Source organism: Eleutherodactylus coqui, chromosome 3 (genome assembly GCF_035609145.1).
Source record: "Eleutherodactylus coqui strain aEleCoq1 chromosome 3, aEleCoq1.hap1, whole genome shotgun sequence".
In the NCBI taxonomy this organism is placed as follows: Eukaryota; Metazoa; Chordata; class Amphibia; order Anura; family Eleutherodactylidae; genus Eleutherodactylus; species Eleutherodactylus coqui.
The window spans coordinates 77,025,728-77,314,085 of record NC_089839.1 but is presented as its reverse complement, the minus strand read 5'-3'; the positions used below and the strand labels follow the sequence as shown (position 1 = coordinate 77,314,085).

Sequence of the window (288,358 nt, the reverse complement as noted above, 5' to 3'; positions counted from 1 at the left end):
TCGACCAGACATAAAAAAGGATTAGGCATAAATTGCTGATCGGTGGAGATTTTACCGCTGAGACCCCCATCTTGAGAATGGGACTCTTGTTGTCCCGCTCACCCCCAAAGCTCCGTCACTTAAAATGTAGCACTGGTCACACATTTGCTGTCAACACAATACTCCATTTATTTCAATGGGACTGATGTAAATACCGGAGTGGGTGCTATTCGGGTAACTCGGCGCGCCCATTGAAAGCACTGGTGCGCTTGCACAACTGAACTTCATTCAGTCTCCTCCTTGTTGCGAAGAATGCAGTAACCCCACAGTGATGACAGGGAACATGGGACCCGCATTCTTGAGATAGGCCGATCAGGAAGTTATTCCCTGTCCTATGAATAGGAGATAACTTGAAATTCTAGTACAAACCCTTTAAGTGTCTATGGTAAGAAACCCCTTTAATCTATATATATAAAAATGAATGTATGTCTGTCTGTCTATCTGTCTGTTTGTCCTTTATGCACTACTACACCATTCCTCCGATCGCCATGAAACTTTGGGAAGTTGTTGAGTACACTCCTGGGAAGATTATAGGCATAGTACATTTATGCTACGATAAATGGCGCGCGTGCGAGCATCGTCGACAGTTACGCCCCCCACGTAGATCGTTCGATTTCCATCATTGCCACTAATTCTCTCACTTCCCGATGTCGTAGAAACATGAAATTTGGCACGAGCATTGATTATGTCATAAATGGGAAAAGGTAATGGGTCCAAACTCGATTATTCAATTCTAAGCATGAAAGAATTAGCATCCAAATTTTACATACGGAATCTAATTCTCTCACTTCCCAATGTAATGTGGCATGAGCATTGATTATGTCATAAATAGGAAAAGCTAATGGGTCCCACCTCGATTATTCAATTCTAAGTGCAAAAGAATTAGCGTCCAAATTTTACGTACGGAATCTAATTCTCTCACTTCCCAATGTCATAGAAACTTGAAATTTGGCACGAGCATTGATTATGTCATAAATAGGAAAAGCTAATGGGCCCCAACTCAATTATTCAATTCTAAGCACAAAAGAATTGGCGTCCAAATTTTACGTATGGAATCTAATTCTCTCACTTCCCAATGTCATAGAAACTTGAAATTTGGCACGGGCATTGATTATGTCATAAATAGGAAAAACTAATGGGTCCCAACTCGATTATTCAATTCTAAGCGCAAAAGAATTAGCGTCCAACTTTTACATACAGAATCTAATTCTCTCACTTCCTGATGTCATCTATATATATAAAAATGAATGTCTGTCTGTCCTTTATGCATTACCCATCCATTTATGCATTACCCATCCATTCATCAAATCGCCATGAAACTTTGGGAAGTTGTTGAGTACACTCCTGGGAAGATTACTGGCATAGTACATCTATCCTACGATAGGTGGCGCGTGTGCGAGCATCGTTGACAGTTATGCCCCCCAGACAAAGATCGTTTGATTTCCATCTCAAGCATGAAAGCAAAAGGCATTATGAGCAAGTATGTTCAACTACAAAATGATGCATCCGCCAAACGTTTCGCAAGACAATTGCTGGGTATTGAGAATTCTGAGGTAAAATGAAAGCTGTGCTGTGATTGGTTGCTATATATTATACTGCTGAGGCAACATGAAAGCTGCGCTGTGATTGGTTGCTACTTCTTATACTACTGAGGTTACATGAAAGCTGTGCTGTGATTGGTTGCTATATATTATACCAGTGAGGTAAAATGAAAGCTGCGCTGTGATTGGTTGCTATTTTTTATATTGCTAAGGCAGAATAAAAGTTGCGCTGTGATTAGTTGTTATTTCTCTTACTGCTGAGGTAACATGAAAGCTGCGCTGTGATTGGTTGTTATATATTATACTGCTGAGGTAACATGTAAGCTGCGCTGCGATTGTTTGTTATATATTATACCATTGAGGTAACATGAAAGCTGCGCTGTGATTGGTTCCCCGTCATGCTCCCTGCACTCAGCAGCGGCGCGGGATTTTTGGGGGACCAGCGGCGGCATCCGAAGCAGTGGCGGCGGTCGCAGTACTGTGATGCCTCACAGTGAGTAATGGAGGGAGGGGGACGCGGAGGGTGGAGGCATTGATGGAGCAGCGGGGACAGCAGAGCCACTTCCCCGTCGGCCTCCCTTCACTCTGCAGCGGCCGCCGACACAGAGGGAGTGCGGGGACCTGCGCCCCTGACTGTCACTGAGGGAGGCAGGGGGACGCAGAGGCTGAAGGGCAGTGGCAGACAGTGAGGGAGCGGCGGGGGCACCAGAGCCGCTTCCCTGTCACCCTCCCTGCACTGTGCAGCGGCCACAGAAACACACAGGGGGTGGGGGACCTGCGGCGCTGACAGGAGGCTGGAGGCCAGTGGCGAGACTGAAAAGAAAGGACCTTACAAGCTTGAGCCAATCGGGAGCTAAGGGTGTAAGAGGGGCGTTCCTCCCATCAAACCCCTAGCGTCCGGTGGCATCGAGATACATTAATACTGATTTATAGTGCCGTTCCCACACACACATTTTCTTCTCACTCCTTGTAGACATATTAAGATGATAGAAGGTGGTTTTCCTGTACAAGTGATCCGAACTGGGGGGCTGTGTTCTACAGCGCTGGGGCAGGATGCAGATGGTTGTGTTGTGCTCTGCTTCCTCCTGTCCTGCACCGTGTCAAATATTTAATGGAAAATTCACAAGCTCAGGGTGCACAATATGTATATATCACGTGTCAAATCTCCCAGTATGTCAAGGAGACTGTCGGAGAAAAAGGAGATCTGCACTTCCAGAAGAGCTGACAAATCTGCTGGGAGTCCCAACTCCCCTCCCCCATTCCTGAATTTCTATTATAGCTGAACATGGCTCTGTGTAGACCATAAGTGCATATCACAGTTCTGCAGCTTGACAGCAGGGCTGTTTTAGCACATTGGTGTGGTGGGCCCAGTGCAAAGGTATCCTTTGAAGGCCCCTTATGAACACTACTGTGCAGAGCTTTACAAGGCCCCTTTGTCTCTGGGTCCTTGTACGGCCTCTCAACATCTAGCCCCACTTCCATTCCCAATGGTTGCACCCAAGGAAGGGGGTACAACTACACCTACGGCTTGCACTGCTCTTTTCACTTCCAGCTGGCCTCCGCCACTTTAAGAGATCCTTTTCTGTTGCACTACATACAGCTCGGCAAAGCACTATCCTGCTGGAAAACACCTCTTGGAAGGCCTGTCATGAGAGGCAATACATGTGGCTGCAGGATGTCCTGAACATATTGCTGAGCTGTCATTGACCCTCGTACCACTACAAGGGGTGACCGACTGTTGTATGTGATGGCCCCCCAGACCATCATACTAGCAGTGGGGGCAGTGTGCTGCTCCACAGCAAAGTCTGGATTGATGTGCTCACCCCTAAGTCTCCAGACACAAACACATCCATCGTCAGCACCCAAACTAAATATGGATTAGTCGCTGAAGACAACCCAGTTCCACTCCGTAGCAGTCCAGTTTTATTGTTCACAACACCACTGAAAATGAAGGCAATGGTGGGTGCCAAAGGCATTACACGTAATGGGTGCTGTGAGACCAAATATCCTGCAGCCAAGTGCATGGAAATGGTTCCAACACACTCATAGACCTGTAACGATGGTGCCACCTGTCTCTGCATGGCAGACAATGAAACAGTTGCAGCTACTTGTGCTTGTTGGATGATCCTCTCTACTAGTCGGTTGAGGTCATCTTGAGCCTGGTTACCCTCTGTGTGCCCTCACGTATTCACTTGTTCCAACACCTCCTAACAGTCTGGTCTGAACAGCCCAGGTGGCGGGCAGTTTGTCAATGCGAGCATCCAGCTTTACACATCCCAACAATGCGTCCTTCTCTCAAACTCTGTTAACTGGGTGAAATCTCTTCAAATGCGATGTAGAGGCATCTAGTGGTCAACAAGCTCTACACAAGTAGAAAAAAGGACCACTACACACAGGTAGACTTTGAGAGCCTTTTTTAGGCCAAGTGTGGAAACACTTTTAGGGCCTCAGGTGGCAAGACTGTTCATCTAATCACATCACAACTCCAATCATTTGTATGTCTGCCTGAGATGTAACTGCATGCCGAGTTTCGCAGAAAAACGAAAATTCCTTCTAGGTGCTAGATTTTTTTTGACAATGAGTATATTTATTAATGACCTTGTGGAAGGATTGTTCTCACATCTTACACACCACTAAACAGGCAAACTTAGACAGAACCGCAGAACTGTGAAACGGACTTCATACTCGCCGACAGGTGAATTCAGACAGAACTGCAGACCGCGAACTGGACTCTATACGCATGGACAGAAATAAACCAATGACTGACAAGCACTCCGAACACACACCTGCAAACCTGCGCACATAGCCAGATGGAATAACTATAGAATGTATGAGGTATTAGTTCATATTCTGGCCAAGATACTTAAGCCTGCGAGCCTACTTCAAGATCCGCGTTGTCTCGTGGATCCCTACTCTAATGAGACAACTAACCCCAGGAAACCTGCCTGCATGCGGGGCGATCATCCCAAAAGGGATGATCCCACGCTGAAACCTAGGGACCTACCTAGATGAGAAACGATCACCAGTACGACACAGTTCACACCACACACCTGGAAACCTGCACAGATGCGCAGGAACATGACACTGTTTACATCTAGACACACTGAACATGACCGTTCACACCTCATGTCCGGCACAGACACGCAGGAAAATTACACTGTTCCCACTGAAGATACTGAAAGCTGCACAGACACACAGGAACATGACACTGTTCACACTGAACATACTGAGTATAGATGAGCGAGCATACTCGTCCGAGCTTGATGCTCATTCGAGTATTAGGGTGCTCGAGATGCTCGTTACTCGAGACGAGCACCACGCGGTACTCGTCTCGTTTAAACGAGCACTGACCATTAAATTCAATGGTGCCGGCAATACAGCCGGCTTCATTGAAAGCAATGGTCTGCCGGCGATCGCGCTGAACTCCGTCTGCCGGGACTAAGTGAGTATGTATATATTTTTTTTATTTTTACACATTTCTGGATGAATTGCAGGGAAGGGCTTATATATTTAAGCCCTTCCCGACAATTCATCCCGCGATCGCCGGCAGCCCATTGCTTTCAATGGAGCCGGCTGTATTGCCGGCTCCATTGAATACAATGGGCTAACATCATTCTTCTCTGCCACAGCTGTTACAGCTGTGGCAGAGGAGAACGATCTTTATGCTGACAGTGCAGGGGGGGGGGGGTCTAACTCTTGCCACTATTGTGGCTTAATAGTGGGACCTGGGAACTTGAGATGCAGCCCAACATGTAGCCCCTCGCCTGCCCTATCCGTTTCTGTGTCATTCCCATCACTTTCTTGAATTTCCCAGGTTTTCACAAATGAAAACCTTAGCGAGCATCGGCGATATACAAAAATGCTCGAGTCGCCCATTGACTTCAATGGGGTTCTTTACTCGAAACGAACTCTCGAGCATCACTGAAAGTTCGACTCGAGCATTTTGGTGCTCGCTCATCTCTAATACTGAGCAAACAGGCAAAGGCCAGCAGCCTGAAGCAGATGAGCTGGTATATATAATAATAATAATCTTTATTTTATAGCACCAACTTATTCCGCAGCGCTTTCAAGCATGGGAGAAACACAAACAATACAACAATTATATGTGATATGCAATCAGTTTGAAACAAATGGTGTAGGGGGGGACAGGAGGTACAAGGGGAAGATGAGGCATGGGGGACAAAGGCAATACAAGAATTGCATGTGGAAATCAGTTATTAGAATGCAAACAGGGGAGGGGTGGTAAGAAGGTGCAGGGGTGGAGGTCGTGTGTGATAGGCAGGGTGGAAGGTGTGGGGAGCCATAGGGTGGGGTAGGGGGACCACGTCAGGGGATTTGGTATGCCTCCCTGAAGAGGTGAGTTTTTAAGGCGCATCTGAAATTTTGTGCATCGGGAGTTATCCGGATGCCTTGTGGTAGAGCGTTCCAGAGGATGGGTGTTGCTCTGGTGAAGTCCTGTAGGCGAATATGTGAGGTTCATATTACAGGGGTGTTTAGTCTGAGTATGTCAGCGGATCGGAGTGAGCAGGCTGGATGGTGTACAGACAGGAGGGAGGTGATGTATGGTGGCGCGGCGCCATGGAGAGCTTTGTGAGTGAGGGTGAGGAGTTTAAATTTAGTTCTGCAGTGGATGGGCACCCAATGCAGTGACTGGCATAGTGCAGAGGCGTCTGAGTAACATCTGGATAGAAAAATGAGCCTAGCTGACGCATTTAGTATGGATTGGAGTGGAGCAAGTTTGGTGCTGGGAAGGCCAATGAATAGCGAGCTGCAGTAGTCGAATCGGGAGTGGATGAGGGCTACCGCAAGTGTCTTTAGTGTGTCGATGGTGAGCAATGGATGGATTTTAGCAATATTTCCGAGGTGCATATGGCATGTTTGGGCCAGAGATTCGATGTGGGGGGTAAAGGAGAGGTCAGAGTCCACAGTGACCCCAAGGCAGCGGGCATGCTATCTTGGGGTTATGATGGTGGCAGTCACTGGAATGGAGATGTTAAGGGGAGGTCAGTTGGAAGGCGGAAAGACAAGGAGGTCACTTTTAGAGAGGTTATGTTTGAGAAAAATGGAGGACATAGTGTTAGAGAGAGCAGACAGACAATCAGTGATATTTTGGAGGAATGGTTCGGAGATTTCACGGGAAGAAGTGTATAGTTGGGTGTTGTCAGCGTAAAGATGGTATTGGAGGCCGAATTTGAGGATGGTTTGTCCAATTGGGGCTGTGTAGATAGAGAAGATAAGGGGACCAAGGACTGAGCTCTGGGGTACTCTGACAGCAAGAGGAAGTGGGGCAGAAATAGAGCAAGTGAAGGAGACACTAAAAGAGCAGTCAGAGAGGTAGGAGGAGAACCAGAAGAGAGCAGTATCCTTTAGGCCAATAGAGCGGAGCAAAGTGAGAAGGAGGTTATGGTCCACAGTGTCAAATGCAGCGGTGAGGTCAAGGAAGATTATTAGGGAGTAGTCGCGTCTCGACTTAGCTGTCATCAGGTCATTTGATACTTTTGTGAGGGTGGTTTTGGTTGAGTGTAGAGAGTGGAAACCAGACTGGAGGGGGTCGAGGAGAGAGTTGTCAGATAGAAAATGTGTGCAGTGGGAGTAGACCAGGCGTTCTATTAATTTGGAGATGAAGGGTCGGTAGTTGGCAGCATCGGTCGGGTCAAGGGTTGTTTTTTTAAGCAGCAGGAATATGATGGAGTGTTTAAATGAAAAGGGGAAGGTGCCAGAGGTTAGGGAGGGGTTGCATATTGTGGTGAGGTGGGTAATGAGACCTTCAGAAAGAGACTGGAGGAGGTAAGAGGGGAAAGGATCGCTAACCCAAGTGTTGGGGCGAGCAGCGGAAAGCGGCCTGGATACGTCTTCCTCTGTGGTTGGTTCTAACATGAAAGTGAGTGGGTGCTGGATGCAGTGCTGAGGAGACTGACATCGGGGCTAGCCATGCAGTTTTTGGAGATTTCTTTTTGGATGTTGTTGATTTTTTCTTTAAAATAGGCAGCTAGTTCTACAGCACTACAGATGCGTCACGGGGGCTTGTTCTTTGGGACTAAGGAGGGAGTGGAAGGTGTCAAAGAGTCGTTTGGGGTTGCGGGATAGGAGGAGACAAGGGAGGTGAAGTAAACTTGTTTGGCGCCCTGCATATATGAGCAGCAGACTTGGTGGATTAGCTGGCTGGAGAAATCCACATCCAGCCAGCTCAATCAACCCCACCTGTTAAGCTGTGCTACTGGAAATCCAGGTAGTACAACAGATCCCAGCAGCACACCCTAACAATTGTATAGTAAAATATCAATATTTGCAGATGATACAAAACTATTAGAGATGAGCGAGCACCAAAATGCTCGGGTGCTCGTTACTCGGGACGAAATTTTCGCGATGCTCGAGGGTTCGTTTCAAGTAACGAACCCCATTGAAGTCAATGGGCGACCCGAGCATTTTTGTATTTCGCCGATGCTCGCTAAGGTTTTCATGTGTGAAAATCTGGGCAATTCAAGAAAGTGATGGGAACGACACAGCAACGGATAGGGCAGGCGAGGGGCTACATGTTGGGCTGCATCTCAAGTTCACAGGTCCCACTATTAAGCCACAATACCGGCAAGAGTGGGCCCCCCCCCCAACAACTTTTACTTCTGAAAAGCCCTCATTAGCAATGCATACCTTAGCTAAGCACCACTCTACCTTCAACAAAGCACAATCACTGCCTGCATGACACTTCGCTGCCACTTCTCCTGGGTTACATGCTGACCAACCACCCCCCCCCCCCCACGACCCAGTGTCCACAGCGCACACCAAACTGTCCCTGCCCAGCCTTCAGCTGCCCTCATGCCACGCCACACTCATGTCTATTTATAAGTGCGTCTGCCAGAGGAAAAGCAGGCACACACTGCAGAGGGTTGGCACGGCTAGGCAGCGACCCTCTTTAAAAGGGGCGGGGCGATAGCCCACAATGCTGTACAGAAGCAATGAGAAATATAATCCTGTGCCACCGCCATCAGGAGCTGCACACGTGGGCATAGCAATGGGGAACCTGTGTGCCACACACTATTCATTCTGTCAAGGTGTCTGCATGCCCCAGTCAGACCGCGGTTTTTAATTCATAGACACAGGCAGGTACAACTCCCTATTGTGAAGTCCCTGTGGACCGACAGCATGGGTGGGTGCCAGGAAGCTACCGGCGGTACATAAAAATATCCCATTGCATTGCCCAACACAGCTGAGGTAGTAATGTCGTGCTTAATGCAGGTGGGATTCGGCCCACACTGCATGCCCCAGTCTGACTGGGGTTCTTTAGATGTGGAAACAGATGCATTTATAATTCTATGTGGACCCACAGCATGGGTGGGTGCCAGGAAGCCACCGGCGGTACATAAATATATCCCATTGCATTGCCCAACACAGCGGATGTAACGTCAGCTGTAATGCAGGTGGGCTAAAAATTCATTTGATTACACTGTAGGCGAGGGCCCACAAAAATTGCTGTATCAACAGTACTAATGTACATCCAAAAAATTGGCCATGGCCAACCAAGAGGGCAGGTCAAACCCATTAATCGCTTTGGTTAATGTGGCTTAAGTGGTAACTAGGCCTGGAGGCAGCCCAGTTTAACGAAAAATTGGTTCAAGTTAAAGTTTCAACGCTTTTAAGAGCATTGAAACGTATAAAAATTGTTTAGAAAAATTATATGAGTGAGCCTTGTGGCCCTAAGAAAAATTGCCCATTCGGCGTGATTACGTCAGGTTTCAGGAGGAGGAGCAGGAGGAGGAGGAGGAGGAGGAATATTATACACAGATTGATGAAGCAGAAATGTCCCCGTTTTGGATGGTGATAGAGAACAATGCTTCCATCCGCGGGTGCAGCCTACGTATTGTTTAGGTATCGCTGCTGTCCGCTGGTGGAGAAGAGAAGTCTGGGGAAATCCAGGCTTTGTTCATCTTGATGAGTGTAAGCCTGTCGGCACTGTCAGTTGACAGGTGGGTACGCTTATCCGTGATAATTCCCCCAGCCACACTAAACACACTCTCTGACAAGACGCTAGCCGCAGGACAAGCAAGCACCTCCAGGGCATACAGCGCGAGTTCAGGCCACGTGTCCAGCTTCGACACCCAGTAGTTGTAGGTGGCAGAGGCGTCACGGAGGACGGTCGTGCAATCGGCTACGTACTCCCTCACCATCCTTTTACAGTGATCCCGCCGACTCAGCCTTGACTGGGGAGCGGTGACACAGTCTTGCTGGGGAGCCATAAAGCTGGCAAAGGCCTTGGAGAATGTTCCCCTGCCTGCGCTGTACATGCTGCCTGATCTCTGCGCCTCCCCTGCTACCTGGCCCTCGGAACTGCGCCTTCTGCCACTAGCGCTGTCGGATGGGAAGTTTACCATCAGTTTGTCCACCAGCGCCCTGTGGTATAGCATCATTCTGGAACCCCTTTCCTCTTCGGGTATGAGAGTGGAAAGGCTCTCCTTATACCGTGGATCGAGCAGTGTGTACACCCAGTAATCCGTAGTGGCCAGAATGCGTGTAACGCGAGGGTCACGAGAAAGGCATCCTAACATGAAGTCAGCCATGTGTGCCAGGGTACCTGTACGCAACACATGGCTGTCTTCACTAGGAAGATCACTTTCAGGATCCTCCTCCTCCTCCTCCTCCTCCTCCTCTTCCTCCTCCTCAGGCCATACACGCTGAAAGGATGACAGGCAAGCAGCATGGGTACCGTCAGCAGTGGGCCAAGCTGTCTCTTCCCCCTCCTCCTCATCCTCCTCATGCTCCTCCTCCTCCTCCTGAACGCGCTGAGATATAGACAGGAGGGTGCTCTGACTATCCAGCGACATACTGTCTTCCCCCGGCTCTGTTTCCGAGCGCAAAGCTTCTGCCTTTATGCTTTGCAGGGAACTTCTCAAGATGCATAGCAGAGGAATGGTGACGCTAATGATTGCAGCATCGCCGCTCACCACCTGGGTAGACTCCTCAAATTTTCCAAGGACCTGGCAGATGGCTGCCAACCAGGCCCACTTTTCTGTAAATAATTGAGGAGGCTGACTCCCACTGCGCCGCGCAAGTTGGAGTTGGTATTTCACTATAGCTCTACGCTGCTCATAGAGTCTGGCCAACATGTGGAGCGTAGAGTTCCACCGTGTGGGCACGTCGCACAGCAGTCGGTGCACTGGCAGATTAAACCGATGTTGCAGGGTCCGCAGGGTGGCAGCGTGCGTGTGTGATTTGCGGAAATGTGCGCAGATCCGGCGCACCTTTCCGAGCAGGTATGACAAGTGGGGGTAGCTTTTCAGAAAGCGCTGAACCACAAAATTAAACACATGGGCATGGCACGTGCGTGAGGCTGCCGAGCTGCAGAGCCGCCACCAGCTTACGGCCGTTGTCACACACGACCATGCCCGGTTGGAGGCTCAGCGGCGCAAGCCAGCGGTCGGTCTGCTCTGTCAGACCCTGCAGCAGTTCGTGGGCCGTGTGCCTCTTCTCTCCTAAGCTGAGTAGTTTCAGCACGGCCTGCTGACGCTTGCCCACCGCTGTGCTGCCACGCCGCGTGACACCGACTGCTGGCGAAGTGCTGCTGCTGACACATCTTGATTGCGAGACAGAGGTTGCGTAGGAGGAGGAGGAGGGTGGTTTAGTGGAGGAAGCATACACCCCCGCAGATACTACCACCGAGCTGGGGCACGCAATTCGGGGGGTGGGTAGGACGTGAGCGGTCCCAGGCTCTGACTCTGTCCCAGCCTCCACTAAATTCACCCAATGTGCCGTCAGGGAGATATAGTGGCCCTGCCAGCCTGTGCTTGTCCACGTGTCTGTTGTTAAGTGGACCTTGGCAGTAACCGCGTTGGTGAGGGCGCGTACAATGTTGCGGGAGACGTGGTCGTGCAGGCCTGGGACGGCACATCGGGAAAAGTAGTGGCGACTGGGAACCGAGTAGCACGGGGCCGCCGCCGCCATCATGCTTTTGAAAGCCTCCGTTTCCACAAGCCTATACGGCAGCATCTCTAGGCTGATCAATTTTGCAATGTGCACGTTTAACGCTTGAGCGTGCGGGTGCGTGGCGTCGTACTTGCGCTTGCGCTCAAACTGTGGCGCTAGCGACGTCTGGACGCTACGCTGAGAGACATTGCTGGATGGGGCCGAGGACAGCGGAGGTGAGGGTGTGGGTGCAGGCCAGGAGACGGTAGTGCCTGTGTCCTCAGAGGGGGGTTGGATCTCAGTGGCAGGTTGGGGCACAGGGGGAGAGGCAGTGGTGCAAACCGGAGGCGGTGAACGGGCATCGTCCCACCTTGTGGGGTGCTTGGCCATCATATGCCTGCGCATGCTGTTGGTGGTGCCTCCCCAGCTGATCTTGGCGCGACAAAGGTTGCACACCACTGTTCGTCGGTCGTCAGGCGTCTCTGTGAAAAACTGCCACACCGTAGAGCACCTTGACCTCTGCAGGGTGGCATGGCGTGAGGGGGCGCTTTGGGAAACAGTTGGTGGATTATTCGGTCTGGCCCTGCTCTACCCCTGGCCACCGCACTGGCTCGGCCTGTGCCCACACCCTGACTTGGGCCTCCGCGTCCTCGCCCGCGTCCACGTCCTATAGGCCTACCCCTACCCCTCAGCATGGTGTATTACCAGTGATTTGATTTCCCAGGCAGGAAAAAAATTGGCGCAAGCCTGCAGCCAAAATAGAATTTTTTCCCTTGTTTTTCAAAGGACAAGCCACACTGCGTGTATTCAATGAATACTACTAAGTTTAATAACTGTGTTGTGGCCCTGCAAATGTGCCACAGAACTGCAGTGATGCAAAGTTATTCGCTACAGCAGATCAGGGATTTCCCATGCAGGAAAAAAATTGGCGCAAGCCTGCAGCCAAAATAGAATTTTTTCCCTTGTTTTTCAAAGGACAAGCCACACTGCGTGTATTCAATGAATACTACTAAGTTTAATAACTGTGTTGTGGCCCTGCAAATGTGTCACAGAACTGCAGTGATGCAAAGTTATTCGCTACAGCAGATCAGGGATTTCCCATGCAGGAAAAAAATTGGCGCAAGCCTGCAGCCAAAATAGAATTTTTTCCCTTGTTTTTCAAAGGACAAGCCACACTGCGTGTATTCAATGAATACTACTAAGTTTAATAACTGTGTTGTGGCCCTGCAAATGTGTCACAGAACTGCAGTGATGCAAAGTTATTCGCTACAGCAGATCAGGGATTTCCCATGCAGGAAAAAAATTGGAGCAAGCCTGCAGCCAAAATAGAATTTTTTCCCTTGTTTTTCAAAGGACAAGCCACACTGCGTGTATTCAATGAATACTACTAAGTTTAATAACTGTGTTGTGGCCCTGCAAATGTGTCACAGAACTGCAGTGATGCAAAGTTATTCGCTACAGCAGATCAGGGATTTCCCATGCAGGAAAAAAATTGGCGCAAGCCTGCAGTAAAACGTAGCTGGCTGCGTCTGATTTTTTTTAACGTTCTGCACGCAGCACACACGTACCCAGAGCCCTGAGGACTGTCAGAGGCAGGCGAAATAGAATTTTTTCCCTTGTTTTTCAAAGGAAAAGCCACACTGCGTCTATTCAATGAATAATGTATGTCTTCTGGCCCTGCCTACACAATTCTGTCCCTGTAGTATTAATGCCGGGTGCAATGGTCTGCACAGCCGGTTTTGAGAAGAAAAAAAAATATGCAACACTGCTAACAGCAGCCTGGACAGTACTGCACACGGATAGATGTGGCCCTAGAAAGGACCGTTGGGGTTCTTGAAGCCTACACTCACTGCTAACACTCTCCCTGCCTAACCACCACTTCTGTCCCTATTGCAGGGCGCAATGCTCTGCAGATCCAATTTTGAAAAAAAAAAAAATACAGTGCTAACACAGTACTGCACACTATTAGATGTGGCCCTGAGAAGGACCGTTGGGGTTCTTGAAGCCTACACTAACTCCTAACGCTCTCCCTACAGCAACTCCAGCACGATAGCACTTTCCCTCAGCTAACTCACAAGGCATCTGAGCCGAGCCGCGGGAGGGGCCGACTTTTATACTCGGGTGACATCTGATCGCCCCAGCCACTCACAGCAGGGGGGTGGTATAGGGCTTGAACGTCACAGGGGGAAGTTGTAATGCCTTCCCTGTCTTTCAATTGGCCAGAAAAGCGCGCTAACGTCTCAGAGAGGAAACTGAAAGTAACCGGAACACCGCGTGGTACTCGTTACGAGTAACGAGCATCCCAAACACCCTAATATTCGCACGAATATCAAGCTCGGACGAGTACGTTCGCTCATCTCTAAAAACTATGTTAAGTAATTAACACTATATAGAAACATTATATGGTTGCAAGTGGTTCTGAATAAGATGGGGGCTTGAGCAGTAAAGTGTCAAATGAAGTTTACGAGACACTGAGAAATGTAAGGTTCATTAGTAGAGAAGAAAAAGACGCTGATCGAGTCGTGCGACCCTTTTTTAGAAAAATGTGCACATGCTTGGATATTAGAAGAAAGGTGTTGCTTTATTTTGAGAAAAACAGCTGAAATCCATAACATTTCAAGGCAAAATACTCCTCTTCTTCAGTCATGCTGAAGATACACTATACAGAATGTACACGAATACAAGTAATGTGTATAATCATTGGAAAAGAAACGGAAGTACAAGAGGTGATTAACAAGGAAAGGGGAAAACAAAATACAAAGCTATGTGTAAAAATACAGGCAAATAGATTAAAATAAGAATAAATAAATTAAGAAAAAAGCACAATTGTAATGAACACGTTTACAGTATAAACAATCCAAAGATGAAGTGATTACCTCTCATAGTTAATATCAAAAATAAAATATATGGATATACTACTACTCAATAAAATGACACTTTTGGAAATATATATATATAGATTCTGCACTCAGCATTGCCCATGCATCTAAGGGGTTGAATTATTATTACTCGGGAATTATCTCTGATCCTCAGTGCTGCAGCCAGGTATCAGCCCTATGACACAGACAGCGTCTGCCACGTATGGAGCACAATCCCTTTCAAAGTATTACGGCCCATTTACAAGGAGCGATGATCGCTAAAAAATCGCTTGAAAGCGATCGTTTTAGCGATAATCAGTGCGTCTGAACGCGCGGCCATCGTGCTCTTTTTGTGCACCGCTAGCTGATCGTTAAATTCAGTCCAACCTAAAAATCGTCAGTCAGCCTTATCAGCAGTTCTCCATAGGGAGTGCTGATAGCATTGTTTCCCGCTGGAGAACAAAAGAACTGGAAGCAGATAAGAGCCCTCCGGCTATTAACTGCTTTCAGCTAAGGCTTCTTTTGCACACTTAATTGATCTTAAGTAGCTGAGTAGCTACTTAAAAGTTAATGCAAAATGATCACTCAAAGCTGTCACTAAAACTGTCGCTTGAGTGATCTTTGAGCGATCATCGCTCCGTGTAAATGGACCTTTAATTGAAAATTCTGCCAATCTATCTGTTGACATCACAATCTTGTCAGTGCAAGCATACAAAAATATATTTTTGCAAAGAGTTTAAAGGGGTTGGGTGAGATTAAAAATATGGTGGCTGTCCTTCAGACATAGTGTCACTCTTGTCTATAGGCTGTGTGTAGTATTGCAGGTCAGGTCCATTTAAGTGAATGGGGCAGAATATTTATAGGAAACCCAGCCAACCCAGCCAAAGCATGAAATTGTTTCTGTAAGCCATGTTTAGCAATCCCATATCAGCCTTTATTAGATTTACAGTTTACATTATTTGCCAATGTGGAGCCTACAAAGTAGAACTCAACCAAAGGTGGAGCTCTTCCCCAACGCTCTATCTCTGGACAACTCATGTTCATTGTAGACAATCGTTAATATGACATATGGCACACCCAGCCAGTGCTAATTAGCTCCAATTTTATTATACAGTACATGAGTTTTATTGCTACTTGCAGTATAAAATATGCATTTTCCAAATTTCTTCTGTAGGACTTAGTAAGCCGAAATAGAAACATTATTTCTTTCCCCACAACCTCAGGAGGCATAACATATCTCTACACGTAGCTGAAACCCTGATCTTCACGCCTGCTGCCGATACTGAACCATTTCCTGCCTGAGTGTACAATTATACGCAATGAACCTGCTTCTGCTCACTGGGGAAAGGTTCACATAATGGAAATGTTCATATATAAGAAATAATGAAAATATTACTGCAGAAGAAAATGGTAAGGCCAATCAACTCGTCAGGACATTTGCCCCTATTACCGTACATGCAGGTAATGAAAAAGAATGATTTGGCCAACCACGGGTCAGGTGAATTTTTTTCACTAAAATGTTATAAACTACTTTATATGAGAAAATAAATACTTGCATTTAATGAGTTAATTAGGCTTTGCAACCACTACAAATCAAGTTCAAATAGCTAGAAATGTAACAGAAGATTTTTAATGCACCTCTGTCTAAGGGAAGGTGTCACACAGGCATATACGTATTTGCAGGCGCATGAGCCCAGCATTTTTGCAGAACATACAGTGCTATTTTGCGTGCACATCAGCCTCTTTCTCTGTTTTTTCTCTATGCGCAAGGCATGTGCATTTGCGTGCGGCAAAAAATATGCACCGATTGAAATGACTAATTAGTCTAATGAGTTCAAGATGTTTTCTTATTCTTGTGCAATAACATAGTGTTGTATGTATCTCCTGGCATATTTTCCATGCATTTGCGCTTCCCCATTGACCTCTATGGGGAATTTTGGTGCAGGAGAATAGAGCATGCTGTGTTTTTTTCTTTTTCCAGGAAAAATCTGCGCATGTGAATGAACCCATCAAAATCAACTATTCTGTGAGTATTGTACATGCAAATTTTCTGTGCACAAATATGCATTCAAATACGCCCGTATGATGGCGGCCTAAGGCCTCCTTCACACAACCGTATGCGTTTTTACGTTCGCCCGTACGCACTGTATAAATGCATGAATGAAGATTTGATGCAATCGACTCCAGATCTTGATTTGCGTATTTCATGTCAGGGCGCTTCTGCATATATGAAAAAAAATATGCAAAAGCGATCAAATCTATTGATCACTGTAAAATGACGAATGACTAAATGATTAAATCGGACCAGCTGTCTGCTTTTCCCAGCATTGCACGCACAGTGGCTCCCTCCCTTTTATTCCCGCTTCCATAGAAATCTATGTGCGTATCACGTCAAAAGATAGTGCAAGACCTATCTTATCACACACCATATAAAACTTTTCGGTCGTGTATGTGCGATTTTTACCGGCGCAATCATTTTATGTGGTAAAAAAAATCATTCCTCTGAATCAACCCATTGGAATACAATATTTCGCATGGTCGCCTTTTTTTACGATTTTTGTATACGACAAAATACCTACGTAGATAAGGTCATCTAAATAAGCCCTAAGAGTTACTTTACATGGGGCAACTATCGGTCAAAAAATTGTTCAAACGATTTTGAGAGATAGTTGTCCATATAAACATGGGACCCAACAGGTTACTGAGCGAGAAATGTCAGTGCACGCATGTCCTATCTTTTGCAGTTGCACAAATTTGCACACCTGTAAAACATGGACATGTGAACACATCATAGGAAAACAATGGTTCTAATAGACGCGGGGGTTTTATACGCACGTAGGTGCACGCAAAACAACGCTCGTGTGAACGAGGCCTAAGAAGAACCTTCGGAGGGAGCATGTGCAGTTATAACTTCAGCGACTAAGCATGCTCCAGACTCACTGCCCTATTCTGCCTGCCTGCCCATCTCATCAAGCTTTGAGCCGGATGTAAGCTGAAACGAACAGGACTGGAAGATTTCCACAGTCACCCCATGGACATGATGTTGCCCGAAGTGGGGAAACTTTACGGAGGCAGATCACGTGATGGACATTTAGAGATGCTGATCGGTGGAGTGGAGGTAGTGGAAGCATACTGAAAAGAGTTTTAATTCTGCTAAATGTATTTTTAGGTGTTTAGGTGGGAATGTCCTGGAATACCCCTGTACGCTAAGCCAAAGACCTTGAAATGCTGGGGGTGGTGATCCACTGTTCTATCTTCTCGGAATCTGTATGGTGGCTTTTTGTGGAGCTACAACTTGGAGAGAGCCCTGTTTAGTAAGTGTTTCTGGTAGGGATGGGCATTTCTGAACCGCCACCTAAAAGTCTGCACTGTGCGTTAGTTGAGCCCTGGGAGAGCTACCGAGTAGACTAAAGTCACCAAGCATAAACTGTTGCCCTTTGTTCAAGTGAGTGCCATGTGAAGTAACAGAGATTGCATCTGAGTGTATTGCAAAGAGCCTGCTAACATCAAACTATGTTATTTTCAACTGCCAAGCTAAAAGCCCATTTAGAGAGCCTACGACCATGAAATCTTAACCACCAGGTTCTGTGCCTTGCATAGATTCTGTAACCAACAAGTTTGTAACCACTGTGACTGTAACTGCTACACTTTACAACACTTATGAAGTAAAATATTGTTAGGTTTATTGCTGGTATATGTCTCAGTTACTGCATCATCCTTGAGTAGGGAATTATAAGTGAATCAAAAGCCACAAATGAAATCTGACCCTCAAAGGCCTGTTTCACATTTGCGTCGGAACCTCCGGCTGGAGGTTCCAATATAGTTCTGGTTCAAAATACCATAAGAGTAAGTGCTGCAGGTAGCGCTTTTTCTTCTGTCCAAAAGCTGGTCAGCTGGGTGGAAAGTGGATGAACCCCATTAAAGTCAATTGGGTTAGCCCATCACTGTTCGGTGTGTCCAGAAATGGAGCTATTCGGCTGTGGGGATTCCCCTTTCCTGCTTCCCCGATGAAGATGTGAAACCATCCTTATATGCCTCATTCCTTTCTAATTAGTGCTCTGTTTTTAAAGAAACATTAATTTTATGGCCATATGGCAGCTTACCTGATGTAACAGTTGGCCAACTATACTCAGTCAATCCAATGCCTTCACAAGAGATGGACATGAATATAGAAAAAGAAGGTGGAGGACCCCACACCACAAAGATGTATGGTGAGTAATAAAGAAATCCACCTGGTTTTATGTAAGGAAAGCATAATTACTGGATAATGAAAAATTGTGTAATTTTATAATATACCTCGTGTTTCAAAAACTGTAACAAATCTAATTCTTTATAGAGCTTTATAACTTATCGTTATGCAATGACTGAATAAGTTCTCCTATTAGAACAACCTTTTCCAGATTTTCTTTAGAACCCTGTTTATTCAGCCAAAGAGACCGCATAGCAAAATAAGATGAGCCTGGTGCATGGCACAACCAGCCAGTAGATATTACTTCTCACAAGTTCCTGTGAAGAGATATTTCAATGTGGGTTAAGATACCAACAATAAAATGCATTTCAAGGCACAATGCCTCTTCATTGGTTATACTGGGTTACAGGCTAAGGCCTCATTCACACGAGCATGGATTTGCACATACATACGCGCATGAAAAACTGTGAGTCAATGCATGTATCAAAACACGCATGAACAAGGCTCTGTACCAATTGCTTTCAATGGGGCCGCAGCTGCTGCCAGCGGATTTTAAATCCCCACCTGCTGAAAGAGCTTCACTATAGTACTGGGGACCAAGCAGAGAAGACTCGCCTGAGGCCTGGCAGCTGCGGAGAGGTGAGTATATATATATTTTTATTTTTTACACAAGCTAGGGTTGATTTTCAGGAAAGGGCTTATAAAGCTCTTCCCCAAAAATCACTGCAGGGGATGCTGGCATCCCATTGCTTTCAATGGGGCTTCCCACAGCGGCGGTCCCATTGAAATCAATGGAAGAGCTTCGCAATCCTCTGCCACAGCTGTCACAGCTTGGATTCCTTTCTCCCCGCAGGGAGTCCTCTTGTCACTGAACACTGTGACAGTGCTGTAGCACATCATACTGCAGGAGCGATTAAAGGGGTTGTCCCGCGCCGAAACGGGTTTTTTTTTTTTTTCAAACCCCCCCCCCCCCCCCCCGTTCGGCGCGAGACAACCCCGATGCAGGGACTTAAAAAAAAAAACGCACAGCGCTTACCTGAATCCCCGCGCTCCGGTGACTTCTTACTTACCGGTTGAAGATGGCCGCCGGGATCTTCTCCCTCGGTGGACCGCAGGGCTTCTGTGCGGTCCATTGCCGATTCCAGCCTCCTGATTGGCTGGAATCGGCACATGACGGGGCGGAGCTACACGGAGGTGGCATCCTGCACGAGCGGCCCCATTGAGAAAAGAAGACCCGGACTGTGCAAGCGCGGCTAATTTGGCCATTAGACGCCGAAAATTAGTCGGCTCCATGGAAACGAGGACGCTAGCAACGGAGCAGGTAAGTGAAAAACTTCTTATAACTTCTGTATGGCTCATAATTAATGCACAATGTACATTACAAAGTGCATTAATATGGCCATACAGAAGTGTATAGACCCACTTGCTGCCGCGGGACAACCCCTTTAAGGCATCGCTAGTTGTGGTCCCCCCTGGGGACTCAGGCTGGGTTCACAAGGGGCGGATTTGCCGCAGGTTTTGAAGCAGTGCTTCTCCCGGCGGAAATCTCGCGGTTTCTCGCTGCGGCCAAACCGCGAGATTTCCATCTGGATTTCGCTGTGTGGGAACCCAGGCTAAAAGAAAATGTAAAAATAAAAACAATAAAGTTTTACTAAATATTAAAAAAATAAATAAATTTAAAAGAAGTTCACCCCCTCCCCCTTTTTCCATATTTACAATAAAAGAATCGAAATAATAAAGCAAACATACGTATTTGGTATCGTCGCATCTGTAAAAGTCCGGTCTATCAAAATAGTGCATTAATAGTGCATTTTTTACCATGCACTGTGAACGGCATCAGAAAAAAAAGAAACGAATGCCAGGAATGTGTTTTTTTGGTCACCCTGTCTCCAAGAAAAAAATGTAATAAAAAGCGATCAAAAGATCAAAAGGTTGTATTTATTCCAAAATGGTACCAACAGAAATGACAGGACATACCGCACAAAATAAGTCCTCGCACAACTACGGCGATGGAAAAATAAAAAAGTTATTGTGCGCAGAAAATGGAGACAGTAAATAATTTTTAAAAATTAGTACAGTAGTAAAGTAGTACAGCAAAATAAAAACAATATGAATTTGGTATTATAGTAATCGCACTGACCCATAGAATAAAGTTATCATGTCATTTTTTTGCAATTTGTGCGCCGTAGAAGCAGGACGCAGAGAAAGATGGCGGAATGTCGTATTTTTTCATTTCTCTCCACTTTGAATTTTGTTAAAAGTTTTTTAGTAAATTTTATGATACGTTCAAAAGCACCATTGAAAAATACAACTTGTCCCACAAAAACAAGCCCTCATACAGTTAAATCGATGAATAAGTAAAGGAGTTACGATTTTTTAAAAGGGAGGAAGAAAAAACGAACATGGAAAAAAGCAAAAAAGCTCCGTCACTAAGGGGTTTAAGGAAGCAGTTCTTTTTTTTCATATTCGTTTTTTCCTCCCCACTTTCAAAAAAATCATAACGCTTTTATTTATTCATCAACGTAGCGTGACATTGTTGTTGTATTTTTCATTGGTAATATTTAATGAACCTTATAATGTTCTGAAAAACCTTTAAAAAATTTGAAGTGGATTGAAATGGAAAAAAATGAAATTCCACCATCTTTGGCTGCGGAATAAGTTGACGCTATACAAATAAAGATTATTATTATATTATTATCTTTGGGAATTAGCCCCGTTCCACCTCTCCCCATTGCAAATAGTGCAGAGGGGCGGAGAGGAGGCAGAGAGGGGGCGGGAGCTCAGGTCCTGCTCCTGGCTCTTCCATCCTCCCCCCTGCAGATGAGGACGACGTATATTGGCTCGACGTGAAAACCGCGCCGATATACGTTTGTGGGAATGCAGCCTTACATGAATTTCCTCTTTTATTGCATCGTCATACTCTTTTATATACAAACTGTCCACTAATACTATTTAGTATTTTATTATACTTAGATTACCCACTACCCACACCAGCAAACTATCATTTATATTCTCTCAATCCACCTACTTTCGAATATATACTCTAGTTATCCATTTACTTACATGAACTTCACGTTTTTTCACGCCATTAAGTGGTAACATCACTGAATGTTCCTTTGTATGCTTTATATCACTAATGCGTTTCTATATTTCACTGTGATATGTATTGCAGTCTATTTTACATCTAATTGATGTTATTTATGTTTTTACCCCCTTTAATATATTCTCCCACCCTGCCTTTTCCTTATATGTATATTCACTGTTAGGGCAGGCTCACATGAGCAAAACTGCATTGCGCATTATGCGCGCAATGTACATGTGCATAATAGGTGGTGAATGGAGTCCATGAAAGTACATTGATTTTCATTGTTCCACTCACACCTACGTATAGTCATTGTGTATGATATGCAGGTAAAAAGAATGCAGAATGTTCTATGCCACTTATTTTGTGCGATAGAACCCTATTGTTCTCTATGGGTGCATAATAAATGCTGAACATACGCAATTACATTGCGTATGTGCAGCATTTATACGCAATCACACTTAGGCCTTAGTCAGACGGGCGTTTTTTTGCGCGATTTGCGCATCGCATGTCGCATGCGCATGCGCAAATCGCGTGACCGGAGGCGAAAAATCGCGGGAAAAATCTGCACCTAGCCGCGTTAATCGTCGCAGCAAAACGCCCGTCTGACCGGAGAAAAATCGCCGTGCGCATCAAAATGCGCATGAAACTACGTCTGACCGGCGAAAAAAATGATTTTGGTGCGCACATAAAACGCAGAACGCAGATAGGCGCGATCTGCGAATCGTCATGTCCTATAATTTTTCGCATATGCGCATAAAAAGCGGACATGTGACCGATAACATAGCGAACCATTGGTTCTATATATGCGCAAATCGCATGCGCATGCGCAAATCGCGCGAAAAAACGCCCGTGTGACTAAGGCCTAAGGGACAGAGCGGAAAATTGAAGAAAAATGAAACCAGGACGATGCGCCTGATAGCGTGCGAGAGATACGCTTTCATGCATAATCAAAAATCGTTGCCATACGCGGCGGTATGCTGGCTCACACAGCGGTAAGACACTGCATTATACATGCAGCATTTTACCATGCACTCATGTGAGCCCAGCCTTAATTGTAGCCTGTAAAGGCCCATTTAGACACAAAGATTCTCGCTTAAAATTCGCTCAAAGCCACCTTTTGAGTGATAACCGTTGTGTCTAAATGCACAGACATCGTGCAGTTTTTGTGCACGATTCGTTCCTTGCTCAATACTAGTTTTCTAGAATTGAGAGATGAACTATTATCAATGGTGCAGGCTGTTATCATAGTCGGTAGTGCTGATAAGATTCTTTCAGCTGGTGTCCCTCTGGTAGTTCACAGCGGGACGCAAGCTGTCAGTGCGGAGAACAATGTCACCCGTACAATTAACAGGCAAGAATCCCGTTAATGAAAAAAAAAAACACAGAAATCCTATTGAAATCATTGGCTTCATTTTGTCCCATTATGTGGCCGTTATTATCATTAGGAGACAAAGCCCCGTTTTTTTTAATCCGCCATTAGGCCTCATGTCCACAGACGTTTTCACACTGCGTGTTATGCGTGCATTGCACGGCTGCGTGATACATGGTGAATGGAGTCAATGAAAGTCAATACGCTGCGTATAGATAGGCACGAGAAATAGATTTCAGCATACTGCATACACAGCGTGAGCCCTGTGCATTGCGTATGGGCGGTATTTTCATACGCAATGCCTCTATGAAACAGAGCAGGCAATTAAAAAAAAAAGAGTAACACTGCGCATGTCCGTGTGCATGTGATACGCGGTGTAACGATCCGGTGCGGGTTCGGAGCCTTGTGTTGCGACCAGCATGGCTGATAGCGTAGTCAGGGCAAGCCAGGGGACGGTATCTGGGTAGTATCAGTTGCTGTACAAGAGGAGCAAGCAGGTAGCAAAGTCAGGGTGAAGCCAGGGGGTTGGTACACAGAGCAATTGTTAGAGATGAAGGAGCAGTGAAGAGAGGAGCAAGATGCTGGCTGGGAGCTCAATAACCACACAAAGAACTGGAGGAAGGGCTAGGATTTTAAGGGAAGCAGTATGGAGCCAATTAGGAACTAGTACCAGGAGTTAGGACTAGAACAAGGTTATGCAAGTTAGCTGCTCAACAGGCTGGACAGCTCAGCATATAGAGCCGCCGCACAGGAGCTCCTGTGTTTAAGTCCCGACTCAGGGGTATATGCAATGCACTTGCAGCCATATGCGGTCTCTGCCGGCTCTCAGCATTTTACCGATACGGCAATGGACATGAAGCCTTAGGAGTTTGGATGCAGTCAGATTGGTAGGCACTCCATATTAACTCCTGCCTACAATAATGTTAGCTATGTCACATCTCATTATTTCGAATGAGTTTCCTTCCATTTTTGTTGCGTGACCAATGAACGATATAAGAATTAAATTGATTAGAAGATTAATTTTCCTCATAGCCAGCCAACATGAGAAATGTTTAAGTCATCTACACAAAGTCAATAAATAATGTCATAGAACTGCTGTATCTCTAATTCATTGGAACTACCTTGTAAGATGATGGTCATCATTCCTTTACACTAACGAGTAATGACCTTAATAAAACAATGTTGTGGCAAATTTCAAATCTCAATGTATACAGTACTAAGCCCAGTCACCGACTAAATAAAAATGCAGAGCTGGCCCTCAGAGAGACTCCATGGTAAATGGGCAGAAAGATTAATAGGTCTGATAAACTGTGGAAATAAGGTTTAATTGATCTATTAAGCAAGCTGTGTATACAGTTTTCATTTTGAGGGACGGAGATGTATATTTGTGCAGTCATTTTATGTAAACAGGTGGAATAAGCTGAAGCCCTAGAGGTTGGAGCGAGGTGGAAACATGACTGACGGCTCGTGAACAGATCCTAGGACTGAGTGAATTGTCTCATACCAGCAGATTAATGTCACCATGAGAAAGCTCTTTGGGGCTGAATGAATTGCATAACCCATTAAGTTCCCTACTCCAATAAGTCTATCTTGGCAAATCTATAACTGTCAGTGAAGGATTTGATTCCTCATTATGATTATTGATTGAAGAATTAAGCTACATGACTTGAAAATACTTAGATCATTGGAGACCAGATACATCACCCTGTGCAATGTAGTTATCAGCTCATTATGCTTGTTGCAATGCTGCCCATCTGGTACCAACGAGATGTAAAATGTGCTAACAAGTCAATAGAATTCAGTAGCAACTCAGTAGCATATGATGTCCACAGTCTATCGCTGTAACCTCCCATGTGTAATGTATTTTTAACTGACCAAATTCATCTACCTGCAACAACAAAATAGATGATGGCATCTTAACGTGGATGTCCATTCTTGAAAACCACTTTGATGGGGTTTTTAAATAGGTCCAAAATTATGACTTGTTTAATTTCCTAATATAACAGTCAAATTTCATTTTTTTATATACATAGCACCAAATCCCTTGCATTGACATAGAGTTAAAGGGAACCGGTCACCAGGTTTGTGCTGCCTGAACTATGGGTAGCATCAACCCGGAACACATATGCCCATTCAGCCCATTTCAGAAAAAACATACTTAGAAGTTTGACTCCGCACTCAGCCCTTCGAGCTCTCAAGTCAAATAGGTGCGTTGCACCAGGTCCTCCCCACTCGCATTATCAATACTCTATCAGCCCTCTTCCTATACACAAGCAGGGAGATGAGCTATCAGTCTTGGTGACATGGGTGGGGGAGCCCAGTGTGGTCCACCTCTCTGACTCAAGAGCTCCAAGAGCTGAACTCCAAGTTAAACTTCTAAGTAGGTTTCTTTCTGAAACGCAGTTGTGTTGGACATACCTGGACCAAATGATTCGGGCAGCATAGTGGAATGGTACTGGCAAAGAAGACGGGCAGAGGAAAAATTCAGTTATGCAGCACAACTGAAACTATACTGAGAATTAAGCAGCAACAAATGCAGTGGTTCAACTAGCACCGCAATGCAGAATATACATACTGTATATAAATACAGTTGAAGTTTAAAGGGGTATTCAGATCGAACTGGTTCATATCCGTGGCCGGCTACTTCTTGTGTGGCTCAATGAGTGGGCAGGACCTCTTCTGATGATTGACATTTCAGACCAGTGGCACTATGTTGATGTTATAGCACCTCTAGCCTGAACCTCCTATAGACTGCCATAAAATTGGATAGACATGGCTAAAGGGAGCTAAAGTGGATAGTCCTGAGATCCCGGGCCACCTACAAGAAACAGTAGTTTGCAGTGTGCTAGATCATGGCAGTGGTTAAAACCTCTGGAACCATGGTATAAACAGTCAGTTTGGTAATCTAAGAGTATCTGCTAAACAGGTCAAGACTGAAAAATGCTCCCACTGGATAAGCTGAGTATTATTGCATTGTCTTTGACTTAAACTCTGATAAACTAGTCGACCTTGTCAACTTAGGATAGCACCCTAAATACAGCTTTCTTTAGTTACCGTAGTTGCTTCTTACACCGGGTGCCCTTGCTTTACTAAATTCACACTGATTGTGTTCAGTACCTGACCCTCCTGGAGTCCTTCTCTGATTTGTGTCCATCTCCACCTTTGTTTCACTACTCCAATTAATGGCCAACTTTCTCCCTAAAACAAAACCACAGTCTGTTTCCAATTTTTTCGTAGGACACAATAGCGTAGCCAACTATGTTATTGTGTCTCTCAAAAAAGACAGACACAAACAGAAACCAGGTCAAACAGAGTCCAAAGCTTGCACCTTTAGAATCTGTTTGCCCATTTAAAGTGAATGGTTCTGTTCTGGGTTCCATTTTAATACCATTTTTGAATATTCACATGGAACCCCCTGCCGGAAAGCTTGACTGAGGGCTTTAATGGCATGTGAATGAAGTTTAATAGTCTAAATCCTACCATTTGTGTCTACATTCCCCATAGTTACTGATTACATAGAGCATTATGAAGTCAGTTCTTAAGGTACCTTTACACGGAGCGATTATCGTCCAAATCAATGCTGTAAACAGCAAATTCAGGCAATAGTCATTCCTTGTACAAATGGCCGCCGATAGGGCACAGAGCGACAAATCACTCAGATTTGCTTGGTTTTTCGCTGAATTAGAAGCCAAGCACTATCGGCTCTTGTAAACAGGCAGTCACTCATCCATGAACAACTGCCTGTTACAGTGAATGAAGGCGGTCGGCCGGAAGTGATCTCCGGCCAGCTCCTTCTCCATACATAGAACGACTAAAGCTCCTGTGTACAGCTTATGTGCCTGACAATCATCCTGTGTAAGCCTAGCTCTACACTCATGTTACTCCACTCCTGTCCTCCTCTTTTTGTTAACCTTTTTTCAATAGAAGAGGTGACAGATGGTGAAGAGTAGCACATCATTTCAGGATAAGTCTATACACAGGTTTTGTTTTTGTGTAAGAGCTGTATACACAAAACAATATGAATTTGGTTAATCAAGTCTAATTGCACAATTGCTTCATTTTCATAAATCAAAAATGTACAGACTTAGGGCGAGCACCCACTGGCGTTTTTTTACCTGCGTTTTGCGTTTTGCGTTTTTCCTGCACAGGCATAGAGATAACATGTGTTCCTGTCCACTGGCGTTTTTTTTTGCGTTGCGTTTGCGTTTTTAACATAGGAACTGTCAGTTGCATATGTGTCCTTATTTTTCTCCATGGAAATTAATGGCAAAGCCACGAAAAACGCCGCGGAAAACGCGGGACACGCGGCGAAAACGCTGCGTTTTTTTCCCGCGGGAAACGCAAACGCCAGTGGGTGCTCGCCCTTACATACTAATTTTTATCAGTTGGAACAATATTTACCTCTCTCCAGATTCCCTAGTCTTATAAATCTATAACTTCATACAGTAGGTCAGTTCCATTCTTTGTGGATCTTGTGTACAAGCTTGACGGACCGATTCTTGCTTTAGTATCGGCCAACCAATAATAATGGGACAACTGTTGTAAACAAGACTGTATTAGTAAGAGTTGAGTCACATTATTATAACCACCAGCTAATACCCAGAGTAACTGTTGTGTGCTGCATGGAGAGTAGCTAGTCGGGCTGGTAGTGACTCAGTAAGGTGCTGGTAGATTGTCTTTGGTATCTGGAGCCATGCTGACTGCAGTGCATCCCACAATTGCTGAAGGGTGTGTGCAGGAGGGTCCATAGAGTGAACATGACAATCGACATGGTCCCACAGATGCATTGGGTTCAAGTCAGGGGAATTAGGGGTCCAGGAAAGTACTTGCAAATCTAGGTCTTGCTCTTTCAACCACTGTTTGATATTTTTTAGTCATGTGACATACTGTGTTGTCTTGTTGGAAGAGCCCCAGGGTTGACAAGCAGCATGTATGGGTGTACTTGATCTGTAAGGATGGATTCATAACCAAATCAGTTCAGAGTGCCTTCCACATGGATGAACCGGCCCAGAGAATGCCACAAAAAAGTTCCACAGCCCATAATGCTGCCACCACCGGTTTCTTCTTCCAGCAATGGTTGCACAGCGTTTGTTCTCTGATGTCTCTTGATTGACACACCATCATCCATTAGTTCAGTTAAGCAGAAATTGTGACTCATCAGAAAAGGTAACCTTTTACCAATCAGCGTTGGTCTAATTCTGATACTGCTATATACATTGAAACCTTTTCTTCGGATGTGTCTTTGTAAGGATAGGTGCAGTGACCATTCCTCTGCTTCAAAGCCCCAAACACAGTAGGGTTTTCTGAACTAGACGGCCCCCTGGTTCATTTTCATAGTAAGCTGCTCTACTGTAGCGTATTGTCAGTCCTTATGCAGCTTTGTAGCCAAAGTTCACCTCTCAAATAATGCCATTAGTCCAATTGCGATACACTTTCCCCAGAGCAGCACGTGAACAGTTCACAAACTGCGCTGTCTGAGAAATATTGTCCTCATAATCATCCCTTTTTTTGCAACTCTGATAAATTGCCCGTTTTACCCATGACAAAAACAAGTGATATGTGAGCAGACAGCCTATCACACACCTTATATACCCACCATGCCAGCACACCACACGTCACTTCCTCCATGGGCTACACACTGTCAACGTCGAAAGTAAGAGGTGACTCAATTGTGTATTTTTTAGAGATGAGCGAGTACCCAAATGCATTATTTGAGTCGAGCTTTTCGTAATTTTCTCTCTCTCTCTCTCTCTCTCTCCCCCTGTCTACCAGACAAAAAATTTGCCAATGACGCACACTGCGGCGGGGAGGGGCCAAAACAGGCACGTCACAGCGGGGAGGAGCCGAAAACTGGGGCGGGGTCGAACACGGCATGATGCTCGTTTGAGTAACGAGCACCATCGAGTACGCTAATACTCGAATGAGCATCAAGCTTGACAGAGTACGTTTGCTCAACTCCAGTATTTGTTCATGCTACAACATGGGTGGAGCTGTGACTACCATAAATGTTCTCTGCATTAGGCCTCTAGCATTTTTTTTTATCCCTGTGTAGTCCTTTAAAAAAGCAGACTACATCATATGGACCTATATTATTCTATGGAGCAACACTAACAAGATTTTTCACAAAGTGCATGAAAAAACGTATTGCATGCATTATTCTGAGACTCGCCAATTCAAGAAAGACAGCACACTGATGGCATCTGTGTGCCGTCAGTGTAATGTCCATTTTTTTTAAAGCCATCGAGGAAAAAAAGGGTTTGTTGCAAATTTTTTTTGGGGGGGCGCATGAAAAACAGATGGTACATGGAAGAAAAAAATGACACACGGACCGAATGCAGAGGCCACATGGAGCTGCATATGGATGAAAATAGACTTTTTTTATTGCAAGTTTGCACTCAGCCTTATTAGCAGTCCTTCTTCTACTGTTTACTAGAAGACTGTAAAACTAGCAATGGCTCATTAATTGATGAAGCGTGGCAGCATTGTATGTTAGCATCCAGTATACTGTGTATGAACCTATGAAGAGTCAGGGTGTAGCACTGAACACATTAGACAGACGTTGTACAGTAATATTTAAAAGTCATTTATCAGTGCAAGCAAATGAGGCATAAAAATGTTGAATTGTCACTGCTGCACCTGTTGAGATATTTTGGCAAGAACAGAGAGTAAAATTGTGTGTGCCATGAAAACAACATAGCCAAGCATGGTTTGCCAAAAGGACTATAAATATGCTAATGACTCTTAATCAGGAGCACAATTGGAATATGCTAATTATTTCTAATCAGGATCAGAATTTGAATAATTGTTTTCTACGTATAATATACACAGATGTATTATGACCATGAAAAGATATTCCCAATTGGTTCAATAGAACTTCATGCAAGAACACGCAGCCTGGCTTAGGCAAGGATGAATTCTGAGTTTCCACTGGTTCTAGTTTAATTTGATGGACAGACTCTAATTTAATACTGTTATAGCTTCTATGCTCCAACACTGGTATTCAGCATGATGCAGCAGGAGCGAAGGACCAGCTTGGCTCATATGTACATGGTCAAAAAGAGAATAAATAATAGTAAAAAAGCAATCTATTGTGTGTAACATGGTGCGAATGCCTACAAGATATTCCATAAAAATCAAAAGAGACTCAACTCAGGATACCTGGATTATGATTAAAAATTGTGACTATGATGAGGAGTACCAAGCCAGATAATCATGTATATGCGGCATCTGAAGGAAACAGCTGCCGACCAAATACTATTTGTTCGATAGTTGTTGAATGCGTATGGGAAGCTCAAGGCTGCACATACACATTTGATAGCTGTCGACTAGTGGCTATCTCGCCAAACAATCCCATACACATGCAAACTTAGCCAAGTTGCGTGCATTCTGAATGGAGACAGGGAAGAAAGCCATTGACAGACACCTCTGGCAGTGGCTTATCTCCTGAGAATAAATAGACTGGGCAGTTGAAATTCAATTGTCTAATTCTTATGTTCCCCAACATCCGCCATTAGTAGACAGTCAGGAGGCTCCCAACACATTAGATCATTGAGAAACTTGCCTCACCTGTTGCTCATATCATGTTCATTTATTCATCTAATGTATCCACTGTATGTATTGACATCCAAATGTTATGTGGAAAGGTATAAGGTGACTATCTTCCCTGTTAGACTCATTTGGAAGTCTTTCCATTACTCAAGAGTCGGTTTGATAGACTAATTGCTACAGTAACCAAAAATAATCTTCTAAAAAGAGTAATAGCACCAATATTCTGCAGCTATATACATGGGCTTAAATAGTGGAGAGTTTAAGGGTCCTTTTACCTTGAGAAATTAAGTGCTTATGACGATCAATGAGATCGGTGTTCACCTACAGGGCCTCCACACTAGCAGATTCAGACTTTATTAGGGGCCAAATAATCATTCACATGATAGCTTTTCCCCCGTAGAGCTTCATCATTGTCATCAAAAGATTTGAACATCTGAACAACAAGTGCTTGTTCATTCATTGAGCAATCAACATACCTTCATACAGTCAGGTGATTCTAAGAACATTCTTGCCAAATCATTGGGCCATGTAAAGAGCCCTTAAAGGGGTTGTCCCGAGAAAGCAAGTGGGGTTATACACTTCTGTATGGCCATATTAATGCACTTTGTAATATACATCGTGCATTAAATATGAGCCATACAGAAGTTATTCACTTACCTGCTCCGTTGCTGGCATCCCCGTCTCCATGGAGCCGTCTAATTTCAGCATCTAATCTCCCGATTAGACGCGCTTGCGCAGAAGGGTCTTCTCCCTTCTCTTGGGTCTCGGCACGAGCGGTGTTCTGGCTCCGCCCCCTTCTACGCATCATTGCGTAGCTCCGCCCCATCACATGTGCCGATTCCAGCCAATCAGGAGGCTGGAATCGGCAATGGACCGCACAGAGCCCACGGTGCACCATGGGAGAAGACCCGCGGTGCATCGTGGGTGAAGATCCCGGCGGCCATCTTAGTAAGGTAAGTAAGAAGTCGCCGCAGCGCGGGGATTCGGGTAAGTACTAAACGGTTTTTTTTTTTTAACACATGCATCGGGTTTGTCTCGCGCCGAACGGGGGGCCTATTGAATTTAAAAAAAAACCGTTTCGGCACGGGACAACCCCTTTAAGTAGGGTTTTTGAAGTTATTCTGTAATGGAGGCCCAGTTGCTCCTTTCTAATTTTTGTTTCTGCTGTTTTGATTGATTATTGTTTTCCTTTATTGCCAAAGTATGGTTAGATAATATATATAGTCAGGTCGATGTCAACCTCTGGGGAATGGTAAAGGAACTGCCTCTTTGGTTTAATATGGTATGATGTTATAATAATAATAATCTTTATTTGTATAGCGCCAACTTATTCCGCAGCGCTTAGTAGACTTGATGTTATGATTATTATCTTGTTGGCTGGTGTTGGTTACATGTAGGAGTACGCAGATGCACGGAGGCATGAGTATATAGAGCGTTATGGCGCCATTGGCGTCTGTGCATGCCCCGACTTTGCATAGGGAAGCCGCAGTAATAAATGGCAGATCGGTAGCTGCATCATCCTGCTGACCACTGAGCAGATCTGCGCTCTGGTAACCAAACAACTCTGTGCTGGGCTCTCAAAAGTGGCTCTGCAACGTTGAAGAGAGGAAAAGTTGATTTCAGCTGAAAACAGCTGCTTTAAATTGTTTGGCCCATGGTTTGTGATTCCTCTGAGCAACCTGCATCACCCTTCACAGCTTTGAGTTGGAAAACTCTTGTATGCAACAACTGCAAGTACTGGGCAATCAGACTGTGTCCTAAAAAGAAATTACATCCTCAAACCAGGATTGTTTTGTTACCAACAGTTGCTTACCCCTCGACCTCAAGCTCTCTGAGATATTAGACTATGTTGATAGTTCATAATTAAAGATCTTCAGCATGATATATTCAGTGTTAATGTCCTATTTATTATGCTGACTGCTGTCCACTATGTTGCAGCCCTTCGACTGGGCCCATTACCAGCACCAATGCCAAGAGGGTGTCCATACAGAGGAGTTCCAAAGCTCTTGAGATATGCCCACCCCAATACATAATGGTGCCATGACCCAAGTTATGGCACCGCCTATGGTAGGCCTCCCCATGCCTGATCCTGTCTGTGACTCCTAAAATCCCTAAGAGCCCTTACAATTTTTGGGGTCAGAACCACCATAAAAGGTCATAATTAGCCTGTGTCCAATTATCTGTGTTCTTCTGATAGAACTGTCAAACATAGGGACTATTCACAATCGTTTAGTCCATAATATATTGGCTATGTCTGAAGCATGGATATACATCCCCCCCACATTTCAGCAGCGGGGACAATTTATTGTGGATTTATGAAAGCATGGAAGACCCTAGACATACGTTTTTATAAATGAAACTTTTTTCTTTCAACGTCTTATGATACAATATATTGAAAAATAGTTTTTCTATGAAGACATAATATTGCTTTTGCTTGCAATTGCGAGTCCACATTATTTTTGAAGATCTAAGGAGACATTTCTTCAGTAGAACTCCACATAAAGCCCTGACAATTGGGTAAATCAATCGTGTGTTTGGCAGATCATTCAGAAACTATTTGTATTAGTTGTTTATCAAATTATTAACTGCACAGATGTTGCTCGCTGAAGAGCAGCTGATGATTCTCCCTGCCAGAGACACAGACAAAGGTCTGCAGGAATAATTGGAGATGTGAACAGAATATGAAATTAATTTGCTGCTCTTAATTCCTATGCAAATCCTGACCTCTGATAGAGACTATCAATTACCCTGCATAGAATGAAAAGAAAGGAGACAGTTTCCTTTTTTAAAGAACTTAGAAAGGGGGAAATATTTGCAATGAGCAGTGGGTTTGTAAAGAACCGAACATCATGGACTTGTTTAATTCAATCCCTGAACTTGGAATGATGCCTCAGGAGAATAGAAACTACATTCAGTGAACAAATAAAGCGACAAGTAAAATATTCGGCTTAATTGGTGTCACATCTGTGGCTTGACGGGGATATCAGCAAATACACACTGGATTTTGATTCTTTCTGTTCATAAAAGCCAGGACAAAACGACTGGGGAGAACAATTATGTGTAACATGGCTATATCAGAGGAAAAAGGCTGAACGCAGAGATAGAAAACATGCTCTACAGGTGTACGGTATGCGATAGGGAGAGTCATTAAATGCTTTAGAAAATATTAAATATATAGTATATTGTCTTACAGCTATAGAATAGGAAATCTATTAGATAGAAAATTATAAGCTTGCATTTTGACAATTTATTGTGATTATATATTATTGTAGCTCTATTTTGAGATACTATATATGACTCTTTGGTGGTTTAGATATACCTACAAACCCCATTTCTCACCAACGAGACTCATAGGAGGCACATTGGTGGAAAAATGGGACATATGAGCGGTCTCAAGATATTGAGTGGCTGAGAAAGCTCAATGAAGGGAGGGAAGTGAGTAAATATGCTCATTAGGATATGTGTTGCGCTGTTTTCCAGGGGCTTGGCCCGCTGATTGGTTCTTTTTGAGAGCTGTAAAACTGTAAGAGCTTTAGGATATTGCTCCTTGTCTGGAAGAGCCAATTTAATATCTTGAAACAAAGTCATTATAGCTATTATTCTTATCAAAGGGGTTGTGTAAAACTGCCCATACAGATTAGAAAGCTGTTGGCCAAATGCTCGTTATTTCTCCTGACCCTACATACACATGCATGCTTAGCTCAACTGAGTGTGCATGTGCTTTGTGTGTAGTGACAGGAAAAGTCGCTGCCAGGCACATCTGCCAAAAACAAAAGGATCGGGTAGTTGAAACCCAATGGCCTGATCTTGATGTCACTCAACGTCTCCCATTGTGTTAGAATTGGGAGGCCACAAAATACATTAAATGATTTGTTGATCCCACTAAAACGAGTGACTTTGGTTGGTATATATGCAAAGTGAATAGTCTCTCTAAGAATTGTAAAATATAGCTATTTCTTTCTGAATTGTTCATGGGTTGTTTTAGGTTTTACAATTGCGCCCAATTTAAAATTAAAATTTGTGAAGGATCTAAGTGCTCAGAAAAAAATAGAACCTACAGACTTGACACACAGTCTAAACCCCATGTCAGACTCAACCAAATATCATTTCTTTACTTCCACCTGTGTATGGTACAACTGCTCCTTGAGTCATGGAGGTTAGTGCTATATAATACAGCAATAACGTCTGTCCATGACTGAAGAAGCAGTCGTACCGTACACAGGTGGGAGTAAAGAAATGACATTTGGCCTGCAGGTCATCAGTTTGACATCACTGTTCTAGAAGATGGACAGTAGACATTGGTAGATTGAGTAGCGTCTGTTGGATTATATGCATGATCCTATGCGTCTTCTAGACTTTAAAATCACATTTTCATTAGTCCCGCCTATCTGTTTTTAATCACTGTATTAGCAAGGCATGGTTTGAAGTGGCCTGTGGGATCACAGCACGCAGATGGGCACATAGATGCATCTCAAGTACCTCAAGGATGTGTGCTATAGAAAATTCATTTCCAACATCATCTACCTCATTTAGCACACGTCAGTCTCTTCTTCTATGCCAATATTGCTCCTCCTTATAATATCTAAGTAATTAGATACTCATCACTCACACAAGAGCGTTCACTCTCCATGAAACCATTATGTTCATTGAGAAGAACATTCTGAGTCACCGACCAAGTTGGTCATTGGCCATTCAGGTCAACGAATCCGATGACTTTCCCGATTTATTTTCTAATATTACTTTAACCCGGATAGGTGTCATTAACATATCAATACACCATAAAAAAGAGCCCAACAGAATGTGTATTGCCATGAACATATAGCTACTATGTACCTCCATACATAAGTGTCTCTTGATACCATGCTATCAGTGGTATAATAATATTTTAATCCTCATTTTAGACTCGGGAGTGAGGATATTGTATGCCCAAGTGTGTCCATATTGTTATGATTAGATGTAGTTAACACATCATTAGACAGATAATAGAAGTACAGATAGGACGTGACAGCATGATAACAAAGAAGACATGTCGCTGGTTTTCCACAGATGCGTTGATGTGGTCTTGTGTCGCGGTTTTTACGAGGCTGTCCGTCCAACCCGGCTATTCAGATGCTGCCTTTATTCTCTCATCATATTTTCTAATGAGTAAAACTAAATAGAATGAATACTGTGATCAGTCTGTTTGTCGACCTCTGAAAGACCTCAGCGGTAAAATGATGTTGTCAGCTCCTGTCCTCACATCCAATACGTTCTGCCTTTCACTTCCCTGCAGCCCAAACAAAAGGCGCACAACAATATCAATTAATCATGCAGCAGGCAAACAAGGAGATTTATTCCACTACAAATAGCCTCACAGAGAGACGCTGAATGGGTGTGATTAGCATGTGAAAAGAGAAGCAAAACTCCACAGTTCAACAGCTAAAGAGCAATTTGATGGGGCTGGGATGGGGAAATTACTTGATTAGTGTCTGTGGTAGAGATCACAATTAGAGCACCTCAGTCATGAATCCTGACTAGCTCGCCGCTCAGCTAAAATACGGCTCTAGCATTGAAGAGCACGAAATCTGTTATGGCCAAATAAAACCAAGATAGGGAATGTTCACCTCCATAAGTAACAGCGGCTACGTGTCTATATAGGGCTACATGCACAATTCCCATTTCTTCCCCACTTTTATACGCTACAGAGGACAAGACGCCATTTCGTTATGTAACAGGTTACAATACATTAGTCTAAGACCCTATTCACACGTATTTTCTATCCGTGTTACACTTTTTTTTTACGGACAGCATACAACACCATCCATTTGCATTGGGGTATTCTTTTGTAGACCGGTTGTTCACATACAAAATTCAGCATGTTGTATTTTCGGCCATATTTACAGCCTATTAAGGCTGGCTGCACATGAGGGCATGCGCAATTGCGTGCAGCTCAGCGTAACGTGTCTACACATTGAACGAGGATTTTTTGCGCATGCATCGGGGCATTTTACCACAGACTTTGCACCTGCAGGGCGTGTTTATTTGCGTGCGGCATTGAAAGACATACCGATTGAAATGGTTCATTTGTCTAATGAGTCCTAGATGTGTTCTTTTGCCAGCGGAATTATGCAATGTTTTATGTATTTGCACCCTTACCCCCCATTGACTTCTATAGGGACTATTGGTGCACAAGTCTGCAGAAAATAGAACATGTTCTATTTTTTTTTTTGCATCACTGAATGTGAACAAACTCATTGAAATCAATGGGCTCTATTCTCTGATTGCCCACACAAATACGGACATGTGATCCCATAGACCTTAAGTCTATAGGATCATGTATTAATGCACCAGTGGCAAGCATAGTCACTGCATTTTTTTATGTGACATCAATTGGTCCTTCTTGCATGTGTGAAAAATGCAGCGAGTATGGATCCAATATGGACGTAAAAACACACAACACGCACGTATCAAAAACACATGGAAAATGGATATACACACACATTTTTCCCAGACCAAGATTGCATACTCCTTTGTGAATGATCCCTTACCTGCAAATCTATGCTTTTACAATTAGATGTATGAAATAGCAAATTGAGGTCTGCTTCATTGTATAAACGGAGCGGTCCAATTTCTATGGCTGCTTTCACACGAGTGGATTTTTCAGCAGTATTTTGGTCACATGTCTTAGTCTATAATACAAACCTAAAGCTAATTTATAGACTATAGACATGGGCATATAAAATCTGTGTAAATTTCAAAAACACATGCTAATGGAACGCACGGAGGAGTTTTCCATATACTATTTGAATACTTTTTTCCCAGTAGGCATTGCTTGGCCTGTAAGTCTCCTTACACCATCTTGGCAGTCTCCAAAATGAGAAACAGTACCTCTACAGACCAACTTTTAACAAATGCACTACTTTTAGCTGTTTTGTGTGTGGATAACACTCGTTAAAGTCTATGGAGTGTGTTCGAAATACTGTAATACTACATATTATATATGCTGATGCAATATGGTCCATTAAACGTAGATCCATAATATGTAGTTTATAAATGCAGTAGTGTGAAATTTGCCTATGTGTCATGTTTATCGGACTTCTAATGCACATGTCCATATAATGTATCTTTGTAGATATGTAATACGGTTTCCATAGCATTCTTTGGTTCCATACTGCACACTCCTGCACCTCCAACTTTATAAAGAAGTATATGGATGTTTTTATATTAAGTTCACAGAGAAACTTTAGCACATGTCATATTAGGAAGGTGTTTTTCCCCTTACAAAGGTACTTTATGGCCGGCCGCACATGAAGTACCTATGGTCCATAATACTAACTCATAAGGATTCCATGTGCCACCTTACAGGGTCTACGCATACAACACTGCTGTATGTATGAGTCTTCACACAGATATATTGATGGTCAATGCTTCATCGTGTCCCGTTCAAGGAAATGGTAAAACCATTCATTTTAAAGTGATTTTATTGCATTCTGACAGGGTCATTTTCTGTTTCTTGTAAAAAATAGGTGAATGATACTTGGACCACAGTACAAAAAGGGTACAAAAAAGCACAACAAATTAGTGAATGAGTCTAAAGTATTTTTACTCAAACACCTAAGACCCCTTGTTGTAGTTATAATATAAATGTGTTTCTTATATCAGCCTAGGCAAACATACATATATATATATTCATATATCCAACTTCATAGGAAATAGCTAGCAGTTAAATGGTTAACGAGCTCAATATTATACCCTGGTATGTACAAGTAAAATGTTGAAGCTAACCCCTCCACATCTTCACAGCGCTAGCTATCAAGGGGAGGAACTTCTTATCTAAAGACTGCATTCCTGTGGTGCACATTGAAATATTAATAAAGTCTATGCTTCTTGGGTATATAGGAATTGCATGTTCACATAGCGACATACACCTGGGGCGTAAACATATGTTAATCATTAGCGTTATAACATACTAGGTCAATCATGAGTTGTTATAATGTTGGGGGGAGCGTGCATGTAATTAGAGCGTCATGGTCAATAATATTTGTATTGTAATTCCTTTGAATAAATCAGAAGAGTATTGAGGACTGACAGATAACATCAGTCAGTTCAAATACATATATCCATGCATGAAGCTTCTCATTATAACCAATCTGGAACAGATCAGTGAAATCTTCTGGAATATGATTTTTTCCCCCATAACACCCCTATATTCTTACCGATTTTCATTGATGAAGATAACACATGGAATATTGAGCACCCCTGGACATCAGACAGCATGTTTTTTCAGACCTATGATTTTTGCAAACTATTTTTATGGATGCAACATGGCCTCCTCTATGTGAATAAGCCCTACATTGAATTTCCGAAATCGCCATTCACTAATCAACACCTGGTAATTTACCCCAATGGCAAACACCAAAAGAATATGTCTTACAAAAGCACATTAAGAGAATGAAGTGATCCTTCTAAGTGATCCGTCACGAACACTTGGTTATTGAGGTTTTTCACACTTTTCACAACAATGTCATTCCAGACCTTTTGTCTTAATTGACTTTCTAAAGCTATATATTAACGTGCAGAAACATAAAACACAAATCGTAGTAAACTCTTTATTATATATACTTCAAATACATAATTTGAAGGACTCCTGTAGTCTCCTAAAGCTTCCTGTAGTTGTAGCCTTGCCCTTGACATGCGGCGTTTCTTGGAAAGGCTTCATTTCTTTTGTAACTAGAAATATAAAAGGAAAATACATGAAAGAAATAAGCAAAATATAATTTTTCTAAGTCATAAAGAAATCACAATGCAAAAATAATATCAAAATGCAAAAAATAAAAGGAGAGCAGAATAAATTACTTATGACATTGAGCTTAAAGGGGTTGTCCGAGTCACAGGACTTTAATAAAACACCTTTCGCATGCAGTTAAATAACTAACAGGAATGTACTCACCTAACCCTGCTCTTGCGCCGATGCTGGGTCCTCCGTGCCGGTGTTTATTTACAGCCTGCAGTCTTGCCTGGTTTACGAGATATCACAAGTGCTGCAGCCTATAACAGCTCAGCAATCGAGTGCTGAGCCCTGTCATTGGCTGCGGCACCTGTGATATCCCATTCAGCCCTTAAATGTTATATGCCTGGGAAGACCCATAGCAGTAGAACGGAACACAGTGGGAGCGGGGACTTTATTCCTGTTCGTTACTTTACTGCATGGGAAAGGCGTTTTGGTTAAAACCCATAACTCAAATAACCGCTTTAACAAAAAAGCTAATTTGTACATGAGTGATAATGGCAAGGCTCACACTAGGTTTAGGCACTACATTTGGCATACACGCCAGGAAATTCTTTAGACATAAATTTAACATGTCCATAGACTTCTATTAGCCAGACATATGCCAAAGGAGTCTTTTTGGCATATGACAGACCTATAGATTGGTATACCGTTCTTTTGTGTATTGAAAAGCATAGTAAATTTAGGCTGAAGCTAATTAGCATGGTTAATTTTGTGATAAGAGTTAGTGGTGCACATATGCAGTAGTATAGGAATGCAGTTGCATACAGCTGGCGCATGCTTTAGCGACCTTTCATACATACAGAATATTTCTGCAAGACGCACCTAAAAACGCAGAACATTCTGCACCAAATCCACATATATACATGCAGGATACAGAGCAGAGATCTGCAATAACAGATTAAGGGCTACTTCACATGGCTGTGTTTGTGCAAGCAAAATCTGCGTGCGCAAAACACACAGGATAGAACCCATTGATTTCAACGGTTTATTCTCATGAGCGACCTGTTCTGTTTTCCTGCATTTTGTGCAGCATAGGCCCTATAGAGATCTATGGGATGTGCGTAAATATGCAAGGGAAAGCATACAACACTGCACAAAACACAGCAAAAAGGACACATCTGGACCTCATTAGGTTAATTTGCCTTTCATTCCACAGAAAGGGCGCATGTCGCACACGCGTGTGAACTCGCCCTGCGCTCACAAAAAGTACAGTACTATGCGCAGACACGCACACAAATCTACCTCTTCATACCTTGTTCATGCGCAAATACACTGCGGCGAGCATTTTTGCGCATAAGCTCATGTGAAGGCGCCCTAAGCTGTGTCTTCAGGTGTATCTTGCGGAAATACTCCACGTGTGAAAGGTTTAGGTTTGCAGTAGATTCTATGTTATGACCAAAGTCTAATTGGCAATGCCCAAATGTACATTATGTTTTTTACCAGTAAATTCTTAAAATATTTTTTTTTTTTAAATCTTAGATCACACAAAATTCTACTTTTTATTAAACACATTTTTACATGTCATCAAAAACTCCAATTTGGCCAAAATATGTATGTCCATTTACAACTGTTTTGGATAAGAAACAAATAGTGTAAGAAAAATATTTACACATCCCACCCCACAAAAAACCCTCAAAAAGGATAGATCTACTAAAGACAAATGATTTTGTTGTTTGATATCGTAGAACACTTGTTTCACCTGAGCAGCCGTTTTGTATTCATTCACACCAGCGTACTGGCGCTCCGTATGATGCGCATTATACGGACAACTTAATCCCTATTGATTCGCATATTCAGACACACGTCTATTTTACACACATGAAAAAAACTCGCAGCATGTTCTATTTTGGTCTGTATTACAGACCCAAATAACACATTAAAGTCAATGGGACTGCGTAAATAGTAAATGCGCATGATACACGCGTATTCACTGTATTCATGCATGAAGGAAGGAGACATCTATGGGACCTTCTTGCATTTTTTGTGCACATGAAAAAAACCACAGTGAATATACTAATACACAGTGAATATGCACAATTGCGGTTCGTGAAAATGCTGCATATTTCACAGACTGAAACTGCATAAATTAGCCCTAAATGTAACTATTCTTTAATATGGTTATGGCTCTAGGCACTATGATGACGGTTCTCTCCTTCGACCTCTTTAGCACCAAGCTTCCTAACTTGGAGGGTGGCTAGGGTGCCCAGGTAGGACTGGCAGAGCTGTGCCACCACCTGTGAGCTGCTGAACAGGGCAGTATGGAGGTGCGCACCAAAGCTCACAACCCAAGATTGCACCCGCTCTCTGTGCTGGTGCCATGCCCTCTGCCAAGCACTGGCTCGGTCCTCCAGGGAAAGTGAAGTTTTGGTCCTTTTGTGCCCTGACCTAATCGTGAGCCACATAAAATGACGTAGCTGTCCGATTTCGACCAACAGGCCTTGAGTTTCAAACATGTGCTCTAGAAGCATTGCTTTTAGGGAAAATACCTCTGTAAATGAAGTAGCATAGGCGAGTACACAGAAGAGTGCTTATCATTCTATAGTATGGAACTTTAAAAACTATGTGCTACCATAAAAGCTCTATTTTATGCACAAGTCCTCAACCTAGTATTTGAGTTTGGTTGCAGATACTCCTGAAATAGTACTAATCTGCATGTAAAGGCTTAAAGTCATGACCTTAAAGTACAAAGTTTTTATGTCAAGCTATTTAACATGTCATAGACCAAATAAAACTGCCAGCCATATTGACCGTAGCAAATACCATAAATCTATTATATTATCATATATGATCATTATGAAATGGGTACTTCCTTCGAGAATGGATGTGTGAGGGTGTCTGACAGTGCTATTGACATTAATGGGTCATCAGACCACACAAAAACCAGACATTAATAACAATCTGTGGCCATTACAAATAGAGCAAAGTTTTACTTGACTCGCAATGCATTAAGATAACTTTCTGTGCCAGTTTATTTGCTGTTTCAGTTGCTGGACTAAAGGCTTTTGCTGCATTGGGCCACTTCTAGGTGAGTGCATTTTTGCTCTGTATTAGGTCCATATAAGTCTATAGGGCTAATCACATGGTTGTGTTTTTTTGCCCTTTTTTTGTAGATGCATCATGATCTAATTTTTGCATATTTGTCTCCATATTGTATTATGTATTATTTTCCATTGGGCAAATACAGATCAGTAAAAAACATGGAGGCAAGTACGGATGAAAAATTGATAACATATGGATTTATTGTCTTTTGAAACATGTCCGTAATATGGATCCGTATTAAGGACGTGTTTTTATACGCTTCGAAAACAACCTTACGATAATATCAGCTTTTATGTTAAGTTGTTGCAAAAAGTAAAGTTTAAGTTTGCTACATTTGTGGTTTTGAACAGGGAAGCTGACTTTCCTACATACAACTAGGGCTAGTTTCACATTTGTGTTGAAGGCTGTGTTCACAGAATCTGTCAAAAATAACAGACCAGAACCAGACCGCACGTATTAGAAATCTGTGGAGTCCACGGGGCGTTGTAAGTGGCCATCATATGATGGATCCAGCCCTCCATTATTTTCCGCTTTCTGTTCATATGACAGATGTGAATATATCCTAAAATTGTTTCAGTATTTTGTATCTGGATACATCCTCCACATGACAGATAAAAGAATGGTATCAGAGTACCATGGGAAAATACAAAGAAAGGTGCAGAAAATGGCTTATTTACAAGCCAAAGCCTATTCTATAAAATAGCTTATATGTAGAATCAACTGGTTTACCAAACTTTACTTTTAGGTAACAGTTATATTGGTATCATTGGTATCATTCTGAATCTGAAACATATATTGTACATGGCTATTTCACAGTGGCCTCACTACTCTGGGAATGATTAGCTGACTGAATACATTAAAAAAAACTACCATTGCAAGCCTCAATTGTGAACCAATCTGGAAGAGCATGTAATAAAAATTCAGTTAGATGCAGATTCAACTTTGGACTTGATCAAGTATATGGAACATTTTGTACATATGTTTCATTGTAGCAATTTAGTTGTGGAACATTCAGTAAGAAAGCGTTATCTAACAGTTTTATCGAGTTTTACAATGTCAAAAAATTTTTAAACTATTCCTTCAATATCTGTTTTCTTAGTGGCACCCAAAAATACATCATGCTGCTTCATTAGGTCCTGTGAAGAAAACAAAATGTAAAGATCAACTCATGGATTAGATCTCGGGACGTTGAGGTTGGTGGACAATCGACTACATAAACAATTTTCTAAATGTTAATTTATCATGGATTGAACAAAAAAAAGGTGAAAAGGGGGAAGCATTTGTATTTTAGTGGTCTTATGTGTTGGAACGATAAAAAAAAATTGAATCCAAGAACAGAAGTTTCTTCTTAGCCGTAGTATAGGATATGTTATATATATATAAATGACATTAACATAGATGCCAGAAAAAGAGCACATCTTTAAGCAATGTCCTTTTTCATTCCTCTCTTAGGATAGGTCTATGCTTACCCCAGGCAGCTTGAATTTATTTACTATTGATTTTCCAACCTCTTCTGCTGGAAGTTTGTTCCAAGCATCTACTACTCTTCTAGTAAAAAAAAAGCTTTCCTTACGTTGCTTCTACTCTTCACCCAACTCATCTTAGATTGTGCCCCCTTGGTTCGAGTGTCTAGCTTTCTAATAAAACACTTCCCTCCTGAACCTTTTTTTATACCTTGAACAGGCCCCCTTTCTTTCATCCAGGCTATATAAATTAGTTGATGAGCATTATTAGCAATCTAAGAGTCCAAGTAACATCTACAGTATACAAGATATATGGCAGAGATATTTTGGAATGAAATAGGGCCTCTGTACAGGTACCAATATGTGTGTGGGCACCCCAGCTCTCATGTGCCAGTATTATAATTCCAAAACAAACAATGCCAACATAATGCCATTTATCTGTAGTGAGAACAATCTGGCATCCTCCTAGATTACTCTCTATCCTTTGTCTACAAGTGTGTGATACATATACAATAGTCACACAGACTTCAGACATGTCCATCAAGTTCAATCTCTCCCAGATCTAGCTATTTAGCCCAGTAGAGAAAAATACAACCCCCACCTCCTATCCCGGGCAATTGTCACCAATTTTGCCTCACATGGCAAAATGCTTCACATGCTTCCTGTCTCCATAAGAGCAGTCATATCAATTTCCTTGATCAAATCAACCTATACATTCTTAACACCGTTGATACTATTAGATACAAGTGTCTGGTCCTTTTTATATTTCCTTATTGATTTTGCCATTACTACCTCTTGCGGCAGGATATTCCGTATCTCAATCGAATACATTCATGAGAACTCTGATTGACAACACATTTTTGTCATTATATGAGAGATGTAGGCTCTGTAGGGTTAATGCAGGAATGCAAAGTTTATCTATCGGAGCTGAAGAATTAGTTTCATTCTCCACGGGCATACGCAATTGACTTTTCCTATTCTCACATTACACTAACACAAGGTGAGGAGCAAGTAATACAAAAGAAAATAATGTTACCATGAAGACAGCATTTATGGTAAAGCAGCGCCTGCTCCTTGTTCTCCCCATTTTCTTAGGATACAAACATAATGTTCCTGTGAAAAGGGGAAGAGAAACGCAGCAATTTATTCCAATGGGTGGTTTTTAAGAAACTGGCAATTTAAACCGGTTGGGTGTTATTTAGTGCTATATGAAATGAAATGATCCCATTTCTCAAATGACAGTGTCTGCCAGGAGAAGTGAATAGCCTCTAAGGGTAATTGTCTCCTCATGATATTTCCATTAGACTCAATCTTGGCCTTTAATGACGTTCACTTGGCTGGGCTGAAAATACAGACAAATCAAAATACAAAACTCAGCATTTAACAAGTTAATTTCCTGGGTTCCTGGGCCCTGTGTCCTCTAGTCCTGTATTCACTGTGCTATGTGGAGAGGCTGGAGGGACAACACCACCTTGAACAAAGGCTACAACTTGTCTTATTTGTCTCAAAAGCGAGGGCTCATTAACCCCTGTGTTGCCAGCAACAGCAGATCATGAAAGGGGTTAATAGCATGAGCCACACACAAAGCCAATTACAGAGAAATAAATGGTCTGCACCGTCTTTGGATTGACATTTTAACTAGGTGAGATATAATAAAAGTATAAAGAATAATTACTAATGTCTAAGATATCTTCAAAATAACAGAATAACATATTTATACAAACAAATTATATGTATTGCATCATTTTTCTTTTAATGCAAATAGAAAGCTTTCGTCAAAAATCTAAAACAATTATATATATAGATACACACATATCTCTCTCTCTCTCTCTCTCTCTATATATATATATATGTATATATATATATATAGATTGTTTTCGTATATATTTTTGTAATACATATACACAGTTCTTACAGTACATTTCATAGTCTTTAGATTTCCTTCTCAGCTGATTATTGGTACTGTGCACTACAGAGCCCTTTCAGAGATGGATAATATAGTAAAGTTGTCATTATTTTTGTTCCTATTAGTATTTAGAATAATAATACACATTGTAATAGTATTATTTGGTTAAAGTTGTATATACGGTTTTACTTTACATTTAATATTTGCATCATTAAGTGTAAAATGACATCCTAATGATAAATACTGCTGACACCAGATTTGGCATGGAATCTATTTTTATTATTGATCAGATTATTCTCTTTTGTTTTATATCTTGTATGCCATGTTTTTTTACATGTATATTATATGAATTGACATTATACTATGTGCATAACCTGTGATCATTATTGTAGCCATTGATTTATACAGTCCTGCAAATCTTCCAGTGCATTCATTATAAGGAGAGGTGGAATTGTGTTTGTCAGCGCACATACAGAGGTGTGCAAAAACATTGCAAAACATGATCCATTCGATGTTTGGTACTGAAAACCGTAAGTAAGCTGCGTAAAACCTCTGTAAACTGTTGAAAAGAATAGCAAAAAAAATTAATTAAAATGTAGTTTTAATTTAAAAAACATTTCCAACAGCTCCTAAAGGTTTTACTCTGTTTATTGTTTTCAGTATCCAGCACCGAGTGGAGCATGTGATTCTGTTGTTTTGCACCCGTCTGTATAATGATCGTACGATTACACACTGTAGATAAGAAGCTGCTTTGACCTGCACCTTCTGGGTGAGAAGATCGAGGCGATCTGCTCGGCGGACATTAATCGGCAGTAGGTTATTATAAAGGAGCAGTTGTTGTAATATAGTCAGGAGATACATGATATAGGGCTGCTTATTTACTTTGTTATTAATAATAGTACATATGTATCCATTTTCTTTGTTACAGTGTTGTTTATTTACTTTGTTGTTATCAATGATACACTTGTATTTGTGGTTATTATGTGCAGGGAGAGCTGTGTAATGTGTATTATGGAGCTCCTTTCTCACCCTCTATTTCTTTCCGACCCTGAGAATAATTGACAATAAAGCAGAATAATGCATAGAAATAATAGGAGCAGTCCTACCTCACACACCGGCTGCCTGTGCTCTCCCATGCTGAGCTGCTGTGATGTGACTGCAATAGAGAGGATTTTCCTGGAAGGAGAGAAGGTACTTACACTCCATGAGGAGACAAGAGGTTGGTGTCATGGCAGATCCTCCATCCTTGTAATTGTTGCCGGGATCAGTCTCACTCTATGCTGTTTCCTCCACTTCATAGGTTCTTATCCATGTGCTGGCTGGCTGGTATGCTAATGCATTCTGCTACATATACACACACAAGTGTATGAGCATTATATATATATATATATATATATATATATATATATATATATACACACACGTGTAGTATCCATTTATGTGACGGCTTTGTATGTATGTTTATATGGCTGTGTATGCATGTGTGTTAGCATGAGAATTTGTCTGTGTGTATTTGTATGTATACATTTATGAATGAGTGTGATGTACATATCAATAAATAGGAATGTATATGCATGCTTTTAAAATGTGGATCTAACATATATTACATATCTGTATCTAAGTTTGTGTGCATATGGATGTACGTTATGTATGTTGATATACATGAAAGTCTAAAGGACACATTTACTATAGGTGACACATTAAAATTCTCGCATAGGTTGACGCAAATTAATTTAAGAAGAGGCAAAGAAAAGCTGGTGGCTCGGCGCAGCGCTCCAGAAGCAATCAAATTACTAGAACTACTAGGTTCAACTTCGCCTTTATTTGGCGATTTATACAACCAGCATTAAAATACAAGTTTCAGGGTGAGACGCCTTCATCAGTTCAGCTGGATTACAAAGAGTCAGGGACCTGATGAACACGAGGTCCCAACTGCCGATAAAGAATACGAGAATGGTGATGAAGGGTGCTGCAATCAGGATTGGAGAAGCAATAACTTGTACACTTCAAACCCATATGGCCTTTGCCTTTTCTGTGGGCCACTCCTATTACACCGTTTTTGCTCCATGCATTTTTTTTATTTTCCAAATCAATTTAGATATATAGGAGGAAATTTATTGAGACTGGCATTTTAAACACCGGTGTTAATATGATTTCTCCTGACATACAATGTGCCTAATAAATGAAAGTAGGTCCGACCTGGCATACATTTCTGGCACATTTTACCTGAGTTTCTTTCATAAGTTGTACTTAAATGTGTCAGCCCCCTTTTTTGGGAGGGGGTGTAGCCACACTCCTTCCCAAAAAACTCCACCCACTATTCTTTTTACGAAGGTGGCAAGGGTGAAGCAAATAGCCGCAAATTTATGTGCAAATCCCCGCTTGCGCAAAAATTTACGACTTTGTGCCAGAAACTAGCACAAGAGCTTTTAAGAATGTTCCCTATATACTACTGATTTATGCCTAAAAGAACAGATATTGAGTCTCACTAGGCATTTTGAAAAGTATCCACAAACTACAAGACATCCTGCAAAAATGAGCCTTCACATAACTATATTGACGGAACAATAAAAAAGTTATGACAGTCAGAAGATGGCGGCAGAAAAGAATTTAACTTTTTTCTGAAGATTTTGGTTTGTTTTTTTTTAAAGTAGTACAACAAAAAATATATATATGTAGATTCGGTATTATTGTAATCGTACTGACCAACTGACCATAGCTGACCAAACTGTAATTTTTGCTACAGTCTGTACACTGTAAAAACAAGATACACCCAAAGATGGCGGAATTTTTTTTCCAGTTCACTCCACTTGGAAATTTGTAAAGGTTTTTCAGTACATTATATAATACATTAAATAGTGACACTGAAATATACAACTCATGCTGCAAAAAACAAGACCTTAAACAACTTCATTGATGGACAAATAAAAGAATTATGATTTTTTGAGAGAGGGGAGAAAAAAACGAAAATGAACAAAAAAAAAAAAATTTTAAAAAGAAGCCGTCCTTAAGGGGTTAATAAATCTCCTTATATGCTTATATACATTACATGTATATAAGTATACATATATCTGTATGTGTTAAAGCATGCGCAACAAACATAACTTAATACACCCCGTACAATCATTATTAATAAGGTGTTAATATAATTAGTACGCATATAATAGTTCCAAATATATTCCCATACACTTATGAATTCAAAGTGACATTAAGTTCACAGCAGCCATTTGGCTAAATGGATTGATAGTCAATGCAATCTCACTATGCTGATTCCAGGGGGTCTATGCAGTATGAATAAACAGTCTTTCCATATTTCCATATACTATTATGTTTAAAGCGCTGCAGAATAAGTTGGCGCTATACAAATAGAGATTATTATTATTTTTACCATTGCTATTGGCCATTTTATTTTACATGTCTCCTGGTCAGTACTGGAGATCCTGCCTTTAAGTGATATCGGTGGCAGATAGATAGAAGCTCCGCCATCCAGCTAGAGAGGCAGATGATTGGTATAGAGCAGGCACAGAGCCCATGGTCACTCCTGGCACATTCATACATTGCACACTATACCCATAGTAGATGGCACGGATTCCACATTGTTGGTTTTGCCCATCATTTCTCTTGGCAAAATACTATACAAAATATTTTATATGTATATATGCATTTGTCATTATACAGGGTGCAGTCAAAAAGACTGATCAAGCCCTCTCTCTCTCTCAATACCGATGTCCTATATTGAAATAACAGTAGCACATCTGAATAGGAAGACATTGATCCGCCACACGATGGTATGACGCACGGACACCTGGGGGTCCCAGTACACTGATTTCAATTTTCTGCTGTGGCCCTTGTAAGAGAAAGAGAACAAAACCCAAATTGCAAAGTCGAAGAGTAGCATGTGAGAAGAAGAAATCCCCGTTCCGTGTCTCTCTAAGTCCCGTGGGACCACTACTATGACTGAACTACTTGAGGTTGCCTCCTTCTGCTACAATGGGGACCGATTATCTAGGAAGTCATCCATAGTCGTCTGCAGGAGATTCAGATAGTGATCTGCGTTAAGTCTCTGGAATCAACACAGGTCCAATGACGGCTCCGTGCATGTATCGTAGAAAAAGGCGGCCATTTTGAGCGTGCTTTCCTTACTTCAGTCATAGCAGCGATCCCAAAGGTCTTTAAAAAAACATGGGAAGCGAATTTCTGCTTCTCACAAGCTACTCTTCAACATCAGAATTGAGTTTTTCTCTCCATCTCTTACAGGGGCTACTATACAAAATTGAAATCCTCCGGACCCGTGTGTCATTCCACTGTGTAGCCCATAAATGCCTTCCTAGTACACTATTGTTATTTTACTATAGGACACTGGTACTGAGATATAGGACTGCATCCGTCTTTTTGACACCCTGTATACACAGTAGATGGAATGGACTCCTTCCATATTGTTTGCTTCTTTTACGAACTTTCCTTGTCACAATAGGATACAAAATATCATATATATTATATATACATATATATACACAGAAATGATACACACAGTATATATGGTATATATTCCACGTTGGACATAGCTCACTTCCATAACAGCCTATACAGCAATGTAATTCTAGGCTTCAAGTAAACAATCTGCAAATTAATGTGCCGAGATTATATTATTTCATAGGTCCCTAATATCGCTATACATAGTGACAAATATAACATGTGCACCACATATTTCAAAATACATTCACCTTCTGAGTTTCTGTGACTTATTAACAGATGTTTTAGTATGTACAGTAAATATATAAAAATATTCCCACATTTTCTGGGTATTGCATGTCCTACAGCAATAAAAACGGACCCAGTATGTAACAGTTACTCTCCATTATTTTCCGTTTAAGCGACATATTCATTTCAGAACAATATAGAAACGATTACAAATAAAAAAATAAATGTGCCGTGAATCATTTTTCTCTGGCTTTATTATAATCCAGTCAATAGTCTGATTTGTAATATGATTTATTATTTTTTTTAATCTCAACATGCAGGTCAAGTAGTCTTTCTTGCTTTGAGATGGAAGATCGGATAGTTAACCACTTTCCAGGCTGATTAATGTCAAGCTGTATGAAGCATGTTCTAAATATGCCTATACTGAAGTGCTTCCTTTTCCAACCTAATCACCTGTCTCTGTCTTCGCAATAAGAATCCTTTTGGGCTGTACATACCTATAAACAACTATTGTGTGGTTATTTCCTGAATATTATAATACTGAAACTAATTTTTTTTTTACATTTGCAAGAAAAAGTACATAACCCTGTTAGAATTACCTGGAATTGCGCATTGATAACTAATAAAATATGTTCTGATTGTTATCCAAGTCACAATTATACACAAACACAATCGAAATAAACCAATAAAGCTTTTGTACTCTTCGGGTCTTTTATTGTGTACACATCCACAATGCTGGGACAAAAATAAGTGAATCCTTGAAATTAATAACCTGTACTGTAGATCCTCCTTTAGCAACAATCAGCTCCACTAAACGTTTCCTGTAGATATAAATAAGAAATGTAAAATGTTGAGGGTGAAATTTGGACCATTCCCCTCTGCAAATGTGTTTCAGTTCATCAATATTTCTGGTATGCCTTGCATACACAGCCCTCTGCAGGTCATGTCACAACATCTTGATAGGATTAAGGTCAGGACTCTGACTTGGCCATATCAAAACACAAATCTTTTTTAAACCATTTCTTTGATTTATTTTGTGATTTTGATTACAGTCTTGTTGCAACCATCAATGTTGCTTCTGGCTGAGATCAACTGCTGCCATAACATTCCTTGTAAAAAGTTTTGATCCACCTCTCAGAATTCATTGTTCCCTCAATGATCATAAGATATCCAGGCCCTGAAGCAGCAAAGCAGCCCCAAACCATGATACTCCCTCCACCATGCTTCATAGTTGGATGAGGTTTTGCTGTTCAGTGTTTTTTTCCTTCAAACATAGCATTGTGCTGAAAGTTTTACTTTTGTCTTATCTGTCAATAGAACACTTTCCCAAAAGCATTGTGGAATATCCGTGTGGTTCTGGGCAAACTTGAGATGACCAACAATATTCACAGACGTGACTTGGTTAAAAGTAATAAATTTTATTAAGTTTTATCTAAAAAAACACGATTGGGCACAACAAAGGACACAACACAAAATCTAAGTTGTAATGGAAAGGCGTTAACCCACCAAATAGTGGATAGAAAAATGATTGGTGGGTTTCAAAATTACAACTTGGTATTACTTCTGATACTCCGTATTTCTTAATGTCGCACGTCACTTAGGAATACAGTCTGCATGGGGGCTGTTCATGGATTTCCCAAAAACCGGAACCCCAATTAGATATCTGTAGTTTTATTAATATAATGACAGAATTCGACTAGAGATACTCAGGTTGCGGAAACGTGATGTTCAACCTGAGGAAGTGAATATCTCTGTCAAAAATACTGCCTAGTGGGCTGAAAAGTTTTTAACAGCTCAAAAGGACAGTATGTCAAGGAAATTGATTTTAGTCAATTTTTATTCCTTATGGCCAGTACTCCTACTCATGGCGACAATGTTTGAGCAGAAACTTTCAGATTGCAAGAAAGTGATATTCAACCTAAGAAGATAGTTATCTCTGTCAGAGCTTGTTGCCTAGTGAGCTAAGACTTGCGGAACAAGCTGGCGCTACACAAATGCCATGATTTGATTTGATTTGATTTTATGCAAGCGTGGAAGGCCGAATGATAGCAGCCCTCCATCTAAACGGACATATGTTACACTAACCTACTTGTCGATCAGTGTATATGATTGTGAATAAGATGTTAGGTGCGCTATGTGATCGTAGAAGCGCGCCAGAGAGGCGTTGTTATTCCGCTGACGTCATATCGTTGTAGGTGCGCCGACATGATGACGTATGTACGTCTGGCGTCACGGCGCTCCTAGTCTCGGAAACTCCGGAAAGACTAGTATTAAGATGCGCCGGCGTCACGACGTGAAGCGTCCAACGTCAGCGCGTTACCTATCACCAGGACAACTGAGTAAACAGCTTACTTCCTAGCATCGCTCACCGCGATGACGTATAAGGGGGCGGTGATATGCGATGCCGGGATATGACCCGGGTCTATGACCCTCCGCCTTGGAGCAGATGAAGAAGGTGGTTTAAGCCAATCCGAGGGCATATATCGATCCCCTATTGATAGTGGGATATAGTCATGTCTGAGAACATCAAAGCCGCTGTTCAGGTTGACATTGATATGGGACAGCCTATTGATGTTGTATTAACAATTCTAAGAGAATCTCAATTATGTTTTGGGTCATTTGTTGTAGATGATAGAGACTCTCATACGGAATCTACTTTATTAGTCACCTTAATATCACATAGATTTAAAGGGGAACTTGGCCAAGTTATTAGATTAGATCAGATGAAAGTAGACCTGATAATATAAATGCGTTTTGTAAATTATTTCATTGTCAGGACCGTTCGTCCTAGGGGATAATGGCCAAGGGAAGGTAAGTAAATCTTTCAAAGCAAGGTGACCCAGGCTATCAGAGGGTGGAGGAAGTTGACAGATACTTGATGTTTCCCTATAAGAAGCAGTTGAACAAAAGTTGTTCATTTAGTCCTGACGGTTGGAGGGTCTCGCAGCGATATATCCATCCTGCCTCTTTTTGAAGAAGCAGGGAATCCATGTCTCCTCTTCTTCCGTCCGGTCTTACCAATTCCATACCCTGGAATTTTAAGCAGTTTGGGTCGCCCCCATGTTGTTGCCAAACATGGGTGGCTACCGATGTAACTTCATTCCTTTCTACGTTGCCGATATGTGCGAGGATTCTGCGGCGAAATTGTTGACGAGTTTTCCCTATGTATTGCATTTGGCATTTGCAGGTGATGAGGTAAACCACATTCATGCTGGTACAGTTGATAAAGTCTCGTATTGAGTACTCTCTTCCTGTTTTTGTTGATTTGAAAGCATCTCCTTTTTGAATAAACTTACATGCTAAGCATTTAGAGCAGGTGAAGGTGCCCCTTGGGATTGAACGGGATAACCAATCACCCTGTGGTTTTGAAGGTTTTAGAAAACTTTTCACTAGATGGTCTCTGATGTTTCTGCCGCGTCGGTAGGTTATTTTTGGGTAGGGTGGAATAAAGGTTTGTATATCTTGGTCATTCCGAAGAATGTCCCAATATGATCTTAAAATATTGAGAACCCTTTTCTGCCCTGTATCGAATGTACCTCTTTTGTGTTTTCACGTTTTTTCGGAACTAATAGTTCATTCCTTTTACAGGCACGCGCGTGTTCTTCTGCTTGCTTGAGGACTTGCGTTGGATATCCTCTTTTTTGGAACCTATCTCTTAATTTCTGACATTCCATATTGAATGTTTCATCTTCCGAGCAGTTCCGCCTTATTCTGAGATACTGCCCTTTGGGGATGCCTTTTCTGAGGGGCTCAGGATGGAAGCTATTCCAGGACAGCAAGCTATTTGTTGCCGTTATTTTCCGATACAAACTAGAGGAAAGTTTACCATCCGGTTGAACCTCGACAGATATGTCCAAAAAGGTCATAGACGATCTACTGATTTCTGCTGTGAATCGTAGATTTATGTCATTATTATTCAACCAATTCACAAATTCATGGAATCCGGGTTTTGTCCCAGTCCACAGAATCAGTATATCGTCTATGTATCTGATCCAGGTCAAGATGTTTTTTGACCATTCCAGATTTTCAGTGGAGAACACGCATTTCTCTTCCCATGAGGATCCACGTACACTCAGTGGTGAAACGCGTAGAGTGGGAGTACTGTTTATAATGAGTAAAAAACATTGACAAAATTAAAATCTCTGACACACTGTCCTTTTGAGCCGTTCACAAGTCTTAGCTCACTAGGCAACAAGCTCTGACAGAGATAACTATCTTCTTAGGTTGAATATCACTTTCTTGCAATCTGAAAGTTTCTGCTCAAACATTGTCGCCATGAGTAGGAGTACTGGCCATAAGGAATAAAAATTGACTAAAATCAATTTCCTTGACATACTGTCCTTTTGAGCTGTTAAAAACTTTTCAGCCCACTAGGCAGTATTTTTGACAGAGATATTCACTTCCTCAGGTTGAACATCACGTTTCCGCAACCTGAGTATCTCTAGTCGAATTCTGTCATTATATTAATAAAACTACAGATATCTAATTGGGGTTCCGGTTTTTGGGAAATCCATGAACAGCCCCCATGCAGACTGTATTCCTAAGTGACGTGCGACATTAAGAAATACGGAGTATCAGAAGTAATACCAAGTTGTAATTTTGAAACCCACCAATCATTTTTCTATCCACTATTTGGTGGGTTAACACCTTTCCATTACAACTTAGATTTTGTGTTGTGTCCTTTGTTGTGCCCAATCGTGTTTTTTTAGATAAAACTTAATAAAATTTATTACTTTTAACCAAGTCACGTCTGTGAATAGGGCTTTTTCAAATTTTCAGTCGACTTGTGCTGCCCTCTCTGTGAATACAATGAGATGACCAACAAAGTTGATTTTAGTCGGCATCCTTCCTGGTGCCTTTCGATGAACACCATTCTTGTTAAGTGTTTTTCTTCTGTATCTCTGCATTGTCCTCTGTGATCCTCGAGTGATTTTAACACTATGTTCACTCCTAGGGTGAGTAGCATAAGTCCTGAAATTTCTCCATCTATAGATAATTTGTCTAAACATGGTCAGGTCTTTAGAAATGCTTTTGTAGCAGTTTCCAGCTTCATGAATTTCTAATAACATGTCTTCTGAAAATTATTTGCATTGAGGCACGGTTCACACTAATCTAGCTCTAAGAACAGATTTGTCAGTAACCAGGTTTATGTGCCTTTATTTAATGAGTAAAGAACCAGTGAGACCCACACTTCCAATCTCTTCTCACCTTTTGTCAATTAGCTCTTGGAGAAATGATTTACTCAATCTGCTCAATAAAATACACAAACCATATAACTGTGCGTTATTAGTTTAGTTAAATTGTGTTTGTCTACAATTCTGACCTAGATAGCAATCGGACCACATTTTCTTAGTAATCAATGCTAAAGTGCGTGTGATTCCAAAGGACTCACTTACTTTTCCTTGCAACTACAATCATTAAAGAGGTATTAAACCAATATTTACAGTATAAAAAGAATAGGAAACTTTATCTAAGGCTGTGCATCAGAATTCTTGCTTTAATAGTAGAATATATTGTGCAAGCCAAACTTGTGTGAAAAATGACAACTTTTTGCCCCTTTTGAAAAAGTGGGAAAAACAAGTAAAAAAGTGTGTTGCGCTCAGCAGAAGCAGATAGGGCCATCTGCAGTGGGACGAATTTACTATCATTTACACTAGAAACTTGAAATCATAGCACAAATTAGTCTTTTCCATTAACATTTTTTCTCCTCCTATATTGAGATTTTCTCAGCTCTGCCATATTTAGTGCATATCTTGCATGCATAGACAGTTTCAAATCTCTCCCCCTTCCTTAACATCCCACAGAATATAAATCTAGACTTTGACTTGGCTTTTCAAGGACCCTATATTTATGTTTTTAAGCCATTCCTTGGTGGATTTACTGCTATGTTTAGGGTCATTCACATATTGTAAGATCCAGTTTCATCTGACAGATGGTAATGAAGAATTCATAGTAAATTCTATAGTGAACTTTTTAGGCCGTGATGCAGCAACATAGTTCCAGACCACAGCACTTCCACCATTATGCTTTATAACTGGCACTAAGTTCTTCTGGTGAAACCTTATCTGAGACCTGTAGTTTAAGGCCTCATGTCCACGGGGAAAATCAGGCCCGCTACGGATTCTCCGTCCCTCCTGTCCCGCGGACATGAGGCATTAAATCAGAATAAACTCACCTGCTCTGGGCCGTGCGTATCTTCCTTCCTTCATGGCCGGATCTTCTTTCTTTGGCCCGGCGGATGTACTCGGCACGCCGGCTGTGTGCCGCGCGCATGCGCCGGGCACATCTGCCGGGCCGAAGAAAGATCCTGCTGCGAAGGAAGGAAGATCTGCATCGCCCGGAGCAGGTGAGTTTAATTCAGGCGCGGTCTCCTGCGGATCCGAACGGCTTCCATAGGCTTCAATAGAAGTCCCCGCGGGAGACCCGAACCTAAATGGAGCATGTCCATTTTTTTTCATGCTCCAGAATTTTTTTAATTAATTTTTATTGACCATCCGCGGGTATTTATCTACCCGCGGGTGGTCATTGCATTCCAATGGGGTGCGGATCCACATGCGGGTGATCCGCTGCGGATTTAAATTCTTCTTTTCACCGTGGACATGAGGCCTAAGGGTAGTGAGCTTCATCCGTTATCATAGATGCTCCTGCAGAAAACTGAGAATTTTACAAACATCTGGTTTGAAAAGGATATGGGGGAAAATTACCAAACTAGCTTTGAAACCTTTTTAAAAATTTTACTGTAAATGTAATTAATTACCTTTTTCCTACTATGTTGAAGAGCTTTCATTACTTCCTTTGAAAGAACTCTGCCTTCTAGGATTTCCCTCCTCTGAAGCCAAGCAGTCAAATGGAATTTCAGAGGCTCTGGGTATAGAACAGGCCCCTGATACAGTAGGTCCAGAACTTCCGGAAGTCTTATTGGTTTTTATATTTGTTGATGGTTCATAAGATCTAACTAGCTCCTGTTTTGCCTCCACCTTTCCTTGTTTATCTTTCGTAAAACCTTCAGTAATAGGTGAAGTGATGGAAAAGCATATGCTAGACAGAATGTCTACTTAAGGAAAAAGGGATCAACTCCCAATAGGGTGGCCCAAAAACCTCAACTTCCAACTACAAAGCAAGACACCCTCCATGTTTTTCCTTTTAACAAACCTTTATTTGGGGCAGAGTTTCAGGTTCTTATGCGTAGGACATGGTTGTGCTCAAAGACCATGAATTTTCAGATTTTCACTGAAAATTGTCTTCTTTTCAAGTACCTCTCTTATTATCCATATTTACTTATTATGTCAGGACCTGTAGGTTGTATTTACTTATTTGATTTCAGGACTTATTCCTCCGAGTATGGCATCAACACGCCAAAGTAGGGAGATCAACCTTATAGGGATATGTGAACTGGAACTGCTAACAAATCTGAAACAGTTGCCGACAATAAAACAGGTGCTTCAGAGATTCCATGAACATCTAAGAGTAAAGAAGTCAGTTACAAATGCTTCTCATGCAACAGATAATGAGCTACTGGTTAACTGATCGAAGGCTGGTATCCCAACAAATGTTGAAAACACACTCAATTGAAAAGTTGGAAAGATTGTATGATACCTGGCTGCTGCTGAAGAAGAATAAAGGAAGGAAATCTGAGGCTCAGAAAGCAAGAGAACTAGAATTTGCTGAACAGTTGAATCAACTGTTTGATATTGCTCATGCTGATGCAATGTCAAAAGTCAAAATAGAACAGGACAAGGAATTCCTCAACGATCAGTGGTACTGACAGACAAATGATCATGACAACTGAAGATAAAGAGCTGCCTGAAAAACCACAAAGGTTGCAATGGAGGCGACAAAAAAAGAAAGAAAAAAAGCGCAAGGCTTCATAACCTTCAGCATTCACAGCAATAGACCGTAGCCATTCTGACAATTGTGAAATTGGTGATCTTGATGACAAAATGGATTCTGATGTTGAGTACAGGAGTATCAAAGCTAGTAAGTCAAAAGATGTGCAAGACCAGGTACAGCAGATAAGGAACATCTCTTGAGATCAGTTGTCTAATGCAAATGTGACAAAAGTGCCCTCGATCGAAACAAAACATCTAATCATGAAGCTGTGCGACTAATGATTCTTATTGCTGCAGCTCTTGGTCATGATCCAAATGCACTTCCTATTTTATGTAGCACAATTCAACGAGCAAGGACAAGTGCAAGGCATGAACTTTCAAAGGCAATGAAGGATAATTTTAAACCAACTTGCCCATTATAACTTCACTGGGATGGAAAGATACTTCCAGAAAATGTTGGTTTAGGCTCTGTTGACAGGCTGCCAGTTCTAGTTTTAGATGATGGGATGGACAAACTATTGGGAGTGCCAAAAGGTGAGCTCTGGAACTGGTCAAAATGAAGCAAATGCTGTTTACAAACTGTTGGAAGAGTGACAGCTGACTGAGAAAGTTTAAGCTATGTGTTTTGATATGACCTCAGTAAAGACTGGCAGACGGAGGATGTGTTGGTCTTGAAAACAGGCTTGGACGTGAACTCTATTGGTAAGCCTGCTGTTATCATGTAATGGAGAAAATCCTGCTAAAAGGTTTCGCCATATGCTGTGGACCTTCAAACTCCCCCGATAGTCCACTCTTCAAATGATTCAATGCTTGTTGGAATTACATCAATAGACTGAATTTTGCAGGCGATACCTGAAACTTGCAGTTTCTCAGATACAACCATAATATTCCTGAGCAAAGAGCACCCACAAGGACAAGTCAGAGATGATTACATGGAGCTCATTAAATTGACTATGATTGTTTTGGTGGGACACCCACCAAATACAATCCACTGGAGGGTCCCAGGACCCATACATCGTGCTTACTGGATGACAAAGTTAATATATACCATGAAAATATACCTCTTTCACAACCAGGCAGATGTTTTTAAACTTGCAAAGAAAGGAGCAGCACAAGTTGAGCGTTTTGTACAGTTTGGTCCTCTGATTTACACCAAGTATTGGGTAGCTGCTCCTCGTGTAACTGAAGCTCCAGCCAGTCAGTTATACCTTTGGATTGATCTCGTCAGTTACCAAAATATTGATCCTGACATCAATACAGCTGCAAGAAAGGTCCTAGAAAATTATCTCTGGTATCTTTCAGATGAGCTTATTGGATTAGCTCTGTTCTCAGATCATGTGACAGCAGCCGAAAAGACAGGAATGGTTCAGTGAATGTCCCGTAAACCTGGTGAACAGAAAGTGTGCAAAGATTCGTCAATTCTGATGAAACCGGACGTAAGTTTAGAAGATTTTGCAACTACCAGAACAGTGGACCTTCTTTGTTACTACGACATTGATACCTTTGTTGTTTCACCACCACAAGAGTGGCCTGCAAGTGAACAGTATCAATATGGCCAATCACACCTGAAGTTGCTACGTGTTGTGAATGACACTGTGGAGCGAGCAGTGAAGCCTTTTGGAGAACTCAACATGTTTCTTACTGATGATGAAGAAGAAAAACAACTGTTGCTTCAAGTCATGGAAGCAAATCACAAGCCTGTTCCAACACAGATTAGAAGTCTGCTGTCCAGTCATTACAAACTGACAAGTATTTGTGTCATAAATTTGACTATTTTCATATATTTGGAGGTATTTTTGTAGGAACAGCACAAATATGTAGATAGCCAGGCCACTGTCAATACTTAATGTTTTAAAGTATAGTGGTTCTATTGCACAAGCAAATTGTTAATATTAATGCTATAGCTTGTGTAATTGGAAATCTTGCACGCAAGTGCTATTTCTCATAACATACATCAGTTTTGAGCACCATCTTGCATTTGGAATTTAAAGCTAAAACTTTACCCTAACATTACTATTAGCAGATGTAACAAATTGGGAAGGTGTCTTGCTATGTTGCTGCCACTTTATTTTTTGCCATACCTCTATTTTGCCATAACTCCTAGCAAATGTTCTTGAGGTTCAGAGAATAAAACTGAGGTGTTCTTGTGTTCTCCTGTGTAGCAAAGAGATCCACTTCTGGGGGACATTACATCTGTATAATCACCCTGAATACATGGTTGTAAGACACCACTCTACAGGACACATTTATTTTTCTGCTCAAGTAATTGGCTTGTACATTTACTTCTCCTTTGTGATGTAGGACTGTGAGAAAGTATATGGGAAACTTCCCAAAGAAACAAATATTTTCCTTGACAGGTTCTAAAGTGTGTGGATATGTTCCAAATCTCCTAGAAATACTGATGAGTAACTGTTGCACCCCCGTCTGACTTGCTGGCATCTGTGGTGACTGATATCATTGGCTTTGGATCCCAATATGTTCCTTCCCCTAAGTGTCTTGGGTTTGAAGATCAGTTCAGAGAAGTCTGTATACTCTGAGGTAATATCAAACTACTAACGACCACTTGTCTGTATGTTTGTGTGTGAGTGATTCTTATGCTCTACCCCTGGTGATGTCATTGCTCTGCCCCTTGGTGACACCATCAAAGGTCCTACAACATAAATAAAACACAGAGTCTGACCGACAGAAGAACGCAGTTAGGGCTCTTGGAAGGGGAGGGCAAAAATAACAAAATGAGAATACAACTAAGACGTTATTATCTCAGAAGACACAACTCAGCAGTCCTGACAGGAGACAACAACCTACCCCCACCACAGAGATCCGGTGGGCTACAGGACTTGTGGTGATGTCACTGCTGTGGGAGGAGCAAAGCTGTGTGTGTGTGATGTGTGGGGTGTAGTAGAGCTATGTGTGTGATGTGTGGGGATCATAATACATGTACCATGTAGCAGAGCAGTGTGGCGCACTGCACTACCAGAAACACCGGTACTATAATTTCCTACAACTTAGTAGTCCTGACAGAACACACTGACCTACCTCCACCAAAGATCCAGTGGGCTAAAGGACCTGTGGTGATGTCACTGCTGTGAAAGGAGCCAAGCTGTGTGTGTGTCTTGTGTGGTAATCAAGCTGTTGTGTGTGTGTGATGTGCCACTAGAAACACTGGGACTGGGGGGCGTGGCTGGCGGCCAACATGGAAAGCCGCAAGTGAGGAGAGCTCTCCGGGGAAACTACCAAAATCCGTATAAAATCCTGGCCTTCACGGACCTTTGATGCTTAAAACATCGCCTATGGACCCATAGATCCTGCAGGAACCATCGGACCGCAGCTGGGAGCAACTATACCCACCTAGCCCTTTCTACAAGACCGCTGGCCGGGACGGAGGTGAGGCCGCGCCAACGCCCTGCTACCCTTCCCGCCCGCCGCCTGCTGCTGATCTCGCTGACCCCCTGCCTACACACCGGACCGTCCTTCTGCACCCCCTCCGAGACCCTTGACTTACCGGAGCGCCGCGTCCACTCCGGACCGCTTCTCCTTCATCTCCCCTGCTGCCGCCGGCTGACCGCGACCCTAGCGAGGTGGAAGCTCCCGACCCGGACCTTAACCTGAGGAGCGGTGCGGTCCGCCTCCTCGCGCCGTGAGCCGAGCCGCCGCGGTGCAAGCCGAGCCGCGGCCGCAGCGCGCCGGCCGCTCCACCGCATCCGATCCTCCGCTGCCGGCTGTCGGTGCTCCGAGCTCGGCGGTGAGCTAAGACGTGCCTGCTCCCCCTGCGATCGGGGAGCCCGCCCTCCAGCCTTTAAGTAGGAGCCTCCTAGTACCGATCCCTGACCGGAGTGACGAGCTGTGCAGGCGTGGGCATCCCCCGGCAGCCGACGGGAGAACGAAACACCCTCCCCCCTCCTTGGACGGGGAGCGCGGCCGGCCTTTCAGCTCCTGGGGCTCGTTAACCACCACTGCATCTGCGTGGGGGGCCGCGGCTTGCACAGCCGTTCCGCTGCCCATAACACCATACCGGCGGCGCCGATTGCTCCACGAAGCGCTGACTGGCGACCGGACCGCGGCGCTCGGCCCTCTTGGGACTTCAACACGCCAGAAGACCCTGTCCTGTCCTCCGGACCCGGCCCAGCGGAGCCGGCAGCGGAATTGTGAGTAACCTGCGGGGGCTGGGGGACAACACATCTGCCCAGTATCGTCTCTCTTGGGAGCGATATATTGAGCAGTCAGCCCAGAACTCTACAACCCGTTTTAACCCCAGCTGCCCACACCTCCACGTATATAGTGATGTCCTGGAGGGGGAGAGAGGAAAGGACTGCCTAAACACCTCTAAATCCATACGGACCCCGGTCCATCTGACCATTAAAGGCGTCCCCCATATTTTGAATTGTACGCCTGAGGCGCCTGGACGGATCGGTGCCGCCTTTGATAGGTGGTGTCGCCACGCGAGATTGGCGTGGTCCCCCTACCTCTCCAGCGACCCCAAACCAGATAAATCCTGCATGGTTGCAGCCCAAACTGCGGGACCATTACTTTCTAACAGACACTATAGCTGCATAACCCACAAAGGTTCTACTGTTAACAACATCTAAGACTCTAAAATCGCTAAAACCGCCACCTGGCTTCTACTACAAACAACAGCCTTGGTATTTCTCATACTGCACCACATCAGGCAGGAGAAGACAAAGACCCATATTCTCTAACAGCAATCGCAACTATACACCCGTTCGGACCCTACAGCCAAAACATCTAAAACCTATAAGGAAAGCATCAATTTGCTAGTATAGTCAGCTAACCTACCTTACACTAGTTGACTTAATATCTTCCATCATGAGCACTCGGGCTAAAAGCGGGTCGGCTACCGATAAGCTGAAAGAATACGCCCGCACTGAGACCCCCGAGCATACCCCCAGAGCGACACGACCCGCTCAGATGAGAGAGCCCAATGACGAAACGGGACACCCCTCAGAACCGACCATGCGACAAATCCTAGACGCAATAAACATCTGCAAATCCTCGCTTACCAACAAAATAGAAGAAATAAAATCTGATGTCTCCCTGCTACGGCAAGACATACAGAACATGCGAGGCAGAATGCAGGAGATGGAAGACCGCATATCCAACGCAGAAGACTCCCTACGCCCGCTTTCCGCGGCCGTCAAAAAAGCCACACGAGCCACAGAATTCTGCCAGTCCAAAATGGACGACTTGGAAAACCGGTCACGCCGCAATAATCTCCGTATAATAGGCCTACCCGAAAGATCAGAAGGACCCCATCCAGAAACATTCACTGAAAACCTGCTAAAAACCCTATTGGGCGACGACACCTTCTCCGCTCAACTTACAGTGGAAAGAGCCCACCGGGTCCCAGCAAAACCGCCACAACCGGGAGCCCCCCCGCGTCCATTCCTAGCAAGGATCTTAAACTGCAGAGATAGAGACACCGCACTGCGCCAAGCTAGGCTGAGGGGTCCATTAAAATACAATAATGCAACAATCTCTATATTCCCGGACTTCTCCGCTGAACTACAAAAACAAAGAGCCACCTTCACAGAAGCAAAAAGAAAACTCAAGGGACGAAACATCCCATACTCAATGGCATATCCAGCCCGCCTGCGCATCGTAACTCAAGGAAAAGTGATCTTCCTCCAATCCCCCGCTGAAGCTATGGAATGGCTGGATATGCACCCAGAGCCATCAAAGGACAATTGACCCCGCCGCATTTATAGAAGGACTTGAGCCTAGTTATAATCCAAGTGGCTGATACCCCCCTGACTTATAGATGGTGAAATGCAGGACCAAGGCATTTTCAAATCGCCTTTGGGACCTAGCGAATAGATACCAACCTCTATGGGCCACCGGGATACTTCTCTCTTTCCCCCCCCCCCCAACAATATAACATCTGCTACTTCTAAATAGATTGTAGCTAAACTGTTTTGTAAATTTTCCATATATTGATTTTGACATCCACGCTGAAATTTAAGCGGGATGCCAAAAGTTAAAAGTTTAAACTGTTGTTCACTGCTCTGTATTAATATTTTTTGCAGGTCTGCGCTAACACAACTCTCTCCCCCATACATGCTAACAACCTTTCCCCCTCCCCATTCTATGGGTATAGATGTAACACTTTTAGAACCTACCCACGTAATCAGATATGTCCCTAAAATGCCTTAGTTGGAACGTCCGGGGTCTGGGAACTGCGCTTAAACGAAGGGCAGTCTTTTCATACATTAAGCAAATCAATCCACATATTGTAAGCTTACAAGAGACCCACCTCACTAAAGAAAGGGCTGATACTCTGGCGAAACCATGGGTACAGTGGATAGCCCACTCCTTTCACACCTCCTTTTCCAGAGGCGTCTCTGTCCTAGTACATAGGTCGCTACGCTGGAATCCTATTAATGTCCGTAGAGATCCCGATGGGAGATTCATATTTATATATGGCGAAATAGATTCCAAACCCTATGTGATCCTGTCTATTTACAACCCCCCACACAGCAACCTCCATCTTCTCCAAACCGCTATAACATACGCACATCAATACCCACTGGCAGGGATAATATGTATGGGCGACTTCAATAAGGTAATGGACCCCAACATAGACAGATTCCACACACCTCTCAACATAACCCCAACTCCAAGCTCCTCCCTGAAGCAATTAATCGAAAGTGTCGGCTGGATCGACCTTTGGCGGTACCAACACAACGATACACGGGAGTTTACTTGTCATTCCCCGGGCTACAACGCGCTGGCGAGGATAGATTATGTATTTACCTCCGCAGAACTGGCATTGTCCCTCTCTAACATTACTCACTGCCCAAGAGGCATATCCGACCATAGCCCTATATTACTAACATTGAAATTTCCCCAACAAAACATAGTCCCTACATGGAGACTCCACCCATTCTGGTTGAAGCTGATCGGATCAGATGATCAAACACCCTTTCATATATCCCTATTTTTAGATGCCCACGACAACAATACTCACCCTGCCCTGAAATGGGACACTCTCAAAGCTTACATTAGAGGATTTCTTAAGTCAGCTATTTCACATATTAAAAAGTCGACATCCCAAACCGACAAAGAGCTGGAGGATCAGACAATGGAGGCCGAAAAAACATATATAACTAACCCTACAGACGCCAACCAAATTGCCTGGCTCGGTCTGCTCCGCCTCCACAAACACCAGATACATGCCAAAACTAAGCGTAAATTATTTTTTACCAAACAACATTATTTTGAATTGGGAAACCAGTCCAGCCACTTACTTGCTAACCTCATTAGACGCGAAAACAACACTAACACGGTCCTTAAAATTAGGAACCAACACGGAGCGGAGCTGACCGACGCCGTATCCATTACAAATTGTTTTAAGGAATTCTATACTAACCTATATAGCTCCCTCTCCCAGAACACCCTGACAGACATTCTAAGTTACCTAGAGGACTTAAACTTCCCAACCCTCTCTGCGGAACAGGTTGAGCTCCTGGAGGCCCCAATCACATTAGAAGAGATTCAACAGACAATTCAGGACATGGCCCTCAACAAGTCACCCGGCCCTGACGGCCTCCCGATAGAGACGTACCGCAAATATAGCGAACAATTAGCCCCGCTACTATTGGAAACACTAAACCAGGCCCAAACAGATAAATCACTCCCGCCCTCATTCTATAAAGCCTCCATAGTGGTGATACTGAAACCCGGGAAGGACCCTGTAGACTGTAGTTCCTATCGCCCAATTTCATTGGTAAACACAGACTATAAGATCTTAACTAAAATCCTGGCTACCAGGCTAAATCGGGTAATCCTCTCCACTATCCACCCGGACCAGACGGGATTCATGCCAGGGAAGTCCACGACGATAAATATTCGCAGAGTCCAAACGGCTATCCAGCTGGGAAAGCAATACAACATGCCCTGGGCTCTGGTCTCATTAGACATGGCAAAGGCTTTTGACTCGCTGGAGTGGGTCTTTTTGGAGGCCTGTCTGGTCCGATTTGGATTTGGACCTGTATTTCAACAATGGATTAAAATCATATATAAATCCCCGTGCGCAAATGTAATCGTAAATGGCATCCCGTCAACTGAATTTCAACTGGCAAGAGGCACCCGACAGGGATGTCCCCTGTCCCCGGCCCTGTTCGCCATAGCCATTGAAGCTATAGCGATCCGCCTGAGAAGCACCCCCGAAGTGAAGGGCATTAAATGGGCAGACCTCGAGAGTAAAGTGGGAATGTATGCGGATGACACAATACTCTTCCTATCGGACCCAATACACTCCTTCTCTCAAGCTATGGTTCACATAGACAGATTCTCCTACTTTTCGGGACTGTATGTCAATTGGTCCAAATCAACACTCCTCTACACCGACCTCAACCCAAAAAATGACCCCTGTGTCACCAGGTACGGACTAAAACTGGTCTCATCATTTAAATACCTAGGGATATTCATGACACACGACCATAACAACGCCATAGCAGAAAACATAACCCCACTTCTAGACAATGTCAAACACAAACTGAAGAGATGGGCCAAGCTACCGCTCTCTGTAGCCGGACGCATAAATCTTATTAAAATGACTATCCAGCCCAAATGTTTATACACACTGCAACACATGCCGGTACGAGTCCCCAAGCGCTATTTCCAATCCTTAAATTCTCTTATTATTACATTTATATGGAACTCCTCCCGCTCCAAGCTAGGCCTGACCACATTACAAAGGCCCAAAGAACAAGCAGGAATGGCCCTCCCGGACCTTCGACTCTACTATCTGGCAGGACAACTGAGAAACATACGAGCTTGGGTACTGGACAGGGAACTGCCTATAGCAGATAAACAACTTGCAAAACAAGTAAAAGGCAACAATCTTCTGAATTTTTTGGAATTTCCAGAGTGCACCAACCCCGCCGACACAGTCCCGCTCCATAAATTAGCTCTTGGCGTATGGAGGGAAGTAAAGATGCTGCAACAATACAAAAACATAATACCCGAGCTCCCTCTTTGGGATAACCCGGGTCTTACTGCACTACACTCAGTCCCAGACCCACAATACTGGATGGCCCAGGGAGTACACACACTGGGCGACATATATACAGAAGAAACACTCCCTACATTCACACAATTACGCGACAGGCTACAATCTCCGCGGCTTCAGCTATTCCGGTATTTCCAGCTAAGACACGCATTAAATTCCCAATTCCCGCCCACTTCAACCCGCATATCCAAATTCCCCACAATCGGTATTCTCAAGTCCCAAGGACCTAAGGGACTAATCTCTGCCCTATACACACACCTTCTCTCGGCCAAAATAGACCCCAACCCACCTCCAGTGTACGACAAATGGAAACAAGCCATCCCATCTCTTACACCTGAGGAATGGCAGGACATCTCTGAATCCCACCTGTCAGTCTCCCCGGCTATAAACAATAAACTAATTCAGCTATACATAATCCACCAAGCCTATCTCACCCCCAGTCGTCTACACCAAATGGGCAATACACCCTCAAGCTCCTGTCACAGATGCCGCCAACCAGAGGCGAACTTCTGGCATTTAATTTGGGAATGCCCACCAGTCAACGACTATTGGTCAAAAATAACCGACCTTATAAACTCACTATTACCATCTCCATTAGCTGTTGACCTAGACCCCAAAGTAGCACTGTTCGGACTGCTGGAAGAGGAGATGTGGCCACACTACACCCGCATCTTTCTTGAAAAAGCATTATTCCTGGCACGAAAAGTAATAGCTATGAGATGGATGGCCATTGAGGTCCCTTCGGTCCCACACTGGATCCAGCTGGTGAACACAGTCATCTCCTACGAAAAAATAATATACCAAAACCGAGGCTGCCCAGCCAAATTTCACAAAATATGGGGGAACTGGTTGGACGCCCACTCTACCCTGTTAATGGAGTGAACTCTGAGCCCCCACCACACAAACCACTCCCCGCCACCCCTTAACCAACCATAAGCCCTCCCTACCCCCCCTCTCCCCCTTCTTTCTCTTTTCCTCTTCCTACACTCCTCTTCCTTAATAAGAGGCGCCTACAGTCCTGCATTCTACCTCTATCGAAGCAAGAACAAAACAGAGCAAAGTTATTTAAAAAGTAAAAAGTTAAAAGTTTACCGTTGAAATTGTTTATACAACTTAAGAAATGCAGCAACGAGGCAGTATTGATTTATTCATAGCAAATTACATATGTATACCATATATCTAACACTGCTCTTATTATTTATCTGTAATCTGTATTTTGCAATGCAAATGTTAATTAAAAAAACTAATTAAAAAAAAAAAGAAACACTGGGACTATAATGTCCTAATAATTACTACTCTTTTTATCTAAAGACCAAAGGGATCTGTCCCATCTTCTCAAGAGAAAGGTTTGAAATGGTCTTGTATGAGCTTAGCACCATGCTACTGGCTGCATACATACAGTCATTGATCCCAGTAATAACATTATTTGTCTTATTGCAAGTTACTTGTTTTTGAGAATAAAGATACTTTGTTGCTGAGTTGAACTTTGTCCTGTGGAAGAAGGAACATTTGTTTTTCAAGAATCCAACAAGACTTCCAAAAATGTTTTTCAAATGACTGAAATTAAGTCCAGTTTTTGGTAATTTATTAACCACTTCTCTTCTTCCAAGGTAGAACAGGTTAAGTGTGCATGTACCAGTAGAAGTTTTTCATCTGGGGTTATCTATATATATAAAGACCAAAGCCCTCACTGACTCACTGACTCACTCACTGACTGACTGACTCGCCAAAAGTTCTCCAACTTCCCGATGTCGTAGAAACATGAAATTTGGCACACGCATAGATTATCTCCAAAATAGGAAAAGTAATTGGGTCCCAACTCAATTATTCAATTCTAGCGCAAAAGAATAGGCGTTGAAATTTTACGTACGTAATCTAAATCTGTCACTTTCCAATGTCATAGAAACTTATAATTTGGCCCGAGCATTGATTATGTCATAAATGGGAAAAGTTAATGGGTCCCAACACGATTATTCAATTCTATGCGCAAAAGAATTAGCGTCCAAATTTTACGTACGGAATCTAATTTTCTCACTTCCCGATGTCATAGAAACGTGAAATTTGGCACGAGCATTGATTATGTCATAAATAGGAAACGCTAATGGGTCCCAACTCCATTATTCAATTATATGCGCAAAAGAATTAGCGTCCAAATTTTACGTACGGAATCTAATTCTCTCACTTCCCGGTGTTATAGAAACTCGAAATTTGGCAGGAGCATTGATTATGTCATAAATAGGAAAAGTTAATGGGTCCCAACTCGATTATTCAATTCTATGCGCAAAAGAATTAGCGTCCAAATTTTACGTACGGAATCTAATTATCTCACTTTCCGGTGTCATAGAAACGTGAAATTTGGCACGAGCATTGATTATGTCATAAATAGGAAACGCTAATGGGTCCCAACTCCATTATTCAATTCTATGCGCAAAAGAATTAGCGTCAAAATTTTACGTACGGAATCTAATTTTCTCACTTCCCGATGTCATAGAAACAAGAAATTTGGCACGAGCATTGATTATGTCATAAATAAGAAAAGCTAATGGGTCCCAACTCGAATATTTAATTCTAGCGCAAAAGAATTGGCGTCAAAATTTTACGTGCGGAATGTAATTTTTTTACTTTCCGGTGTCATAGAAACGGGAAATTTGGCACGAGCATTGATTATGTCATAAATAGGAAATACTAATGGGTCCCAACTCCATTATTCAATTCTATGCGCAAAAGAATTAGCGTCCACATTTTACGTACGGAATCTAATTTTCTCACTTCCCGATGTCATAGAAACAGGAAATTTGGCACGAGCATTGATTATGTCATAAATAGGAAAAGTGAATGGGTCCCAACTCGATTATTTAATTGTATGTGCAAAAGAATTAGCGTCCAAATTTTACGTGCGGAATGTAATTTTTTCACTTTCCGGTGTCATAGAAACGGGAGATTTGGCACGAGCATTGATTATGTCATAAATAGGAAAAGCTAATGGGTCCCAACTCCATTATTCAATTCTATGTGCAAAAGAATTAGCGTCCAAATTTTACGTACGGAATGTAATTTCTTCACTTTCCGGTGTCATAGAAACATGAAATTTGGCACGGGCATTGATTATGTCATAAATAGGAAAAGTTAATGTGTCCCAACTCGATTATTCAATTCTATGCGCAAAAGAATTAGCGTCCAAAATTTTACGTACGGAATCTAATTTTCTCACTTTCCGGTGTCATAGAAACGTGAAATTTGGCACGAGCATTGATTATGTCATAAAGAGGAAAAGCTAATGGGTCCCAACTCCATTATTCAATTCTAGCGTAAAAGAATTAGCGTCCAAATTTTACGTGTGGAATGTAATTTTTTCACTTTCCGGTGTCATAGAAACGGGAAATTTGGCACGAGCATTGATTATGTCATAAATAGGATAAGTTAATGGGTCCCAACTCGATTATTCAATTCTATGCGCAAAAGAATTAGTGTCCAAATTTTAGGTACGTAATCTAATTCTCTCACTTCCTGATGTCATTTTATATAAAGTAAACGTCGCATGGTTACCTCCACGTGGTGTTTCCTGGGTAACGCAGTGAATTATGCAAAATGGTGAACATGTTTTTCCGGTATCTCTAAAGTAAGCACGACTTCATAAGATTTTCCGTGTGAACACCACATAAACACCAGTACCAAATTAACTCGGGCGAAGCCGGGTATATCAGCTAGTATATCTATATATATAAAGACGAAAGCCCTCACTGACTCACTGACTCACTCACTGACTCACTGACTCGCCAAAAGTTCTCCAACTTCCCAATGTCGTAGAAACATGAAATTTGGCGCAAGCATAGGATTATCTCCAAAATAGGAAAAGAAATTGGGTCCCAACTCGATTATTCAATTCTAGCGCAAAAGAATTGGCGTCAAAATTTTATGTACATAATCTAAATCTCTCACTTCCCAATGTTATAGAAACGTGAAATTTGGCACGAGCATTGATTATGTCATAAATAGGAAAAGCGACTGGGTCCCAACTCCATTATTCAATTCTAGCGCAAAAGAATTGGCGTCGAAATTTTACGTGCGGAATGTAATTTTCTCACTTTCCGGTGTCATAGAAACGGGAAATTTGGCACGAGCATTGATTATGTCATAAATAGGAAAAGCTAATGGGTCCCAACTCGATTATTCAATTCTATGTGCAAAAGAATTAGCGTCCAAATTTTACGTACGGAATCTAATTTTCTCACTTTCCGGTGTCATAGAAACAGGAAATTTGGCACGAGCATTGAATATGTCATAAATAGGAAAAGTTAATAGGTCCCAACTTGATTATTCAATTCTAGCGCAAAAGAATTGGCGTCGAAATTTTACGTGCGGAATGTAATTTCTTCACTTTCCAGTGTCATAGAAACAGGAAATTTGGCATGAGCATTGATTATGTCATAAATAGGAAAAGCTAATGGGTCCCAACTCCATTATTCAATTCTAGCGCAAAAGAATTAGCGTCCAAATTTTACGTGCGGAATGTAATTTTTTCACTTTCCGGTGTCATAGAAACATGAAATTTGGCACAGGCATTGATTATGTCATAAATAGGAAAAGCTAATGGGTCCCAACTCCATTATTCAATTTTATGCGCAAAAGAATTAGTGTCCAAATTTTACGTGCGGAATGTAATTTTTTCACTTTCCGGTGTCATAGAAACGGGAAATTTGGCACGAGCATTGATTATGTCATAAATAGGAAAAGTTTATAGGTCCCAACTCGATTAATAAATTCTAGCGCAAAAGAATTGGCGTCGAAGTTTACGTGCGGAATGTAATTTTTTCACTTTCCGGTGTCATAGAAACAAGAAATACGGCACGAGCATTGATTATGTCATAAATAGGAAAAGCTAATGGGTCCCAACTCCATTATTCAATTCTATGCGCAAAAGAATTAGCGTCCAAATTTTACGTACGGAATGTAATTTTTTCACTTTCCGGTGTCATAGAAACGTGAAATTTGGCACAAGCATTATGTCATAAATAGGAAACGCTAATGGGTCCCAACTCGATTATTCAATTCTAGCGCAAAAGAATTGGCGTCAAAATTTTACGTGCGGAATGTAATTTTTTCACTTTCCGGTGTCATAGAAACGGGAAATTTGGCACGAGCATTGATTATGTCATAAATAGGAAAAGCTAATGGGTCCCAACTCGATTATTCAATTCTAAGCGCAAAAGAATTAGTGTCCAAATTTTACGTATGTAATCTAATTCTCTCACTTCCTGATGTCATTTTATATAAAGGAAACGTCGCATGGTTGCCTCCCCGTGGTATTTCCTGGGTAACGCAGAGAACTATGCAAAATGGTGAACATATTTTTTTTCCTCAGTATCTCTAAAGTAACCACGACTTCATAAGCTTTTCCGTGTGAACACCAGATAAACACCAGTACCAAATTAACTCGGGCGAAGCCGGGTATATCAGCTAGTTAGCAATAAAGCTAAGGTACAATTATGAAATTTTGTTATCTGAGATACGGTATGTGACTAATTCTGTCATAATTTTTGTACAAATTCTTGGAGCACACAATATTCCAAACGGAAGAGCGTTGAACTGGAAGTATAATTTTTTTTCTTTATGACAATCGTGAACCTTAAGTATTTTTTGTAATCTGGATGAATTGGAGTATGGTAATAGACATCCTGCATATTGATGGTTGCCGTCAAGAAATTCGTCCCCATCAAAAGGCACTGTTATTAATTCCATTGTGAATCAAGGATACATTATATACCAGTTCAGACGTCTTTAATTGATAATATTTCTGTATTCTCAATTTGGCTTTTGTACCAAAAAAAGATGTGAGTAATGTCCTTCTCCTCTTCCTTGAGTTGAAATAACTGACATAACGTTCATCCAAACTTATTTCTGAATATAGTGTCATCTGGCGCCTTGTGGACTGTAGAAGAGTCAGTCTGAACTTGAGTCTGAATGAGAAGTCCAACTTCTCTAAAACTTCTGGCATCATTGTTTCTCTTGTCCTTATTCATTTTGATTTAAAAAGATATTCTTTTCTACGTTACCTTTGGGATAATTCCATCTGCACGTTTTCCCTTTACCTTTGTTATCCTAAGGAGGATTTCTTTTTCAAAAATTTCGGCTCTGGGAAACACTTCTTTCCACAGGCATGGTTTGATAGGTAATCAGCCACAGCAGCACTAGGGGCCTTCAGAAGGCCAGAGGCTGCCACGATGACCAAACGACACCCTGCAATCTTATCAATGGAGAGAAAAGGGAGGTGTTCAGGACCCTGCAAAGGTAACAGTGAAATTTACTGGCTTAATAGGTGCGATCAGCATTCACTAAGTTAAATAAATTCATTAAATAATTAATGATTGTGCAGCTGAACAAATTGTATGTTCAAATAATCACACCCCTTGTGTGATTTGTCCTGGAATGACCAATCTGTCCCTGGCAGGGATACAATTCATTAGCTGAATAGCTCAGACTAGATCACAAAGAATCTTGGCTTTAAATCAAAACAAAGATTGAGGTTCTAGCTACAATCTAACCCAAGCTACAGCAAGTTGAATTGAAAGCCATATAGACTTATGGCTTTCATTTCAGCCTGTGCGAAGTAGGAGAGTGGAGGACAGCAGATGTGCTACCAGAGTGCAGGGAGAGAAGGCGACTCTGCTATTCTCCTCATGTCCCTGTATAGCTTTAGATGACCCTAGAGAAAGTGATTAAGAACTTTAGTATAAAAGTAGAGGCAATACAATAAGTTTTATAGTGCAGCGGTCCTCAAAGTATCCCATACTACCTTCTCTCTGCAGATTCAATAAGGCCGTTTTCACACGGCTGAAAAAAATTGTGCAATGTTTGTGTGTTGCGAGAAATAAGTGATATTTTCCCACATCACAGCACATCCTGTCTTTGGGAGTGCTCTTGGATTGCCTATTATTTTCAATGGGACAGGCAGAATCGCAATACCTGTTAGGTGCACACAGTGTGATGCAATGTCTCCCCATTGAAAACAATAGGAGACACTCCATGATCCTCCGCCGCGGCTGACAGGAGGGTCGCTACTTCCCCAAAGTGATGCAAGGCGGTTTTATTATAAAAACGCCTTGCATCTGCAGGGAAATCGCATGTTGACAAGCGCAATTTCCAGGCGTGATTTATGACCCGATATTGCACTCGCCCCTGTTAAGTTAGCCTAAGGAACTTGGTGATTTGTTCTTTCCACAACAGCCTCAGACACATTGCCTACAGCCCTAGTCACATTCCTGACAAATTGTACATTTCAACTGTTGCAGACCCACTTCTGTGCTAGTCATCTGAGGAGAAAGTATTTGTATCAAGAGCAAAAAACTGACAATGACACTGGTATCACCAACCCTCCTGGGGTTTAGTGTGTAACACCTTTGTTGTAGCTTGCACACTATCACCGTCAGCTGCACATACCCTGTTTCCCCGAAAATAAGACGCATCTTATATTAATTTTTGCTCCCAAATATGCGCTACATCTTATTTTCAGGGGGGTGTCTTATTTCTCTGCGGCAAATCCGTCTGTGGCCGCTAATTCCTCAATTGGCCAGCTTTGTAGATGAAATTTCTCAGAAATCTCGTCCACATGGGACAGCAAATCTGTCACGGCAAAGCTGGGAGAAGCCGGTATTGTGGTGCGGATTCACCGGCCACAGAAACGGAAAAGCGTGCAGCCAGGTCGTTTCAAAACAAGCGGCTGAGTGCCGTGGGTTTTGAAGCAGCGCTTTCCCGGCGGAAATCTCGCTGTTTATTGCTGTGGCCAAACTGCGAGATTTCCGCTGGAAATACGCTCTGTGAGAACCCAGCCTTAAGAATCACACACAGGTTGCCTGACTCACACACAGAGCCATAAAAAAATAAGGGCTGTAAAGTAACGTACCTGTCTGCAGACAGAAGTTCCTGTAGCACTTGTAAGCAGGGATGGTATTGCAGCTTCCGGCCACCAGGGGGAGCTTATCACAGCAGACATGTACAGCAGGAACAGAACGTACAGTATGGACTTTTCCAGCCAGCAAGGGGAGCTCACAACAGCACACTCGTACAGCACAGCAGGGACAGGATAACAGCAGACTGTCTGCAGATCTACCTATACATCTGGAGGTAGGAGACAATGGGGATGGCAGCAGGGGACAGGTCTCTTGACTTGCCTGCACACTTTACTATGTCTTACTATCGGGGGTGCCTTATATTTGGGACTTCTGCAAATTTCCGGGGGGGGTGGAGGTGTCTTATTTTCATTTTCGGGGAAACACGGTACTACTTGTCAACAGCCAAAACAATGGGAAACTACTCTTAACCCTTTCCAATCCACTGTCTGACGTCTGAAGACATTGTATTTGAAGGCTGTACAGCTCCGATGTCGGAAGACGTCTGGCAGGGTATTCTTACTGTATATTACTGGCTGCTCTCTTGTCAAGGGCCTCTACAGCATGTCCCATGCCGCAGTATTGGCTCTAGCCAGCAGATGGCGCTATTGAATAATGTCAGAAAGAGACAGCCCCCTAGGCATTCCTGAATCCAAAATTGGATTGCAAAGGGTTAAGTATAACTTTGCCACAGGTCCACATGGAGAACGTGTTATCTTTAATCCCTTGGATTCCTTACCAATGTGGTGTTCAGTGTCATTATTCCCTAGTGCCATATTGGTTAGTTCACATTCACTACCTACACAACTGAGAACCACTACATTTCACAATATAACATGGTTCCATGTCCCATAATATTGCAACAGGAGGAATACCTTAGGCCCCCTGTCCACGACCGTGTATTCCCAGGCGGTAAATCACCAGCAAATCACGCATGCCCCGTGTCCAGGAGCGGAGAATCATTGCGATTCCCTGCTCGCAGCGGGCAATTTGCAGCATGCTACGAATTGCCCAGATTCTCCGCGGTCAGCCTATCTATTAGATTAGGCTGACCGGCAGAGATTCATGTGCGGCTCCTGCTCCCAAGTGGTGGCTCCCGCGGCGGAGATCTATCGCGGGACTTTGCAACGCCGTGGACAGCTGGCCTAAGGCTTTCTCTGAACTTTACCACCAAACAAAGAGCATAAACAATACACAAAACGAAGAATGAATAACAATATAAAATAGCAATAAAACTTGAACAGTAAACTCTTAACTATTGGGAACTCCTCTACTCCTTAAAGAAATTCCAAATGCCAAAATAAATTTAATAGTAGGAGTAATGTCAAGATGTATAAAAGCCATAGTGCACAGTCAAAAAATACAAGTTGTCTAAAAAGCAAGAAAACACCCAGAAAATATGTAAACAGTTTGGTAAATGGTGATCCAATTTTAGATACAAGCTGTGGTGGAAGAGCTAAACTTCTAAGGGCAGGTCATCAAAATGGTGGCCATTTTAAAAGCCACCACTATACATAGTAACATAGTACATAAGGCTGAAAAAATAAAATGTCCATCCAGTTCAGCCTATTACTCCTCAATGTCAATCCAAAGGAAGGCAAAAAAAAGGAAAAACAACAACCCAATGAGGTAGAAGCCCATTTTCCTCATTTCTGGCAATCAACATAATCTTTGGTTCAACAACCCCTTTTGACGTTATTAATAGAGATGAACGAGCACGTTCGGATAAAGCAGTTACTCAAGTGAGCATCGCTCTTCTCGAGCAACTGCTTACTGGTCCGAGCAGGCTCGGGGGGGTGGGGGTGCGGCAGGTGTTAGCCGAGGGTAGAGAGAGAGATCTCTCTCACTCCCTCCCCCGAGCCTGCTCGGACTAGTAAGCAGTTACTGGAGAAGAGAGATGCTCACTCGAGTAACTGCTTTATCAGAGCGAGCTCGCTCATCTCTAGTTATTAATGATTATAAAATATAATATTGCATTGCTCCAGAAAGGCATCCAGGCTAGAGATGAGCTCCCTACTCGGCCACGCCCCTTTTTCACCCGAGCACCGCAATTTCGAGTACTTCCGTACTCGGGTGAAAAGATTCGGAGGGCGCCGTGGGTAAGTGGGGGGGTTGCAGTGGGGAGTGGGGAAAGGGAGAGGGAGAGAGCTCCCTACTGTTCCCCACTGCTACCCCCCGCTCCACCACACCATCCCCCGCTCCCCGGCGCCCCCCGAATCTTTGCTCCCGAGTAGCCAGGTACTCGAAAATAGCGATGCTCGATCGAGTAATTACTCGAAACGAGTACGTTCGCTCATCTCTAATCCAGGCCCTTCTTGAACTCTATCATTGAATATGCCATTACCACGAACTCAGGCAGAGAGTTCCATAGTCTCACTGCTCTTACAGTAAAGAACCCCCTTCTACGTCGATGTAGAAACCTTCTTCTTTACTCTAGATGTAGAGGATGCCCTCTTGTTAAAGTCACAGTCCTGGGTATAAATAGGTGATGGGAGAGACCTCTGTATTGTCTCCTGATATATTTATACACAGTTATAAGGTCACCCCTCAGATGTCTTTTTTCTAAACTAAATAATCCCAATTGTGATAACGTCTCTAGGTATTGCAGTTCGTCCATTCCATTTATTACTTTAGTTGCCCGTCTTTCTCCCTTCTCAGGCTCTAATATGTCCTTCTTGAGTACGGGTGCCCCAAATCTTGCAATCAACTTCAGTTTTTCAAATGAAAAGGTAGGGGTGTGAGACGTCAAACTGCAGAAAGTGTTGAAATTGTCCTAATTTTTGGTGAAGCACATGTCGTCCCAGAAGATTTCAGCCAAACAGGACCTACGATTATCCGGTTTCCAAATTATTGCCAAATTCTGAGAAATAGGTTCTTACGCTAAGAAACGAAAAGCTTTACACTCAAAAATTAGTCAAATCTGCCAATTCCAGGCCTCGTTTTCAGCCATTCAAGATGACAGCAGCAATTTTCTAACTAGCTAATACACACTATGCACTGCTCCATGATTGACCAGTGCTCATCATGTCAGCAGCTCTAACCAATTAGAGAGCAGGAATACTGCGTTGGTCATCTAACACACCCAGTGCTTTGGGGATGTTAGTCTGAAGATTGTGGCAGCCATTTTGAACAGCTGAAAATGGGAATGGATCAGAGGAACAGCAGAGAAGAACAATTCTAGATAACATACCCCCATCTGGTCCTGGGACAACATTTTGTCCCGTAATCGGAGGGACACTTTAGGTAATACAACTAAAATAAAAGCTATATAAATTCGATATCAACATAATCATACTGACCCACAGAATAACGATAACATATAATTTGTGCTGCACTGTGAACACTGCAACCCCCCCACCAAAAAAATAATAATAATAATAATTGTTCCATTATGTTTTTTTTTTTCATTTTGCCCCATTTGGAATTTTTTTATTTTTCCAGTACATTGTATGGCATGTTAAATGGTAACAATGAAAAGTACATCTCATCCTCCTGTGGCTATGCCCCAGAAAAAAAAAAGTTATGATTTTTGAATTGGTAAAAATGAAAATGAAAAAAAACAAAAAGGGCTGCAGCAATAAGGGGTTAACGTAACATTACAGTCAAGAGTCAGAGCTTTTATAAGATACCAGGCTCATTATTCTAGGTGCAATATTTGGGTCACAGCCCTTATTTAAAGTCGTAGGGGAGAGAAAGGGAAACTGCAAGTGACCTCAGGATGAAAGATCGCAGCCTGTTACGGTCACCTCTCCCCCTGCACCGCCTTCAATGACCACAGGAATCTGCAAAACAAAGGAAAAGTTTTTCAAAAGTCAATTGAAGTAAACTGAAGCCCCATTCTAACATGGTATTATGTAAAGGCATCAGGAAGGGGTGATATAATATTCCCAAACAGTGGTCTGCGTGACCCTTTAGGGGCATCTTATTATGTCTGCATGGTGGCTTACAACTTTTTTTTTATACACATAATAGATAATTGGATTTCAATGGCGACAGCAACATGATTTGTGCATGACCGAAAGTCTCCGTGTAACCCCATCTTTAATGAGAACCGTAGCCAGATGTCTTCGATGAAACTGTGTATAGAATGAATTAGTGATTAGCAGTTCCTCGAATATCTGAAAATATTTTACTGAGGGTTTCTACGTCAAAATATTGATGGATTGCAAAGTTTGGTGTCTGCCTTTTGTTTTCACAGCGATTCCTTTGTGTTAACGGATGCCAATATAAATTCATTCTTGCCATCCCCTGCTGTTTTAAGCCTCATAAATGGATTCTGAGCACTTCTTATTACAATACTAATACTAAACTACAGTCTTAGTCCCCCTGTATTTAAGCTAGCTTGGACAGAATGTTTTACATTTCTGCTACTAACAATCTGAAGCGTCTTCTGGTAGGCACAGAAGTGTTTCACAACCGAACACCTTGGAACTTTCCCGTTGGGCAACAAGTTCATCAATAATGGAAATATTCTGGGCATTCCGAGGGCTCCTCATGCCCTCATCCCTGAGATCCACCTTCCAGTTGTGCCCGTTGTCATCCATCGGCATGGAGAGTAGATTCATGTGTGCAAGGACCCCTCTCCTCACTTGTATTACTTAGAATCATAGGGGGAATACGCTTAAATTGGTTGTCACGCGCCGAAACTGATTTTTTTTTTTTGCATAGGCCCCCCGTTCAGCGCAGGACAAACCCAAGGGATGTGGTGAAATTAAAATACTTACCCGAATCCCTTCTCTGCATCTTCTTCTTTCTTTTCCTCCAAGATGGCCACCGGGATCTTCACCCACGATGCACCGCGGGTCTTCTCCCATGGTGCACCGTGGGCTCTGTGCGGTCCATTGCCGATTCCAGCCTCCTGATTGGCTGGAATCGGCACATGTGATGGGGCGGAGCTAAGCGATGACGCGTAGAAGGGGGCGGACCGACCAGAAGGGAGAAGACACTTCTGCGCAAGCGCGTCTAATCGGGCGATTAGACGCTGAAATTAGACGGAGCCATGGAGACGGGGACGCCAGCAACGGAGCAGGTAAGTGAATAACTTCTGTATGGCTCATATTTAATGCACGATGTATATTACAAAGTGCATTAATATGGCCATACAGAAGTGTATAACCCCACTTGCTTTCGCGAGACAACCCCTTTAAGTACTGTCAAAACTGAGATTATGAGTTATACCATTATATCAATTAATACTCCTTAGATATTTGAAGTATGTCTTTATGGGCGAGGAAGAAATATGTCATTATGGAGAAAACATGACAAAATATTGCTTTTTGACGTCTGAAAGGTTTCTTCTGATATACTGTTTTCAAGTTAGGTGAGCTTAGGTAGATAGTTGGTTAAAGGGAGTATTACAGAGACTTAATGTTTTTTCAATTTTCACCAATGCACTGGATAGGTGAAAACTGATAAATCGGTGGGCGTCCAACTACTGGAACCACCATAGATTCCGAGATTGGGAGTCTGATCGGTCCCCAAGTAAATGGAGTGGACGCGATAATGCACAATTATATCCCGCCAAAGGGATAATAAGGAAGCGTTCCCACAGTGGTTTTTAATACGCTGTAGGGGTTCTTCCATAGCAGCTGCCAGAAACAGCACTGTGACGGAACCCCCAATGGAAAATTTCACTGTCTAGTGAAAAGGCGTTTTACAAGGGTTGCGTTCCTTTCATTTCTTTTCAGTTATTTGATTAACTGTCATTTTGCTAAGGCACAATTCTAATTTTCGGCAGAATCGGGACTTTAACATGTGATGCTTTGATCACTCCTGCAGTATGACGTAATGCTATAGCATTACGTCATACTGGTTTTTGACAGGCAGTCTATCAAGCCACCGGGGATGGCTTGATAGGCAGTCTGTTAAGGCAGCCCTGGGGCCTTTCATTAGGCCCCCGGCTGCCATGACACCTGCACGGCTCACCCGATCTCACCGCGGGGGGGGGGGGGGGGGGCGTGCGGGACCCCCGAACATCGTTCAGGGCATTTAAATGGTTAATAGCCGCGATCGGCTGCGCGACCGCTCGCGGCTATTGCCTGCAGGTGTCAGTTGCTATAAACAGCTGACACCCGCACTGTATGAAGAGAGGTTGCCACGCAACCTCTCTTCATACATACCCCGACGCTTTATGACGTACCGGTACGTCGTTGGTCGTGAAGGGGTTAAGGAATTGCTGTGTATGTAAAAAAAGGTGTCTATTAGCTTGAGATTTAAAAAAATAATAATTTGAGAAGAAAATTGAAAATTGAGAAGAGATTGGAAGCAAAAAAAACAAAAACATAAAAAAACTGATTTTTAGTTTTCAGCCAAACCCTAATTTGTAGTACAGAATAATGTAATTGACTAAATTCTTATATCCTGCAAACTTAACAGAAAAAAAAAACTCTTATTAAACGGACACCAAAATAGTGTCCATTTCATTAATGCAAGTGAATAATTCCATTACTTCCCATCCCGGGGTTCAATCACAGTGTTGTTTTCAGCAGCTCTGATTGAACCCTCAGATGAAATCCCACAGGCATAGTAAAAATTGCTGTGTGAACACTCCCCAAGCACATTGATGTCACAATACATAGAAAAGTAACATGCCGGACTCCTGCAGCAACAGGGAATCCTAGCACCTGCTAAAAATGAGGGAAATAATATTAAAGATGGGAGCATTGCTGCAAAAAAGAAAAAAGAAAAAGAAATAAAACATATTTATATATTTCAAAATTAAAAGACAAATATATACCAACATAGCCCACAGATACGGCCTCCTGGAGTCAACCGGGTCGGATTCCACTGCAAGATGCGAGCCGTGCCCTGCAGTGAGCCAACCCGCACCTCCTCCCGGCGTCTCGCTCTGCTCAGCCAATCACAATCAGAGCTACCAGCAGGCAGAATTTTAAATCCCCGGCTGCTGATAACTCAGAACTACAAAGCCGGGGACAGCGGCAGAAGTCGTATTGCGTTTTTTTTTTTTTGTACACTATTTTAAATGGCTTTTCAGGGAGGTGCTTATGAAGCCCTTCCCTGAAAAGCCATTGACAGCTGCCGGGGCTCAGCGGTGACTTCTTCCGCTGACCTCGGCTCTGCACTGCTGTGCTGAGCTATCAGCAGGCAGAGATTTAAAATCCCCGCCTGCTGGTAGCTCTGATTGTGATTGGCTGAAGTGCTCAGCCAATCACAATCAGAGCTACAAGCAGGCGGGGATTTTAAATCCCCACATGCTGATAGCTCAGAACTACAGAGCCGGGGACAGCGGCTGAGCCCCGGCAGGTGAGTATTTTATTTATTTTGTACACTATTTTAAATCGCTTATGAAGCCCTTCCCTGAAAAGCCATAGACGGGATGCCGGCATCAGGATTCCCTACCGCAGCTGTCATGTATGACAGCTGCGGTTGAGAATTGAAGAATTCCTCTGCTGCATCTGCCACAGATGTGCCAGATGTAGCAGCAGGGAATTATTTTAACTAGCGGGGGTGAAGGAAACATGTGCCGCATGCGGCAGATGTATTCTTCATGCCCGCAAGGGTCACGGCAGTGGCGGAGAGGTTATTTATTTTTTTTACACTAAAATGTTTCTTTTTCAAGGAAGAGCCTATATGTAAAGCCCTTCCCTGAAAAAGAATGCAGGGGGCCGGCAGAGCATGGTTTTCAATGGAGCCGCCGGCAGCAGCCGTGGCTCCATTGACAACAAGCATGCAGCTGTGTTCACGCGTGTTTTTGCTCGTACCTAGGTGCGGACATATGTACGCACCTAAGTACGCACAAAAACACGCTCGTGTGAACCCACCCTTAGTCAGCTTGTGGTGTGCTGCCATGTGCAAAGTGGCTCCAGTAGTAATAGTGTCCCCTATACCAGCCCCAGCAATAATAGTGAATCCAAATAGTAGCCCCAATAGTATTATCACTCCCCTATACCAGCCCAAGCAATAATAGTGACCCCCACAGTGGTCCAGTAGTAATAGTGTCCCCTATAAGAGCCCCAGCAATAATAGTAATCCCCACAATAGCCCCAATTATATTAGCACTCCCCTATACCAGCCCCAGCAATAATACTGACCCCCCACAGTAGCCCCAGTAGTAATAGTGGCCCCTACAGTGGTAGAGTAGTAATAGCGCTCCCTTACACCAGTCCCAGCAATAATAGTGACCCCCACAGTAGCCCTATTAAAAATAATAGTGACCCCCTCACAGTAGCCCCAGTAGTAATAGTGCCCTACCACGGTAACCTCAGCAATAATATTGACCCCCACAGTATCCCCAGCAATAATAGTGACCACCCACAGTAGCCCCAATACTATTGCGCTCCCCTAAGACCCATATACTTGCCCTCCTCCCGGTCTTCACAGTGCCGCTGCTCCTCTCAGCGCTGCCGGCAGAAGTGTGTGCGTCCGCCACAGCAGCTCCTCCTCTCTTGTGGAACCAAAGAGAAGGAAGATCCCGGATTATTACCGGCTGCAGCACCCCGGCCGGTAACCGCTTAAATGGTGAGCAGATGTCCCGATAGCGGGACAAATGGCTGTCCCGCTGAGGTCCTGGCGGAAAGCGGGACACAGGGTCCAAAAGCGGGACATCTGGTCACCTTACATTGCATGAGACAGTTGGGGCAGTACTAACAGGACGGCCGGATTCACATGAGGATATGCATATTCGTGTGAGTGTAGTGTTTTTGAAGAACAAACAATGTTTTTTTTTTCCGCGCCTCAGCATATTTTACTGTACTATTTCCGCGTGCAAAGGCATGCGCATCTGCGTGCGCCACAAAAGTAAGCAACGATTGAAATGGCTACTGATTTCCTTTTTCCGGCACAATTACGCATCGTTTCACGCATCTCCTTGCGTATTTTGCACGTATTTGCGCCCCCTCCATTCACTTCTATAGGGCCCTTTGCTTAAAAATAGTGCATGCTTTTTTTTTTTTTGCGATCAAAATGTGCAGGAAAAAATACAAGCGTGCGACTGAACGCACTGAACTCAATGGGTTTTATTCTGCATATTACGTGTGATGCAGCCATTTTTAGTCTCCCTGCTTGCTATATCTGACGTATTAACTCTCACCCATCACATGCCAGAAACTTCCATCTGGTTGCAGAGGCCGACAAGCACAATTCGGTGGCAGAATAAATCACGTGACCAGCTGGCCCGTGTCACGTGGCGATTCCTGGCTTCCTCTGGTAACTATGGTTTCCAGCCGCCATGACAGGTCGCGTTGCATTCTGGTCTGACTCTAGAACACGTATTCTGCCTTGTAACGACGTTCGGAGGAGCCGGTAAGCGGGAAATCATGGCGGACGGATCCGGGAGTCACACAGGAGACGACTATGATAAACGGGTGACGAATCTGCGGAAGAGTCTGAGAGACTGGTGAGTGCGGGGCGGAGCCAACGGCCGCCCGGGAGACTTGATTTACAGCAGTACAAGGCACACCGGGTGCAGGGCGCCCCACTACTGCATGGAAAGCGACTGCCGTGCCAGGGAGCTTTTTGTCCTACTGTGGTATCCGTAGGCGGAAGCTGGAACCCGGTTGCTAGGGGCAACACAATGGCGTTTATTATGTGTTTTATGTATTTTCCACCAGAATACATTATTATTGATGTCCTGGACTAGTTATGGAGCAAACTCCCCACGCAGTCAGCTGTATATCAGGACAGTAGAAAGGAAAGTCAGGACATCCTACTGAACAGCGCCATTTCTGTTTGGGGGCAGTAAATCATTGCCTCCTGCTGTGTGGTGGACGTGATGACCCCGATACACGTTAGAAGACACGCTTACTGGGGTGTTACATGTGTAATTATAGCGGGCCGTTAGCGAAGGGCTCCTTCACATGGGCGTATTTGCGCACGCAAAATTTGCACGTAGAGAATAAAACTCATTGATTTCAATGCGTTCATTCACGGTTCCATATTCTTCACGCCAATTTCGGTCACGCAAGATAACTGGCAGCATGTTCTACTTTTCTGTGCATTTCTGCAGCAAATGTCGCTATAGGAGTCAAATGCGAGGTTGGGGGTGCAACTGCGAATACAATATGCAAGGAGATGCGTGATACGCTGCGTGATTCCGCTGGAAGAAGAAGAACACATCTGGAACCCATTAGATGAATTGGCCATTTAAACCGATGCATCTTTGTTTGGTGCACAAAAATGAACATGCCCAGCGGGCGCAAATAATACGATACAATACGCCGATATGCTCGCAAAAAGCATAGTTCATTCCGCAAATGCGTTGGGCTCAGAGGTATTGCAATAGCTCATACGCTTCTGTGAAGCCGGCCAAAGACGTAGATTGAGGTTCAGCTCACCCGCAGAGGAAAATAGTCGTGGGGCGGAATGGGATTTTTCATTTTTTCCATGCAGATTAAGGGTGTTTTAGACGGAACGCTCATCGCTCAAACGAGTGAAAGTGAATGATAATCGTTCAATCTAAACGTGAACCAACCACTGAATGCTGAACGTATATCGTTCACTTTTCGCTTGTCGTTTATGTTGTGCAGGCATAAAAACCACCGTTGACTTGTTCAGTTTTCATTCGGTTTAATCCCTTAGTGACGGAGCTTTTTTGCTTTTTTTTTTTCATTTTCGTTTTTTTTTCCCTCCCCCTTTTAAAACATCGTAACTCCTTTATTTATCCATCTACGTCTCTGTATGAGGGCTTGTTTATTGCGGGATGACTTGTGTTTTTCAATGGTACTATATAATGTTTCTTAAAATTTACTGAAAAACTTAAAAAAAAATTCTAAGTGGAAAGAAATTGGAAAAAAATGACATTCCGCCATCTTTCGTTGCGTCTTGTTTCTCAGGCGCACAGAATAGGAAGTGCATAGAAGCCATTGATTTGAATGGGTTCGTTCACATAAGCGAATTTTGCTTGCGCATTTTATTCGTGGCAAAAAATACACAGCATGCGCTATTTTCCTGCGCATTTCTGTAGGAAAGAGTACACACTGAACTAATTACACTAATTGCCCACTTCAATGAACGGGAGCATGCTTGAAAAGTGGCGGAAAACGTTTCTCAATCAGTCGCACAGAGTAACATGGACGCCGTGCCCTCTCTTTCCTAGAAAAAATGTTATAGCTATTAAAAAAGGAGGTAGTGAAAAATAGGGAGCCAAGCATGAACACTTCCACTCTCAGGGCGCCCACCCACTGGCGATTTTTTTTCCCTGCGAAATTCGCAGCATTTTTTTCTCTGCAGGGGTCTATGGGACTTGTAATGTTAAAATCGCGATCGCGCAAAATCGCAATTTACCGCGAAATCGCGATTTTGCGCGATCGCGATTTTAACATTACAAGTCCCATAGACCCCTGCAGAGAAAAAAATGCTGCGAATTTCGCAGGGAAAAAAAATCGCCAGTGGGTGGGCGCCCTCAGGGTGCATTAACATGGCCGAGAAAATCGTGCGCGTTTTGTACGTTGCAAGATGTACAAAACTCACATAAAACTACAACCCACCATTTGCGGTGGGTGTATTAATCGCAGCATGTTCTATTTTCGAGCGAGTTTCAGACGAGAATAGAGCATGGAGATGTGTGGTTTCCCGCAGAGCACATGGATTGGGTGTTCTGTGCCACATTAGTTGCGCCTGAGAATGCCATACCTGACTTGAATGGGGTCATACACATGATCGTTTTTTTGTTTGTTTGTTTATGTTCCCGTATGGTGGCGCAGGAAATGGAATACTATTCTATGGAATACTAATGAACACCTAGCCGGACAGCAGCCACGTTGGAGATCATCCCAGTCGGTGATTCTTTAATAGAAGGAAATTAGATTTGTCTGTTACAAAACCATGCTGGCTCTGATTGTTACTTTAATCTCATTCAAGTACTTGCATAAATGCTGTTTAATAATTTGTTCCAAGATCTGATTCCAATATAGATGTCAGGCTCACAGGCCTGTAGTTTCCTGGGTCCACCTTCTTTCCTTTTTTTGAAGATAGGGACAACATTTGCCCTTTTCTAATCTTCTTGGACTTCTTTTCTCCATGAGTTTTCAAACATTATGGCGAGTGGTTCAGCAATTACCTTCGCTGCTTCCTTTAGTATCCTAGAATGTAATTTATCTGGACCTTGAGACTTGAATTCATTTAAGTTAGCTAAGTGTTCCCTCACAATCTCTCTCCTTACAGATAGCCTGCATTCTTTTATCCCCCAGTAGCACAGGGAAGATCAGTTGATGTTCCATCTACTTTCTGAGAGATAACAGATATAAAATAGGAATTCAAAAGTTCGGCCTTCTCAACATCATTGTTAACCAATTCACCATTTTCATCTTGTAAGCATCCAATAGCATCTTTGACTTTTCTTTTGCTTTTGACATACCCCCAAAATCCTTTTTTATTGCTTTTGGCCTGTGTTGCAAGCCTCAATTCATTATTAGCTTTAGCTTTTCTGACACTTGCCCTACAGTTTCTGCAGACTGCAATATATTCTTCTTTAGATATTCCCCCCTCTTTCCATTTGATAAATATATTTTTTTCCTTTTTAGCATGTATTTAAGTTCTGTTTTCATCCATCCTGGTCTCTGTAAGGCCGAATGCACACGTCCGGGTCTGATTCCGACTACGAAATCTCACAGTGGAATCAGACCCTGTGCCCCGGCATTGACTCCCGCATACATATCTTGAAGTCTTCTCTCTACTCTGTGTATATGCTGGCTGTCGTGCCGCCACATGTGCAATGCAGAGAGTTGCACCGCCGATGACGCAGATTCACTGCAACTCGCCGCAGGATGGTCAGCTTACATTGACTGCAATGGAAGCTGTCCGTGCGAGGCTCGCACTTGAATAGGACATGCTGCGATTTTTTTTTTTCCCCACAAGCAGAAAATTGCAATTGATTTCCGCTCGCCGGCATGGAAAAGTGTTTATATAGCATGTCCAATGGCAGTATTTGCTGCGGGAACTGGAGGCGAACACTGGCTCTGGATCCCCGCAAATCCAAATACGGCCGTGGGCAGTGGACCTTATCCTTCCCATTCTTCCTTCTTTTAGGGGTTGTTAATGATTGTGCTTTGAGAATCTCATTTCACAATATTTCCCAACCTTCTTGGACATTTCTGTCCTTAAGAACATCCAGCCATTGGATTCTTCGTACCCTCTTTCTGAGTTCATTGAAATCTTTCTTTCTGAAATCCAACCTTGAGGTCTGAGTCTTCTCAGATCTTCCTCCCTTTTTATTCAAAATTCAAGGATAGCATGAGCACTGCCTGCTAAGGTCCCAGCCACCCTTATTTTCTCAAGAATTTCCTCCCTGTTGGTAAGAATTAGGTCCAAGATAGCAGATCCCTTGTTTTTTCTTCAACATTTTGGAAGATAAACGTGTCAGCAAGAACGGATAAGAATTTGTTGGACCCATTACATTTACCAGAGAGAGATTCCCAACAAATGTCTGGATAGTTAAAATCTCCTATGATCACTATGTCATGCTTCTTTGAGAGATTGGCCATCTAATGTAGAAAGAGTTAATCCATATCTTCTGCTTGTCCACATGGCCTATGGTAATATGGTTTCCTTTCTGTTGTTCTCTACTTATATTCTTACCCAAAGAGTTTCTACAGAACTACCAATCTCTGAAACTTGAATCTCTGTGAAGATCTATGTTTTCTTAACCCCTTAGTGACCACCCATACGAGGTCCCGTGCGCAAAATCGTTGGATTGCTCTGGAAATTTAAAATCTCCCTGCTCCTAGCTTCTGAAGGTAGCTATGAGCCTGGAGATTTCACGGGGTGCCGCGTTATGTGGTCTCTGGTCACGCGATCGCTGTTATCCAATGGAAAATGTTGATCATGTAAAAGTTAAAGTTTTACCTCCCCCTCACGGATCAGATCTGTGAGAGGTGGTGAAATCAGTTACCAAAGGCCTCCGGATTTGTCTTCCAACGGGATCTTTGTCTGTGGACCTTTCCCCGGCTTCTACACATTTGCCCATCGATAAAGTGGCGGACGCAAGCGCAGAAGCTGGGGAGGGCCTGAGAAATTTAAAATCGCCATGCTCCTAACTACTAAAGGTAGGCAAGAGCCTGGAGCAGTGATTGAGGGCCATAGTGATGTGGTTCCCGGTCACGTATTGGCGTTATCCAGTGGATTATGGCGATCACGTAACAGCTAAAAAAAAGATAAAGTTTAATCTCACCGATGCAATCAGCGATGGAAGAGGAAACTTCTTACGGAAGTCTCCACATTTGAACTACAACGTAATCATCCTCCATGGACCTTCCCCGACTTCTGCGCATTTGTCCACCGACAAAGGTAGCCAAGAGCCTGACTCAGTGGCCGGAGGCCTCATGGAGTGTTCCCCGGGCATATGATAAAAAGGTAGCGATCTACCATAAGCCGGCCTCACATGACTGGATAAGAATTGCAGATTCTGCATGAGCTTGATCCACGGTAATACACGGATTAATCAAATGCATTGAGTTACACAATTCCGCTCACATTAGTAGGTTGGCATTACGTAATTCACTCGCAGAAAACAGAACGCAGCAGGTTCTATTTTACCACGGATATCCGCAACATAAAGCCCATTGTGCTTTATGGTCACGGATATACCCGCAGCCCATACCCAATAACATTGTATACGGGCTACTGGCACCCGTGTCATCACTAAACGACGGCGCAGGAAATATAACCAAACAAAAAAAGGCCTACTGCAAATGACGGCCTGTATGAGTACGCAGTTATACGCAGTACATTACGCAGCTGTTTGCAGGGTCAAGGCCGGGCTCACAGCTGGGATCCGCTGCGGGCCTCCGTATGCGGAATTCACATACATCCGTGTGAGTCCGGCGTTATTCAGATCGCTACCTGTAATATGTAATTTACAAGAAGCCCCGGGAATGCTCGCCTTCGTGCACTTCCAAGAGCAGCTTGTTGGGTGCTTTCTGTGTGAGACCGCCGCACCTCAGCAAGCGTACGGAGCCTCACAGAGCGGTCACTTTGTACACCCCATTGCTGCCGCTGAGGTAAAAAAATACTCCCCAAAAAGTGTTGGGTTTGCAGCGAGCATGGGAGGAGGGATACCTGGTTTTATTGCCCCGTGTGCCCATCCCAACAAAGCCTCCATAATTACTCCTGTTTTCAGACATACCAGTGTGCAATGGGGCCTGGAATTTAGTCAGTTGTGCCCTGAAAGCCTAGCCATGTGTCCTAGGGGCTACAATGAGGGTATTGCTGAACACAGCAGAACTAGTTCTATAAAATTTGGGGTGCGTCTGACATTTATGAGAAAAAAACTAAATTTTATTTATTTTTCACATGCGTTATAATACTTTTTGCAAAAAACTGAGGGGGCAGAATGCTCAGTTCACACTCAGCTAAATGAGCTAAGGGGTCTAAATTTAAGTTCAAACGGATTTTATTTAGTCATTTTTTCAACTTGTGTAAACAGTTACATAAAAACCTTGTTCATATATCTTACTTTGCATAGAAAAGAAATGACTAGTTTTTCTTAACCAAATAATTGTATGAAGAGAAAGAACTTCAGAAATTAGAGCTTGAAAGTAAGAGATATAGATTAAGTAGGATAGGTAAAAAAGATCTCCCACGCGCCCGGTGGGTGCGCCCCCCCCGTCAACTTATACTTTATATTTTCCTGGAGCCGTAGTGTTTTATCTAGATATTTCCCCTCTCAGGAGCCATTCCTTAATTCGGTCGGAAGATCGGAATGCCACCCATGTCGCCCACGTCGCATAGAACCTCTGGCGCCTGTTGTTATCCTTGGCGATGGTTTCCTCTAGTTGTTTTATACTATCTAAGTTTTCCAGCCAGGTAATTCTATTTGGGATTGTTGTCGACTTCCATAGCCTAGGGATCACCTGCCTCAAGGCCATGATAAAAAATCTGAGTAGGCCCTTCTTTGCTCCTGATATGGAACCTGGGAATATTGATAGCAGGGCCATTTCCGGAGTGAAGGTGATCCCGGCATGGGTCAGGGCATTGTATAGCCTGTTAACATCTTCCCACAGTTTCTTGATCCCAGGGCACGACCACCATATGTGTAGGAAGTTCCCTTCGTCTACTGCGCATCTCCAGCATCTACTTGATAGCTGAGGATATATTCTGGCTAATTTGGATGGTGTTTTGTACCACTGGGAAAGCAACTTGTAGTTCATTTCCTGCATTTTACCCGAGATTGACATCTTATGTGTCAGAGTCATAGCTTTTGACCAATCTCCGTCTGGAACTGGTCTCCCCAGTTCCCTTTCCCACTGTGCCTTGAACCCTACTGCTTCGTCTTTTGTTTCCTCCGCTAGCAGTATGCGATATGAGAGGGAGATCTCTTTCATTGGTGGTACCTTCGCCACACACAACTCCTCAAACCTCGTCAATGGTTTGTTTAGTGTTGCCACTGTACCCAGAGATCGAACGTAACATTGAATCTGCAAGTACTGGAACCACGCTCCGGCTACCGGACCCCCGGATCCCAGAATGTCTTTTAATGTTTTGAGATGCCCATTTTCCATCACATCTCTGATGCATGGTGTGGTGACCCCTAGCCTAGCTACTAGCGATCCGTCATCTGTCGGAATTGGCAGCCCAGGGTTTCCTACAAGTGGGGTGAGTTGTCCAGGACACGACACCAAGCCTTTTCTTTTCCCAAACCTGTCCCAAATTTCTAAAATATTTGTTAAGAGGGGAGGCAGTCTCAGTTCTTTCCTGTTTTCACCCCTGGGTATCCAGAACAAACCCCTTGCTTCCCCTGGTATTGTTTCCTGTTCCATATTCACCCAAAGTTTGGTGCTTCTATTGTGTAGAAGATCCAGGATGCATTTGCATATTGCTGCCTTGTAATATAAATCAAAGTCTGGAAGGCCTACTCCTCCCGCTTCCTTAGTTCTAGTGAGTGTTTTAAATTTTAGTCGTGGCCTGGATCTCCCCCAGACAAATTTCGTCGTTATTCGTCTGACACGAGTCATAAAGTCTCTAGGGAGCTTAATGGGAAGAGTCTGAAATAGATATAAAAGTCTAGGTAGGGAGACCATTTTTAAGACATTAATCCGACCGAACCATGACATTGTTAAGGACCTCCACAATTGTAAGTCTTTCTCTAGTTTGGAGAGCGCCGGTTTGTAATTAAGCTCAAAGAGTTGGTCTGGATTTGAGGTTAAAGTTATTCCCAAGTAGTTTATTTTGTCTGTACGCCACTGGAAGGGGAAGGAGTTGTTTAATTGGGCTGCTTCTTCTGGTGGGACCGTGATATTTAGAATTTCAGATTTATGTGTATTCACTTTAAAGTTACTCAATCTTCCGAATAGTTCGAATTCTTTAAGGATACTAGGGAGGGCGATTGTGGGGTTGGTCATGAAAATTAGCAGATCGTCAGCAAACAGAGCCAACTTCTGTGCCGAGGCCTCCGTCCTGTAGCCCTTGATGTTGGGGTTGTTTCTTATAGCATTTGCTAGGGATTCCATGACAAGTATGTATAATGTGGGTGACAATGGGCATCCCTGTCTGGTCCCGTTTCCTATTTTTAAGGGCTGTGAAAGGGCCCCATTGACTCTTATTTTTGCCGATGGGTTTTTGTATAGAGCCATAATCCATTCTCTAGCCCTTGATCCTAGGCCTATCTTTTGTAACGTTGCTTCCAGGAAGCCCCAGTGGACCCTGTCGAAAGCTTTTTCTGCATCGACTGTCAATAGGCTAAGGGGATTCCTGGATTTCTGTGCCCTTAGGATGATGGAGAGGGTTCTGAGGGTATTATCCCTAGCTTCGCGGCCCGGTACGAACCCAACCTGTTCTTTATGGATTAATTTTGGTACTAGGGGTTGCAGTCGTGTGGCTAAGGGGTCTAAATTTAAATGGGGTCACTTGTGAGGGGCGTTCTATCCTTCTGGCACCTTGATGGTTCTACAAGTGGGCAGTGGGGCTTGGAATTTATTCTGCTGTGCCCTGTTCCCTCCGTTAGAACCATGTGTCCAGTAAGCAGATTGAGGCTGCAATGGGTATGTTTCTGAGCACAGGACAAACAGGGGTATTCATTTTGGGGTGCAAGACTTCATTCATATGTGTGCTGTACTAAAACAAACTTTTTAAAATGGCACAATTGCAAAAAAAATTAAAATAATATTTTTTCCTTCTACTTTGCTTAGATTCATTCCAAAATTGTGAGTCAAAATATGCAGTACATCCCCAGATGAATTCGTTAAGGGGTCTAGTTTTCAAATTGGGTCATTTGTGGGGGTTCTCTTATCGTTTTGGCAGCTCAAGGGCTCTACAAAACTAAAGTTTTTTTCAAATGTGCTTCCAGAATAAAGGAAACAGATGTAAATTGTATATCTTATCAGAAATTTGTACAGAATATTTGCACATATTTGAGATATTGCAGTTGAAAATATTTAAAAAATTATAACATTTTTCAAAATTTCTCCCTCTTTGCACAATAGCCTCTGCACAGATCATACCTAGAATATTCTCCCATAGAAATCAGTGGGTTAGCTCCTGTCCGTTGCGTGACTAGCCTATGATTTTTGTTCTGAAGCATATCTCGAAATACTATTAGAAATAAGTTATAACATTGGTGTCTTATATGGCAGAGAGGCCTTTGGGCTGCTAAGATTGTATTTTATATAATCTACCTATACATAAGATAATATAGTTCCCACTACTGTGAATGGGACCTCCTAGACTTATGTTCTACATTGTGGTTGTGAAAAGAGGCATTACATAAGAGGAAGGTGGGACGGTAGGGAATGCAGTAGGATAAAGGTCCGGCACTGATAATAAGATTTTTGACCGGTTTTATTTCTGTTTACTGATTTTTCTTTGTATTTTGCAGTGAAAGAAAAAGACTGGAATTGGAGAAAAAGATGTCTCAATACACCTCATCCAACACATATTTGTAGGTATACTTAACATCTGTACCCTTAACACAGAACAACGTGTTTGTACATCTTCTAATATCCTTGTACATCAAAGGATTACACAGACACAGTAGCTGAACAACAGCGAAGCCCAGTGGTGGTTGATAGCTGGGTGCCCTGCTTAACCCATCAGATGCTGAGGTCAGTAGCGACTGTGGCATCTAAGATGTTTGACAGTGGGAGTGTTCCGCATACTGCTTTCTGCAGTACAGATGCATTGCAGGCAGCTGTCACATTCCATCTAAGGGGCAGGAGAGGGGATTACATGATCAGCGGTAGCTGCTGCACTCTTCAGGTCACATGACGGTGTCAGAAGCTTTAGTCAAAATAAAGTGTAATTGACAAGTTACTTGTATATTGACCACTAATAATTGCCCTATAGTTTTACTTAACTGGACAACCACTTTAAAGAGAATGTGTCACCTATATTTTTTTGATATTTAAAACTAATTAGTGACACGTATTCCATATTTTATCTGTTTTTATTTTCTGATTGTAGATTTTTTTTAAATTCTTTTGTCTGTACATGACGATCTGGGTGTCTGGGTGACGATCTTGCTAGAGATGAGCGAGCATACTCGATAAGGCAAACTACTCGATCGAGTAGTGCCTTATTCGAGTACCTGCCTGCTCGTCTCTAAAGATTCGGGTGCCGGCAGGGGGCGGGGGAGAGCAGGGAGGAACGGAGGGGAGATCTCTCTCTCCCTCTCTCCCCCCCGCTCACCCCTGCTCACCGCCGCAACTCACCTGTCACCCGCGCCGGCAGCCGAATCTTTAGCGACGAGCGGGCAGGTACTCGAATAAGGCACTACTCGCTTGAGTAGTTTGCCTTATTGAGTATGCTTGCTCATCTCTAGATCTTGCTGCAAACATATGCTTTACAGCAGAATTTACAAATACACTTTACAGCAGAAATCATAGGCCATTCACACAATGGACAGAGGAGGACCCATTATTCACTTCTATGGAAGATGTTCCAGGCATGCTCTGTGACAGGTGCAGGGAGGGTGAAATAAGTGTGATTATCACACCTGTGTTATCTATATATAAGTTTTACCTTTCATTGAAACCCTGCCTGCGGTGATAATGAGATGAATGCTGAAAAGTTTTCGCTACAGAACAGGAAGTGCCAGACTATAATCGGCTTAGGCTTCGTTCACATCAGCACTATAGGTTCTGTTTTTATGCACTGCTATGAGAGCAAGAAGACGGAACCCACTGGCCTAACAAATGCGTCTTACGGCACAGCTGAATGGTACTGTATGCACCCCATTGGATGTAAGGGGTTTGTTTGGTTCTCGTCCTGCATTTTACAAGATGAAGTACAGTTGCATACAGTGCTATTTCATCCTGTATTTAATGCAAATAAAAAAAAACGCTCCGAATGGAACCTCTGACATTAAAGTGAACAGGCCCTTATTGGTCAGTGTGAAAACTGCAGGTTAGTAGCAGTAATTTTATATATAGATTGTGACATTAAAAAGGAAAAGAAAACAATATGTCAAACATAAAAACTTGATTTATACTATAGGTCATTTTCTGATGACACATTCCCTTTAAACTCAGAATTCCTTAATTATATGAATTTTCAGAATTCCTTATGTATAAATGTATATTTTTAAAACCGGGCAACTTATTTAAATAGTTTAATATTATAAAATTGCTCCTTTTACTAATGAGAACAATTTTATAATGAATAGCTGCCCATATTTCGAATTTTCATCATCTCTGTCCATTGCTACAGAAATAATTACTCTGCGTAAGGCTACCTTCACTAATGTGAGTGCGATATCGGGCCAAAAAAACTGGCCTGATATTGCGCTTGTCAATGTGCGTTTTACCTGCGAATGTCGTAGAAGTCTATTGTGGGGCTGCCGCACACAGTCCTCACTCACACCGAGGCGGGAGGTGTAATTACACACTCATTTCGCGCAGGCTTACCAGGATGTGGACTAATCATCCAATTCTTACTCACAACATATCGAAGTCATGTAGGCAGCACGAGGGGTTTAAATTATCCACAGCATATCTCCATAAAAAGCATAATTCTTGTTTATTTAATCCATTCTTTGCATTTTCTGCCAATGTGAATGCGAGACGTTTTTCATACAAATACGCCTCGCATTACTTCAGCGAAACTCTTTTTTATGCACGTTGGAGTATCGGCAAGTTTTTCCCATTGATGTTACTGGGAAACATCAAATCTCACTGCATGCAACGTGTTTGACTGTCCCATTAAATACAATGTGCTACGCATTCCAAGGATAGCAAAAACATAGGACGTGCAGCGATGCTGCAAGAGAAAAAAATCGCTCCTCTGTATGACTCCATTCAAAAGCACACGGCATTTGTGCATCTCGCAACACACAAAACCCGCGTTAGAGTCACACTTGCGTGAATGTAGCCAAAGGGGGTTTTCTGAGATATTTATTTTTCCAATCTGCTGGCCATCCTGAAAAATAATAAAGGAACATATATATATATATATATATATATATATATATATATACACACTCTGTATACTGGACCCCCTGAACCTTCTGATCAGCTCCTTGTCAGCTTTTTAAAAAATATCTGGGAAAACCCCATTAATCTTTAAAGTGGCACAAAGACTCATTTTAAGTTACTGCGGGAGGTATCTGACTGATCATGTCATTTCTATTTCAAGGTGTTATCGACAGTATGAAAAGTTAAAAAACTCTTTAAGAGAAATCTGTGAGAAGGAGAAGAAGGCCCGCCTCCGAAATCAAACATTCCTACATGAGTTGGAAAGCATTGAAGCTCGCTTGCGTTTTCTTTCATCAAAGTCAAGGACATTTCAGCATACAAAGGTAATATATATTCACCGATTTTCTTTACATAAAAATTCAAAATATCAATCGGCACAAACAGCAAATTACGTAATCCTGTCTAATATTACTAAAAAGAATTGTCAGACACAGTATGCTGGCAGGCTTCATAACAGACTCTGTCCCCTGTTACCTTCTATTATCCAGCCTTAGTTCTAAACTACTGTATAAAGCTAAAATAGCTCTAAAAGTGGAGCTTCACAATAAAGATCACTTTCGCCCTGGACCACTTTTGAAGCTGCATGATGCGAACCTCCCAAGTAAGTGTTGGTTGTGCAGTTTTCTTAAAGGATTGCCTCCCTAGAGCAACTCTCTTTTGTAAAGCAGGTCCTCTGATGGTGACACTTGGAATGTAGTATTACGTGAGGTTCATTGAAGTTAGTGGGTGTCTATGTAATACGTAGCCATGATTACTTCCCTAGAGAGAAAATTCCTGCAGTGCCTTTCACCTCTGATTAAGGCCTCCTTCACACGGGCGACAAAGTCGCGTTGCTGCAATGCTGCAAATCGCATATATGTGAAGCCCATGCTTTCATATGGGTTCCTTCACATATGTAATGTTTTGTAGCATGCAACAACCCAACACAAAAACCTTGCGGGTCCGGTGATACGCCCGCGACTCGAGAGGTTTTGTAGCCCATGTTTCCCTATGGAGCCTCCCTCTCTATTGCATTGCATGAAAACTCGATTTTCGTGCGGTGCGATGCAACTTTGACAGTAGGAAATCCTACTGTAGGAAATGTGCCCGCTTCTCTTCTGCATCCAGATATTTTCTGCATGGAGAGCCCGGCTGTTATACAGCCGAGCGCTCCGAGCAGGAGATGAAGAACACAGCTGGACCGCTCTGTTCTTCATACCGAGCCTGTTATCACGGACAGGATACAGCTGAAACAATAGCATCAGCTGTATCCAGCTGTGAATCCCTTAAAAGGCTCATCGTCGTCTTTCAGCACGTTGAAAGACAATGATGAGCGACGGCTTAACGAAATCTGCACGATGGGTGCCCATTTACACTCAACGATTATCGCTCAAAAGACTGCGCGATAATTTTGAGCGATAATCGTTGTGTCTAAATGGGCCTTAACTCTCTATTCTGCCAGGCTCAATTGGAGCTCAGAAAACGGGACTGCTTAGGTTTTGTCTGGCAGCTGTGAGGGTGGTGATCCTACCTACGGCATTGGTGAAGTCTCATGTGCCTTCCATGAGTGACTGTTAGCAGGAAATCGCAAAACTATGCCGCATGGAAGAACTCTGTGCTGAACATAACAGACAGATGGAGAAATTTTATGTTCAAAAAGTGTTTTATTCGAGACTTTGCAGCATACAAACTATAATACCATCTACTTTGTTACAAAACTGGTGTACTATATTTCTGTGGTTTCCAGAGTTATGAAGAAGTGCCGTCATCTAGTACCCTTCTCTTCTGGTCTTGATTTGTGCAATAAAAGTCTCTTGTTATAGTCTCTGTAGCCCTCAATGGGTAGCTTACTTAAAACTTCAGAAATACTGCTTTAATTTTGCTAATGTAATCCAACACTATTGCAGTAGTATGAAAACTATATTTTAAATTCTGGACCGGGTGTTCTCCCCGCCCCCGGGCGACAGCCCCTGGGCGCCGAGCCCACAGGGACCGGCCTTCAGCTTAAGTACAATCCAGTTAACTTATCGTAGGGAACAAAAAGAGGAGGAAGGAAAAGGGGTTGAAAATTATGGAGCTATTGGGAAAGGGAAAGAAAGCAAGATAAGGAGAAGGGAAAGGAAGATGTGGAAGAAAAGTAGAGGAAAGAGGTGTTTAGAGTGTCTCATGCTCCTGGTTGACCACCCCTCCTGTGATTTCTTACCTTGCTGGCAAGACCCCCTCTGTCAACCACTTGTCGAATTCAGCCGACTTGCGGAAGGTTAGCCACGGCTCCCACATCAAGTGATGGGCTGGGTATTTATTATCATCTTCCGCTCCAAGCTCCTCCATGTGTCCTATCTCATCCATGGCTGTTACCCAGTTCAGCTTAGTTGGCGGGGCTTGGGATCTCCACAATCGAGGAATCGCCGTCCTCATTGCTAAAATGAAGAATCTTAAAATTCTCTTTTTGTTGGCTCCTATAAGGCCCGGCATAACCGACAACAGGGCTATTTCTGGTGTAAAGGTTAGGTGTCCTCCGGTCAGGGCATTATGTAGACCCTCTATTGCCTTCCAAAGAGACAAGAGCTGTGGACAGGACCACCATATATGTGTGAGTGTCCCCACCTCCGCCGAGCATCTCCAGCATAGATTTGAAACCCCTGGGTAGAATCTAGCAAGCCGCGCTGGGGTTCGGTACCACCGCGTGAGTAACTTATAATTCAGTTCCTGGTGGTTCCCCGATACCGTCATCTTGTGCGTCAGGCATAGGGCCTTTGCCCAGTCCTCGTCTGGCACGCTTCGCCCCAGCTCCACCTCCCAGGATCTTCGGGATCCGGCCCCGGTGTCCCGACCAACCCCCGTCCACCAGCATCCCATAGACCGCAGAGATTTCACCCCTCTTTTTTCCAGGCGTGTCACACAGCACCTCAAATGGTGTTGGGGGCGTTATCAGATTAGCTACCGGACCCAGTGTTCCTATATAGTGGGCTAACTGTTGGTATTGGAACCACGCACCTGCCCGGGTACCCCCCTCTTCTGCTAGCTCGTTCAGTTTTAACAATCCGTCTGTCCCTACGAAATCCCGAACTCTGGAAAACTGTGGATTCACGCCCTCCAATAAAGGCAATCCCCCGTCCCCCTGTGGGAAGTCCGGGTTTCCTTTCAGGGGTGTCCACGGACCTGGTATCCTCACTAATCCGCTCTTTACTGCAAAGCCATCCCATATCTCCAACACTGACTTCATTAGGGGTGAGACCCTACAGCCCCGTCTACCCAGTCGTCCCTTCAGCCAAAAAAGTCCTTGGATTCGTCCTGAGGAGGTTGCCTGTTCCAGTTCCACCCAACGCTCCGTGGGTCCTCCACGGACAAGGTCTAGCACCACTTTGCAGATTGCCGCTCTGTAGTATAGACGTAGATCCGGGAGTCCCAGTCCTCCCCTGTCTTTTCTCTGCGTCATTAGTCTGTAACTAAGTCGTGGCTTTGATCCCTTCCATATGAAGTGGGTTGCTGCTTTTTGAAATTTCATGAAATAATCTCTTGGGATTTTTATGGGTAACGTTTGGAAAAGATAGAGGATTTGGGGGAGGGAGTTCATTTTGAGCGCATTTATTCTGCCTAGCCAGGAGAGGTTTAGTGGCCGCCATTTGTCTAAGTCCTTCTGTATTGAGGTGAGGATGGGTTAGAAGTTTAGTTCGTATAACTTCTCCGTGTCAGGGGAAAGGGCCACCCCTGGATATTTTATGTGGTCCTCCCGCCATGTCAGAGGGAACCTGTTTTTTAATTTTGTGATTTCCTCGGTGGGGAGTGTGATGTTTAGTATTTCCGATTTAGTCAGATTAAAGGGGTTGTCTCGCGCTGAAATGTTTTGTTTTTTTCCATAGGCCCCCCGTTCGGCGCAGGACAACCACAAGCGATGGGTTAAAAAAACCAAAAAACATATTACTTACCCGAATCCCCGCTCTGCGACGTCTTTCTTCTTCTTTCTTCTTCCTTCACCAAGATGGCCGCCGGGATCTTCACCCACGATGCACCGCGGGTCCTTTCCCATGGTGCACCGTGGGCTCTGTGCGGTCCATTGCCGATTCCAGCCTCCTGATTGGCTGGAATCGGCAAACGTGATGGGGCGGAGCTACGCGATGACGTGTAGAAGGGGGCGGAGCCAGAACGCCGCTCGTGCCTGGACCTAGGAGAAGGGGAGAAGACCGCACAGCGCAAGCACGTCTAAAAAAGCAAGAAGACATCAGAATTAGACGGATCCATGGAGACGGGGACGCTAGCAACGGAGCAGGTAAGTGAATAACTTCTGTATGGCTCATATTTAATGCACGATGTACATTACAAAGTGCATTAATATGGCCATACAGAAGTGTATAACCCCACTTGCTGCCGGGAGACAACCCCTTTAATCTTAAAATTACTGACCCTACTATATTTTTCAAATTCTTTTAGGATCGCGGGTAGGGCCGTTTTGGGGCTCGTCATATAGACCATTAAATCGTCCGCGTATAGTGCAACCTTGTGCTCACTCCTTGTTACTCTAAATCCCGTGACTTCTTTGTTTTCTTTGATGGCGTTCGCCAATGATTCCATTACTAGGGCATATAATGTCGGGGAGAGGGGGCATCCCTGAGGCGTACCATTCCTTATTCTGACTGGTGTGGAGAGTGTGCCGTTTACACGTATTTGAGCTGTCAGGTTGTTGTATAGGGCCATTATCCAATTTCTGCACCTGTCCTCTAAGCCTATGTGTCTCAGCGTAGCGTCTAAAAACGTTCAATTGACTCGATCAAAGGCCTTTTCTGCATCAGCTGTGAGCATGCATAGTGGCAAATTTGCCTCCTTTGCCCGCTCAATCAGAGAAAGTGATCTTATGGTATTGTCCCTGGCTTCCCTTCCAGGGACAAATCCCACCTGGTCTCTATTGATGATCCCCGGAGTCAATGAATGTAGTCGGGTGGCCACTATCTTAGCAAAAATCTTAGTATCGATATTCAATAAGGAAATGGGGCGGTAGTTTTCGCAGGCTGTGGGGTCTTTACCGGGTTTTGGGATTACAGTTATTGTGGCTTGTAGCGCTTGTGGTGGGAAGATGCACATGTCCGATATTGCGTTGAAGGCCTTACACAAAATGGGGGTGAGGCGGTCCCCCAGGATTTTATAAAATCTAGGTGTAAACCCATTGGGGCCCGGGCTTTTCCCTATTTTTAGGTCTTTGATTTCTCCCATAATCTCTTGTGTGGTGAATTCCCCCTCTAGTGCCTTTGCTTTGTCCGTGGGAATAGCTCCTGGGGCATAGGCTTGTAAGTATTTTCCAATCTCCGTCGGGTCTACCGCGTTTTCTATGTTGTAGAGCTCGCTGTAGTAGTTTTGGAAGCATTCCAGTATATCTTTAGTCGCGTATACTTTCCCTTTTTCCTTTGAGTTCATCGTGAATCTATGTGTTTGGCTGGCCCTGGGATTCAGGGCTCTAGCTAACCACGAACCGCTTTTGTTTCCGTACTCGTAGAATTTCCCTTTAAATCTATCACGCATGCAAAGGTTATTTTTATTCATTATCCCTAGCGCCTGTTGGCGCAATTTTGAGATTTCCGCGTTTAGTCCCGGCGTGGGGTTCGATTTGTTGTCCTTCTCTGCTCTGTCTAGCTGCGACATCAGATCCATCAACTTGCCAGTCCTATCCCTTTTAAGACGCGTCCCATGGGAAATAAAACCCCCCCTTAGGACGCATTTCAAGGCCTCCCACTGGACTGTCAGTTTGGTGTTTCTAGCCTATGTGTGTCCGTAAATGTCTCTATGGTCTGTTTGACTTCCTGTAGGCAACATTCGTCTCTCAGGAGGTTGTCGTTTAACCTCCAGGAATTCAAACCGCCTTTTTCCCCCTGCACCAAGAGGGCCCCATAGACAGGTGCGTGGTCCGACCAAATGAAGTTACCCATTGAGCACCTGGGCTCCAGGTCCAGGAGCTCATGTGAGATGAATATATAATCCAGTCTCCCATAGGTGTTATGGGACACTGAGTGGTGGCTGTAGTCCTTGACCCCCGGGTGGAGAATTCTCCAGAGGTCAATGAGTTTCAGCTCCGCCAATTTTCTCCGTAATCTACGCAGTGCTGTCAGGGAGGGTCCGGACTTACCCGAGGACGAATCCTTGAGCCCGAAGCGAACCGTGCCAGATCTTCCAGTATCTGACAGCCAAACGTGACCTGTTTGGAGTTTGGAGAGTACATATTAGCTATAGTTAGTATTTGCCCTCTGACTTCAAGTTTTAGGAAAATGAATCTCCCTTCACTGTCTACCTTAGAGTCTAGTACCTTATGTGGGAGGGTCTTGTGAATTGCAATCGATGTTCCACAAGCCCTCTTATCCGGGTGCACACTATGATAGGAACTGGGGTAATTTCTAGGACTCCCCTTTGGAACTTGTTCGGCTCTGTAGTGGGTCTCCTGGAAGAGAGCTATCATAACATTTTTCTTGTGCATATGCGCCAGGATCAGACCCCTTTTAGCAGGAATGTTCAGTCCTCTGGCGTTATATGAACAGAAAGTTAGGTTCGTCATGGTGGTTTATTTTTGATTGATGAGGGGGCTACTTGGGGGCCCTCCGTCTGGAGCATTAGTGAGGCGAGAGTCAAGAAAGGAAAAGAGGAGGGATAGAGGGGGATAAAGAATAAGAAAAGGTGACAGAAGGTGAGCATTCTGTCGATTGGAGTCAGGAGCTCCAACCTCAAAATAGGGGGAACCAACCTTGGGTTGGTTATAGACGGTACTTCCGCATCGTCCATCCCATGGGGAGGGAAAACCGAGGCAGTTAAACAGGACCCCACCTCCCGCCACCCCCACCGACAAACCATTAAATGCTTAAATGACATTTTTTCAAAAACTAACTTTGTTTTAACTATTACGTTTTTGCAACCTCTATGTAAAGCATGTAACAATAACAGAATCCCAGACGACCCCCCCCCTCCCATGCATAGAGTCTCAGGTTATCCACTCTTCCCTCTATACCGGGGAGTGTCAAAAAAGTGTTTCTCCTTTAGCCGGACCTCTAGACCCGCCTTTTGTTAAGCGGTGGTTTTTGTTCCTAGTGGATTGTCAGCGCTGTGCTCTGTGATTGGGCCCCGACCCCCTTGGCCTATGGGGTCTCACTTCTTGCCACGATTCTCTTGGTGCTCCCACCGGTAGCGCCGGCACGTACGGCCAGTCCGGTATCACCACTAATGGGAGTTCTAGTGCTCCTAGGAACCCTGGTAGGTCTGCAGGTGTTCTAAAATAGGCTGTTTTCCCGTTTCTCGATGCAATGAGTTGGAAGGGGTACCCCCATCTGTAAGGGATGTTGTTTGCTCTTAGTTCATTTAATATCGGTCTTACTGCTCTGCGCAATTGTAGTGTGCGTCGTGCTAGGTCTGGGAACACCTCTATGGAAGCACCGATGTACGTTATTGTGTCTCCCTTTTCGCGAGCTTTCTTCATTATGGCCTCCTTATCCTTGTAATAATGTATGAGACAAACCACGTCCCTCGGCCTGTTTAGGTTGTCTGGTTTTGGACCTAGTGTTCTGTGTATTCGGTCTATTTCAACCGGGCTTTCAGATCCTCTGTGCAGTAGCGAACCAAAGAAGTTACAGGCCCATTCCTCTAATTGTGTTGGCATGATCTCTTCTGATAGTCCCCTTATTCACAGATTATTACGCCTGTGGCGGTTTTCTATGTCATCTATATGTGTCAATATGTCTGCAATCTGCATGGCCTGCGCATTGATCGTTTGACTGTGGGCATCTAGCGTGGAGAGGACCGTCTCCTGTGACTCCTCGACTGCGCTTAACCGGTTGCCCACCTGCTTGATCTCTTGTTGTATCATAGATAGTGCTTCCTTGTGGGAGGTTTCAAGCCTCTGGAAGTCGGACTTAGTGGGCAAGGCACGTAAATGTCCCCTGCAATCCCACTCATCCTCAGACGAGGGGTCTCGTATTGGGGGATCTGGTCTGGGGGTTTTGGTCTTATCCGCATTGCTGGGGCTCCTGCGGGGTCTCTGCGGTGCATGGCTTCCTCCCTCCTTCATGCTAGAATTAGTGGCTTCTGCTCCTGCAGGGCTTGGGGTCTGACCTTCCCTCCTATCACTCCTGGCGGGTCTAGAGTCTCTAGTGTTCTCTGGTGCGGAGGGCTGGGGAAACGTGTCCCTGTGTTCAGGAGAGTCCCCCTTTCATGTTGGGATTGCAGTCCTGTGTGGATCTTAAGTGGGGTTGCCGGGGGTGTATGGTGTGCTGGGTCATGAGGCACTTATCTGTCCCGCCGGCGTCCCCCGCTCCTGCATCTGCGGCTTCTCTCTCCTCCTCCCGTCCGCTGTCGGCATTAGGCTGAGCTGAGCGCACATGGTCCGGCGCCATCTTGGATGGGGGGGCCGGCGCGCCGCGGCTCCCGAAGAACCGCTGGATGTTCTGCGGATCTTCCTCGGCGGCGTCCGGTAGCCTCCCTGTGCCTCTCCTCTTCACCATCTTCTGTCTGGGGTCCTCTGGGCGCGTTTGGTCTGCTGTAAGTGGCTGGGTGTCAGTGGCTGTAGAGGGAGCGCGGTCAGCGTGCGTCCTATCCCTGCATCGTCCGGCTCCGCCCCCCTGGAGAAATTTTTAATATGTGGAGTTCGAGACCCTGTTCTCCTAAATTTTCATAAGTCCTGATAGCTCAAGAAGAAGATAGCTTAGGTTGAGATGATCTATAAATTTGTAGACATGTTGGACTGACCCTGTAATGGTTATACTTGTTGTCCCTTTTACCCCCATTTAGCAACGCCTCTGTACCCTCCGTTCCAACCCTTACCCTACTGTCAACCCTTCCCCCCCACTTATTTTATTCTACTTAGGTATAAAATATATATAAAAACCTTGGTTCTTTATAGGTTACCTCCTTTTATATTTCCTGTATCTCCTTTTTTGCTTCTCTAATCGCTGGATATTTGGTACCAGAGAGTTGAGATTCTGTTGATGGGACACTTTATATGGTCCTCCGAGTTGCTTAAAGTGAACTGATGACTGCCATCTTACCCTCAAAGATTAAATACACTGAACTAGGAAGGGATGAAAAATTAATAACTACTAACACTGTCTCCTTTCCTAAAAAGCCCATATACCTCCGCAATTAGGTTTGAAAGCTATATTGCGCCATATGCAAATCAGAGAAGAGTCATCTAGCTGAAAGGAGTCATGTTGATTTATGGGCTGTTGAGCTAACTATGTCTCTTCTCTGCTGATTTGCATACAGCGAGGGATAACTTTGGAACCTTATTCCAGAGTTAAGAGTAAAAGAGAAGGCATTAAAAGGGATTGACTTTGTAGGTATATTTAGCTTTTGGGTGAGATAATGATAACAGGTTCCTTTTAAGCCCCCACCACTCCAGACACACGCAAACACACACACTAGAGAGTGCCTGAGCAATAGGTTATGTTTGTTCCTGCAATGGTATTATTGATTTCCACCTGATTCTAACCTGTGCCTGTTCACCCAGCTTTCCTGTCTCCTCCTGTCCTGACCTTTACTTATTTGATATGTTTTTGTCTGATTACCATTTGCCGTGACATTGTACCTGTCTCTTTGGTAATGCAAGAACTCTGCCTGACCTCAGTTTGTATTTCGATTACATCCCTGCCTGTCCCTCCAGTACTGCACTTGCGTGCCTCTGACCTGTTCACATCAGTTGCCACTGCAGACTACTCAGGGTATCAGCCTTGGGGAGGTTAAAGGGAGAATTGGTCAGTGTCATAGTGGGTCCACACTATTGAAAGATAACGCATTTATTCAACTATACAAGTATCACTGTAAGGCATAATAGATACCAATGGCACATGACTGATTCTATTAACTTACGGGGTCTGTCATGGTGCCAGTAATTTTGGTGATAAAAATAGTGGATCCTGTCCATAATGATGAAATCTGTGCCAAAAGCTTCAAGCAGAGTCTCTGAAGCTGAAGTTAACAAAGCGCCATATGGACTCATAAGGAGTCTGTGTTCCACTTTAATGGGTCCTAGTAGCAGCTTAAGCTAATGTTTAGAATAACATCTTAAAAATAAGTTTATTCTTTTGTAATAAGAGAATAAATTTTAAAAATGTCCTGTAAGATCTTGTTCACGGGTGGTGTTTTTGGAAAACCCATTGACATATTCTGGTAAAAAAGATAATTCATGAAACTGAAAATAGGTGATCCCCTGTAGTTTTGATGCAATACATTGCAGTGTGTTTACCTTTAAGCGTGTATTCACACAGGGCAGTTTTGATACAGTAAAAACCATATTGGCAAAAATTTTTCTGTATTTTTGACACAGTTATGGGTTTTAAACCGAATAAAACAGCAGCAAAAACACGCACTGAATTGCCGATCTGGTTGCAACTGTATCCAGACCGCCGGAATTAATGCACGTAAAAGCAATTCCAGCTACTACCTCTGTGGGTATACGGGGTTGCACTTACCCTTTTCGTTAATTGTGTGCCAGTAGCTCCTCACATATGCAGCAGCATTACTACTGTAGTGGCCTGGAGTTAGCAGGGCCCCTCCATAATGTTATATGTTTGTTTCGTGCAATTGTATTGTCAGTGTCTTCTATGTAGTATTGCATTTGTGATGTATATTGCACCTTTACAGCACTGAATGAGTTAATGTCTGGGTTATGTCTGAGAAATGTATCTTGTTGTATGTCATGTGACTTTCAGTTATATATGTGTTTGCTAGGGGAATGCAAGGGAGTTAGCAAATCTTCTGCCTTCTTACAAGAGTCAGTCTGCAAGTTGGCTGATAAGAGAGAAGTCTGTTAGTAAGCCACACAGACACAGATTGGTCTTTGTGAGGGAGAATGGAAGAGGCAGAGCGACCTTCTTGGCCTGCTCTACCCAGGATGTGCTGGCTACATTACTAAAACACAGAGAGAGAAAGAAGGAGAGCACCTGAAGCGTGAGTGTTGACTGGTAGAGAGTAGGAGAGCGAGAAGGTTGACGGGAGCGGGATCACACAAATAACAAACTGTGGATTGTATGGATTGCCCCGAGAGAGCCTCCCTGTCACACCACCTTCAAGAAGTGTACTTTGTCCTGAACTACTGTCATCTTGTTAAAGTTAAGTAAACGGACATTACCGACCATTCCCGGTTTTGTTCAGAAAGTTATCCCTATGTTTGGACTATTTATTACACCTTCAGGATTCACCGCAGAGGACGGAATGGTTGCGTCACGAGTGACAATGAACTTTAAGGTAACCGTTAGTTACCCTTTCCCTGTGACATCCCCCAGCAGTAACTTGGACGGGTCCCGAGCATTAGGATTAGGTATTGTCAAGTGCTTAATTCTGTATCAAGCATCTACTCCATTATCTAACTTCATCATTAGTTTGTGCCACCATTTGACTACCATCACTACCCTGTTCCTGATATCTGTTGGTGAATTCCTGTTTTTGCATTACCTACTAGTGTTGACACGTGATTCACTCGTGGGGGTGTCTCACTTGCTATTAGAAGTGGAAAGAAAGAACAAAGACAAAAATTCAGAAGGAAAGTAGAGGAGCTAGAGACATTGATCACAAACTAAAATGTTTCTACACAAATGTACAGAGCATGGGAAACAAACAAGGAGAATTGGAGCTCCTAACACAGGAAGAGAAATATGATGTCATAGGCATCACGGAAACTTGGTGGAATGATACACATGATTGAAATACAAGGCTTCAAGGATACAACTTATTTATAAGAAACAGACCAAAAAAGGAGAGGAGGTATTGTGTTATATGTTAGGAAAACATTCATCTCCACAGAGACTCAAGCTTCAGAGCATGTTAGTCCTGTAGAAACTGGGTAAGGGCGCCCACCCACTGGCGTTTGCGATTTTCGCGGCGTTTTTCCCGCGTTTTTCGCGGCATTTTCGCGGCTTTTCCATTAATTTCCATTGACTTTCATGGGTGCATTAGGAGAAAAATAAGGACACATATGCAACTGACAGTTCCTATGTTAAAAAACGCAACGCAAAACGCCAGTGGACAGGAGTACATTCAATTCTAATGGCTCTGCAGGAAAAACACAAAACGCAAAGAAAAAAAATCGCCAGTGGGTGGGCGCCCTAAGGATACAAGGAGAGAACAACAGAAAGGACACCATTGTAGATATTTACTATAGTCCACCTGTAGAAACAGAAGATTTTGATGATCTCTTTCTACATTAGATGGCCAAGCTCTAAAAAAAGCATGACATAGTGATTATGGGAGATTTTAAGTATCCTGACATTTGTTGGGAATCTCTCTCAGGTAAAAGTAATGGATCCAACAAATTCTTATCTGCTCTTGCTGACAACTTTATCTTTCAAAAGTTAGAAGAGAAAACAAGGGGATCTGCTATCTTGGACCTAATTCTTACCAACAGGGAGGAAATGGTTGAAGGAGTAAGGGTGGCTGGGACCTTAGGAGGCAGTGCTCGTGCTATCTTTGAATTTTGGATAAAAGAAGAGGAAGACCTGAGAAAACTCAGACCTGAAGGTTGGATTTCAGAAAGGCAGGTTTTAATAAACTCAGAAAGAGGGTAGGAAGAATCCAATGCCTGGATGTTCTTAAGGACAGAAATGTCCAAGAAGGTTGGGAAATATTGTGAAATGAGATTCTCAAAGCACAATTGTTAACAATCCCTAAAAGTAGGAAGAATAGGAGACCAGGATGGAGGAACACAGAACTTGCACACGTGTTAAAAATGAAGAAAAATATGTTAATCAAATGGAAAGAGGGGGCAATATCTAAAGAAGAATATAATGCAGTTTGCATAAAATGTAGGGCGAGTGTCAGAAAAGCTAAAGCTAATAGTGAATTAAGGCTTGCAACAGGGGCCAAAAGCAATAGAAAAGGATTTTGGATATATGTCAAAAGCAAAGGAATAGTCAAAGATGCTAGTGGATGCTTACAAGATGAAAATGGTGAATTGGTTAAGAATGGTGTTGACAAGGCCAAAATGTTGAATTCTTATTTTGTATCTGTTTTCTCTCAAATATCAACTGATCTACCCTGTGCTATTGGGGGAATAAAAGAATATAGGCTATCTATAAGCAGAGAGACAGTGATTGAACACTTAGCTAACTTAAATGAATTAAATTCTCAAAGTCCAGATGAATTACATCCTAGGATACTAAAAAAAGCAGCGGAGGTAATTGCTAAACCACTCGCCATAATCTTTAAAAATTCCTGGAGAACAGGAGGATTCCCAGAAGATTGAAAAAGGGCAAATGTTGTCCCTAGCTTCAAAAAAGAGAATAAGTTGGATCCAGGAAACTACAGGCCTGTGAGCCTGACTTCTATACCGGGAAAGATCTTTGAACCAATTAATAAACAGTATGTATGCAAGTACTTGGATAAAAAGGGAGTAATTAACCAGAGCAAGCATGGGTTTGTAACAAACAAGTCATGCCAGACAAATCTAATTTCCTTCTATGACAGAATCACTGGCTGGGTTGATCAGGGAAATGCGGTGGATATAGTATATCTTGACTTTAGTAAAGCATTTGACAAAGTATCTCATACCATACCAAATATGGGATTAACAAGGCAACTGGCTGTGTGACCGTATTCAAAGAGTGGTTATAAATGGCTGCACATCCAAGTGGAAGAATATATTAAGTGGGGTACCACAAGGCTCTGTCCTAGGTCCAGTGTTGTTCAACATTTTTATAAATGATCTGGAGGAAGGAATTGATGGGCGACTGATCAGATTTGCTGATGACACAAAGCTTGAAGGGATAGCTAACACTAGGGAAGAGAGCGAGTATTCAAAAAGATCTAGAAAAGCTTGAACAGTGGGCAGTGACTAACAGAATGGTACTTAAAAAGGAGAAATGCAAAGTCCTCCATCTGGGCAAGAAAAATGAAAAAAGCACATATAGAATGAGAGGAATTGGGCTAAGCAGCAGTGAAAAAGATTTGGGTATACTAATAGATCATAGACTGAACATGAGTCAACAATGTGATGCAGCAGCCAAAAAGGCAAACATAATTCTAAGATGTATTAAGAGAAGCATAGAGTCTAGATCACGTGTGGTAATTATCCCCCTCTACTCTTCCGTAGTAAGACCTCATCTGGAATACTGTGTCCAGTTCTGGGCACCCCACTTTAAAAAACACATTGACAAACTGGAACAAGTTCAGAGAAGAGTTATCAAGATGGTGAGCTCTCTGCAAATCATGTCCTATTAGGAACGGTTAAAGGATCTGGGAATGTTTAGCTTGCAAAAAAGAAGGCAGTCTACAACTATCTGAAGGGTTGTCACAGTGCAGAGGGATCAGCCCTATTTTCATTGGCACAAGGAAAGACTAGAAGCAATAGGATGAAACTGAAAAGGAGGAGACACAGATTAGATATTAGAAAAAACTTTCTGACAGTGAGGGTGATCAATGATTGGAACAGCCTACCATGGGAGGTGGGGAGTTCTTCCTCAATGGAAGTGTTCAAGCAGAGGCGGGACAGACATCTGTCTGGGATGATTTAGTGATCCTGCACTGAGCAGGGGGTTGGACCAGATGACCCTGGAGGTCCCTTTCAACTCTACCATTCTATGATTCACCATTGGCACCTAGAAAAGGTGATTACTATTTAGTGTTGAGCCGGTGTTGTTACAAAACTGTGATTAATTCAATTATAATAATTATCATGAAAAAGTTACTTCCATACAATAAAAGCTGTAAATCAATCCTCTATGATGTACAATTATACCAGGAGAAGTCAGGTCAAGCCATTTTGAAAATGCTAATTTATTGAGCACTCGTCTACTCATCCACTCCATTGGAGTTGCCACTCATATTAGCTTCCTTTGTTTCCACTAATATTAATGCAGAATAAAAACAATTTACTAACTGAACAAACTGCATGGCAAAGGTAAAATCTTACTTTTCAGAGATGAATGCTTGCACTTGACACACAAACATGATTGTGACAGATATTTGAGTGTTTATTTTTCTTTATTATTATGTTTTTGCATCATGTAATGTTTTGTAGATTCTTGTTTTATGATAAGTAGTACACAGGCCAATTATTGTAACAAATTCCTGTTTTTTTTTGAGTCATCTTAACAATAATTGCTTTATGTATATGGACTAAAAGATCAGGGATAAATGTTCTAACAAACTTGCATTGTTGATCCCACTCTATTATGCCACCATGAAATAAATCATTTCTACTTCACAAACACTAAATGTTGCTTCTTGTAACACGTACATTGGGGCATTGCTATGTAGCGCACGGATATAATGAGAGCCGCTGCTTGAAACAATGGCACACCTCATCTGGAATGAGGATCTTTATGATGGATCTATTATATAGTTGCGAAAGGTATTTTAAACAATTAATTGGAGGTTGGTGGTTTAAAAACTTTTTTTCAATGTACAGAGGCCTTAAAGGGGCATTGCCATCAACGCTGTGCTACATTGTCTACGTATCACCCATTCACTTCAATGGGAGTTACAGAAACAACATAAGGCTGCCACCACGAATGTTTCCCTGACACCCAGCAAGGTGGTTGGGAAATTAGCCATGGGTTTCTCATCTCAGCCAGAAAACGCGGAGATGGGAATACCCCTTTAAAGAGGTTGGCAGCCCGATTACAATTGTGGAGAAGCCTAATATTTCAAAAGTAGAAATGCATATATTTTTGTCTGTGCCAAATTAGGGCCATGTTTATTCTTTTTCATCACACGACCCTTAGCGGAACCGGCTTGCAGCGGCCCTCAGCGGTTTCCATCTGTCAACCCAGCTGTGACCCTGCGTACCACCACGTAATGTACTGCGTGTGACTCTGTACTTATGCAAGTGGTCATGCACAGTACACAATTTTTTTTGTTTATATTTGCCACCCCGTCGCCTTACAAAGGTGCAGATACCAGCAGTCCATACACAATACAATTGCGTATGGGCTGCGGGTATATCTGTGACCATAGAGAACAATACTCTATGTTGCGGATTCCTTGGTAAAATAGAACATGCTGTGTGAACATGATTTGCTTTATTTCCATTCACTTTAAGGGTGGGTTCACACGAGCGTGTTTTGGTGCGTGCATACGCACGCACAAAAACACGCTTGTATTTACAACAATGCATTCCCTATGGTGTGTTCACTTGTCCGTGTTTTACAGGTGCATGCCTGCAAAGATAGGACATGCGTGCACCATAGGGAATGCATGCATTGTTTTCAATGGAGCCGCGGCTGCTGCCGGCTGCTCCATTGAAAACAATGGTCTGCTGGCTCCCTGCATTCTTTTTCAGGGAAGGGCTTTACATATAAGCCCTTCCCTGAAAAAGAAAGATTTTAGTGTAAAAAAAAAGAAAATTGCAGGCATTCTCTTCAATGGAGCCGCTGCTGCTGCCGGCGGTTCCATTGAAGACAATGTTCTGCTGGCACACCTGAATTGTGTTTCAGGGAAGAGCTTTTTACATATAGGCTCTTCCCTGAAAAGGAAAAATTTTGGTGTAAAAAAAAAAATGCAGCCATTCACTTCAATGGAGCCGCTGTAGCTGTTGGCGGCTCCATTGAAGACAATGGTCTACTGGCTCCACTGAATTGTTTTTCAGGGAAGAGCTTTACATATAGGCTCTTCCCTGAAAAAGAAAAATTTTGGTGTAAAAAAAAAAAAAAATGCAGCCATTCTCTTCAATGGAGCCGCTGCTGCTGGCGGCTCCATTGAAGATAATGGTCTGCTAGCACACCTGAATTGTTTTTCAGGGAAGAGCTTTACATATAAGCCCTTCCCTGAAAATCAAGTAAAAGTGATTTAAAAAACAAAAAAAAATAGATACTCACCTCCCTTCAGCTGGGCTCAGCCATGTCTTTTCCTGCTGTCCCCTGCACTGTGGTGCTGATCTATCAGCAGGCGGGGATTTTAAATCCCCGCCTGCTGAAAGAGCTGAATGTGATTGGCTGAGGTGTTCAACCAATCACAGGCAGCTCTCCCCGAATGAATGACAGGTGAGAGCTGCCTGTGATTGGCTGAGCACCTCAGCCAATCACATTCAGCTCTTTCAGCAAGCGGGGATTTTAAATGTCTGGCTGCTGATAGATCAGCACCAAAGTGCAGGGGACAGCAGGAGAAGACATGGCTGTGCCCCAGCAGCTGAAGGGAGGTGAGTATCTATTTTTTTGTTTTTTTAAACCATTTTACTTGATTTTCAGGAAAGGGCTTATATTCAAAGCTTATATGAAGCCCTTCCCTGAAAAGCCATTGACAGCTGCTGGGGCTCAGCGTTGACTTCTGCCGCTGTCCCCGGCTCTGTAGCGCTGCTGAGCTATCAGCAGCTGGGGATTTAAAAATCCCCGCCTGCTGGTAGCTCTGATTGTGATTGGCTCAGAACTACAAAGGTGGGGACAGCGCCAGAAGTCGCGGCTGAGACCTGGCAGCTAAAGGGAGGTGAGTATTGTTTTTTTTTTTTGTTTTTTTTGCACTATTTTAAATGGCTTTTCAGGGAAGGGCTTATTAAGCCCTTCCCTGAAAAGCCATAAACGGGATGTCGGCAGCAGGATCCTCTATCGCAGCTGTCATGTGTGACAGCTGCGGTGGAGAATTGAAGAATTCCCTTTGCTGCATCTGCCACAGATGTGGCAGATGTAGCAGCAGGAAATTCTTTTAACTAGCGGGGGTGAAGGAGACATCTGCCGCATGCGGCAGATGTGTTCTTCATGCCCGCGGGGGTCACAGCAGTGGCGGAGGGGTAAGTTTTTTATTTTTTTTTTTGTTTTGCACTAAAATGTTTCTTTTTCAGGGAAGTGCTTATATGTAAAGCCCTTCCCTGAAAAAGAATGCAGGGGGCCGGCAGAGCAATGTTTTCAATGGAGCCACCGGCAGCAGCCACGGCTCCATTGACAACAAGCACGCAGCTGTGTTCACGCGTGTTTTTGCTCGTACCTATGTGTGGATGTATGTACGCACCTAAGTACGCACCAAAACACGCTCGTGTGAACCCACCCTAATAGTACATATTTCCGTTGCAGTTCTTCTGTATTTACAAAAATAAATGAAAAGTTTACACTGAACGATAATTATCTTTAATTTTTACGCGTTTGTGTGGGGTTTTTTTGAACAATAATTGTTCCATGTAAAAATCTTTATACTTCATCAATAGTTGATCGGCGGTGTCTGCTATTCGAGATCCAAGGCGATCATTTGATATAAAAGGCCTGTGACATCTCACACATCGATCACATGGTCTGAGAGCCATGGGACCAAGCTGCAATTTCAGACACAGCCGCTATAGATGCCCAGTGCTGTGCCTAGTATGGACTGAAATCACAACAGCACTCAACCCCTTTAGAGCCCTTTTACGTTGGGTGCTAATCACCCGAAATACCATGATTGCATCTTTTATGAGGACATAAAAATCATCGCTTGTCGGCAGCACATGCCCTTGTGTGAACAGGAGATGTGCTGCTGGCAATAATGTAATCTGTATGGGAAGGACTGTAAATCCGAACATGCTCATGATGATTGTTACATTTTAACAAAGGTAAACGAGCTCCAATCAACTTGCTATCTCGTCAAACACTGCTTGTTACAGGCAGATGATCCACTCATGTAAATAGGCCCTAAGTGCATGTTTTTTTATTCAGGAAGCAGAAATGTAAAGAATTGTGAGGAATTGAAACACACAGGTTCTGGTGCATAAAAACACTTCTTTTATTTCCATCCTTCTACTCAAAAAGTTAGATTTGAACTCTGGTTGCTATGTTCTCCTGGTGGGCATAGGAATCTCATGGTAGCTGTCACATACTAACAGGGAGGAGTGCACTGCAGTAAAGGTTGTTCGACACTATAGTGACTGCATGTGGAAAGTGACGGTCTTGTTTTGGTTACAGAGGGTAAGAGGGCTGTCCTGTACGTACTTTTTGGAAGGGGTTGAAGTTCGGCTATGGCCACTAGAAGAAAATTGAGGAGACACTGCTGTGAATTCTGGTGGAAAGAGGAGCAGGGTACATTATGGGGTGAAGTGGGGAGGAGGACTTAATGTGAATACTGGGGAAGGGGTTGTGCCAAGATTACACGTTATCCACAGGGTAGCAGATAACTTGCTGATTGGTAGGGGCTTTACTGCTTAGACCCCTGATAATGTCAAGAATGGAGGTCGCTTCTCCTCCTGTAGTGACAACAGAATGAATACAGTGTTGGCTGAACATGTGCAGTCAGCACTCCATTAATTTCAATGGAGCTGACAGAAATACCCGAGCGCTTACCGCTAAGGTTTCTCTGCTGCTTCATTGAAAGTAAATGGACCATCAGCGCACTTGCACGATCAGTGCTCCATTCAGTCTGCTCCTTACTATTTGGGGTTCAGTAACCGTACAATGAGGAGAATGGGGGATATGGGAAGCTCATTTTCGAGATCAACTGGGGTCTCAGCAGTGAGACCCCCACGATTAGCAAGTTATCCCCTAGTCTGTGTTTCTATCTAGCCCCAAGTACTCCTATCCAGTTTCTCATACTCCCTCTTCTTAAAGTTGCTGTCACTTGGTTACCCCTACATCTATTACCACTGCTGTCTTCTTGCCCTTGTCAATTACCAAAGTGTCTAGCTTGTTGGCCAGATCTGGAAAAATATATATAGGGCATGGACAAAAAATAGAAACACTGTACGAAATGCATGCCTTAAGTTACATCGGATTATAAATCGTATTTCAATAAGACATGTAGAGACTGATTTTAAGTGGTGTTAATATGACAAAGATGCTGCTGGGCAAAAGTGAAGAACTACCAGAACAACAAGGTTTCATTGGCCAGGGGTTTGAGCCACTCAGTAGCTGGCTCCCAAAACCACCCAGAGCAGGGCAAGAGGTGAAATAATGACAAATTTGGGGGGAAAGATCTCAGGGGTCAAAAGGGCAGTTCATCACTAATGATCAATATCCCATGGGGTTCGTTTTTTTGTCCACCCCCTGTGTGTGTGAGTGTGTGTATATATATGTGTGTGTGTATGTGTGTATATATATATATATATATATATATATATATATATATATATATATATATATATATATATATATATATATAGCCTGTTGGTGTATTGCAACCTGGTTGAGGAGCGTTTTTTTAATTAATTAAAAAACATTGTATATAATATTTTTTTTCTATTAATAAATAAAACACTCCTCAGCCAGGTTGCAATATACCACCAGGCCATATATTGCAGTACCAGGAGACTGGTAAACCTCCTATTGTACACTGTTCAGTTAGGGACCCATCTGAAGAGGTGGCCTTGTCTTACCAAGTGGTGACACAGTGTTTGATCAAAATGTGGGCTAAGAACCTTAAATTGATATGTATAGTAGATATAGCAATGATGCAACTTAAAATAATGCAAGTATTACATGTTCACATATGTCGTAGCTCTTGCAAAGGGCTGCTATCTAGTTTGTTTGCATTAATATAATGACATATTTGGTGTAGATTATGCATTACTTTTTATGATTAAGCGATTCCCTATTTCATCTTGGGTTAATAGGAAAAACCTATTAAAGACTAAAGCATTTCTACTTTCCAACTTGAGTTACTAGTAAGTAGAATGAATGTGGTAATCCACAGAGCATATTTCTCGTCGTTAATGGGCTTTGAATAGTGGGTCTTGGCTTGGTTACCATATTTGCCATGATCTGGCTTATTTGTGTTATGAACACACATTGCTAAATATCATTATGCCATGCCACGAAGCACGACAGAATGCAGCAATTCGATTTGTTTGTTGTGTACTTTTATTCCCCCTCTTTTTTTTACAAAGGAGAGGAAGCCGATTACATATCTCCAGGACTGACAGAAGAGAAAAAAAAAAGTCTGACGGAAAATGCTCAAATGTATTCGGTTATGTATCTGTAGTAATGCAGGCTTCTAATCCCTCCTACTATCTCCATATAAATGATGCCGTTCAAGGCCATTGCTTCTTTCTTCACTTTAAAAAAAAAAACCAGCAAAGCTCTTTCAGATGAAATGTCTAAAAACATGGCGTAATAACTTGGAGCATGCTGGCAAGTGTAGTCACTTGTGACTGCGTGAATCCCCCTCAGCAAGTCAATATTGTAATAAGCAGAACTGGTAACATCTCTCCATTATTCAGAGGAGCCAACAGCGTGCTTGTCCCTTAGGCTGCGGCATTCATTAAGAAAAGCTTACTGGGCTGAAAGCTGGAAACAGATGATAACAGGATATGATTTTCATATTTAATGCATCCCCTTGGAAGAGTATGTGTGCTGCAGATTGATAGAAGAATCTACTGCTACTTTACTGAAAGACTTTCTAGTTTGCCCTATAGCTACCGATGGAATCATTCAGCCAAGAAATTACCTTTTCCTCTTTTTACCTGCTTTATATATCTGCCAAGCAGGCAGCCGAGCTGCCAGTGAATGTTATTGTGCAGTTAACTGTTTGGTATTTAAGACTCTTATCAGAAAAGAAACAGAGGCCATACATTTTTTTTTTTTTAAAGCAGGAATAAGGTTTGAGTTTTCCTCTCTTTTTTTTTTCCTCCCTCTTTAGTATTTTAGTTGGCATAAATGTGAGTTTGCTGGAAGTTGTTACTTCAGTTGTCTATGCGTATTTCTTTCTTTGTGACTGTCAAAAGTTTGGCTGACTTTTGGGAGGCTTAGAATGTTTCTGAACACATTCAAGGAGATTGCCTTGATCGGTGCATAATGAAAGGAAATGTTTATGAAAGGGGAATTATGGGGACAGAAAACCTTTTAGGGTGATAGGAGGGCATGGTGGAAATGTGTGCTCCAAGTCCTGCCTATTGCTTCTATTTTTTTCTGACAGCGAAGTTAAAAGAGGACTTGTCATATCTGAGTACAAGCAATTAGAATGATTTAAAGGGACTGTTCAGTCTTGTGCTCAAAAACGTGTATATATGTCACTATCTATAGGGGATGTGTGCTTTCTATTTATTGTCCCCAGTGCTTTCTAATTGTCTTTTTTTCTAGCTCTGCCCTAGTAGGGCAGAGCTGTGACTACAGTTTATCTGCAATGCCTACAAGGGAGTCTGAGGTAGTCTGTGATACCGCCTCTCTTATCATTGGTTTAGAGGGACACGCCCCCAGTCTTATCCCTGGTTCAGGCTGCTGCTTTCTCCCTCCTATCACAGGCTCACCAGGAAATCAGAGTGCGGCGAGTTGATGATTTCTTTTAAATAAATAAATAAACAAATAAATCTTGTTGTTTGTATAGCGCCAACTTATTCCGTAGCACTTTCAGGCAATTTTATTTATTACCCTCCCACCAAGCTGGGTACTAATTTCACTGACCTCAGAAGGATGGAAGCTGTGTCAACCTTGAACCGGCTACCTGAACCATGTGGGGATTGAATTCTCAATCTTCAGGTCACGAGCGAGAGCTTAGAACTGCATGTCTGCTGCCTTAACACTCTGCGCCACACAAGGCTCTTGTGCAGGGAAAAAAAATGTGAAGAAAAAAATTTGTACTGCGCATGATCCATAGCGAGCTGCTGGGTCCATCCGCAGTACAGATGAAGAGGAGAAAAGGCAGGTATGCACGGATGCCGCTGCTGTCAGGGTCGGATTTCGCTATGGGCTCCCTCATGCAGAATTCGGCTTTGCCATGTGCAGGCCGCCTTATTAAGGGTAAGCAAGAGGGCACTACTTTGGCCCATAGGCAATGCTAACTAATTTATCTTTTCTTTATTATGCACTACTAGAAGGCCTGACTGAGGACAGTGACTGCAATCTATACATAATATTATCCATGCTCGGGAAGGTTATTCAGTGGAATTAGGAATACTAGTCATAATGCACAAAATACTCAGGACAAACCAACATGGAGGTCTCTTTGTGTATTACCCCAATGGCCTACTTGTTAAGAATCTGATAGAATTTTCAAAAAGTCTCCACAGACTTTTTTATTATGCTCAGCGCATCTAATTAAAATACTTGCGTGTAAACAACATTCCAATGAAGTTTGTTCTACAGAGTGGCCATGGAAAATTAGCCCGGCTCCACACTCTTCTGAAAGCTGTCTAAAAGAAAATCTTTGTTGCCCATAATAACTAATCGCAGTGCAGCTTTCATTTTACCGCCACTGTATAAGAAATGTAAGCAGCACTGTGATTGGTTGCGATGAGCAACTAAGACATACTTTCTTTTAGGCTTTCATAAGAGTGTTGTGCTAAGTTACTTTTCCTTGGCCCACCCTGTAGATGCTATGGTGATGATGAATGACTGTGAGGCACAACGTGTAGTTACATAATGCATACACATGAGGGCAGAGTTGTTTTGATGACAAACTGCACCACATTAGGCTAAGATGTGCTGTGTGTGTGTGTGTATATATATATATAATGTGTATAATTAGATACTGTTCTATTTGTTTAAATGGGACTGCCGAAGATAGCTGAGTACAAGTGCTCAGCTATTTCTGGTAATCCCATTGAGATGAATGGAACAGTAGTGTGTGATCACTGCTACATTCATTTGGGGACACTCAGGACCCTGGTTCTCCTAATTGGTTGAAATCACAGCAGTAAGAACACCACTGATAAGACAGTTAACCCCTTTCTTGTGTATAGGGGATAAGAATATTTCATGAGAAAACCCCTTCAAATAAAATGTGACACACACACATATATTATATATATTACTAATTTAAAGGATTGTCCAATTGTAAACTACTGATGACCTAGCTGCAGAATTGAACCCCTGATGAACTACTATTGATGACCTACCCTGCCAATAGGCCATCAATAGTTTACAACCGGACAACGCCTTTAAGACCAGACAATACAGTAACATGGTATATTAGGCTGAAAAAAGATCTATCAATCCAGTTCAGGCCATTATCCTGCAATTTTGTTCAATGAGGTAGGAGCCAATTTTCCTCATTTTAGGAAAAATTCTACCTTCCCAACTCCATTTCAGCAATCAGAATAATCTCTGGATCATCGTCCCTCCCTTCAGTGGCTGTAACATGTAGTATCACACTCAAGAAAGGCGTCCAGGTGCCTCCTAAACTCTTTTATCGAATTCGCCATCACCACATCCTCAGGCAGAGAGTTCCACAGTCTCACTGCTCTTACAGTAAAGAACCCCCTTCTATGTCAGTGCAGAAACTTTCTTTCCTCTAGACATAGAGGGCACCGACCTGTCACAGTCACGGTCCTGGGTATAAATAGATGATGGGAGAGATCTCTGTATTGTCTCCTGATATATTTATACATAGTTATTTGGTCGCCCCTCAGCCATCTTTTTTCTAGACTAAATAACCCCAATTTCGATAACTTATTAACTTAGTTGCCCGTCTTTGTACCCGCTCAAGCTCTGATATGCCCTTTTCGAGTACCAATGCTCAAAACGGTTCACAATATTCCATGTGTGGTCTGACCAGTGAGTTGTACAAAGGAAGAACAATGTTCTCATCATGTGCCCCTAGACCTCTTTTAATGCAACCCTTTTTAATATTTGCCTTGACAGCAGCTGCCTGACACTGGCTGCTCCCATTGAGTTTACCGTTAACTAAAATCCCCAAGTCCTTTTCCATGTTTCCCAGTAGTTTCCAAATTAATGTGTAATGGTGACATGTTTTTCCTCTGCCCATGTGCAGAACTGTACATTTATCACTGTTAAAGCTCATTTGCCACTTTTCTGCTCAAGCCCCCAACTGATACAGATCTATTTGTAATTGCGTTCTGTCCTCTTTTGTGTTAATTACTTTGCATAGATTTGTATAATCTGCAAATATTCCTATTTTACTTCTACCATGTCAATAATAAATATATTAAAAAGAATATGGCCCAAAACCAACCCCTGTTGTACCCGACTAGTAACGGTGACCCAAACAGAGTATGTACCATTAATAACCCCCCTCTGCTTTCTATCACTGAGTCTGTTACTTACCCACTTACATACATTCTCGTCCAGACCAAGCATTCTCATTTTATATACCAGCCCTTTATGCAGCACAATATCAAACACTTTGAAAAAGTCAGGATATGAGAGCTAATGATTCTCCCCAGTCCAGTCTAGAACTTACCTCTAATCAGATTGGTTTGACAGAAACAGTCCTTCATAAACCCATGCTGATATGGAGTTTATACAGCTATTTTCCTTGAGGTCCTCCAGGATAGCATCTCTTAGAAACCCTTCAAACATTTTACGCACAATAGAAGTAAGACTTACCAGTCTGTAGTTTCCAGGTTTACTCTTTGACCCTTTTTTGAATATTGGCACCGCATTTACTATGCGCCAATCCGGTGGAACAGACCCCATAACTATAGAGTCCTTAAAGGGGTTGTCCCGAGGCAGCAAGTGGGTCTATACACTTCTGTATGGCCATATTAATGCACTTTCTAATGTACATTGTGCATTAATTATGAGCCATACAGAAGTTATAAAAAGTTTTATACTTACCTGCTCCGTTGCTAGCGTCCTCGTTCCCATGGAGCCGACTAATTTTCGCCGTCTGATGGCCAAATTAGCCGCGCTTGCGCAGTCCGGGTCTTCTGCTTTCTTCAATGGGGCTCCGTGTAGCTCCGTGTAGCTCCGCCCCGTCACGTGCCGATTCCAGCCAATCAGGAGGCTGGAATCGGCAATGGACCGCACAGAAGCCCTGCGGTCCACCGAGGGGAGAAGATGCCGGCGGCCATCTTCAGCCGGTAAGTAAGAAGTCACCGGAGCGCGGGGATTCAGGTAAGCGCTGTCCGGTTTTTTCTTTAGGTCCCTGCATCGGGGTTGTCTCGCGCCGAACGGGGGGGGGGGGGTTGAAAAAAAAAAAAACCCGTTTCGGCGCGGGACAACCCCTTTAAATATAAGAAACTGCGATCTGTCTACCACATTACTTAATTCTCTTAGTACCTGGGGGTGTATGCCATCAGGACCCGGCAATTTGTCTATTTGAATCATTTTAAGGCAGCTCTGCACTTTTTCCTGGGTTAGACTCTGCATTTCACCTGGCATTTAATCTTTCTCAGTGAATGCACTGGAGAAAGAAACTATAATGACACACATTCTTTTTTCCAATCTGTTTTTATTTTCTGATTGAAGACTTTTTGAAATTCTGTGGCTATATTTTCTGAAGCTGTCATCTTGCTTGAGCTGCAGTTAACTGCATTCAGAGATATGTGTTAACAGCAGCCTCATGGGCCATAAGATCCGAAGACTTGCTTACAAGTCTTGCCTACAATACTTGCCAAGTCTAGAGATAACTGACTTGGCAAATATTGAAGGCATGCTCTGTGGTCTTTGCTGAGAAGAAAATGAATAACAACGCCACTAAAATTAAAAAATAGATTTAGCGTAGAAACTGGATTGAAGCAATAGATCATTTTCTGATGACACATTCCCTTGATGTTCTATCAATACTCTTTGCAGTGCTGCCACATCAGTCCTGACATTGTGGTTGCCAGGGCTGATTATTATTTTTTCTTTCTATACAAGCAACTTAGGTCCTAACAAAGACACTCGAAGCATCCAGCAATAATGCAAGTTAGGGCACCCCTTTAGATATGACCTAACAGATGCTGATTTTATAGGCACAGGCAATGATTTGTTGTATATATTACACAGACATTACATTACAGTTAAAAAAATATTTAAACATACGCTATGAAAAAAAAGTATAAGAAAAAATTAATTTTTTTAGATATAAAAAAGTCTAGAAACAATACCAAAACAGATATATTTGTTATCCTGCTACTTGCAACCAATGGCATAGCTATTATAAATGCAGAGGTATCAATTACACCTGGCCCTGGTGCCTTTATGGGCCCAAAGCCCCTCTGCCACAAGGTATGAAAAAGGGCATAATATAAGTAGGTAGCCCTGTTACAGATTTTGCAATGGGGCCCAGTAGTTTTATGTGTGAGGCATTGTGATTGGTTTTAGCAATTGCACGATTGATGGTAAGGGCCTAAGTGCAGTGTATTATGTGTCTTAAGTTGTCAGTGTATTCATACGTTCCTAGGACTAATAGAGGAATGAGTCATTCCTGACCCAAAAAAGTGATCCAGAATTCTTATTTCATGTACTATACAACTATTTACTAAAACTGACATGTCACGGGAGCCAACAAATCCTCTTTAACAGAAAGCAATATTGGTGCAGCGGAGAATGGATATAAATGTGTCCTCCAGAACTCGGATTAAGTTTTTATGGTATTAGGATGTCCACAACATATACTGGCAGAGATAAAAACGAAAGATCTTCTTGCACATTGTGAGCTATATGTACAGTAGCTCTTAATCATAGAATGGGGTTATTAGCTCCACAATTGTTATTATGGAGAGACACAACATTAGCTAAGTGACCAAACAGTAAAGGAAAAGAAAGTCATGTTAGTATATAGGGATTATTCTCTGACTGTAAGGGCTGCGTAAAGGATGTTCTTAGAATTCCATCTATGATTACTTCATATCTTATCCACCAGAGGAAGGAATGCAAAATACCACAAGTTATACTCTGATCTGCTTACTGCCTTTGGGCATATCTGCCTAGCCCCACAGATAACAATAAGCATGTCTACCTTGAGGCTAAAAGATTATTAGATACATTTACAATTGCCCAAGAATTCACCAGAAACCATTTCTATAGATGCGGGGGTAAGATGTGGAGCTTACTGGCACTGTTAACGAAAACCCTCTCACTCTAAACCTACCATTCTCCAAGTTCGTACTGTGGGAAATGGGTGCTTGGTAAGCTCTGCCATTGACATATAAGTGGCTTTCCTGAATTACTATACCAACTTATATACCACAAACCCTTACAACTCTCAGGCCATCTGATGTCATAAGCATTACCTAGACTAACTGGAGAACAGAAAAAAAAATGTTGCCAATCACTACCGGCAAAATAAAATGGCCATTGGTAATCTTTCCAATAATATGACACATGGCCCAGATGGTCTGCAGTGGAATATTATAATATACTGCCGCCGCATATTACCCCCATCTTAGTTGATCTCTTAAACCCAATAAGTATACAGGATGAGTGTATGGTGGACTTTCATGAGGCCTGCACAATTGTGTTACCGAAAACTAACAGAGACCTGACACTTGTCAGCTTATGTAGCCCACTTTCCTTGGTCAATGTAAACTATACATTTTTTCAAAAATCCTGGCACATTATAAACCTTTTTACCTTATGTACTTTTTTCCTCACAATACAGGTTCACCCATGGATGTCACTCTATTATGGGCATCAGTTTTGACCAAATAAATCAAATTCCCTACAACTATGCTTCTCAACCTAGATGCTGAGAACGCCTTCGATCTGCTGGCAGCACCCCATTGTCTTATAGGGCTTTGAGGATATTTTTCTTTCATTTTTAGGTTATATGCAAAGCAATGCAACCACCCAACTGTTGTTAATAACTTACTATCTCCTCCTATCATGCTGAGTAAAGAGATCCATTAAGGATGCTCAATATCACCTCTCTTATTTAATTTGCTATTATACCCCCTATTATTATGATATTTACAGAGCTGCCAACCTTTTTATGGTATCTAGTTTGGAAGACACAAACTCAAGACTGTTTATTATGATCTATTACTTTTTGCCTCAGTATGCCTTGGGCATGTCGCTTACTAAAATAGAGGGAAAAGGAGCATTGATGGGTTTTAGGATCAATATAGATAAATTGGAGGCATTGCTTTTGACGGGATTACGTTGGGGTTAAAATCACTAGATCTCCTAATCTGTATAGGACTAATCTGCATCTCTTTTCCAGGTCCCTTGGCGAAGACTTGATAGCATGGGGCAAGTTTCCTCTGTCTTTTATTGGTCAGACAAACTTTATCAAAATTATAGCCTTCCCACGATTCTTATAGTTATTCAATGTCTTGCCCTTATATTTGCCACTGTGGATGAGCGTGCCCTAGAACAAACAATTTTGTACATTTATTTGGCCAGGAAAGAAGCACAGAATTGGGTTCCATATTTTAAGGCAGACCAAATTTAGGGAGGTGGGGTTAAGGGGGGAATACATTTTATTTATATCTATTAGGTATTCTTGGGTGATGCCATGATACAAACTGCAGCTTTCTACTCATGCTTTTCTTGCTCAATCCTTTTGTGATAACCCCAACTGGTGTGTGACTTTGATGATAGGATATTTAGTTGATGTGCATTCTAGAACAATCCTCTCATTCAGCCAAGTATGTACTTTTTTGAATTGGTGTGTTCCCATCCTTTTTATTTCATGTACTTACAAAGCAAAACTAGAAGCATAACCCGTAAAGTCACAGAGGATGACTGGACTGATAGGCTTCTAGCCAAACTCCCTTCTCAAATGACGATAAAGGGCCTAATTACTAATTTCAATGCGTTTTTACGCCCACAATTACAATATGACTTGACACCTCGAGAACTGGCAAGCTGGCAAATATATGACCCTCAAATCCCACCAACCTTTATCTTCAAGACATTAAGTGAGACACACATTTCTGCCTTCTTTTTCCCACTGGATAATTACCCTAAAAATAGTTCGGAAAGGATACCTCTTCCTCAAAACAAACTTTTTTGTGAAGAATATCTCAGATCCAACCCGTTCTAAATGTGGGGAGGCAGTTGCGGACCACTTACATTATTTATGGGCATGCCCCCAAATTTACTTCTTCTGGAAACTAATTCACACTTTTGCTAAAACATATTCTAGACATAATATTACACTAACATCAGCCTGGCCTCTCTTTGGTCATGTAATGCATATAGTGTGCCTATCCCTCGAGGCATTAAAAAATTCTTGTTTCATACTTCTGCTTTGGCATGCAAGGCCATCTTGCAAAACTGTGTAGCACCAAATACCTCTACATTGTTTTCAACCAACCACCTGGTATTTTGAATGTGAGGTAAGAGGTACTGCACCTATATAAATGAATACAATATTAAACCCTTATAATTTACTGGCAGCTAATGGGGTTTGCCCAATCTATGATATGCAAAACTGCAAGATTTTGAGCTATGGCACACTGGGGGTTCGAGAGATCTACACGTTCACTGTTCTGTACTTCCCCTTTCCTATCTCCTTTTCCTTCTCTTACTGTTCATTATTTTTAACAGAATGTGATCATGAAGGGGGGGGGGGGGGTTACTGTCACACAAAAGAATATACAATAATATTTTGGTTTGAGGATCTTTAATGAGTGGTAAATTGCACACCAAGGATTTCTTACTCTCCATCATACATCTTCTGCACATTACCATTTGACAGATACTTAAACTCAGTATGGACTTAAGTTACAATGGGCTTAAAAAATACTTTCTCACCATTTACCTTGATTTTCTTTTGATTCAATATAATTCAGTTTTTTTGCTTTCATTCAATAGCTGAGAGCTGCCTCTGATTGGTCCCAGGGCTCAGCCAATCAGAGGCAGCACTCACTCACCCATTCACAAATGGGTGAGTGATGCCTCTGATTGGCTGAGTGCTGGGACCAATCAGTGGCAGCTCTTAGTTGTCATTCAATAACTGAGAGCTGCCTCTGATTGGTCACAGTGCTCAGCCAATCAGAGGCAGCCCATTCAGCAGGCGGGGAGTTTAAGTCCCCGCCTGCTGAATACTCCTCACAGTAGTGCAGGATAGGAGCCGGCTGGACACGGCTGAGCATCGGCAGCTGAAGAAAGGTGAGTATGGATTTTTTAAAATTTTTTATCACCATTTTGTCTTGTTTTTTCTTTCAATATATTTTATTGATTTTACAGTATGTATAGATAACTTTACAATGTCAAGAACTGATAAAGTCGTGAATTCCACTTCTCATCTTGTTGTTGTAACCATTAAAAGAGAACTTATGAAACCACTAAGATATGATTGTTACATTCTATTACTTGACAGACAAGGGCAGAGGGGAGGGTAGGAAGTGGGGGTTGGGATCGAGGGGGAAGGGGAGGGGGCGGGGGGTGCTCCAGGTTAGACCCCCTGGTTAGCTTTACCACTTATGGTGTGGGACGGTCACTCATAGTTGCCATTCTGCAGCCACCTAGTGAATGAGTGTGAGTTGCGTGCGCTTATCCAAACCGCCCAGGTGCGATAAAAGCTCTCGTGTCTAGTTATGTCGTCCTGTGTCCTCAGTTTCTCTAGTCGCTCGATTTCGTCCATCGCCCCCACCCACGCACATCTGGGAATTTCGATGTCCTGTTTCCAGAATCTGGGAATTACTTGTCTTGTGGCCATAATGAAAAATTTCAACAGGCCTTTTTTAAGTGAGTGGGTGCCGGGTGGAGGGATGGACAATAGCGCTGCCTCCGGCGTCAGGGACAATGGTTCCCTGCTCACCTTCTCGTATAGCTTCTCCATGTCTTGCCATATGGGTGTAATCATGGGACACTCCCACCATATGTGTAGCATCGAACCCACTTCCCCATGGCATCGCCAGCAAGTATCTGACGTCGCTGGAAAGAGAGAGTGGAGTCTTTCCGGTGTCATGTACCACCTTGATAAGATTTTAAAATTCAATTCTTGCAACCTACTAGACACCGACATCTTGTGGGTGTATTGGAATGCCTTGTTCCAGAGCTCTCCGGGGATGGATCGACCCAGCGCCTCCTCCCAAGCGGTAATCCACCTGGGGGTGTGGTCACCTAATCACTCTTCTAGTATTTGACTATATAATAATGACACAGTATGTCTAGGTGCCTCTTCCATGACACACAGTCTCTCAAAGGGTGTGAGATCCAGGTTCCACCCTCGCTCAGGTCTTATCTTTCCCAGGTAGCTTCGAACCTGCAGATATTGCATCCATGAGCCCGGGGGAGTCCCCCCATTCCCCTGTAAGCTCGCCATGTCGCGGAGGCCCTGGGCGTCCAGTACCTCTCCCACCCTTGCTTCCGCTCCAGAGGGCAGGAATCCCAGACTACGAGTGTCCAGGGTTGCCGGGATCTGCGGGTTTCCTGCTAATGGGGTGAGGGCACCCGGAATGGATGTTCGGCATCCTCCCCTCCATGCCCCCAGGAGAGTGACCATCAGGGCCGAGGTCTCCACTTTTTCCCCCTTAACCCCTTTCGGGATCCAGAATGCCCCCTTTGGTAAGAGGGTGTTGTTCTCTTCTTCTATTTGCACCCATAATTTATCTGACCTGTGGTGGTATAAATCTAGTATTAGGGTACCGATTGCGGCTTTATGGTAGAGATATATGTCAGGGAGGCCTACCCCCCCTTTGGATTTTGGCTTGGTTAGGCTTTTGTAGCTAAGCCTTTTAGATCCGCCCCTCCATATAAAGCGAAGTATATGACTTCTTAATCTGTCAAAGAAGGTTTTCGGGGGGTTGCATGGTGCGGTTTGGAATATGTATAGGAGCCGTGGGAGGACATCCATCTTGACTGCATTCATCCTACCGAACCATGACAGTGACCCTCCTGCCCATCCCTCCAGATCTCTTTTCAGAGTTGATAACAGGGGCTTGTAATTTAATTCGTATAGTTGAGTTGGGTCGGGTGGGATCTGGATCCCTAGATATTTAATTGAGTCTCGTCCCCACTGGAACGGGAGAGCTGTGGCTACGTTCCTAGCCTCTTGTTGTGGGATCGTAATATTCAGAACTACCGACTTTTGGACATTTACTTTATAGTTGCTGAGCTTACCAAAAGTGGCAACCTCTGGCATGATATTGGGGAAACCTATCCGGGGCTCGGTGACATACAGCAGGAGGTCGTCCGCATATAATGATAGTTTATGTTCCTCCTTTCTGCTCCGTATTCCGCGTATTGATGGATTATTCCTGATGGCATTTGCAAGTGCCTCCATAACCAGAATATATAGGGTGGGGGATAGGGGACACCCCTGTCGCGTGCCATTCCCGACCTCAAATGGGGCTGACAGCTTGCCGTTGACCCTGACCTGTGCCGAGGGGCGATGGTAGAGGGCCATTATCCATGCTATTGCTCTAGGGCCAAGTCCCACCTTCCGGAGGGTTGCGTCTAAGAATTTCCAGCTGATTCTGTCGAACGCTTTTTCGGCGTCGACAGACAGCAGACATAATGGTGTCCCCTCCTTTCTAGCCCGATCGATCAGGACCAGGGTCTTTCATTTTGTCTTGTTTTTTGAGGGAAGGGGTTATATTTAAAGCCTTTCCCTGAAAAACAATTACTGGATGCCCGCAGCTTGGTCCGCTACCGCAGTTGTCATCTGTGACAGCAGTGGTAGGGAATTATTTTTATTCCCTGCAGGGATTTAGAATTCCTTTGCTGCATCTGTCACAGATGTGGCAGGTGCAGCAAGGAATTTTTTATTCCCTGTGGGGATGAAGGAAACATCTGCCGCGTGCAACAGATGTGTTCTTCATCCCGCGGGGACACAGCAGCGGCGGACAGGTAAGTTTTGTTTTTTTTTAAACACTAAAATTGTTGTTTTTTAAGGAAGGTCTTATATTTAAAGCTGTTCCCTGGAAAACAATTACCGGGTGCCGGCAGACCATTGTCTTCAATGAGGCCGCCGGCAGCAGCCATGCCTCCATTGAAGACAATGCGTGCATTATTATTTTTTTACACTAAAATTTTGTTTTTTCGGGGAAGGGCTTATATGTAAAGCCCTTCCCTGAAAAACAATTCAGGGGTTCTGGCAGACCATTGCCTTCAATGGAGCCGCCGGAAACAGTCGCGGCTCCATTGAAGGCAATGCACGAACCTGCATTCACGCGTGTTTTTGCACATACATGGGTGTGCACTTATGTACGCACCTATGTACGCCCAAAAACACGCTCGTGTGAAGCCACCCTAAGGCCTCGTTCACACGAGCGACAAAGTTGCATGATTGTCTTGTGATGCGTCAATGCTACAAATTGCATGTACATTTACAATGTTTTGTAGCATGCTACATTGCATGAAAAACCTCACAGGTTTCGCGATATGCATAGAACTTGTGTGGTTTTGTAGCCCATGTTTCTCTATGGAGCCTTCCTCTCTGTTGCATTGCATCACACAAAAACGCGTTTTTCGCGTGGTGTGATGCAACTTTGACAGTAGGAATTCCTACTGTCAAAGCTCTAAACTAAGCCCTGGCTGTAGTAAAAAAAAAAAACATGCATCACCTGGAAACGCTGTCAGCTCTAGCCCGTCTTCTTCCCGGCCCCTGGCAGTTGTCTTCAGCATCTCTTCTGGCTGGGGATTGGAAACCGTCTACCTCCAAAAAGCGCTGCCTCTGATTGGCTGCGGGTCGCAACTGACAGTGAATCGCTGTGATTGGTTCATCAAGCGCTGGCTATGATTATCTAAGCATCACAGCCCTCAGCCAATCAGAGGCAGCGCTTCCTGGAGGCAGGGATTTTCCAATCCCTAGCCAGAAGAGATGCTGAAGACAACTGCTGGGGACTGGGGAAAGTGATGTATTTTTATTTTTTTTTCTGCAGCTGGGGCTACAGAAAATCCTTGTAAGCGGTTTATGCGACTTTGTAGCATCACTTGCAACTTTGTAGCGCCAGAAAATCGCGGTATCACCGGGAGAAACCGCTACGATATCACACGGACCACTGATGTGACATCGCTGCCGTTTACTCTTGTCCATATCGTGTCACCCGTGTGAAGAGGGCCTAATACCTAGTGTGAGTAAGAATCTCACAGTCATGTTGGGGTCCTTCTTACGAACAATCCCATGGACAATTGATCAGCTGCTATATGACTATATGTGCTATAATAAAAGTTTTATTATACGGGCAGCTTTAGCCATGCAATTATTTTATGACTAGTGTGCAAGCTTTTCAATGATCTCTAATTAAAGTGAGTTTGGTGTGCAAAATAAAGGTGTCACCATCTATAGCTTTTGCAAGTCTTTCTGCAGGGCTCAACCTCAACTTCTCTGATTAGGGTAGTGATGTCCACAGGAAAATCCTGTTATACCCACACAAACAAAGATAACTTGTCCAATAGGATTGTGCTAGAAGACGGGCATGATTGCATTTCTAAGTCTTCTCAAGTGTGGCAAAACGTAGCGTGTAGAATAGTTAGGCCCCTTGTACACCGCAGAGCCCCCTTCACATTGCACTTACCTGTTTAGTTGCCTTTTCTCCTGTACTGCGGATGCAGATTTTTTTTAAAAAACCGTCTGCTATTCCTGCGTCATTGCCTAGCAATGACGTGGAATCTGCGATCTTTCCGCAACGTGACTGCGAAAGGGCCGTGGACCGGATGGCTTTCATTGACCTCAATGGAAGCCGTCCACACGGATTCCACGAAAAAATGGAGCATGCTGTAATTTTTCCTCCACTTGTGGAATCCTCCATTGGTTTCCGAAAGTGTGCAGGAAGAATCGATTTCTCATAGCATGCCACGGGCGCTATTTGCTGCGAACACCTGCCGCGAATTCCGTAGCAAATATCCATCCGTGGGCAGGAGCCCTTAAGCATAGCTGACATTTATTTTAATGTAGAGGAATCAATAAGTCATTCTCTATTCATTTCTTCGGGACTCTATATGTTCTTAGTGGTGAGAAAATGAAACTTGGAATTCCATGTACTTTACACAACAGTATAGAATCTTTATCCAGCATCTTAAAAGCCTTTTAATACTTGCTTTTGAAAAAATGCCATTTTGAAGGGGATAAGAAAACAATTTCTGTGCATTCAATTCCGTCTTAAAGCCGCACAACCTCTATTTTCCAGATGCCGCAAGTTTCACGACAGGCAGAAATTAACACAAGCGCAGACATGTCAAGAAGAATCTATCATCCTGCAACAATCTTCATGGGCCGCCAAATGTCAGCCAACTCAAGCATTGAACATTGCCTTACACAGAGGAAATCTCCCCAGCCCACAAAGAGCTTTTCTATTTCTGACCCACATTCGGTCAGACAGGCAGCAATAAACAGCAATGTGACAGACAGCTGTGTAGTACCAGCTAATAGTGATACTCAGTGCTTAAATAAGCCTGACAAAATAGATGGGGAGACATCATCCTTCCAGATTAGTCAAAAAATGCCGGTCACATCCGTCGCTGCTTCTGAGGATGCGAGAACACACCGCGCAGAGATCGACAAGACTCAAAGTGGTAGGAAACATTTAGTTGAAAGCAGGCAATCTGCACAACTTAGCTCACAGACTCTGAAAAGATTAAGTCCAGAGAACAGAACAGGGGATTTACAGAATGACAGCCCAGGCAACAAGGTGGAAGATTCATTGATGTATGAAAGGCTGGTTCCTAATGAAGAGAGATTTACACACGCAAGCCCCTCTGGATCTCCACCTGATGCCTGTGATTACATAAATAACCAAACATCAGATAACCGTAGCGCCTGTGAAAATCTGTCAGGTATGATGCCTTTACTTATATATTTATTTTTTCCATTATCCTACACAATTTTTTGCCTTTTCTTTGATATGTTCTTTATTGTCCTTGGTCTGCAGCAAGTAATCTTCTGAGCGAAAGTAAAGCGGAAGAAACATTTATGCTTAAAATGTGTTCCTTGGATGGGGTTGTCCTATTATTTTATTTAGTATATTGCGTTATTGCGTGTACATGTGTTATATAAGCTGTTTGAACACTGAAGGTTTGGGGGGTTTTTTTTGGTTTTTTTTATATATCTCATCACAAAGCTTTGGCCAATCTTGCATACATTCCCCTATTCCATGAACTGATATTCAATTTCCCGCTTGGTGAAAGTTGGATTTTTTTTGCTAGTTGCCTAAAGGGAAGGTATCATCCGAAAATGATCTATTGTATACATCACATTATTTTGACCCCTTAGTGACCAAGCCTGTTTGCACCTTAATGACTGGGCCAAATTTTGGAAATCTGACATGTGTCACTTTAACATAGAATGACTCTGTAAAGGTTCTGCACATCCCAGTGATTCTGACATTGTTTTTTCACCACATATTGTACGTCATTTAGGTGGTAAAAGTAGACCGATAGAATTTGTGTATATTTATTAAAAACAACAAAATTGGGAAGATTTCGAAAAAAAATTGTATTTTTTCACATGTACAATTGCAATATCTCAAATATGTACACATTGTACAAATTTTTGATAATATATATATTTCCATCTGTTTACTTTATTCTGAATGCACATTTGAAGGAGACGTACAAATTTAACATTGATTTTTAACATTTTGAGGAACACTTTGTTTTCCTGCACCAAGCCAAGATTGCAAAGGCTCATAGGTGTCAGAATGATAGATACCCCCACAAATGACCCAGTTTTAAAAACTACACCCCATAATGTATTCACTGAGGGGGGTCAGGAGTATTTTAACCCCACAGTTTTTTTTCAGAAGTTAATACAATTTAGAGGAGAAAAAATAAAAATTCATATTTTTGCAAATATGTCATTTTAAAGACAGTTTATTTTCTATAGTGCACATGAAAATGAGGATTTAGACCCCAAAATGGATACCCCTGTTTGTCCTGTGTTCAGAACCATACCCATTGTGGCCCTAATATTATGTCTGTGTGTACAATTGGGCCCAAAACAAAAGGGACAGCCAATGGCTTTCAGAACAGCCATTTTGCTTAAAGTCCTTTTAGGCCCCATTGCCAACTTGTAGAGCCCTTGAACGTCCAATACTATGGAGAGCCCCCACAAATGACCCCATTTTGAAAACTGCATATTTTGACCGCATAGTTTTGTGACACTATGGGGTGTCACTAAGGGGTTAAGAATTTGTAGTGATTTCTTTTTACACTTTTTTTTGCAATATGTATTTTAAAAAAAAGTTAAAATCAGTATTTTTCACAGGCAGGATTAAACTGAAAGGTAACACCTATATGTAGATAACACAGGATCCACCATCCACAATAGGTGATCAGCTATGATTATCTACTCTCCTCCCTGCAAAATGGCCCCTGCACAGGTTACAGAACATGTCTAGAACAGTCTCCCATACTAGCCAATGGCTCAGCTCCTGTCCATTGTGTGAATGGCCCATGAGGCTGCTGTAAAGCGTCTCCTGTGGCTTAGAGTTCCAGGCAGCAGAAATGCAGTCCTAATTTCTCGCTAAGGACCTGAAGGTTGCAAGTTCCATCTTTGCCTGGTTCAGGTAGCCGGCTCAAGGCTGACTCAGCCTTCCATCCTTCCGAGGTCAGTAAAATGAGTACCCAGCTTGGTGGGGGGTAATTAATAAATTACTTTAAAGCACTGTGAAAAAAGTTGGCGCTATAAAAATAACAAGATTATATTATTTATTTATATCTTCTAAATGCTGTTAAATGTAGCTTAGTCAAGATGGTGGACCCACAGTCACTTGTAGACAGCAGAATAAAAAATTCTACAATCAGAAACTAAAAACAAATTAGAAAAATGTAATATGTTTCTCTATCTGGTTTTAATTAATGGAAAATCATTTCTGGTGATATAGTCCCTTTAATACAGTTTGACTAGCAAAATTGCTCCTGCCTCATGAAGGAGTAATTCATAACTAATGGTACAACCATGAGGAGATCATGCTTCCTCACCATTGCCCCTGACATTTACCTCACATTGATGTTTCAGGTAGTTTATAGTTTGTCTATGGATGTTGGCCTGGGTATCTTCCCTTATTAATATTTACCTCCAAGCAATAGAAGGTGCTTTGGTCTGAGGTAATAGGATGTGTATTTCTCCCAAAGAAATTTCCAACTATCTCAGAAGACTTTGAGTTGTATTTCCTCACTGTAGGTCAGATTTTGGTGCATTTCCTCTTCAGTGGATAGTAAGAATTAATTTGTCCCTGTGTTAAGATTGGGCTTTAATGATAAGCTTTTAAAAAAACAGTAGACTTTACTTCCCCTCTATAAAGTTTTATTGCTCAGCATATTCCCTCCCTCACTTTCCTCTCTTGCCCTTCCAGTTGCCACTGTGTTATTCCAAAGTTCATATATAGGTCCTGCTTTCTCTTGCAAAGAATCCATCGGAAATCACTTCCAGTGGGTGAATGAGACACTGAGTTGTCATAAGTCAGTGCGGCCTCTTCTCATTGGGATTTGTGGATTAGTTCTTGTATTGGATAAATTAAAGTGTCATTCCGGCAAAAACACATTTTTTCCATCTCTGCCCCCCTCACCTGTCGTACTCTGGAGTTCTCATTTGTATATTGCGGTAACTTCCATGTGGTGCAGCCTCCTGTCTGATGCTTATCAGGCACCATCTTAATGTTGCTTTCATTTTTACATCAATCACATGATACATCAGCACAGCAATACATGATCAGCTACAGCCTGTGCCATTACCATCTGTATTCTATGTAGAATAATAGAATTGTAGAGTTGGAAGGGGCTTCAGGATCATGGAGTCTCACCCCCTGCTCAATCAATGATTCACTAAATCATCCCAGACAGATGTCCATCTAGCCTCTGTTTGAAGACTTCCATTAACAGAGAACTCGCTACCTCCCATGGCAACCCGTTCCACTCATTGATCACCCCCACTGTCAGAAAGTTTTTTTCTAGTCTAATCTGTATCTTCTCCCCTTAGGTTTCATACCATTGTTTATAGTCTTTACTTGTGCAAATGAGAATAGGGCTGATCCCTCTGCACTGTGAGGGCCCCTCAGATATTTGTAGACAGCTATGAAGTCTCCTCTCAGCCTTCTTTTTGGCAAGCTAAACCTTCCCAGATCCTTTAACCTTTTTTCATAGGACATGGTTTGTAGATCGCTCACCATCTTGGTAACTCTTCTCTAAACTTGCTCCAGTTTGTCAATGTTTTTTTTTTTAAATTGGGGTGCCCAGAACTGGACACAGTATTCCAGATGAGATATAACCAAAAAAGAATAGAAGGTGATAATTACTAGAGATGAGCGAACGTACTCGTCCGAGCTTGATGCTCGTTCGAGTATTAGGGTGTTCGAGATGCTCGTTACTCGAGACGAGTACCACGCGATGTTTGAGTTACTTTCACTTTCATCTCTGAGACGTTAGCGCGCTTTTCTGGCCAATACAAAAACAGGGAAGGCATTACAACTTCCTCCTGTGATGTTCCAGCCCTATACCACCCCCCTGCAGTGAGTGGCTGGGGAGATCATGTGTCACCGGAGTATTTAAATCTGCCCCGCCCGCGGCTCGCCACAGATGCATTCTGACAGAGATCAGGGACAGTGCTGCTGATGCTGCTGCTGCTATAGGGAGAGCGTTAGGAGTTATTTTAGGCTTGAAGAACCCCAACGGTCCTTCTTAGGGCCACATCTGACCGTGTGCAGTACTGTTAAGTCTGCTGTGAGCAGTGTTGCACATTTTTCTTTTTGTATATCGGGCATGCAGAGCATTGCGTCCTCAGTCTGCAGTAATTTTACATAGTATAGGGCCAGTAATGGTGAGGCAGGGACAGTGGGAAAGGTGAAAGAGATATACTGTCTATATAGGCAGTGGGCTTTTTCAAACAAATTTGGGAAAAATACTATCTTTGGGCTGCCTGTGACCGTCTTGAGTGTACTGCGTCTCTGCTGGGGGTAGTAGTCCTAATTAATATGCAGCTAAGTGTTACAGCAGGCTTGCGCAAAATTGTTTTCTGGCTCTGCGTTGCCCGTTACATCACCGCCGTCATCCCGTCCAGAGGGAAACAGTATACATATATACGCTGCCTACAGTATCTGTCTGCTGTCTCAGCTCAGCCTTTAAAAAAATAGAAGCAAAATACTTAAGGCCTACTAGTGGCCTTTGGACACTTGACTGCTTCTGCGCTGTGAATACCACTAGCTCAGTCATACGCACCTACGTCTCACTACAGGCTTGCGCAAAATTCTTTCCTGGCTCTGCTGTGCGTTCCGTAAGCGAAGTCAGCCTCCAACCACAGGCCAATAAGCGGCACATTTAATTACAGCGTTCTGTTTCTGCACTACTGGTAATACACCATGCTGAGGGGTAGGGGTAGGCCTAGAGGACGCGGGCGAGGACGCGGAGGCCCTAGTCAGGGTGTGGGCACAGGCCGAGCTCCTGATCCAGGTGTATCGCAGCCGACTGCTGCGGGATTAGGAGAGAGGCACGTTTCTGGCGTCCCCACATTCATCTCACAATTAATGGGTCCACGCAGTAGACCTTTATTAGAAAATGAGCAGTGTGAGCAGGTCCTGTCGTGGATGGCAGAAAGTGCATCCAGCAATCTATCGAACACCCAGAGTTCTGCGCCGTCCACTGCTGCAACTCTGAATCCTCTAGCTGCTGCTCCTCCTTCCTCCCAGCCTCCTCACTCCATTACAATGACACATTCTGAGGAGCAGGCAGACTCCCAGGAACTGTTCTCGGGCCCCTGCTCAGAATGGGCAGCAATGGTTCCTCTCCCACCGGAGGAGTTTGTCGTGACCGATGCCCAACCTTTGGAAAGTTCCCGGGGTCCGGGGGATGAGGCTGGGGACTTCCGGCAACTGTCTCAAGAGCTTTCAGTGGGTGAGGAGGACGGCGACGATGAGACACAGTTGTCTATCACTCAGGTAGTAGTAATTGCAGTAAGTCCGAGGGAGGAGCGCACAGAGGATTCGGAGGAAGAGCAGCAGGACGATGAGGTGACTGACCCCACCTGGTTTGCTAAGCCTACTGAGGACAGGTCTTCAGAGGGGGAGGTAAGTGCAGCAACAGGGCAGGTTGGAAGAGGCAGTGCAGTGGCCAGGGGTAGAGGCAGGGCCAGACCAAATAATCCACCAACTGTTTCCCAAAGCGCCCCCTCGCGCCATGCCACCCTGCAGAGGCCGAGGTGCTCAAAGGTGTGGCAGTTTTTCACTGAGAGTGCAGATGACCGACGAACTGTGGTGTGCAAGGTTTGTCGCGCCAAGATCAGCCGTGGAGCCACCACCACCAGCCTCACCACCACCAGCATGCACAGGCATATGATAGCCAAGCACCCCACAAGGTGGGACGAAGGCCGTTCACCGCCTCCGGTTTGCACCACTTCCTCTCCCCCTGTGCCCCAACCTGCCACTGAGATCCAACCCCCCTCTCAGGACACAGGCACTACCGTCTCCCAGCCTGCACCCACACCCTCACCTCCGCTGTCCTCGGCCCCATCCAGCAATGTCTCTCAGCGCACCGTCCAGCCGTCGCTAGCGCAAGTGTTTGAGCGCAAGCGCAAGTACACAGCCACGCACCCGCACGCTCAAGCGTTAAACGTGCACATAGCCAAATTGATCAGCCTGGAGATGCTGCCGTATAGGCTTGTAGAAACGGAGGCTTTCAAAAACATGATGGCGGCGGCGGCCCCGCACTACTCGGTTCCCAGTCGCCACTACTTTTTCCGATGTGCCGTCCCAGCCCTGCACGACCACGTCTCCCGCAACATTGTACGCGCCCTCAACAACGCGGTTACTGCCAAGGTCCACTTAACAACGGACACGTGGACAGGCACAGGCGGGCAGGGGCACTATATCTCCCTGACGGCACATTGGGTGAATTTAGTGGAGGCTGGGACCGAGTCAGAGCCTGGGACCGCTCACGTCCTACCCACCCCCAGAATTGCGGGCCCCAGCTCGGTGGTGGTATCTGCGGCGGTGTATGCTTCCTCCACTAAACCACCCTCCTCCTCCTCCTACGCAACCTCTGTCTCGCTATCACGATGTGTCAGCATCAGCACGTCGCCAGCAGACGGTGTCGCACGGCGTGGCAGCACAGCGGTGGCCAAGCGTCAGCAGGCTGTGCTGAAACTACTCAGCTTAGGAGAGAAGAGGCACACGGCCCACGAACTGCTGCAGGGTCTGACAGAGCAGACCGACCGCTGGCTTTCGCCGCTGAGCCTCCAACCGGGCATGGTCGTGTGTGACAACGGCCGTAACCTGGTGGCGGCTCTGCAGCTCGGCAGCCTCACGCACGTGCCATGCCTGGCCCACGTCTTTAATTTGGTGGTTCAGCGGTTTCTGAAAAGCTACCCACGCTTGTCAGACCTGCTCGGAAAGGTGCGCCGGCTCAGTGCACATTTCCGCAAGTCCAAGAAGGACGCTGCCACCCTGCGCACCCTGCAACATCGGTTTAATCTGCCAGTGCACCGACTGCTGTGCGACGTGCCCATACGGTGGAATTCTACGCTCCACATGTTGGCCATGCTCTATGAGCAGCGTAGAGCTATAGTGGAATACCAACTCCAACATGGGCGGCGTAGTGGGAGTCCGCCTCCTCAATTCTTTACAGAAGAGTGGGCCTGGTTGGCAAACATCTGCCCGGTCCTTGGAAACTTTGAGGAGTCTACCCAGATGGTGAGCGGCGATGCTGCAATCATTAGCGTCACCATTCCTCTGCTATGCCTCTTGAGAAGTTCCCTGCAAAGCATAAAGGCAGACGTTTTGCGCTCGGAAATGGAGGCGGGGGAAGACAGTATGTCGCTGGATAGTCAGAGCACCCTCATGTCTATATCTCAGCGCGTTTTGGAGGAGGAGGAGGAGGAGGGGGAGGAGCATATGGAGGAGGGGGAAGAGACAGCTTGGCCCACTGCTGAGGGTACCCATGCTGCTTGCCTGTCATCCTTTCAGCGTGTATGGCCTGAGGAAGAGAAGGAGGAGGATCCTGAAAGTGATCTTCCGAGTGAGGACAGCCATGTGTTGCGTACAGGTACCCTGGCACACATGGCTGACTTCATGTTCGGATGCCTTTCTCGTGACCCTCGCGTTACACGCATTCTGGCCACTACAACTACTGGGTGTCGAAGCTGGACACGTGGCCTGAACTCGTGCTGTATGCCCTGGAGGTGCTTGCTTGTCCTGCGGCTAGCGTCTTGTCAGAGAGGGTGTTTAGTGCAGCTGTGGGAATCATCACGGATAAGCGTACCCGCCTGTCAACCGACAGTGCCGACAGGCTTACAATCATAAAGATGAACAAAGCCTGGATTTCCCCAGAGTTCTCTTCTCCACCAGCGGACAGCAGCGATACCTAAACAATACGTAGGCTGCACCCGCGGATGGAAGTATCGTTCTCTATCACCATCAAAAACGTGGACCTTTTAGCTTCATCAATCTGTGTATTATATTCATCCTCCTCCTCCTGCTCCTCTTCCTGAAACCTCACGTAATCACGCCGAACGGGCAATTTTTCTTAGGCCCACAAGGCTCAGTCATATAACTTTTGTAAACAATGTTTATACGTTTCAATTCTCAATTCAATAAAGCGTTGAAACTTGCACCTGAACCAATTTTTATTTTAACTGGGCTGCCTACAGGCCTAGTTACAAATTAAGCCACATTAACCAAAGCGATTAATGGGATTCACCCGCCCTCTTGGTTGGGCATGGGCAATTTTTCTGAGGTACATTAGTACTGTTGGTACACCAATTTTTTCTGCCCTCGCCTACAGTGTAATCCTAGTAAGTTTTAGCCCACCTGCATTAAAGCTGACATTACCTCAGCTGTGCTGGGCACTGCAATGGGATATATTTATGTACCGCCAGTGGGTTCCAGGGAGCCACCCATGCTGTGGGTCCACAGGGACTTCACATTAGGGATTTGTACCTGCCAGTGTCTATGTATTAAAAACCCCAGTCAGACTGGGGCATGCAGTGTGGGCCGAAGCCCACCTGCATTAAACCTGACGTTGCCTCAGCTGTGCTGGGCACTGCAATGGGATATATTTATGTACCGCCGGTGGGTTCCAGGGAGCCACCCATGCTGTCGGTCCACACGGAGTTGTAACTCCATGTGTCCACTTCTAAAGAACCCCAGTCTGACTGGGGCATGCAGTGTGGGCCGAAGCCCACCTGCATTAAACCTGACGTTACCTCAGCTGTGATGGGCAATGCAATGGGATATATTTATGTACCGCCGGTGGCTTCCTGGGACCTACCCATGCTGTCGGTCCACACGGAGTTGTAACTCCATGTGTCCACTTATAAAGAACCCCAGTCTGACTGGGGCATGCAGTGTGGGCCGAAGCCCACCTGCATTAAACCTGACGTTACCTCAGCTGTGATGGGCACTGCAATGGGATATATTTATGTACCGCCGGTGGGTTCCAGGGAGCCACCCATGCTGTGTGTCCACAGGGACTTCACATTAGGGATTTGTACCTGACAGTGTCTATGTATTAAAAACCCCGGTCAGACTGGGGCATGCAGTGTGGGCCGAAGACCACCTGCATTTAATCGGACGTTACCTCAGCTGTGATGGGCACTGCAATGGGATACATTTATGTACAGCCGGTGGGTTCCAGGGAGCCACCCATGCTGTGGGTGCACACGGAATTCCCATTGCGGAGTTGTACCTGCCTGTGACTATTTATAAAAAACCCCGGTCTGACTGGGGCATGCAGACACCTTGACAGAATGAATAGTGTGTGGCACATGGGTTCCCCATTACTATGCCCACGTTTGCAGCTCCTGATGGAGGTGGCACAGGATTGGATTTCTCATTGCTTCTGTACAGCATTATGGGCTATCGCCCCGCCCCTTTTAAAGAGGGTCGCTGCCTGGCTGTGCCAACCCTCTGCAGTGTGTGCCTGCGGTTCCTCCTCATGGCAGATGCACTTATAAATAGAAATGAGGGTGGTGTGGCTATGAGGCCAGCGTGTGGCATGAGGGCAGCTGAGGGCAGCTGAAGGCTGCGCAGGGACACTTTGGTGTGCGCTGTGGACACTGGGTCGTGCAGGGGGGGTGTTGGGCAGCATGTAACCCAGGAGAAGTGGCAGCGGAGTGTCATGCAGGCAGTGATTGTGCTTTGTTGGAGGTAGTGTGGTGCTTAGCTAAGGTATGCCTTGCTAATGAGGGTTTTTCAGAAGTAAAAATTGTTGGGAGGGGGGGGGGGCCCACTCTTGCCGCTATTGTGGCTTAATAGTGGGACCTGGGAACTTGAGATGCAGCCCAACATGTAGCCCCTCGCCTGCCGTATCCTTTGCTGTGTCGTTCCCATCACTTTCTTGAATTGCCCAGATTTTCACAAATGAAAACCTTAGCGAGCATCGGCGAAATACAAAAATGCTCGAGTCGCCCATTGACTTCAATGGGGTTCGTTACTCGAAACGAACCCTCGAGCATCGCGAAAATTTCGTCTCGAGTAACGAGCACCCGAGCATTTTGGTGCTCGCTCATCTCTAATAATTACCTCATGTGATCACAGACTATGTTCAGTCTGTGATCTATTGGTATACCCAAGTCTTTTTCACATGTGCTGCTGCTTAGCTCTTTTCCTCCCATTTTCGATGTCCTTTTTTCATTTTATATGCCCAGATGAAGGACTTTGCATTTCTCCACTTTTCTAAATCTTTGTTAATACTCTCTCTTCTCCAGTATTGGCTGTACCTCTTATCTCTGTGTCGTCTGCAAATTTGATCAGTTTCCCCTGAATTCCCTCAACTAGATCATTTATAAAATTGTTGAACAATACTAGGCTCAGAACAGAACCTTGTGGTACCCCACATAAGACATTCTTCCACTTGGATGCACAGCCATTTATGATCACTGTTTGTGAATCCACCTAACAGTTGCCTTGTCAATACCAAATTTGTTAATTTTTTTCAAAAAGAATGATATTGTTTTATCAAATGCTTTACTAAAGTCAGTATATACTATATCTACCACATTTCCCTGATCAACCCAGTTGGCGAAGCTGTCATAGAAGGAAATTAGATTTGTCTGGCATGACTTGTTTGTTACAAACCCATGCTGGCTCTAGTTAATTACTCCAGTCTCATACAAGTACTTGCATATATGCTGTTTAATAATTTGTTCAAAGATCTTTCCCAATATGAAAGTCAGGCTCACAGGCCTGCAGTTTCCTGGATCCACCTTCTTGCCTATTTTGAAGATAGGGACAACATTTGCCCTTTTCCAATCTTGTGGGACTTCTCCTGTTCTCCATGAGTTTTCAAACATTACAGTGAGTGGTTCAGCAATTACCTCGGCTGCTTCCTTCAGTATTCTAGCATGTATTTCATCAGAATTCATCTGATCCTAGAGACATGAATTCATTTAAAGGGGTTGTCTCGCGAAAGCAAGTGGGGTTAAGCACTTCTGTATGGCCATGTTAATGCACTTTGTAATATACATCGTGCATTAAATATGAGCCATACAGAAGTTATTCACTTACCTTCCCTGCGCTGGCGTCCCCGTCTCCATGGCTCCGTCTAACTTCAGCGTCTAATCGCCCGATTAGATGCGCTTGCGCAGAAGGGTCTTCTGCCTTCGGGTCTGTCCGGCAGCAGCGGCGTTCTGGCTCCACCCCTTCTACGCGTCATCGCGTAGCTCCGCCCCGTCACGTGTGCCGATTCCAATCACCTGATTGGCTGAAATCAGCTCACATGACGGGGCGGAGCTACACGATGACGCGTAGAAGGGGCGGAGCCAGAACGCCGCTCGTGCCAGACCGAGCCGAAGGCAGAAGACCCTTCTGCGCAAGCGCGTCTAATCGGGCGATTAGATGCTGAAGTTAGACGGAGCCATGTAGACGGGGACGCCAGGGCAGGGAAGGTAAGTGAATAACTTCTGTATGGCTCATATTTAATGCACGATGTATATTACAAAGTGCATTAATATGGCCATACAGAAGTGCTTAACCCCACTTGCTTTCGCGAGACAACCCCTTTAAGTTAGCTAAGTGGTCCCTCACCATCTCTCTGCTTATAGATAGCTTGCATTATTTTATTACTTCAATAGCACAGGGAAGATCAGTTGATGTTACGTCTACTTTCTGAGAGAAAACAGATACAAAATAGGATTTAAATATCCTGTTAGCATCTTTGACTTTTCTTTTGACATACCCCCCAAATCCTTTTTTATTGCTTTCGGCTTTTCTTGCAAACCTCAAGTCATAATTAGCTTTAACTATTCAGACATGTGCACTAAAGTTTCTGCAGACTGCTTTATATTCTTCTTCAATATTGCCCCCTCTTTCCGTTTGATAAACTTTTTTTTTTCTTTTTTTAGCATGTGTATAAGCTCTGTGTTCATTTAATCTGGTCTCTTTAAATGCTTTCCATTCATCCTTCTTTTTGGGGTTGTTAACGATTGTGCTTTGAGAATCACATTTCGCAATATTTCCCAACCTTCTTAGACATTTGGACATCCCGTGATTGGATCCTACCTACCTTCTTTCTGAGTTCTTTAAAAGCTGCCTTTCTAAAATCCAACCTTGAAGTGCGATCAGTGCCTCCTAAGGCCCCATTCACTCATACTTCCCCAACCATTTCCACCATGTTGGTAAGAATTAGATCCAAGATAGCAGATCACCTTGTTATCTCTTCTACCTTTTGGAAGGTAAGACTTATCAGCAAGGGCAGATAATAATTTGTTGGATCCATTAAATTTGCCTGACAAAGATTCTCAACAAATGTCTGGATATTCAAAATCTCCCATGATCACTATGTCGTACTTTTTTGAGAAATTGGCCATCTGATATAGAAAGAGTTCATCCATATCTTCTGCTCGTCCAGGTGGCCTATAGTAAATGCCTACAATGTCCTTTCTTTTGTTCTCAACTTGTATTAGCTAAACAGACCATTTTAAATAGCACTATGGAAATCTGAAGGTGGCTGGAAAGCAGTGGTGGCGCAGATCTGTAAATAAAAGATGTTAGTTGATGATTTAGTTGGAACTTTGGAATAATGGGCCCAAGTGAAAACGTTACCGGAATTTTGAAAATTTTGCCCAATCTCCAGAATACCCCTTTAAAAGGGTTATCCGGGAGATAACCCTGTTTTTCAAAACAGGCTCAGTTTGTAGTAGCAACATAAAAGAAGACATACTCGTCTTCTCCCATCCTGCGACGCTGTCATTATAAATGGACCTGGTTCCTGGTTTACACCCAGCTATGAACATCATCAACTCCGGGGCTATGTGACCGCTGCAGCCAATCACTGGCTTTCTGCAATGGTGATCAGCTACTGTGGTCACATGATCTGATTTCAGGATGTCTTCACTCTGCACCTTTAAGTGAAGACAAGTGGTAACTAGATGCATGTAGAACAAAAGCAGCAGACGGAACAGGGAAGGTGAGTTTGTCTTTTTTTATGTTACTACAACAGAATGAGCCCGTTTTTAAAGAAAAAAAGGTTCCCTAGAAAACGCCTTTAACCCCTTCACGACCAATGACGTATCGGTACGTCATGGAGCATTGGGGTATGTATGAAGAGAGGTTGCGTGGCAACCTCTCTTCATACAGTGCGGGCGTCAGCTGTTTATAACAGCTGACATCCGCGGGCAGTAGCCACAAGCGGCCGCGCCGCCAATCGCGGCTATTAACCATTTAAATGCCATCCCCCGAACGATGTTTGGGGGTCCCACACGGCCCCCCCGTGGTGAGATCGGGGGAGCTGTGCAGGTGTCATGGCAGCCGGGACCCTAATGAAAGGCCCCAGGTCTGCCTTAACAGACTACCTATCAAGCCATCCCCGTGTGGTGGCTTGATAGACTGCCTGTCAAAAAGCAGTATGACGTAATGCTATAGCATTACGTCATACTGCAGGAAAATCAAAGCATTGCATGTTAAAGTCCCCCAGGGGGACTTAAAAGTAATGTAAAAAAAAATCAATTAAGTTTTTTTTAATAAAAAAAAAAGTTGTAAAAGTTTAAATCACCCCCCTTTTGCCATATCTATTATTAAAAAATCTAAATAATAAATTAAAAATATGTATTTGGTATCGCTGCGTCCGTAAAAGTCCGAACTATCAAAGTAGCGCATTATTTTTCCCGTACGGTGAACGTCGTTCCATGTCTCCCAGAAAACACGCAATAAAAAGCGATCAAAAAGTCTTATGTATTCCAAATTCAGAAACTACAGAACATCCCGCAAAAAATGAGCCCTTGCTAAACTATGTCAACGGAAAAATAAAAAAGTTATTGAGCGCACAAAATGACGGCAGAAAATAATTGAAAAAAATTAAATGTCTTTGAAAAAAAAAGAGGCGAATAGTAAGAAAAAAACTCTACAAGTTTGGTATCGTAGTAATCGTACCGACCCATAGAATAAAGTTATCATGTTGTTTTTATCATGTCGTTTTTATTGCCGTTTGTGCGGCGTAGAAACAAGACGCACTAAAAGATGTGGAAATGTCATTCTTTTTTTCATTTTACTCCACTTAGAATTTTTTTAAAGTTTTTCAGTACATTATATGGTACTTTAAATAGCACCATTGAAAAACACAACTCGTCCCGCAAAAAACAAGCCCTCATCCAGTGGATAAATAAAGGAGTTACGCTTTTTTTAAAGGGGGGAGGAAAAAACGAAAATGGAAAAAGAAAAAGGGCCGCGTCATTAAGGGGTTAAAGGCTAAGTAAAAAAAATTTTACCAACTTTTGACTTCGAGACATGAGAAATTTTGATCAGTGAGGGACCAGGTGCTGAGACTCTCACCAATCGCTAATAAAAGAAGAGTCAGAAGCGCTCATCTCTGTGCTGTGCCCATTTGGCTGTTTTCATCACTGCTTGGAGCTGTGTACAAGCTCCATAGAAAGTCTATGGAGTCCATACACCGCTTGCAGTGACAGACCAACGGTCACAGTTACAGATGAGCTTTTCTATCCATTCATTTCAGTGATTTTGGAGGGTTTCAGCACCCGGAAACCCCACCAATCAAAACTTTTAAAATGTCACTATGGCAGGTCAGAAGTTTGTAAAAAGTTTAGTTACCCTTTAATCACCAATTATTTGCTTTTTCTTTCTCTCTTAGGATAGAACTATGTCTGTTGTAAGCATCGATCTATCCTAAGATAGAAATATAAAGGAAATAATATAAGGGCAGACTAGATGGACCATGTGGGCTTTTTCTGCCATCAAGTGTCTATGCTGCTGTATTTCTGTGTTTAACCATCAGATTAAACTCAAGCATGTATTTTTCCAGATTGGAAAATGATAGAATCTGAATGCAATGAGAGACAAAATAGTTCTTGAACTGCATAACCTAAAAGTTAAACTTAAAACATCCACAGATGTCCTCAAGTTTTTGTATATGTGAACATTTCATCGGTAGAGGCATGGTTGTGAATCCTAGTCACAGTTTTTGAATATAATCTCTGTGGCAAGTAAGCATTATCCAGATATTGTTTGTTTTCTATAGCTTTTCAACCAATCCCAAAAGAAGACGACAGTGATGTTTCTGACAGCAGCAGTGATCTCACAGTGTCCATCACTGAATCAGAAGACATGTCCGCTGATGATCTGCTTGATGCCATTGATGGCAAAAAAGATCAGGTGAAATTACAAACCAAAAATGAACCTGCGGAGAAACTTCCTGCGTCCAACAAGAAGCTCCCAAACAGCAAGTTAACGAGCTCCCCAGAACATAAGTCATATGAGGAGTCCTCATCAATCTCTACAGTCAGTGAGTAAGTCGAAAATGATTGATATAACTTTATAGTATTTACTGTATTGAACTAAGGCCAGGCTCACACAACCATTTTTCCGGCATTCCATACATGTAGCTAGTACACAATGGCAATGCATACTTGCTGCATGCGCCAATCTGCATACACTATTTTGGTGTTTATTCATGAGTAATTCGCAGTAAGACAGAACATGACACAATTGTTTTTGCACGCGTATTTCACACAGCTCATGTGAGTGACACAATGAAAGTGTATGGGAGATGGCTACTGCGTACTGAGGGTGGCTTCACACGAGCATGTGCGTGTGCCGTACATAGGTGCGCACCGACGTACTTTCACAAACACGCGTGAATGCAGGTCCATGCCCATTGCCTTCAATAGGGCTGCGGCTGCTGGCGATGGCCCCTTAAATATAAATCCTTTCCTGAAAATCATCCCTGTTTGTGTAAAAAAAATAAAATAAAAGAATAAAATATATATATATATATATATACTCACCTCTCCGCCGCTGCCGTGTAAATATTCCCCACGGGGAGTCCCCTTGTCACTGAACACTGTTACAGCACTGTCACAGTGATCACTGCCAAAAGGACTCCCTGTAGGAAGTAAAGATTCCCCTGCCACAGCTGTCACAGCTCTGACAGCTGTGGCAGAGGATCGCGATGTTCTCCCATTGCTTTCAATGGGACTTGCAATTCAGCAGTCCCATTGAAAGCAATGGGCTGCTGGCAACCTCTGCAGGGATTTTCAGGAAAGGGCTTTAATTATAAGCCCTCCCCTGAAAATCATACCTAGAATGTGTTAATAATAAGAAAAATTATACTCACCTCTCTACCATGTCTTCTCCCTGCACTGCTCTGAAGCTCTTTCAGCAGGCGGGGATTTAAAATCCCCGCCTGCTGAAAGGGCTGTGTCTGATTGGCTGAGCGCTCAGCCAATCACAGGCAGCTCTCAGCCATTCATTGAATGACAGCTGAGTGCTGCCTGTGAATGGTCACAGACTCAGCCATTCATAGAATTCAATCTCCATTGGCTTCAATGTTTAAATACCATGTGACATACTTTTTTCCTGGAATACCTCTGCATAAAAAAGCAGTTCTTCCAGGATTTTGTGCCGGATCTGCAATGGAATCTCCAAACGGAGGTTTGAGCACAGTTGTAAACCTGGCCTTACATGACAGACACTCACAAGAACTTCCAATACTGTAATTATTTATTTTTTTGCATGGAAGGAACACTATACATAAACAGTGCAATTAATAAAATGATATAAATTGATCCAAAAAATACTGAATAAATGCTGCTTGTGTTTCATTAAGCACATATCAAAGTGGACTAATAGACGAGAAGAATACTGGTTCTCAAGGAGTCTTGAAAATCCCATTCTAGCATACACCATGTACGATAAAAAATAAAAAAAAGTACGCAAAAAGTAAAATGAAGAATAGACGAAAATATATCATAATAAAACAATTTCACATATTATTTAGACACAACAATGGTAATAAATAAAATAGTGAAAAAAAATCAAAATCATAACATTAGAAATGATAAAATAATATCGTAATGACAATAGCCGAACAATGGTGGTATGGTGATGGTGAGCATTAGTTGAACAGTTAAAAGTAGACCATAGTCTGAAAATACAAAATTACAATCTGCTGTACAGTAAATCTGTAACAGAGTAACAAAAATAGCCTGACTGTATGGGAGATCCAACCATAATCTTGCCCGATGGTTCTAGTAGTACTTTGAAGAACTGTTATTATTTTGGCAAACTTTTGTAAGTCTGAATTAAATTAGCAGCAGGTTGAATCAGGTGATAACAGTCAATAACCAGGTAAACGGCCCTGTCGGCATCAATAATCCCAGCCAATGTAAATCACGTCCTGAGTAGTTACACAGACGCTTCAAGGCAAAATTCATGTGTAAATAGTACATTTGTGTAACATAATTTAATAGGAAGTCAGTTCCGCTCACCCATCAGGAGTGGTGATAGTTATGAAAGCTTTATATCAAATTACTATCATATCTGATTATTCGATAACACGCATTTTATTAATGTATATGATTTAATCACTGGCCATCCAAGCCAGTGTTGCCCTATGTGGCCAAGCCCAATTATCTGACATTTCATTTCATATAGTAATAACTATGGAATACTATTACTGTATTTTTCAGACCAAAGAAAAATCTTGCTAAAAAGTGTGTGCATCTTTTGGTCTGATGTCAGAAGGGTCTGGCAGTGCCAGGCCCCTGTGACCACTTCCATAATGATCTGTTACAACGCAAAAGCACTTTAATTGATCTTAAAGACCAGCAACTCCACCAGGTAATACTTTTCCTTCTGTGCAGAGCCCTGTTCCTGGTGTCGCTGAGTAGCACACTTCCTCTCAGCATCTGTATGTACAGGAAGTGCAGTAACGCCAACGCCAGGGGGACGTATCAGAGGTCAGAACCTGTGATACTCAGCGGAGCTTGGACATGAGTTGCACAGGGAAGGTAAAATACTTACTAGTGGGGTTGCTGCCTCACTAGAGGTACTGGGAGCACTATTACCACTGGGGGTCACCATAACTAGTGCAACCACTGGAGATCGCTATTACCACTGGCGGCCACTATTTATACTGGAGGCCACTGTTATTGCTGGGACCATTGGAGATGCTATTACTACTGTGGGGCACTATTACCACTGGGGACTACTACTGGGGGGCACTATTACTACTGTTACCACTGGGGGCCACTATTAATACTGAAGACCACTGTTATTGCTGGGATCATTGGAGACACTATTACTACTGCGGGGCACTATTACCACTGGGGACAACTACTGGGGGGCACTATTACTACTGTTACTACTGGGGGCCACTATTAATACTGGAACCACAAGGGGCCGCTATTACTACTGGAGGGCACTATTACTACTGAAGGGGCAATATTACTACTGGGACCACTAAGGGCACTATTACTGGGGGGCTTTGTAACCACTGGAGGCCACTATTACTACTGGGAAAAACAGGGTGCACTATTACTGGGGGCCTTGTTACTGCTGGGGACCACTAATAAAACTGGAACCACAGGGGACCGCTATTACTACTTGAGCACTGTTACTATTGGGAGGACAATATTACTTCTGGGACCACTGGGGGCATTATTACGGAGGGGCTGTGTAACCACTGGAGGCCACTATTACTACTGGGGGGTACTGTTACTACGAGGGGACTCTGAGGACCACTATTACTACTGGAGGTCACTATTACTACTGGGACCACTAGGAACACTATTACCACGAGGGGCTGCTATTACTACTGGAGTACTGTTACTACTAGGGGCCACTATTAATACAGGGACCACTGGGAACACTATTACCACTGGGGGCCACTATTACTACTGACACCATTATTACTACTGGGATCACTGGGGCCACTATTACTACTAGAACCACTTATGGCACTGTTACTACTGGGGTCCACTATTATACTGGGACCACTGGGAACACTATTACCACTAGGGGGCCACTATTACTACTCTGAGCAGAACTAATACAGTGATTCTGCTTAGTACAGATCCTGAGGGGTGGAGTTTAACACTGGAGTTCTCTCTTTGGTGTCCTTTCTTATGCTCTGCTTGCTCAGGTCCTTCACAAGTTTTGTCAGGATTGCCTTTTTTTAGCTGGCCTACAACCTTATTGTGTTGAGTACTCTATTGGAGAATTGGCTACATTTTCCCTTTTACCTCTTTACTTCACAGATTTATCTTGCATAAACCGTAAGTGTATAGTATAATATATGGTGTATTTAATAAAAGGGATGCTAAAATGTATTTCAAAGCTGGTGTTGCTAGATGAAATGGCTTTTACCCGTGCGTGTGCTTCAGCCTGGATGAAGAGGACCATGCACAGATTTATTGTCTGCTGCAGAGAGTACCAGATATAATTCAAGCTGTCAGCTTAATCAGACCGTTTCCAGGAAGCAACCTGTAAAAGAGAGGAACCTCTTGTTCGGTGACCTCCGATCCCGAGCCTGCTGCAGATTGTCATAAATTCTGTCCTCCTTTCTGTTGGTGTCCTTTCCTTCTCCTCCTCCTTATTATCGCCGTCCCCTCAAGTGGCACCCAGAAAGACCACCCAGACGTAATCACAATGGAGAAAAATGAGCTATCTTCCAAAATAAAGGTTTGGTGAGACTCGCTGAGAAAGCAAAGAAAAGCCCTGCTTATCTGAATCGAGGTTATATTCTCTAAAACAAACAGTCCGGTGATGGATGCACAGCTGCTTGCAAACTCTAGACTGGTTTTATTGTCATATTCTGTCCCGAAAGATACAGCCATCTATTCTGTAGTGCTAATGGTGGCTATTGTTTGAATTTTGTTGTAAAGAAAAGTCAAATGATGCTCTCAATAATTCCCATCCAAAAATGACTTGAAAGCAGGCCAGGATTCTGTGTGGCTCAACAGATATCTGATTCTTGTAGTGCCTATTTACGTTAAACCCTACACAAAGCAGGCGGTCTGGAAGTGAAGCCTGAATGGCTATTTACAACGCTGTAAAAAGGATTAAAAGATTTCTATTGTTACAATGTTTAAATCTTAATTTGCATTATTAAACGACTGAAGCCTTCACCAAATCCTCATTTGTCCACCACAACAAGTAGATGTGTGTGCCTGCAGGTGGTCTGTAGATCTGATCTCAAAACCTACAGATAGCTGGCGGGCTGCTCCTCCACACTGATCAATTGTTCCTGCCTCTCAAGGCCCTGGCGGATGCGGTGGCAATTACCTTGGCACCTCCACAAGTTATTAATTATCAGCTGGCTTCTTTATGCGTGAAGGATTTATGCTTTATGATCCTTCATCATCATATTTTTAGTAAACTTGGTTCACGACAGGCAAACACATTAAGATTTTCAAGTCCACTTGAGAACAAGAGGCCTACACTAGTGATTCTCATAGCTATTGTTACAAGTTTGATGTAGGTTCCCGAAGGCTTATTCATTAACGCTTCCAAATTCACCGTATATTAGCCTTACAGAGCCAGATTCTACAGACTGATGGGGAAGTTTGCCAGATATGAGGAAGACGTTGAATGTCTAGACTGTCGAAAATCAAAAAATGGGGTTTTTGGCGATGATGGAAAATCTTGGAGGCAAGTTCATCAATGTACAGTATTAACCCTTTGCAATCCACTGTCTAAAGTCTTAAGACATTATGATTTAAGGCTATACAGCTCCGATGTTGGAAGACATCCGTCGGGGTTCTCTTACTGTATATTGCCAGCCTTTCTGCTGTTGAAGCCTATCCAACATGTCAGCTCATGCAGTACTGCAGTACTGGCTTTAGCCAGCATATAGCGCTGTTTTATAATGGCAGAAAAAGAGTAAGCCCCCTAGGAAAACCAGGATGCAAATTGGACTGAAAAGGGTTAATTCCAGTTTTCTGTTGCAAATACATTGATAGGTATAATGTTGGATCTTATGAAGCTCTTACACTTTTTTTTAAGGAGATGTCAGCATGTGGCAAGTGTGGGTGGGACTTCAGAATCGGATTCAATGTGACTTAAAACAGTGCCCTGTTAATGGATGTAGCATGCTGCACTGGGGATAGGAGTTGTGCATCTCCTGGGTAGCAAGTCAATGTTAATATTAATGGAAAAAAAGCATGGGGATTGTTTCACCAAAAGAAGCTATTCTCTATCCACACAATAGGGGATAACCAGTTAATTGTTGGCGGTCCAACCACTGCGACCCCTGCTGATCACAAGAACAGAGGTCCCAAAGTACCTGGAGTAAGTGGAGTTACCTTCAAGCATGCAACACTCCATTTATTTCAGTGGGACCACTGGAGCTGGCTAAGTGCTTGAACTTGGCTACCTCAGTAGACCCATTTAAATGAATGGAACAGTGGTGTGCATGAGTGACTATCACTCCATTCATGCGGGGACCTTCCATACTTTTGTTCTAGTGATCTATGGGGGTCCCAAGGGTAGGACCACCACTGATTATCTAGCTGTGTCCAATCCTGTGCATAGAGAATAACTTTTTTTTGTTGGACAACCTTTATAGGTGCTCATATGTGATTCATGACATCTCGGCTTCATGATCGTCAGTGATGTTAATGGGTAGCTGGGATTGTGCATTCCAGTGATGATGTGCTGGCATTTGAGTCTGAATTGGCATGTTTGAGTAACAGAAGAGACGGTCGGACCCTATTACCAGGAATAGTGCCAGGGACTTGAAATGCTTGGTTAGTAGATAAATTGCTGGAATGTGATGATTGTTTTCACATAATGGATTAGCAGGATTTCTGTACTATGCATTGCTGTACTAATGGACTTTTGTTGAAGTTATGCTATGTTTTGTCCTTACAGAAATAATCTTTCTAGCAAAGGATTCATTCATTTGCTTCATTGCATAGAAGGTATGCTGCAGCAGATGGGACCTGTTCCTATCCAACTGTACCGGGACACAGGTCTAAGTCACAAGAGAAGGGATTATCTCATAAGGTATGGTTTATTAGAAAGCTGCTGCATGTTTATTAAAGCTGTGTTTACACAGGCAATATTCCTGTGCGAGTTCTGTCCAATCTCAAGAACTCAGTAATTAGAATGGGTTCATTCACACTAGCGATTTTGCACTCGGATCCCCAGTCTGATTTTCAAAAATGGCTGCGTGTTCTATTCTTGTCCAATTCAAAAAGGGGGGCGCCCATGTGCTGTCTAATGCGAATTGTGCCCAAGAATCTCGGGCACAACTCGCAATAGCCCGTGTGCATACAGCCTCAAGTAGTAATGTATATTACAGCTCTTCTTGTCACAGAAAGGGTTTAGAGTGTCCCTTTAAAACTTAGCTTTTATTAATAAAAATGTATATAAAAAGGATTTTTTGTGAATCCTAAAACAGACACAGATACAGACAACAAAAATTAGTATAATGTGACCGGCGTTATCTCCCGAAAAAATGTAAGCCAAAGTCAGGTATCTGGGGAGACGTTTTTAGGTAAAAAAACTCCCTTAGCGGATAAGTGAATCCTGTTACCCAGTACCTAAAAGGTAGTTAGTTATTGGCTGGGGATATTTCAAGGGTCAATTTTGGAAAATCAAGTTCCTGACTTGTAAATAGTTATATCAGCTAGCGTACTGTTCAAGAAGACGGTTTGTGCTTAAATGAACAGTGCACAGTTATATCTTATAGAGGTCGCTGTCTGATAAAACATCTATCTTGGACACACATCAACGCATAGAGAACATGAATGTTCTCTATATTACAGCTCTTCCAATTATCCCCTTAGTGATGAAGCCTGTTTGCGCCTTAGTGACAAAGCCACATTTTAGAAATCTGGCATCTGTCACTTTAACATAGAATAACTCTGTAAAGGTTTTGCATATCCAAATGATTCTGACGTTGTTTTTTCGCCACATGTTGTACTTCATTTAGGTGGTAAAACTTGACCAATAGAATTTGTGTATAGTTAATAAAAGCTCTAAAATTGGGAACATTTCTTTTTAGGAGGTAATGCAATTTAGAGAACAAAAAATAAAATGTAATACATTTGCAAATATGTCATTTTAAAGACTTTTTTTTTATAGTGCACGTGAAATTGAGGATTTGCACCCCAAAATGGATACCTGTTTGTCTTGTGTTCAGAAACATACCCCTTGTGGCAAAACAGGGACCAAACCAAAAGGAGCAGCTGGTGGCTTTTAGAACGCTTGAAGGCGTTTTATGCCCCATTGCCCACTTGTAGAGCCCTTGAGCGGCCAAAATGACAGAGAACCCCCACAAATGACCCCATTTTGAAAATTGGGGATCTGATCCATGAGGGGAGCTGAATCTTTAACCTTATTTAACTTTTTTTTACACTTAATGTGATCACCATGACAGCTCCTGGTTGTCGGCTACCTACTGCAGCTGACAGCATGGAGCTATCACGTCCCCAGGCCCCGCTGCTTGATTCCTCAGAGTAAGCGTGTTTTCACGACCCTGAGGATTAAAGCCCACAAAGCCAGGACTTAAAAAGGAAATGGAGCGTTCGATAAGGGGTTAAAGACAAGGATGAAATGTGAATATGTGTACATGTGCTTGACTATAAGCTTTGTGATCATTCTCCAAAGGTTGGATTTATATTTGTGCACATTCAGTGGAACAATAACCTTAATTATAATTGTTATGTAAATTAGTAGCAGCCAAAGTTTGGGAACCTATGTTTTGTTTAATTTCAGAGATATTGGTACTTTTCTGTTTTATTCTTGGAGTCTCTTTTGCAAAAGTAGCAACAGGAAGTGTAGCCATATTGTTTGTCACTTTAGAATTACCTTCTTACAAATTGGTGGTGAAACTTACCATTCAGTCAGTGTGGTCAGCTAATAACCGCTCAAGGACCAGCCCATTGCCTTTTTACGTCCTAACTTGCTGGGTTTTAATCCTTGAGGACGTAGAAACATGTTTCCTGCATGGATTAAGGCCCTGCAAATTGGGAACGTAACAGCTTCATGCTGCCGCCTCCCAGAGGTAGCCGTTAAACTGGAGCTGCCATTCTGGGCCACGGGACCCCTACCCCGGTCACATGATTGCCGGCATTTACCGAATGCGGGTGATCATATAAAAGTCAACAAAAAGTTAAAGGTTCAGCTGCCCTGATGGATCAGATCCATCAGAGCAGCTGAAAGTACTCACCAGCCTTCTCCGCGAAGTCCCACACTGTCCTGGTCTCCTGGGTCACGGCGGCGCCTGCGGCGCATGTGCACAAGGCATGATGCATCGGGCCCGTACACAGAAGGCCATGCGGCCTGGGAAATTTAAAAACTCTCTGGCTTCCCACTCCCATGCATAGCCGAGAGCAGAAAGATGTCACCGGGGACCGCTGTATGCGGTTCCCGGTCACATGATTGCTGCTATCTAATGGATAACAGCGATCATGTAAAGTAAAAAAAAGTTTAAAAGAAAGACTAAAAAGTTTAAGTTTCATCTCCCTTCACGCATCATATCAGTGAGGGGAGATGAAATTACGTACCTAAGGCCCCAGATTTATCCGTGGACCTCACCACGGCTCCACGCACGCTCCCGCCGCCAAAATGGCGGACGCATTTGTAAAAGCCACAGATTATCAGGGTAATTTAAAATCTCCCTGCACCTAGCTACCAAACATAGCCAAGAGACTGGAGATTTCACAGGGGCCTGCAGTTTGCGGCCCCATGTCATGTGATTGCCGTTTTCCAATAGAAAAAAGGTAAAGTTTCACCTCCAATCACGGATCCGATCCATGAGGGGAGGTTAAATTACTTTCCTAAGGCCTCTGGTGATGTCCTTTAACGGGATCTTTATTCGTGGAACTTTCCCCAAATTTGGCGCATGTGCCCATCAGCAAAATGGTGGACAAAAGCGCAGAAGCGCCGGAGGGCCCGGGAAATTTAAAGTCTCCTTTCTCCTGGCTACTAAAGGTAACCGAGAGCCTGGAGCAGTGACCAAGGGCCGCAGTGAGCGGTCCCCGGTCATGTGATTGCCGTTATCCAATGGATAATTGCGATTACATAAAAGTTGGGTAAATATCTGGATGTAAGCAGCACTGCCTGGAGCTCTCAAAGAATCATCCTGGAGCCTTCACGGAATAAAATTCCAATTTTCATCTTTATTGCTAAAAAAAACTCCATTGGCAATAAAGATGAAAATTGGAATTTTATTCCGTGAAGGCTCCAGGATGTTTCTTTGAGAGCTCCAGGCGGTGCTGCTTATATCATGATATTTACCCAGTGTTTAAACGGGACCCAGAAAGTCCGGATTCCATGGTGAGCGTGCACCTTTTAAGGCCTCATGTCCACGGGGAAAATCAGATCCGCTGCAGATTCTCCATGTAGAATCTGCAGCGGGTCCCTCCTGCCCCGCGGACATGAGCGCTGAAAATGGGAATAAATGAGAATAAACTTACCTCCGATCCGCTCCGTTTCTTCTCTTCGCGGCGGCGTCATCTTCTCTCGTCGCGGCCGGATCTTCATTCTTCGGCTCGGCGGATGTGCACGATGACGTCGGTGACGTGCCCCGCGCATGCGCCGGGCCGAAGCAAAATGATCCGGCCGCGGCTGAGAGAAGATGGCGCCGCGGAGACGAGAAGAACCGGAGCGGGTGAGTAAAATATGATTTTTGTGTCCCGCGGATCCGGACGGCTTCCATAGGCTTCAATAGAAGCCCGCGGGAGCCGTCCCCGCGGGAGACCCGCATGAAAATGGAGCATGGTCCAGATTTTTTCATGCTCCATTTTTTTTTAAATGCCTTTTATTGACGATCCGCGGGTATTTATCTACCCGCGGGTGGTCAATGCATCCCTATGGGGTGCGGATCCGCGTGCAGGTAATCCGCTGCGGATTTTAAATAACATTTTCCCCGTGGACATGAGGCCTATTAAGCTTGACGCTTTTTTCTGCTACATCTCCCTACTTCACAAGCTGTGTTGTTTTGGTGTGCTGCTGAGGCCCTTCAGTTATTTACACGATTACATAAAAGTTAAGACACAGTTGAAGTTTGATGCGCCTTTCGGTTTGAGCCCTGTTGTTCATACGGACATAATATTAGGGCCACAACGGGTATGTTTCTGAAAATGGGACAAATGGGGGGATCCATTTTGGGGTGAAAGGCTTCATTAAGATGTGTGCTTTACAAAAAAAAATGTTTTTAAAATGACACAATTGCCAAAAAAACCATAATTTTTTCCTTCTGCTTTGCTCAGATTCATTCAAAAACTGTGGGGTCAAAATATGCAGTACACCCCTAGATGAATGCACTAAGGGGTTTAGTTTTCAAAATGGGGTAATTTGTGGGGGTTCTCCATCGTTTTGGCTGCTCTGGGACTCTACAAGTGTGCTATGGGGCATAAATCACCTTTAAGCAAAATGTCTGTTCTAAAAGCCACCGGCTGCTCCTTTCGTTTTGGGCCCCGTTGTGAATACGGACATAAGATTGGACCACAATGCGTATGATTATGAACACGGGACAAACGGGGGTATCCATTTTATGGTACAAGTCTTCATTAATGTGTGTGCTGTACAAAATAAACTGTTTTAAAAGTGACATGATTGCCAATAAAATGAAAATCATATTTTTTTTCCTCCTGATTTGCTTAGATTCATTCAAAAACCTGTGGAGTCAAAATGCGCAGTGCACCCCTAGATAAATTCGTTAAGGGGTCTAGTTTTCAAAATGGGGTTATTTGTGGGGGTTCTCCATCATTTTGGCCGCTCAAGGGCTCTACAAGTGGGCAATGGGGCCTAAATCACCTTCAAGCAAAATGTCTGTTCTGGAAGCCACCGGCTTGTGCATATGGACACAAGATTAGAGCCACAATGGGTATGGCTCAGAACACAAGACAAACATGGGTATCCATTTTGGGTGCAATTCCTCATTTTCATGTGCATTATAGAAAAAAATCCTGTCTTTTAAATTACATATTTGCAAAAATATGAAATTTTATTTTTCTCCTCTAAATTGCATTAATTCCTGAAAAAACTGTGGGGTAAAAATACTCCCGACCCCCCTCAGTGAATACATTAGGGGTATAATTTTTAAAATGGGGTCATTTGTGGGAGTATCTATCGTTTTGACACCCATGAGCCTTTGCAATCTTGGCTTGGTGTAGGAAAAGAAAATGTTCCTCAAAATGGTAATAATCAATCTTAAATTTGTACGTCTCCTATATGGTTAAAAAAAAACTAACTTTTTCCAATGTGCATCCAGAATAAAGTAAAAAGATGTAAATATATATCTTATCAAAATTTGTACAGCCTGTTTGCACATATTTGAGATATTGCAGTTGAAAATGTGAAAAATGGCAATTTTTAAAAATTGTTCCCAATTTTGTCCCTTTTAATAAATATACACAAATTCTATTGGTCCATTTTTACCGCCTAAATGAAGTACAATATGTGGCGAAAAAACAATGTCAGAATCACTGGGATGTCAGATTTCCAAAATTTGGCCTGGTCATTAAGGCGCAAACAGGCTCGGTCACTAAGGGGATAACAAAGTGACAGTTTACTGAGAAACGCATTCAGAGCTGACAACCAATATGGTTGCACTTCCTTTTTGTAACAATGTCTGCCTCAAAAGAATGTTGAACATAATTCTGAAAGGTTTGATACAAATATAAAACTTACTAATAATCTTTTTTTTTCAAACTGAAGTCTTCTGTTGCTTTGTACTGTGGTGCTCTGCATTGTTCTTTGTCATATGTTATGAGGATGACCTAGTTATGTCTCCATGCTTTATTTTTTTTGGAACTCTTAAACTATTTAACTTCCATAAAGTTGTTCAAATTATTATTTTCAGATTTGTGAATATGTATCACATGTAGCGCTGTGTATATCTGATGTTTTAACACATCTTTATATTCTAGTCTGTGTAATCAGATGAAGCTTCTAAAAGCGGAAGACCTGGAGGCCTGTACTGCACTGGTCATCCACCAGCTCCAGATAGACACTAGACGAAGTTTACACAAGGAAATTAATAGCGATCTTGACCAAAAAGAAGAAAGGTAAAGTGTCATTCGGGAAAGTTTTTAAAAAATGTTCCTATTACTTCTATGATATGTTGGTTGGTCAATGGGGGTGGGGTGGGGGGGGCAGTTAATGTTGATTATGGGAAATAGCTTTTTTCAAAGTATTATCTAGATTTTTCAGCAGTTTTTTGTTCATGAATAGGTAGATGTGCAGTTGGCCTATTGCTATACTTCATCCCCATAAACCAATTGTTGGCCCATGTAAAAGAAAGTTAAATAAGCTTCAATCAAAGAGCTTGCCAATCGGCACTCGGTACATCGGGCTGCGAATTTGGCCAGTATAAAAGTACCCTTAGTCTAAACTGATAAGATCACATTCACAAACTCATCAAACTTATTTCTGATTTCTATGTCCTATTCTACTGGATTATTCTTATAAGCCATGGTTTTATTACATACACGCTATCTTTATATTGCTGTAAAACAATCACATTTGTACTTGTGATCATTTACTTTTGTAGATGTGATTAGGCCTTTATTATAAAAATGTGATCTCATTATTTTTGCAGCCATTTCTTAAGCTGGAAGGATTTGGCCAAAAACCAAATACAAACATTCCTGGACATGTCAATTATCATTTGAATGCATGTATAAAATACAATAATTTAGATGACTGACTGTTGGATTCAATGGGATTACTGTAAAGACAATGAAATAGTAACCATAGAAACACCATATAAATCTGTAGTGAGATAAAACTCATTGTATGAATATTAATAGAAAATATTTAATTGTCAGTCAGACTTAGAAGTATCAGATTGGTATACGTTAATGGTGCAAACCAGCAGTCCAATAGAAATAAATGGAGTAGTACACATGCGTAACTGCCACTCCATGCATATGCAGAGACTCAAGACTCCCATTTTCATCAATTGGGGGTGGTCTCAATGGTCAAACGCCGCCAATGAGACAATTATTTGGTATCTTGTAGATTGGGGTTAAAGGGGTTTTCCAGGTAGAATACTACTGATGACCTATCCTTAGGATCATCAGCGAAGCAGCGGAAATCTCTGCGCCAACCTCTGTGTAGTGGCCAGCACTTGTAATTGCAGGCACAGTTCGCGTTGATTTTAATGAGTGTCACCATCATAGGAATCTATGATGATGACCATTTGGGGCAGTAAACACTGCAGAATGACCAGGATTCAGGCTCATAAAATGGACACAGAAATACAGCCTTAACCCCTTAACAACTGCCCATATGCCTTTTTTAAGGGCGGCTGTTATGGAGCTTTATTCTGGTGGAATCACCTTTTTACGGCAGTGCATCCGAAACCTGGCATCGCTTTCCTGGGGTAACGGGTATTCGCCTGTTGGATAACAGCCTGGCACGTACTCAAACAGCAGGGACTGGAAAAACCTCTGATCCCCACTGTTTAACCCTTTACATGCCACAGTCAATTCGACCACATCATGTAAAAAGCTCAAAGAGGGAAGGGGCTCCCTCTGTCACTCAAGGACCCTGCAATGTGATCGAAGGGCCCCAATGGGTTGCTGTGGCACCTGGAGGCTTGAAAATGATCTCTGGCTCTGCCAGCAGTAGTGGTCTGTGAATTTTAGCCTTTGGCTGAGCTTCAAAGGCTTTATAATACACTGCTATAGTAATATATTAAAAGAATCAGAAAAGATAGTGATATTCAAGGCCCCTCGTGAAACAAAAAAAATTGTAAATATAAAAACGCCAAAACCCCACCTTATGTAAAAAAAAAAAAATGTAAAAACAAAATCATAAATTTGGTATCCCACATTCATAATAACCCAGAGTAAAGTTAATGCATTACTTAGCTCTCACAGCGCACGTCATGTCCTAAAAAACAGAAAAGAAAGCGATCAAAATGTTGTATGAATCAACAAATGGTACCGTCACGCAAAACAAACAAAAAAACCTCACAAGGCACCGTTAACTTAAAAACAGAAAAATGTTAGAGGTCTTTGAATACAGCGATAAAAATAAACCTTTTTAAGGCTTTAGTCAGACGGGCGTTTTTTTCGCGCGATTTGCGGATCGCATGACGGATGCGCATCCGCAAATCGCGTGACCGGTGCCAGAAAATCGCCAGAAAATCTGCTCCTAGCCGCGTTTCATTAGAAACGGGCCAGAGCTGTCCAGCGCATTGCATTCAATGGAGCCGGCAATACAGCCGACTCCATTGAAAGCAATGGGCTGCCGGCATGCGCGGGATGAATTGTCAGGAAGGGCTTAAATATATAATCCCTTCCCTGCAATTTATCCAGAAAAGTGTTAAAATAAAAAATATATATATACTTACCTGCTCCCAGCAGCCGGAGTTCCGTGCGGCGGTCCTGCAGTGGGTGTGAAGGGGGTGTGAGTCAGACCTGCCCCCTGATTGGATGCAATGGGCAAACATCGTTCTTCTCTGCCACAGCTGTTACAGCTGTGGCAGAGAAGAAGGATTTGTCTTCTATATGTTCTCAATGGGGTCGGCGCTGCTGCCGCCGGCCCCATTGAGCGCATATAGAGAAGAGAACAGGAATCGCAGATCACAGATAGGTGCGATCTGCGATTTCTGTTCTATAATTTATCGGACGAGCGCATAAAAAGCGCTCATGTGTCCGATACCATTGCAAAGCAATGGTTTTAAAAAATCGCCGGACGCATGCGCATGCGCAAATCGCGCGAAAAAATGCCCGCCTGACTAAGGCCTTATTGTGAAGTGTGAAAAAGTAGCCAACAAATCCTATATAATATTTGGTATTGATGTAATTGAACTGACTTGCAGAATTAATTTAACATATTATTTATACAGCACGGTGAACACCATGAAAGCTAAAAACACAAAATATACCAGAATTTCAGATTTTGGTAATCTTGCCTCTATAAAAAAAATGGGATAAAAAACGGGATCAAAAGGTTATATGTTCCCAAAAAATGGATAAATGAAGACTACAGTTCATCCCACAAAAACAAGCCCTCATAGAGCTCTGGCGATAGGAAATTATAGATGCTATGGTTCTTGAAATGCGGCCACACAACAGCAAATCTTTATTTTAAAAAAAGGTATTTTTTGTGTACAAAGATAGCAAAACATAAAAAACGGTATAAACTTGGCATCACCAGAATGGTGCTGACTAGAGATGAGCGAACGTACTCGTTTCGAGTACTTACGCACCCGAGTACCGCCATTTTCGAGTACTTCAGTACTCGGGTGAAAAGATTCGGGGGGCGCCGGGGGGCGGGAAGAGGCGTGGCGGTGCGGGGGGTAGCAGCGGGGAACAGGGGGGAGCCCTCTCTCTCTCCCTCTCCCCCCCCACTCCCCACTGCTACCCCCTGTGCCACCATGGCGCCCCCTGAATTTTTTCACCCGAGTACGGAAGTACTCGGAAATCGCGGTATTCGGGCGAAAAAGTGGCGTGGCCGAGCACGTTCGCTCATCTCTAGTGCTGACCCAGAGAATAATCTCATCACATTAGTAGATATGAGCGAGTATACTTGCTAAGAGCAAATGCTCGAGCGAGCATTGCCTTTAGTGAGTACCTGCCCGCTCAAGACATAAGGTTCGGGTGCCGGTGCGGGGGAGCGGTGAGTAGCGGCAGTCAACAGGGGGGAGCGGGGGGGAGAGAGGGAGAGAGAGATCTCCCCTCCGTTCCTCCCCGCTCTCCCCCGCAGCTCCCTGCCCGCCGCCGGCAGCCAAACCTTTTGTCTCGAGCGGGCAGGTACTCGCTAAGGGTAATGCTCGCTCGAGCAATTGCCCTTAGCGAGTATGCTCGCTCATCACTACACATTAGTTATTTTGCAGGCTGTAAGAATGAAATTTAAAAAACAAATGGTGGAATTTCTTTTTATTTCACAAATCCCCCTAAAAATAAAAGGTATACTGTACTTTACTAATCACTGTGACAATTGAGGCTCTTGGAGCAATCTAAACTATTTGTCACTGAGAAGGCCTGAGACTAAAATATAACTTTTAATAATTTTAAAAATTAAAATTTACCCTGATTAGACAGGGTGGTTACGACCCAAAAACAGACACAAAGGTAACAAACAAACAAAAACAAAACTTCCGAGTGGAATTTGGACAGTTTGTGAGTATACAGAGTCTCACCAACCTCCTAGCCACCAAGGTAAGTGTTACCAAGAGGACTGACAAATGGAGTGAACCTACAGGGCCTTTGGACAAAGATATAAGGCCAAAAGTATCGGACCCTAATAGGTGGTTAATGGTCGTTTTTTGTTAATGGAAACGTGCACATAATTCAACGGCACCGTTCCAGACCATAGACATCAATCACTCCAAGAATTACTAAATAGTGGATTGATAATAATCTATTAAATCCACAATAATTGATGGAGGTATTGTACTCTTATACCCACTTAATCACAACACTATACAGTGTTAATGTGATTTAATATTGCTAAAGTTTACTTCCACGTCGGGACAGTAATCTGTCAAGACCCGATTTATATTGTGTGGGTCCAGGTTGTGTTTATCAGACAACAAAACTGGAGAACTGGACTTATATAGTCTAGACTTCCTTGTGCATATTGTACGTCGCACATAAGTGGGCGGTGCCAGACGAGCCATGTCATTACGGCATATGCCGCATCGTTAAAACTAAGCCGCTCGGCCGTGCTACGTCGGTTCCCATACGTGGCGCTACACCACGTGACCCGGCGCCCTGTTATTATGTAAGCAGCGGCGTCATTAACATCAGACGCCGTTGCTTTCTATCATTGGCTAGCTCGTGCACAATGACACACTACGTGCCGTGACGTATCACGTGATCCGGCGCGTTTGTGCATGGAAACCTATGTGTTACTTAGCAACGGCCCCGGCCTTGTCCCCTTTCCAAATGACACGTCATTTTTGGCCCTCCTATCGCTACGGATTACCCAATTGGAATCTTAAATCACTCCCCTCCCACAAGGAGGAGTTAGCCCTACATAAACGGACCAGGTACAGACAGTTACCAGGTCTGTCAATTTGAAGTGTTGCCTCATAAGGGGCTGGTAGTATAGCGCAGTTAACGGTCACCATCTGGGACCGCACTATTAGTTAGCCAGGTTAGGTGCTCTTATCATAGTAACCTTAAACTGACCTCCCTGGCATGTTATGCTGCATGGGGTATTGCACGCCATCATATCAGGCGCTTAGACACCTAAGTTACTAGCATCCATGTCCGTTACATGGTGATCCAATAACGAACCTATCTAAGACGGTTTGCTAGGTTCGGTGTTGTCTATATACTCAAGCATGCATCATGTGTAGGGTTAGCATACTATCCTTGTTTGCTCCTACACACTGTGCAATCAATCTTCCAGCCCGTTTTCTTGTAGCGTGACGAACGTCAGGTTACATGCGCTAATTCTTGATATCTTCTTTTGCGCAACTGACGTTCACCACCTAATTTGAATTTAACAACAATTGGAGTACAATTTTGTACTTTGTGTCAATTTCAAACACATTCAAGTCCTCTTTTTCGTCCTGATGAAGCAGTGACCTTAAAAATCTTTCCTGCACTGTGGAAACGCGTTGGCGACCGTGGACGATTTTGGTTGCTTCAGTCAATAATTGACTCTAGTCAACTACTTACAAATTTATTAAAATCTGTACCTATACTGGCACACATCATTATAGTCTTGACTCCTTCTGACAACAATATGCACAAGGAAGTCTAGACTATATAAGTCCAGTTCTCCAGTTTTGTTGTCTGATAAACACAACCTGGACCCACACAATATAAATCGGGTCTTGACAGATTACTGTCCCGACGTGGAAGTAAACTTTAGCAATATTAAATCACATTAACACTGTATAGTGTTGTGATTAAGTGGGTATAAGAGTACAATACCTCCATCAATTATTGTGGATTTAATAGATTATTATCAATCCACTATTTAGTAATTCTTGGAGTGATTGATGTCTATGGTCTGGAACGGTGCCGTTGAATTATGTGCACGTTTCCATTAACAAAAAACGACCATTAACCACCTATTAGGGTCCGATACATTTGGCCTTATATCTTTGTCCAAAGGCCCTGTAGGTTCACTCCATTTGTCAGTCCTCTTGGTAACACTTACCTTGGTGGCTAGGAGGTTGGTGAGACTCTGTATACTCACAAACTGTCCAAATTCCACTCGGAAGTTTTGTTTTTGTTTGTTTGTTACCTTTGTGTCTGTTTTTGGGTCGTAACCACCCTGTATACTGTACTTTATGTGTACCCCAAAATTATGTCATTAAAATATACAACTTGTCCAGCAAAACACAAGCCCTCCTATAGCTAAGTCGACAAAAAATGTATGTTACGGCTCCCGTATTGCAACGATGAAAAAAACGGAAACATTAGTTAGCCATTAAGGCGCGAATAGGCTTCATCACTAAGGGGTTAAGATGCTGGTGTGAAATTGCCCGAACAGTGATGAACTATTTACAATCCTTCACCCGCTACTTGTTTGAAAAGGCTTTATTCCACCATGTACACTTGTGTGATAGTGGCCTTAGCTTCAGGGTTGATAATATAATGGTAGAACCATACAATGACATGCAATGCAGGTACAGCGCTCAAGCAAATATGGAGTGACTATAATAGCGCTTCTGTGCCCTTTGTTATACAGTGCGTACATTGGTGGAGAATATTAGACGTTGTTACTCAAGGTTTCTAGCATTTGCAGATGAAATACAATGTATTATTCTCCTTTATTGTTTGCCATAAAGAATGTATTAGCCAATTAGAGGAGCTGTTACTTTTCAGCATTAACACCAAAACCAGTTTTAACCTTCAGAATGCAGCTCCATTTTTCAAATCCAACCTGTATCACTTCATGTGCTAATGACTTTGGAGGGGTTTTGTCAGGGAACTGGGGTCTGGGTACTGGAAGTCCCTGAAACTGCCTGCAACCCCTGTCCCTACCTACTTCCCCTCCTGGGCTAAGCCCCAGGGCGACAACTGGGCGACAGCCCCTAGACTCTCTAGGGATGAGGGGCGAGGAGTCAGACTACAAACAAACACTGAGACAAACAAACACAGAGGTTGGTCAAGTAATCCAGGTCGGCAACAGGAGGGTATGCAGTACAAGGGGGTCAGGCGAAGGCGAAGTTGGGGGCCAAGCAAGTAAGTCAAACAGGGAGTCCGTTAAATCCAAGGAACGCGAGTGCAGCAGAAGACCTAGCATCAAGTATCGAGTGCAGAGCAAGAGCAGACATCCAACAACGAGTGCAGAGCAAGCGCGACCCCGCAATGGGGACGTGGTGCGGGGCGGTAACCGGCCGCGTCCCCAGCAACCCGGCTAACTATGTGCACGCCCCCTGCGCACGGAGCGCGCGCCTGGAGACGGTGTACAAGATAACGGCAGCCAGGCGAGGTCACCGAGACCGGGGCTCCTCTGCGCTGCAGCCCGAGTAATAAGACTGGTAATGCGGGCACGGAGACCCCCAGAGCCGCTGGACCTGGCCGGTTTTACTTATCTAAGTAATTCAGATATTGCTTCCTAGTGACACATTGTATTTTATTAGTGATAAACTTTTGCTTTTATTTTATGTATTTGTTAAAAGAAAATAGAGGATTTGGAAAATTTGCCTTGCTTGTAAATGAGATACTCTTAGCACATAAAATAGTTTATAAGTAACAATTGCCCTGTGCTTACCCTGCGCTGGCATCATTTTCTAAATTTTTTTTTTTTGATTTGTAAAAATCATTTTTTAGGGACCAAATTCAGTCTGAAGTGACTTTGAGGGGCCTATGTATTCTAATCAAAAATTGTATCAATTCAAAATAGATTACCCCACTCTGCAAATGGTGGCCTTCAAAGAATTCAAAATGGCATTTAGGAACTTTGTTAACCCTTTAGGTGTTTTCCAAGCATTAAAGTGGAGGTAAAATTTGAACTTATTTATTTTTTTGCAGACTTTCAATTTTAAACCATTTTTTTCCCATAACACAGCCAGAGTTAACAGAGAAACAAAACTTAAGCATTCATTTATTACCCTGATTCTGCAGTTTTTAGAAATTGGAGTGGAACAGGTTGCCACGGGAGGTGGTGGGTTCTTCTTCCATGGAAGTCTTCATACAGAGACTGGACAGACATCTGTGTGGGATTAATTATTTAGTGATCCTGCATTGAGCAGGGGGTTGGACCCGATGACCCTGGAAGTCCCTTCCAACTGTACCATTCTATGACTCTATGAACGTCAGCTGGCGTAACGCCTCTGAAGGGTTCTACAGACATTCACCTAGCAATAGAAGCCTGTACTACTAACTGCCTGCGCATCAGAAGATTTTGGTTTCTTTTGGGTACCCTCTCGTATTATATATACATTTTTGACTGAATTAAAAATAAACCATCCATAATGCGGCCATGACAGCTGTGATGGATTCATTTTCAAGTAGATCCCAGTGAATCCTGACAGCCCCGTTTATTTACGATGCGATCTGGCAAGTTTTCATTCATTTTGGCATCAACAAGCGACCAAATCTCGATCTGAGCAACAAATTGTTTATTATACTTCGAAATTCTTTTCAAAGTATAATAAACAATCTTTTCCCCAATCTCAGGGGGTGCCCGACTCCAACCATTTTCCAAGCCCACCCGAGGACCTGAAAGCTGTCCAGGCCTGCCAAGTGTGGTCATTTTTTTCCCAAGCCTCTGGTTCCTCCACCCCCAGTTCCTCAAAATGCATTAACGCGTGATAGCTCCTTTTGAGATTAGACTTTTTTATAAGACCTAGTGTTTCTTACGCCGGCCTTATTATTATTATTCCTGCTGGTGCAGGATGCGCCTAATGCAACTTTGCAATTTGCCAACCTTCTTTGGCTTGTGACATACCTTGTAAAAAAAAGTGTGCATTTTTTTTCGCAGCACCCTCGTAAAAAAACCCAAACAAAAGCATATCTCTCTCTGGGTGCCATGGCGTTCTGGTTAGCAATTACTGGTCTAATGTATGAAGAGATCCATGCTTCTTTAAACATTAGTTGCACCTCAGGGCTGTTCTTCAGCCTTGAACAGATCTATGCCAACTGGGAACCGGCAAAGATTTCTTGTATAAATTGTTTCATTTCTTGGCATAAACTATGCATGAATCTGTTGGGCCAAACTGGCCATGTCCCCTCCCAACAAGCCTTACCCCCTTTCCCCACAAGTGTCATGAGTCGACGTACATTATAAAAAGTTGCAATTTTTGGTGCAATCCCAGACTGCATAAAACTACTGTGACTTCTGTACGCCACATTTCATTTGATAAATCTCACTTTAGTCTTTATTTGAGGAGTATATAACATTGACTAAAAGAATATTTAGAAGTTAAGCTGTAAGTATTCTTATATTTCCTCCTCTTATTATGTATTCATGTTTTTTTAGCTTCCTCTTTATTCTATCCTCAGCATTTGTTTTACCTGTGGATGCGAGGCCTTTTTCACGAGTGTCCCACATGATAGAGGATTGCTAGTATTTCCCATCGATTTCAATGGGAAACATCGCATCTCACTCGAATGCACATCGCACAGCATGTGAGTGCCATGCGATGTCTTTAAGGTCCCCTTGAGATCAGTGGTGATACGTTCTGAGGAACGCAAAAAAATAGGACTGTGATTTTTTTTTTTTTTACGTCGCAGCATCACTGTGAGAGGAAATATTGCTCATATAAATGCCTCAGTTTAAAAGAATGTAGTTCATATTCGTGCAAGATTTGTGTGTTTCGTACTACACAAAACTAGCACAAGTTTCGCATGTAGCCTAACTTGTATTTTAGTCATTTAAACCTCTGCTCATTCTGAGCTGAACAGTCCAATGGGTGGTCCTATCAGTATGTGCAGTCATTCACAGACAGCTGTCACTGGCTGATAGCTCCGCCCATTGGACTGTTCAGCTCAGAATGAGCAGAGATTTAAATGAATAGAATACAAGTTCTACTGAATCTTTCCCCATTAAACTATATATCAATCTGCTCAGCTCCTCCTACTCTATAACATCATGCCTGCAGTATGTTTTATCTGACAGATCGCCTTTAAGTAAAAAGCCTCTAAAAGTGTCAATAGCCTTTAATATTTATAACCTTTTTTTCATCACTTATCCTCTTCTTTCCTCTCATTTCCATTGTTTGCATTTCTTCTATTTTCTGTGCCTCCCATTTATAGCTCTCCTATTGTTCCATTCACCTATTATTTTATTTTACATTTACCCTCCATTTTAGCTTTTTTTTTTCTTTCATACCATGGGCTCATAGTATAAATTGCCAATGATTATCTCGAAAAGAATTTCAGATTCTATCCAATTGTACAGCCAGATTGTAACAAGCTTCGACAAAAAAAAAAATCAAAGAGAACCAAGCAAGACCAGGTTATACCCAACCCCATAGGTACATCTATCCTTGAAATGATATGTGTGCTGGGTAGTAAGCTGGTAAATGCTATTATTTGTATAAAATTGCTGCCTTTGTTTAGTAACATTTTATTGAAGCTCTCGATGCTTTGCTGAGAGAGTGTGCGGTTGAAAACACTTCACTGCATTATTCTAGTAAATACATAAGTATTTGTTGCAAAGGTAACACTTTGTAAGTAAATGTGTTAATGTGTGAATGGGTTTGTTACTTGGTTCAGATTACCGAGTGCACAGAAGTGCTACTGTTCCTGAAAACGTAGATCATAGAATGCCACTTACAGCCTTGTGCAGAGCACAAAACCCTGAAAACCTTGACAGACAAGCTACATGAGAGACGGGAGACAACAATGACAACACAGTTAGGGGGTTTTTTTTTCCCCAACTCCAAAAGACAGAAAAATAAATCCGATTTTTAATTTAGATGGCTATTACATTGTTATACAAATACACAAGATAGGGATCTTCTCTTTAGTCAAACTGTATCTTTCTTACAGGACAATCTCCGCATCATTGCGAGAGCATCTGCTTGGCCATATATCTTTCTTGAAAGAACGTGGGATTTTGAAAGGCGGTATTCCAGCAGGTTTTGCTACCGTATTGATGTTGCATGATGAAATGAAATCTCAGCAGGTAGGAGATGCCTATTTTGATAATCAATGTGCCTTGTTATTTTCACAATTTGGATGTTTGCAACACTTTTCGTTAGGGGACAAATCTTCCAGGTTTAACCATTTTTCTTACAGTAAGCTCGTGGAACGCGTTGCCCTCATGTCAGGAGAAATTAGGATAAAATAGATTGTTTGCAATACTCTTCTGACATCTGCCTTGTTATAGATGATGCTCATCCTTCCCTACTCATTTACCCATCAATGTGTTTTGTACCCTGTATATTTAAAGTAAAGCTTGCATTTTATGTTAGGTAAGAGCATTGGCGTATTTATACGGAAAGCAGGGTACACGGTTGCGACCCGGCCCCTGAGCTGTGGGGGCCCACAGGTCCCCCTCACCACAGTGTCGGCGCACATTGGTGGCTCAGGGGAGCGGTTCCAATGAGGCAGCGGCGGCAGCAAGAAAAACCAGTGCTGCTTAGAAGGGAGCAGCGCTTCATTAGGGAAAGCGGCAAACAGTTACCAGGAGGAGAAGAGGGGGCACGGTTGGGGGCGGGGTTAGGGGCAGGTTTCAGTCTGAACATATGAAGACTTACCACCGGCACTGATCATCCCTCCCCTCCTCCTTGGTAAAGGTATTGGATGGATGAAGCACCAGGGAGGTACACGTATGGGACAGTATTCCTGTGTGTGCATGTATAAGCCTGCCTATGTGTATATACTCTATGTGGCAAACTGTGTTCTTTGTATACACTATATATGTGTGTATATATATTGTATGTGTACAGTGTTCTGTGTATACACTGTATATGTGCCTGTATATTTGTGTATATATACTGTATGTGTACAGCATTCTGCGTATACAGTGAGGGGCGTGTGAGGGCGGAGCTAAGTTCCAAAACTGGCTCCGCCCACTCCCTCCCATTGCAAATAGTGGTAAGGGGCACAGAGGGGGCGGGAGCTCAGTGCAGTGCTTCTGGCTCTTCCAGCCTCCTCCCCCTGCTGAGAGGGACACCGTATATCTGCCGGGCATGAAAACCCGGCCGATATGCAGTCGTCTGAATAAGCCCTCAAAGGGATTTTTCCTCCAAAATATGAGAAGAGAATGTAATAAAACAGAAAAAATAAGGCATACTTGCCACTCCCGCGATTCTGCCATAAACGACATGTATTCGCTGAAGTCTGTGATTGGCTGAGCTGTTGCGTGCACAATGAACGACACATGAATGCTACTAGTTCTTACGGGATCAGAGCAGAGTGGATTAGGGCTTCTGCTTTGGCCCAGGGGCTATTTAAGGAAGCGAGAATGGCTTATTTTTCTATTTTTTTTACATCCCTTAATCATAACATTTATATTTTTAGTCTCAAAAAGCTCCCATAACATTAATAATGCTACAGGCAAATGTATCATTCTGTATCATTTACATGCAGACACCATCTGCAGAAGACCGGTACTAATTATAGCAGTCTGCATATTGTAAATGGACCAAAAATAAAGCACATGGTGACAGTTTCTGAGTGGTACATCAACAATATCCAGACTGGCAAAAACTATCTCCATTCTGCCGATGTGACCTGCAGGGCAGTCTGTAGGTTTGCAGGTAACAGCAATTGTGAGAACAACATTATTTTGTTCTTAAAGGGCTTATCCCATAAGGCAAACTCCTTTTCTACATACCCTATTTGGATTTTTGGACATATATGCTTTCTTGTGCATTCACTGCAGTGGAAATTAGTAGATTAGCCGTTCATCACTTGATCTACATTTTAGCTAAACTAGGACATCTATAACATAAAGGGATACACAAGTCAGTGATAAGAGCACCCATTATACTAAATTGTAGAGTTGTACTTTTCGCCTGGCATCTAGCTAAAAAGTACATTTGAGGTATCTTGGAAAAAGAGCCATTTTTGCCAGCCAATCCATGTTAAGACTATAGCTACATGGTAACTTTGGCCAAAAATGGTATTACACCCCTGTGAAATTTTAACCTAATGGCTGTAAATGAGGTCGGGTTGTGGCTTGCAAGTTACCACTACCTGACAATTGCAAGAAATCCAAACCTGCAAGATATCTTCCAGTTGTCGGGTCATGGCAACTTGCTAGCCACTCTCCAACCTCATTCACATGTGTTAGGTTTGAATATTGCAGGAGTGGACAGCCATCTTTGGTCACAAGATCTGTGTCTTGGCCAAATATGCTGAGTGGCCCTAATATCACTTACCTATATACTAATACAAAGATCTACAAGAGCAGGTGCAAATGCCACTTCCCAATAGAATGCAGATTGCTATATGGAGGAGCATTGCACAAGTGCAAGATACTGATGAACAACCACTCACATGAACTACCCCATATTAGGGAGCAGGGGTGGTTGCTTAGTATTATACTTGCACATTGATGAGGCAGTGCCAGTCCCACTGATAATGCATGATGAGGACCCTTGTCGTGGACTCGTGAGCTTACGTATTTTGGCCAAAATATTAACTACGGTACTAGATTGTTTTTATCAGTATTATTGTGTTTTTGCAGTAAGTAGTCTGGCTTAGATGCTGGGGAAGCTGGTGTGTCGGTCCAGTGTGGTTCACGTTTAGGGGCAGGGCAACTCACTGAGCTGAATACTATGTGGTGTCATTACTTGGTTGTAAGCCTGCATGATGCACTACACATATCAATGGAGTATGGAACCCTTTTCATGCCTTATCTATGTGCAAGTCTAATAGTGAGCAGCCATTCCCCCCCCAATATGTGGTGGATGTGTGAGTGGCTGTTTATTAGTATCTTGCACCTGTGCAATGCTCCTTCATATAGTAATCTGCCTGTCTGCATTATGTTGGGAAGTGGTGTTTAAACCCAGCCTTGTGTATCTTTGTATTAGTATATTGGTAAATATGGCCGCTGGCAGTGATATTAGAGTTGGTTTTTCTCTTTGCAGTGATATTACAGAGTGGCCCTAGCCTAATGAAGCCTTTTAGCTATGTACGTTATCCTAGTGTCTTTTTCAGCAGGATGCCAGGCACCATACACAACTCCACCCAAACCCTGGTTCTATGAACATCTCCGTGAACATATTTAAGTCATTTTTGCAATGCTCATGTGTCACGACAAAGGCGTTTAAAATGACTTCACCTGAAGCCCACAAAAAAGCAGCTTGAGGCTACATTGACACGGACGAGCACTATATTGGGACGATAAACATGGCCTGATATCGCGCTTGCCAACGTGCGTTTTTCACACCGATGTGAGTCGTTTTTCATTCAAAAACGTCTTGCGTGGCTTCTGTGAAATTGCAATCCTCAGGAGCGCGTTTCACGTGCGTCAGAGGTTCACAAGTGTTTCCCATTGCTTTCAATGAGAAGGATTACATCACACTCACATACACATCGCACAGCATGCAAATGCCATATGATGGCTTTTAAGATCCCATTGAAAACAATTGTCGAGGAACGCCCTAAGGTAGAACATCCTGCGACTCAGCATCACTGCAAGGGAAAAAAATCGCTCATTTGAATAAGTCCATTTAAAAAAAATGGTGTTCATATTTGTGCATTTTATCAATTACAGAAAAATTACCCATATAGATATTTAGATATGTGCCATTCAAACTTCACTAAAGTAATAGAAGGCCCACAAGTAATATTTCTGATCATAAATCTATTTATATGGAAATCTGCCTATTGTAATCTTCCATGGTTTCACTTTCATGTCTATTTCTTAGTTTGACATTGTCCTCTAATAGCCTATTAAAGTGTTCTTCACCTTTTAATAGACTAGCCTTGGAGTCTTTTCCTAACTAGGAGAGTAGCCTTTGGAATATGCCCTTTGGAGCGAAGCAAATTAACCTTGTATTGGTGTCTTTTGTAAGCTGCCTGACAACAGCAGAATGTGTTTAGAAGTAAGCAAGTATGATTCATTCCATTATAGCAGACGCTTGTCATACTAGCTTTGTGTAATGGAAGGCAGTTAGCTTCATTATCATGAGTATGGAATTCCCATCAAAACTGGAATGAAGCACATGAGCATTTGTAAAGTGCCTATTTGTTCTTGAATTATAATAATAATCCCTCTTGGTTTTATTTTTGATCTGTAATGGCCTTCATTTAAGTGCTAAAGAAGAGAGCCAGAGTATTCAATTTCATTAGAGTTTAAGAACATCTATAAAGGGATTGTCAAGAATTAGAAAAATTAAGTCTCTTTTTTCAGAAAGAGCACCCCTCTTGTTTACAGGCTATGCTTGGTATTGCAGCTTAGCCCCATTCAAGTGAAAACGACTGAGCTGCAGTACCAGATATATCTCATGGGCAGGATGGTGCTGTTAATGGAAAAAAAACAGAGCCCCATTCCTAGGTTTGTTGGTCACTTTACTTTTTTTGCACTTCACAGTTAAATTTAAAGATGTGTTGCCTATCTTGGCCAAACATGGCCAAGATTGGTACACTGCTGGTTATGAGGTGGTCAGGACAACAAAAACAGCCAAGCTCGGTTGAATTTCCGTAACTCCCATAGGCATCAATAAGTGTAATACAGTATAGCACATTGAGCTACACTGTTTCCGCCGCTTTCGAGTTACGGAAATGGTGTAGCTCGCTGTGGTATCCTGTTTGCATTACTCCCTTTGACAAGTATAGAGTTACAGAAACCGCATAGCACAAGGTACTTGCCTATTTCCATCCTCCTGACAACCCCTGGCCACCATATTCAGGGAGGGCAGGGTCAGTGCGGGCCAAAACTACAGATAGGTTTTGGTCATAGAAGTGGGACCTGCACCTAACAGACTGTTATGACCTATTCACAGGATAGGCCATAAAAGTCTGAATTGGGAATATCTCTTTAAAAACCACACTACATATGGAGAATACCTCTTAATAGCTCAGTACAATAATGAGTGTCTGCAGGCAGCAGTGAGGCATGGTGGAGAGCGGTACAATAATGAGTGTCTGCAGGCAGCAGTGAGGCATGGTGGAGAGCGGTACAATAATGAGTGTCTGCAGGCAGCAGTGAAGCATGGTGGAGAGCGGTACAATAATGAGTGTCTGCAGGCAGCAGTGAAGCATGGTGGAGAGCGGTACAATAATGAGTGTCTGCAGGCAGCAGTGAAGCATGGTGGAGAACGGTAAAATAATGAGTGTCTGCAGGGAACAGGGAAGCATGGAGGGGAGCGGTACAATAATGAGTGTCTGCAGGCAACAGTGAATATATTATAATGCAACAAATATATTTAGTCACACAGACTTTCACATTGCTGCAGGTTGTGTGCAGTGATTAGGCAAACTGTGCACCATTAAAAGTCAATGGTCAATTACTGCTTCATTCATTTGCAAGCCCCACTGAGTAGGAGCTTTGGCCACATTGCAGCCGCACAATGACAGTGGCATGGGACTATAACTTTAGAACTGTAGTGAAAAATCTGCAAACTACACGCATAGAAGTTGAAGAATAGCTCTATGAAACATTTGTTTTAATACTAATCAGCTATTTTATCCAATAGCGTGTGCAGATCCGCACTTGTATTGCGTTATATTTATGGTTTATTCTCAAGAAAAGATATGGAGGAGAGAGGATACCCACAAACAAAAAGTCAAAATGGGTCCTCCTCTAATGCTAGAAGACCCCCTCACCATGAGCAAAGTACTTGTTAATCCCTTGATGCTCGGGCCCTTTGGCTGCTTGAAATGGTTTTTCTACTTATAAAGAAGGGAGGCCAGAGCAACTTCATGTGGGAAAGTTGGAGGGGGGGGGGGGGGGTACAGGGGCTGTGGTATGTGTAGAAAATGTTGAGGGTCCATTTCTGCATCAGCTTATAATGGGGTATTCCTGTGGTGGTAAAGTAGTTGCATTTTGCTACAATATTCCATTAAAGGGGTTGTCTCGCGACAAACATCAAAATTTTACATTACCCCATTCCCCCTGTCACCCCCCTGGCAAAAAAAAGCAATTTAAAGCGGTTTTTAAACCGCTTGCTACTCACCGATCTGACGAAATATGAAGTTATAAAAATCTTCTCCCTAAGATGGTCGCCGGTCCTTTCCCAGGGATGCACTGCGGTTTTCTCCCATGGTGCACCGCGGGTCTTCTCCCATGGTGCACCATGGGCTCTGTGCGGTCCATTGCCGATTCCAGCCTCCTGATTGGCTGGAATCGGCACACGTGACGGGGCGGAGCTACGATGACGACGCGGTGACCAGCTCTCCGGCACGAGCGGCCCCATTCACTAGGCAGAAGCACGGACTGCGCAAGCGCGTCTAAAAACGCCAGAAGACATCAGAATTAGACGGAGTCATGGAGACGAGGACGCTAGCAACGGAGCAGGTAAGTGAATAACTTCTGTATGGCTCATATTTAATGCACGATGTATATTACAAAGTGCATTAATATGGCCATACAGAAGTGTATAACCCCACTTGCTGCCGCGAGACAACCCCTTTAATTAATGATCAGTAGGGGTCTGACTACTGCATCTCCACCAATCTCTGCACAGCAACACTTTTTGTGACACGCTATCGGCTGCACTCTCTTTGTGAGACAGAATATAGTGTACTTCTCTCCCTTTCAGTTTTCAGTAGATGAAATCTGTAAATATCTCCAAGTACATTTGACTGCAACTGTATGTTATCTGTGTTACTTGTTCTTCTAACAGGTTTAACAGCCTTTTAAAAATTTGATGACCTATGCCCAAGATAGGCCATCAATATTTTACTAATTGCTGTCCACTGCTTGGGACCCTTGCTGGTCAGCAGATTGAAGGGGCCACAACACTCATGTGATCGATGCAACCTCTTCAGTGTTTATAGGTGAACTTGACCCTGTCAGTGTTCAGAGCTCTGTTTATTTATAGTGGCTATTCTGAGTATTGCAGGCTTGTCCCATCCACTTCAATGGGTCAAGTCTGCAGTACTCAGTACTGTCACTATAAAAAATATGGCATTATGAGTATGAATAGGTTTGTGCTCAGATGTAAAAATTCAAGAGGCTGCCCCTTCAATCAGCAAGGGTCCTGAGCGGCAAATCCCCACTGATCAGATATTGCTAGCCTATCCGAAGGTTAGGCCATCAATTTTTCAAGGCTGGAAAACCCCTTTAATGATGTGAGTCTAGGGGAATAAAGTTTCTCCTTGTGCAGAGTAGAAATTATTCGCATTAATTTATTTTTAAAGAGGACCTGTCCACTCTCCTGACACACCTTACTGACAAGGGGAATATTGACACGTCAGTTTAGTCAAACATTTCTGGGTGTTATAACAGAGGAACATCACAATGCAGAGTTATAAAAACAACATGAATTAATGTTTCATGGGGCCTACTAATATTTCCTAAAACATATTGTACGTTATGTGAGATAGGAGGTCATATTTACTATCGCACAAGCATCAAATTTAGTAGGAGCATTCTTTAGGTCCTAAATAGGAAAAGTAAAGGGGTCACAACTTGATTATTCAATGCTAAGTGCAAAAGTATTGGCACCCCTATCTAATGTAACTTCTCGTTGTCATACAAGCGTCATAAATGAGGAGAGTGGGAGGGGTGGCACATTCTGCAGAGAGACATCCGTACATGCAGCCTGAAGATAATCTAACACTCTTCTATGTGTGTATACATATTTTATTCCTCGATTATTCTAAAGTAACCTTGACTTCATAAAATTTTCTGTGTAAACAACAGTTAAAAACCTGTATCAAATTAACTTGGGTGAGGCCGGGTGTATCAGCTAGTTACAATGTAAAACTCTCATTATAATGCACCTAAAGGTAGAACAAGGTGAAACGTGGATTGTGAGTTGCGCACTGCAGTTCTTAGTTATTTTGTGCATTATATTCATATGTACTTAGATTGGATGCACGTTGCTATACCAGATATGTATTTCCTTATATTACAATAATGTACAATTTCAAATGGCTTAAATGTTATTTTTGTGATTTGATTTTCTCCAAGTGACAAATTCAAACATCTCCAAGCATAAGCATGCCTGGCAGACCTCTATATAATTATATTGTTTTCTTTGTATGTCAATTGATACTTTTGCTGTGCTAATGAGAATGTTGCATTCTTTCCGCTTTTGTCATTGTAGGCCAACCTGAATACTGCAGGAGGTTTGAACACTCCTACCTCACTTTCCAGCACAGATGAACAAAGCTCCAACCTTCTGAAGAGGGATCAAATGGTAGATGGATATTACAATCATACTGTGAAACATAAAGACTGTAAAATAAAAAGTCAAGGCAAGTTTTTGTTATGGTATACCATTCACAGCTGTGTGTAGTCACTGTTGGCGCTCCATTCATTTAACATGTAATACTGCAATTATGTATGAAAGCAGTACTACTCCCATCAGCAGGGCTAGACCTATCCCAGCAGCCAGGTAACCAGTGAACCTAGAAATTTGCTGCTGTCAGTTGACTTTTCAAAGATTTTTTTTACTATTGATGTCTACGAGCGCTCTAAAGGTGGCCACATACTTTAGATAAAAATAGGTTGATGGTTGAACAACTTGTCTGGTGAACGATCGTTTTACTGATGCACCTATACACACGTTAGTTCAGATTGGCCGCTATAGACAGTCAGCCAGGCTATACATGTTCAGTGACAGGAGGCAAAGAATCAGTGAGCTTTCTATCAAGGAACATTCTTGATAAGAAAGATCTCTAGTGGAAAAAAAATCCTTCTTTGGACAGATCTTGTGTTTGACTATTGGTCAAAATCCTTGCAGGCGATGATGGTGTGTCATGGAGCTGCTGAAACTATTGTTCATTACTAAATCTCAACCAATGAACTATAATTTTGATTAAAATCGCCTGATTTTTTTCAACTTTAGTCTAATGTGTCTTACGTAGACTTAGGTCCTCCCACACATTTTAGCACATCAGGCGACCAAAGAATGCCATCGTTGGTGATAAAGGCAGCAGTTTAGACATCATCCCATGAAAGTTCGACAGTGTGTAAATCCTTTATAAATTACATCACCAGGGGATCTTTTGCCTCCCCACCAATGCTTCCCATATTTTGGATTCCACGAGACAGTGATTTTTGCCAATCTTGTCTTAGGGATTCTTAGGATGTGTCTAGCAAAATAAGTTGCTATTCATTGACTCTGGAGTGGTCACGTACAGGAGCGATGGTAAATCTCTTCATTTGTAACCCGATCATGGTAAGTGACCTTAAACAGGCAACAAAAATAGTGTTGTTGGGAAAACATCAAGTTGCCAGTTCATACTTGTGGTCACTTTCCATGTTTCAGATGCATGTAGTGCAGTCAGGATCATGATAGTGTTCAGAAGTCGTATCTTTGTTATTGGGAGTGAAGCAACAGCCCGTATAGGGTATAAATGTTGGAAAGTTGCCCATGCCTTCCCGATCCAGCACTGGACATCATATTCGGCATCCACGTCATTAGTGATTGTACTGCCTAAGTAGACAAACCAGTTAACCTCTTGAAATCACTGTTGTTGGTTGACCATGAATGAGGCATTGGTGAGTGTGGTATATCCAACTCACATGAACGCGCCAAGATAGGACATGCTGTGATTTTTCTTGGATGTTTATTTCATGCAAGTCGTGTAGTCGGCAACATGGCCACCTATGGCGGATTAGTACAGCGTATTACGTGCATGTGGAATACACTGTACCGACACGCTTGTGTAAGCCTGGTCTTAATCCGTAAACCAACCATCTCATAAACCAACAATATCAGCTCTTCTTGCTCAATAGCTAATATTGCTTGTTGAGGCTTGGGGCAAGGAGAGCTATATCATCTAAAATTGTTGTAGTGGGTTATATTCCACAATACAAACTATATTCGGCCCAATTGCTTGTTTCATGACATGGCAATAAGTTGAAAAGGAATGGCAACAGGATACAGCCTTGTCAAACACCTGTGTCGATGTTGAAGAAGTCCGTGGCTCCTGTATTGAGTCTAATGTGTATGGGTATGTTAATTACCTAATGAAAGTAATAAACTGGATCCAAGATTAACATATGTGTCTCGTACACTAATTTGCCCACCACTGCCAGATGGGTGGAGCTGTCTGTAGAATAGGTACAACTCCCATTTAAAGGGAACCTGTCACCTTACGAATGTATTGCAATCTGAGGGAAGTATATTAGACAGCAGGAGGAGCTGAGCAGATTGATATATAGTTTTATTAGAAAAGTTCCACTGTAACTTGTATTTTATTCAGTTAACCCTTTGCTCATTTTGGTGTTAGTGGTCATGTGGGTGATGCTACCCCATGATTGACAGCTATCTTTATATACAGGGAAATGCTGAATAGGACTGCCCCAGTGGGTGAAACAGCTGTTTTCTGGCAAAAGTTAGCAATCCGTTTGAAAATTGCAGTGGCCATGCCAGTGCCGCATCGTGTGTCCTTACCATTACGTAGTTAATAAACACATAGATTTTGCTTAGGTTAGCTGGGAATTGCATAGTAATTAACCCCTTTTATTCCTTTGAAGCCCAAAAGCGGCAAGCATTCACTGTGATATCATATCAACCAAATTAAAATGTTACATGGAGTGTTTTCCTTCTTTTCCAATGCTGCAAAATAACAGCAATGACGAACACCACATGATTTGTTTTAATTATGTCAAGGCAGACCATAGACAAAGCAATTATGACAGCCATATACACCAAGAATCCATTTTAATAAAGTTTAGTCAGGGATAATGACTGGGTAATATACACTCGCTGGGTTATCTTCCTCAGTATCCATCTCATCAAAATCTAAAGAGCTCGGCAATTAGGCTGAAAAACCCTTTATGTGATTAAGCCGGGCACATTGATTTAGGTCTTTTGAGTGCATGCTTGTTTTATTCTCTGTGGAAAAAGCAACTTTGATTCCAGCTAATTAAGTTTGTTGGGTTTTTTTGCACATGTCCTGCTATTCAGAGAGACACTGATGGTATTTATATACAATTTTTCTTGTTTTTTATTTCATCTAGTTAAAGCATAAATAATTTAAGAAGCCCGGTTGGCTCAATCATTTTCATGGCAGCTGAAGAAGGCCGAGAAGAAACTTATTTGATAAAAAGTTCACAGTAGGCTTTTCTTTTGAGAACCAGAAAGTAGAAGACAAGATCAATAAACGCTAGATAACAACAGTATAAGGAAAAAATATACTCAAAGAGCAGGGTTTAACTGGAACTAAGCCAGCCTGGTCATCACGCCTTTGAAATGTTTCATTATTTTCTGTCTCAACATACAGATGACACGAGCTCGTGTGAAGATGACAGCCGAGATGGAAAGTTTGGAGAGAAAAAACGTGTTCCAGGTAAAAGTCTTTTCAGGATGAAAGAAAGAGGCAAAACGCCCACAAGGGCATTAAAACAAATGAGCTGATATTTACCAACCACAATGTATGCCTGGTAAACTAAGGTGATCGCACACTAACGAGAAGCAAGAGACGCCGGAAGGCGAGTTCCGCTATTGCAGAGTGAAAATCACCTGACCTTTTGGGTTTTTACTTTATTTGTGGATGTTTTAGGATGATTAATGTTTATAAGCTTGCTTCAGTAATTACCCTGCAAACTGCAGATGTTGCTAATTTGCTACTTGTCTTTTGTAACTGTATAACTATCGGTTAGGAGCGAGTCAAATACGCTGCACGAAAAGTCGTGCTTCTGAGCTGACTTTAAGGAATACATCTCAATGGGTGTGTATGAAATGTGTCGGATTTCGTTTTTTTCCCTTCTGATTTACGCTTTTCTTTTATCAGAGAATGTATATGGAATTGCGGGGCCACGATACAATTCACTAACACTATATATTATCATAAAGTATAATTATTAACATATGATACGGCATCAGTTCTGATCATGAGGGGAAGCAGTTGATTAAGGGAAATGCTACATTATGGCATTTTTTGTTGGGTAAGGGTGGATGACATTAAGGGCGGAACTCAAATCCAGTCTATAAATTGTTTATAACCTGATTTTCTTGATTTTACAATATGAAAGTGTTCGAATTTTGGCACAAGTGGGGGATGTGGATTTGTGAAGTTGGCGATTTTCTTTAGTGGTTAGACTGGTAGACGTATATATCAATTTAGTTTGAACGACTCAAAAGAACCAATATATCAGCATATGAGATTCTATGGTTAGTGTTAGACTGTTTCAAAGACATTTGCTATTATGATTGTATGTTTTACTTAACATCAAAAGTACTTGTGACTTTTCCTATCATATATCTTTTTTTATGATTATGCTAAATTGCCAAACGTTGCTTGAGTATCTTCACATCTGTTCCATAATGGTGGTATTTTTGTACCTCCATGAAGATCAGTCAAAACATTTATTAATGTGATGTAGCATACTAGTTCAAAAAAACGTTTTAAAGGGAGTGTATGAGACTCAAGAAACATCCTCGCAATTCTGGTCCTTTGGATTTGTCAGGTATTGCTGCTGAAGAACCGATGCGATACATTTCTATTTCTGGTGGAAAATGCCATTTTTTCACTGCTCAGAAAAAACTTATTAATTCTTTTCTACCTTTTAAAAGACTTTCCATAAGGTAGGGAATTGCATAAAAAAAGCAAAATAGGCATTACTCATCCGCTGTGCCTCTGGCCCAACATCACCAGCTCAGTCTACTCTGCCCGCTGAAACAGGAATCAATGACATCACATTCATTGCTCACATGACTGATGCCGCCAGTGGTCATGTGTCACTTATGCAGACCTGTGCAGGCTAGCGATTGGCTGCAGTGCTCATGTGAATGATAAACATAATGTCATCACTTCCTGCTTAAATAGGGACCAGATTAGCGAGCACAGGTCAGTGGTGCTGGACTGGAAGCACTTTGGAAGGGTGAGTAATGGTTCTTTGGTTTTTTTTTAATGCCATTCCCTACCCTGGGGTAAGTTTTAAGGCCGGAAACCCCCCTTAAGGTTGTCATAAGCCTAAAATATTTTTTTGAAAACTCTTTAAAGGGGTTTTCCTACTACTCTAAATCACTCTGTTGTTCCTGATCGTTGCTGAACAGGACATGCGACTGCTACATGTAATCACTGGCCACTGTAGTGACCTTCTATAGCCTGTGATTGGCTGCAGCAATAACATGTCCTGGTCAGCAGGAACCAGGAAGTACAGAGGGGTTGTGAAGCAATGTTAAGTCTTGGGAAAACCCTTTTAAGGTGGCCATTATCCTCACGAATATGTTAATTTGACACTGCCACATGACTACTAGTCATTGAAGGTAAATTGAGATCTGTATATGACAGACACTTCTACAACACGTACCACTGAAGAAACCTCAAACCTCTCTGATTACTTTTCCTCACCTACAAGGATCCTAAAAATACAGTAGATGTAAAAATATTGAGGCACTATATGCAAATATTGTCAATATACCAAATTGTATTAGTTATAAATCGCAAACCCGCTCTAGATGTTTAGTCAACCTATACAGCAGTTGTTAGAGTGGGTTTTTTTTGTAGATGCTCTCTTATTGCATTTATCTTCAAATTTCAGACTATAAACAATTTCATCTCCCGTTGTGCTGATTAGTATTAGAAATGGCCTATGACCTTAAACTCATATAAACATTACTTACTCATCTTTAGAAAAGTCTGAATCAAGCATTCAGCCACTGCTAATAATGAACCTGTAAAAAAAAAATAGAATTTGCAATTAACAAGGTTGTGTTTTATGTGCAACAAGGAAAGTATTAATTAGATCTAGTTCTGTGAATATAAAACATACACATCGTTAGCAAGTAACCCTAGACCCACCCACGTCTCCTTCACACAAACGATATGTCCTTACAGCACCTCTCCATTAATGACCATCATACATGTGTTATGTATACAGACAGTGCACCAGATCGAAGAATTACATATATGTGGCGTATTAGAAGCAGTTACTTCGTCTGACTCCTTGTTATTTGAAATTAAAATAATGATTTCCAGAAATATACCCTCATTCCCTATACCAGCTATAGTTCTCACTTTTTCCCTTGCTGTGTGTTTGAAGATGGAGCAAAGCACAGTAGGGTGCCCCAGGGAGCCACAGCAAGAGCACCGTATTGTCAATTAGCTTTTACAGTTTTAATAAAACTGATTCTTACTTACAAAATCTCTCACTTATTAAAATTTTAATTACTGGCTACAGAAAACATTTTTTCTCTGCACAGGATTCTCTTTAAAGGTTGTTCTAGTGAAACATACAATGATAACAAAATACATAGTAAAAACAGTATAGCAGTGCCATCCATCTGGACTGCGCAGTTTTATGTTTGTGGCCATACCAAGCATTTTAATGCTGCTTTGCTAATATTAAGTACCGTTGAATTACATATCCCTTTGTTTGGGGTTAAGGAGACGATTTGGGGCCGTTTTTTATGTGCCTTTAAGTACTAGAAGTATTGATTGCTGTTATGGTCTTGAGAAGAACAGATTGATTGCAGTTGGTGATAACCTTTAATGGACCAGGATAGGAGTTCTCGGAGATGAACTACTTCAGTTTTAAAACCTGAAAGATTCTTGAACGGACCTCTAAGGTTTTGAAAATCCTGATCTCCATATATGAGGCCAGCAGGGAAAGTTCCTGGCAATATAATTATAAAGGCTATCATCAGAAGTGCCTTTAAATTTATGGGAGTTAGCTATATTCCTATACTCAGGTCTTTAAAAATGACCGCCTCTCATTGTTCAGGATTTTATGCAGCTTAAAATTCTGAATCATGATTGTTCAGTGTAAATAGCAGCCGTTCAATACTGAACAACCACTATGTTAAGTGAATGGAGAGGGCCGAGGGAGAGTGAGGAGAGAAATCTCCAGCCTCCCCGCTGCGAAGCAACGATACTCGCTCCTGTGCAAAAGCACGTGAGCTAGTACATCCGGGGATGAGTGTTGCGCATCATTTGCCCGGCAGTCATCCCGTCTAAATGGTGATGACGGGCTCATGCCCATGGCCGGGTCAGATTTCGGCTGCGAAATCTCGCAGCAGAATCAGACCCAGCGCCCCACAAGACCCCATACTCACCTCTCCGGATCCCCCCACAGTGCAGAGCATGATACATCAGCGCTGGGCTGTGAAGTGGATTCTCACGGTACTTTTGCAGTGCCCACTGCGCGGAATACAGCAAGACTGACGGCTTCCATTGACTGCAATGGAAGCCGTCCGTGCGATTTTTTTTTTAGGCATTGAATAGAACATGCTGCGATTCTTCCCTGCGACGGAAAATTGCAGTTGATTTCCGCTAATGGGCAGGGGAGAATCTTTTAACCTAGCATGTCTATGGACAGATATTGCAGCGGAATTCATGCCGGGCATCTGACCGTGAATTTCGCAGCGATAATCCGTCCGTGGGTATTAGCCCTTAGGAAGACGGAGGATGAGGGAGCTGCTGTTGGGAGACAGAGGCAGGGTGAAACACAGTGATTCGACTGCAGCTAAGTGCTTTATCTCACTCTAGTGCTGCCCAATACTGCTGTATATTGTCCTCCATGCTACTTATGAGTGAGAATTAGTGATAGGACAGCAGGATCTCCTCTTCTTTGTGTATTCAGTGGATGGGAGACATTGTGTAGCAGTTAGCCTTCACCCATCAGTTCACAGAAAACTGATCATTAGAGATTGAATCTACAGAAGGGAAAAATTACTAAAAAGACAGGATAAAGGTCTTATAATGGCCAGAAATGCTGTTTTCCTTATGTTCACACACAACAGATTATTTTTGCACTCTACTTTATACATAACAGTTGTTTGGATTTTAATGAAGATATCTTATTTTATTTACCAATTCACCTCAGAGAACACTAATATTGTGAGGGCTAATGCCCACGGATAGATTTCTGCCGCGTAAAATGCGGCGCAAATCCGCGGCGTTACCCTGCAGTTATTAGGTTCTATTGAACCTAATAGCCCAATGCTGTCCGCAGCGTGAAAGAAACCGCGGCATGTTCCAACTTCCGCGAAAAATGCACGGCCAGCTTCCATTGTAGTCAATGGAAGCCGTCCGTCATGCGATACTTCCGCTGTGAGACCACTGCCGGCTGCATCACCGAGACCCATGCATGCCGGCTCGCCGGACAGGACTCAAGCGGCGGATCTGGAGAGGTGAGTATGGGGTCTTTGGGGGGCGCCATGATGGACTCCACTGCGATATTCCGCTGGTGGAGTCTGACACGGCCGTGGGCATGAGACCTAAATGTTCTATGTGTTATTGTTTATTTACAGGCAGCTCCGCTGTCATGTTACAAGATGTAAAGGACAAAGTTTACACAGAAGATAAGATTGAGGAGTTTAGTGATGTGTCAGATATTGAAATTCCTGGTAAGTAATTGCAATCTAAACACCCTTTGCATAGTTTTTATATATATTATGTAGGAGAGCCATGAAGTAAGTTCTTTGTTTGTAGAGTGCTCAGACATAAGAGCCTGTATTTTTAAGTGTTAAGGATATTTATTATTTATTTCTGTTACTTATATCCTGACGTTTATTACAGAGATTGTCATCATGCTGATAAATTCCTGTCCTGACTGGGGCTCACAATCTAATTTTCTATCTCACTCACCAAGGCCAGTTTTATAAGCAGTCAATCAAACGATCAACCCTTGAAAAGACATGATGACATATACATGTTGTCCTTGGTTGCTGCCCCATGGAACTGCCATGTTTGGGATTTATCTCAGAAGGAAGGAGCTCAGATATAGGCCGGCTGCACACAGCCGTGACGGGCTCCGCCGCGGAATATTCCGCGGCGAAGCCCGTCACAGCGCCCCCCAGAGACCCCATACTTACCATCGGATCCAGCATTCTGGGTCCCGCATGACGCTTCCCCGCCCACCGCCGCCGTGTCATATGACATGCCGGCTGCGTCACATGACTCGCCCACCGCGTCATATGACGCGGTAGGCGGGGAAGCGTTTTCACACTATCTTCCGCTGTGCTACAGCGGGAGATAGCGTGAACGGACGGCTTCCATTGACTGCAATGGAAGCCGTCTGCGTGTACACCCGCGGCAAATAGAGCATGCCGCAGGTGAGTACGGGAGATTTCACGGTGCAGAATTCCACGGTGGAATTCCGCACCGTGTGCCCTAAGCTATTAGGTTCAATAGAACCTAATAGCTGCGGGCAACGCAGCGGATTTTCACCGCGAATTACGCGGCAGAAATCCGTTCGTGGGTAGGAGGCCTTAGTGTTGGCTCATTCAAACAAGAAATCGTTCAGTTGCGCTCATTTACTGTATAAGCGAATAAGAATGACTGAATGATCAGTATTTAAATTGAATGATAAGTGAATGAGCCAACAATGATTTTTATGAATCAAATAGAAAAAGAAAGTTTGTTTGGCTCACCTTCTCAAACGGGACCTCCAGCTGCCCGATGCAGATCCTCCACGGAGCTCAGACTGAAGCCTACAGCTTCAGCAGGGCAAGAAATGTAAAAAAGTTGGCTTCTCGTGGGGTAATCTTCTTTATTAATGTTACTTTTCAAACAGAGACATGACAACCTCCAAAGTGCCAGACATGTTGTCAGCTGTGAACCAGCCTTTTCACAGGGTTAATCACTGTGAACATGGGATGCAAGGGGTGTGTGGAAAGGTCACACAGGTTCATAACATTTGGCAATCAACTGGTATCAATGACAGGTTGATGTTCACTCATGTCTGTAGCTGTGAAAAAGGCTGATTTACAGCCGAAACATGTCTGGCACTTTGGAGGTGGTCATGTCTCTGTTTTAAAAGTAACATTAATGAATAAGATTCCCCCACGAGAAGCCAACTTGTACTGAAACTTTTTTTACACAATGGTTTTTCTGCCTGCATTAAATGAACAACGAACGAAAAGTAAACGAATTATTGTTCGGTCATTGGCTGCGTTTAGACTGAACGATTATCGTTCACTTTTACTCATTTGAATGATTTTTTGAACGATAGTCATTCCATGTAAAAGGTCCTTTAAGTCGTTGACAAGAAACAAAGTCAGCTTCCCTTTATCTAACAAGATAAAATTTGATTGTATCAGTCTATGTTTCTCAAGGGTATTGAAATGGCCATGCTGCTGGAACAGAGAGAGCGGCGTCTCAAGATGCTGGAAATTATGAATATAGTGTATACAAAGACTATGGGGCTTATTTACTAATTCTGTCTGACAGTTAAGGCCCGTTTAGACACAATGATTTTTTTGCTTAAAAATCGCTCAAAGCCACCTTTTGAGCGATAATCGTTGTCTAACTGCACTGACATTGTACAGTTTACGTTAAGCTGTCGCTGATCTTTCAGCATGCTGAAAGCTCAGCGATCAGTTATCAGGAATTCACAGCGGGATACAGCTGAGCTGATACTATTGTTTCAGCTGTGTCCCAGCTCCCTGATGACAGGCAGGGTATGAAGAACACCGCGGTCCAGTTCTGTTCTCCATACCCTGCTCAGAGCGCTCGGCTGTATATCAGCCGGGCGCTCCAAGCAGAGAACAGCTGGATGCAGAAGTTAGAGAAGTGGTGCTGCCATCTTTGTTTATAATACGGGGCCAAAAAGTTGCTTTATGTCCAAAAGTGAGGCTCACAAAAACAAATTGGACAGAATGTTAATTGTGACGATTAAAGGCTCACCTACCAATGTTATGTATTTAACATAGCACTAATAAGTGACTCAAAATCCACAACAAATAGTCATCACTGCCAGTGAGACATTTACAAACAAAGAACACCAAACCCCTCCATGCAGATCAAAAAACAGAGACGGCTAAATTCATAGAAGGTACAGAGTCCCTCACTGCGATATCAATTTTATTGAGTTCAGTTTTACTGTTTGAGAAAGGGGACATCAATCCCTTAAACGCGTTGGTCTTACATGTTTTGTAAGCCTCAATAAAATCTGCATTGCAGTGGTAGACCTGCCTTCTGTGAATTTAGCTGTCTCTGATTTTGTGTGTATGGTTAAGGTCAGGACTCTGACTTGGTAAATCATCTTCTTTTCATCCATTTTTTTAGTTGATTTACTTAGGCTGCGCCCCCCCACTTTCTCTTGATTCATGGACTGCCGCCTTTACATTCTCCTGTAAAATGTTTTTATCTACCTTTAAATTAATTGTTCCCTCAACGATCGCAAGATGTTCAGAGACCCTGAAACAACAAAGTAGCTCTGAAGCACAATCCTCCTTCCACCATGCTTTACAGTTTCACTAGATCGAATTTGAATGATAATAATTCAGTTCAAACCCAGCCAACAATCGAACAATAAATGATAATTCATTCGCTTATCGTACATTCTATGCAAGCATGAAAATTATCATTGGCTCGTTCGGGTTAATCGTTCAGTCGTTCTCATTTACTGGTGAGTGAACATGTGAACAATTTATCTGCCTGTATAGACAGGCTGCATGAGTGAACTCTGTCATCGTTCGCCCATGCGAACAATAAATCACTCCATCTAAAAGCAGCCTTATTCAGTGTTTTTCTAACACAAGGACACATGGACAGAGGTTTTTTTGCAGTTTGTAGAGTCTTCTGTAGGTCTTTGGCTGTTCCACTTGGGTTCTTTCTCGTCTCTCCCAGGATTGTCCATTGTGCTCTTGGAGTTATAGTAACAGGATGCCCACTACTAAGTAGAGTAGCAGCAGCCTGGAATTTTCTCTATTTCTATATAATTGGTCTAACCATCAATTGCAGTACAACCGGGTTTTTAGCAGTGCTTTCTAGCTTTTTCAAGCTTCATGAATCTCTATAACATGTTTTCTGAGGCCTTCTGAAAGTTGCTTGGATTGAGGCATGCTTCACATTAACCAATCTTTTTTGAGATGAACAAAATTGTCAGTAACCAGGCTTTGTGTGACTTTATTTAATGGGCAAAGCAACTCTCATTTCCTCAGTTGGCAATCAACTTTTAGAGAAGTCATTGGCAGAGAGGTTCATTTACGTTTTCTCACTACTCAGAGGATGTTTGCTCAATGTGCTCAATTAAACATGTGAATGCTTCAAGTGTTTGTGTGAAATTAGGTTACTTAGATTGTGTTTGTCTATAAATGTGACTTAGAAAACAGACCACATTTGATTAGTAATCAAGTCAGAAACCCAAGTAACTCCAAAGAGTTTGCTTGTGTTTTGCAACTGTTTAAACTTAAATACACAAGTCAGGAGTGGTGACGGATCCTCCTTAAAACCCCATTACTAGACATGGCTTGGTCATTAGTAAAATCACACACATTTAAAGTTAATAGACCAGACGTCTGGCCAGGTCTGATTGTCATAGGTACACTTTAAGGTTTTTTTTTCCAATTTATTTATAACATATAGCCCTAGTGCTGTATTATGCCTGGATTGTAAAAAATGTCCTTGTTATTAAAATCCCTTTAATCCTCCGAATGATATAAATACAGTTAAGGGTCTGTTCAGAGTCATTTCAGAAGAAAGTGAAATGTCTCAAGGTCACTGGTTTACTATCCTCAATGGCATTTAATACATGTAAATAAACTGTATTTTTTTTCCACTTGGATGTATCTGTAAATACACCTGTGAACATGGCGAGGTCTGAGGGAGAACTTAACAGCTACAGTCAGTGTGACACTAATGACTTAATTTAGTAGCTTTTGAAGTGAGAGGTCATCAATGCAAGCTAAGATTTATAGGCAGGGCAACCAAAACAGCAGGAGGAAACCTTTCATGTATTTTTGAAGACTTCAAGGCAATCCTTCGTGAAAAAATAATAATGTCTTGGTCATGGAATTGAATATTCTTCGCTTTTTTTTTATTTCTGTCTCATTTACGAAAACTTGTTTTGTGCAAAGTTTTATATAAAAATAAACAATATCCCTGTTTAATGGTGATGGCTTGGGGTAGGATTACTGGACAGATTTACTCTAATAATCCACTTATAGTGCCTTTTCTTTTGCCAGCAGACGGGGACAGATATAAAGCTTCCTCTGTACCATTTGTCTGATCTGCGTGTCCTTGATTTCATGGCTATTACTTGTGGCCATTCTCCTTTATGCTGTTCATGTGATCATAGAATTATATTGTGTCTTCCTGAAGTTTAAGTGATTTAGGGATAAAGTTAAACACAGATGTCTGGTCGTATTTTATAATCATAGATTTTAAGTGATCGGGAAGGAAGGGGGGTACGACAGGCAGACGTGTCATTTTGAAAGTAGAATCGTGGACTTTCACAGCTTCTTCCTTGTGTTTTATTTTGGTGTTAGTTGGCTCTATTCTATAAAAGAATAAGAAGTAAAAAAATGTTTAGTAGACAAATCTGTCTACAAGTCAGAGTATCATAAAATAAGTGAACCCTAAACTTAAGGCATAACTCAGCTTTTCACAACATTTTACAGGTTGCATCTAAATTAATGTTTTTATAAGGCTATCCCACTACAGTAAGTGATGACTTATCATTGGGATTTGCCATCACTTAGGGTCCTTTTAGATGTCATTTGAACGAGCGAGTGACATCATCATCATCATTCACTTTTGCTCATTTGAACTATTTTTTGAACTACAATCATTCTGTCTAAAAGCACCTTAAGGGTTTCAAGAACTCCGTAGAAGACTGCAACACACCCCATTTACCCCAGTGCTTGATTGGTTGTGACGATGTGCAGACATGAAATCCAAATTGACCAATGTACTTTACCTAGTGCTACATCCTCTTTGTTCTAGGGATTATGTGCATATTGTCCTAGTGATTGCTAATATTCTAGCAATATCACTGTTGTGGCATAACTCCTTTTTAAGATGGTATGGTTAGATAATCCCTTATCACTTATCCACAAGACAGGTGATAAGTGTCTATGTGACCACTGCTCCATTCATATGTGCAAATACATTTTACATTTAAGGTCACTGAGTTTCTAAAATTTTGGCATCAGTTTGTCCAGACTCGTTTCCAACTTTGCTGCATATCTGCACCTCCTCCGCTTACTGATTCTTCCCCAGAACACTGATGTCATTGACACTCCTTTAGACTAGGTCAGTGAACATAAGCTGAGCAGCTGAGCTGCCGTTTAAGGAAAGGAGGAAGCTTTCGAAATAAGGGTGGCTATACACATCCGATGAATGTTGGCCGAACTCAATGATTTCTACAAGACTGGCTGACCATCTGATGTGTATGGTGATGCTCCAGCTCTCCCTCAATAGCAAATAGGGGTGGGGAGGGGAAGGAAGGTTCAACATGTTGGAATTGAAGTTATATGATCTTTTTGTTTTCGAGGGAGTCTGGAGGTAATGTTTCTCTTTGTGTAGAACACCACAAGATAAGCCACTACCAGAGGTTTTCCACCAGATACTTACACCTTTTCCCTGTTGCCTTATTGAAAACTTGTGCATGCTTAACCAGCATCTATATATGGCCACTATACGAGCTTCTGTGTAAGGAAGAGGAAGCTCTCACACTGCAGAAGCACCCCAGAGAGAATTGGGACCCCAAAAATTAGGTTCTGGGCTCTGAATTGTCTTGGAATCTGAATTGATTATGGGGTCTGAATTAAATTTGTTCTATGTGATGTTAAGTACAGTAATTTGAGAGTCCTAATTATTACTTGTGACGACGGAGGGTCTGAATTAATTTTGCTGTACCTTGTGTTTTACTGGTATTTAGCCTTTTTTGTCTTTTGAAAAAAATTGGTAGGGATTCCCCAAGATAAGACTTTTTTTTCAGGGGTTCCCCATTGTTAAACAGATTGGAAAACATTACCCTAAAACCAGTCTTACCAAAACAAGGCTACCTATTTGTTTCTGCATCAATAAAAAGGTGTAATAAAGACAAATACTTGCAAATTCCTTGGCTCTCAAATTGTTAAAAATGGTAAACCTGATATATATATTATTAACTCTATAAAATATATTATTGCCATTTTGCATCTTTTATTATTTTCCCATTATAAGTTTAGCCAGATGATTTTATTTGCTGTAGAAAAAAAATTGTTGTACATCTGTTTAGTTTTAATTCACTTCTAATTCTTAAAGTTTGTTTGTAAGATTAATTAACCCGGTTTGTTGTGATGTTGGGATTTGCAAACAATTGATCGCATTAGGTTTCATTGATTTGAACTATTTTTCCATACATTTTTCCTGCTTTTTATTCCAGGGATAACACAGAACAATACCACTTTAAGAGGAATTTCACGGAATGAACAGAGTTCAGAAGGATCCTTATCTTCAAAGGAACAAAGCCCGGTACATAGGTAAAATAACATAATTATCATGGGTTCAGTTTTAGTTTCTAATGCATCTATTTTTTATATTCATTTATTTTTGCTTTCAGTTGAACTTCCTACGGACTAAATGTAAAATTACTGTTTAAGTTTTGAATGGCGTAGCGACATTTTTTCACGAAGCCCAGGTATTGTTGTGCAGCTGTTGTCGTCTCATTTTAAGACTCAATTGACATTGCACTGAACCTCAAATTAACGTGTACAGCTGCTCTCCGTAGGGCTACTTAGAGACCAGACAAAGGCAGTTGTCAGGCAGAGAGCTGACATAATGCAGCAAGAGTCTTGAAGAAATAAAGTGGTGTATTTATTCAAGTTGATATTGACAGAATGTAAACCAAGCTTCACTCAACGCATATTTTCTGTTTAATTCAGAACCGGATTTATCACTTTCTCTTTAATCTTCAATTTGGCAATTCTTTCCGATTGTACCATTGTTAATTTATTCAATTAAGTCAACTGCCTAGGTGTTTCTACCATATGTAGAAAAGAGTGGTAGAGTAGCGGATTTTCCAAAAATAAATGCCCTTGTGTTTATTCTCTTTATGCGGAAGTTCTAATGAACATAGACTGGGGAAACTATTAATTTAGAACCTGCACTAAATACTAAACAAACCATACAAATTTTGTGAGGTAGTATGTGCATCAATGCATACTCTGTTAATTCTTCCTTATGCAGGTTCAGAATGGTCACTTTCATTGGTATCTATCTATCATTTGTCTATCCGTCTCTCTCATCGATCTATCTCTTATCTATCTATCATTTGTCTATCTGTCTCTCTCATCGATCTATCTCTTATCTATCTATCCATCCATCCATCCATCCATCCATCTATCTATCTATCATTTGTCTATCTGTCTCTCTCATCGATCTATCTCCTATCTATCTATGTATCTATCTATCTATCTATCTATCTATCTATCTATGTATCTATCCATCCATCCATCCATCTCACAACTTTTTCTATCTGAGAACCCAATTGTCAGATTGAAACAATCCCAAAGGCCACAATTATATTTTGAGAAATTAATGGTATATCAAAAGTATGTGCCATAAATGACTGTACAAGTTCTCTTTCCAGGACTCTTATGTATCGGTAGAATGGGGTCCCCTGCTCTCTTCATTGTAGTGTATGTGAGATGCCGCGACTCCAGAGTGTTTCACTAGTCCCATAAACCATAATAAATATAACTGCACTCATGCATGGCCACCTTCTACCAATGTGTGGAGGTCCCAGAGCTGGCCACACATCCTATACTGTCCCATCTCCCACACTATTCCACTCCTCAGAAAGTCTGGGTCCAGACAGGATGACATTGTGGGCTGCATCTTATATATCTCTGTATCTTGTATTTTTTGGGATGCATCTCCGTTATACTGGTCTGTATGTTTGTTCATCTGTATATCTATCTACACCTAGTTTATTAATTCCATAATTTTCAGAACACATTCAAAAATGTGTCATTTAGAAACAGTCACATGGTCTCAATGTAGAATTAATGCAGACATAGTGATTTTTTTCTATATTGGTGAAAAATACCATTTCCCCATCCCAAAAGTACTAATCTGGAACCAATAAATATTTATACTTTTGTTTTGTTTTTTAACCAGTTTGATCCTTATAAAAATAGTTGTGTTTTTTTAACTTGAACCTCTAATTTTACCTTATTTTACTAAATTATGTTAGTGAAATAAATGAAAGGAAATTCTTTGTATGCATTTCCCTACAATATGTAGAAAAGTTTAACGAGTTACCATTTTAATTCTGTAGTCATGCTAATAGTAAATAATTTATATCTTTCAATTCTAATATTAAATGTAATATTTCAACCCCTAATGGTCACTATCAGTGTTTTTTGCAGAACTTCCTGTATTATATCAACACTGATGAGCAGCTACTTGACTAAAGAAATGTCTCTGTAATGTGAACATTACAATGCCTACACATCCAGAACACTACGTTAATTATTACTGATCACAGCCACTTAATTAATGGACTTTCCAGATGAGCTAAGAAAGCAACAGTACAATGTACAAGTCATAGGCACTCAGTAAAACCCATGAAAATGTGATCTACAGCCATAGCACTCGTCTATGGAGTACAGTGATATATTTATCTGTAGCAATTATTCCTCTGCGCCGGCCTGAAGACTGACTATAGAGCTTCTTTTATTTTATGTATTTTTCTTCCTTTTCCTTTAGCTGATCCACATAAATCATGCGTAGTCATAAAAGGCTATACCATTAGGGAGAATCCACTTACTGGATTCAATGGGCCTCATGTATGAGCAGGATCAAAAGCAAATCCAGCATTAGTCAATAAAAAAGTATGATTTGGAGACATGTAATTGCAGGAAATATCAGAAACAATTTATTGTACATAATACATTGATCAACAGTTTGTCCTGGGCGGACTGGCATTTTTTAAGGATGAAATAATGCTTTCTGTGCATTTTGCCAGCATTATTTTTTTTTTATCCTTGCTCTATTTCTTATCAGTTCCAAAAATAAAACCCTCATACAATGTGTATATTTACAGGCACACTCTTGATAAATCCCTGGTTTAGGGTCCTATTAAATAGAATGTATCATTAGAAAATGACAGCGTTTTGATTAGAAACATTTTTAAATGTTTTTTTTTTTCTTTATGTGACTATCAATATATAAAAAAAACTGTAATTGAAAATATTTGAGTTTTCACACTGGCTGCTGAAGCACATGCAGAAAGCTTACATTTCCTAATTTCTGCAGCCTACTTTTTAGCTTTGTTGTGTAGATTGTCACAGAGTCAGCAGAGTCATCTCAATATTAATAGTGGACAGTGGATTTATTGACAATATTGTAATACTGGAGGCCTAGTGACACTGAATATTGATAGGACCCTCTCCCATGTTGTTCTTTGTTTGGAGGGAGGGGACAATACTTCATTTACATCTGGAAAATTAAATTTTTAGTGATTTTACACTACACTATGATACTTTATCCAACCCGTGATAAAATAGCACTGAAATCATAACTTGTTGAAGTGCAGAACACTTTTTGTTCCTCTAAAGCCATATTTAGCTGGCTATATGCGAGTTGCACTCAAGAAATGCAGGCACAACTTACATTGGAGAGTATACATGTCCATGTGTTGTATCAGTATTCCTAGACCCTGCACATTGCATATGCTATTCTCATCTGTGAAAACGGATGAGAATAGGATATGCAGTGATTTTTTTTTTCACACACAACCATCAGTCTATGTGACAAAATTTGCCATGTGAATAGCCTCATAGGCTGTGCTGTCGACAGGCAGCACATGGGCTGAAAATCTAGCCATCTGAATGGGTCATAAGTTTAATGGTTGTCCACCAGATTTCCCGGTACTTAAAAGAGATTTCCACTATAAAACTATCAATGACCTGTCCTCTGTTTAGGACATCAATAGCAGATCGGCAGGGGCCTGAAACCTATCACCCCTACCAACTGAATGATAAGAAGGGGTTCCAGGCAGAAGACTCAAAACAACATCCACTTTGTAGTGGCCTGGTGTGGTACTTCAGCTCTCTCCCTTTCACTTCTCAATGCAGCTGTTGTATCGAGGCAATGCTCAATGGGAAAAAGTATGCAAATATAGATCTTCTTTTTGGCAGCCTATTGGCAGACCAGTCAAACCAGAAACTCCTCCAAAAGGAAGAAAAAGATGGATCCCTCTTTCATTTGGAGTGGGCTCTAGTCTGGCTGGTTTGAGATACACTGAATGGCTACTTTATTGCAGACACCCACCTACTGCTGTATTGGACCTAATTTAGCCATTAAAACCACAGGAATTTGTTATAGCATTGATTCCAGTACGTGTCGAAATTGTTCTGTGGGAGTATTGGCCTATGCGGACAGGGTAGCCTCTTGCAGTTGCTGCAAATTAGATGAAAATAATGACATGCTCTGAACAGCTAACAGGTAGGGTTCATCAATTCATGCTGCTTTTGCCAAATTTTGATCTTCCCATCAGCATGATGCACTAAAAATGTGGATTCAGCTGACCAAATGATGTTTCTTCATTGCTTAGTGACCCAATTTTTGCACTCTTTTGCCCAAACTGGAGTTTTACCTTTCTGTTTCCCTTGGACAACAATGGAACTGGAACTGGTCATCTGCAGTTATTGCTCATCTGTGCTAAGGAACGATTAGTTGTGCATTCGGACACTTCAGTTGGAACACCAGCTCTGTATACAACTGCTGTTTGTTGGATTGTGCACTGCCTGTTTGTCAGAAGGATTATTGACATCCTCCTGTCTAACCCCTTTATTGAACAGTTGTTTAGGTCCACAGGTCCTTTTGCTGGATGTTTTTCCTCGATCACACCTTTCTTGGTTTACGCTCCACACTGTTGCTTGAGAAAACTCTACAGGTTTGGCAGTTTTTGAATTGTTGGGCCCAGATAACCTAGCTCCAATAACCATACCTTGTTGGAATCGCTGAGATCACTCAATTTTCCCATTCTAATTTGGATTCACACTAAAACTGGTCTACAGAATACTAGCTCCCTTGATTCAATGCTGCACTCTGGGATGACATGTCTATTTCCATACTGGAAAGCTCCAATCATGAAAGGGTCTCATTCTCTAACAAAGTGGTTATTCAGTATAGTTTTCTTTGTTTTGAAGAAGAGCTAATCTGCAAACTGATGTATAAGATGCAGTCTTGCCATCTTAACACAAATCACATTTTCTCCCATAACATGTGTTAAATCTCTTGGCATTATACCTGGACCTTGCCAAGTATATGCCAGTGCACTATTACCCTGTCTCTACTGTCCCAATCATCCACTTCCCACTCTTCAAAGTGTTCAAGATATCCTCCTTGGTATGACTAATAATTATTCTGTTTCTTTACCAGACCCATATGACAAAGTAGAAGAGTAACACTAGGAAAAGTATAAGTCATAGCCTATAAACTTCACCAAAGTAACACAATCATTCTCTAAAGGGTGAAAGACTTTCAATATATGCATTAAAAAGCAGTAAACCTACAAAAAATATAGACCAAGAGAGAGCCAATATATATAAGGTAGTGGTCATAAACACTATATTGTATGCTAAATAATCTGCAGCAGCCTAGAGGCCAATCTGTATATAAGGTATCTAGAATTACCTAGTCTATAACTAGATCTTGAAGACCATGATAGCCAGAGGTCCAGTTGTCATGGGGAACAAGGATGAGGTTACTATTCCTGGATATTTCTTAACGAATGCTGTTCTGACCTGAAAGCCTATAACAGCCATGATTCGAGTGCCTATTGGACTGTGTAAAGGTATCTTTTAGGTAAAGACTGAATATCTCCACCAATAGGCATGAAATAAAAATACAATTTCTCTGGAGATAAGAAACACATATGAGGTGCATGATGTCTCTAGAAAGATATATTGCAGCTCGACTACCCATTGTAGATTCTGGCTTGCAACAAACCTCAGAGTATAGCACCAGAGACAGAGACCCCAAACCCCACTATAAGTCAATGGGGTCTGTGTCGTGGGTACAGTTTATGACAGAACAGAACATTACATCGCATGTAGGTAATTAGAAACATATAAATACCCAACTCATTTAGTTTTTCTTAACATTCATTTTACCATATTGTTAATATCATTAATGGCGTTAGTATCACTAATAGACTATGCTTACATTTTTTCCGTCATAGAAAAAAATGGGGAAAATTTATTTTCACTGGTCTTCAAATAACACGCTGGTTCACAATGCGTCTTATACATCAAGAGGTGCACGCCTCTTCACACATTAGATGTATCTTGGCTCCAACGTGTGTCTAGACAGAAGTGGATGCCAGGTCCAACCTGATGTACATTTCTGGTATAATTTATGCCAGTTTTAGACATAAATTCTACATAAATGTGTCGATACAGGTGGCCACACCACTTTTTGAAAAAGTGGCATGGAGGAGCTAAAGTCACAACATTTTTACTTTTTTACACCAAAGACTGGCATACAATTCTTCAAAAAATCTCCCCCACTATCCTTACTTTTTGATAAGGAGGGGCTGGCATATTTTTATGCTAGTGGATATTATTGTGAGTAATATTTCTATGCACGTGAGTATCATTTAGAAGTAATTTTATCTGGCAAGAGCTGATCCACTCACTTATAGGGTTTGCTGAAAATTCCAGTTTCAGACACTGTTATTAAAATCTTGATTCTTTTTTTTTTTATATGTCCATTTCAAGAATTCTCTGCATTGAATGTGCAGGTCTTTAATACAAAAATACAAATATTCTACATTTCATTGAAATATATTGCAAACAGAAGTGTCCCACTATTAAACAAAACTAGTCATTTGTTACCATTTCCATAAAAGACCTAAGACTATTTGCAGGTTCAAGTCTAAAATGCCATCTGTGAAAATACTTGCCCCTTTTTTTCCTAACCCAAATCTGCCTTCCCTAGAAGTGGTCTCGTCTGTATAGCTCCACAATCTGCCTTTCATGCCATCAGTGTCTTTTCTCTTGGGAATACTTTTTTTTTTTTTAAATGTCCCCAAATGCTGACAATCAATAGATGACAATGCTGTGATCCTCTTCCCACGGGTGCACGCTAGATACTTGGTTAGGCAAGTTTATTTTGATTTTCCGTCTCAGTCCTTTGTAATATGGTTCATCCTTATTTAAAGTGCCTCATAATACCGTTCTTGTTACCATTGAAGTTTATTTCCCTAACAGCTGAGGGATAATAGTCTGTTTTTATTTTAAGTTTAGCAGCAACACATGGTTAGGCGTACTTGACATCAGTCTTGGAAGGGAGAGATTAAGTTGGTGAAAGAGACGCTTGCTGTAGACAGAAAGCAGGGAGCTCAGGTGCTCACTTATTTGTGATTGACATGCAGCAAAATTTCTTCTAGGCTTACTTTTAAAGATTCCACTTATGGCAGTCACTTCTTGTGCTTTATTGCTTTTACAAGTGGTCTCAAAACCCTGTACTTGAAAATAAACATAACAGTGCTGTTACTGCTGTGGTACTTTTTAAAAAGTCTTCTTTGCTCTGTTTTGTCAGCGAGCTGATGAGTGACATCAAAGCAGACCCCGCTGGACCTAAATTAAAAAAAAAATGGCTTCCTCTGATGTCCTAGAGACAATAATTATGATGTGCCAGTTAAGTCCAAACTACAGCTGAGGGATTTTACTTTAAAGCAGAGGATTGGGCGCAAAAAAAAAAAATGCATTTATAGCTCTTTGTCTGCCACCTCATTATGTGTGGGTCTGATTCATTAAGTAATTGGTTTGCAGTTGTTTACATGAGTATTAAGGCCTTCTATTCATAAGCCTTTGAGAGATACATTGTGCAAATGTTGCATGTTATGAATGCCGAATGAGGGGCAGGGGGCCAGTCCTATTGGCTAAACACTGTACTCTGTTGAAAAGCAAGAGAAAGGGATTGGGTGCTGCTTTGCATAGCAATGACTTTGCTTTAATAAGCTTTACAGATTAATACACACAAGCTATAAAAGATGCAAAGAGATACTCTTAGCACATTTAAACATGCTCATTTCACTATTGTGGTACTGGAGACTGAAAGAATCGAGTTCTTTCATATTCATTTTTTTTCTCCGTCCTATGTCTTTAGAGGAGGAAACTTAATAGAATCTGATGTTTCTTGTATTATAAATCAAGGGACAGAGAAAGATCTGCAACAGTTTATTATTAAAGATTCATTCAATGTAAATCTTTTTCCACCATTGTATTTCCTATAGCAAAATCATTTTGTGGTTGAATGAGGATAAAAGGCGTAATGTGCAAAGAAGTGAGTCTTAATAGGACGCTGCTCTCCGAGTAAAGACCACTTGTTCCCCTTTGTGCCGGAGAACATGCCAGCTTCCTCCTCTTCAGTACGCACTGTTGGGCCTTCCACCATTAAAACGCATTCTGTTTCTTTCCCATAAAACAATTGTAAGAAACAGCATAAATCCAACAGGGAAACACTTGGCCTTGGTTATCAGAAAGATCACAAGGTAAAATGATCAGCGCACGCAGCAAAGACAAGAAGAAAAAAATCAGCGCTCGTTAAATAGCGCCGTAACTGATAAATTCTTTACTGACCGCTTTGGATTAAGGTTCATTTTCCAGAAGCGTTTGCTAGCAGACAATATACTTACGTGGGATTCTGTCTGTGTAATAATGAACAAGCCAGAGGGGGTCGCTAGATACTGAGCCATGCCGAGCTATGAGATCAGAACTTTTCTGATATCAGTCTGACATAAACATCTCTATCTATCTATCTATCTATCTATCTAATCTATCTATCTATATGTGTATGTATGTGTATATATATATATATAAATATAGATATATAGATATATATATACATAGTGTATGTATATATATCTATCTATATATATATATATACATATGTGTATATATAGATATAGATAGATAGATATAGATAGATATATTTATTCCGCTGATTAAGCTATGACATGCTGCCATTACATCCTTATTATATTTAGCATTTTATTCCTGGGTAATTTGTTACCTTTCCATTAGTAAATTCCTGCTGCTCTTTTTTTTAATCATATATCAGCATGAAGACTTTCATTTATTATTTTATAGTGTAGCAAACTGCAGGATGATAAGTTGTTTCAGCTCCATTGGTTAGCATCAAAATCCCCAGTATTTTCTGCAACAAGAGTAGCGCAATTTGTAGAGCTATTCTTGCTATCGAATATACCAGCAGCCTGATGAAACACAGCATAACTCAATGGGATTTGTTAGGAATCATTGTGGTCCTTTATATTATATTATTCACATTTTGATAAAATATTAATCACTTTATTTACAGAGTTGGAATTGGCTCCTACATTCTTCATCCATAAGGGTGCTTGTACACAAATGCAGTCAGTGCTTGCTGTTTGCAGTCAATTGCCGGGCTGCACCAAGTTCTGGGAGGCAATTGTCTGTAAATCATGACAAGGCAGCACTTGTGCACCAGCACCAATACTGTAGCTATTTGTAGTAGATTTTTATAGGGCAGAATATAACTTTTTTTTTTTTTTTAACACATTCAGTTTTCAAATAATCGGACATAGCTGTGTTTGTCACTCACTATAAGGTGGTATATAGGGGGCACATAGCAATAATAATGGTTGAATTGTTTAGACCAGTGTTCCCCAACTCCAGTCCTCAGGGACCGCCAACAGATCATGTTTTCAGGATTTCCTCAGTGTTGCACAGGTGATGTAATTATTGTCGGTGCCTCAGACATTGCCACAGGTGTTCTTACCATAGGATATCCTGAAAACATGACCTGTTGGTGGTCCCTGAGGACTGGAGTTGGGGACCCCTGGTTTAGACCAGCAGATCGTTTTTTACTGTTTCCTTCTGTTAATCCTGGTACTGTTTTGCAATTCTTAAAAATGACCATTAGATGGCAGTAATATACATATTTTTCAGCAGTTGAGTTTGCTCACCAGCTAGTAGATACAGTATGATCCATTAGTACTAATATATATACAAACACCAAAGTTTACACAACTGTATAAGCAGTTTCTACCCTCATTTTCTGTCTTTCCTCTATAGACTGTATGCTCCTGAAGACAGAGTCTTCGCTCCTTCTGTATTAGTCTGTCAGTAATGTACTACATGAGGATGGTCATTCAGAGCTCACCCAAACGAGAGCCACTTCTTTCTCCACTCTGACCATTGGGGGGGAGTGGAGGAGGATCCCACTCTAACATATTAGAACAAGGGTTGTTTACTTGTAAGGACCCCTTTAAGTTGAGACACAAACACAAACACCATTGTAAAATAAAAAAGTGTCACTGCAGTACAAACAATGGGTTTTGTTTGTATTCTTGTCGCCATGGCTATGTCTAGGGACATGTTGTATTACTGTACGTCTTTGATTCTCACAAGAGTTTTTCCATTTTATTAACTGATGCCATAATGCTAGAATATGCCATGATCCCTGGAGTCTGATCTCTGGGGCCGATTCTGAAGGCCCTTTTAGACGGTACGACTATCCCCTCAAACGAGCTAAACACAAGCCAACAACTATACGACAAACGATAATCATTCACTTTTCGTTCATCATTCATTTTGTGCAGGCATAAAAATGATCGTTGGCTCGATCACTTATAGTTCAGTTTAAACCCCCCTATTTCAGTCCCTTTCATTCACTTGTAGAGTGAATGTGAACGACTGAACGATATCGGTTTGATCGATGTGTCTGCTGTATACACAAGCTACCCAAGCGAATGAGCAAAGTCTGACATAATCCGCTCATTCAAACGATAAATCGGCTCGTCTATACGGACCTTAAGAATGAATGGGCTGCAGCACTGCTGTAGAGCTGTCCCCATTCACTGTCTTCTGCACAGTTTTGCTGTGACCCACCCTGCATCACAGCCCCATTCAGCTTCCCTGCACAGCTGGATAAGTGGGAGCACCACTATGCAGGTAAAACGTAGAAAGGGATGCAGCACTGCCGGCCTTTAGTCTTCGGAGCAGTGGGGGTCCCAGATGTTGGATATCCGCCAGTCATAAAATGAAGTGATGGCATATCCAAACGATAAATAAAAAACTAGCATGTTTGACATTTTTCAGATTCGCTGCATGCTCTTTCTGTTACAGATTTTCACGGCAGAGTTCACCGCTTTCATTGTAGCTATAGTCAGTCTCGTTTCATCTCATTGTTTGCTTGTTTATTTTTCTTGCCATTTTACTTGTTTGTTATTTCCCCAATTGTAAAGCTCTGCAGAAAATGTTGTCGCCATATAATAAAGATAATTAGTATTATTGATTGAGAAAGCCTGATTGGGAAGAGTTCACAGGACATTTTTATATGAGGCTCCCTCTTATCTGATCATTGACCCATTTACGCCGATCGGATGGACATTTGTGCCAATTGTCGGGCCATGTACAACCCCCATAGCCTATTTTACAATAGCAAAAGATTGGCAACTGCATAACCTGCCCTCTGCTTTACAACTAACATCACTGCCCCATTGGGACTGGTCTGCCCCAGCTCTAAGACCAGAGCAATGACTGTTGGTACTATGTTGTGCAAATGCAAGCCTTTCCCGAATTGCTAGATCCATATGCCGCATTAATTGGGTTTAATAGATATGTTACAGTATGCTCTTGGAAAAGCAATAACAACACACATATTTGACACAAAGGATCAAACTAATTCCAATATAACCTTGAAAAAAGCTTTCTAGTGCACACAAAAGCAGACAATCTCTGTTCCCGCTCCATATGTATGAAGATAGATCAAAGGCTGTAAACAGCCTGGGCCCTTCTGCATGAGCTTACAATGCAATGGAACTTTAAAGAGTAATTATATCCGTAGAATAGCATATGTATACCCAAGTCTACATTCAGAATGCTATAATACATTCAGGTGCAAACTGGGAACATAAATGCAAACCACTACATTTCAGTCATAGTAGATGCCAGAGATGCACAACCTGTGGCCCCCAACCATCTGGACACAGATATGCTTATTTGTGTAGTTTCCATGTGAGAAGGAAGAAAAGTGGACCGCAGCTTAGGGGTAGGGATGGGCAAGTACTAATATTGCACTGTATGGCTATCTATAGCTCCCCCATATACCAGGAGAATGGGGTACCTTGACTCTTATTTGGCATTGAAGAACACAATATATGAGATCGAGGTTGCTGTCTATGAATGTAGCTCTCTCCATTGTAGTTTATTAGAGTGAAATGAAAATGAAACCTTGCATCAATGGAGAATATAAAAAGGTCTTAAGGGGTGTCTTTAAGGAGAGCATCCAGGGGGTGTGTGGAGACACTTGGGGATGAGTAGGTCAGGGGATGGCATCATCTCTCCCCAAGGAGAGCACCCAGAATGGGCACTATTCCCAATCATTATTTTATAGACTTGGTAAAAAGTCATACATTGATTTGAAGGAATGCTGCCATTCAATAGGTGGCGCTGCAGAGGTATTGTTCCATCTTCCTTATTTGCAGGTCTGAAGGAGGGATAACACACAGGCCTGCGACCCCCTAACACTAATTTAGAGATCATAAAACTGTCATTTTCCTTACCAGCGGACTAATTAAGTATTTACTTCTCTGCTCATCTTGTCTGGTATTGTTTTAAGTGCAAATTAGTCTCCTTTTATCGGTGCCTCTTCATATGTGTACATTTGTACAGATCTGTTTCATTATGCCTGAGGGAGAATCTTGAGAGGTCTGAAAGCTCGCAATAACATTATGTATATTTGTTAGCCATTAACAGGTATCATATCTACAGGATTACTTGGTTTCTCTTACTGAGAACAGTCATGTTTTAATATACCATAAATATCATAATGGTAACTCTGCTATCTCTAGCGGTCCCCTTGAAGTGACTAGAGCAGAGGCGCACATGTGCATACTCTGCTGCAAACACTTCGGGATATGTCGTTTCCGCATTCTCAGGATCTGTGTAGGACCCAGACATTGGACCCCCACAAATCAGCAAGTTATTCCCTATCCTGTGCATGGGGGATAAATTGCTGTGGTGTGAATATCCCTCTGTTATTGCTTCCCTTGAGAATGGTTCAGTATGCCAGTGTGGCTTTCAAATCATAAGAGGTTGTGCACCCTTGGTATATATGCTATATGCTATGAAAATGGTATGATACAGTTATGGAAGGGGTTTTTTGTTGTTGATTTTTATGAATAAAACAATTTCCTGTAGAGATTTACCTTACATTTCACTATTAACCCCCCAACAGTTTAGAATGAACCCTTATTGTTTTGAGGACAAAGCATTTTCCAGTTTTACAATGAACACAGCTCGTTCTACTTTTAACCATTGTAGCTCTGATTCTATCAGGACTACAGACATGCTAACGTTCTTGGCTTTAAATTAGCCAAAAGCATGTCTGTAGCTCTTATAGGACTGTAGCTACAGCCTTTTGAAGTTTAGTTGGGAATACAGAATTTACAGCTGTCATTTTAGTCAATGTGCAGATAGAAAAAGGGGGAAGGGAGAGGGGACACAGGCCTGCAGCAGAGAAGATCTGTGATTCTCCTGTATATCTGGCTGTTCCAGGGAAGGGGGACATGAATTTTTGTTTATGTTATCATTCCCCACCCCCCATCAATTAGAAAGCATATTTGCTCTCTGATTGTCACATGTGGGTTTTTCCCCAGAAAAGGAATGAAATGATGAGTATTTGATCATCTAATCACTCCTCTACATCATTTAACCCTGCAGATGATGCAGTCATTGCTGACTGTGGCATCTAAACGTTTTTACAGAAGAAAAATTACAAAACTTTCCCCTTACACAAGGCTTTAAATATTGAAAAAAAATAATAAAAACTGCACATAATTAATATCAGCACATGCATAGCAACCCACACTATAAAATAATATATCATTTATCCAGTATGGTAAATTCCATAAACAAAAAACTTTAAAAATGCCAAAATAGCAGTTTTCTGATTATCTCACTTCCCCAAAACAGGAATATAATTATTAAAAAAGGCATATTTATCTCAAAATGGTACCAATAAAACCTACAAGTTGTCCCCTAGTAAACAGGTCTTTATGCAGCTCTGTCGACTGAAAAATAAAACTGCTCTTGTCCTGGAATGTGGCACCAGTCAAAAAGTCTTTTCCAAGAAATAATTTTTTAAAATGAGCAAGAGTAGTAAAACCTAATAAAACCTTTATAAATTTGGCGTTGTCATAATCGTAATGACCGATAGAATAGAGGTAACAGGTTTCCTAAGCCGCCTAGGCTTCAGGTAGGAGGGCATGGTGATAGACGGCTGATTTCAGCAGTCTCTCATTTATACCAATCGGTTTAATGGTCTAGCAAATTCTACTTTTTAAATTTTGCACATGGAGAGACCTGCCAATCAGCATCGGGAGGGAGGGGGGGGTGTATATATGAATATACATGAGCTCCAATGGACTCCTCTCCAGTCCGGTCCTGCAAAGTTTCAAAAGTAAGATCACGTTTCAGTTTTCCAAACAGCATCAAAAAGAGAAAGATGGAATCTGATAGGTTGCTACGAGCGACTATTCTACTTTTTCTTTGAATTGTTTTTGATAAGTTACTTCCTAAATCATTAGCTGCAAATGTATGTGTTATACTGCTTATTTAAAAGCCCTCCGCTTTGAAGCCTTCAGGGTACACAAAATCTGCAGCCTCTCCACAAAAGAAACAGAGTCAAAATCCGGATAAATAACTTTAGCTGACCCTCTATGTGAATTAGCCATTGTATTAATGCTGCACACCGTGTTTTTTCTTAGAAAAGAAAATGCAAGTACAGTGGCAACAAATCTGATGGATAACAAAGGGCCAAACAATATCAAGTCCAAAGGTACGTATATTTTACCAACATATTGAACAGCACTGTGAAGATAATGTAACATAGATTGTTAGGCTGACAATGTCCATCTAGTTCAGCCTGTAATGTATTAGTCCCCAATGTGGGGCTGTCTCTAACACACTGGCATTCGACATCTCATATCCTTCTGCACACATTTTGTTCGTGGGTAGCCAGTTGGACTATGTTATTGATTTATGGGAGGGATCCAAAGTGCAGATACAGACACCGTTCACATGTTGCCCTAATTGAGATTGAACATATTACTGTAAATAGCCACTGCAGTTTGACAAGAATATGATTTTTTTTTGGTCTTGGATCTGGTTTTGTTTCAAATTGGTAAATAAATAAAATTAAAAGGTATCTACTGTCAACCGGGTATGTGATAGTGTGTGGTTTTTAAGCTCTTCTCTTGGTATTCAAACACGTATGTCAAGTATATGCCCCTAACATAATGTGAATACAGTCATATGTTCAAAAAATAACACCATAGTTTGCCTAAAAGTCACGTACATTGGCAACACTGCTGAATTAATACTGCCACCACCGTACAATTCCCACACAACACCACCTTATGGTATTTAAAGAATATTGTCAGTTATCATCTATAAGCACTCTAGAGTACGGTAATCGTTATTTTGATGTGCCGTTATTTATGCTGTTGGGAAGGTCACAAGTAAAACAGAAGGAACAGGAATGTGGTGTCAGTTTTATCCATTATAGAATCATAGAAAGGTAGAGTTGGAAGGGACCTCCAGGGTCATCGTGTCCAACCCCCTGCTCAGTGCAGGATTCACTAAATCATCCCAGACAGATATTCGTTCAGCCTTTGTTTGAACACTTCCATTGAAGGAGAACTCGCCACCTCCGGTGGTAACCTGTTCCACTCATTGATCACCCTCACTGTCAGAAAGTTTTTTCTAATATCTAATCTGTGTCTCCTCCCTTTCAGTTCCATCCCATTGCTTCTAGTCTTTCCTTGTGCAAATGAGAATAAGGCTGATCCCTCTGCACTGTGACAGCCCTTCAGATATTTGTAGACAGCTATTAAGTCTCCTCTCAGCCTTCTTTTTTGCTAGCTTAACATTCCCAGATTCTTTTAACGTTCCTCATATTTCACCGCCGACATGATTTGCAGACCGTTCACCATCTTGGTAACTTTTCTCTGAACTTGTGCCAGTTTGTCGATGTCTTTTTTAAATTGTAGCGCCCAGAACTGAACGCAGTATTTCAGATGAGGTCTGACTAAGGCCCCATGTCCACGTGCATAATTGAATTTAAATACCTTTGGATGTAATTTTTTTTCCCAGCGTGGGCATCGCACGCGCGGGAAAAAAAACGCAGCATGCTCCATTTTCTGCAGCTTTCATGCATGGACGGCCTCCGCTGTTGACTCATGTTCAGTCTGTGATCTACTAGTTCACCCGTATTTTTCACATGTGCTGCTGCTTAGCTCAATTGCTCGCATTTTGTATGTGCTTTTTTTTCATGTTTCTTGCCTAGATGTAGGACTTCACATTTCTCCTTGATAAAGACTATTCTATTAGTCGCCGCCCACATCTCTCTATATTTCCTAGTTATTTAATTTTTGTGCATATAGGAAAATCTGCCATCTTTGCAAATACACTGCCAGCTCATAATATACACATCTACACAATGGAGATCAAATTCATGAGGCGGTGGTAGATGGAGCGAGAACCCCACAGAAGACAAACCAAAATGGGAATAGAAGTAGGCTTAATTTGAGATGAGATGATAAACAGAGATCGCCGGCCTGGTGCAGGCGGTTTTAATAGAGGTGATCATGTGTGGCTCAGGCCTATCTGGCTGCAGCAATGTCTGGTTTAGCAAGCTAATTGCATCCTTTTGTAACTATATAAATGTTAAACTACCTTTTGGAGACATATACGGCTGTTTTGCGGGACGCGTTGTATTTTTCAGTGGCCTAAATATAATATACCATATAACCTACAGTGCACACACTGCAGCAGAAATACGACTGCAATGATAGCAAACTTACTTTAATTTTTTTGCTGTACTACTTTTAAAAGACAAAATATCCTAAAAATTAGGGCAATTAAATGTTAAAAGTTAATGAACAGTCACGATCAGCATGATCACTGACCACGGCTATTAAAAGTAGGTGTCAGCTAACAAAAACAGCCGGCCCCTGCCGTTTATGGAGTGGGACTGGCTGCCCATCCTGCTCCATTCAAACCCCACATCTGGAGGGCATACATATGCACCCTTTAGAGTTAAGGGGTTCATCTTATCTTGGAGTATGACCAATGGGGTCAACTGGGGCACCGATGTGTTCTAGTTGGTTAGGATGTAGCACCCTGCCTTCAAACACATACTATTTGTGTTCACTTCACCCAAGCGTGCATGGTTGTCAATGAGGATCAGGGAATAAGCCACTGTCAAGACAACTCTGGTTATGGTTTATTTCCCGCAAAAGCAAAGGAAGAAACATTTTGAAAGCAGATCTGTCATCAGACTATCCTGTCCTACACATAATATGGGGTCAAATCCACTCCACTATTTACCAAAATGAAACAAAAAAATACTATGCTTTTATGGTATATGGGAACGATCAAAGAATATGCCGGACAGCTAATTATGAGTCCAATATATTCATAAGTTGAGCGACCCCCTCAGTGGTCAAGGACATCCAGCTGCCAGTAAATTACTGTCAAGAGGACGGGGGCACGCTCGCATCATGACTATACTGGACTCATAATTATGTATCTGGCATATACTTAGCTCCTATTACCTAAACAGGGCAACCTATTTCTGTATCAGTCTGGCCTTACATAGGCCGGCATAGTCTGTTTGACATCCAGCATGCCCGATCCTTCTTAACTCCAACACCAGCTATAAGGGGAGAGTGGGGACAACCCAATACACATTAGTTCGTGTCCCAGATTTTATGTGTATAGCCTCTTAAGCATTTCTGTTACCGTATTATCTCCAAGGCATTGTCCTATTCTACACAGAGCCGGCTTCTAATTAATCTGTCTCTTTGTTATCGGGGCTTGTTTGCAGCAACAATAAATAATAGTTCTAAAATGTAGTAATGTAATAGAGAAATCAACGACAAAAAGCTAACCTATGACTCGGTGCTTTGTATGTGTTCGAGAGCCTCATGTATGTAATGTTTTATTAGCAATGAATGCTATCTGTCCCTGAATTCCATTCTGCGTGTGATCCTCACATTTTTTGCTTATACCTACACTTTCTAAGGATTTAAAATAGTTCCCTCAGCACAATAAATATCAAATGCCTGTCATCAGTCTCCAAGGGTTGGAACGTTTCATGTTATCCTGCCCTAATTGTAAGGGACACATTTTCTTTGTTACCACCTCAGTCGTATTCTATGTAATCTCAGTGGGATAATAGTACAGCTATTTGAGTGACACGCTCCCTTGTATTGTGTTCAGCAGTTTCCTGGTTATTTTCCAATTCTTACAAGTGTGACCTTACAACAACACTATCATTTTACGTTTGGGAAGCAAGGTAATTCGTAGCCTGTCTAGGTGATAAGATGTTGCAGCCAATCTAGGTATTTGCTGTATTTTCTCAGGTTTTATAATGCATTATTATACATGACTGTCAGGGCATACTCAAAGTTTTCTATATGTTTATGTATTTACAATATACACTATTATTGTCTGATTAACTGCTACTCTGTTTTATGCTTTTTTTTTTCAGCATTTTGGGGTGAATCAGATGACAGCAGCTCAGATATTGAAGCCATTCTCAGACCACAAACAAATCATGTCGAGGGCGACGACTTTGATGACTTCTTTGATTAGGACATAGGAAGAAATAAATAACGAAGCCTGTATTTACATATATAACATGTGTAAAGTAACTGTAATTCTGTGTCTTTCAGCTCATGAATATTTTATCTTTAATGTACATGTTTCAGCTTTTTACTTTGGCCACATTGTTAATTTTATTAGGCTGATTTACAGTCGGAGCTTCCATCGCAGATTCGGCGCAAAATTTTGGAAGAAATAGCGCTGCATGCAGCACTTTTTCTTCTAGCTAAAAGCCGGGCAGCTGGGCTGAAAGCAAACAGACCCCATTATAGTCAATGGGGTTTGTTCAGTTCCGTCATAAAACGGACACATTCGAGGCAAGGGATTCCCCTTTTGTTCTCCAAATGGAGAAGGAAAATGGAATCCCCGCTGCAGATGTGATGGCAGCCTTAGCCTACTGATTATGTTTTTATACTCTAATTAATATTGTATATTCAATATTCAGGCACCTGTGTAGAATTATGCAGCTTAGGCCTCATTCACACTTGTATGAGACCCTTGCTGTGATTTCGCTCAGTTCCGTTGTAGAAGCCGAACAACTGAAATACTGTAACACGTGCCGAACCTGAATGGCACCAAACCGACCCATTGACTATGATGGGGTCCTTGCGGTTTCCAGCATGCCACCCCAAATTTTTCTAGACCATATAGTGCAGCAGCCTGTGCTATTTTGTGTCAAATCTGCGGCAGAGGCGCTGAAAGGAGTCTCCAGTGCAGATGTTAATGAAGCCTTAGTGTTAAAAGTTCCCTTCAAAACTGAAAAAAAAATTCAGCTTTTTCTGCCCCAGAAAGAGCGCCACATCTGTTCATGTGCTAAGTCTAGTACTGCAGTCACTTGAAAAGGGATGAGCTGCAATACCAGACTCGGCTCATGGAAAAAAAAATGGTTCTGGGGGGAAAGTGGGCAACACTTTGAAGTTGGCTGTAGACATTAGATATCTGGGGGTAATACTATTTGACATGTCCGTGGGGGCTTCAGGCCATAGACAAGAGAGTTGTATGCCTAACAGCTATTTTCCACAATTCCATCATTAACTTGCATTCTCATTATTTCTATGGGGGGAATAAAATAAGCAGCTTCCAGACACAACTGAAGACAGACATAACAGTACTCATCTGTTTCCATTAACTCCATAGACATTGAGTGGATCGCAGGGTGCATGCGTGACCATTGCTTTCCTCAAACTCTTTTTCACTGTTGTGTAATATGTTCATCTCATGAATTCAGGCACATTCCTTCACCACGCTTAAGATAAAACTTGTCCTAATGTGTGCTAGTGACATGGGATGTGCTCATGTCATCACCGCCACCATCTACATTTCATGCAAGTGCAGCGAGCTATGTGATCGGCACATGTGGAGTTGATTTCACTAATCTGCCCAGAAGAGGAGGCTTTGCTTCCGCTAACAATGTTGCTCACGGCACATGGGTGATTTGTAGACCACAGCTGCAATGAAATGAGAATGTCCCACACCACTAGCACAGAGTGGGGCAGGGTTTGGGGAAGCACACGGAACAACGTAGAGGATCTAGCCTCTCTATGGTCCAGCACACCCTTCGGACCAATCACCCATAATTTGTATATGGCATGGGAAAACTAAAATCTTTAATTTTACTGGTATGCTCGGCCCTGGATGGTTAGCAAAGTAACTATGTAAATGCCCATTTAATCACCTTTTAAATGGTATAGAGGGTTTAATGCTCGGGTGCTCGTTATTCGAGTCTCTCTCCCTCTCTTTCTCTCCCCCCTCGTGGTGCTCGCTCCAGTAACGAGTACTTTAGAGTATGCTAATGCTCGATCGAGCATCAAGCTCAGACGAGCATGCTCACTCATCTCTAAAAAAATTCCTATCTTGATTCCAATTGCTTTTCCAACATGCACCAACTAGACCATTTAGAATGGTGACACAGAGTGATGGGGAACATAATATCAACCAGTAAATTTCCAGGTCCAATGATTACATAGGAGTAAGTTAAAATGATTAATGGGACCCATTCATTTTGGATATCGTGGAGGATCTTGGACTCCCAGCTGATATGACCCTTCTGTATTGTATGATTTATCAAGAATTTCTATAATAAGAAAACCCCATTAAAAAAATAGAAACATTATGTGACTAAATGTAATTGTGCCAATTAGCAAGATGAGAAAAGAGAGCTCAGAAAACCTCTAAGCAACATCTTTCACCAGACATATCAAAAGCTGAGACCAATTATAGGTGGAGCTGAACCCCAAAGGAGTAACTACAATGACATGAATCAGCACAAAAAAAGGAAGATGTAAAAGTGCTTATGATTAACTGGCACAGACATAACGAGAAGAGTGCTACAGCTATAATGTATAGTCACAAAAGAGGTCATCAAAACAAACCAAGATCTAACTGCGCTGGACCCTATGCTGCTGCATTCAAACCTTTTCCACGAAAAGAGTTGAACATCAGTGAAAGTGATCAGCAGAGAAGGATATAAGTGACATATATTTAGAATGGGGTTTCCCAAGATGGGAATCTTATTCACTTCTTATAATAAGAAATGGAAGGAATAGGTCAGAATTCTTTTAATGAATGTCAGCAAGTAAATGAGTCATAAAGCATTGAGTGACAATTGCAAATCTTATTAGCCTTCTACAGCTGATGTTAGAGAATCTCCTCTAGACTGTTAATGATGTAAGACTATTAGCCACTCACCAGTTCCCCATCTTGCATCCTGTTGGAGTGCCTCTCTAGTGTCTTCAGCCTTTTTCACATCCGTCAGTATTCTAGTCAGTATTTTGCATCAGGTTTTGTAAGCCAAAACTAGGAATGGGTCCAAACACAAAAGAGATACAAATCTTTCTATTATACTTGATATTTATATTCCACTTATGGTTGTAGGGTCTATCATGTGAGTTATGCTGACTGGAAAACTAATTTGAAAGCACGGACACCAAAGTAGATCTCAGCTAGTCAGAACTGAGACCCATGTGAGGAGAAGATGGCCAGGAGTTTCAGATAGAAAGGAACAAGTAAAGAATGTAACACTGGCTAACTTATACAGTAAATGCTGTGAGAACTAGCTACATAATGATTGGAAAGAAAATTCACTGGAGTTGACCCTCTGCTAAAGATTTTGCAAAAAGATGAACTTAGACCTTTTCTGATGACAACTGATGCCTTTTTGTGACATGCAGAAGCTTGACAGATGCTGGTGGATGACAGTCGAATTGTTGGTATACTGTGTTGATTTTTTTTTGGTCATCAGGTCCTGTAGTTGAGAAGACATACATGCCAAACGACAGATCTGCATCTCATTAAAAGTACACAGATCATGCTAGAGATCGATCAATCGTTTTGTCCAAATTGTCATTTTAACTTATGGCATTGTTGACCAACCGGTCGTTCAGAAAATGACTCTCTGACATGCCTACTGTTTTTCTAACTTTACATCTATATTTGCGGATCTCCAGAATCTGGCTTAAAATTTTGATTCTTCTATATAACTATAGGATATTCATCCATATTATGTCTTTTGGTGGGTAAATCCATATATAAGGGTACAAATGTGTTAACCAGGTTGAGCCATTGTATCAAACTTGTTATATTCCGATTTCTATGGAGCAATACACTTTTTGGCACAATACAGCAATATCCTCAGAAACACTTTACAATGTGGTTTCTGGATCAAACTTAATAGAAGACACATTGGAGATGCCATTATTTCATGAAAACTTGAAGGGGTTGTCCCGCGCCGAAACATAAATTTTTTTTTTGCACAGACCCCCACATAGTACACCATAAAACCGCATCTATTTTATTTTTTTTTTTAAGTCTCTTACCTGGATCCTCGTTCTGCAGCTTTGAAGAATCTTCTTTGCAAGATGGCGCCGCTGGTCTTCTCCCACGGTGCACTGTCGGTCTTCTCCCATGGTGCACCGTGGATGTTCTTCTCCAGTCTGCGCTCCACTGCCGATTCCAGCCACCTCATTGGCTGATCGGCACCACGTGACGGAGGCGGAGCTACCCGATGACAGCTCGTGAGCCTGGACCATCAAGAAGAGGAATCATAAGTGCGCAAGCGCGACTGTTCGTGCAACCAGAGGAGAAGTTTGGTCGGTGCCATGGAAACGAGGACGCCAGCACCGGAGGGGGTAAGTATATAACTTCTGTATGGCCAATATTTAATGCACGATGTACATTACAAAGTGCATTAATATGGCCATACAGAAGTGTGTAACCCCACTTACTTTCGCGGGACAACCCCTTTAAGTGTTTGCAAAAGAAGTCCAGCATTGAGGCCAAAAAAGGTGAGGACATCACAACCTCGTACTGCATGAAAAAATAACCCCGCTCTTGACATGCCTCATCGAAAAATATTATGCATCGTGAATTCTATTTTCTGATGAAAATAAAACTTTTTTTTTTTCTATAAAAAAAATATGAGGATCACAGATTCCTTTCTTGTAGTGCTGTAAAACATGTTGACAAGAATTTTCCCATAACAAGTATATCCACTTTCTGTAGTCATCCCTGTCAGTGCAGTCTTTTTTTCCACATTAATTACCGTGCTTTTGCCATGTACATTAATTTACACATATTTATAGCTAATTGCCATGTTCACTCAGATATATGCAAAGTTGATTGAGAACCTCCTAAATGCAGATTTCCACCACATCAAATTCCACCTGACCCCTTAAATCTTGGCAAAAATACAGATCTTTTTTGAGATAATAATCACAGATAGCGAGAGCTTCTGAGCAGCAATCAAAGCGAAACAAACTTTGATGCTTTCAAATAAAAGCCACTGTGTGTTAGCAATTTACAACTCATAAATCAGTCGGCCAAAAAAAAAATTTGTAATGAGATTAGAACACCTGTAAACAATTCAGAAGAAAGGAACTAAATCCTGAGCCAATGAAAGAAAAGAGTTAATCCTTGATATGTCAAGACCAAAGTGAAGTGTCTATAGAGATTGGAGTGTTTTCTGTATATGACAAGCAAATCTAAGCATAAAAACACTTACAAGTCAAACACTGTTCTGTATGAAATCTGAAATGGAAATTATTCGGAAAACCAGAAACAAATAGTATTTTTTAATTGTGTTTAATTTCACCCATAAAGTGAAATTCAATTAAATCAGCATAGAGGAATGCCAGATTATCATATATGACTAATTCCAAGTAAAACAATTTTTCTATAATTTAACTTCTGCAGTTATGGCTTCTCTTAGACACCTTCCTCAGGTAAATGTCATACATTTGATGAAGTTTACCCAAGTCTTTTGGATAACTTGAGCTTCCTTTACTTTTTGACAAAATTTTGAGAAATTCCAAATCTTGGATGGCTTTCCAAAAAAAATTAGACTGCAAAGGAAGCTGGGTCAATATATTACACGAGTAGAAAGCCCATGTGTATATATATATATATCTATCAAGCACATAGAAGTTGTTGTTTTGATGCAAAACTCGGCATGTAGTTACATCTCAGGCAGATATGCAAATGATTACAGTTGTGGTGTGATTAAATGAACAGTCTTGCCGCTTGAGGCCCTAAAAGTGGTTCCACTCGTGGCCTATAAAAATGCTCTCAGAGGCTACTTGTGTGTGGTGGACCTCATTTTCCGCTTGTATAGAGCTGGTTGCCCATTAGTCACCTCAACAATACAATCACAGACATTTCGCCCAGTTAACAGTTTGAGAAAGGGGCTTATTATTGGAATGTGGGAAGCTGGATGGTCATATCGACGAATTGCCGCCACCTGGGTTGTTCTGACCAGACTATTAGGAGGTGTTGGGACCAGTGAATGTGTGAGTACATGGACACAAGGCGACCGGGCTCAGGACGCCCTCGATAGACCAAGAGTAGAGAGAATCGTCCAACAAGCTTGAGCAGCTTCATTTGTTTTGTTGTCTGTCATCCAGAGACAGGTGGCGCCATCATTACAGGCCCCTGTGTCTAAGGGGTGAGCAGATCAATCCCGCCTTTGCTGTTGAGCAGCACACTGCTCCCCACTGCTGGTGTGATGGTCTCGGGGGCCATCGCATATGACAGTCAGTCACCCCTAGTAGTGGTACAAGTGACAATGGCAGCTCAGTGATATGTTTAGGACATCCTGCAGCCACATGTGTTCCTCTCATGGCAGGGCTTCCAAAAGGCATTTTCTACAGGATAATACTTGGCACACACAGCAAGGGTGTCACAGGAATGTCCCCACAACATTGCTATACTTCCATGCCTGCCTGGTTGCTAGATTTGTCGCCAATAGAACTTGTATGGGACCATTTGGGATTCCGACTTCGACAGTCTACGAGTTTGCACAAACTAGAGGCTCGGTTACAACACATGTGGACTGATATACCACAGAATACCATAAGGAACCTATATGAGGTAGCTTTGCTATACTTGAGTGGATGTAGACGATGCGAGACATGAAGCTTGTTGTACAGGGCAGGCCATGGAAAATTAGCCCAGCACAACACTCTTATAAAAAATCTAACAAAAAAATCTTTGCTGCCCACAGCAACCAATCACAGCAAAGCTTTCATTTTAATTCAGAAGTATAAGAAATTAAAGCTGCATTGTGATAGGTATAGGCAACAAAGATAGATTTCCTATTAGACAGCTTTCATTAGAGTGTGCTGCTGGGCTACTTTTCCGTGGCCCACCCTGTAGATGCTACAGTGATGACGAGTGTGTGTTAGTGTGAGGCATAGCATGTAGTTATATAATGCATACACATAAGGGCAGAGTTTTTTTGATAACAAACTGTACCACATCAGGTTATAATGTATATATTGTGGGGGAATTAGCTGGGGATTGCTCGGAATGCGTACCACAGCTCACACCTTCAATGCAAGTAGCCATGGCATGGAATTTCCAAACTCATGGTGGATAGAGATGAGCGAACGTACTCGGTAAGGGCGATTTCGCAATCGAGCACCGCGATTTTCGAGTACTTCACTACTCGGGTGAAAAGTACTCGGGTGCGCTGTGGGGCGGGGGGTTGCAGAGGGGAGTGGGGGGTAGCAGCGGGGAACAGGGGGGAGCCCTCTCTCTCTCCCTCCCCCCCCCCACTCCCCGCTGCAACCCCCCGCTCACCCACAGCGCACCCGAGTACTTTTCACCCGGGCAGTGAAGTACTCGAAAATCGCGGTGCTCGATTGCGAAATCGCCCTTACCGAGTACGTTCGCTCATCTCTAATGGTGGAGTTTATTTTCCTTCACTTGCAGTGCAGCTATACAGACAGTAGCCTCTTCAGGTGAGTATACAAAAATGAACATCTGTCTGTCTGGCTCTAATTTGCAAAAAAACAGATCTAACTGCCAACTCAAGGTCTACTCCCTCCAGCCTCACCATATATATGACACAAGTTCAATTGCAAGCTTTGTACTTTGTACACAACTTTGGGGGTCTGAATCCTTAGAGAGAATCCAGAATGACAAACCTCCATGCCTTTTACATCCACCCACTGAAGCTTCCAATTAGCTAGCAGGTGAGCCAGCTCCCTGCTGCTTCACAGAATGATAGGAATCTGGGAGAAATATACCTCACACCCACTACAACTCCTATCATTCTTCACATCCCCCCTCCCTTCCGCTCAGGACCCTTGGCCTGAACACTTACCACGGAAAAAACATATGCCCAAGGGGTGGGCATCTGCATTTCCATGTTAGTACTCTACCGAGAAATCATAAGGTTGGAGTTCCAGGAACCACTTTTTATATGGCTATTCTTTTCTTTGTTTTGGCTCTAACATTTTTGGGGTGCATAGTCCATGACCAATTTAAATTTTCTTTCTAACAAATAGACCCTCAAGGCTTCAAGAGCCCATTTAATAGCCAAGCACTCTTCTCAACAATTGCATAGTTCTTTTAATGTTTGTTTAGTTTCCTTCTCACATATAACACCGGATGTTCTACTCCATCACTGGCTTGGGGTAAAACTGTTTCCAGTCCGGTGGAGGCATCCGTTTGCACTATGAACTCTTTTCTAGACTCTGGGATATTACCAATACTGATTTGGAACATGGGGCAAGTTGCAGGGTCTGAAAGGCAGTTTCGGCCTCTGTATTTCATTATATTGAATCAAAATCGTTCCCTTTTGTCAGCTTAGATATGCTCTCCCTAAGGGCTGCTATATCTGAGAAATAGGGAATAAACCATCATTAATAACTGGCAGCTCCCAAGAAGGTTCTTACTTGTTTCCTTGTAGCAGAATGGGACCGTTTCTAAATGGCTTGAATATTCCCATCTTGACAAGGCCTCCCTTGATGAGATAACCCAAATATTTGGTCTCCTCAAACCAAGTGTGAATTTCTTAGGGTGCGCTGTCAGGTGGCCTACAAGTCATCAACAACTGCCTGTATATGAGTCAGGTGTGTTGTCCAGTCCAAGCTAAAGATAACTTTATCACCCCAAAAATGAAAGTCAGTGGGGTCTCAGCATTGAGTCAATTAATCTCTGGAAGGATGCCAGAGCCAGATGCAGTCCGAAAGGCATATTTTTGTTCTGTAAGAGTCCGTTTGATATGGAAAAGCCTGTCTTTTGCTTAGCTGTATCAGTCATAGGGATCTGTCAGTAACCTTTTGTCAAATCTAGTGTTATTATATAACGGGCCATACCAAGTCTCTCAATACGTTTGTTTATGCGGGGCATAGGATATGCATCAAACTTATATACTGCATTCAATTTCCTAAAGTCATTATGAAACTTAGTGGTACTGTCTAGTTTTGGGACCAGTAGTATGGGACTCAACCATTCACTGTGCGATTCCTCAATCACTCATAATTATAGCATGGTTTCTATGTCTTTGAAGTCAGTGTTAGGATTCTTAAATTCTATAGCGGATTCATATTCACCTGGATCTGTAATAATATCATCATGTTTAATCATTATAGTTTGGCATGGCTTCTCTGAAAAGAAGTCTTTGTTCTGGAGGACTACCTGTCTTTCCTCGTTCTTTTGAACATAACTCCTCGGCAAACTTCACCTGAGATACTGGCTGGTCAGTCGTAACCTGAGCCTGTCCACAGATAAAGATGGCTGATCTTTCAAGGTTTGATCAGATTTACATGGTAAACCTGTTCAGCTTTTCATTTCCCTGATTGATATACCTTATAACGTACATCAGTCAGTTTTCCTTTCATTTCAAATAGTCCCTACCAATTGGCTAAAAATTTGCTTTCCACTGTCAGAATAAGGAGCAACACTCAATTTCTAGGCTCAAAAGTACGTACTTTGGCCTCTCTAACATAACTCATCCTTTAAGCCTGTTCCATGTGTTGTTCACAGTGGGCATAAAGGCTGCAATTCGATTATGCATTTGGCAGACATGTTCCACAACAATTTTAAGAAGAATGGTTTGTCCCTCCAAGACATCTTTAGCAATATCAAGGAGACCACGGGGCCTTCTTCCATACAGCAATTCAAAGGGTGAAAACCCGGTGGATGACTGTGGCATCTCTCATACAGCAAACAGGTATGGTAATAGGAATCATTGTCTTTTCCATCCCTGTAGACCACCTTTTAAGTATTTGCTTTAACTTTTAATAAAATCTTTCTACCAGCCCATCCGTCCGAGGATGGTAAATGAAGATACGTAGTTGCTCTATTTTTAATAACTGGCAGAGTTCCTCCATAACTTTCGACATGAATGGGGTCCTTTGGTCAGTAACTCTTTAAGAATACTAATCTAACTAATCACCTGGATTAATGCCTTTGCAACCACTTTGGAAAAAGTAAGTAATATGCAAAGGAACAGCCTCAGGGTAGCAGGTATCATAATCTACTATCACGGATAAGGAAGATGGAACAATACCTCTGCAGCGCCACCTATTGGAAGGCAGCATTCCTGTAAGTCAATGTTAGACTCTTTATACAAGCCTTGTAACAATGACTGGGAATTGAAAGCCAAAACCAGCATTTATACACAGACAGCTGTTTCGGGGTGTTCCCCCCTCATTAGTGTGCAGTAGGATTCTGGCTTGGTTAGCGAGAGGCCTGTGATGTGGGTCAGGAATGCTATCTTTTCTCCTTAGGGAGAGCACCTGCAGGAATGCTGTCTTCCAATAGGTAGCGCTGCAGAGGTATTGTTCCATCTCCCTTATTTGCATGTTACTCAGAGGATCATGAATGGCCTTATAAATCTCCATTTACACACAACGATTATCGCTCAATAGTCGATCAAACGATGGCATATGAGCAATAATCGTTGTGTGTAAATGCTACCATCGTTCACTCTTTGGCTGAACGATAATTTTAAGGTGAGCTTAAAATCCATTGTTCAGCTGGAGAGTAGATAACAGACCACAAGCTGTGTTCTGCAAGGGATCAGCTGATTACGTTGTATTCAGCTGATAGCCCATGGGAGAACAAAGGAGCTGATTGCAGCGCTCAGACCACATGCTGTGTTCTGCAAGCAGCTCCTGGAGGTTCATTTATATGCAAATAAAGCTAATAAAGTGCTAAAGGGCATTAGTGTCCATTAGCACTTTATGCAAAATGATCGCTATAACTGTCAATCTTTCAATTGTTTGAAAGATTGTCTTTGCATGTAAATGAGCCTTTAGTCTCCTCACTCACTCACCATCTAGGTGCTTCCTGACCTACTATCACAGAGCATGATTCACAATATTTCTTTACATCCCCATGTACACCTGTCCAAAAGAATAGCTGTAATAACTTTTTGGATGTTTTCTGGACCCCAAAATGGTCACTTAAAATATGAACATGAGCCAGATCCAGAACTGTGTCCACATATTTTGGCCTCACCGAAGGGACAAAAGTTTTCAATAATGACTTATGAAAAACCCTATGAACCCTCCATATAGCTGGCAAAGCAAGTTCATAAGCAAGCGGATTTACTACACGCGTGATGACAAAGGGACCAACGTAACACGGCGCCAGTTTCAAAGACGGAACCTTCAATTTGAGATTTCTAGAAGACAAATATACCTTCTGTCCCAGCATGTAAGGTTCAGATACTGACAAACTCCTCCCACTATGCAACTGCATATGAGCCCCCATTGCTTCCAGGTTCTTTTGTACTTCTTTCCATACCCCCTGCAGCGCATCTGTGGTGACATCAGCTGCAGGACAGGCAGACGGAGTAGAAATAGCTGTAAGAAAGCGAGGATGCTGACCATATATGCAAAGGAATGGAGATACTCCAGTGAAAGAACAAGTATGGTTGTTTAGCGCAAACTTTGCCAACGGCAGGAATTCTGCCCACTGATGAGCCTTTTCGCTAGTAAACAACTGTAAATATTGCACTAAATCCTGGTTCTTCTGCTCAGTCTGACCATTAGTTTGCGGGTGGAAGGCTGACGAGAAAGAAAGCGACGTTCCCAGGTTTCTACAGAAGGCTCACCAAAATTGCGCAGCAAACTGAACACCGCGATCAGATACAATGTTCTCGGGAACGCCATGTAGACGAACGATTTCTTTTACAAAAATCTTGGAAAATTCTATTGTAGAAGGTAGCTTCTTTACACCACGAAATATGCCATATTTGAGAAACAGTCTATAACAACTAGAATAGTGGTGAACTTCTGAGACTTAGGTAGATCGGTGATAAAAATCTACCGATAACTGCGACCAAGGACGAAAAGGCACTGGTAACGGTTTTAGAGGCCCCTCCAGACGACGACTTTTACTGCGTGCACAGACAGAGCATCCCTTAACAAAGTCGCGGATCTCCGGAGACATGCCTGGCCACCAGTAGTGTCTAGTACAAAGATTCAGTGTCCCCTGAACCTCCGGATGGCCTGCGAGAACAGATGAGTGAGACTCTTCAATGACTCTGAGAAGCAAGGTCTTTGGCACAAACCATCTGCCCTCCGACACCCCCGAGGGAGCGTCCTGCTGACAATTTTGTAGATAAGGAACGAGATCAGATTCTACAGCTGCAACCACAACCCCAGGTGCCAAGATATTCTCGGGAGCCACTGTCTTACTTTCCGGTGAACCGAAACTCTATGAGAGGGCGTCTGCCTTCACGTTCTTCTCCCCTGGAATATATGTAACGATAAGGTTAAACCTGGCGAAAAACAACACCCACCTGGCCTGATGAGCTGTGAGTCTCTTAGCATGGGTGAGATATACCAAGTTTTTATGATCCGTATACACGGTAATGGGATGCCTTACCCCCTCAAGATGGTGACGCCACTCTTCTAGAGACCACTTAATTGCCAATAACTCACAATTACCCACGTCGTAGTTACGTTCTGCCGAACTGAATTTCGACGAGAAGAACACACATGGACTATACCCAGGTCTCCTGCTGACTTCCTGAGACAATACAGCTCCCGCCCCCTCAGACGCATCGACCTCAATGAAGAACGGTCGCCGCGCATCAGGCTGTACTAGCACCAGGGCAGCAGTAAACGCCCTTTTGAGACGACTGAAAGCCTCTAAGTCCTCTGGCAACCATCTTACAAAGTCGGCACCCTTCTTGGTAAGATCGGTCAGGGGTTGAGCAATAACAGAATAATTCTTAATGAATCTATGGTAGAAATTTGAGAAACCTAAAAACCGCTGGAGAGCTTTCAGGTTATCTGGTCTGACCCATAAGTAGATTGCTGCCACTTTATCAGACTCCATTTGAATCTCCGTGGGAGAAATCACATAATCAAGGAAAGACACCTGTTTAGTACCAAAAATGCATTTCTCCAACTTGACAAAAAGTTGGTACTCACTCAAACGGATCAGAACCAGCCTCAGGTGCCGCACATGTGAATCCCAGTCTGGGGAGTAGACCAGAATGTCATCGATATATATGACCAAAAATACCCCAAGGCAGTTGTGGAAGACCACGTTCATAAATCCCTAGAACACAGCGGGGGCATTACAAAGTCCGAAGGGCATGACTAGACATTCAAAATGTCCGAACGAGGTGTTGAACGCAGTCTTCCACTCATCTCCCTTAAGTCCAATTTAGAAAACCAGACACCCTTAAGTCCAATTTGGAAAACCAGTGGGCCCCTACCACCTGATTCAATAAATCAGAAATCAGGGGGCAAGGAGCACTGGTTCTTCACTGTAATTTTATTCAAAGCCCGATAAACCACACAAGGCCTCAATGTCCCATCCTTCTTCTCTACAAAGAAGAGACCGGATATGTCGTTTGGCCAGAGACTCTGAGATATAGGACTTAAGGGCTTCGTGCTCACGCCCAGACAAATTGAAAATGGCTCCCTTAGGGATGAGACTGTCGGGAATCAAATCAATACCACAGTCCCACTCCCTATGGGGAGGCAAAGTCTCAGACAGTTTCCTGGAAAATACATCATGAAAATCAGACAAATACTCTGAACACATGGTTATGGTAGCTAAGTGACTATGACAGGACAACCCCCAATGTGTCAATTCCCGAGTGGACCAATGAAAATGGGGATTGTGCAGTGCCAACCAGGGCATACCAAGCACTACATCAACAGACATCCTTTCCATTACCAAGAACGACAGATTCTCAGAATGGAGAACACCCACAGTGAACTGTAACATGGGAGTCCTCCATTGTACAACCCCTGCAGACAGAGGGGTAGAATCAGTACTAGTGAAGCATAGAGGAATCTTTAACGCTGAGAATTAAGTCATCAGAGGTCTGACAAAACTTAAACTTATCAAATTGGCGGCAGCCCCCAAATCAATAAAAGCTTGACCGGACCAAGTGATATTCCGGAAGCCAATCTGACAAGGCACCAACAACCTAGGGAGTACCTATGATCCTAGGCAATCCTCCCAAAAATCACATAAGATCTGAAGTTTTCTGCCGGTTCAGACTGATGTTGTAGACGCTTCTAAGGAAGCTACACGATGTCCGACTTTCCCACAATAGAGGCAGAGGCGATGAGTCATCCGGAACCGTCGCCGTTCCCCGGGACTTAGGTGATCCACTTCCATAGGCTCGGCACCAGAAGTTGGCATGGGAGAAGTGGGAGCGGGTCTGCCGGATTCCCTAGCCTTACGGGCCTGACGTTCCTCTTTTCTAGATCTCAGCCTCCTGTCAGCTTTGACTGCCAATTCCATCGCATTATTGAGTGTCACAGGAGCCGGATGAGAAATGAGTAGATCCTTGACCACGTCAGAAAGACCCAACAAAAACACATCTTTCAGGGCGCTATCATTCCAAGAGGTTTCACCTGCATACAGACTAAATTTAGAGCAATAGTCCTCTACCCACTGCTGCCCCTGATGTAGAGACATGAGATGAGATACTGCCAACCCCACACGGTCCGGTTCATCAAAAATACCTTCAAGTTCCCGAAAAAACAAATCAAATGACTGCAGGCAAGCCGAACTCTCGGGTAAGGAGTAGGCCCATGTCTGGGGGGACCCCGAAGTAAGGGCACAATCAATACAACTTTCTGGGATTCTGAGCTGAAGGAGCGGGGCCGCATCCGAAAATATAATCTACATGCCTGCTGAAAAATAAAAAACTTACTCCTCTCCCCTGAAAATACCTCAGGAAGTGGACACTTGGGCTCAGGAATAGAAGGGGCGGTAGAAACATGCACTAACTCCAGCTGCTCCTGGGCCACCATACGACCGAACAGGTCTTGGATCACAACCACGACCACTAAACTCTGCAACTGACTTGCGAGGGTACTCATGGCCTGCATTGGAGAGCAATTTTAAGGGCCAGTTATTATGTTACGCTATACTACACTTGATACGCCAGCCTGGGTGCCCTAGATATCACCCACAACCCCTATCCCTGCCTACTTGCCTCTACTCCTGGCTAACCCCAGGCGGGCAACTGGGCGGCGATCCCTACTCTCACTAGGGACCGAAAAAGAGACGCTGGCGTACTTGGATGGAAATGGTGGAATACTGACAGAAAAGGCAGATGTAAATAACCAACACGAACAATACTAAGCAGAACTGAGCAGATGGAAAAACCTGGTGGATAATAGCAAAGTATAGCAGACAAGATGACAGAAGCAGGAGACCAACCGAGGCAGACTCGCTAGCACACTGAGAGAAACCAATAACTGGCAGTGATTGCCAGTCTCTGCCTGACCTTTAAACAAAAGCCTCCGCCCAGGGGCAAAGAGAGGGAGACAGCCAACTCCCAACAGAGCATGATAAAAGGGAATTAGTGCACGGCAGCTGCACTCACAGGTGCGCACGCATGGTGCCGCGCGCCATTAGCACAAAACCAGCCAGGCACCTGCGGCCCCGGCGGCCGGACAACAAGCCGGGGGGACACGCCCCGACCACGGGACCCCACACACCGCCGCCCCGGGAGGACCAGAAACCGCCGCATAATAACAGTTGTCTACCAAGAACATCAGCTTAAAGGGGTTGTCTCGAGGCAAGAGTGGAATTTTTTTATTGCCCAGTCCCCCTTCTTAAGCATACATTACTATGCACACGTGTAAATGGGTTTTAAAGCAGGTTTCTACTCACAGTTCTTGTGTTTCAGCAACTTATAAAATGTTTCCCAAAGATGGCCGCCGGTTCTTTTCCCAAGGTGCACCGCGGGTGTCTCCCATGGTGCACCGCGCTTGCTGTAGCCCGACGTGCGTGCTCCCGAGACGCTACCAGCTGTGTCTCCCTGACAACCAGACGCCCCGCAGCCGCCGACCAGACCCACCGTGGCCGCCGACCGGACCCCACAGCCACCGACCGGGCCTCGGGATTGAACGCGGCCGACCACGGCACACGCTCTTGGACCACAGTCACCCACCGCCAGGCAGCAGGTAACCGGCGCTAGGCCCCGGCTCCCCTGCGCTAGGCCCCGGCTCCCCCACGCTAGGCCCCGCGGTAGGCCCCGGCGGCCCCGCGGCAGTCCCCAGACAACAGACGAAGGCTCCGGGGCCACAGCGGTAGGCCCCAGGGGCCAGCGGCAGTCCCCTCGCTACAGATGTAGGCCCCAGGCCACAGCGGTAGGCCCCGGACTACAAATGTAGGCTGCGGGGCCCAGCGCTAGGCCCCTGGCACCAGCAGTAGGCGCCGGGGGCCAGCATTAGGACACCCGGAGGGGCCCACGCCAGTTAGTCACACATCACCCCCGACCCATCACTTACCTGGGCGGCTGGGCGGCTTGGCGGCAGGGCGGCTTCTCGGCACGGCTGGGCGGCTTCTCGGCACGGCTGGGCGGCTTCTCGGCAGAGCTGGGCGGCTCAAGTTTCTGCACCTTTCTCTAAGAGAGGATGGTAGCAGAATGGCCGCTCCAGCGTGCTCCCGAGAAGTTACAGCTCGTCTGCGCATGCGCAGAAGAGCTGTAGCGGCGAGCACGCTGAAGCAGCTCGTGCTCAGAGCAGAAGAACAGACTGCGCAAGCGCGTCTAAAAAGGCAAGCCGCCAGCGAAATTAGACGGAGCCATGGAGACGTGGACGCTAGCAACGGAGCAGGTAAGTGAATAACTTCTGTATGGCTCATATTTAATGCACAATATATATTACTAAGTGCATTAATATGGCCATACAGAAGTGTATACCCCCACTTGCTGCCGCGAGACAACCCCTTTAAGGCAACCATATAGTAAGTTGAGTCCCAGATTTATTTGTCCCTTTAGGATTTTAGGACAGATTACCAGAGTCTTGTTTAAATTGGACTTGCCCCAAAGTATCAGAAACCTTAAAGCACCATTTACATGCAAATATGATCGCTCAAAATTTGTTCAAAAGATAAGTTTGATTGACAGTTTGAGTGATCATTCTGCATAAACTACTAATCGGCACTAATGCCAATTAGTAGCTTATTAGCTTCATTTGCATGTAAATGAGGTTTCCTTGGCTGCATGCAGATAACAGCAGGTGGTCTGTTATCGGCATACAGCCCCTTTGTTCTGCTGCAGGACTGCAGCTGAAACAGTTGGAGAACTCGGCATGCGGTCCCTGCTATCACGAACAATGGATTTCATGCTCACATGAAATCAATCATTCGGCAGAACAGCAAATGATGGGAGCATTTACATGCAACGATTAATGCTCAAGAGCCATCGTTTGAACCAATTTTGAGTGATAATCGTTGCGTGTAAATCAGCCCTAAGACCTTTCATTGATCTTATATTAAAGGGGTCGTTCAGTTGGAAACTAGTGATGGCCTATCCTTAGAGTAGGCCATGAATAGTAGATTGGTGAGGATACACTTTCTGGGACCCAGCTGTAAATTAGGTCTTTGCGCTCATGCACTGAGCTGATTTCTGCAGGAAGCAAGTAGCTCTCTTCTTGCTTCCTGCATAAATGAGCACAGCAGCTTAGTTTACAACTGATTGGCAGGGGTCCCAGGCGGTGGACCCTCGCCGAACTATTACTATTGAAGGCCTACCCCAAGGATAGTCCATCAATTGTTTTAAACTGAACAATCCTTTTAGGATTCTGTCTCCTTTTAGAAGGTTTCTCTGTATGCCTCAACCTGTCTCTATCCATGGTTAGCCTGAACATGTGGTTAAAAAGTTCCTAAATGATGCGCTAGACAGCCATATTGTCTTGTAGATATCTGTAACATCATTTCTGTTGTTAGGCATTAAAAAGTATCACATATACAACATTATTTTTTGTTTTTCTTAATGGCTAAAGCGGATTTTAGATGTAATGTTATGATTCAAAAAATTGTTCAAACGAGCAAAAGTGAACGATTGGGTATAAGCGCAAGCCAACAACTAAACAACGAATGAGAAACATTCACTTTTCGTTTGTCTTTCATTTTATGCAGGCATTAAAATCATTGTTTGTTTATCATTCAGTTTAAAGAGCAGTCATTCAGTTCCCGTATTCGCTTATACAGGGACTGAAAGATTCCGAACAAGCCAACGGTGCATTTACCTGTCTAAACAGGCGGAATGAGTGTGAACGAGTTAGCGTGTGATTGTTCTCAGTGAGAGAAACCGAGTAATCCTGTAGATATGATACCTTTTAATGGCTAACAAAAATACATGATGTTACAGCAAGCAAGCTTTCGGGGATATAGCCCCCTTCGTCAGGCTTATGAGTGAAACTAGTTTGGATGGTACATAATTAGAACGTACAGATGCAGAGGGGAGGGGGACACACTCCTCTTGATCTAAATAAAAGTTCACAGACAGAAACTTGAGACTTGAAAAAAAGAGTTTGCGGTGATGGCACTCGCTTGTTCAAACGAGAATTGGCTTGTTTAAAAGGACCTTAACATAGTACCAAAGTTTTCTCCTTGACTATGACTGTTAATACCCTTCTCACATATTGCGAAAATTCTGCGTCAAAATCCACAGCATGGCCGTATCAAAAATAGTGTCACAATCTACACCATTGCTACGTTTATCAGCTGATTTCGGCCTACTGCTCCACTCACCTTGAAATCAGCAGCCCTGTACTGCAATGCACAGAGCAGCCTTCACCCAGCAACCGGTACTAAGTGCCAGTCTTGTGCTGTGGAAGTGGGCACATCACCTGCTCAGCGGCCGAAGCGTTTAGTAGTGGTTGCCAGGTGAGAGCTGCTTTGTAGAAATACTGCATTTCTGCTACATGTGCACATACCCCATATCTTCAAAATGGTAGGTTCTGTTTTAAAATGCAAAACAGTAAACTTCGATTGTTATTTCCAGGAGCCCTTCAAATGGTCACTAATGTTTCAAACAACTTGTGTTTTACTTAAAAGGGAATATTTGTGCTGAAAAATCTCTTTAAAGTTTTGTCCACTAGGGGTTTCCTTTCCTCCTAATTTAGAGTTCACTGCATGATGTCAAGTGTGTCACTGGAGATGGCCTGATGGAGGGGGAGTGGAGGTGGGGTATGTATTAGTCATTGTGCTCAGTGAACTCATAGGCCACCATAGCTGGCAGATCAGGAGGCTATATTCAAACCTCAGGGTGTGATAGTAACCCATCAGGATCCCGTGATCACGTCACGAGGGTCTGATGGGCGACAGAAGAAGCCCCCTCTCTCTGTCAGCCTTTTACGTGCAGCAGTTGCTCTGACTGCAGCATGTGAAGGGTTAAACAACGGGGATTGAAGGTTTATTCAGTTCCCGCTGTTAGAACAAGTGCCAGGCTGTCACCCAACAGCCAGGCACCTGCTCCCCCTGGCACGGGAGATTTGCGCCAGGCCCTGGATGTAGCCGCCATCAAAAGACATATTGGCAGTCGTTAACCCCTTAGTGAGCATTCATACGTGTTTTCACGTCCTGGTTGTCTGGGCTTTAATCTACAGGCCCATAAAAACACGCTGGCCCTGTAGACTAAAGCCCTGGGGACTGTGAAAGTGACAGCTCCCAATCGATAACAGCAATCATGTAAAGTTAACCCTATGGATTGTAAGCATGAGGGAAGAGGAAAATACTTACCTAAGGACCCCGGATTAGTTCCCCAATGGGATCTTTATTCATGGACCTTTACCCAGCTTTTGCGCATGTGCCCGTCGGCAAATTGCGGATGCATGCGCAAAAGTCGAGCATTGCCTGGGAAATTAGAAATATCCCTGCTCCTGGTTACCAATGGTAACCAGGAGCCTGGAGAATTCACAGGGAGCTGCAGTATGCGGTCCCTGGTCACATGATTGCCGTTATCCAATGGATAAGTAAAAAAAAAAGTTAAAGTTTCACCTCCCCTCACAGATCAGATCCATGAGGGGAGGTGAAATCACTTACCTAAGGCCTCTAGCGATGACCCCAACGGGATCTTTGTCCACAGACCTTTCTCTGTTTTCTGTGCATGTGCCCGTCGGCAAAGTGGAGGATGCAAGCGCAGAAGCAGGGGAAAGCCGGGGAAATTTAAAATCCCATTGCTTCTGGCTATTAAAGGTAGCCAAGAGCCTGGGGCAGTGACTGAGGGCAATGGTAAGCGGTCCCCGGTCATGTGATCGCTGTTATCCAATGGATAATGGCGATCACATAAAAGTTAAAAAAAAAAAAGTTGAAGCTTAATCTTCCCTCACCGGTGGTCTCCGCATTGAACCCCGGCGCGATCATTCTCCTTGGACTTTCCCTGGCTTATGCGCATGTGCCCACTGACAAAATGATGGACACATGCACAGGAGCCGAGGTGGGCCTTGGTAATTTAAAATCTCCTTGTTCTCGGCTGCTAAATGTAGCCAAGAGCCTAGAGCAGTGACGGGAGACCTCGTTGAGCATTCCCAAATCATGTGATTGCCATTATCAAATCATAGACTCATACAATGATAGAGTTGGAAGGGACCTCTAAGGGCATCTGGTCCAAACCCCTGCTCAAATCAAGATTCCCTAAATCATCCCAGACAGATATTTGTCCAGCCTTTCTTTGAACAGTTCCATTGAAGGAGAACATCCCACCTCCCGTGGTAACCTGCTCCACTCATTGAATGCCCTCACTGTCAGGAAGTTTTTTTTAATATCTAATTTGTGTCTCCTCCCTTTCAGTTTCATCCCATTGCTTCTAGTCTTTCCTTGTGCAAATGAGAATAGGGCTGATCCCTCTGCACTGTGACAGCCCTTCAGGTATTTGTAGACTGCTATTAAGTCTCCTCTCAGTCTTCTTCTTTCCAAGCTAAACATTCCCAGATCCTTTACCTGTTCCTCATAGGACATGACTTGCAGACCGCTCATCATCTTGGTGACTGAACTTGCTCCAGTTTGTCTATGTCTTTTTTAAAGTGGGGTGCGCAGAACTGGACACAGTATTCCAGATGAGGTCTGACTAGAGCACGTCAGGTAATTATCCCTCTCTACTCTTCCTTAGACTCTATACTTCTCTTAATACATCCCAGAATTGTGTTTGCCTTTTTGGCTGCTGCATCACATTGTTGACTCATGTTCAGTCTGTGATCTATTAGTATGCCCAAGTCTTTTTCACATGTGCTGCTGCTTAGTCAAATTCCTCCCATTCTGTGTTTTTTTCATTTTTCTTGCCCAGATGTAGGACTTTGCATTTTTCTTTGTTAAATACTATACTGTTGGTGGCCGCCCACTGTTCAAGCTTTTCTAGATCTTTTTGAATACGCTCTCTCATCCCTAGTGTTAGCTATCCCTTGGATGTGCAGCCATTTATGACCACTCTTTTAGTACGATCATTCAGCCAGTTGTGAAGCCAACTAACAGTTGCCTTGTCAATCCCATATTTGATCTTTTTGTTCAATAAGAATAGTATGAGATACTTTGTCAAATGCTTTAGTAAAGTCAAGATATACAATATCCACTGCATTTTCCTGATCAACCCAGTCAGTGATTCTGTCATAGAAGGAAATTAAATTCGTCTGGCATGACTTGTTTGTTACAAACCCATGCTGGCTCTGGTTAACTACTCCATTTTTATCCAAGTACTTACAAGCATGCTGTTTACTAATTTGTTCAAAGTTCTTTCCCGGTATAGAAGTCAGGCTCACAGGCCTGTAGTCATAAAAAGATGTAAATAGTATAATAAGATAGCAATCTACCTGACACGACCGGATAGGAATTGCGAATTCCGCATGCGTTTAATATACAGATCAATCAAATGCTTTGGATTACACAATTCCGCACACATTAGCAGGTCGGAATTACATAATCCACTCACAGAAAACAGAACGCAGCATGTTCTATTTTACTGTGGATATCTGCGACATAGAGCCCACTCTGCTCTATGGTCATGGATATACCCGCAGCCCATGCGCAATTACTAAGACAAAACAAAGAGTACTGTGCATGGCTGCATATGAGAGTACGCAGTTATGCGCAGTACATTACGCAACCGTACGCAGGATCACGACTGGGCTCACAGCTGGGATTCGCTGAGGGCCTCCACAAGCGGATTCCATATACGGCTGTGTGAACCCAGCGTTATTCAGATTGCTACTTGTAATGCCTATGTAATTTACAAGAAGTCCCCAGGACTTCCCGCTCGCCTTCCTGCAGTTCTAGGGACAGCTTGTTGATCGCCTTCTGTTTGAGACTGCCACACCTCAGCAAGCTTATGAAGCCTCACAGAGCGCCACTTTTTACACCCCATCCCTGCCACTGAGGTCAAGAAATAACTCCCAAAAATGTTTTGGGTTTGCCACAAGTATGGGAGAAGGGATACCCGGTTTTATTGCCCCATGTGCCCATGCCAACCAGGACTCCATAATTAGCCCTCTTTTAAGACATACCACACATACAAGGGTGTATTTTTTTAATGGGGTCATTTGTGGGGGTATCTATGATTTTGACATCTATCAGCCTTTGCAATCTTGGTTTGGTGTAGGAAAACAAAATGTTCCTCAAAATTTTAATAAATATACACAAATTCTATCGGTCTATTTTTACCATATAAATGAAGTACAATATGTGGCGAAAAAATGTCAGAATCACTTGGATATGCAAAACCTTTACAGAGTTATTCCATGTTAAAGTGACATATGTCAGATTTCCAAAACTTGGCCTGGTGATTAAGCCGCAAACAGGCTTGGTCACTAAGAGGTTAAGGGGTTACAGAGGCTGTGGCACTCGGGTGAGTTCATTGGCCTCTGCAACACACGAGACACAGCACTGTACATTTTGCATAAGCGGTGCCTGGTACAACAGTTCAGTCGCATTCACTATCGGGCCTGGTGAAGAATGAGCATGACGTTTCTCTTCTGACGGTGTTCACTGTGCACAATAACTAATGCCTAGACTGGACTTTACATCCAATTTTTTTAGAATAGTTCAAAAATCTTTCCGCTATTTTTATGTCCCCTTAGAGAAATTGTACCTGTGATCGTTTGCACCACACATTCAAACACTTCAGTATTGCATTATATTTTACCAGCATCCTTTTGAGCCTTGGCACAAGCAGGTCTGCGAGTCTTCATACGGCAACCGGATGGCACCCTCTGATCTCATTGTTGGATGGTAAGTGAAGCCTCTTCCCTCTGTCCAACCATTTAAAAGCCGTAGTCAGTGCTGACTGCAGCATCTAACGGGTTAATGTTGTGGAGTGTAGGGGCACTTTAAGGAATGGGGCGCTGTTGCTAAGTGCAGCCACGGAGCAGTGTGTGCTATTACTACAGGGGGTGCATATTACTAGGTGAGGCAACACAAGGAGGCAGTATTACTTTGTGGGATCACTGAGAGGGATTTTGGAGGTGAGTGTGCAGACAAATCCTGACTGGAAGAAGCTGTCATAGTGATCTGGGCCCAGATAACAATCAGTTTTTACTTTATTCATACCTTTCCAAGTAAAATAGCAGCGGTACGATGGCCAATTTTATCTTACCTGCTGGCAGCCCTTGGGATGACTCCACCCATTCTGAGGGCACATGTAACAAAATGTCACCTAACTTTAAAGTTTGCTTCAGCAAAATTGTGTCAAGCCCAGATATTGTGGCAGTAATATGAACATGCAACATGCACTACAAATACCAGCGCTGACCAAGATCAGCAATCACATTAGTGCTCTCCTTCCAACCCGTTATTAGGTCTTGTTTTACATTGATAATGTAAGTGGTCAAGTAGGCAGGCAAGTTAGCAAAGGTATGACCCCTTGATCAGAGTGGAGTGGACAGTAAACAAGCAAGTAATGGGGCTAGTCCAGTGGTAGAGCAGATAGCATAAATGCTCGCCCACTCTTCCCGCACTCTACTGGGCTCTCGCCTTGTGTGAACAGACAGGACACATTGTGAGTGGAGCAGCAGTAGAAAGGGGGACCAGGTCACTAATGTAAACCCCAGCTCGAAAATGTGAGTCCTGACCCCACCGACTGGGCCTGCACACGGCCAGATTTGCATTGCGGAATCTGGAGCGCGCATCCACTCCCGGATAACACAGCAAATACCGCCCATAGCATGCTATGGAAAAACGCTTCTTCCTCCACACGAGCAGAAAACAATTGTGATTTTCTGCTTGCGGAGGAAAAATCGCAGCATGCTCTATTTTTCTGTGGCGTCCGCATGTGTAGGCTGCTCCCACACAACCCGATTTTTACTGCGATTATCGCAGCATTTCAAACTTCATGCGAATCACAGTACAACGCCTCCATTGATTTCAATTGGGCTTCGCGAATTTTGAGTATTCTCTGCTTTAGGCCTCCTTCACATGGGCGACAAAGTCGCGTTGCTACAAATTGCATGTATGAGAAGCCCATACTTTCCTATGGGTTCTTTCACACATGCGATGTTTTGTAGCATGCAACAACCCGACACAAAGACCTCACGGGTCCGGCGATATGGTCGCGACACGCCAGGTTTTATAGCCCATGTTTCCCTATGAAGCCTTCCTGCCTGTTGCATCGCACAAAAGCGCGATTTTCGTGCGATGCGATGCAACTTTGACAGTAGGAGATCCTACTGTCAAAGCTATAGTTTAAGCCCTAGCTGCAGAAAAAAATTAAAAAAAAGACATATGTCACCTTAGAAGTGCTCTCCACCGCAGCTTCCCCCCAGGTCCTAGCACTGCTTCTCTTCTTCATTTTCTGGCCAGGGATTGAAAAATCCCCGCCTCCTGGAAGCGTTGGCTGTGATTGGCTGACGCTTAGCCAATCAGTGACAGCTTATTATCTAGGTAGGGCTTAAATTTCAAGCTCCCCCCCCTGAAAATCTTCGCATGTGATGCTACAAAGTGGCGCAACTTTGTAGCCCTACAAAATTGTGGTATTGCTACGAGAATATGCAGCAATATCGCACGGTGCAGCGATGCGATATCACTGCAATTTTTTTGCAGCGATGCCGTATGAGGGAGGCCTTATTTCCGTGCGCTTAAGCTCTTTCAAACGCAGCTCATTACCCATCACAATGATGAGGCATGTTAAAAACCGCTGTACAATGCTTTCAAAAGCGCTGTTCTAAACCGTGGTACAATGCCGTGAATTTGAACGCAACGTTTTGCGAATGCATGTGTGAGAGTGGCCCTACTGTCCTATTGAAAACAACGGGCGATACATTCCATGGAACGAACATAAAGCATGCCATGATTTTTCCCCGCACCGCTCATGTGTATGAGTGCATTGAAAAGAATGGGGTTCATATTCGCAACGTACAAATCTTGTGTGATTATCTCAGCCGTGTGAAAGCGGCCTTAGGCCAGAACGCATGCATATTTGTGGAACGAATGTTGCATTCTTGTGCACGCATAATTTATTGTACTTTTTGCGCACGCAAGTCGTCTGCAATTACACTTAGAAAAAAAATATGCACCGATGCTGCCAGCCATAACTGGTTGTTATTAGTTATTTACGGAGGCATTTCCACGAGTTAAAAAGTCACAAGTATAACACGACCAAGCGATGCCTTTGATTTTAATGTTCAGACAAACGGGTTTTTTCAGCGCAAAATATTTGTATGAGAAAAGATAGGGCGTATATTTCATACGGCGCATAAAAACAGATCTTGCCCTATCTTTTACCATATTACGCAGCTAGCTCCCATAGACTTCCATGGCATCAGTTAAAAAGGAGGGGGAGGGAGTTACCCTGCGGACAACGCTGGGAAAAGAAGACAGCCGGCCATAATAAGGCATTTAATTGCCACTTGGAGCATTCCAGTGGGTGCTTGCCAGCGTGTTTTTTTTACCTGCGCACTGCAGCACACGGTCTGAACGGCTTTAAAAACACCAATTACAACTGTGAGTCAAGCGTGTTACCAATTCATATATTCGTAAATGCGTTCTGTACGGGCGAACGTATTTACACGTACGTTCATCTGAATAAGCCCTAAGGCCGCCTGCACAAGACAGGGTTGGATCCGGCATGCAGGATCCTGCAGCGGCCGGGGACCCTTGCTTAACTGTCTGGATTCTTCTTTATCTTCACTGCGGAAGCGCCAGCCGCCGCGTATGCGCAGTACGGCTTATGCCGCGCCATCGTCAGGCGATGACGCTGATCCCGCCACCTTTCTGCAATGATGATCGCCATCCAGGCAGAAATGGATCATGCTGCGATTTTTCTGCCATACGCAGAAGTCACAGTTGATTTCCGCTCGTGTGCAGGAAGCAGCGGTCGTCTATCGGAGGCAGCCGCCATATTAGCGTGCTGATACACACCAGAAACAGATCGCGGCATGCTTTATTTCTCCACACAGTGGGCCAGATTCACACGCGTGTGTGCGTATTTACGTGCGCATAAGTGCAGCATTTTCACGAACCATTTTTTTCCCCACACGCATCCGCGTATTTTATTGCACTTTCTGCCCGCAAAGCGCATTCATTTGTGCGCGGCAAACAAAGACGCTTGTAAATGGCTAATTAGTCTTAGGCCGGTCTCACATGAGCGGATTTGTACTGCGGACTCCATGATCGCTGTCCGCACGGTAAGGATTTTCAGTGTTTCCTGCACACTTACGGATACGGAGAGCGTTTTCCACGAATGAAAGGAAAATGATAGCGTGCTCTATTTTGCCACAGAATTCGTGTGCACGGCCGCCATTAATATTAATGGAGGCTGTCCGAACCGCAGCTCATACGCAATTAACAGTGTGCATGGGCTACGGGTCCTCGTGTCATCGCTAAGCAACGGCGCAGGAAATACAAAGAAAAAACCCTGTACTGCGCGCCGCCGCAGTCTGTCACAATACAGGTAAGCTGCGCAGGGTCAGCGGCCGCAGTCGTGCGTGCACAATACGTGTGAGCCTGCTCGTTGTTCTCTTCCCAGTGATATTACGTAACGTATCACGTATCTCTGCGCACATTTGCTCCTCATTGGCTTCTGCAAATATGCAGAAAAATAGAGAATGCTGTTTTTTTGTGTGACCAACATGTGCAGGAAAAATCGTCGCGTGTGAAGAAACCCCGAGAAACCAGCGCGCGCAAGGTGACTGCGTACGGCGGACGGATATTCGGGCTGCACAAATCTGCCGGCGTGACGCTTTACGGCCACCGCTGCATTTCCGGTAGTAGACCTAGGAGGCCGCAGCTCCGCCTCTTCCTCGTTTTCTGCCGCGGCCTACTCGTTCAACTGCCGGCCTCTGACATGGGAGTCCCGGCGTTCTTTCGATGGCTCAGCCGCAAGTACCCGTCCATCATCGTGCACTGCGTGGAGGAGAAGGTGAGGCCGGCGGGGTGTGAGGAGGGGCCTGGCGGGAGGTGGAGAGCCCTGGAGCCGCCTCTACGTACATGTATCAGGGCGGGAGCGGCGGTGCCCGGCCGCCGCTTATCTCCTGCTGCCCATGCGGCTCTCCATCCCCGGTGTACACAGGATACACGAGGGAGCTGGGCGGCTTCAGAACGCCATATTACCAAGTATGCCCGCAAATGTGCCCCTTTTTTTGCACAGTGGGCGAAGCTACTTTTTGCGTGTGCGCATTTGCGCAGGCACCACTGATGCCCGTGGAATCTCTCTGTCCACCCGGGTTTAAATGACTATTAAGTCAAATGAAGTGCCGGACTGCGCTTAACCGTGCGTATATATCTGCGTAGTCCACTAGGTACTGTTTTTGTTTTTTTTTGGCATCCGTGAGAACCGCGCACGCAAAAAAACCAACAAACTAGTAATTTCAGTGGTTCTATTTATTGGGCGTGGGATCTGTCCGCATACAAAATGGCATTAACGTGATGTTCTGGCGAAGCCCTTAATGAGTAAGGCAGACACACGAGATTTGCGCAGCGTATTTGTGCATGAACGAGGTTTGAAGAGCATCCCAGCGTTTTGTGCGTATTACTGTAATTTTTGCGCCAGGCCCAGTTTACCCGTGATGCCCCCTTTCTATGGAGCTGGTTGGTTATTTAAGGCTGAGGACCCCGCTGTCCTCTCTTCCTGCCTTTGGCGCGGTGTTTTACTCCTCCCCTTATGTATTTGCGCATCCCCCATAGACTTCTATGGCATTTTTGCTGTGCGAAACGCAGGAAAATAGAGCAGAAACTATTTATTGTTTGCATGCGCAAAATGCCCTTACGCGAACGAACCCAATTAAATGAGTGCAATTATGCGAAGCCCATTCCGCCAAAATGTGGTCGTATATAAGTAAACGCTCCTGTGAAATCGGCAAGTCCAAAAATCGCTGGTTTCATATGAAACGAGTCCAAAATCACAAAATTTGGCCTTTGCTTGACCCGGCTTCTGTCTGTGGGTCGTCGACTGAGTCCAGGGGAGGTGGGGGGTGACAGGTATTCTGGTGAAAAGCAGGGCCTGATCCTCTGTGCGCCTTTTCTCGCACCCCACTGATTTGATGGCCGAGTCTGGTCCGTTAAAAACTGTCAGCGAGCTTTATTTCCACAGCCCGTTGATCCGTGTGACGAGCCCGGTGGACTCTGATGGGTCCGTGTGCCGTCGGCTGCGCACACAGACTGAGTCATACACCCATGGGAGCCCTTAAAGGGGTTTTCTATAGAAATGCCTTGTCATCACCGGCCAGGAGACGCGTGGCCCCGGCAGGCTTACGGCATCGGTGATGTCCTCCCCGGGCCTTCTATTGGCTGCAGCAGTTATGTCTATAAACAACCCATGTGACTGCTATTTTCGTGTTTAGCGCACCTCCTCAATGATGAGGCTATACCCTGCTGTCGACCGCTGGGAGCTTTGGCGAAAACTAAAGTAAAACTGCGGCGCTGCTGTGTTAGAGCGGCCTAACGGGAGAAAATCGCGCCTGTGTTTTTGCCCTGAGTTGCCATCCTGTAAAAATGTTATCCAGAATAAAACTTGCAGGGTCACCGGCCGGCTCACCCCAACGGGTCGGGTCCAGCTGGGAGCCCGTCCGGTGACACTGTGTAGGATGGCGTATTGGGGAGAAATCCTCAAACCACTGGTGGAATAGCTGTGGTTACTCTATGGGCTCTTGCTGGCATGGCAGTAAGACTTGCTGCAGGTCCCCTGCTGTAGACGTGGCCTCCGGGTACAGTCACTGACCATTGGTTCGCAGCGCCACTTCCACAATGTATATGCTGGATATTCTGCGCCAAGGGGTACCGTTCTTGTAGTGGATTTTGTAACAGAAGGGCTGTGAGAATCCAGTGCAGAACCTGACTGCTCCGTCAACCACCCCCCCCCCCCCCCCCAATGATTGGAGCACTGCAGGTTATGGCCGACCTATAAGCTATTACATCACAGCAGAGCAGCGTCGGCAGATTGTCACTGTTTCCTACAAAATAATACGACCAAGATGAAAACTGATAACTGCTGTTCAGAGGCTGATTTCAACTTATTTTCCAAGTATGGGGACGTGTCCGTAGGCAGCGGAGTTGTCTCGATCAGCTAAACCTACAGCTAATAATAAAGGCGTTGTACTGTATGTATGGGGCCCACCGTGGTGCCGGGCGCGCGGTGTTCCGTATGTATGGGGCCCACCGTGGTGCCGGGCGTGCGGTGTTCCGTATGTATGGGGCCCACCGTGGTGCCGGGCGCGCGGTGTGCCGTATGTATGGGGCCCACCGTGGTGCCGGGCGCGCGGTGTGCCGTATGTATGGGGCCCACCGTGGTGCCGGGCGCGCGGTGTGCCGTATGTATGGGGCCCACCGTGGTGCCGGGCGCGCGGTGTGCCGTATGTATGGGGCCTGGATGTGTGACTGTGTGATGTGTGACTGGATGTCAGAATTGATGGTGGTATTTAAAAGGTCAGCAGCTGTGATTACGGATGTCGTCTATGAAAGGCAACAAACACCTGCATTGTATACAAACCCCATAGCCTTTGACCTAAATGTGCCGTCTGGAGCGTTAAAGGGATATTCTGGGACTTGACCTACCCTGTTTCCCTAAGAATAAGTCCTACCCCAAAAATAAGCCCTAGCATGATTTTACAGGATGCTCGCACTATAAGCCCTACTCCCAAATTAAGCTCTAGTTAGTCAATAAAAAGTCAATGTAAATAGTGTGTGTGTGTGTGTGTAAAAAAAAAAAAGTTCAATCCTTGGGAGCAAAAATAATATAAGACCTCGTCTTATTTTTTTGGGGAACAAGGTATCCTAAGGATATGTCATAAATGGTTTATGGGCAGTGCCGCTTGGGATGCCCACTGATGGTCTTGCCCGCTATTAGTGCAGCGGGCTGGACGTAGTCACCAGTAATGCGAGCCTGAAGTGTAATAGATGGCTTCGCTCTCATTGATTTCAATGGGAGTAGGGCCTCCTGTTACAATTCCAGCCGTCTTATGCTTCCGGCCTCCACCACTGCCTACTCCGTCTGGCCTGCTGCACTGACATTTGGCTGGACCATCAGCTGATTGGCGGGGATCCCAAGCGGCGGATCAACTGAGGATAGGCCTTTAGTAGTAAATACCCAGAATACCCTTTAAAGACCCTATGATTTCAAAATGTATTGATTTGATGCAGTGTGCTCTTGATTATTGTGTTTCTCTTTAGTCCTCATATGACGTTCCTGCTGCATTGTCTTACAGGAATAATCTTCATTCACCGGATCTCTAATGATGCTTTACTCTCCCTGTAGATGGTTGGGGCTGCTGTCTTGTATGTTGTGGGTGTTTGGTGGTGGGTGTTTGGTGGTTTTCTGCATCACTTGTTACATTTGTCATTGATATAGGGGTTGCTGGGGCTGAAGACACATTGTATGGCAGTCACTGCAGCACATTCCTGCATGTGTTCTTTCATCTTGTGAGCAGACTGCAGTTTGATACATAGTTGATACATTTTCCCCACTTGGTAACAAAGCAGTTGCCCCGTATTTGTAACAGTCTTAGCCCTATGTACAGGCAAATGTGTTAAGTGATGTGCCCCCCTTATGAGTATGTGTGTGTGTGTGTGTAATATATATATATAAAGGTAGTGTAATTTCTCTTTCAAAATGAAACTTGTGAAAAATAACTTTGTTTTCAACCTCTTTTGCTTTATTTTTCTGGAAAAAGAACAACACTCCTCAACTAATGACTTAAATTGTATCTACATTCTAAGATGACTCTGGTCTGTATGTGAGGAATAGCTAGTTCTGACCGATTTCTGATTTGTATCTTGCATTTTTCACCAGTTTTTTTTTAATGCTGCACCTCTGAGGCCTTTTTCACATGGGGGACAGAGATAATGCCGTGTGCAGCTGTGTTCCCGCAATTTCTGTGTGCTATCGCTGCATTATCATGATTTTGTTGTGCTACAGAGTTGTCTCTTTTGTCAGGATTTTCGAGGGGGCTGAAAATATAAGCCCTAGCTGCATTTAAGAAAAAAAATACATTACCTAACAGGTGCTGTCTGCTCCGCAGGACTTCTCCTTCCGAAGATCTGCTGTACTTGTTTGCAGTCTTCAGCTGATACTTCCTGGTCAGGGAGTTCATAAATCCCGCCTCCAGGAAGCACTGTCTCTGATTGGCAGAGCCACAGCGCTTAAAGGGGTTGTCCCACGCCGAAACGTTTTTTTTTTTTAATTCAATAGGCCCCCCGTTCGGCGCGAGACAAACCCAATGCATGTGTTAAAAAAAACAACCCTTTAGTACTTACCCGAATCCCCGCGCTGCGGCGACTTCTTCCTTAGCTTAGCAGGATGGCCGCCGGGATCTACACCCACGATGCACCGCGGGTCTTCTCCCATGGTGCACCGTGGGCTCTGTGCGGTCCATTGCCGATTCCAGCCTCCTGATTGGCTGGAATCGGCACACGTGATGGGGCGGAGCTACGCAATGACGCGTAGAAGGGGCGGAGCCAGAACTCCGCTCGTGCCGAGACCCAAGAGAAGGGAGAAGACCCTTCTGCGCAAGCGCGTCTAATCGGGAGATTAGACGGAGCCATGGAGACGAGGACGCTAGCAACGGAACAGGTAAGTGAATAATTTCTGTATGGCTCATATTTAATGCACGATGTATATTACAAAGTGCATTAATATGGCCATACAGAAGTGCTTACCCCCACTTGCTTTCTCGGGTCAACCCCTTTAAGAACCAATCAGAGCCAGTGCTTCCTGGAGACCGGATTTATGAACCCCCTAACCAGGAAGCAGCGTCTGAAGACTGCGAACTAGTGCGGCGGAGCTTAGGAAGGAGAAGTCCTGCGGAGCAGACAGCATCGGTTAGGTAATGCATCGCTAATGTAAAGGAACCTATTTGAAAGCATGGGCTTCATACACATGCGATTTGTAGCACTGTCGCATCACAAGAAAATTGCGCGACTTTGTCGCCCGTGTAAAAAAAAAAAAAAAAAAAGCGGCCCGATCAGTTTTCTCTGGTAGCAAGTCTGTGTGAATAACTCCCCTCTGCTCTCTATGGACTCCTCATCATTCGCTTTCTGTTATCCATTTGATCGCAGTTCAGCTGCCTGAACACAAACGGGTCAGATTCCACATGCGGGAGCCTGCAGCGGAATCAGACCGCCCCGCTGCAGGCGTCCGCGCTTATTCGTCACTTTTCTTTATTATCTGTACTGCCAATGGTGCGGACGGCTCGCCATCAGACATGCGCAGTACAGATTTTTTTTCCCGTGCCGTCGCCAGGCGAAGATGCGGTATCCGTGACCTGTCACAATATCAATAGCGGAAGGGCTGCGGGCCAGATGGCTTCCATTAACTTCAAATACAATGAAAAATAGAGCATGGTGGGTTCCCCTCCCCCCTTTTTTCCCCCGCTAGTGTAAATTGTAATTAGTTTCCGCGAGTGTGCAAGAAGGGTTTTTTGATCACGTGCTATAAACGGTATTTGCTACGGAACCGCGGTGTAGAAACCTGCTGCAGATTCTGCAATGTACATCCTTTTGTATGCAGGTGGCCATACTAAAGGGGAATTTCGCTTGTCACCTAGATGATGGTCTTGGCTGTTCTCCATTAACCCCTTAGTAACCAGGCCTATTAGCGCCTTAATGACCAGGCCAAATTTTGGAAATCTGACATGTTACTTTAACATAGAATAACGCTGCAAAGATTTTACATATCCACGTAACTCTGAGATGTTTTCTTCGCCACATGTACTTCATTTAGATGGTATAAATAGTCCAATAGAATTTGTATATTTTTTATTAACGCCTAAAGTTGGTAAAAAAAAAAAAAAAGTTTTCAGATATTCCGCTGCAATATGTCAAATATGTAAAAAGATACTGTACAAATTTTTGATGAAATATATATGTCCATCTGTTTACTTTATTCTGGAAGCACATTTGAAAAACTTTAGGGCAGTGATTCCCGAACTTTTCAGCAATAGAGCCGTTTTTGAAGCAAGTTTCTCATGGAGCTCTAAAACAGGACAGAGGGTGTGGTCAAGGGAGGAGTTAGGGTTTTGGCTTAACCCGACATGATTTTTACCTCGTTATAAAAAGTTCAGGGCCGTTTAAAAGAACAACGCTGGAGCACTGGATGGGCAATTGATATACATTATATTTATAATTTACCAGGTTATGATAGATTATTATTTTCTCTTGTGAAAGTTTTTATAGTAAATGCCAAATTTAATTTTAGGGTAATTTATTAATATTTAGTATAAAGTTTGGTCACAAAGAACATTGAATTCAATTACCCAATCCTTTTGTTGCTCTGAAGATAAGCCGTTGGCTGCAGCTTACCTCCCTAAACAAAAACATCTGACTGAGCTGAACAATTATGTATGTGGGTGCTGGAGGAAACGCCTGACGGATTAAAAGTTATGTCCAGACAGCTGTTGGAGGTGTATGGGCAGCTCTATGTCTGTGAAGAACGTTCTGGCAGAATGCCCCAATCAGAGGCAGAGGCAAAATAGTCCACATTTCACACTGAAATCTGCTGCAAATTCCGCACCAAAACCTGAAATTTGAATGCAGCTCTTGATGCGGAATTGCAGGCTGATTTAAGCCATTTCAACTCCACATCGAGACCTGCAGACAGACCTGTCAATTTTAGTACGGGATGTAGAATAATTTCACGCGTGTGAAAGCACCCTTAGGCTGCCTTTACACTGGCATGAAAATCGTGCTAGATTTATGCGTTGCGAGACGCACAAATATTACACCTATTCTTTTGAATGGGGTCCTACACATTAGCAAGGTTTTCCTGCATGGCACTGCGATGCGGGAAACAAATTGCAGCATGTTCCATCACAGCCGCATTGCTTTCAGTGGGCCGATGACAGCAGTGCCGGCCTCATTGGAAGCAATGGGAGAACTCTGCAATCCTTTGCCGCGACTGTGACAGGCGCTCTAGAAGTTCCCTTCATCCCGAAGTGACGCAAAGCTGTTTACACATGAAAACGCCTCGCATCCACAGGGCTTTCACATGGTGGCTGTGACCCGTGATACTGCACTTGCCAGTGTGAAGGAGCCCTTAGAGAACTGCAGAAAGCGGGAAGCTGGTGCAAATCAATGAAGAATAGTTCCTAATAAACTTTGTTTGCTTTAAAGCCATTTTATGAGGATTACCCCCTTCAGTGGCAGGCTTATTACCATGTCATGCCTCACAGGACAGGTTTTTTTGTGTCCCGCATGTTTCAGCACTGCACTGTCAACTAATAAAGCAATTAGACAGGTCTCCCGCAGCCAGGGCACACAGTCAGTGTGCCACTGTACTACTTTGGCAGTTTGTATTATGGCAGAGAAATCTCCGGGCTTGCTGCGCTGAGTATGCAGTAAAAACCCTGGAAGTCTTCAGATGACAGCTCATTGCTCTGCACATTTCAGCACTAGAGCTGTCCACGGAAATCTTCCGGGGTTTAACTGCATGGTCAGTGCAGCAAGCGTGTACGGCGTGTAAAAACGTTAAACCGCGAAAAATGTATATGCGACCAAAATACGCGCTGACACATATATGTTGGGAAAAAAGATAGTTCTGGAACTATCTTTTGGCCAATATATGCTGGCGGGTCCCATAGACTTCTATGGGAGCAGAGGGGAAACAGAGGGGGAGGCATTTTTGCAGCGGCCAACACTGCGAAAAGCTTACAGGTGCCTCTATGCAGGCATTAGAAGTCAATTCAGAGGATTTAAGTCGAACAAGGGTTTTCCGGGGTGCGACATATTTTTTTTTTCTCTAAAAACCACGCTCCCTATCGTGTGCATGGGTGAGAAAACGCTAATTACCCTGGCGGAAAAAAGCTCTTTCACTCGATTTCATGGCGCCAGCGAGAATCTGTAAAAACGCCTACGCCTGTGTGAAAGAGCCCTAAGTGTGATTGTTCTCAGTTAGAGAAACCAAGTCATCTTGTTGATATGATACCTTTTTAATGGCTAACAAAAATACATGAGGTTGTAGCGAGCTTTCGGATCTTCTATGGACATTTCGTCAGACATGAAATAGCAGCCTAAAGCGTGCGTGCGCAGTGTAACACTAGTTCTGGCCATTATGACTTGTATCCTGCAGTTTTCCCCTCTGCAGACTCCATGTCTAGTTCTCAGCTTTTCCTATTTCTGGTGGGTGTTGACTAGCTGCTGTAATGTCTCTAATGAGCTGTATACAAAAAGTAGGGAAGATCCCGCTCCCCTAACTCTCAGATGCAGAGAAGCAGCAGCCCTGAAGACATTATATTGAAGCCCTGAGTGGTGTAGATAGGACTCCCGTTTTGAATGTGCAAAGAAAAGGGAAAAAAGTAGGAAGCTCGGCGCACCTAAACACATGGACGTTCATGACCAAGAGGATGTAGAGTAGACTTAAATGGACAACACGTTTGGCATGGCATTAACTCCTTGGTCTGGCTACCATTAATCTTATGCTGAAACATGTTGCACATTAACCCTTTCCAAACCAATTTACTGCACGTTCCCCCAGCTCTTATTTTGGGTGGGAAAGAGAATTGTGGATTCCATGGAATTACTCAACAAACACACCAATGAACTGTCATGATTATATTAGCTTCTTTGTTCTAAACGCATCCATGTATGTATACCTGTAATATTGAGGGTGTGAGATTGGTTGACATGACTGAGACTCTTTTAAGGTGATGTCCAAGATTTATGTAACTTTTCTTAAAATCTGGGGTTTGAAAATTAAGGATGGTGTATTAGCAGATTACCCTACAGATCTGCCCGGTACCCATAGCTAAACTAAGATTATTGTAGTATCACCTGATAAAGGGGAGTTTCATGAATGGTTTTTGAGCTAAAGTGAGATCAATGAAGAAAGAAGAATAAGTCCCTTCTCTTATACTTCTTTTAATACAACTTTGCCTCCTATACTTTGTGCAGAATTGTTACAGGAGATGTCTATGCTCATTTAACCTTAGTTTTTTCCCCCCCTAGCCTAAAGAATGTAATAATGTCAAGATCCCAGTGGATACCAGCAAGCCAAACCCAAATGAGGTGGAGTTTGATAACTTGTATCTGGATATGAATGGCATCATCCATCCATGTACTCACCCCGAGGACAAGTAAATATCATTCTTTATTTCTTGCTGTTTGTGACATGAAGGATTGGATTGTAATATCTATTTCTCTTGTCTGATCGCAGACCAGCACCTAAAAATGAAGATGAAATGATGGTTGCCATTTTCGAATACATTGATAGATTGTTTAATATTGTGAGGCCAAGGAGGTTGCTGTACATGGCTATAGACGGCGTGGTAAGTGTCTGCATTCTTGTATATTCAACTTTGTACAGTTTGAGTAGAGGGATCTTTAGAAGAAGTAATGAGAGCATCATGTGGATGCTTAAGGGGTTATCCAGCCTTTTAATTGATGGCCTAGTCTCAGGGCAGGTCATCAATATCTTATTGTTGGGGGTCCACCACTTTGGAGCACCACCGATCAACTGATTGAAGGAGCTACAGCCCCTACAGTGTTTCTATCCTGTCAGGGCTCAGAAATCCGCATTTCTAGTGGCCATTCTGAGTACTGCACGCCTGTCCCATTGAGGTGAATAAGACACGCCTACAGTACTCATCAGCTGCTATAAAAAAAAAAAATTGTGTATGTAGTCAGACCATTAACTGTGATGTCACTGTATTAAAAAAGGTGTCCCCCACAGTGATGAGCGCATTGGGACACGGGGTGCCTTGTCTCGGGCTCAGTATAGAGGTCTCAGCAGTGAGGCCCCCAATGATCAGCAAGTTATCCTGTAATCCTGATCCAAACACTTTAGTAAGTAATCTTGAAACCCTTTGACTGTTTTACACCCTCTTCGATTTACTAGGCACCTCGAGCGAAGATGAATCAGCAGCGTTCTAGGCGTTTTAGGGCTTCCAAAGAGGGTGTGGAATTGACAGAAGAGAAAAACCGTATCCGTGAAGAAGTGCTCTCCAAAGGTAAGCCGATACTAAACTTTTATGTGTCTCCTACTGCAGCTTGTTGCAACCTACAACTAATCACATTTCCTCTCCCAGTGAAGCTTAGAGGCATTTTTCTGCTATAAGGCATATTAGTCTTATATTCGCACATACTGCTGATTTTTTTATTTTTTTTAATGGAAAGTTTGTTGAAATTCTGGTCATTTAAATACTATAATGCTGTAGCCATTGAGCAAAGACGAGCGCAGCTGATGGCCAGTTGTATTGCTATCCTATACCGTATTTTTGTTTTTTCCAGGTGGCTACCTTCCCCCTGAGGAGATAAAGGAGAGGTTCGACAGTAACTGTATTACTCCTGTAAGTACCGCAGAACATTGCAGTATTTGTGGTGTCCATGCATGCTAATAACAGACCCCCATTTTTGTTTTTTCCACATAGGGCACAGAGTTTATGGACAACTTGGCAAAGTGTCTTCGTTACTACATTGCAGATCGGTTAAATAATGACCCTGGCTGGAAAAACCTTACAGTAAGGGGTTCTCTTCCTTTTTAAAGCCTTCTCTTGCTTAAAACCTGACTGTGTCAGCAGGTATTTCTTGATCCTGACAGTCGTAGGTGCCAGTGTTTTGCCCAAAAATCTTCTTTTTGAATAACACAAAAACTGGTGCCAATTGTTACTAGCACTAAAACTTCTCCTGAGCCTTCGCTCTTCCTCACTGTACAACTATAGTGAAGAGTTTTGGTGGCCACGCCGGGTCTATTGTGACAACTGAAACATCTAAGTGCTAACTTATTGTGAGGGTCCTATGGATAAGCACTAAATGTCCTTTAAAAGGACAACCTGTCTTATGTGTAGTACTAGTTCCTAACCTGTTTACTATGGGGGAGCCATTGAAATGTTCTTCCTCCACAAACTACCCAACTACAACTGTTAGTGTGAATTCCTACATGCCAGATTTCTTGCACAGGAACGCCATCTTTTCTCCTTAGGGGAGATCACCTAGAAGGTGAGGAGTGACTTAAAAGGCCATTCATGCTCCTCTGGGTAATATGCAAATAAGGGAGATTTGTTGCAGACATTTGTGACTAAAGGCCCATTTAGACACAACAATTAGTGCTCAAAAGCTATCTTTTGAGCGATAATTGTTGTCGAACTGCACTGACGTCGTGCAGTTTTTGTTAACCAGTCACTAATCATTCTTTCAGCATGTTGAAAAAGAACGATGAGCCTTATCAGGAATTCACATCGAGATACAGCTGACACTATTGTTTCAGCTGTATCCTGCTCCCTGAACACAGACTGGGTATGGAAGAACACAGTGGTTCAGCCCTGTTCTCCATACACCGCACGGAGCACTCTGCTGTCTAACAGACAGGCGCTCTGAGCAGAGAACAGCTGGATGCAAAAGACAAGCGGCCCTGCTTGTCTTCTGTATACCCCGCTCTGAGCGCAAAGTGATCGCTCAACTTTTGAGCGATCACCTTGTGCTGTAAAGGCACACAACGATTATCGCTCAAGACCTCTTTTGAGCGACAATTGTCTAAACCAGGCTTTAGTCTGTTCCATTTATCTGAATGAGGTGGTTTAAGCTGCAAGCACATAGATTTGTGTGAACCGAATTCCGATGGTACAGTTGCAGAAATTTGCGCAACAGATCTGCTGTGTGTGAATTCACCCTTATGGGACCTGTTACGGTTTACTGGGTGACCTCTAACCTGGTGCCACAGAGTTCAAGTTTGGAGACAGACTGAGCAGGAGATTGATGAATTAGACGTTTAGAACATCCATCACTTCTGTAAAAGTGTAAGCCGTTATCTGCGGCCGCTATACGTATGCGTTGCTGTTTGTAGCCTGCATTCACACTGCTTTTTGTACAGCATTATATAGGTGTGTTTTTTTTTTTGTTTTTTTTTTTTGTTTCAGTCCTATCAATAAGAAGTCATCCCTTCTCAAGTCTTTTTAGGATTCATATTTAACATTTAAAATTGCCTTAAACCCAATTCTTGTGGGGTTCTTATGCACTGATTGACATGGATTGCACATCTAGCAGCCCATTGAGATTAATGGGAATCGTGCCATGGATTTGAAAGCCACATCACAAAAGCAAAACAATTGGCCGGTCACTTCGCAACACAGATTTATTCCACAGCATAGGGTTAACGATGCATACAGATTCACAGCAGAAATCCATGCCCCAAATCTGTTGCTGGTTTTGCCTGTGTGAACGAGGCCTTGGAGTTTTTGGCTGCTACAGTTTCTTATGTCTTATCTTTGCAGGTGATTTTATCAGATGCGAGTGCACCCGGAGAAGGTGAACATAAAATTATGGATTACATCAGGCGGCAGAGAGGTATATTGTGCTGAATTGTTGAATGTCTTATCGCTGTGGCGCCTTCCAAGCTCACCAACTGTCTTGTCTCTTCTTTTCTGAACAGGTCAGCCCCATCATGACCCGAACACTCATCATTGCTTATGTGGTGCTGACGGTAAGCACTAGATTGTGCCTTTCCGTATAATGTGGAGATTAGAGTAATTCCATTGTGCGGTTTATGCTTGTTTTTATTAATTTATGCGTTCCATGCAGTTTATAGGTCAGTTTTTCTGATATGTCGATGAAGCTTGTTCTAAATCTCTCCGCAAAACATTACTGTTCTAGAATAAATGGTGGCGGGTTTAGCTAATTAACAGTAAATAGATTACGGTTTGCCTTAAAATGCTTCGGGGAGGTGTTTATTAGGAGGGTAAATTGTAACATTCTGTTTAAACTTCTAATTAAAGTGATGGTGGGGTTAGTCATTACATTAATCTGATGCGGAGAGTCTGTTAGGGGTGACACAACTTTTGTAATTGATTTGTGTATATGAAGAGCCGTGTTACACTTATGAGAAGTTCATTAGACCTGTTAAGTTTCCTATCCAATTTACACCCCTGTAACTGCTTGTTTTTAGACTGGAGCTGGTTCCTAAACGTGCTGATTTTGTAGTTGGATCCATAGCAAATACTTAGTCACATGTTCATTTGAACTCTGGAGTTTCAGCTGCATGGTGACTAATCTATCAATAAGAGCGCCTTCACAGCAATGCAAGCATGTTGTGTGTGAATTTTTCTTTCTTTACCTGCATTGGCATGTATTTTGCGGTTTTTTTTTTGCGTGTGCAAAAAGTATGCACCGTTGCTCCCCATTTCAATAGCTAATTAGTCTGAGTTCCAGATATGTTTTCCTGCACAATTTACACAACGTATTGTGCTCATTTGCTCATCTCCATTGACTTCTATGGGGACCGTTGGTGCACAAATGAGCAGGAAAGGCGCGTGCCTGTGTCTTTTTTGTTTGTTTTTTGCTTTGTTTTTTGTGCTGTGCGTAACCAAAATGCACCTGGGTTCATGAGAACAAACAAATTTAAATCAATGGGTTCATTTTCGTTTGTATTGCATGCGCAAATACTTCCATGTGAATCCAGCATCAGCCTCTCTACACGTTATATCTTTAAAACAAATATCTTATTAATTTTCACAGTGGAAATAAAGTACATTATAGACAAGCATAGAGATTCCGATACATACAGATGTGCATATCTGTCCACAGTATTGATAAACATTGGATGAATATTTCCATTATAACTATATTCTTGAAGGTGGGTCTATCATGTACCCAGTTGTGGCAAGACATGAAAAATGTCTTGTTAGGGTTTTCATATTTATTCAGATACTACATGTTCTATCTTAAAGTTTGCGTCCACCTCCTAGATCTGTGTGGATTTTTCATGCATAAAGATTTCCACAGCCTCTTAAGGGCAGCTTTACACTATTGTACGCGCAAAAAAGCAGAGTAGCGCAATGTATCTGCGCTGTGATCAAGTTAGTTTTTAGCATAATGCTGAACTTTTTCCGCTGGCTTTTTTTTTTTTTAATAGCGCGAAAATCAAAGAAAAAAATTTGAATTTTGATGTTAAACTCATCCCCTCACACAAAAACCCAGGTTCATGTTTTGCAATGAAAAAAAGGAGGCTCCGTAGGGAAACGTGGGAGATAAAAATCATCGCAGAAAGATAAGGCATGCGGCTATTTTTCATTTATTTTTTTCTTGCAACATTGCATGAGCGAGAACATTGCAAATGTGAAGGACACCATTGAAAATCTGGTTTTATAATTCTGTGTTTTTACTCACTCACATTGCGCGAAAATTGCCCAATTTTATCGCCCATGTGAAACCACCCCAAGTCTGTTAGATTTCCATAAGTAGGGTCTCTGCTTGGGGCCCTGGTCATATACGTTACCCATAGACTAAAAATGTGTTCTACACCGCACGGTATGTAATTTTACTATTCCGTGTAGTGAAGAAGGAAAAAAAAAATTAAACCACCTCAACAGAGGTTAAATCTGTCTGCCAAAGGAATGGTGGTCTAGGGTTCTGTTCACCTTATTATACAGAAGGGGCTTTTTCAGCACATACCGTAGATGTAGACTTAAGCACTTTTCGCCAGGTACCTTTTAAGAACCGAGGGGTGAAGATGTTTCCTAGAAGAGTTGTTGCACTTCAGTTACTATATAAGCTGATGTGCGACTAAAGTCTATGTTGTCTCCGTGTTCAGGACCTGGTATGATGCACCCTATGGACCTATATGGCATACATGGTTGTGCTCTTCATACTTTCCCGTGAGACTTCATCGTTAGGGGTTGGTCTGATATGAGATTTAAATGAAGCCTATTTCTATGCATAAAAAGATGCTAATTCACTCTGGTATAAAGTGTCTTATGTATCATTTTTGCTTTTAGCCGACCTCATCATGCTTGGACTCGCTACTCATGAACCCAACTTTACCATCATCAGAGAAGAGTTTAAGCCTAACAAACCAAAACCATGTGCATTATGTAGTCAGTTTGGGCATGAGCTGAAAGAGTGCCAAGGAGTAGCCCGTGAGAAAAAAGGAGCAGTAAGTTGTCAATCAACCATTTGTGCTCTTTAGGTGGTTTAAGAAAAAAAATTCAAAAACTTCAGCACTGATTTTATTTTTCTTTTAACCATGCTTGCTTTTTTCCTTTTTGCTAGCATGATGAATTTGCTGATAGTCCCCCAGGCTGTGAACAGGAGTTTATCTTTATTCGTCTCAGCGTCTTACGTGAGGTTTGTGCCTTAATCTTTCTCCTGTGTTTACAATTATTTCCAGTTTTCACTGTACCGCATTGTCCTTGTTGAGTCAGACCACCACTGAGTATGTATTACAAAGGAACCTGTAATCTGTCTTACAGTATCTGGAAAAAGAGCTGACCATGGCAAGCCTTCCCTTCCCATTCGACTTTGAAAGAAGTGTTGATGACTGGGTCTTTATGTGCTTTTTTGTTGGCAATGATTTCTTGCCACATTTGCCGTCCCTTGAAATCAGGTGAATTGTGTTTTTATCTATTCGCATGGATTGGGCGACTGCGTCCACCTACATTGCATTCAACATTTTAAGTTAACTGGTATAAATTCTCCTTTTTTTTTTCCCTTAGGGAGGGAGCAATTGACCGACTTGTAAAAATTTATAAGGATGTTGTGCATAAGACCGGGGTGAGTGGTTTTTGAGTTTCATTCTGTTTTTACTATTTATTTATTTTTGGTCATATCCCTTTTTAACGTTTTGGAGATTTTACTTTTAGTATTTCCATGTAGATTAAGAATTATCTCCAAGATTGTTCAATACCTGGAATACTTCCAGTATTGTTGCTTGTATATTTAGCATGGTGTACAGATGTGGTGTTTTCTTTAGATTGACTCTTGGGCCCCTTTTATAGGACGGCATGTTTGGTGCAGACGCCCGACACATTGTGACAGCGATGATCGGTCCTGTGCTTTTACCTGAGAATATGCATCGCTGAGTTAATGGAGGTGGTCAGGGACCACTATGGGCTGCTCATCTCCATTTACAGTTAACGGGCAGTTCATGGATGAATGACTACCTGTTTACACTGGCTGATCTTGTATCAGTAATTGTTTGTAAACATCGTTTTGTGTACTCTGTTCTTGCGTTTTCTGAAACAACTTGCACCCGCTTGGCGTGTAGCGTGCGTGCCTCTCAAGCTGGCTACATACCCACTCTACAACTCTTGTGTAAATCACAGTATGGGACGGGTTTAAAAGTGGCTTTTTAAAGTAATTTACAATGTTTCTATCCTAAAACTATGTTGGCTACCATGTGTCACATGTAATTGTAAACTTTCTGTACAGGGTTATCTCACAGAGAGTGGGTTTGTGAACTTGGAAAGAGTGCAGATGATCATGCTGGCTGTCGGGGAAGTCGAAGATAACATTTTCAAAAAACGAAAAGAGGATGATGTATGCGTAATTTAAATGTTTTTGGGGGGTGGGGGGTTGTTCTGCTTTTTATTTACATTTACTGGTCATTCTAGGAAAGTTTCAAGAGGAGGCAGAAAGAGAAGAAGAAGCGAATGAAGGTGAGCTGTGCATTTTAACTTTGCATCGTATGATTGCTGGAATTACAGTATGTTAATGACCTTGTCCATCATCGGAGGCTTATATTGGACCACCCTATGCTCATAGTCCGAGAGAAGGCATTAGATGTTTGCTTTCTGCATCCACGTTGTTATGGCAACATGACATTAATAGGGGCTGTATTTGTTACAGAATAGAGATGTGTGATCATCTGCCGCTTGATCCCTGTAAGCTGTTAAACTATGTGAAGGCAGGTTAGACACACAACATATTAGTGTAAGTGTAAAAAAAAAAAAAACACACAAAAAATAACCCTGTATATAAAACAACCGTTTGTCACGGTACATGTGCTAGCAAGATACGGTTGTGCAAAATATAAACCCAGAAGTGGCTCCGTAAACGCTTGCAATTTTCCTTTTGAGGCGCTAAACACCTATGTGCCAATACATCACTTAAAGGGTTGTTGTCTCTGTATAGTAAGTACATTGCTACAACGTGCTACAAATGTCCAGTTAGTGGGAGTCCAGCCACTGTGACCTGCACTGATCACTAAAAAAGGTCCGTTCGGTACCTTTGTGGGGTTGATGTTGAGGGATCCCAGAGGTGAGACCGTGTTTATTATAGCACTGTGGGAGATTAGGAAAAAGATTTCCCTTCTTTCCATTTTGCAACGTCTTCTTTTTCCCCCTCCCGGGTTCTTAAGTCTTTCTGCCTTTTGGTGATATGGGTCTTGCGCAGATTCTGAACACAGCAGCGGTGCATCCCTATGCAGAATTGCATACGGTGTGGCTTTTAATTTTTGACATGTACATATGTTTCTGTCTAAAATTAGCTTTATCACTTCTGGTGGGGAATGTGGTCCAATATATGCTGTTTATTTCCTATGGTTGTATGCATGAGGTGTGTGTTTTTTGTTTGTTTTTTTTAAATAGGTTGACATTTCAAAAGTAACAAAAAATGTGTTTTGTTTTAGTTTGATATTCTGAAACTCTTGTCAAAATAGAATTTATTCAATAATCTGCATAGAATTCATGTTGCCTATATGTTCACATTTCAGTTTTCTATTTAAATCTATAATTTGTGCTAGATTGCTATAAAGATTTTACAAAAGAAAAAGGCCAAACACAACTGGCTACTGTCTCAAGGAGTTTCCTTCACACAAGTGTATGCAATTTTGCGCCATGAAGGGCATAGTTTTCTCTGTGTGTGTGTACGTGTACATATTTGGTGCGTAGTCACTTCATTTTCCATGCATGGGGGGGAAAAAAAAACTCAATTAAAAAAAACTTTTTTATTGGCCAAATGCTTTAAAATGTAGTGAATACGCACATAACGCTGCATTTTTTTTTTTTAACACTCCCGTAGGCTAAAATAAGCAGGTCTGAAAGCGCCAACTTTAATTCAATGAGTCCATATTCAGTCCATAAAATAAAAACCCTGAATATGGAGAGAAGATATGCTCATGTGAACAGGCCCCAATTGTGGGTCCTGGCCCAGACCCCCACTAGAAAAGTTTGTTCTATCTGTGTTCCATAAATAAAGTTAATAGCTGAATTTTTATTTTGTTTTTTAGAGAGAGCACAATCCAGCTTTTACGCCCACTGGGCAGTTTGCTCCTCAGGCGCTTGGTCGGAGAGATATGTCCACCTCCAACACCATCGTCAACCCTAGACAGACTGCCTATGAAATGCGAATGCAGACTTCTGTAAGTATAGGCTCACTTACACTTGTTTTCTGGAACAGTGAATGGAATTGTTCTTAAGATCGCCCCCAGCTTCACAACTTTTTTTTTTTTAAGAAATTGCACTAAATTTTTCAAGGCTATGTTCACATGTATTAAAAATTCTGCTTATTTATTTAGTTTTTTTCTTTTGTCTGCCTGCACTTGCAGGCAAAAAATCTCATGCACATGCAGTGGAGATCAACCTGCAGTGCAAATTTTTAAACTAGCAGTATGTCATTTTCTGTTATGAAGGACAGTTTTAGGGATTTTTCCCTATAGTGTTCAATGGGAAAGTCAAAATTAATAAACCCCAATTAAGGGGGTGAAATCCTTGTGTTACATGTGTAATTTGATGCAATCCTGCACCAAAATCTACTGCATGTGAATGTAGTGCCAAAACATGTATTATGGTGTGTTCGCCGATTTACTATGGATTTTGGTGCACATCTGTAGCAGCAAATCAGTGATATGTAAACACATCCGTATACAGATGACAGGTAAAAACTGGTCACACAAATGATGGGGTGGTATCTCAGAGTAGCATGTGATGCAGAAGTGTGATAACTGGCTAAATGTAGATCTTGTGATGCAATGGTATATAGATTTGTCTAGTTATAACACTTGTGTATTTATCATATGCTCCTCCTTCCGCAGATACCTCCCCATCATTTGGGTGACTCCTTTTTACTTGTAATCTGAATACTGTGAATTAAGGTTTTTCTAAATTATATTTATTTTGGGCACCATTTTTGTAGGTAGTTATTGTTTGAGTGCTATTTTAAATAAGTTAGGCCGAATGCCCACGGGCGGACATCAACTGCGATCTTTTTTTATTTATTTACTTTTTTAATTCCACACCCCCCGCCCTTCCCCGCTCATGCGGAGAATCGCAGCATGTTCTATTCATCGTGGAAAATCGCACGGACGGCTTCCATTGCAGTCAGTGAAAGCCGTCCTTCCCTGTGAGCACAGCAGAAGTATTGCAGGAAATTGCGTCACTGCCCAGCGCTGGCGCGTCATGCACTGCGCATGTGCGGTGAAAAGAGACTCTCACAGCGGATCTGGAGAGGGGAGTATGGGGTCTCTGGGGCGCACTGGGTCTGATTTTCGCAGGTGAATTTCAGGCCGGCTGTGAGCAGGAGGCCTTATGGTGATATACATACATACCAATATTAGTATGGTATATTTTCTGTTTACCAAATTTGGTTTTGTTATATTTGTAAACATAACCGTAAAAAGGTTTGTCATAATGGGAAATGTTAAGTTCTACATGGAAGATAACATTTATTTAAACAGAGGTGCGCCTTTTTCCAACCATTTTATCTATTGCTGCAGTGCACTAAATGAAGAATCCTTGCAAATCGTCTCAGTGAAAAACCTCATAATGTCATCAGCTGCTATACAGATATTTTTGTCTCTATGGGAACAGACTACAAGTCTTCTGTAGTCTGATCTTGCTGTCATTACGGTCTTCTGTACTTTACACTGGGAAAGCTAAAAAGGAGTATGTTAGTGTTAGGCCTCATGCCCATGGCCGGGTCGGATTTCGATTGTGGGATTTTGCAGCAGAATCAGACTCTGTGCCCCGGCATTGATTCCCGTGTACCTGTCACTTTCTCTTCTCTCTGCTCTGGGGATGTGCCGGCTGCCGCACATGCGCAGTGGAAAGAATGACGAGCCGGCGATGACGCAGATCTGCGGCGACTCGCCGCGGAAAGGCCTGCTTCCATTAACTGCATTGCTCGCAGTAGAATAAGACATGCTGTGATTTTCCTCCGCGAGCGGAAAATAGCAGTTGATTTCTGCCCACGGGCATGGAAAAGCTTTTTCCATAGCATATTCTATGGGCAGTATTTGCTGTGGGATCAGGAGGCGAACACTCACTCCGGATTCCGCAGTGCCAATACGGCCGTGGGCATTCAGCCCTAAGTAGAGATTGCGTGCAAGGGAGTATAGCTGCAGAAAGTGTTTTTCCTACTCTGGTATTATGGAGACATAGCTTTGTATAGGAGCTGTAGACACAAAAAAAAAATTCTTTGTGCAAAGTTGCTTCATTTTTTTAATTTTTGAAGTGTTTGGGGGGAAAAAATAGATTGTGAATGTATGCCATAGCCTTTAAGGGGGTATTCATAAAGTTAGGATAAACCATCCCATAAAGTCAGGTCTCAATCATACTGGCTTAAGCATATTTCTGTTTTGGGAATATGCAACATATTCACTGACCAATATTACCTATTCCCTTCGTAATTCGCGCTGCCTTGCGATTCCTATGTCTGTGCATAGAAGCACGGTGTATGTATGCACGCAATAAAAAACACGTGCATTCCATGAGAAACTGATGCATCATGCATTATTGGGCAGTTCTATTCACTTCAATGGCTTATTTCGGTGTGTAATACGCACGAAAATAGCCCTGCTGTGTATTTTCTCACTCAACTTAAAATCATGTGTAAAATGCGCACCTGTGAATAACCCCGTTTGAAATCAATAGGTTTTATTTACTGCGTACTACAAGGTCTGTTTACACACTTGTGAATTAGGCCTTAGGATATGCCATCACTTATGTCTGAGGATCCACTCTCTGGGTCCTCCACCTATCCTGAGAATGAAGAGGCCTAGTACTGATGCAGCGCTGCGGCCCCCTCACTGTTTTTTCTCCTGCACAGCGGAAATTCTGGCCCCCTAATTGTACAGGGAACTGCAGCCGTCCCATTTGCTCAGGGAAATGAGTACGGACTCTGTGCCTTGTCCCCTTCTTAACTGACCCCAAGAAAGGTGCCAGCAGTCGGCCCCCTGACTTTAAAGGGATTACATACCTTAGCGGTATTTTAAGAGATGGGAATGCCCCTTTAAGAAAAGAGGGGATTTGGATCTACATGACGCATAATAATACTTTCCATCAGTGATCTGAAGGGTGAAGCGGGTTATTTCACAAGTGCTAATAGAAGATGAGCTCCTGTAATATCATAGCATATACATTTCAGCTAATGTGACCATCGGACCCTGCGCCCCTTTTACATAGGTTTCACTTCTGCATCTTCTCTTCCTTTTAGAATTCAGGGAACAGCCAGACTGCTGCGGGAACAAAGAGAAAAGTGGAGGACAGTGACAGCGAGCCCGAGCCAGAAGATAATATCAGGTGAAGCTTTTTTTTTTTTTTGTATGTATCACTTTGTTAGCAAATTGCTGAATTTGAGTCGAGTCTAATGAATGCCATTTAGCTTATGGCAGCAGTGCCTTTGGATAATTTTCTATGATCTTTTTATCCTGCAGTAATTAATATGGAGAGTAACAATATTCAGTAAATTCCAGAGAGATGAGTAAGCTAAAGCTGTTAAATCCAAGTATCTAGATTAGTATGCATGCTGGCTTTCTTTTTTCATGCCACTTTTTCCTTTGAGACCGGGTTCTGCATTGGCTAGACTTTGAATGATTTTGATTTGATTATGTGATCTGAATACCAGTGTTATTCCTGATGAATATTAACCCTTACATTTTAGTTGCTGTAAGTGTGTCACATTAGCGGATTTCAATAGGGGCATCTGTTTAGCATTCCAATTGTGCCGCTTTGATCCGTAGGCTGCAAAATTGTACTTCTAAAATATAATTGTGCAGGTGTCCCATTAACACCTAACACGTGGCTTCTATGGACATTTTGGATATAGTCGGCTGATTATTTTTTTTCCTTTTTGATGGGAATGAAAGGTAAAGTAAATGTGTGGATACATTAGCACTCTTTCTTTCAGCTGGCACATTGAGCTTGTGTTTTAAGACGATACATTGTGCAGGGAAAGAATACCATTATTTTTGTTTTGGGTCTTAACGTGCTGTTTTATGGTGTGGGGAGAGTGCTTGAGATAGTGATTGCCTCCATTGCCTAGACGTATAGTGGATTGCCTCCATTGCCTAGACGTATAGTGGATTGCCTCCATTGCCTAGACGTATAGTGGATTGCCTCCATTGCCTAGACGTATAGTGGATTTGCCTCCATTGCCTAGGCACATAGTGGATTTGCCTCCATTGCCTAGGCACATAGTGGATTTGCCTCCATTGCCTAGGCACATAGTGGATTTGCCTCCATTGCCTAGGCACATAGTGGATTTGCCTCCATTGCCTAGGCACATAGTGGATTTGCCTCCATTGCCTAGGCACATAGTGGATTTGCTTCCATTGCCTAGGCACATAGTGGAGGTGCCTCCATTGCCTAGGCACATAGTGGAGGTGCCTCCATTGCCTAGGCACATAGTGGATGGTGCCTCCATTGCCTAGGCACATAGTGGATGGTGCCTCCATTGCCTAGGCACATAGTGGATGGTGCCTCCATTGCCTAGGCACATAGTGGATGGTGCCTCCATTGCCTAGGCACATAGTGGATGGTGCCTCCATTGCCTAGGCACATAGTGGATGGTGCCTCCATTGCCTAGGCACATAGTGGATGGTGCCTCCATTGCCTAGGCACATAGTGGATGGTGCCTCCATTGCCTAGGCACATAGTGGATGGTGCCTCCATTGCCTAGGCACATAGTGGATGGTGCCTCCATTGCCTAGGCACATAGTGGATGGTGCCTCCATTGCCTAGGCACATAGTGGATGGTGCCTCCATTGCCTAGGCACGGTCTAGGAAATCATTTTGTAGGCAGACTAAATTGTGGCCATACAGTATAAACCTGTATAGAATTCTAAAATCCAAAACTGTAAGTAATGGTCTGTTTCTTGCATAAAATTGTCTTTTTTTATGTTCAGATTGTATTTTGTTTTGCTCTTTATTTCCTGTACGTGACGGAGGGCAGCTATCTTGCCTAAACTACATTTAAAGCAAGGATTTGAAAAACATAGCTGTTTTCTTCCCAACACAGCGCCACCCTTGTCCATAGGGTTGAGTGTGGTATTCTGTGGTACTGCAGCTCGGCTCCATTGACGTGAAAGAATTGCACGTACAACCCCATGGACAAAGGTGGCGTTGTATTTGGAGGAGAGACGACATATTTTTCTTACCTTGGACAAACCCATTCAACAGCAGCTCATAGGCCGTAGACACAATGGACTGGAGCTGACCTATTTGACTGTGGTGAATGCTCTCTGACATGTGCAAAGGTCATTGTGGACATTGGTCACAGCTCACTTTTTCTTCCTTTGTCTATTGGTGAATCCTGTGTGATCTATATATGGGTTTTACCTCTCATTGTAATCCCGCCTTTGATGAGATGACTGAAGAAAAGTTTTCTCTTAAGAACCATGAAGGGGCAGATTATCAGGTTTAGTGGTCTGTGAAAACTGCAGCATTTCATGATTTTTTTTTTCTTTTAATGTCACAATCTGGATAAAAAAAACCCACAAACAAGTTTTTGTTAAACAGACCTTACTTATACAACGGGTCACTTTCTGATGATGCATTCCCTTTTAAGAGTTTTCATTGATTGGAAGTAAAATTAAAGCCATTCCAGTAACATGCTTCTATGACTGTTCAATCTTCCTTGACTCTGTTTAACATTTTAAATGGTGATTAAGTTCATGCAAGAATCTGTTATGTTCACCCTCCACCATTTTAATCCTGGTGCTTGTGAAGCAATTGGGTGGGGGTTGACTAAGCCTGGCATTTGCAACGCTAGACTTGGTAGGATTTTTTTTCCCCCCCCCCTGGCGAATTGTGCACTGAATACATGCATTCAATGCCATCCGGCAACTTTGTGTGCCTTTTCAGAAATGTACGCAAGATGTGGCCTGGTGTATATTTCTGATATAGAACTTGTCGGGTTCTGGTGTAAATTATGGGGTCAGTCAGGGGTGGCCATACCCCCTTTTAAAAAGCCCCGTCCACTCTTTAAAAAGGATAGGGCTGGCGCAGAAAGGGAGAGGTGCAAATTTCTGCGCAAAGATTTATTTATTTATTTTTTTAAACCAAAGACCTTACATAAAACCTTTTTGTAAATGTGGGTTGATGACTTGTACAGAGTTTGTCCCCCCTTCCTTTTCCCAAAGACCCACCATCGGGGAAATGTTGGATTTTCTACACACTGTTTTTCTGGCAGCGGCTTGCCTCCCTATTAGAGGGAAAAAATTTGTGGCCGGGGTAAGGGGAAGAAATTGTAATTTGGATGGCTACTTTATTTATCAAGGACCTTGGCGCTTTAAAATGAAATAGTAGTAAATCCAAGAGCTGGGGAGACATGAAGGAATTGGATTATTGTCGACCCTCGCATTGCTGCAAGATATTTACTGTATTCCCACGAAAATAGGACCGTGTCTTGTGTTAATTTTGCCCCAAAAGAGGCACTAGGTCTTATTTTCAGGTATGTCTTATTATACTTAGCAGGCTCACTCCAGGTCCATCCTACTGCTCACCAGAGCTCCGGCGTGGTTCCTGCAGTCCTCGGCCACCCACAGGTCACTTCCTGGTTATGGGATTCATAAATCCCGCCTCCAGGAAGCAATGGCTGTGATTGGTTGAGCAACGTTCGATGAACCAATGCGATGGCTGTGATTGGTTCATCGAGTCCTGCATTGATTGGCTGTGATTGGGTCTTCGAGTACTGCTCAGACTTTGCTTCCTGGAGGCGGGATTTATGAATCCTGTAACCAGGAAGTAATCTTGTATGGGCGGCCAAGGACTGAGGGAATCGTGACAGAGCCCTGGAGAACGGGTGGGACCTGGACAGAGACTGCTAGTTAATCTTTTTTTGAAATTTTTTTGTTTTGTCTTGTAATGTAGCTAGGGCTTATTTTTGGGGTATTACTCATATTGCAAGCCTCCTTGAACAATCGGGGTAGGGCTTATTTTCAGGGATACACGGTACAACCCTACAAATGAAGGGCTTTGGAGACTAACCAAGTTAGCTACGCTTGCTTTTTAAAGAGAACCTGCCATTTGGCAGATCAATGTGTAGGTAAAGACAGATTGATTTTTTTTTTTTTTAAACAAAAAAAAGGATCTTGGTCCATTTCAGAGTCCTGTTAAGATAATGCAGTTGCTTGAAGAACGATGCAAACATGTCAGTTTTACACAAAAAATTCTGATACATTTTTATATCCTTAGTACCTCTGACAATTATCCCCACATTCCATAGACAGGGGAATGACCTCTGTAGCACCCCATATGGCCTGCTTACACATAACGATATTCGCTCAGACAAACCATGCAGACGGCTGGGTTGGATCCTGCTGTGAGAATTCCTGCTTACTTTCTCTGGAGTCTCCTCCGCTCTATGTGCCAGCTGCCACCCAGCCGGCACATGCGCAGAGCCGGTGCATCAGAAGTGAAGTTTCTGTGAAGCGCTGAACGAGATGTGAGCAATTATCTGTCTTCTAAAACATTCTGCACGAACAAGTTACAGGTGACATCGCTGGTTCAAACAATCGGCTCATGTAAAAGGGGCATTACTGTGCAGCATCACAATGTGTACAGTGGACCTCTGAAGTTGTGTGCATTTGTAATTTTTTTTTTTGACAGTCTAAAATGTGGAGACATTGAATAATAATCTGTCCTACTCTTCTTCCATCACATAATTGACAAATACAGTAATTTGCAGGCTCTACAAAAATTTGTGCCAATGGAATACTATGATTACTCAAAACGTTTGCCACAATCGGGCAATGCTCTAAATGCTTAAGGGAAAGATAAAAATGTATTTTGCTGACTGTAAGACTATTTATCTGCACCTTATCATCCAGAGGCGCGGGGAGGGGGGGTCTGGTAGATCCAGAGAGCCTTGACCGTTGCCTTGATGATAGAGAGCACTACCCAATCATCAAGAGAACTCTGCAGCCATACATACCGTGGCTGCACCGTCCTCCTTCTCCCTGCCCGATCAGTGCAGGGCAGGAGTAGTCCCCTCTAGTAGATGATAGAGATCACTAGTGCAGGTCCTCCTCTGTACACACAGGGACAGACAGTAGCAGCAGGACCGCAGATGTCATAACCATGTGACCAGGAAGCAACTACCGGGGGTCATGTGTTACTACACTTCTATGTGGGGATTTAGTGGCAAAAAAAAAACCAGTGCTTAACATGCCAGCTGCACGTGTGGGCAGCAGTCTATGTGTATAATGTGAACTTATGTGCTTGCGCCATTGTTACGTTCAATAGGCGCTGGCTGTTCACGGTCAACCCTTTTCTATACTAGAACACCAAAGTTAATGAAGGTAACCCCTTCACTTTCTTACACCCCAAGAAATGTTTAAATTAGTATTTTTAAATATTTTTTTCTGTTGTCTAAAGCTGGGGTGCGTCCTATAGTCAAGTGGGCTCTTGCAGTCTAAAAATTACGGTATAACTTTGAGCCATGCATACTTAAAACATTTTTTTTTTCAAGCGGAGGTGGTAAAAATTCCATTTCCTTGTATACTTTAGTCCTAAAAAGTTGTAAAACTTTCAAATTAAAATCAATTTTCAGTAAAAGTGGACTATTCTCATCCTTTCCCCGAGCCATTGAAATCTAACAGATTATAGGCGCTATTAGGATCCTCCCACATTATGGCTTCACAGCCTTCAGGTGCTGCAAATAGTATTTTCTGAGAACCTATTCACATAGAACGTCCAATACCACAATATTTACCCTGGTAGATTTATTTATTCTGTAAGATTCCACTGTATGAAGTGCTCAGCATATAAAAGTTGTCAATTTTGCAGGTTATGGGAAGACGGCTGGAAACAGCGCTACTATAAAAACAAATTTGATGTTGACGCCTCCGATGAGAAGTTCCGCCGTAAGGTGGTGCAGTCCTACGTTGAAGGTCTCTGTTGGGTGCTGCGATACTATTACCAGGTATGTGGTGGGCACATCTCTGCTACGAGCTGCCAGACTCCCAACATTTAATGTAATTGGAATCCAGTTCGTAAAGGCGTTGTGGCTTGTTTTAGACTGAGCTTACATCAGCTCTTTGCTGCATGTCAGTAGGGTGAATAGACAAAATTGCAAAGAATCGCAATTATTTAATAAGTGCTGGCAAGCTGTCAAAGGAACAGTCAGTTGCTCGCCCTGCAATATTGTGATGTTACATGAAGTGCAGTGTAATTGAAGTGATCAGCGCCTGATGAAAATCTTTTCATAATTGAAATGTTAGGCGAAAGATTAGTTACAAATATAGAGCAATTGTACAAGGCCGACTAATAAGCATTCATATGCCTGGGGAGAATAGGAGGCACATAATATATCGGGTTGAGGAAAGCTAAAGTTTACCTGCAAAGCAACAGTTGTCATACTTATCTGCTGTGTGTGTAAAGTGTTAATATCATTTTCCATTAGCCATGCTGTGCTCTGTCATTATTGCTAGAATGGTTCTTTTTCAATACTCTTGTCTGTCAAGTTTTTCACGCTGAGGCCTGCAGTAATGATTTAGATCGGAATAGGAGCACATCGAAGACTCGTGGCTCGAACTGCTGCAATTAAAATTTCACTGCGTTGTTAATTACATCCGCTGCTCACAAACGTGATGCAACCGGCTCTGCACCTAGAAGCTATGTCAAGATATATCGGGGGCCGTATTGTGCCCTCTATGCTGCTTGTTAGAGTATTTGGGAAGTGGTGGAGTATTAGGATAAATTACTAGCATTTGTGGTTTTTTGTATTACTTTGTACTATTATGTCCTCTTACAGTTCTACGTTCTTGCAGCAATGCAAATAGGCTTGCTTTAAAATGCTCCCATTGTGTGCCTGCAGATCTGTGTCTCCCCATGGCGCTACTAACGACAAACCTGATGTGTAGTCTGATCGTACTGTCATAATTTGTACAAATGCCACCAGTCAAGTCACCGTGGTTAATATAATTAAACTTTTATTTGTATAGCGCCAACTTATTCCGCAGCTCTTTAAGTGCTAGTTTCATCAGGGAATCAGCCGATCACTGCGAGCCTAGTAGCTGATTTCTAAGCTGATGTAACCGTCAAGAGAAGCTATGGATGGCCACTGCAGAGCGAACATAGTATTACATGTAGTCATTCAAATGGTCATGTGGAGACTCCCCGAGTAGCAGTCTTTTTGCAATGGGCTCCCATTTGCCAGGAGAGAGGGGGATTACTGAGTTGTGGTTCCCTTGGACAGCACTTTGAACTTAAAGGGATAGTTTGATTTATTTTTTTTTTATAGTCACGTTTTTGAGCACCCGTTACCCTAAACTATATTTTATAAGTATTCTTTATTTTATCAATATACACATTGTGAAGTCTTAAAAAAGAAGAAAGGGGGGGGGGGGGGGAGGAAAAAAAAACTGCCCCTACGGGAGGAGGAGTTATGCTGCAAAACTCAGCATGCTGTTAAATCTCATGCAGTTATGCCAATGATTAGAGGTCTGGAACCATCTGGGATACCAGCTTCGTCAGCCTACAGGTTTGGAGGCTGTTGCAGCAAATGTGGGCCGATATGTCGCAGGATACCTTACGGCACCTCTATGCCCCCATGCCCGCTCATATCACATCTTGCATCCAAGCTAGAGGTGATACAACAGGGTACTAGAGCCTCCATGCCCGCCTGTATGGCATCCTACATCCAAGTTAGAGATGGCCCAACAGATTATTAGAACCTCCATGCATGCCCATATCACATCTTGTATCCATGCTAGAGTCAGCCCAATAGGGTACTAGAGCCTCCTTTCAAGTGGTCAGTTTTCCATAATGCACTATACTTTTGGGGACATGACAACAGTCAGCCTGGTAAGCACTTAATATAAACGTCTCTTAGCAACGCTTGACTCTCCCTAGCGCCCTCCCGGCCGAGCGGTTCCTTCTTATGACTGCATCAAATAGTGCCATACGGCCTCTCCATTGACTGGAGTAAGGTTCCTTTGATTTCTGGCCAGCAGTCCGGCATTTTGCCAGAATTTTCAGTATGAAATGGCGTTGCTTGCTAAGCTATCATTAAGTTTTCTAGTGGAAATCCGTGAGTGTGAACAAAGCCTTAGGTTATAAATTTGCTTTTAATTTTGTCTTTGAACCAGGGCTGTGCTTCTTGGAAATGGTTCTTTCCGTTTCACTATGCTCCTTTTGCTTCGGACTTTGAAAATATTTCTGGACTTTTTGAAGAATTTGAAAAGAACACCAAACCTGTAAGTGTCTGAAAAAAGATTGACTCTGCGCTATAGGCAAACCAAAAAAACATAGCCCTATATACATTAATTTAGTAATGTTCTACTTAAATGATCTCTCACCTTTTCAGCAAACTTGTGTGTGTGATGGCCAATGTGATGGGTGGCAAGAGTGCAAATCACTTTATGAACTCTAAATTGTTTGTGCTGAAATTGCCTCTCAAGGGGTTGGTCTCTGGGGGTCTTCATTCCAATTTGCTGTCCATTGCCTGCTATGTGAAGTCTGTCTCTAGTAAAAGTGACAGACTACAAGTGGGACGGGGAATTTGTTTCATGCTGCCTATAGAAGTCAGTGAGGAGGAGAGACAGGCTAAGAGAATTGCATAGATTTGGCTGCAGCTCCTAGTAAGTGATTTTATTTATTTTTATATATATATATATATATATATATATCTCATTTCTCCCCCCCCCCCCCCCATCTTGTAGCTAATGAAATCACATAATGCTGCTTCTTGTGGGATGTGCGTAATAGAAGACATAACAGACTGTACACACCAGCTCAGGGAAGACTACGAATTAGATATACTGTCAGAGTAGTGAAAATTTACATATACATACAGGTCCTATAATGGCCAGAAATGGTGTTCTACCTGATGTACACAGAATGGTTTATGCTAAAAAGTCAGTCATGCTTTAATTACAGTGCAAAATTGAATTAAAATCCTTCGCCAAAATGATTTGTCACGTCAAAATACAGGCATTTTGGTGAAAAAAGCCAAAGGTTGTGCCCGCGACTACCACCTTGTTCCCCAAAATGTGTTCATAGCCTTTTAAGTGGGTATTCTCATCTTGGCTGAGATGGGAAAACCTGGCTGCTCTGTACTGATCACCTGTCGGAAAGAGCCGAGCGCTTAGTGCAGCACTGTGTCCATAGGTCGCATTGAAGAGAACGTTCTGCTAAGCGCTCAGTTCCTTCCTTAGGTTTCAGCTAAGTAGCCATGGCTATGGTTTCCATCTTGGCTATAAAAAGCTGAGATGGGAATACCACTTTAAAGGAAATAAAAGGCTTTTTGAAGCAAAAATATGTGATCGTATGTCACGGGTTTGTTCCACGCCATTAATGTAAAGTATTCTTGTTCCTAGTTCAAACCACTTGAACAGCTGATGGGAGTATTTCCTGCTGCCAGTGGTAACTTCCTGCCGGTCACATGGCGACGACTCATGTCAGATCCAGTAAGTGGGATTTCTTCTTTTATTGCTGGTATTTCCCCCAACTTGTAACACCGTTTAGTGTGAACCGACCTTCCATTTCCTGCTTCCCTATGGATTTTAATTGATGAATCGCCTCTCTATTAAACGTATTTCTGAGCCCATTTGTTCACAGTACTGATGTCCTTTGAGCTGTTTGACCGGCTCTAGTATTGCTCTGATGTCTAAATAAGTCACTGAATAATGCTTTTAAAATGTTTTCAATTGTCTCCAAGTATGTATTTCTCGCAGACATTACAAATGGAGATCTTTACTACCATGTTTCTAATTCTTTAACAGGAATCCAGTATAATTGACTTCTACCCTGATGACTTTGCTATCGATTTAAATGGAAAAAAGTTTGCCTGGCAAGGTAATTGCCAATATTACTGAATTGTCTAATATAACACACATAAAATGTGTCTACTGTGTAATTAAGTAAATGTTGAGCAAATGATGTAGTAGTCTGAGAAATGCACAGCATAAAGCCCAGCGTTTCAGGAGCTGCTGGAGATGCAAAGAACACAATTCTACCTGCTTCTCTCTAGTCTCATCTCCTTAGTGCCTTCTGATCTTTGTTTTATGTGAGGAGTAGTGAGGAGACTCCAAGTGTTCCAAATTGTTGGATACGTTTCTGCTTCGACCATGAGTGTTCATGAGTTGATGTCTTATAAAAACTCGGTTTTCCTACAAGACTAACCAGGTGCAGAACTACAGAAAGAGCATATTGGGGGGGGCCTTATAGTTCTTGGCGCTAATTTTTGTTATGCAAATGCATTATGGGTGTAATTACTCCGTCAGCAGCAATGCAATACTCTGTTCCACTTGACGTGTACACCTAAGGAATTTTATCCTAATGCGAAATCTAAATATTTGTTATCTAAGTGCGTTCAGTTCTAATACAATCAAAGGCTCTGTGCAGACTGGGCTTGAGCTTTCTGCCAGAGGTATACATCTTACATTTCCCCATGTGATTCTCCAACAGAAGGCTTAGATTTATGTCACTGTGTAGTCATACGTGCCCAATTGAGTCCACTTGTAAAAAAAAAAATTGCTTGCTGCCCATTCCTATACAGTAGGAAAAAATATACCAGCCCAATTGGAAAACTAAGTGGCCTTTTTGCATTTAACTCATAGGGCGAGTGCAGCCTTGTGGGTATGACTGGTATGTATACGATCCAAACATCGGGCTCAGATGCAGCGTGCGCAGAGCCTCGTGGCCCGTCCACACTGTCATATTGGTTATCTGTGAAACGCACACAATTTTTACAATAAAACAAGCATATCGAAACGCATACTATTTTTTTTTTTTTTTTGAACCCTTGCAGTCAAATACAAAACCTATGTAGACATATAGCTGTAAGCTTCCATAAATGTAATTTTAAGTGTTTTTTTTTTTTTTTTTTTTGTGATCAAATGTCTTTAAAAGAAAAAAGTAGAACTACCAAACTTTATGAAGAAAATTTTAGTGAAGTGTACATTTTTATATCCAAAACGGATAGTGTATCAAACCATACATGCAAACAATTATATGTTGTCCATACGCGTTTCTCGCATACGTGAAAGCACCATTGTGGACGGGCCCTTAATGCGGTATGTTAACTTTTGAAACACCTAACCAGCAGCTTGCGTTATGTCTAGACTTTCGCGCTTTAACAAAAGTTGACGCTTTTCCCCCTCAGACTTTGTGAAGTTGGCCTGTATTGTTCCAGGCTCATTAGTCTCCTTACGATTCTCCTCGCCTTCTTTAGTTAATTGATTGCTTCCTTTCCCCTTCAGGTGTTGCTCTGTTGCCATTTGTTGATGAGCGTCGTCTAAGAGCTGCTTTGGAAGAGGTTTACCCTGACCTCACTCCTGATGAAAGTAAGATTATGATATTCGTTTGTGTTGTCTGTGTAATCACGAAGGTTTTTTGCATTAGCGTACTTGTCATTTATGCTCTGCTAGGCTGCAAATGAACAAGATATAATGGATGGCTGCTATTGATTGCCTTTAAACAAATCTGTAACCTTTTGCTTCATAGATGATTTAATTGCAGTAAATTGAATGATCCTTGATGCAAAAATGGAGCCTTAACGGGTACAAAGTAGAATAGAGCCACCTTGCATTAAAACTTGTTAATTAAACTCTCATTTACAGGTTTCTTGTGTGACTTAAATGATCTGTTTTCACAGGAAAAGCCTTTTTATGAGTATCTGTTAAAACCACAACCACCAAACAATTAGAAAAAAGTGGGAATTTTAGCTGTGTAATTAAGTTTTTAAATTGCTTTATGAAAGCCGAAATCATACGCAGGAATGAATTAGCTTGTGTTTGGATTATGTGTTAATGAACTTAATGGCAGCGGTTGAAGATACTCTCAGAATAAGGAATGGTTTGTACTAAGCAGCGCTTTCTTTCTTTGTGCTAGTGAGAAGAAATTGTCTTGGAGGTGATCATCTGTTTGTTGGGAAGCAGCATCTCCTAAACGACTTCATACACGAGCTGTACAAGACCAATACTGGAGAGGTACATGATTGTCCAATTGTCATACAAATCCTAAAATCTGCATAAATGTACTGGCATGGAATTGTCATGTTTCTCATAGTAAGTTGGATGTATGTAAGTACTACTACAACTTTTAATGACACTAATAGGAAAACTATGATAACCAGTTGCTTATTCAAGTTGGGTCAGTGGGAACGCATTCATAGGTATAAGAATCGCTATTCTGGATGGTTTGGAATTATATGCTTATGGTCTTATCACTCATTTTAGACTAAATGAGTTTGATACTGTCACACATAAAATATGAATGCTTGGTCTGGACGATAATGTGGGTAAGTAACTGTCTCAGTGATAGAAACCAGAGGGTGGTTATTAATGGTACATACTGTGTCAACCTTACTAGTGGGGTGCCACCGGGGGCAGTACTGGGCCCTGTTTTTAATATATTAACAGCAACATGGAGGGATTGTACAGTAAAATAACAATATTTGCAGAGGATACAGAACTGTAATAAACACTAAAGGATAGTATGCAGTTGCAAGTGGATTTGCATAAATTGGGGCATGGGCAGAAGAGGGGTAAATGAGGTTTAGCACTGATAAATGTAAAGTTATGCACATCGGCTGGAAAAATACATGTCGCCCTTACACACTGAGCAAAACTGACATGGAAAAGGACTTGGGGATTTCAGTTAATGGTAAATGTAACTGGAGCAACCAGTGTCAGGCAGCTGCTGCCAAGGCAAATTGTATAATGTATTAAGAGGCACATGACAGGGAACACTTTTTCCTCTTAACAAGTCGCTGATCAGACCACATGTGAGATATTGTGGACAGTTTTGGGCATCTGCACTCAAGAAGGTTATATTAGCGCTTGAGAGCGAGTTAAGAGGTGAACAGCTGGGTTAATGAATGGAATGGGCAGACTACAATACCCATAGACTATCAAAATTGGGATTGTTTAGTTTAGAAAGACAGCTGAGGGGCAACCTAATAACTATGTATAAATATATCATGGGACAGTACAGAGATCTTTCCCATCTATTTATACCCAGGACTGTAACAAGGGGGCACACTAAGAACTATGTATAAGTATATCATGATACAATACAGAGATCTCTCCCATGATCTGTTTATACCCTATTGTTAGAGTCACACTCCTGGTATCCTCTAGATCAAGAGGAAAGAAGGTTTCTACACCAACATGGAAGGGGGTTCTTTACTGTAAGAGCAGTGCGATTTATGGAACTCCGCCTGAGGACGTGGGGATAGAGAATTCTATTTAATGTATAGGTGGGGCATGGACTAGATTACATGTTAGAAATCACTAGTTTACTTAAGAAGGATCGTTGATTCAAGGATTTATTCTGATTGCCAGATTTGGAGTTGGGAAGGATTCCCCCCACCCCCTCCTTCAAATGAGATAAATTGGCTTCTACATCATGGCTATTTTTTTCCTTACTCTGGATCAACAATTTAGCATAGTGAGCTGAACTGGATGAACATGTATTTTTCCTTTCAGCTTTGCTATGTTACTATGAACATCAGAGGGATTAAGGGGTCACAAATTTACCTTGGGTAAGGTTAAAGGGATTTACTGGGATTTCACAATCCTTTCTATTTATTATATACTAAATATCAAAATTAAAAAACAGTCCCTAGCTGTTCTACATAAAATTACTAAATATAGATGAAATATTATCTAGTGGGATGTTGCACAACTTCTTCTTCCTTCTAATCCCTTAGAGACCGCAATGCCCCTATTTACTGAACTCACTTATTGGCGTTAAACCTGCACATCTTTTTAAAGGCTGTGGCTTGGCTGTCTACTGACAGCCAGGCTCCTGCTCAAACTTCCAGGAGAGGAGTAACCTTGGATCCTATCAGTTTAACCCCTTACATACCACGATTAATAACAACTGCAATATGTATCAAGTTGGAAAAAAATCTTTCCCACACTCCAAGGGTTAAAGGATTAGCATAGACCACAGGGTCGTAGACCACGTAGGTTTATATTAAACCAATCTTTATTATTGCTACGCGTTTCGGCGTTTCAAATCACGCCTTTCTCAAGCCAAAAATACGCACCCTGTTGTCTATGCTAATCCTTTAACCCTTGGAGCACAGAGAAGATTTTTTTCCTTTTTGTAACTTGTTCCCTGTTAAGCCCTGGTTACCCAGTGGGCTTTCCTTCCCGGGTCTCCTCTCCAGCTGGTTTGAGAGTAAGGAGAAAGGATGACAAGCCACTTTGGACACTAGGTGCCGGCGGATCTCCCACTTGGGGTGATCCGCTGAGCACCAGGTGAGTGCAAATATATTTATTCATTTGGACGCTGTGTGTCTTTGAATGAGGCGCTGAACATTGTCTAAACTGCAATATGTAAGTAGATGATGCCCATTGGCACTCTGCAGTATGATCGCAAGGTACCAAAGGGTTCCTATTCCAGCCGGGAACCAGACAAAGGCCATCATCTCTGCCATGTAACTCAACCTATTAAGCCCTGCCTCCTGCAGAGAAAATATCATAGAATAGTAGAGTTGCAAGGGACCTCCAGGGTCATTGGGTCCAACCCCCTGCTCAGTGCAGGATTCACTAAATCATCCCAGACAGATATTTGTCCAGCCTTTGTTTGAACACTTCCATTGAAGGGGAATTCGCCACCTCCCGTGGTAATCTGTTCCACTCATTGATCACCCTCACTGTCAGTGTTTTTTCTAATATCTAATCTGTGTCTCCTCCCTTCAGTTTCATCCCATTGCTTCTAGTCTTTCCTTGTACAAATGAGAATATGGCTGATCCCTTTGCAACGTGACAGCCCTTCAGATATTTGTAGACCGCTATTAAGTCTCCTCTCAGCCTTCTTCTTTGCAAGCTAAACATTCCCAGATCCTTTAACAGTTCCTCATAGGACATGATTTGCAGACCACTCACCATCTTGGTGATTCTTCTGATCTTGTTCCAGTTTGTCTACGTCTTTTTTAAAGTGGGGTGCCCAGAACTGGACACAGTATTCCAGATGAGGTCTGACTAAGGAAGAGTAGAGGGGGATAATTACGTGCATTTGTAATAACCCAGACAATGAAAATATTTTAATTCTCGCATGGTGAACGCTGTAATAAAAATTCTAAACGATAATGCTAGAATTGCTATTTTTCTGTTGCTCTCCTCCCCCCCCCCCCCCCTTCCCCAAAAAAAACCAGTTTAATCCAAACTCAAAACAGTACCAATAAGAACTAACAACTTTCTACCAAAAGCAAAACCACACAAAGCTCTGCTGGCTGAAAAATATAAATGTTACTGGTCTTAGAATGCAGTGATGCAGATTCAAACTTTTTTTTTTTTTGTTATTTAAAAGCCTGTTTTTCTTGTGGAATAGTAGTAAAAAAAATCTATACAACTTTATCCGGATCAGCACGATTACTTGGTTTTTACACTTGTGTACAGGGAGAAGAGCTATCAGTGGGTATGATGTGAACGGTGAAAAGCCAGCACGGCCCGCCTCTGACTGAGCTCACCTGTTGACAGAATCCCTTTAAGTGCACAGCTTATGCTATTAGAGAGAGGGAACAATTATCTTTAAAATCTTTCACTATTATTTCAGCAGACCTATGAAAAATGTCAAAAGTTTCATTGGCCGAGGGTCCAGGTGTAGAGACCGCCAGTGATCACTGGATTGAAGGGTTGGAGTTCGGTGTTGTGCTGTTATCATACTTTGTTTTGCTAATCCTGGCTAAGATGTGCTTATTTGTGTACAAGTCATAGAATTGTTTTGAACTGCACATTTTCTTTCAGTACTGGTAGCTGTTATGTTGAATGTAAACTGATTCTGTTTTATTTCCATAGCTAACTGGAATACCACCAGAACTGTGCCATGGAATTCAGGGAATGCTTGAAACTGATGATGGAGCAATCCTTCCCTATAAGTAAGAAAAGTATACATTTCTTGTTGATGCAGTTCTTGAAAATAGGTCCTTAAAGTCCCATTAAAAGGGATTGATGGACTTGTGAAATACTTAAATGATATTTAGTTGAAACTTTGGAAGTCTTCAACATAACTTAAAGGGGTGGTCTCGCGAAACCAAGTGGGGTTATACACTTCCGTATGGCCATATTAATGCACTTTGTAATGTACATTGTGCATTAAATATGAGCCATACAGAAGTTATTCCACTTACCTGCTCCGTTGCTAGCGTCCTCGTCTCCATGGTTCCGTCTAAATTCGCTGGCAGCTTGCTTTTTTAGACGCGCTTGCGCAGTCCGGTCTTCTCCATTCAGCACGAGCCGCTTCAGTGTGCTCCCCGCTACAGCTCTTCTGCGCATGCGCAGACGAGCTGTCACTGCTCGGGAGCGCGCTGAAGCGGCCATTCTGCACCATCCTCTGTTAGAGGAAGGTGCAGAAACTGGAGCTGCCCAGCGGAGAAGACCAGCCCAGCCCAGCCCAGAAAAGCCTCCCAGGTAAGTGATGGGTCGGGGGGGGGCTGCCGCTGCGCCGGGCTGCGCCGGGGGGGGGCTGCCGCTGCGCCGGGGGGGGGCTGCCGCTGCGCCGGGGGGGGGGCTGCCGCTGCGCCGGGGGGGGGGCTGCCGCTGCGCCGGGGGGGGGCTGCCGCTGCGCCGGGCTGCGCCGGGGGGGCTGTCGCTGCGCCGGGGGAACTAGCGCTAGGCCGGGGGGGGGCTGTCGCTGCGATGGGGGGGGGCTGTCGCTAGGCCGGGGGGGCTGTCGCTAGGCCGGGGGAGCTAGCGCTAGGCCGGGGGGGCTGTCGCTGCGATGGGGGGGGCTGTCGCTAGGCCGGGGGAGCTAGCGCTAGGCCGGGGGGCCTGTCGCTGCGATGGGGGGGGCTGTCGCTAGGCCGGGGGGGCTGTCGCTAGGCCGGGGGAGCTAGCGCTAGGCCGGGGGGGCTGTCGCTGCGCCGGGGGAGGTAGCGCTAGGCCGGGGGGGCTGTCGCTGCGCCGGGGGAGCTAGCGCTAGGCCGGGGGGGCTGTCGCTAGGCCGGGGGGGCTGTCGCTGCGCCGGGGGAACTAGCGCTGGGGAGCCGGGGGCTAGCGCCGGTTACCTGCTGTCTGGTCGGCGGCTGCGGGGCGTCTGGTCGGCAGCTGCGATGCGTCCGGTTGCCATGGAGACACAGCTGGCGGCGTCTCGGGAGCGCGCACGTCGGGCTGCAGCGAGCGACTGGGAAAGAGTCGGCGGCCATCTTGAGGAAACTTTTATAACTTGCTGAAACGCTGGAACGGTAAGTACGAACCAGCTAGAAATGTCATTTACAGGGGGGCTTAGTAATGTGTGTTTAATGGGGGGGACTGGGCAAAAAAAAAAATTAACTGCTTCCTCGAGACATCTCCTTTAATAGCGAAGATCCGCTGCTCAAGATCCTTCACTACTAGGGCTTCTGGTGCACTTGGGGTGACGGTGTATTTACTTAAGTGTGTTATTTAATAGATTGTTTCCTTTTAATCTTCTACCAACTATTGTTGGTAATCAGGAATTGCAAGAGATTTTGTGCTTTTATGTACTTTTTGCATTTAATTTAGGATTTTTATTTATTTTTTGATTTTTAGGACTGTGGAGTCTCCTGTGCCTATGCTAAGAAATTTATCACAAAATTTTTCCATTAGGTATGTATTTTAAAAATTGTAAAATTTGCTGATCGTATTTTAAAACTGAATTTTTGTTTACATTTTTTTCTTTTTTTTTAAATTAAGCATAAAATTCAAAGACCCGCATTATGAAGAGGATTATGTTTTCAAAGCTGTGGTTTTACAAGGTGCAAAGTAAGTAATTATGATTATAAAAAGAATGCAAGTAGAATAAAAAATACTTTGGTCAGAACTAAATTTTGAAAAATTTTTTTTTTTTTTTGCTCGAACATGTAGAAAACCACCAGCTACGTTAAAACCAGGAGATTGGGAGAGGGCCAACAACAACAGTGGCAGACCTTGGAGGCCACAACTTGGTTTTAACACAAACAGAAAGCCAGTCCACCTGGATCAGTCTGCTTTTAGAACATTGGGGTAAGTGTCTGTTATTTCTTTTTAAGACCTTTTATTACGTGCCCAGTAGCAGCCACCGTTGGCACACTCCAATTTACTGATAATTGCTGGGCTGCAACTGCCAGGTGCGACCCAGGAGTTAATGGCGAGCGTTGGCAGCAATCGTGTAAGAACGCGCTAAAGTTTGCAGCAATTAAAAGCGAAATACCACTTGACTTATCGCACTTTCGGTTCTGGTTCTGTATGCCTGTTCTTGTATTGTTATATTGAGTGTTATATATTTCTAGCCATGCCATGCCACAATCCAGAGGACCCTCAGGAGGTGGACTATACAGCAGCGCTCCGCCACCAAATACGTACAATCCTATGAACGCGTACAGAATGCTGGGCCATCGCCAGCCAATTCCCAATCTGTTGCCAAGTAAGTGCAAGGTTCTTCTACAACTCTATTTTAAATTGAATAGAAAACTGACAACAGAAAAGGATCACATGTTCCTTCTAGTTTACCCGTGTCAGCAGATTTATCCCTTCTCATTTACTATTTGTCCATGGTTACAGGCTCCAGACAAACCCTGTGCAGTCTGATCCTACAGGGATACTCTTCTGTCTATCCCCTATCTCATATTTCACAAAAAGTAAGAAATGTGTGGAAGGGAGTATGACTGCAGTATTGGTGTTTGTAGTCTGTTACCATGGGGACACAGGTCTGTATGGTACCTGTTTAAATGGTAGGACGCTGTAACGATTTGTAGCAATTAAATTTTAGTTTTGAAGATAGATGTAGCAATTAGAAAAAGCTCTCCTAACGAAGCTGTAAATGTGTTCCAGATATATTATATACACTGTCACGTTTCACTACTTGAATCGGCCACAATTAACTTATGGCAAAGTGACACAAAAGGGCTATTCCAGGCTTTTACAACAGTATGACCTTTTCTCTGGATTGGTCATCAGTAATTGATCTGGAATCTCAATATCAAAATTCCCATCTATCAGCTGATCGGCTCGTCAGGGGAGGAAGGGAAAGCGCCAGCTTCATTCCCGTTGAAATCGATGGGAGCATTGCACTTCTATAAATTACACTTCCTGCTCCTGTTATGGTCCGGAGTGGACCTCCTGTCCTGACCATAACAGGAGCAGAAGGTGTAATATACGCACAGCACTCCCATTCATTTCAATAGGAGCGAAGCCGTCGCTTTTACTTCTACCCCTGACCACTGATGACTAGCGTCGGCCCCGCTGCACTTACAGCGGGCCGGATGATAAGCTGATAGATTGGTATCCAGAGCAGTGGATTCCAATTGATCAACTACTGGTAAAAGGCCAGAATACCCTTTTTTTAGCTTAAAAATAATAAATATGAACCTGATTGAGCCATATATTATAGGAAGTGGACAATGCTTTTGAGAAAGTTTATTTCCAAAGTTGTCGTGTCTCAGATTTACACTACCACTCAGCACATCTGTGAACAGACTTTGGTAGGAGTTTGAATGTGTAATATGGTTAAGTAACAAGGATTACATTTTAAGTAGGGTTATATTTGACTTTGCTGGACCTGTCCATGTAGTTTCATGGCCCAAAAGCTTGTATGCATAAAAAGCAAGAAGTAAAACTCCTTCCTGTGTACTGTTCCATCCATTTTGTATTAATTCCTGGCTTTAGTGAGGGGGGGGGGCGGGCATAAACTGCATATGGGAATCCAGCCTAAGGCCGGGCTCACACGAGCGGGTTTAAAGTGCAGATTCCGCAATCCGTCTGCAACCGGAAGAAAAATTGCAGCATGCTCTAATTTAGCATAGATTCTGCTTGTACGCCCTCAATACATGTCTGCGTATGGCCTGCGGATCGCTTGTATCCATAATTAACATTAAGTATGAGCAGTGGAAACGCTTGTAATTTCAGAGGAAAATAGATGGAAAAAGACACAATTCCTTCTGGAGATGGGGGGGGGGATTGATCCTCTGCGTGGACAATGCACTGTGCATATGCACACATCCACACGGAAAACTGCTCACATCCGCCAACGATCGCAGGTCTTCTGCAGCGGAAATCCGCATGCGGAATCTGCCTCGTTCATGTGAGCTCGGCCTTTGAGACTACATACTTTCTGTAATCTGCATTGGATGATGTATAAGACTTTAAATATCTGATTCCTGCTTGCACACTGATGAGAAACCATCGGAGACTGCAATGTTTATATCGCTTCCTGCCTTTTGCAATATGTCTGCTCTAGGGGGGATTGATCACCTTGTAAAGGTCATGCTATTAGCTTAGATGGGATTTGACTTTTTGAGTAAAGGCTCATTAGTTTGTGTGAAGTATAATTTTAAAGGGCATCATGCCTGACATTAAGACTGATGTCACATGTGGCAGATTAGTTGAAGAAACTTCTGCAACTGAAAATCCGTTCCAGACATGTGATTGGGGTTGGTTTTAGCAGCTAGCTCGTGGATTTCTGCAAGATCAATCAAGATGAATGGGACCATTGCAGAAATTTCTGTAATAAAGCTACTGCATGTGAGAATAGAAGACTTTCTTTTTGGGTTATTCTGAAGGGGTTTCTTCATTCAAGGAGATTTTGAGCCTGTGCTGTCTTGTGATTGCTTAGGGTTCAAGATCATTTAAAGGGAACGTGTCATATTTGAGCTAAACTCCATTATGGCACTCTGAGGTGAAGCAACAGATTCCGGAGAGCTGTTTAATACTCGTTGGTTGATCCGTTCCAGCACGGTGTCCCATGAAGTTTGCGCATGCTAGCAGCTTGACTTTCTGTATGTCCATCTCCAATAGAGATGAATGGGAACTCCATGCACAGAGAGGGTCAAGCTGCTGGCGTGTGGGGACACAATGCTGGAACTGGGTGCCGGTGACTATAAAACACCGCTCCCCGCACTGCCTGTTCAATCATCTTTGAGCCCTATAACTTACGAGGCTTACATTTAATAACTGTTTGTATGCCCTTTTTAGTGCATACACTTGTAACAACCATTTTAGCATTCGATTCGGCCTTTTTTTTCTATTTCTATCATGAAGGAAAATAATAAAGCTGGTCTCTTCTGCCAAAAGGTAACTAATTTATGCTCGCTACTTGAAACAAGGGAGTTATCTCATATTTTGTTGCTAGGACCTTATGGTACAAACTGCACTGAGATGACCTGGCAACACAATATGGTAGTATACCATCAAGGTACGTAGTCTAAAGCAACTTTATCACACCTACCCGGTGATGGGTATATGAATATCACGGTCATCCTTGTCATGCTATGTCCACTGATTGAAAGCAATTCGCACAAATACAAGAAAAGTCTTGAAAACAAATTGTACTTTTCACTACCATTGGTGGCGGTATTGTCACTCGGGTGATTATGGTGAGCTGCCTTCAACAAATAAATGCATTGAAAGTTAAATGTTGAGCGACGAAACATCTTCAAGGTGTCTAAACAAGTCGGCTGGCTTGCTACTACTAAGTATACATCCTACAGCAGGCTAGATATATTTTCCGGCACTAAAGCATAGCATCGGTTAACCTCTCAAGAAGGTATAAAGTTCCGAGCATGTCGGTGTATCTCTGTGTATGAAAGGATCTCTTAATGGAAATTGCATTGCTGCAGCTGCAGTACCGAATGACAACTAGATTGAAGAATAACTATGTTTTGAAAGAAAAGGCGCATAAAATGTGTTCCATATATTTATGGGATCACAGTCTGGTACACTCTCCAAGTGATATTACTATGGAGAAGGGCAGTACGGTCAATCATACCGCCACCTCTTTCAAGTGGCTGCGGTGGGTGTTCCTCTGTGCTTTTCCTTGATTTGACATTGATGTGCCAATTTTCAGCTGATGAGTAATTGGCTATATGCTGATAACTTGCAGGAGTCAAGTACAATCTGCTAGTGCTCCGCGAATGGCACATTTTAGTTTTATGCAAACCAGAGTATCTGATTTCTGACTTTCTTTCCTTGCACTCGGTAAACTTGTCAGTTAGCTGAGTGTGAAAGTGATTTTGATTAGTGCAATCAGTAAACATGAGGTCTCGTCTTTTGATTGCCGAGCTGATTAGCTAAATACTCTCTTAAGTAGGTGTTTGGAGCCTTCAGTTTATAGTTTGTTGTCATCTGCGCTGTAGCGTCAGTGTTACACATCCCCCATCTATCGCCCTCCGGCTAGCTGTACTTTATTTATTTTTTTAGAAGTGCCATTTAGTTTCATCAGATACATTCAAGGCTTGAGTTCCGCATATGAAATCGATCTCTATAAGATTGCTGTATTAATATTTAATACGCACTTGTAAATATCAAGGCGCGTCTCTACGTACAGAGCATTTACTGATCGCTGTTCAGCCCGTATTGCAAAATACATCTAGATCTTTTTATAGCTGAATTCGTTATAACTTTTTGATAGTGGTTTACGTAAAGTTTTTGTAAACTTTTTGGATTTCAGGAGTATTTATTACTTGTACTGAAATATCTCAGGTGCGCAGCATTTTTTTTAGGAAAAGCTGAACCACCTGTGATCCTGAAAATGAAGCGGTCTCATTATCACCCCTGTAGCGTGGCATCCCATTTTACGTTTGGACTGTACAGACGCACAACCGGCCACACGGCTGTGCAGGTAACTGCAGCTGTCTCCCACCACACCACAGTTACCGGCATAGTGGACTGGCCGGGATTCTGTTGTGCAGGGAGAGACGTTGAAGGGGACTTCTCAAATGTAAAAGTAGTAACTTTAAAAAAAAATTTAGTTTTTTGTGTCAAAAGTTCTTATTTAAAAAAAAAAAAATCTAAAAAAATGAAATTTTTTTCCCCTCCTTTTTCTTAAACCTTCTATCTTCTCTTTTGAGATGCACCAGAAAATCAAAGTGGGTCTTGTAGCTTCAAGATTGCAGTATTTCTTAGTTTCATGTTCTCTGGTCGTATACAAGTTTGATTGAAGTTCCTGGAGAGCCCAACCGCATATCTCAGGGATATGGTAATCTTCATGCTACAAGCTAAATGAATCCCCACTTGATGCTTTACCGTGTCTTCCTGACTAGGCATAAGATGTGCCCTAACAAAACTTTTACGCCAGAGCTACCCTGAGACTTGTGTGACACTACCAATTGATATCAACTATTGAGTGACTGCTGCAATCCACAATATTACATACAGAGAACCTGTCAGCTCAAATACAGTGTCCAAACTGCAGGCATCGTGTTATGGAGCAGGAGGAGCTGAGAAGATTGACATATGGTTTTATCAGGAAGGAGTCAGTAGAACTTGTAATTTCTTACATTATAGCAATGCTCATTCTATAGCTTAGAGGTCCAGTTGGCGGTCCTATCGGGGGTTGGCACCTGTATACAGAAATAGCTGTCAATCACTGATCGGACCGCCTACTGGACCTCTAAACCCCCAATAAGCATTGCTAGAAATGATATAGCTGCATGGGAAATGATTCCGTGTAACGTGTATCGGTCTTCTCGGCTCTTCCTGCTCTATAACATGATGCCTGCAGGATGGACTGTTTTTCAAGTATAAGTGTATTCCTTTGCACTGCGTCTGTATCCTAATGGTTAAAATCAAATCGGTAGTGCTGTAGAAAGTCGCAGCACTGGCATTAAAGCGTGAAGTCAGAAAAACATTGTTCTGGGATTCTACTCTGATGGCTTTGTCTAGTCTTAATGACCCCCACCAATTAGCAGAAAACTGGGATGCCCCTCCTCTGCCGTGTCTGGTACTGCAGTTCAGTCCATTCAAGTGAACGATGCTAATTCAGGTTATACTTCTTGATGGTGGTTTTAGGGATCATACATTGAAATGGTCTATCCTAAAGACCATTTTGTTTTCACTTAAAGCCCCTGCAAAACTAAACGATAGTCGCTCAGTGTAAACGCGGCCAGTAAGGCCGGCTGCACACGACCCATCGCACTCCGCATGTGGGAGACCACAGCGGAATCTGGCCCTGACCGTGGGCGGCGACCCTGCGTTCCTGCCTCTTATTTGTATTACAGATGGACGCTGTGGCTCTCCATCAGACATGAGCAGTATAGTTTTTTTTGTTTTGTTTTTTTTTTAAATATGGGATTTTTCCACGTCGTTGCTAGGCGATGACGCTGGTATCTGTGACCTATCTACAATGTTAATTGCGGATGGGCTGTGGGTTGGATGGCTTCCATTGACTTTAATGGAAGCCATCCATGTGGGTTTTTCACAAAAATAGAACATGCAGCAATTGTGCCTCAATTTGCGGAAATTGCAATTAGTTTCCGCAAGTGTGTAGTAAAAAAGCGATATATTTTTATTTTTAACGTAGCATGTTTTGAACTGTATGTGCTGTGGATCCTTTGTGTGGACACAGACCGCAGATTCTGCCATGCAAATCCATTCGTGCGCAGCCTGTCTGACTGAACGCCGAACGATAATTTTGTTAATTTATTTGTCATTCAGTTTATGTAGCCATAATAAAAAAATCCACATTCTCCACCTTGATTGACTGAACGGTTATCGCTCCTGTGTGAAAAGACCTCCTAGGTGCAAAATCTGAATGCATTGAAATTCATCATTTTAAAAACTGCTAATTTTAAGGATCGTAAACTAACATTCTGGATATTTGATATCCATATATGAATTTGGAGAGACCTAGAGATTCCCCCCCCCCCCCCCCCCCCAATTCTAGAAAATTAAGATGCTTGGTGCATAAGGCCAAAATTGTCTGTATCGATTAGGGAGAATGAAGATACTTGGTTGGGCCTGTTATAATTAGATCTCACTTAAACAATGATGATCTCACGGAAGGCCAAAGATTTGCAAGCTCCACAATTTCTGGAGTGCTGTGTACTGAATAAGGATCTATTGATTAGCAGCCTTTCATGCTGTGCACTGGCCAATCTTGTTTAGAAGAGGAGCATCCATCTAATTGCCTGTTTTGTTGTAGCGGTGTTTCTACTGTAGTATTGTTGGAAACAAAGGGAAGAGTGGGTGGTCCTTCAGCTCACATACAGGCACTGTCTGCAGGAAGATATTCTGTATCTGAACCAGATATCCCGTCAGCTGGATTCTACAAATGAAACCGGTGTAACCTATCTAATGTATAGGTCGTAAAAAAAAAAAAAATCCCTTTCAGTTTGTAGAGGGTGGCGCACCAGTGATTTTACCATTTGGGTCCATATTAAAGAAGTATTCTGAGTTCAGTGTTTGTTTTTACCCCCAAACTAAAGCATTAAATTGTCCATTGGCGTTGGATAAAACCCTTTTAATAAATTATTTGCAACGTGGACATAGTGATATATTATGTAGGATGCAGAAGAAGAAAAACAGTCAGACACATGGAGAGGACGCATGGTTCATAAATCTGTGTGCATTCTAATATTTTGGTTTTGTGTTTTTCTGTTCTCCGTAGACCCTAGAGGATCCAATTCTTGGTCAAATCGTCCACCTCTTTATAACCAGCCACCGCCACAAAGGTAAGAGCACTTTAAATAAAAATGACCCGTCAAAACACAACCTTCCGGTTTTTGAATGCTTTTGCTATAGGCATCCTTTAAAAAAAATGATTCCAGTAGTTGAATATTTCGATAGTTTGCCTTTTTGTCTCCTTGCTTAGTTTGGAAACTTAACAAAGATTTTGGGTTGTAAGGTAGGCTAAACAAATTTCTTTTCAGAAGCCGCATGGAAATTAATGAGGCATAACTAATGTTCCACTTTATAAGCTCCATGCTGGAACGGCCGGGTTAACACAGACCAGCTATTGATACTTGCTACAAACCTCTTGAAGTACTAATCAACTTCTTTGGTCCAACTTTTTCAAGGCTGACAAGCCCATTGTAGGCCAGTGTCACTGTAGGTCAGTAGTTATTAGTTGCTACTGAAAACAGTTTCTTTAACTACTTAAGCTTCGACTGAATTAAAAGCAGAAGGGTCTCGAAGGATTATAGAATCCACAGACTAATAAAGTACCGTGCAATGGGAAGAATGTGATGTGGTTTAATAATGAGGGATGTTATACATATGTTCGCTGACAAAACACAGAAGTTTGTAAAGGTCCCTACTTGTCTTCCTCCATTGTAAGACTTCTAATGAACTCATTCTAAGCTACAGGAAGGTGCTTGCAGTGTATTACATAGCTATAGGCTATACTACCAATGTAAGACTTACCTTTCATGCTAGAATTTTTTTTTTAAATCCTCCTTTTTGGTTCAAGTCTCAGATTTCCTTCCAGAGAAAAGCAAAAGTTTTTCTACACTGACACAAGGCAGAACATTCTAAGTTTTCAGTTGCCTATGTTTTTGTCAGGTGTGCGCACATGCAGATACTATTTCGCAAACGGTCCATGGATTGATTTGCTACACCAAGTCAATTAAAACTTTTGTTACTAGTAATATGGGGTGCCAGTCTAGATCATAATAGATGTTGAATTTGTGTTCCTGTATAAACTGTATACCAAATGTCAGTCTATGCCAATTAGTGCTGATGTTGCTAGGTCACGGCGGTCAATTGAGAACCGCATCAATAGAACTTGGAAGGGTTTTTTTTTTTTTTTTTTTCCTGATCAGACCTTCTGACATATTGCACGGAATAATGGATGGGAAAAAAAATCTGCCAAGGGCCCTACCCTAGATTCAGAATTCTTTGCTGTAAGAATTCATTTGCAATCTGCAATTAACTCAAAAGAATGGTGAGCCTTAGAGGGTCTGGACTTTCAGAAAATAAAGCATTCTCCTGTGTTGCTTATGTTTACCCTTTGGATAATGTACTTTGACTTAGCAACCTAGTATTCAGAAGGAAGAGCGCTCACAACTGAATTGAACAAAAACAGTTCGTTAGTTCCTGCCTTCCAAATGCAATGATGAACAGTTACGTGTTAGAAATAGGTTGTGGTGGAATGACCTAGCATTTTGTTTGTTTTTCTAAAGAAATGACGGACTCCTACAGAATCCATACCTTCCATACCCGCCTCAGCAGGGTGGACCGAGCAATTACTACCAACGACCAAGAGAGGACAGTAACCGGCAGGTAAAGATGAAGAGTAGCCATCAGATTGTCATTTAATCATTGTACAGAATTCTAATAACTTGCACTTGTATGATATGGCAGTAACAGAATGACTGAGCGCATTATATTTTGTTTTTTGATCCCTCTCAAGCCAGTAAGTTGTAGTAGACCTGTTGCTGTTTCTATTGTAGGTTTTCGTTGACCATGTACTATTGTGTGTGTTGGCCAACGATGCTTGTCGGACAAATCTTTCCTTTTACGCCCTGTTTGGAGATGTTCTAAGTGTATTTTACCTTGTGATTTAGTTCTGTTGTTGCTTTTGTTATGACATCATTGTTAGGGTTTGGCTTGTCTGCATTAAGCTGTTTGCTTTTGTGTATTTTAATCCTGTAAACAAACTTCATTTGATGTGTTTTTCAGAATTACAACCAGGGACGAAATTACCAAAATCCACGTCAGTCGGGAAGATACAACTGGAATTAAATTTTAAGACCGGAGTTGTTTTTTTTTTTTTTTTTTTTTTACTTCACATTACTTCTGTTAGACTGAAATTTATTAAACATACTGTGTAAATGTGTTTTTAGTTTGTCCCGGTAGATTGTTTTGATTCTAATGCATCTTATTTAATGTCTTTGAAAAAAAACACAAACAAAATGGCATTTGTAAGAAATCTATTATTGGCGACCACTTCTGATAGCATGTATAGATCTGGCGTTCATCACCTTTTTGTAGGTCGAAGCATCATGCAGCAATAGCAGAGGTGCTGAAGATTCTGGCTTCCTGTTTTGGTGGGAAGATTACTTTGTATTTTGTGACTGTCAATTGATGTCGGAAATATTTTAAGAAAGTCGTGTAAGAAAATCGTGATTTCCTTATTTTCAGAAGTGTTCGATGTCTCTTCTTTTTTGTGTTCATCTTAAATGATTTTATAAAGGCGTGAAAATTTGTAGTTGTCTGCCTGCTTTTTTGTATCCTCCATTTTATTATCTTTTACTGTTTTAATTACTGTTCATGAATATCTTATACTACAGTCACATTCAGTCCTGAAATCACAGCCATGATTTGACTTATATTGCTCTACATACTATAGCATTAATAACACATTCAGGCTAAACCTATACTTTTTTCAAATATTTGCATGCGTGAAACTAAACCTTTTTTAGAAAAAAAATTGACTGGAGTATAAAGTTCTAAATTAGAATTTGCAGTGTGGGCTTTCAGGCGCGCAATTTTTATTATTTTTGCACCCTATCTATTGGACTTTTTATCTCACATTTATAAAAGCAAAGTATTAACATTGTAGTAAGAAATGTAGTCCTTTAGAAAT

General features: G+C 42.8%; 2 protein-coding genes and 1 long non-coding RNA gene across 4 annotated transcripts; 2 read left to right on the top strand and 1 right to left on the bottom strand.

Moving 5' to 3' along the window:
* Nucleotides 1-39,132: 39,132 nt before the first annotated feature.
* Nucleotides 39,133-46,870, bottom strand: LOC136619765 (uncharacterized). Its single transcript, XR_010791021.1, has 3 exons — nt 46,808-46,870; nt 44,832-44,908; nt 39,133-39,232 (listed from the first exon to the last, which is right to left on the bottom strand). It is a non-coding gene; the product is annotated as an uncharacterized lncRNA (long non-coding RNA).
* A 37,484-nt stretch (nt 46,871-84,354) lies between these two features.
* On the top strand, nt 84,355-215,116 carry KIZ (kizuna centrosomal protein). 2 transcript variants are annotated; one of them, XM_066595755.1, is made up of 14 exons: nt 84,355-84,500; nt 93,912-93,974; nt 96,665-96,827; nt 132,020-132,665; nt 147,285-147,552; nt 153,917-154,051; nt 159,928-160,065; nt 170,917-171,052; nt 179,097-179,247; nt 182,227-182,292; nt 187,200-187,295; nt 194,045-194,141; nt 208,430-208,500; nt 212,218-215,116. In XM_066595755.1, exons 1-14 carry the CDS (start codon nt 84,421-84,423, stop codon nt 212,319-212,321), a joined length of 2,214 nt encoding a protein of 737 aa, XP_066451852.1. In that variant the 5' UTR covers nt 84,355-84,420; the 3' UTR covers nt 212,322-215,116. The 2 variants fall into 2 exon arrangements, with proteins under 2 accessions (XP_066451852.1, XP_066451853.1); XM_066595756.1 differs by lacking the exon at nt 187,200-187,295.
* A 23,907-nt stretch (nt 215,117-239,023) lies between these two features.
* On the top strand, nt 239,024-287,976 carry XRN2 (5'-3' exoribonuclease 2). Its single transcript, XM_066595754.1, has 30 exons — nt 239,024-239,175; nt 248,187-248,314; nt 248,395-248,506; nt 249,076-249,187; nt 249,468-249,526; nt 249,608-249,697; nt 251,447-251,519; nt 251,605-251,655; nt 253,946-254,103; nt 254,220-254,294; nt 254,420-254,553; nt 254,663-254,720; nt 255,378-255,485; nt 255,560-255,604; nt 257,176-257,307; nt 260,379-260,464; nt 265,952-266,087; nt 268,255-268,362; nt 269,485-269,574; nt 269,890-269,962; nt 271,369-271,452; nt 272,000-272,097; nt 275,920-275,999; nt 277,630-277,686; nt 277,774-277,842; nt 277,945-278,082; nt 278,349-278,482; nt 285,440-285,503; nt 286,953-287,052; nt 287,452-287,976. The coding sequence occupies exons 1-30, from the start codon at nt 239,101-239,103 to the stop codon at nt 287,512-287,514; spliced, it is 2,790 nt and encodes a 929-aa protein (XP_066451851.1). The 5' UTR covers nt 239,024-239,100; the 3' UTR covers nt 287,515-287,976.
* Nucleotides 287,977-288,358: the final 382 nt, after the last annotated feature.

Coding starts and splice junctions, on each gene's coding strand:
- KIZ (XM_066595755.1), top strand. CDS start 84,421: ATGGCGGACGGATCCGGGAGTCACACAGGAGACGACTATGATAAACGG. Junction 147,553..153,916: donor TCAATCTCTACAGTCAGTGA/GTAAGTCGAAAA, acceptor TTGTCCTTACAG/AAATAATCTTTCTAGCAAAG. Junction 171,053..179,096: donor ATGAAATGAAATCTCAGCAG/GTAGGAGATGCC, acceptor TTGTCATTGTAG/GCCAACCTGAATACTGCAGG.
- XRN2 (XM_066595754.1), top strand. CDS start 239,101: ATGGGAGTCCCGGCGTTCTTTCGATGGCTCAGCCGCAAGTACCCGTCC. Junction 248,507..249,075: donor ACATGGCTATAGACGGCGTG/GTAAGTGTCTGC, acceptor TCGATTTACTAG/GCACCTCGAGCGAAGATGAA. Junction 249,698..251,446: donor CTGGCTGGAAAAACCTTACA/GTAAGGGGTTCT, acceptor TTATCTTTGCAG/GTGATTTTATCAGATGCGAG.